The sequence below is a fragment of the Schistocerca serialis genome, chromosome 9 (genome assembly GCF_023864345.2).
Source record: "Schistocerca serialis cubense isolate TAMUIC-IGC-003099 chromosome 9, iqSchSeri2.2, whole genome shotgun sequence".
In the NCBI taxonomy this organism is placed as follows: Eukaryota; Metazoa; Arthropoda; class Insecta; order Orthoptera; family Acrididae; genus Schistocerca; species Schistocerca serialis.
This window is the reverse complement of record NC_064646.1, coordinates 60,489,093-60,758,833: the sequence shown is the minus strand read 5'-3', so window position 1 is coordinate 60,758,833 and position 269,741 is coordinate 60,489,093. Positions and strand designations below refer to the sequence as shown.

Below are 269,741 nucleotides of genomic sequence, written 5' to 3'. Positions count from 1 at the left end.
CACGTTTCACTACCATACAATGCTGTGCTCCAAACGTACATTTTTAGAAATTTGTTCCTCAAATTAAGACCTATGTTTGATACTAATAGAGTTCTGTTCGCCCGGAATGAACCTTTTACCAGTGCCAGCCTGCTTTTGCTGTCCTTCTTTCTCCATCCGTCATTGGTTATTTTGCTGTCTAGAAAGTAGAATTCCTTAGCTTCATCTACTTCGTGACCATTAGTCTAGATGTTAAATTTCTCGCTGTTCTCATTTCTGCTACTTCTCATTACTTTCGTATTTTTTCCATTTATACTAAATCCATATTCTGTACTCATTAGACTGTTCATTCCGTTCAGCAGATCCTGTAATTCTTCTTCACTTTCACTGCCTCTACAGCCGTCCATAAACGCGAAAGTGTTTCCGGTGCAGGAAGCTGTGCACAGAGTGACCTCTCGTTTATGTCCAATGATAATGTTCAGTGGGATTCGCGTTGGGAGATAAGGGTGGCCAAGTAATTCGCTCTAATCGTGCAGTATTAGTAACCTGGCGCACTGTCATCCTTAAAAATTGCGTCGTTGCTTGGGAACATGAAGATCATTATAGAATGAAGGCTTTCACGAACGGTGACATGGCTGTTGATATACTTTCCGGGATGTGTCGGTGGTGGTCCAAGAACTTTTCTGCTTCTTACGTTTCGTCCAGAACTGCGCTGGACTTCCTCAGAGGCGCTGCTCCGCTGAGTCTTGCCGACTGACTGGTCGGGTGTCTGAGAGCGATTTATATATTGTAAGAAAGGGGGCGTGGTTCAGGTGACACGTGATGAGCAGTGATAATCCATAACAAAGATAAGGTTGACTATCGATTACCACCTTGTCAAAAATAAAAATTGTTAGCAATTTTGTAGAGCCACTGATAATCTATAGCAAAGATAAGGTTGACTATCGATTACCACCTTGCCCAAGATAAAAAATTGTTAGCAATTTTGTAGAGCCACTGTCCATATATCGCTAAGTTTCATAGCCTCCTCTTTCCTATTAAAATTATCGTGATGTTTATAAATTTCGATAGCTTCTCTATATAGTAATTTAACGTTGTAGATAAAACTTCGGTATCCGAAAACTTCACTTGGTGGTTGCCTGGTTGAAGAGCATGTTCCGCTGCAGCTAACTTTTCTATTTTTCCAAGTCGACAAAGACTTTTATGCTCTTTCAGTCGCATGTTTACGCTTCTTTTGGTAGTACCAATGTAAACTTTACCACGGGTACATGGAATTTTATACACACCACATGTCGACAGGGGAGGGCGTTTATCCTTCACAGATCGTAGTACTTGACTTATTTTCTTTGTTGGTTTAAAGATCGGTTTTATGTCATGTTTTCGTAAAATCTTACCGATCCGATCTGTTACTTTTTTAATAAAAGGGAGAACTACTGTATTTTTCTGTCGTTGTGGTTCATTCTTATCTTTTGGGTTTCTGTTCCTTGGACGCAAAATTCTATTTATCTATTTCCTTGAGTAGCCGTTTTTTTCACAAGCCTGCTTCAGATGTTACACTTCAGCATCCAAATGTTCAGGTGTACATATTCGTTCCGCTCGATCGACAAGACTTTTTATGACACCTCTTTTTTGTTGAGGAAGATCATTAATCGCTGCATATGGTCTCCAGCTAGACGAACATAACCATCTTCAGTGAATGATCGGTGCAGCTGGATCAGAGAACACAGTCCAGTCTGTGTAAACACAGCTCACACCATTATGGAGCCACCACCAGATTGCACAGTGCCTTGTTGACAACTTGGGTCCATGGCTTCATGGGGTGTGTGCCACACTCGAACCCTACCACCAGCTCCTTCCAACTGAAATCGAGATTCACCCGGCCACGCCACGGTTTTCTACTTGTCAACCGTCAAACCGTTACCGTCTCGAGTTCAGGAGAGACGTTGCAGGTGAAACGTCCCCTTTGAAAAATTAATGAATTACTGTGCTGATAAACCTCTTACATTATTCAATTTTCAAACAGCTGAGCAGAACTGAACGTATTCAGACATTTCGCTCTTTACCTATTCTGATCAACACTAAACTGACACACAATATTTTTAGCGCAACGCAATCTGACTTTTAATAATCCCTACAAAAGAATGGCCCTGACTAGCATTAACCTATACCTTTCACAAATCACTTACCTCACAAAAATCTTCGTTACTCGAACTACTGCAATACGGCGAGCGCCACTACTGCCAGATAAATAAAAGATTCAAACCACTGAAGGCACTAACTACAGATAGGCATAGTTAGCAAATGAAAGATTTTGATAGAGAACAAACAATGTATTTACCTTAATAGTGTTCAAAAGTCATAATAGATATATAGCAGTTCATGCCATCCATTGTTACAAATGTACTGTTTCTGATGGACACACGTCCGGATCATCCGCTCTCAAAAATCCGCCATCTCACTTCCCCACATCCACCACTGCTGGCGGCTCAACTCCAACTGCGCAACGCTACGCGCTGTTAACATCCAGCTGCCCAACACTACAATGGCAGACAACAATGCAAACCAGCCACAGACTGCACACAGTACAGCCAGTGATTTTCATACAGAGCACTACGTGGCGGTGGCGTTACCAATATAAAAACCTAAACAGCCTACTTACACAGGTAATGTGATAGCAAAGGTACTCGCGTCGGTCGTCTGTTGCCATAGCCCATTAACACCAACGTTCCCCACACTGCACTAACGGATACGTTCGTCCTTATGTCCCACATTGATTTCTGCGGTTATTTCACGCAGAGTTGCTTTTCTGTCACCACTGACATGTCTAAAGATGCCACTGCTCTCGGTCTTTAAGCGAAGGCCGTCGGCCACTGCGTTGTCCGTGGTGAGAGGTAATACCCGAAATTTAGTATTCCCGGCACACTCTTGAGACTGTGGATCACAGAATGTTGAATGCCCTAACGACTTCCGAAATGGGATGTCCCATGCGTTAGCTCCAACTACCATTCCGCGTTCAAAGTCTGTTAATTTCCATCGCGCGGCCGTGACCACGTGGGAAACCTTTTCACATGAAACACCTGAGTACAAGTGACAACTGCACCAATGCACTGCCCTTTTATACCTTGTGTACGCGATGCTGCCGCCATCTGTACATGTGCGTATCGCTTTGGAGTGACTTTTGTCAGATTAGTGTACATTGGCTCCGCATATTGAGATTCGGACTCCCTTGTGGCCAGGAGCGACTGAACATAGCTGATACAGCTAAGTAGTCGGCGTAACATACTGGATTAAGTGTAATCGAAGTAGCGTACTTCTTGTCTAATAAAATTTACACATTACACAAAATAAAAACAAACACACTTTTTGAGTAAGGGGTCATCGTCGTATTTAACGGACCATTTCATTGCAGAAGCAAATAGTAGGAGTTCAACAAAGTAATGGTTCTAGAATGAAATTTTCACTCTACAGCGGAGTGTGCGCTGATATGAAACTTCCTGGCAGATTGAAACTGTGTGCCGGACCGAGACTCGAACTCGGGACCTTTGCCTTTCGCGGGCAAGCGCTCTACCGACTTTTTTCTTTTTTAATGGCAGACGCTCTATCCATCTTTTTTGTCTCTTTTTTTTTTTAGAGCGACCTCTTCCGTCGGCGGGAACGCCCTTTCTTTTTAATGCTCTACCGACTTTTTTTTTTTAGGGGTAGTGAGGGGTTTTGATTTATTTTATATGAAGGAAGGTAGGAGAAACAGAAACCTTTATTATTCACAAAATAAACATATTACGTCCTGACACATGATAACTGTCCTGGAAGGAACCTCGCTGCCGTCCTACCATGCAGCATGAAATAACAACAAAATCAAAGTGGGGCCACCTCCGGCACCCTGAAGAAAAGTATTTATGGATATGAAAACAAAATTTGAAGTTCATCCATTTGCTAACTGTTCAAGCCTGTGTTTTTCGTAGGTCGCATACTCGCATAGTGTTCTTAGTCGATCACATTACTTGGTCGGTTTCACAACGAAAGCACCGCCGCTCATCTTTGCGCACCCGGCACACCCCAAGTATATGGCGGGTCCGCAAAAACCGTTACTAGGAAATTGGCATACCAATCCTTGTACTTGTGTAGCCGTAATAGTTTTGTGTGTCCATCTTGCAAGTATTGCCAGTAATCCAGGACGTTCAGTAAGTTCGTACGTGTGTCTCTATAGATGTAATGGACCGTCATACCTGTGATCCACGCCACTGCGTTCGTCTTACGACGCGGAAAATACGTTTCCTCTGGAAAAAATACTATGTGAGAACAGACTGCTGTATAGATAGTGCGCCGCATGAACGCTATTATCTTTCTTGCGAGAGTCCAGACAGCCAATGCCTCGCCGCAGACCAGCCGATGGTCGTCCGTATCCAGCACGCCGCATTGCTGTCACAAGGGCGAATCTGCCAAATGTATTGCGTACTTTTTATCATTTGTAGGTATTTTCGGTTGACGACAATGTACCATGTTGATCTGACTGATGTATGTGGGTGGAGGTGGTGGACCGTGCGCCACACCACGTGCCAATTAACAGCTGGATGTTTGCGTTCCACCCTATTCCAGGCGATCTGTCGAAGAAGCAGATGGTACACGTCCTTCGATGTCGACTGTCGGGTCGTCGGTAAACGCTCTCGAACGTAACTGTGTTCCACGATGAACGTGCGCACATACGTTAAAGGGAGCGATATATGGCCGACACTGACTGGAGGAAGATGCGATGTTGGTGCGAGTGCTTCGATGATCGTCCCCGTAAGCGAGTGATTCCTGTTGCGCCACCGTTTGAGCATAGTATTAATATACATGGCACGCGCCTTCTCGTGCACGTTCACTAAACCAACGCCCCCCTCTCGCGCTGGGAGGGTAAGCGTGTTGTACTGTACCTTAAAGAATTGTCCCAGGCACACATAGTACCCAAAAGCCGCTTGAAGTCTCATAGCCATCGTGCGCGTCAAGGGGAGAAGGTGTGTCAGGTGGCACATCATGGGCGCGAGATAGAGATTGACGAGTAACTCGCTGCAGCATATCCATCGACCGTAGGGCGTTTAGTCGTACTGCCGTTCTCGCTGTCTCCTTATGAAAGGTGATACCCAAACAGCGGAGGGTTTCCACCGCAGGTAAGGGTCCTTCCGTTCCTGGTTATAGTCCACGCCCCACATGCATGAATTGTGATTTTCGGTAGTTGACCACAGTTCCAGCTGCCATCCCATACGTCTGTAGCCAATCCAGTGCTGTTTGAGTCTCCCCCTCATTCCGTACGAGGAACACAATGTCATCCGCGTATGCTCTGCATTTGAATGATAAATGCCGTAGGGAGACCCCAGTAAGACAGCGGCGAAGGCCTGCGAGGCACGGTTCTAAGGCGATCGCATAGAGGAGGATCGACGAGGGGCAACCCTGTCTCACTGATCTTAAGATCTTAAAATACTCAGTTCTCCCTCCGTTGACCACCATCGCTGATCTGGCGCCGTGCAACAGCCGCATCACAGCATTGGTCAATAATGGCGAGACACCCATCCCGTTCATCACCGCCGCGAGGTACACATGATCCACACACGCGATCAAAAGCATGATCGAAATCTACTGCAACCATCGCCCCCCCCCCCCCCCCCCCCCGGAGGCGGCATGCAGCCGCGAGGGCGACGACGTCACGATAGTCTCCCATGGCTGTGTGGATATTACTGATGCCGCCAAGGCAAGTCTGATCGGCATGTATTCGATTCTCCAGCGACTTTTTGATACGACTTCCCAGGATGCGCATGAAGATCTTGTAGTCACTATTAAGGAGGGTCAAGGGGCGATAATCACAAGGCCGTTTACCACCACGGGGCTTCGGTATCCGTATCATGAGCCCTTCCGTGAATTGAATGTGAACTGGTACTTCTTGCCGCAGAAGCTCGTTAATCATACATAGCCACATCGGTGTCATAATGGTCACAAAGGCACGGTAAAATTCCAGCAAGAATCCGTCTGGACCTGGGTACTTGTTGCAAGCACCTCGTGTAATCGCTTCCTCCAGCTCTTCACACGTAATTTCAGATAACCCGTCCGCTTCCCCGTTCACACTCGTCGCGTCTGGGATCTCTTCCAGGACGTTCCCCAGCTCCCTCTGACCCTCCCCGTTGCTCGCATAGAATCTGCTAAAATGATCCGTGAACGCCTGTGCTATGCCCCTTTGTGTTGTAAAACGACGGCCATTGCCGAGATCGATCCCATGTTTTAAATTCCTGCGTCTTCTTCGTCTTTCCTTTATCACATAATGCATCGAGGGAACCTCGTTGGGCAGGAAATCCTGCGACCTCGCGCGTATCATCGTACCTGCCATCCTCTGCGTCGCAAGTTGTACCAGCTTCGCCTTAACTCGGTGGACGGCCGCCTGGCGTTCTGGTGTAGGTGGTTGAGCTAACAGTTCCCGGAGAGCCGTAAAGTAAAACTCAGTGGTCGTGCGCTGCCATTGAGAAACCTCCTTCTCGTAACCTATTAACGTCCTCCGTAATGCTGGCTCCGTGCACTCGATCCACCACTGCAGGACAGAACCGAAAGAATTTCGTCGACGGAGGCAGCCATGCCACGCGTCCTCCACCATGCGTCGGCATTCTGCATTTCGCAGGTGGGAGACGTTCATCTTCCAATTACCCCTCCGTCTCCACACCTGCTGTCTATCAAGGTTAACGGTACAAATATATGCCTCGTGGTCTGTAAACGCTGTCGGCCATATTTCTGCGTCCACCGTCGACATTGCTAACGCCCTTGAAACGTAGATCCGGTCCAAACGGCCCGCGGAGTGGCTAGTAAAAAATGTATATCCTGGGGTTGCGATACTTCAGGTCCCATGTATCGACTAATTCCATCCCGTTGATCAGCTCCCTAAGTTCTTGACTAGTAGTATAGTTAGGTTGTTGGTCCTTTCTGTCGAGCACACAATTAAAATCTCCGCCGAGTATGCAACCATCGTATCGTCCTTGGAACAACGGTGTAACCTCATGGGGGTAAAAATCTGCTCTGTCCCTTCTCTTATCTGAGCCTGACGGTGCGTATATATTGATCAAACATATTCCACCTATGGTCACGGCCGTACCACGGGCAGAAGGCAAATACTCTACTTCGTCTGCACGTATCCCTTCCTTTAATAGTATGGCTGTGACAACACCTATCTCATCACACGGGGAACCGTAAATGTCGTAACCGTAAAAGTACCCGAACTTCTTGTAATAGTGCTATGTCTAAATCCGCAGCCTTTATCATGTCACTGAGCATCTTGATTTTTACCGGCGTCCCAATGCTATTGATGTTAACAGACCCTATCCGATAAGCTTGTTGCATGGCGGTCAACGTAGATAGGGTACCGTACGGTCGCTAATTTTGCCGTACATAGGCTGCTGTCGGACTAACGTCCCCCGCCGTCCCCTCATATGGTCTGTCATTATTCCGTGCACTCTGCCGGTCTTACACCGGGAGAGTGCGTGGGAGCAGTTGTAAGTAGGCTGTTTAGGTTTTTTTATTGGTAACGCCACCTCTGTATAAAAATCACTGGCTGTGCTGTGTGCAGTCTGTGTCTAGTTTGCATTGTTGTCTGCCATTGTAGTGTTGGGCAGCGGCAGCAGGATGTGAACAGCGCATAGCATTGCGCAGTTGGAGGTGAGCCGCCAGCAGTGGTGGATATGGGGAGAGAGATGGCGGAGTTTTGTAATTTGTGATGAACTGCTATATATATTATGACTTTTGATGATATTAAGGCAAATACATTGTTTGTTCTCTATTAATATCTTTCATTTGCTAACTATCCCTATCAGTAGTTAGTGCCTTCCATAGTTTGAATCTTTTATTTAGCTGGCAGTAGTGGCGCTCGCTGTATTGCAGTAGTTCGAGTAACCAAGATTTTTGTGGTAAGCTATTTGTGAAATGCATAGGTTAATGTTAGTCAGGGCCATTCTTTTGTAGGGATTTCTGAAAGTCAGATTACGTTGCGCTAAAAATATTGTGCGTCAGGTTAAGCACAGTCCTGTACCATTGTTTAAAGGGGACGTTTCATATGTCGACCCTTAGCCGAGGATACCTCACTGGAATCTTCTGATTTTTTCTTGTAGTTTGTGTAATTAGTGTAGATTTTGTTTATTGCTAGCGCGTAATTGTAGAGAGAATCTCCTTTGTAGTTGCAGTCTTTCATTGTTGTTGTGGGATGCATGTAGATTTGCACCAAGTATTTCGCAGCTGCGCTTGCAATTAACTAGATATTATTTTCAGTGTTATGTTAATGTGTTCCCCTATTTTTCCTCTTCAAATTGTGTTTTTCTGTGTCGTCGTGTGAAATATTGTGACAATAATGGCGTGTGAAAAACGTAATACTAGGCTCCAAAGTAAACTGAGAAATGACAGTGAAGACGAAAGTAGTGTGTTAGCGCCACTGTGTAATGAATTAACTAATGTTCAACATAGTAATTTGGTGATTGTGCATAAGGAAATGGAGCGGGCGGCAAACAATGGCGTAGGCAGTGAAACAATTAGTGAACAGGGAAGCATTATCGATCGATCGGTCGGCAACAGCTCGCCTCAGAAATCCGAAATGACAGGACACAATCTTGCAAATACTGTAGATTCAGGTTTTGCGTGCTCACCGTTTTCTCAAATAAGTTAAGACACATTTTCTGCTTGTCAAAACGTGAATATTTCCGGTTCAAATGCATTGCCGAATAGCACTGAGGAACATGTTTCAGACACCAGTGCATTGTTATTACAATTAATGCAACAAATGGGACAAAAGCTTCAAAAGTTAGACATAATGGAACAAAATCTTCAAACGTTAGACACAATGGAACAAAATCAGAGACAAACACAGCAAAAGCTTCAAAAGTTAGACAGAATGGAACAAAATCTTCAAAAGTTAGACACCACACTTGAACAAACACGTGAAGATTTAACTACTGAGTTACATAAAATCGAATCGAAATGTCAAAAAGTCTGTAACGACGTAAAAACACAATTTTTTAGCATTTTCAACCAATTTTTTCGCGGCATGAAAATGCATTACAGAATCACCTTGCAAGCTAAAATTGACTCAGTTGCATCTACCGATTCGGTTACGCAACTTGCAAAAACGCAGGAAAACTTAAAATGACACAGTAGAAAGACACATGGAGGAAATTAGTACATTATCAGAGAAAGTAGTTGAACTTTCGGATCACGTCACTAACGTATCTACAAAGGTAGAAGACGATCTGAATGACACAAGACCTGTAGCCTTCACTGACACAGAAGAGTATGAACAAATTAGAAAATTCAAACAAAATCAAAATCAAATCAATACACAGTACAAAAGAGAAATCTGGGAAGTACAAGATCAGTTGACGCAGGTAATACAAGAATTACATATTTCAGAGGACACTCGCACTCCAACACGGGAAGAGGGACTTAGAAATACGGAAAAGCCGCAAAATAATAACACAGGGCATTTCGGAAATTATGAAAGAAATTGGCAATGTGCACCGAATTTTGAGATGGAACCGCCGACACGACGTAACAATGACCTATATGCGACTCGCTGACATCATGATTTTGACTATAAGCTGTTCATTACTACACGTAAATTCAAAACATTTAAGAATTCTGGTAACGACATTCATCCACAAGCATGGCTCCATCAATTCTCTCATTGTTTTCCTCCCAACTGGTCATTGGAGCACAGATTAGAATTTATGTGTGGCTACTTAGAGAATGAACCAGCTGTAAGAATGCGATCGGTCATTCACGATTGCCACAGTGAAGGAGAATTTTACCATGCCTTCCTCTCAGCATATTGGTCTCAAGCCACACAAGACCGAGTAAAACATGGCATCATAATGATGAAACATTTCGAACAATCTGAATTTTCCAGTCTTGTGAAATATTTTGAAGACATGTTGCACAAGAATCAGTATCTTTCAAACCCATACAGCCCCTCAGAACTCATCCGCATTTGCTTAATCAAATTACCTGAACATTTACGGCATATTATTTTGGCAGGACGTTGCAAAGACGACATTGAAGCTTTTCAGGGGCTCTTACAAGAACTGGAAATTGACACTGACATTCGCGGAACGCGAAAACAGGAGCACAACAATTACGGGTCTCATCCGTCACAATTCTGCGATGACAGAAATAATAACTGGACACGACAAGGCTATTCTCACAACACATATCGTGACCAAAACAGACACCACCCGTATGACAACTGTTGGCAGAGTAGTAATAAGTACAAGGAAAGATCACCTCTCCACGGTAGTGACTATCACAGAGACAATCAGAGAAACAGACAATTTGGGAACCAAAATAATTATTATTAAGGGAGACAGAATAACTTTAGACGCAACGGTCCAGCACGCAGTTACGATTCAGGGAGAAATTCTCCACCACGTGACCGACAAGAAAGAAACTATGGCATCTACCGACATGACGACAGACGATATAATCATAACGACAGACCTGAATTGCATCACAACTGGCAGGATTCAAACAGAGCAGGGCCCTTTCGACAACGTGAATTTGTAGAAGTTCGGTCTCCTAATCCCAATAACGGCGCGCGCCAACAAAGAAACAGACAATGACTCGCACCGCAGGCAGCCACCTGCGCCGGCTGGCTCAGGAAAAAATAGCATACACGCTAACCTTGAGAAAAATTTTAGCATTCCTTACCGACGTATACAACATGATAATTGCATTCAAATCAAACTGTGAGTACTAGGATGAGTAAAGGTTTACACCACATTTCACATGTAAAACCGTTTATTGAAAGATAATCCGTTTTTTTACTTAGTCTTTGCCATAAAACTTTTCACTTCACGCTACTAGTACAATTTGTCACACTGAGAAACTGTTAACATGCAACAATGTTTTGAAGTTAACTATCCACCCTAGAACCTAGGGAACATTTTTAAACAGAAATTACGAATGCATTGTTATAGTGAATAGACAACACAATGTTGTTATTTGTACATTCTTGCTTGTTAGTTGCACGATTACGTAACGACTATAAGGCTCACATACTTAGAACATTTACCAGTACTGCTAATGAGATTTTAATGCAACATTTTGGTTTACTTGAAATTTGGTGTATCATGAGGTAAGCACATTGGCTTCTGCAGAACTTAGCTTTCGGAGGACATGATTTTAAAGTACGTTTGAGGTAGATGACACTATTGAAATGAGCAGAGAATTTTCTTTAGGTTTTGAAATTATTGCATAAAGCTACGACGTTTTTGAGATTTGACTGAGGTGTTTTGAAGTTATTTTTACGACTACGAATATGTATATGTGTAATAAGGTAAGGAATAATGAGTAGTGGTTAGGGACTCTGGTTTGTGAAAAAGGGTGTTGGAAACCAAGAATCGTACTTTAAGAGTTATGAAATGTGTGTATATGCGTGAATGTATCACAATGCTGGCGAAAATTTTTTGGACGCTGTTATATTTACAGGATTTTGTTTCTACACATTTGTAACGCAAATTTTCGACCTGTGAAATTTTTATATGAGACTGTCTCTGTAGCGGAAATTGCTGTCGTAAATATTTCAGTAAGAAAGGTAAGTGACCTTGAGGTAATGCGTTTTGGGCGCCCAGCTGAGAGGTTGTCGCTGACAAAAGAAAGCCATCAGGTGGAGAAAAAGAAAAGGGAGGCCATTATCCTCGCTATTGACATTCCTTTGTAGAAAGCATCGCAAATACGACACGTTCGAACTTGAAAACATATGATTACACTGTGTTACACAGTTCTTAATTTATGATATTTACTGAAATGAAATGATGAGAAACATTTTATGTCTATTGTCTTGCTAGTTGAGAGAATTGTTTAATACTTATGAAATGCCACATGGCTATTGAACGATGTTCTTATGCTTTGCTTTGTACATAGTTACTTATTTCATTTGATATCTAGTTTCTAGCTGCACTGCAGCATTGGTTAAAATAAAATTTTATAGATGTACTAATATAAATATTTTCTGTCTACAGATCGAGTAAATAATAATTTTTTTTCAAAAAAATGAGGGAGCACAAAAAGACATTTACCGTCACAGGAACTGCATTCATAATTTTCTTTTCAAGTACTTGGTAATTTCTTTTGTACAATAAATTGTGATGCATCACTCTAGTGTTAAGATGTGACATAGGTATTAGACATGGCCATTTTTAGTGTACTATTTTTTTCTGCTTGAACTATGTCATGTTTAGATATATGTTTTTTTCATTTGCTGCTGCTGTTTGCCAGGCATAATGTTACTGAATTTGACTTTGTATTACGCTGTTAAGCCAGTTTACTACGCATTTATTTTTCTTGTTTGCTGCACAGTGCCTTATATTAGTGGTAATATTGCAATTGCTTTGCCAGTTTGAATTTTTTGTCATTGATGTTTGTGTTAATTGTTTTGTGCTGCTGCATTGCCTCGTCTCTTAGTTTAGCATCTGAGCTCAGTAGATTTAAGTTAGCTTAAGTGGGGGTAGACTACATAAGAAACTGACTATGGACAATAGGAAAAAAATGCATTGAGAAGTTATATGAAAAAGATTTGGGCCAAAATGAGTATTGTACACTGAGAAATAATTATTTTGAAAGAAATATGAATAGAATACAGAAAGCAGGTATAGATAGCACTTTTTGAAATAATGAAGAACGAAGGGAGATCTCCAAGAAGTAAAGAAAGTTTTGTTTGCAAAATACTGCAGTGAAACAAACCCTGTCCTTTGCTTTTGTATTATTATGCTATGTGTTTGTGTACCCTTGTGTATTTGTTTTCTTCCTGTCTCTGTGTACTGTTTCATAGAATTTTTTTTCTCTTCTAATACTAAGCTACATTCACTATGATGAGGAATACTGTTATCCTCAAATATAACTGGCATTAATAATATCTTATTTACTTTGTAAAGATGTTAGACATTATTGATTCTGATTTATTTTCATGCTCATGTGTGAAGTTGGTGTTTCAAAAGTTATTCTGATCTTTTCTGTATGTACTCATGTCATAATTCCTGTAACACTGATGTATATGTTATTTCGATTTCTTTGTAAAGCCTGTACTACAAATGTTATCTGTATTGTTATGTTCTTTAATGATGTATTTTGTACCTTTGTTATTGTATTCTTATGTTATAAAATTGTAATTGACACCAGTTCATCAAATTAAGTAACTTGTAAGTTACATTTCAATGCACACGTTTCTGTTGGTCATAGTATATGGACAATATGTGAGAAGTAGGGACTGATAGTGTTTGCACGTGTGTTAATAATTCAGCAAGGGACTGGATAACAGCGTTGCTGGTTCTGAGGACAATTCCAAAATCTTTGTGAGTGCACAAGTGGTGGTTATGGACTTGCTACATTATCCATAAGACTTCAATGGTGATTGTGTACCTGCACAGTTGCAACAGATGGCTGCTGGCTGTCTCTACAAGGACTGCAGTGGGTCTGCATCTTTGATGGCCCATCGTTACCATTATTTCTACAAGGACTACAGTGGGTCTGCACCTCTGGTGGCCCACCAATACCATACTCTCTACCAGGACTACAGTGGGTCTACTCTGTGATGACCTACCTACCAATATTCTTCAAAATTTCGACTGACTCTGCTGTGGGTTTGCTCTGTTGTGGACCTATAATACCTGTCTGCATGTCAAGAGTCAGCACTGTCTTTCCTTTGGAAGGACAACCCTACTTCTTCAAGACTGCATGGAAATCCACTACTTCTGTGTGCATTCTCTTTTACTGTTCAGACTTTGAAAAAAAAAAAGAAAAACACTGTAATTTTACTGTGATGAATCAGGACTGTCTTTATAGACTGTGAGAAAATTTTAGCTTTCGACCAACATTGTATCAATAAGTGTGTGCATTTGATATCTTTGTTATTGTAATTATGAAAAATTTTATCAAATCATTATTGGCCACTGCCCAAAACAATTTGTAAAATTTTTTGTGGGGAGCATGGGGGCTATGTAAGTAGGCTGTTTAGGTTTTTTTATTGGTAACGCCACCTCTGTATAAAAATCACTGGCTGAGCTGTGTGCAGTCTGTGTTGTCGTGTCCTACTGACGTGTCCTGAGAGGGAGTGGAAGGACTGCGTTGGTGCGCGTCAGAGAACTTACTTGGCATGAGGTCTCGGTGGTGTGGGCCGCCAACTCCTCACTGCTCCGTTGTAGAGAAGGCTGCAAGGTGAGCTAGAGTACGGAACTCGGATAGGATCTTAGGGAAGCTTTCGTATATGAACACTCGATGTATAGAACGATTATACTGGAAGTACCCCTGGCACTTGTGATTTAAATAAGGTTCTATATACAGTCTCCAACGATTGTCTATCTGGCTATGCAGTTGCCATCCCTAACTTCCCAAACCTAAGTCCTAATACAGCAGAGGCGAGCGCACCAGACTAAGTGTCAGCTGTGTCGATTCAGCCTAAGTCCCTACTTGTTGCTGTGCTCAATACTCTCCTGCAACTCTTGCAGCATCCCGACGCAGACTGACGTGGACCGGCTTCCTAAGTACCTCACTCCATCACTGTCTTTCGATCTAGCGGCTATCCGCTTTTATAGGGGTTAGTGCACCCGGCACCACTTGTTCTAGAAGGTTCTAGAAGGTTCTAGCACCCCGAACTTTGAGCCCTGAGTAGGCTAGTCACGCGGCAGCATGTGATGCCTACGTGATGAACTAGCCATTCTCCACTGTTTGCTGTGTCCACGGGTTGCCACTAACTGTGTTTGAGCCTCGTGATACTGCATACTCCGCTCTTGTTAGTCGAGTACACATTACACATTACACATGAGATAGTCTGGTCACGTCCGCCTCGCTTGATCTGTAGCAATAATTTTCCAGCCTACAGCCTACATGATTTTAATTCTATCTTCTACTATTCGCGACACCATCTTCTACTATTCGCGACACCTCCCCATCCCCAGGGGAAAATTTTGTAAGCTCGGTCCCTCGAGATTACAAAATTTTCGTTTTCTACTCGCGGTGCCAGTAAAACTTACCAGTCTTTATTGCCATCAAGACTTGACGTTATAAACATGAAAAATACATGGCACAAAAATAAAAAACACAAGAAGTTATAAGATACAGTTGAGTGCCGTCCATAATGTGCGTAGAACAAACAAAATTTATGTCACATATTCAAAAAAATGCTGCAAATTTTTACCAAGAGCATACAAAATAGTTACATACATAAGTACACATTTGAGTTTTATACACATACAAAAGATCTGATTTGTCATCAATTTAGGATACATCAGGAGGGTAAGATAATCAATAAACATACAATTGTGTTATCTCCTGTCTGTCTTGGGGCTTGACAGCTCCATTGCTCTGGCACGGGGCTCAGAGAGTTGTGGTGTTTGACTCTGTTCTCTCCATTGTACCCTATCGGAGAGAGGAGTGCGACGTGTACAACTTAATTCATACTCTCCACCTTCTGCTGCCGCTTCACAGTGCTCGGTTTGTCGGGCAGGGGTGTACCGAACACTTCGTTCCCAGCGGCCATCCGCTACCACTGTATTTGTCACACACACTTTAGCGCAACAATGTCCTCCGATTTCACACAATCTTTTGCCACACAGACGGCAACACTTACAATAGATGCATAAACAACATGATATAATTAAGACAACTAACACTACTGAACCCGTATACCCCCATACGGAATATACGCTCTTAGACCATCCACTAAAGGTGGTTCGCTGCTGATATTCTATTTCACTCTGCAGTTCATCCACTTTGTGACTGGCTACCTTGAGGTCATCTAAGTGTCTAACAATATGTTCTAAGGGTAAATCTATAGGTATACGTGTGACCTCTTGCTTTGTTTCGTCTATGATACAGCAATCTATATTTAAGTTTAGCATAGGTACTATATCATTCTTACTTACATTAGTACTAATTATATGGTCAGCTTGTAACATGACCTGCGCACCGTATCCTTTACACTGACTCGTAAAGGTTAACTTTCCGGTACCCCTTACAATAAGGTCGTTTGGGGGTAATCCGTTACATAATATTGTCAGTCCTTCATCCTTGGGAGCGACATACAGCCACTCATTGTCCTGTATCTGCGTCCAGATACTTTCGTTCAGTATGACATACTTTTGATTGCAATCTTTCGGAATTTCCCTTATAGGCTGTAGCATTCGAGCTTCACATCGCTCGTGATCATAGGTCGACATCAGAACGAACCGTTGTTTACAAATTTGATTTCTCGCCGCAACCGTTTTACACTGCGTACTGTCGTTTCGCATCGTCAATAAGTAGAAAGTTTCGTTCAGGCTCGATATACGCAAATAACTTCTTAGTTGCATCATATTCTGCGGGTAATGGCCATATTCTATATAAAGTGTATACACTACTATCTACTAAAGGTATATTTAGTACATAACTTAAGGTATTGCCGGCAAGAACTACATCTATATCTATTATACGAAGTAACAGATACCCTTGGTCCTTCGTGAGTTCAACGGGAAATTTCTTGTCTTTTAAGTCCTCCTTTATCAGTTCGAGATACGTGACTACTTGTACAGGGTTAATCAAGTGTGGTTCCAATAGCCCTTTCTGCGCATTAACTATGGCAGAGATCAATAGATCATATTCCCTTTCGAGCTCATTGAACATATTAGAGATTTGCATCAGTTGTTCCGTAATAGTCAAAACAATCAGGGTGTGTTGTATCTTCCTGTTGGTACTATTTTCGTAATCCTCGACATGTTTACTCAACTTCCTTATCCCATCCGCAATTATTTGAGTATTCCTGGTGACTGCATTAATTGTTTGGTTCACCCCCGTCAGTGACGCCCTCACAATGGTTACTTGTTCCTTGGACAATCGCAATAATTCCCTTTGCTGTTCCTCTAAAACATCTATCTTAGCTTTAAAGAATTCCGCATCATCTTCATCTAGTGTACCAAACAATACCTTGCTTGTTACCCCAATAAAGTTCAATATCCCCCTTTTGGTTCTGGGCCGTTCATGTCTAGCCAACTGGTCAATCAAGTCCTTTGATTTAGAAATCTCTCCCACCTGCCATTTTACAGTTTGTTGTACATTTTCACATTCTCTGGCATCTAACTTTGCTTGATTCATCGTACTTATACAATGTGCTATCGCTCTATTGGCCCCCACCTGCGTCTCTTCAAATTTGTCATGCAATTCCTTGAGGTTGAAATAGGTCACCACTCTCCACGTTGTGCTGTATAGTTTCACACTGCCCTGGTTGTCGTAATACATTCCTGGTGCAGACTGGAATTTTTGCACTCTTACATCTTGTGGGTTTGCCTCGCGTCCTGCGAGTCCGATCTGCCATATACTCCCGAATATCGCTGTCATCCACAACGCCCTCATCAGTGGCATCTGTAATAGAAACGCACGTGCCACTCTCCTGTTTTGCTATCGCCTGCAATCTGTTCACTTCCTCTACCACGAACAACTAAAAGATATTCTTGCCTGCTTAGTAAAATTCCTTCAGTCTATTCGCGTGCACTTTTATACATTTATTTCCTTTCAGTCTAATTATCACGTTCGGTCCCTGTACATCTACTACAGTAAACGGTCCTCGCCACTGGCTGTCTAACTTCCTTGAGCGTCCCCGACGCACGCTTTCATCATACAGTAATACGCGATCGTCTTTTTTAAATTCCCTCGGGTTCTGTGTTTTATCGTAATCGCTTTTATTCCTGATTTTGCTTTCCTGTGTTGCCTTACGGGCCTCTTGGTGTACTAACTGCAGTCGCTGTCGGATTTCCGTCACGTAATCATCATAATTGTAGATCACGTTGGCTGGCTTCTTCTGTAACCACCCCGGCAGATTACACTTCCTGCCGAAGAATAACTGGAATGGAGTGTATCCCGTGGTACTGTGTGGTGTTGTGTTGTACACAAAACATGCGAATGATACCCATTCGTCCCAATCCGTCTGGTCCCGGTTCACGTAATGTCGTAACATCTCTGTTAGCGTGCGGTGCGTACGTTCTAATGCTCCGTTCGACTGCGGATGATACGCCGTTGTTTGTATCTTCTCAATTCTCAGTAATTTGCAGACTCGTCTCATCGTATCACCAATAAAATTACTCCCCATGTCACTTAATAGGGCGGTCGGAACGCCGAACTTCAAAATAATGTTTTCTACTAACTTTCGAGCTACTGTATCCGCGTCCTGTCGAGGTATCGGTTCAGCTATTACAAACTTCGTAAGAGAGTCTTGAAAGGTCAAAATATACTTGTGGCCAACTCGGGTAACTGGTAAGGGACCTACTATATCGATGTCACATCGCTCAAATACGAATTCGGGAGTCGGCGTTAGTTCCATCGGTTGCTTCGTTTTTGCTTGGGTTATCTTATTCTTTTGACAACTTTCACACATTCTTATGAATTTTTCTATATCGGCTTTCATACCCGGCCAGGTACAGTACTGCTTTATTCGCGCATATGTTCTTCCCATTCCCTGATGGCCTCCTATGGGAGATATGTGCATCTGTTTTAGGATTTCCAATTTGTCCTCTGCGCTTAGAACGTCTTCTTCGTTTACCGGCGGTGCGGCTCCGTCTTCACTTATCTCGGTCGCGTCAGCTGTTTCCTCGGGGTCTGTTATCTCAGCTGTCGCTACTGCTTCTGTCGCTGCCTCGTTATCTACTTCTCGGTTCTCGTCCCGCTGCGCGGCGTCCGCCTTTACTTCTCCTTGCCTCCCGCTATCCTGCGGTACTTCCTTATCGCTGTCTTGTACACTCCGAATCCGTGATAATGCATCAGCTACGCGGTTTTGTTTCCCTTCCTTGTACAGGATTTGGTAATCATATTCCTCCAATTTTAGCCGAAGTTTCATTAATCGAGACGATGGATCTGTGATACTGCCTAACCACATCAGGGGTTTGTGGTCCGTGAGTATTTTGAATTTCCTCCCAAACAGATAAGGACGAAAATATTTAACAGCCCACACTATAGCAGTTAACTCTCGCTCTATTGTACTATAGTTTATCTCTGCTTTATTGAGAGTGCGCGATATATACGCAACCGGTAAATCTTTTCCTATAGGACCTTGACTCAGATACGCTCCTACCGCGTATTTGCTGGCGTCTGTGGTTACCAAAAATTCCTTAGTGAAATCCGGGTACTGTAGTATTGGAGGTTTGGTTAATTTCTCTTTCAAGGTCTGGAAAGCTTCCTGTTGCACTTCGCCCCATTCGTACGGAACTCCCTTTTTTAGTAGTTCATGTAGAGGCTTGGCAATTTTACTAAAATTGCTCAGAAACCGTCGGTAATATCCGACCATTCCCAGGTAACATTTCAATTCCGTAGTTGTCTTTGGCGGCGGGTAATTTTCTATTGCCGTTACTTTCGTGGGATCGGGTTTCAAACCTTCTGCCGTTAAAACGTGTCCTAAGAACGTAACTTCTGTCCGCAAGAATTCGCATTTGTCGACCTGCAACTTCAGGTTCGCTTTTCTTAAATGTTCAAATACTTCTTCAAGGCGTGCGTTATGCTCCTCAAGCGACGCACCTACGATGACGATGTCATCTAGATAAATGAACACTTTATTCCCTTGCACGCCCGTCAGCACGGTGTTCATTAGCCGTTGAAATGTAGATGGGGCCGTTTTTAAGCCCATGGCCATTCTATTATATTCGTAATGTCCCGTCGGCGTACTAAATGCCGTTTTTTTTTCGATCCTTCTCATCTATTAATACTTGGTAGTATCCCTTCGCGAGATCTAACGTTGAAAAATATTTTGCCTTTCCTAGACTATCTAGAATTTCGTCAATTCTAGGTAACGGGTAAACCATATTTATCGAGACATCATTTAGTTTCCTATAATCAACAACTACTCTCCATTTGGGTTTACCACTAGCATCAAGTTTCTTTGGCAATAATAACAAGGGGAAATTAAATGGACTGGTACTCGGCGAGATTATGCCGTCTCTCAACATGCCCTGAATTTCCGTTTGCAGTGCATCCTGCTGAGCTTGTGGGATGCGATACGGTCTTTGATTTATAACTGTCCCTTCAGCTTCCGGCGTTAGTGGGATCTGGTGCTTCACTACGGTAGTGTAGGTGAGCACGTCCCCTGGTAAGTGAAACACGTCGTTATACGCCAAGCACAATTCCCGTATGGCGTTGTGCTCCTCCCGATTTAAGTGGTCTATACGCATATTTTCCGTTAACAACTTTTGCCGCGTTTTTCTCTCGATCCTCCTGTTCTGGGGTGCACGTCTAACTTTGTAGCTACTGGGCGGTGGGACCTCTTCTGCTAGTACTTCCGGCACCCTAAACCGCACTTCTTGGGTTCGGGTATTCATTACGCTCGTTATACATGTCCCATCTTGGACGGCCACTATGGCTTCTGGTATATAGACCCCTGGCCTAATCTCTTGTTTGGGAATTACTGCCTCCCTACCTATTTTCCGCGTCACGCGGACTCTTATAAACCTCTCTTCCCGGGGTCCTATCCTGACTTCTTCCAGATCCTCCGGGGCTAGAGACTTGTCACGCTTACTCGTCGTGATATTACAGGGCTTCTTTGCTCGTTCTGGCAGCTCTTCGTTTCGAATAACTGCACTGTCATCTGGCGTCGCACAATTCTTACAAGTTGGCGCAGCCGGCACTCGGCTGTCTCGCCTCGTCGGGTATTTGGAGCAACCGCCACCCTTACTATCTGTATAACTTGGACCGCTATCTCTTATTTGTCTCCCAGCGACTGCCCGCGCGCGCGTCGTAACCTCGACCGGCGCCTTATCTCCTCGCGCTACATCTGCGTAACTGGCTCTTACCTCCGTCCCAATCTTACCACTTTGCGCAACTAATCGATTTGCAGTGTCCTCTTCGCACGCTTCTCGTAATTCTACCCATTTGTCTTGCACATACATTCTCCGTCGCCCATAATCCAGCACGACTTTATGTTCGTCCAGGAACTCCCGTCCAAGTAACCCATCAAACGGCAGATCAATACATTCATTTACAACTTGAAACTGAGTAACCCATTTTCTTCCTATACCGCTACTTAATTCGATTAATACAGGACCCTCCGTCCTGACCTCTTCATTGACGATACTCTTTATTGTCACTGCCCTGTCGGTTTCCTTCTTTACACCATCCCTCAAAACCCTGGATTTAATGAGGTTAATGTGGGCCCCACTATCTATTAGTAATCTCGTCTCAGTTCCTTTTACATCTTTGCTCCTCACACATATATAGTCATTTTTGCCCGTGCATTCGGCAGCTCTTATTATTCCTGACGCAGCGTAATGGAACTGCGGCATTACGCCCTCTTCTCGTTTCCCTGCATATTCTTCCCACGGATGTTAACCCATTTACTTTCGTGGCAATCTCGAGCATAGTGTCCGTGTCGGTGACACGTGAAGCATGTCACTGGTTTGGCTTTGGTACACGGGGGTGTGTGTCCCGGTAGGTTACATGCTGTACACCGTACGGGTGGAGGACACTGAGCTCGTCCCCCATTTCCCCTAAATTCCCGCACGTCAATTTCCTTGACTGGTAATCGATTTCGGTCTGTCCCCTGGGAGCCGCCCTTTACCACGTCTGTTTTTCGGACGGTATACTTTGTTCTACATTCACGCGCTACATGCCCTTCTTTTCCGCAACTAAAGCATTTCATACTATTTTTCCGTCCTGTCCTGCTTGCAGTCGCCACTCGGCGTTTATCTCGCTCGGACGTTATCGCACATTCCTCCGTTGCGGATAAGTCAATAGCCTCTGACAAGGTTATCCGTTCGCCTTGTGCCCGTATTACTGTTTTTATTCTCTCGTCGTATAATCCCTGTATGAACACGGCCCGTCCTAGCTTCCCTATCAGCGCATTGCATCCTGCAATCTCGTCCTCATCCATGACCCTCTTCATTGCCTCTCGAAAGTGGAACTGCATAGAATCAACGCGAGAGCCCCATTGAGCCACACTTTCACCGTTTCCCTGCCTACTATTAAACATAGTACAAGCATAGTAGTCAATTGTGCGTTTGCTCTCATAATTTTCCAACAATATAGACCTCACGGCAGACCAAGTCTCTGTATGATCCCTAACCAATAGTTTACTGCGGGCTGAGCCCGTTATCTGACCAATAATGAACTTCAGAAACACTTGCTTATAACTAGGGTTCACTAAATGGTACGCATTATCGCAATTATCAATAAATTCGGACAATCTTTCTCTGTCCCCATCAAATTTATGGGGTACCAACTTGGTAGCCTCACTATAACTTAAATATAGCCTGCTTACACTGGAGAGTGTCTGCGGGCCTTCGCCCGAGTCTACTTCATTGGAGGTTGACATCTCCACTAACCTTGACTCCTGCTGGCTGGTGCTGAATGTGGCGCGTCGCGGTGGCGGCGCGTAGACCCGCTCGAGATGAGCGCGGTGCGAGACGGTGCAGCTGCTGGGACGGCGCGGACCAGCGCCTCTCTACCCCGGCGGCGGCGCGATGCGACGCTGGTGCTGCGTTGGCGTGAATCAGCACCTTCTGCTTTGACGTGCCGCGGCGACCCCCTGGACCCGCGACGGTGCGCTGCGTCGACCCTCTGGCTCCGCAGCTGCGCGGTGTGTCGACCCTCTCGTTCTGCGACGGCGCGATGTGTCGACCCTCTCGTTCTGCGACGGCGCGATGTGTCGACCCTCTCGTTCTGTGATGCTGGTGCTGCTTAACGCCCCTCTGCCTATTCCAGTACTCTATACTGTCGCTTCTTCACCCGTAGATACCTCACCTATACCCCACACCTGGCACCAGAAAAATGGTCTAAACCTCTGTCGTGTCCTACTGACGTGTCCTGAGAGGGAGTGGAAGGACTGCGTTGGTGCGCGTCAGAGAACTTACTTGGCATGAGGTCTCGGTGGTGTGGGCCGCCAACTCCTCACTGCTCCGTTGTAGAGAAGGCTGCAAGGTGAGCTAGAGTACGGAACTCGGATAGGATCTTAGGGAAGCTTTCGTATATGAACACTCGATGTATAGAACGATTATACTGGAAGTACTCCTGGCACTTGTGATTTAAATAAGGTTCTATATACAGTCTCCAACGATTGTCTATCTGGCTATGCAGTTGCCATCCCTAACTTCCCAAACCTAAGTCCTAATACAGCAGAGGCGAGCGCACCAGACTAAGTGTCAGCTGTGTCGATTCAGCCTAAGTCCCTACTTGTTGCTGTGCTCAATACTCTCCTGCAACTCTTGCAGCATCCCGACGCAGACTGACGTGGACCGGCTTCCTAAGTACCTCACTCCATCACTGTCTTTCGATCTAGCGGCTATCCGCTTTTATAGGGGTTAGTGCACCCGGCACCACTTGTTCTAGAAGGTTCTAGAAGGTTCTAGCACCCCGAACTTTGAGCCCTGAGTAGGCTAGTCACGCGGCAGCATGTGATGCCTACGTGATGAACTAGCCATTCTCCACTGTTTGCTGTGTCCACGGGTTGCCACTAACTGTGTTTGAGCCTCGTGATACTGCATACTCCGCTCTTGTTAGTCGAGTACACATTACACATTACACATGAGATAGTCTGGTCACGTCCGCCTCGCTTGATCTGTAGCAATAATTTTCCAGCCTACAGCCTACATGATTTTAATTCTATCTTCTACTATTCGCGACACCATCTTCTACTATTCGCGACAGTGTCTAGTTTGCATTGTTGTCTGCCATTGTAGTGTTGGGCAGCGGCAGCAGGATGTGAACAGCGCATAGCGTTGCGCAGTTGGAGGTGAGCCGCCAGCAGTGGTGGCTGTGGGGAGAGAGATGGCGGAGTTTTGTAATTCGTGATGAACTGCTATATATATTATGACTTTTGATGATATTAAGGCAAATACATTGTTTGTTCTCTATTAATATCTTTCATTTGCTAACTATCCCTATCAGTAGTTAGTGCCTTCCATAGTTTGAATCTTTTATTTAGCTGGCAGTAGTGGCGCTCGCTGTATTGCAGTAGTTCGAGTAACTAAGATTTTTGTGAGGTAAGCGATTTGTGAAATGCATAGATTAATGTTAGTCAGGGCCATTCTTTTGTAGGGATTTCTGAAAGTCAGATTGCGTTGCGCTAAAAATATTGTGTGTCAGGTTAAGCACAGTCCTGTACAATTGTTCAAAGGGGACGTTTCACAGTTCCTCCGGCATCATCTGTTCCTCACGGGCGTGGCTCTTCTGACCAGTCCCCTAGTGTCCCATCGTTGTCGTGCGCTGCAGGCGCCGTAGCCTCCTCAGTAGCCTGTTGCCGTCTATTGAGCTCCGTCGCTGTGTCTGGAGCATCGTCAGCGGTAGGTCGTGCCGCCGTCTCGCTGGCCACCGTTGCATCCACGCTAGGCAGTTCTTCTGTATCCATGGTCGTCTGTTCTGTACCCGTAAACGTCTCAGAATTGTCTGCTAGATCAGAGTGGTCGTCCTCCACCGTGAGGCGGCGCTTCTTCCGGCGTTTTGGTGATCGCTGTTTACGTTGCCGGGCCTCGGAATCAGAGGCCAGCATGGTCTCCAGTTGTTCGTGGGGGGCGTCGGAATCGTGCGCCGTCGTATTATCGACGTCTCCAAGTGCCTTATCTGAAGGGGCCGCAAGCGGAACCGAAGAGAGGGCGTCCTGTGACTGCTGCAGGCGGTCCAGCGCAACGTCGTCTTTCTGTGGCTCGCCACGATCTGCCGCTGTCTGTGTGTTCTGGTACGCGAATTCTCGCGGCCCACGTCATCGCGTAATGCGGCGACGTAAGTCATGGGGAGCACAGTCGGATGCGGCGTGAGGGGTTGATCATCCCGTGGCAGCTGTAATAACCTTCGTTGAGCACACTCAGAACGTACGTGTCCCTCCTTCCCACACCCAGAGCACGTCCTTGGTTGTCCGTCGTAAATGACAATCGCCCTACAACCGGCGATGTACAAGTATGACGGGACGTGTTTTCGGAGTTCGATCCGTATTTGTCTGACGCCATTGAGGACAGGATACGTCTTGAAACTCGCCCATTTTTCAGCCACGTGGGATAGGACCGTTCCGTAAGGACGCAGGGCGTCTGTCACCAATTCTTCTGGCACTTCGAATGGAAGCTCAAAGACGCGGATCGTTCTGAGTCCCAGGCCGGCGTGTTCAACTGTTACCGCTCCAGCATTCCCGTCCGAATGACAGAAACGAAGTCCCTGTCGGTGTCGAAGTAGTAGTTCGTCACATGCCGCTTCATTGATGAGCTTGACATAGACCACGCTGCTGACTATAGATAAGTGTATTCCAACTAGAACGTCAGGTTCGATTTTCACCTCGTCCCGTAAATAATGTTCGATCTCGTAAGCCTTCGGTAGAGCATATTCGGTAACAAAACTAAATTTCAGTGTCGATTTGCGGAACGACAAGGCCATGATTCGTTCTATGTATACCACGACACACCGCTACACACTTAACGTAAACAACTCTCGCGCAGACGTGCGGCAGGGACGCAAACACAGTCCCAACCGCTGCGCCGCCGAAGGCTGACTGAGCTACCAAAGCACGACTCACGCCCCGTCCTCACAGCTTGAATTCCGCCAGTAAATCGTCTCCTACCTTCCAAGCTTCACAGAAGCTCTCCTGCCAACCTTGCAGAACTAGCACTCCTGGAAGAAAGGATATTGCGGAGACATGGCTTAGCCACAGCCTGGGGCATGTTTCTAGGTACTGAAAGCTGTGAGGACGGGGCGTGAGTCGTGCTTGGGTAGCTCAGTCGGTAGAGCGCTTGCCCGCGAAAGGCAAAGGTCCCGAGTTCGAGTCTCGGTCCTGCACACAGTTTTAATCAGCCAGGAAGTTTCAAAGTAATGGTTGTATTACAGTGGATAAGGAATAGGTTCGATAGATATATAGTCAGGAGACCATCGAGGATGTAGAACATCCCATGAAATAAGAATATGTGATACATGTTTACAAGAAAGGCGAGACACTAATGTTTCTTGCATAAATCCGAAGTTAAATGGTCTTCATGGATGTGGAATAAGTCAAAAATGTCTGAAACATATTTTCATTCCAAAGATAATAACATACTTTCAAAAAACATGGAAATGTATAATAAACTGGTGTGAAACACCCTGGCAGGTTAGCACTGTGCGCCAGACCAGGGTCGCGCTGTCTATGGCGTCTTGTCACGGTTCGCGCGGCTCCCCCCGTCGGAGGTTCGAGTCCTCCCTCGGGAATGGGTGTGTGTGTTGTGCTTAGCATACGTTAGTTTAAGTTAGATTAAGTAGTGTGAAAGCTTAGGGAACGATGACCTGAGTAGTTTGGTCCCTTAAGACCCCACAAATTTCCAATTTGCCAGACCAGGACTCCACTCCAACGTGGAATCTGAGCTACCAAAGCATGACTAACGACTCACCCTCGAAGCTTTACTTCCGGCATTACCTCATCTCCTACCTTCCAAACTTCACAAAAATTCTGCTGTGCACCTTGTGCCGCTATCACAAATGGAAGAAAAGATGCTGCAGAGACATGGCTGAGCCACTGCCTAGTCTACCGTCTCACACATGTGGGGAGGAGGGACCGGAAGGATGGGGGAGGGGCTGCTTATGTGTGACGTAAAACTGTGCTAAGATGTGTGTGTACGCTTTGTCAGAAAGGACATAGACCGACCGAGACTTGTTCTAAATTTAGGAGGAATAACAGAAGTGAAATCATAATTAGACTTGCTGGCGATTGTGCAAGTACATTGGTGCAGTTTCCAAGTACATCGTATTTTTCTGTGCAGCAAATGGATGTTTACTCTCTCGGACGTATTGAGACTTGTTCACATCTGCAGTTCGTTGGGGGTTAGGTTTTGATAAATAACACAGACATTTTTGGTTTCTTTTAATTAGATTATGGCACGAACTCTCTCACCTTCTGTGTTTACAACACAGTTTTAGGTTTCAGTAGCTCACATCTATTGTCACATTGTGGAACATACACTGTCAGCTCCTGATGTTAAAAGATCAGTTGTGATCCAGAAGCTGAAACCCATCACCACAACAATAGTTTTTATAATGTATTTAGGGTTGCAATAGTCACCGTATTGGTGGTAATAGTAGTCACCTTGTCAACTGACGTTCACTGTCCCAGGAGCATCCACCATGCGTTTGTGGCAGTGGTAGTCATCATGACTTTGGTAATGGCAGTCACTTTGTCAAGTGGCCACCATTGCCCCAGTACTGTCCACCATATCTTCACAACATATGGAGAAGTTTATTACAGTTCCCTGTAATGATGATGACGTAAGGGCCGATCGATTTGTTACGTTTTTTTCTGTATCATTGCGACGAACAGAGCAAGTTGTTACACTTTTACTTTAACATATCGATGTACGGGGCATTATGTTACAATTTTTCTGTAACATGCGAAATATGGGGCAATTTGTCGCTTTTTCAATGTATACTTATCAGTAACCAAATATAAAACGGGATATTTTGTTACAATTTTGCTTTAATGTGACCATGTATGGGTCCAAAAGTTCATTTAGTCTCCACTAAGGAATGCTCAAGTTAGGATTATCAAGAGAACTTGACAATCGTTTTGTATTGCAAGGTAAAGTTAATGCACTAGCACAAAGTTGCTGTAATGTTGGGGTGACATTGAAAAGTAGTTGAAAGTGGGTAGTTGAAAGCATCACAACCCTCATTTCTGGCCTGTACAAATGTGTTAACTACTAATGTTCACTACCCTATTTCATCCTAGTGTTATGTAGTATCCACTGTGTGACTGCATAAGGCAGTATTCAACAAGTGCAACTGAAGCCGTAACTTAGATCACTAGTACCAATCAATGAGCCAGTCGTGTCTTTATAAACAATACAGACAATTTTATTAAAGTGTGGTAAAAAGAGCGAACTATTCTCACCGACAAGAACAGCTTACCGGAACGGCAGTGGAGTGGGAACTATTATCAAACTTCTTAGCAGATTAAGACTGTGAGCCAGACCAGGACTCAAGCCCTGGAGTTTTGCCTTTCGTGGGAAAATGCTCTACCAACTGAGGTATCCAAGCATAACTCACGATCTGCGCCGCAGCTTTAGTTTCTTCCCTACCTCAACTCCTGCCTCCCTAAATTAACGAAAGTTCCAGTCATACCTTGCAGGATTAGGATTCCTGGAACAAAGGATACTGATAAGACGTGGCCTAGCCACAGAATGGCAGATTGTTTCCAAAATTAATTTCACTTAGTAGCGGAGTGTGGGCTGATCTGAAACGTTCTAACAGATTAAAACTCTGTTCTTGATCTAAAAAGGCCATGGATCCTTCTTCCTTTCCCGTTCAAGCACACAGTTTTAATCTACCAGACAGTGCCAGATCAACACACACACTCCACTATGCTCATGTGAGGTACGTGCAGTCTCTTCAACTGAAAGTCCTTTCAGTAACAGAAACTGTATGCTACTGATAATTTTTCTTAACTACCTTTTATTGCATTTGATCAAGTCAAATACCTTTAAAAATTAGGCAGTAATATTATTAGTCAGTAGTACATTATTATTGTTTTGTAATAACATCAGTGCAATGTATAATAGTAACTGTTTCCTTACAGATGTAGTCCAGTATTTTTACATCACTGTATGGCAAATATGGATTAATATTCATAAACTGCAGTACTTTGTGAATGGTTATTACATTTTCTCCAACACTTCAGCTGTGATGTGCACTTCGCTATAAAACTTACGTTTAGTGACCTACAGGTCTCCATAAATGGATTTATGTTGACTGTTTGCAAAGAAGAGTGGCGATATGAATTACCTTTAGCATGCCATATTTATGTCTACTTGCTACAATATTTGTATTTATTTTGTTATACAAACCATAAACTGCCAAAAAGGAAAAATTGTGCTGCACATTTAACATATTAAATAATTCATTTGAAACCAATAAGGCCTGACATAGAAAACTGAAGAGAAATAATTGAAAGATGCCATATGCTGTGAATACCCATTATCTTTTATTTCTATTGCTAATCAAAATATGGGTCTGACATATTGTTATTTAATATGTGCAAAGAGGCAGAATTCAGGAAACCAAACAGTATTCTCAGCTAATACGTATATTATAAAGTGATGAATACAGTTGACTGATGACCATAGATGTTATGTCCCATAGTGCTCTGAGCCATTTGATGGATACAGTTAAACCAAATAAGAAATTCACTTCACAGGCAGTAACAAAGATCGCAAGGGTATTGTAGTTCTCAGAGCAGGTAGATCAACAAGATGATAGGCAGAACAGGATAAATTCAGTTTGCGACATAATTTAATTAACTTTAATTTGCAATTAAAATAAGAATTGTGTATTTAACTGTACAATTTAATTTACAGCATAGGTTGTATATAAACCTTACATTGATTTATGTCACTAATTTTGGGCAATGTATTACAATTTTTGGGTTTCAAGATATTTACATCTATTTAAATTACACAAAATAGAATACAAGTTATTTTTAAAGATATAATGAAACATGGAGGACTGAAGAGAGTGGTCATCAATACAAGATATTTGTGTTAATTATAGCGATATAACACAGTACTTCAGAGATAGTCAATAGAAAAAAAAATCTTCTCCAGGTACTGTGTAAATGCACAGGATGCTGCCAACCACTGGCTAGAAAAAACGTGCTTTCTGAAATGTTGCACATACTCAGTGGATTGAACCAATTGGCAACCCAAGAGGAGTTTAATGATCGTATATTTTCCCATATACCATCAATAGACAAAACTTTACACAAAAAAGCATTTCTTTAGAAAATGGCATTTTGTAAAAATGTCTTGTACATTCTATAGACAACCTTGGCTTATTATACCAACTGACAGTCTCACGTTGCACAAATCTTACTTTTAACTCATAGTTTTAATGTAATGATATATTGGTTATATGGTACAGCTGTTTTTAATTTAACTGTCGATAGTAATTTGTTTCCTTTGAAGTCCAATTTTCTCCAGGGCTTTAGTGACTACCAAGAAAAAATTTCAGGCAGTAAGTTGATTAATTAGAGTTTCCGTAACTTGTTGTGAGCTATGTTCTTAATAATGCACTCTTGTAGTTGTTTTAATCAATAGAATCCAGTGTCTGTGTATGTAGGGTGTAAGTTATTTTTCTGTATTGAAATTGACTTTTCATTTTGGGTGATATTGATATTTACTATCAACTAGGAAAAGTTAATACAGCCATGTGACTATTTTTTTCTCGTCACAGTAGAAGTAAGTTTTGAAGAATTAAGTGAAACACGATACAAAATGTATAGCTGCCATTCAGCGGTAAATGCTTGAGAATAAATTGACAAAGTCATGACAAGAATCATGACTGATATTGCCAGAAGTGAATATGCACCAAATTAATGAATGAAGTAAACGTATTTACTATGTCGTTTATCTAGGCTTACATGCATTATCTATTGAGTTTTGTCAGCTCCGAATGAGTAATCATTCAGCACTAGTGTGTTTCAATGTGGTAATGTGTGAATCTTGCCCGTGCGTGTTACTTGGCGACATACTGTGACTGAAGTCCTCTCAGCTGAGTAAAGTTTTTCCTGCAGGTTGACTTCGTGGCACAGAAACAATAGCACAAATTTCTTCAGCAGTAGGGTCGCGTTTTCCTCTCTTCCTCCACCATCATCAACATTATTTTCGGCTACTGTTTCTTCGTGTTTGTCACAGAATATTATCACACTTTCAGTCCATAGAAAAATTGAGTCTTCAGTGCTTCATTCCATGTAATGTTCCCGAAAACTTTTAGAACAGAAGTCTATGTAGCTCCAGCTGCCCTTTGTCAGCGGATCACGGAAATGATGCTGTTACCGGCTCTCCACACGATGCTAGCCAGTAACAGAAATATCAGTGTGTTTACTGCTCTGTGTAACCACAGCAACCTACGAACAAAAACAAAAGTTTCTCTGAGAAATAACAAAATTAATTAATCAGCCATAGATGCATATGTAAATTAAGAATTACGTTAGAGAAACAGATGGAGAGGCTATTTTGGCGACATTAAACTTGATAGAACCGCATTTCATGAAACCAGCAGATGGAAGAATAAAAATAGCTCCCAAGAAAATAGTTCTCTCACATATTCAAGTTTGTACAGCTACAGACCCATAACACTCTGTCGTACAGATGATAAAACCCCATGTTCAGACGAATTAAGTAATGTTTATAAAAAATGCCTACTATACAGAAGTGAGTCGTATTTTGTACTTTAAAAATTTAATGTTTGCAAATTTTGAACATGACAATTACGTATGGCAATGTATCACAATATATATGATAGGCGAGAACTTTAAACGTTTTGAATTTGGAGTAGTATCGTTGCATATAGTACTAAATGACATCGCAATGTCGTTTCAAGGGCAGCTCGTTCTGTATTATCCCGAAATAAGGAGTGAGTGCCACGAATATGATGCATGAACTGGAGTGGCAGTCATTAAAACAAAGGCTTTTTTCCCTGCGGCAGAATCTTCTCATGAAAGTTAAATCACCGAGATTTTCTCCGCTCAGGGACTGGGTGTTGTGTTGCCCTAATCATCATCATTTCATCTCCATCGACGCGCAGGTCGCCGAAGTGGCGTCAACTCGAAAGACCTGCACCAGGCGAACGGTCTACCCGACGGGAGGCCCTAGCCACACGACATTTCATTTCATTTTGTTGGCGCCCATCTATATAGGCGAAAATTACCATCAAAATAAAATAAGAGAAACCACAATTCACGTGCTAGGATTTAAGTGTTTGTTTTTCCCGCGCGCTATTCTAGAGTGGAACGGTACAGAAGTAGCTTAAAGCTGGTTCGATGAATCCTGTGCCAGGAACTTAATTGCAATTTCAGAGAAATCATGTAAATGTAGATGTAGAGATAGTAAATGATTACGGCACTACTACGCTGCTTATAAACAGAGCGAGCTGTCTAATGGTGTGCTTTCGGGTGCCCTGTCGACTTGTCCTTGTTTTATTCACAATACTAGCTGACAAACCTGGCATGGTCCGCGTACGTATTTTGTCACTTTTCTATTAGAAACGAAAACAGAACAAAAGTGAATTTTCTTTGCAACGTAGTATCAAAAACTTTCATTTCCGTGTTTTCGCGAAAAAACCTTTGAAAATAGGAAACAATTTCTGTACGTGGGGGGCAGCTGCCTCAAGTGTCTCCAATGCTATTTTGTAAGCGCCTCTAAGGCAACTCCTCGTCATAGCTCTATAGTCAGCCATGTTCTCGCCTATAGCCGTTTGCGCTTCGCAATGAATGCTGGCGAAAGTTCTACCAGGTGTCAGGGGTTTCCGTAAGTTGACTTGACTGTAGGAGTGTCTTAATGGTAAAGAATAAATGTATTAAAATTTCATGCATGATGCGTCATTTTTCACGCATTTCAGTGTCTGTGACGTCATATCTGTTGAACTATGTGTCGTACTACGATATATTTATGAACGTATATTCAGCGGAATATGCAGATCCTGCCTGCGAAACACGTTGCGAATACAGTTAATAGCACAGATGTAGTAAATTTAATCGTTATGTGTGATGCAACATATCTCCTGACTATGAGTCAGCAGTTGATGGATGAAGTGTCACAGTTACGAAGAACCCAGGCCAACGATGGCAAAACTTTCTTGCTTGAATCCAAATATGTTTAAAAACTCTGTCACCCACCATTTCTTCACATTTTACAGTTAAATTTATTAAATTACGCGATTTTTAAAGAATTTAACAGCTTTTATATAGTTAACATAATTTAAAAAGGAGGTGTCATGAATGTAGATGACGTTGGGAGCACTGCTGAAAAACATTTGCTGGCAAAAAAGGTCGATTCTATTTTTGTGTTAACAGATGGTGTTTTGTTTACTGTCAACCTAACCTCACTTTCCTGTTTCCTGTACATGTGTTCAGTACAATGTCTAATCGTGGTTGTAAAAACTCTGCTGACAGTTTTTGTTATATTTGTGGTGAATTTGTGATTAAAAAACACCAAAGAAACATTACAGACTTTGTGAAAAAGGTTTATCTACCATACTTTGGATCTAAACTTGGTGATTAAGATAAATCTTGAGCACCACATAAGGTATGTTATTTGAGTGTTGAAGAGCTGAGATAATGGTCCAAAAAGGAGAAAAAAGCCTTTAGATTTGCTTTTTCTATGATATGGAGCGAGCCAAGAAACCTTTCCGATGACTGCTACTTTTGCACTGTTGATATTACTGGTAATAATTCGAAAAACAAGAAGGTAATAAGCTACCATAACCTTCCCTCCGCCATCCGACCAGTAGGGCATGGTGTAGATTTGCCGGTTCCTGAACCACCAGATGGTTTTAATTCTATTCCAACAGAAGTATTTTCCGATGTACAGTCTGATTTAGAAGAACCAGATGATGACGAATTCGATTGTAATGGAGAAAGTCTAGAGTCCAAACTGTATACTCAGGCCGAGCTTAACGATTTGGTTAGGGATCTGGGCTTAACGAAAGAAAAAGCTGAATTGCTTAGCACTAAATTAAAAGAAAAGAACTTATGGGCAGTTGAAACGAACATATACATATATAGAAAGACAGGGAGCAGCAATTTTCCAAGTTTTTTCAACAAGAAGGTGATTTAGTGTACTGCTCGGACATTCCCAGTTTGATAAATGAGTTTGGTATTAAAAACAAAAAGGAAGACTGGAAGCTGTTTATTGATTCATCCAAAATTAGTGATGGAAAAATGCTACCAAGGCCGCTGGAACACCAACATGATGGAGATCACTTCACCAAGAAGTTCAGCAAGCGACTCATCGACTCATCGTACAAAAAGCTACACAAGAAGCTTCAAAGAAAAAAGAGAAAAAAAAACACAAACCAATTCCAGCTGACAAGTGAAACCTCTATTAACGCATATCATTGTTTTAAATGGCTCACTGTTAATACAAACCATGCTTATGTTGCAACAAAACGTTTCATTAATTCTCCGTTTACTGTATAGCATAGGTTTTTTTACTATATAATAAAAAGCCTCTCAGCCTCTTCAACCACAGCCTACGTATATTTATAAGATAATTGAAACACGTAGGAAGGAAGACAATAAATGGCGTTTTTTTGAAAACACGTGATCGGCAATATTTACGATTCTTGCATGAAATGGCTAACAATAAATAGATTTTTTTTTATGTCACAGTCGTGGAAAATATCGATGATTTTCAAAACTTAGTTGATGATTTTATATTACAGTTAAAATATACAGTAGTTACTGATGATAATGTGAATAATGTTATACATGAAAATAATACATGAAAATAATACATGAAAATGATGATGATCATGACAAAGGTGGAATGATGAGTATGACTATGGGGGCTTCCAGAACCGCAGGGAGCAACTGAAAGTGAGCAAGGGGAAGGAAGAAAATGGAAGGAAGGTGTAAGGTGGAGGATTTTGGCTAGGGGTGGGAAGAGAGGTATATCTCGGGACGGATTTCGTCGCTGGAGAGTGGGAGTTGTTGATATTCCGGCGTGATATGATAGATACGACACCTAGGCGGATGGAAGGTGGATTATGGATGTAATGGCGGTGCAGGGTACATGCATTGGTGATTAGTGGATGGGACACTGGTGCCGTGACTGAGTTTTGAGGTTCATGTATTGGATTAGAAGGTGCTCTAGGACGAGAGGAAGGTTTAGCAAGTGAAGGAGTTGATACAGAATGCAAGGTGAGGAAGGTAGGCGGATGCAGAAAGCGAGGCAAAGCGCGTGTCTTCCCAGGATTGCAAAGGACCTATAGGGCTTAGGAGGGCGGAGATCCAAGCAACGGGGAGATAGAGGAAGATGGGGCGGATGAGGAATTTGTAGGTGAGTAGATAGATAGAAAGATGTAGACCCCAAGTGCGACCTGTTATTAGCTTTAGTCAGTTTCGAGTTTTGTGGTAGACGGTAAGGAGGTGTTTCATTCCATGTTAGTTTTCTGTCGAGGATTAGTTTTAAACACTTTATTGCGTTGTTCAGAGGGACGGGTTGGTTGTTGATGGTGAGATGGAAATATCCACGACGGAAACGAAACGTGATGCGACCAAAGACAGTGGCTTGGCTATTCTGTTGATTTACTTGAAGTTTACTCACGTTCCAGCTTCCTACCAAGAAACTCAACTGGCGGTGGAGGGAGGCACTGGAGAGTTGGAGGGTGTGGTGTGCAGTGACGTGGGCGGCGTCGTCAGCATGTTGTAGGAGGTATGTGGGGAATGGTGGTTTGGGAATGTCTGCAGTGTAGAGGATGTAAAATACGGGAGACAGGACAGAGGTTTGAGGTACATGTTTCTAATTAATACTATAACAGTCTGGCATCAGCGATATAGGTCTGTAATTCTGTCATAGTTTTACATACAGGGGGACAATTATTGAACTATATGAAATAAAATCATCATAACTTGTGTATGGTTTGGGTTAGGACGTTGAAACTGCACGTTTGGCCGCAGGGCATCAAGGACATCAGCATGCACATGCATGGTTTGGTTTAGCTGTGAAGCCCACCTTCATTTGGATGCGTTCGTCAATCAGCAAAATTGGCATATTTGAGGGACTGAGAATCCGCATTTAGCGATCGAGAAGTCTCTTCACCATCAGCGGGTGACTGCCTGGTGTACAATGCCCAGTCACGTAATAATCGGTGCGATATTCCTTAATAACACGGTGACTACCGAACGGTACGTGGGGGTTTCGGAAGATTATTTCATCCCCATTATCCAAAGTGACCTTGATTTTGGCGAGATGTGGATCATGCAAGACGGAACTCGACCCCAATGAGGCAAGAGAGTGTTCAAAATCCTGGAGAAGCACTCTGGGCCCACATTCCGGGTCTGGGGTAGCCAGAGGCCACTGTCATGGGCCTCCATTGGCCGCCATATTGTCCGGATGTGAACACATACGACTCCTTTTTGTGAGACTGTAATAAAGGCAAGGTGTACAGCAACAACCCCAAAACCACAGCTGAGCTGAAAACAGCAGTTCAGAAGGGAACAGTGAAGCACTCGAACTGCAGCGCGAGCTGACCTCCTCCAGCGCCGCCTGGCGGCGGGCACCGTGTCCATCTCGTCCTTGAGCAGCAGGCGGCGCGCGCCGCGCACGTAGTGGTAGAAGTAGCCGTCCCAGTCGAAGCCGCGCATGTCGAACGGCAGCAGCTTGCGGTCCTCGCTCGACAGCCGCGCCCACAGCGCCTTCGTCTGCGAGTTGTCGAAGTCCCAGTGGTGTGTCGCGAACGGCGCGCACACGTCGATGAAGCGGTGGATCTTGCGGTAGCCTCGCGTCAGCCTGTTGTGAGCGGAAAAATACAAGCCCCATGTATTTCGTCTGGTTCCTACCATCACAATGACTCTATAGTAAACTTTCTCGTAACCTAAAAAAAACCGCAAAACAATTTTTCATTAATAGTTTAACATCATATCTCTATTAGGACACGGCCTTCACTTTCCGCATAAACATTTTTCTTTCTGTAGCATTTACTGAAAGAACCAGAGGTTGTACAGAGTTTCAGGGACAGCATAAGGGAACAATAGACAGGAATGGGGGAAGGAAATACAGCAGAAGAAGAACGGTGAGGGATGAGGTAGTGAAGGCAGCAGAGGATCAAGTAGGTAAAAAGACGGGGGCTAGTAGAAATCCTTGGGTAACAGAAGAAATATTGAATTTAATTTATGAAAGGAGAAAATATAAAAACGCAGTAAATGAAGCAGGCAAAAAGGAATACAAATGTCTCAAAAATGAGATCGACACGAAGTCCAAATGGCTAAGCAGGGATGACTAGAAGACAAATGTAAGGATGTAGAGGCTTATCTCACGAGGGGTAAGATAGATACTGCCTACAGGAAAATTAAAGAGACCTTTGGAGAAAAGAGAGCCACTTGTATGAATATCAAGAGCTCACATGCAAAGCCAGTTCTAAGCAAAGAAGGGAAAGCAGAAAGGTGGAAGGAATATATAGAGGGTCTATACAAGGCCGATGTACTTGAGGACAATATTATGGAAATGGAAGAGGATGTAGATGAAGATGAAATGGGAGATACGATACTGCGTGAAGAGTATGACAGAGCACTGAAAGAACTGAGTCGAAACAAGGCACCGGGAGTAGACAACATTCCATTAGAACTACTGACGGCCTTGGGAGAGCCAGTCCTGACTAAACTCTACCATCTGGTGAGCAAGATGTATGAGACAGGCGAAATACCCTCAGACTTCAAGAAGAATATAATAATTCCAATCCCACAGAAAGCAGGTGTTGACAGATGTGAAAATTATCGCACTATCAGTTTAATAAGTCACAGCAGCAAAATACTAACGCGAATTCTTTACAGACGAATGGAAAAACTAGTAGAAGCCGACATCGGGGAAGATCAGTTTCGATTCCGTAGAAATGTTGGAACACATAAGGCAATACTGACCCTACGGCTTATCTTAGAAGAAAGATTAAGGAAAGGCAAACCTACGTTTCTAGCATTTGTAGACTTAGAGAAAGCTTTTGACAATGTTGACTGGAATACTCTTTTTCAAATTCTGAAGGCGGCAGGGGTAAAATACAGGGAGCGAATGGCTATTTACAATTTGTACAGAAACCAGATGGCAGTTATAAGAGTCGAGGGACATGAAAGGGAAGCAGTGGTTGGGAAGGGAGTGAGACAGGGTTGTAGCCTCTCCCCGATGTTATTCAATCTGTATATTGAGCAAGCAGTAAAGGAAACGAAAGAAAATTTCGGAGTAGGTATTAAAACCCATGGAGAAGAAATAAAAACATTGTAATTCTGTCAGAGACAGCAAAGGACTTGGAAGAGCAGCTGAACGGAATGGACAGTGTCTTTAAAGGAGGGTATAAGATGAACACCAACAAAAGCAAAACGAGGATAATGGAATGTAGTCGAATTAAATCGGGTGATGCTGAGGGAATTAGATTAGGAAATGAGACACTTAAATGAGTAAAGGAGTTTTGCTATTTGGGGAGCAAAATAACTAATGATGGTCGAAGTAGAGAGGATATAAAATGTAGACTGACAATGGCAAGGAAAGCGTTTCTGAAGAAGAGAAATTTGTTAACATCGAGTATTGATTTAAGTATCAGGAACTCCTTTCTGGAAGTATTTGTATGGAGTGTAGCCATGTATGGAAGTGAAACATGGACGATAAATAGTTTGGACAAGAAGAGAATAGAAGCTTTCGAAATGTAATGCTAAAGAAGATTGCTGAAGATTAGATGGGTAGATCACATAACTAATGAGGAGGTATTGAATACAATTGGGGTGAAGAGGAGCTTGTGGCACAACTTGATACGAAGAAGGGACCGGTTGGTAGGACATGTTCTGAGGCATCAAGGGATCACAAATTTAGCATTGGAGGGCAGCGTGGAGGGTAAAAATCGTAGAGGGAGACCAAGAGATGAATACACTAAGCAGATTCAGAAGGATGTAGGCTGCAGTACGTACTGGGAGATGAAGAAGCTTGCGCAGGATAGAGTAGCATGGTGAGCTGCATCAAACCAGTCTCAGGACTGAAGACCACAACAACAACAACAAGCATTTTCTGATCATCATCATCATCATCATTTAAGACTGATTATGCCTTTCAGCGTTCAGTCTGGAGCATAGTCCTCCTTATAAAATTCGTCCATGATCCCCTATTCAGTGCTAACATTGGTGCCTCTTCTGATGTTAAGCCTATTACTTCAAAATCATTCTTAACCGAATCCAGGTACCTTCTCCTTGGTCTGCCCCGACTCCTCCTACCCTCTACTGCTCAACCCATGAGTCTATTGGGTAACCTTGCTTCTCCCATGCGTGTAACATGACCCTACCATCTAAGCCTGGTCGCCCTGACTGCTACATCTATAGAGTTCATTCCCAGTTTTTCTTTGATTTCCTCATTGTGGACACCCTCCTGCCATTGTTCCCATCTACTAGTACCTGCAATCATCCTAGCTACTTTCATATCCGTAACCTCAACCTTGTTGATAAGGTAACCTGAATCCACCCGGCTTTCGCTCCCATACAACAAAGTTGGTCGAAAGATTGAACTGTGCACAGATAACTTAGTCTTGGTACTGACTTCCTTCTTGCAGAAGAGAGTAGATCGTAGCTGAGCGCTCACTGCATTAGCTTTGCTACATCTCGCTTCCAGTTCTTTCACTATGTTGCCATACTGCGAATATGCATCATAAGTACTTGAAACCATCCACCTGTTCTAACTTTGTTCTTCCTATTTGGCACTCAATCCGTTTATACCTCTTTCCCATTGGCATTACTTTCGTTTTGGAGATGCTAATCTTCATACCATAGTCCTTACATTTCTGATCTAGCTCTGAAATATTACTTTGCAAACTTTCAATCGAATCTACCATCACAACTAAGTCATCGGCATATGCAAGACTGATTATTTTGTGTTCACATATCTTAATCTCACCCAGCCAGTCTATTGTTTTCAACATATGATCCATAAATAATATGAACGAGAGTGGAGACAGGTTGCAGCCTTGTCTTACCCCTGAAACTACTCTGAACCATGAACTCAATTTACCGTCAACTCTAACTGCTGCCTGACTATCCATGTAAAGACCTTTAATTGCTTGCAAAAGTTTGCCTCCTATTCCCTAATCTCGTAGAACAGACAATAACTTCCTTCTAGGAACCCGGTCATATGCCTTTTCTAGATCTATAAAGCATAGATAGAATTCCCTGTTCCACTCATAACACTTCTCCATTATTTGCCGTAAGCTAAAGATCTGGTCCTGACAACCTCTAAGAGGCCTTAACCCACACTGATTTTCATCCAATTGGTCCTCAACTAATACTCGCACTTTCCTTTCAACAATACCTGAGAAGATCTTACCTACAACGCTGATTAAAGAGATACCTCTGTAGTTGTTACAATCTTTTCTGTTCCTATGTTTAAAGATTGGTGTGATTACTGCTTTTGTCCAGTCTGATGGAACCTGTCCCGACTCCCAGGCCATTTCAGTTATCCTGTGTAGCCATTTAAGACCTGACATTCCAGTGTATTTGATGAGTTCCGAGCCGGCCGCTGGTAGCCGAGCGGTTCTGGCGCTACAGTCTAGAACCGCACGACCGCTACGGTCGCAGGTTCGAATCCTGCCTCGGGCATAGATGTGTGTGTTGTCCTCAGGTTAGTTAGGTTTAAGTAGTTCTAAGTTCTAGGGGACTTATGACCTCAGCAGTTGAGTCCCATAGTGCTCAGGACCATTTGAACAATTTTTTTTTTTTGATGAGTTCCTACTTAATTTCATCCACCCCAGCTACTTTATTGCACTGCAAACTATTGACCATTTTCTCCACTTCCTCAAATGTGATCCTATTTCCATCATCATTCCTATCCCATTGTACCTCGAAATCTGAAACATTACTGATCGTATTTTCACCTACATTGAGCAACCCTTCAAAATATTCCCTTCATCTGGCCAAGGAATCCACACGATTCACCAGCAGTTTTCCTGACCTGTCCAAAATACTTGTCATTTCCTTCTTACCTCCCTTTCGAAGACTGCTAATTACACTCCAGAATGGTTTTCCAGCAGCTTGACCCAAAGTCTCCAACCTGTTTCCAAAGTCTTCCCAAGATTTCTTCTTGGATGCTGCAATTACCTGTTTGGCTTTGTTTCTTTCTTCAACATACCTTTCTCTGTCTACCTGAGTTCTATTATGTAGCCATTTTTGATACGCCTTCTTTCTCCTTTTACAGGCTGCCTTGACTGTGTCATTCCACCAAGCTGTTTGCTTCATCCTACCTTTACACACTACTGTTCCAAGACATTCTTTAGCCACTTCTAGTACTGTGTCCCTGTACCTTGTCCATTCCTTTTCCAATGACTGTAATTGACTACATTCAACTACCTGGTATCTTTCTGAGATCATTGTTATGTACTTGTGCCTGATTTCCTTATCCTGAAGTTTCTCCACTCTTATCCTTCTACATATGGACCTGACCTCCTGCACTTTCGGCCTCACAATCCCAATTTCACTGCAGATTAAATAATGATCAGTGTCATCAATGAATCCCCTGAATACACGTGTGTCCCTCACAGCCTTCCTGAATTCCTGATCTGTTATTATATAGTCAATGACAGATCCGGTTCCCCTGCCTTCCCAAGTATACCGGTGAATGTTCTTATGTTTAAAAAAGGAGTTTGTGATTACTAAGCCCATACTGGCACAGAAATCCAAGAGTTGTTTCCCGTTCCTGTTGGCCTCCATATCCTCTCCAAATTTACCCATAACCTTTTCATACCCTTCGGTTCGATTTCCAATCCTGGCGTTAAAATCACCCATGAGCAGAACACTGTCCTTGTCCTTTACTCTAACAACTACATCACTGAGTGCCTCATAAAAACTATCCATCTTATCTTGATATGTCCCTTCACAATGCGAATATACTGACACAATCCTAATTTTCTTGCTAGACACAATCAAATCTATCCAAATCAGTCGTTCGTTTACATACCTTATTGTAACTACGCTGGGTTCCATTTATTCCCTGATGTAAAGCCCTACACCCCATTGTACTATTCCTGCTTTGACTCCTGGTAGGTAGACCTTGTATTCTCCCACTTCCTCTTCTTTCTCACCCATTACCCGAATGTCACTAACAGCTAAAACGTCCAGCCCCATCTTACTTGCAGCCTGTGCCAGCTCTACCTTCTTCCCAGAGTAGCCCCCATTGATATTAACAGCTCCACATCTCATTACCATTTTTTTGCCAAGTCGTATCTTAGGAGTCACTGGTTTGTCAGTTAGAGGTGGGACTCCGTCACCTCCAAAGGTCCGAGGCATTTTGCTCTGATTGTTGCCAGCATCATATTTAAGGTACCAGGGAAGCAGGTTGCTAGCCTTACTTGCCCCGAGTCCCATTGAGTTTTACCCCTAACGGTTGAGGGACTAACCGGTGGATTTGGTAGTCTTTGTTGTATGAGCACAAAGGTGACCACGACTCAGAATATGTCCGAGATGCCCAGCCTTATTCCAAAGTAACTGGTATCCCGACTGTCGGGACCACTTACTTGGCCACTCATACGTTGCCCGTGGTTCATGAAGTAGAACATGACTACAGGAACCCACACCATGAACCACTGATTTTCTGATACTAATTAAAAATTTTTTGGAGACATTTAATTTGTGAATAGTATTCAGCATTGATACTGATGCAGTCTTCAGTCCGAAGACTGGTTTGATGTAGTTTTCCACGCTCCTCTATCCTCCGCAAACCTTTTCACCTCCGCATAGCTATCGCAGCCGACATCCATTTCAACCTGTTGCTACATGCAAGTCTAGTTATCCACAATTTTTGCTCTCAGCACTTCCATCCACTACTAAATTAACTATTCCTCGATACAACACAATGCATCGTATCTATAGATCCCTGCGACATAAATTTAATTTTCCTCTAATACGATTCTGTACCACTTCATTAGTTACTGAAACTACACATATAATCATCAGCATTCTTCTATAACACCATATTTCAGAAGGCTCTCTTTTTGTCTGAGCTTCTTGTTATCCGTGTTTACTTCCACAAAAGTCTGCACTTCAGATTAACACCTTCAGATAACACTTCAATTAATTCGATGTTAACAATTTCCTCGTTTTCAGAAATACATTTGTTGTCATAGCCAATTTGCGTTTTAATAACATCTCTACTTCGGCCATCACCACTTAGTTGTCAACAGAAAAACACAACTGCTACTAATAGTGTCTCGTTACTGCGTATAACTCCCACAGCAGTGTCTGATTTAATTCGACATATTCCATTATCCTTGTTTTAGTTTCGTTGATATTCAGCTTGTAAACTAATTTCAAGACACTATCTATTCCATTTAGATGCTTTCTCAAGTTCTTTTCCATGTCTGACAGAATTACAGTCGCATCAGCAAATCGTAAATTTCATATCTATTTGTTCTTGCTCAACTTTAGTCCCCTTTCCAAATTTCTCCTCGTTTCTTTATGCAGCTTTCTCATTGAACTGGCTGAATAATATCAGGGATAGGCTACAATCCCGTTTGATTCTCTTTTCAGCCGCTGCTTTCTTTTCATACCCTTCGACTCTCATAACTGCAGTCTGGTTCTGTGCAGTTGTATATAGTTCTCGGTCCCCTGCATTTTATCCCTGCTACCTTCACTGTTTCAAAAAGTGTATTCCAATCGACGTCATCGGTAACTTTCTCTAAGTATACAATGCAATATACAGTTGTATGCCTCTGTCACATTACTTATTTTTAGCTTCCTCTTCTGTTTACATTAATCATGTTAACCACTCTGCATTCATTAAGAATATAATTAGTCACCAGATGTATACATATTTTATAAAACTCTGTCCCAGTTTCAGACTAACGTATTTTATAATTTCGATGTTAATATTATATATATGTTATCCCTACAACCGTAGCGTAGGTCTAAAAGTGTTTCAAGACGTCACCTCCTGAAAAAAGTATATTTAATAGGAATACATCAATGACGTGAAACTGGTGGAGACTAGAAATGAATAAGGCAACATGGTAATCCCAGTGTTCTAATCAATGAATTGTATAGATAGAAAGATGATTCAGAGTGCGTACAACACCTCCCACTGAGGTCTCGTTAACCATACGCAAGAAATCATGTGATTATTAATGGTTAGGGTATCTTACCTTTACTTCGGGCTAAAACATCCCGCACATCTTTTGTTTCTACGTCTATGTATCTACTGCAAATACGGTATAGCGTGCTTGAAACATTCTACATACATCAAAAAAAGTTTTGCACAACCTCGGTTTCGAGACTTCCGAAACCTGTACAGAAAATTGGAACAGAGATCAACATAAACATCATTGCGACACTTTTCATTGCTCATGAAAACCACACATTGTATGTTGTACCACCACACAGCGAGACCTTCAGAGGCGGTGGTCCACATTGCTGTACACACCGGTACCTGTAATACCCAGTAACACGTCCTCTTGCATCGATGCATGCATGTATTCACCGGGGCACACTATCCACAAGTTCATCAAGGCACTGTTGGTCCAGATTGTCCCACTCCTCCACGGCGATTGGGCGTAGATCCCTTAGAGTGGTTGGTGGGTCACGTCGTCCATTAACAGCCCTTTTCAATCTGTCCAAGTCATGTTCGATAGGGTTCATGTCTAGAGAACATGCTGGCCACTCTAGTCGAGGGATGTTATTCTGAAGGAAATCATTCGCAAGACATGCACGATGGGGGCGGGAATTGTCGTCTATGAAGATGAATGCCAAGCCAATATATGCTGCCGATATGGTTGCACTATTGGTCGGAGGATGGCATTTACGTATCGTACAGCCGTTAAGGCGCCTCCCATGACCACCAGCGGCGTACGTCGGCCCCACATAATGCCATCCCAAAACAGCAAGGTACCTCCACCTTGCTGCACTAGCTGGACAGTGTGTCTAAGGCGTGCAGCCTGACCAGGTTGCCGCCAAATACGTCTCCGATGATTGTCTGGTCGAAGGCATATGCGACGCTCATCGGTGAAGAGAACGTGATGCCTATCCTGAGCTGTCCATTCGGCATGTTGTTGGGCCCACCTTTACCGCGCTGCATGGTATCGTGGTTGCAAAGATGGACCGCGCCGTGGACGTCGGGAGTGAAGTTGCGTATCATGGAGCCTATTGCGTACAGTTTGAGTCGTAACACGACGTCCTGTGGCTGCACGAAAAGCATTATTCAACATGGTGGTGTTGCTGTCAGGGTTCCTCCGAGGCATAGTCCGTAGGTAGCGGTTCATCCACTGCAGTAGCAGCCCTTGGGCAGCCTGTGAGAGGCATGTCATCGGCAGCTCCTGTCTTCCTGACTCTCTGTATCTCCTTCATGTCCGAACAACATCGCTTTGGTTCACTCCGAGATGCCTGGACTCTTCCCTTGTCGAGAGCCCTTCCTGACACAAAGTAACAATGTGAACGCGATCGAACCGCGGTACTGACCGTTTCGGCATGGTTGAACTGCAGACAACGCGAGCCGTGTAACCCCTTTCTGGTGGAATGACTGGAAGTGCTAGACTGTCGGATCCCCTCCATCTAATAGGCGTTGCTCATGAATGGTTGTTTATATCTCTGCGCGGGTTTAGTGACATCTCTGGACAGTCAAAGGGACTGTGTCTGTGATACAATATCCACAGTGAACATCTATCTTCAGGACTTCTGGGAGCCGGGGTGATGCAAAACATATTTTGATGTGTGTACTCTCATCGAATGACGTATTTTGTTAGCTTCCAATTACGTTCACACAATTTATTTGACAAAAGTAACATGATATTACTGTATTTATAACGTTTTGTATGGACAGTATCTGAAAAGAGGATAATGGAATATAGTGTATCTGAATCACGTGACGCTCAGGGAATTAGAATAGGAAACGAGGCACTTAAAATATTAGATGAGTTTTTATATTTGGGCAGCAAAATAACTAATTATGGCCTAAATAGAGAGGATATAAAATGTAGACTGGCAATGGCAAGAAAATCGTTTCAGAAGAAGAAGAGTTTGTTAACATCAAATATAGATTTAAATGTCAGGAAGTGTTTTCTGAAAGTATTTGTATTGAACGTAGCCATGTATAGAAGAGAAAGACGGGCGATAAACATTTTAGACAAAAAGATAAACTGTTGAAGTGTGGTGCTACAGAAGAATGCTGAAGATGAGATGCATAGATCACGTAACTAATCAGTAGGTACTGTATAATACTGGAGAGAAAAGAAATTTGTGGAACACCCAGACTACGAGAAGCGATAGGTTGATAGGACACGTTCTGAGACAGCAAGGGATCAGCAATTTAGTGCTGGCGAGAAATGAGGGGGGGGGGGGGGAATCCTAGATGGAGAGCAAGAGGCAAATACAGTAAGCAGATTCAGAAGCTCAGGATAATGTAGTATGGAGAGTTGCATAAACCGATCTTAGGACTGAAGACCAAAACAGCGACGACAACAACAATATTTTAATATCCTAAATATCTCAATTTTTGTCGCAGCTCAATCCTTTTATCTTCCCTGAAAAATAATTATTATGCACCGAAGCAACAAAGAAATTGGTATAGGTATGCGTATTCGAATACAGAGATATGTAAACAGGCAGAACACGGCGCTGCGGTCTGCGACGCCTGTATGAGACACAAGTGTCTGGCACAGTTATTAGATCGGTTGCTGCTGCTACAATGGCAGGTTATCAAGATTGAAGTGAATTTGAACTTTGTGTTATAGTCAGAGCACGAGCGATGGGACACAACATCTCCGAGATAGCGATGAAGTCGGGATTTTCCCGTACGACCATTTCACGAGTGTACCTTGAGTATCAGGATTCCGCCAAAACATCAAATCTACGAAATAGTTGCGGCCGGAAAGATATCCTAAGGAATGGGACCAACGAAGACTGAAGAGAATCATTCACCGTGACAGAAATGCAACCTTTCGCAAATTGCTGCAGATGTCAATGCTAGGGCATCAACAAGTATCAGGGTGCGAACCATTCAAAGAAACATCACCAATATTGGCTTTCCGGCCAAAGGCCCAGTTGCGTACCTTTGAAAACTGCACGACACATAGCTTAACGCCTCGTTTGGGCCCGTCAACAGCGACAGTGGACTGTTGATGACTACGAACATGTTGCCTGGTCGGACGAGTCTCGTTTCAAATTGTATCGAGCGGATGGATGGGTTTGGGTATGGGGACAACCTGATGAATCCATGGACCCTGCATGTCGGCAGAGGACTCTTCACGCTAGTGGAGGCTCTGTAATAGCGCGGTGGGTGTGCAGTTGGAGTGATATACCCCTGATACGTCTAGATACTACTCTGACAGGTGACACGTACGTAAGCATCCTGTCTGATCACCTGCATCCAATCATGTCCATTGTGCACTCCGACGGGATTCACGGTGTCGATTCCCTCCAGGACTACTCCAGACATTAGTCGAGTCCATGCCATGTCGCGTTGTGGCACTTCTGCGTGCTCGTGGGGGCCCTACACGATAATAGGCAGGTGTACCAGTTTCTTTGGCTCCTCAGTGTAATAAGTAGTCCATTTTGGATGCAGCAAGCATAAAATATCAGAGATGCCAAAGTATTGGTGCATGGAACGGCATAATTACGTCGTAAAATGTAAAAACGTCAAAACTCCCTCTGCGCCGCTACCAAACTATCCTTGTTTTTATAAAACATCTTTATGGCTAACGCACGCTCTTGTCCGTTCCACTGATCCACGATTACTGAAATGGCGGACTGTTTGCTCGCTAACTGTCATGAACACGCAGTGCTGCCACCTGTCCACGGCTGCCACTATTCATTTCAGACATTCCCGTTATCCTGGGTCACCGTGTACATTAGTAACGTGTTCAGGTACTGCAGTTGGGTGGTGTCGAGCGTGTTGCCGAACATGGTGTCTTAGAGGGACACTTCGCCCCCTTTTATTCACACACATGTTAATGTTACCCTCCCGTCCCCCCCCCCCCCGTTCCCACCCCCCCCCTCCTCCATCCCGCTGATTACGTTATAGGAGGGCGCGAAAACGGAGGGATGAAAAAGAATATGATCCCTTTGCTGCTTCGGATCATGTTGAGATTCCGTCGAACAATTTTTATCAGTCGTTAGTGATCCCAAGCAGTACAGCAGAGCAAAAACTGCTGTTGCGCTACACTCCGAAGGGGTTACATCACGTTCAGTGGGGCTGCAGCCCCACGATATCATCAGAGTAGGGTTGAAAAGTCCAAGGGTTGGCATCAATGTCGGACGTTGTCAAGCACGTCATCCTGTTTCTCAACGCGCTACGAACTGTTGTTTTCGACCGCGAAATGTGTGGGAATCGATGCCCCAAAGGCAGGGGTGGTTTCACTGATGCCATTTACGACACCTGCTAAGTAGCGGTGTGTTTGAAATGTCTTCCTCGGCCACTCATAATAACTCTGGACGATTTCAACTCTGGGCGTCGACGTTCCGACCTCCATCGCAGTCTTTCTGGACGATTTCAACTCTGGGCGTCGACGTTCTGACCTCCATCGCAGAAGCGTGAAAAGAAGGGGTGAAACGTAAGTAAGAGCTGGAGTGATGACCTTCCCTTCGTGTGGCATCGGGTAAATTTTTTGTGACATCATTAACCCGTCTCACATCACATACGACCTTCTGAGCTGTGGCCTCTTTTCTCGCATGCGTCGACACCTTGCCGTTCGAGATGTCGCCGAACCCGGGTGGGGGGGGGGGGGGGGGGCGTCGCAGTGCGCCACACTTTTGCACGATTATAGAGGAACGTTGTACGCATCTTTAAGCCAAAATTCAAACTTATGCGTCTCAGTGGGTTACAATAACGTGGTTTAGAAAAAGTAAACCTTTTGTTTTGTAGCGCAGAGTAGACAGCCAACAGCAGAGTATTGGACAGGTACAAAGTGTTTTAAAATAGGTGGAGGAGAGCTACAAGCAACAAAAGGGAACTGTTGGGAAGGTAGTGGACCACGTATTAAACCTTGAAACTAAGCAACACATCTGCGTACGAAGAGTGGAACGGAACGTGGGTGAAAGCAACTGAATACTCAAAGAAAAAAACCTTATAAAAAAGTTTCCCGCGGTTGTGGCTGTTCTACAAGTGAAATGTTTTCCAAAATTGCTGATTATTACGTTACATGTAGATGTTTGGAAGCTATGGACCAGCAACGTGAACTTTTTTCCGGGAGTGATGCTGAACCACTTATTGGATAGAAAACAGTGATTCTTCGTTCACTAAAGAATTATCTTAGGTGACTGTAGAAGGAAGAAGAGAATACTACGCCATGCTAGTACAGACTTAAAAGTAAAGTGGGAACAACGAAACTGTCCCAACATACACAAAAATGCTGTGATCTGCATGTCAACGTCTATTACCTGTTCAACTTACATAATGCTATTTTATATGACTATATGGAAATATTGTAAAATATTTAGTTTTCTCCTCACAATGCTTCTCTATCAGAGCGGATGCTGACTGCAGAGGAGAGTCTCGTAACCATATTTTCCACGTTCACAAAGCTTTCTGTCTTTTTATGTCGAGTAATGATTTAATTCTACCTTAATTACTTCAGTGTACTGCGAGACAATCACCAAAGGCTGTTCACCAGTTTAGTACAGAATCATAATACACAGGTGACTGAAAGTCGACACAGCTATGGCAAACATAAAAAGGTTCAAAAATGGTTCAAATGGCTCTGAGCACTATGGGACTTAACTTCTGAGGTCATTAGTCCCCTATAACTTAGAAATACATAAACCTAACTAACCTAAGGACATCACACTCATCCATACACGAGGCAGGATTCGAACCTGCTACCGTAGCGGTCGCGCAGTTCCAGACTGAAGCGCCTAGAACCACTCGCCACAGCGGCCGGCACATAAGAAGGTCTCATTTCCAGTCCCACAATTTTGTTCTTCCTGCAGCAGTTACTACTATTAAAACTTATGTAACAATTACTTAGGCTAATACTTCTATTACGACAACTTATGATAGTGTTACGTTTTCCGAACCTCAGAGCACAGATAAGTAATGTATTATGTAGTGTAGCTCCATTTAATTTCTTCCCCTTCTTGTCTGAGAAAGCCACACACATTTTCCTATTGTTTTTCTAAATATTCTGAAACAGATCGCCCTTGATGCTGGATCCAGCAATATCAGGTGTCTTCACATCCTATGGCAATGCATCAGAGCGCGTCACATACGTCATTGATTCTTCTCAGGTACTGTTTTGCACACTACCTTTCGCGGTTCCCACTGTTAGCGAGCCAAGTTACTGTAGGGCTATCGGGCACCATTCTCGATCGCTACGATGGTGATTTGACAAGTCTCGTAAAAAAGCAAGACAATTGTTTGTTTCTTAAGCAACTCACCTTACTTCTCGACATAGTTTCCTTTGGCGGATATGCACTTGGTCCAGCGATCCTACAGCTTTTTCATACTATTGGGAAAATGAGCTCTTTCAAAGTCTGCAAAATACTCAGTGACTGCAACCATCACCTCCCAGCAAGCCAACATTTCAAATTAGGGAACCGGCAGAAGTCACATGAGGTAAAGGCTGGTGAAAAGGGTGGACGAGGTGCCAGTTCGAAGCCCAGTTCATGCACTTTCCCCATTTATATCGCTAATACGTGGGATGGTGCATTATCCTGGTGAAAGAACACCTTTTTGTATGCCAAACTTGGTCTTTTTTCAGGCAACGATCCAACAATGAAACATTATAGGATCCAGTTACAATTATACCTTTTTCCAAGTAATCTATGGGGATTATTCCTTGAGAATCCTAAAAACACTGGCCATCACTTCATCAGCCGACAAAATGGTCTTTGGCTTCTTTCATGCACTTTCACCAGCCTTTGTCCATGTTTTGACTGCCATTTTGATTCTGGTGTGTAATGATGGATCATGCTTTCTTAAACAGTCACAAATCGGCGCAAAAAGTCTTGCGGACTACCAGTAACCATCTCTAGAAATTGTGCTTAAATGTGCCGAATGCACTTCCAATCGAACATGAGCAATCATGGCATCCACCTAGCTCACAATTTCTTCGTAGCGAATTCCCCATGCTGGATATTACACACTCGCTCAGTTGAGATGCCTACTCTTTCACAAATCTCACGAATTTTTATTCGGCCGCCTTGCAGTACCATGTCATAGATTTTGCCAGTCGTTTCCTTTGTGGAGACCACAACTGCGTGGCTGAAGTGCGCTCTGTACTTGGTGCTTATCTGACCACGTTTAAATTCATTAATCCAAAATGTACACAGCGGTCGAACCCCTCAAATGAAACTGTTTAGTAACAGCATTAAAGTCTGTTTTCTCCATTTTAAATCGCAGTTGGCACACTCACCAATTGAGACATATGCCAACAGTGAACTGTACGCTATACATTGAATTTCATTATACGATCCTTGGAATAATCATGCTTGCCACCACGAAGGCATGACAAAAATGTTCCTTTCTTTCATGGAAATTTACCAGTCTTATCAAACCACCCACCGTTCTCAACTGCTAAGTTCGTCTACCAACATTACTCGTCTTGGCTGTTGTGTCTGTCAACTACAGTTACTCCTTGCCATTTCAGAGACAGCATAGGCTAGAAGATTTAGAGTAGCGAAGTCTTGCTACTTCACAATTTGGATACTCACATGGGCTTCTTACCGACGAGCAGGAGGGCAGTGTCGACGAGCATGGCGGGCACCAGGTGCAGCATGGTCTTCCAGAAGAGGAACAGGAACCGGTTGGCGACCAGCATCAGCGAGACGTACCACACGGCGTGCACCGTGGGGATCTTCATGCCGTGCCGCATGAAGCTGGCGCGGTACTCGTACCACGTGAGCGGGCAGTCGGCCGACGACACGTGGTGGTACACCGGTTGCTCACCCTCATGCTTGTTCCTACTGCAGAAAGCGCTGGTTACTCACATGGGCATCCTGGGTGGGGCGGGGGCGGGGGGGGGGGGGATGGGGAACTAGCGCTGGAAGCGGGCTAGTCCCACTACTGAACAGCACAGAGCTGTGGGAAGGGGTGAGAAGAAACAACAGTGTGAGGGAAACATTAAAGAGGTATACAGTGTGGTCCATAGATGTGGAACCCACCTTCGAAAACAAAAAAAAAAAAAAGGATCAACAGAAATTGAAAATCAAGAATGGAGAAAACTAACGACGCTGTGTTACCAACACGGCGGCCAATTCCGAAATCGCGATCGTACTTAAGATTCGCAATTATCAAAAGGGCAGAGGGCCATGTGACACGTAAACAATTACACAAGAAAAGCAATGATTATAAATACTAGACATTGTCAGCTGGAGAGCGATCATGTATTTTGTGTAAAGAAAGCTCCCGCTATGAAGTTTTTATTGCCCTGATCGAATTTAGGTACACTGGATTACTAGTTTGGGCAGGCCTAAGCTGCCATCATCAGATTCTCACTGTACAGGTTATGAAATCATACTGTGCGATAAACCGCAGTGGCCGAGCGGTTCTAGGCGCTTCAGTCTGGAACCGCGCACCCGCTACGGTCGCAGGTTCGGATCCTGCCTCGGGCACGGATGTGTGTGATGTCCTTTGGTTAGTTAGGTTTAAGTAGTTCTTAGTTCCAGGGGACTGATGACCTCAGATGTTAAGCCCCATAGTTCTCAGGGCCATTTTTGATAAATCGCACGTTTGTTTCTGTACCGTCGTAACGAACTCGTGAGGAAATATAACTCTGTCCTCATGACAGCACAGAGTCATAGATGTGTGGCTTATTAATAAGTGCCGCATGTGTCTGAGTTGACTACTGGCTACACACTGTTAAAAAACGAACGTGCCCTTAATCGCACAGCGTGATTTCATAACCTGTACACTGATGGTCTGAAGGTTGCAGGTTAGTCCTGCCGAAACTAATAATCCACTGTACCAACATGTTATCAGGGCAATAAAAATTTCACATCTGAAGCTTTCTTTGGATTAAAAGCAATGATGTCTTCCATTTGACCATAACTTTATTCATTCTTGAGTTATATCGAATTTTTGCATAATGACACAAATACTCGTGATAACACATTAAGGCTAAGGGATGTGTCCGACACATTCTAAGGTTTGAATAAAATCATTCTGGTTACTAGAATACGTCACTATGAAACACTAAAATACTAAAATTGTTTCTACCGAATCTGCAGCGGTCCTTTTCAGGGCGGCTACCCGCTGGATTCTGATGGCCTTCCGCTGAATACTGGTTGTCAGGTGGCTATCGACTTTACATTCTGGGATGTCACTGGACAATCAAAGATTGCTATGGAGGGTGCGCTGTTGCCTATGCTATACCCGTAAGAGATTGGTAGGCAATAATCAGTCGGCAGCGTGTAGTGATGTCCTGCAGCGAGAGGTTGTCCCCCTCGGCAGTTTTCTTGTGGCTCCTTGTATACAGTGTTGAACCCAGGTCATGTGGAGCCGCCCAGCTGGAGAACACAGGCGGCCCGACGGACTAGTGTAGCTGGGAACCAGCCCATAGGTAGTTCGTAACCACCCTGCTTCTAACCATCCTGCTTTTAACCATCCTCCCAGTTCATGCTGTTTGGGCGTTCACTTATGTAGATAGCTTAGGCGAGGTTCTTGAAAATTAAGAGTTCGGCTACAGTCCTGGTGGTGTTGAGCCCTAGCTGACTTGTGTTCTGATACTCCAGGAATAATCGGTCTCTTGGTTTCACCACCATAGACATCATTGCATGCACATTTCTGTTCGTAGATGCCTGCCGTGTGGAGAGCATCTACGAAATCTTTCGTGGGCTTCAAGAAATCTCGGATCTTGAGGCCACTCTGGAATAATGATTTAATTTCTCCGCGACACAGCACCTTGCCTACACGCTCATTGACTGTTCATTTGTCTGTTTTATCTTGACTGTACTCATAGCTCGATGTATGTCCTTGTTGCTATACCAATTCGTAAGGTATGTTGTTCCGAGATCCTTCATTTTATGTTGGACGTTGTCAGTGTTGCTAATCCGGGGAGATATGGCTGTCAACATATGAACCACAGTGTTCTTTTGTACTGGATGGTAATGTGATACCGCATGCATATATCTGTTGGTGAGCATCATTATTCTGTACACTTTATGTCCGAGTTCGTCCCTACACGTTCTGTACACCTCTATATCCAGAAAAACAATCGCTTCATTACTATCTCTAGGGCGAAGTGTGTGGTTTTATGAGAGATGTTGAAGTGCAGAAGAAATATACTTGTTTCTGCTTTCCCATATGGCCATATGACGAACGTGTCGTCCACGTACCTCAGCCAGCAGTTTGGGTGCAGCGGTTCAGAACTTATACTCAAACCTCCGGATGTCAAACAGTCAGATCGGTACTAACCGTTGTACATCGACGAAGTATCAACCAAAACTCCGAAATAGTTTGTGCTATGTGCTCTCGTCCAGGAGAACTGCGTCAGTACTTGTAATTACCTCCCCGTTCATGCTGTTAGGGTTTTAAATACTTAGATAGCTTCCCTTATTTTCCGCTGTTGTATCCACAGGTGACGAGAAGGCACGCGAAGTACCTCAAAATTGAGTTCTATCACAGTCCTGGTGGTGTTCACCTATAGCGGTCTGCTGTACTATCGTTGTATCGAGTGAAAACAACGTGCGATGATTTTAACACTAAAAAAGGTAAAGGCTGTTGGGTTGGCTAAAGAGCCAGCACCGTGTTAATAGAGGAGGCCGAAATGCACGCGTTTTAGCACACACAGGCTGGCGTGAGGAGGGAAGAACTGTACTGACGAGAGGTCTGGAACATGACAAGGTATTAGAATTCAGAAAGCGGACGTAATAACTTTGATACTTAACTTTAATCCATTAATGATGAACGTCGCTCTTGACGGTACATGATTCACAATATCAATATCAATATCCGACGTATACTCACGGACCGCGGCCCATTTAAAGGCTACCACCTAGCAAGTGTGGTGTCTGGCGGTGACACCACAAAGGCAAAACGCAATAACGCGAGGTTCGTACAACTGGCATGCTTCGATCCTCGTTTTCTCGTGATTTTTTCTGTTCCTTACAGTTTTGACGCTTAACCTCGGGTACACGCGAATGGCAGCGCACGCTAGCAAATGGAAATTCCGTCCCAGATTAAAATCGCCTATCTTGTAGGGACTCGAACCCGTTCCCACACAACTACAGACATCGGTGCCTCTCTCCCACCCCTTCGCTCGTATTCGTTGCCATTCGCTCGTCATAATTCTGAAGGTGGTTCGATGAACTCATAGGTTAAAGGCTTTAAGGCAAAGCGCTGGGCAGGCGGCGGGGTTTGGCCTACCGGTTGGCTGCGAGGTCCCAGGCGGCGGCGATGGCCAGGTTGACGCTCATGTCGCAGGGCACGATGTTGGCCATGGCGCGCGAGTCGCACTGCATCACCCGCAGCAGGCCCGTCGCAGCGCCCACCGACACCCCGGTGGGGCCGTACAGGTTGTCGATCCAGCCCGGGTACGGCTCCGTGTGCGTCGAGGACACTGCAACACCGCCGCACCTGCGCTGCACCTTACTGCTCTTCAACCTTACACTACTGGCCATTAAAATTGCTACACCAAGAAGAAATGCAGATGATAAACGCGTATTCATTGGACAAATATATTATACTAGAACTGACATGTGATTACATTTTCACGCGATTTGGGTGCACAGATCATGAGAAATCAGTACTCAGAACAACCACTTCTGGCCGTAATAACGGCCTTGATACGCCTGGGCATTCAGTCAAACAGAGCTTGGATGGCGTGTACAGGTACAGCTGCCCATGCAACTTCAACACGATACCACAGTTCATCAAGAGTAGTGACTGGCGTATTGTGAAGAGCCAGTTGTTCGGCCACCATTGACCAGACGTTTTCAATTGGTGAGAGATCTGGAGAATGTGCTGGCCAGGGCAGCAGTAGAACATTATCTGTATCCAGAAAGGCCCGTACGGGACCTGCAACGTGCGATCGTGCATTATCCTGCTGAAATGTAGGGTTTCATCGAACGAAGGGTAGAGCCACGGGTCGTAACACATTTGAAATGTAACGTCCACTGTTCAAAGTGCCGTCAATGCGAACAAGAGCTGACCGAGACGTGTAACCAATCGCACCCCAGACCATTACGCAAGGTGATACGCCAGTATGGCGATGACGAATACACGCTTCCAATGTGCGTTCACCGCTATGTCGCCAAACACGGATGCGACCATCGTGATGCTGTAAACAGAACCTGAATTCATCCGAAAAAATGACGTTTTGCCATTCGTGTACCGAGATTCGTCGTCGAGTACACCATCGCAGTCGCTCCTGTCTGTGATGCAGCGTCAACGGTAAGCGCAGCCATGGTCTCCGAGCTGATAGTCCATGCTGCTGCAAACGTCGTCGAACTGTTCGTGCAGATGGTTGTTGTCTTGCAAACGTCCCCACCTGTTGACTCAGGGATCGAGACGTGGCTGCACGATCCGTTTCGGCCATGCGGATACGATGCCTGTCATCTCGACTGCTAGTGATACGATGCCGTTGGGATCCAGCACGGCGTTCCGTATTACCCTCCTGAACCCACCGATTCCATATTCTGCTCACAGTCATAGGAATTCGTCCATCGCGAGCAGCAATGTCGCAATACGATAAACCTCAATCGCGATAAGCTTCAATCCGACCTTTATCAAAGTCGGAAACATGATGGTACGCATTTATCCTACTTACACGAGGCATCACAACGTTTCACCAGGCAACGCCCGTCAACTGCTGTTTGTTGGAAACTTTCCTCATGACAGCACGTTGTAGGTGTCGCCACCGGCGCCAGTCTTGTGTGAATGCTCTGAAAAGCTAATCATTTGCATATCACAGCACCTTCTTCCTGTCGGTTAAATTTCGCACCTGTAGCACGTCATCTTCGTGGTATAGAAATTTTAATAGCCATTAGTGCATTAACTCCACCTTAGCGGTTCGTGTTGTAAGGTGACTTCATTGTCACCTCACATGTTGTTAACTAGAGAACTCTGCTACGCTTCGAAACTGCTAAATATTTGTGGGCGTTCGATATGCCTCCTAATGTCCTTCTCCACCACCTCTCTGCCCATCTTCTCCTCCTCCTCCCCTCAGTGCACCGTCCCCTCCTACCCCCCATCATCTCCTACCCTCTCGCAGTATCCGTCACTTCCTCTCCAATTCTCCCTCTATCTCCTCCTCGACCTCTCTCTGCCCATCTTCTTTCCATCTCTACGCCATTTCCTCCCTCCCTCTCTGTTCCCTATATCTCCTCTTCCCCCCCCCCACCCCCCCCCCCCACCCCACTCACTGACCTCGACTCTTGTTTGTTACTGCAGACGAAAACTTGACTGAGAATTCAAGTCGCCTATTATGAGCGAAAGTAAAGAACGATTGCAGGACCTGTTGAAAGGAATGAACAGTCTAACGTGTACAGAGTGTGGATTGAGAGTAAAGCGAAGAAAGACGAAATCCAGGACAGACGGAGCAAGTAAGACATAAAAAGCAGACTAGCACTGCCAAAAATGGCATTCCCAGCTCAGAGAAGTCTACGAGTATTGGATATAGGTCTTAACTTGAGGAAGGCGCCCAAGAGAACGTGCGTTTGGAGCACAGCATTGTACGGTAGTGAGACGTGGACTGTGGGAAAACTGGAACAAAATAGAATCGAGGCCTTTGAAATGTGGTGCTAGAGAAGATGGACTGATAAGGTCAGGAATGAGGATGTTCTCCATACAATCGACTAGGAAGGGAACATACGGAAGACACTGACAAGAACAAAGGACAGAACTATAGGACATGTGTTAAGAGATCACGGAATAACTTCCATGGTACTAGAGGTAGGCGTACGAGGGGGGTCGAACAGTTTCTAGCCGAACAAATATAAAAAGACAGAAATTTCATAATACCAATTTATTTTTCAATATGAAGGGCTTATTTCAACAGTGGTACAAGTCCAGTTTTGTTCATTTTGAGATACGAAGTCCTAAAGTTAAATGAGCGCTGAAAAATATGCAGTTGAGGTACCAGAAATATTCAAGCATATGGCTTCTTGATAGAGATGAACCTTTCTTTCTGTTTGTTTGGATCACTAATTTCAGAAGCATTGTAGGCAGAAAAGTGGAGGTAATGGACCTGTACCACTATTAAAATAAGCCCTTCATATAATACCCATGGCCACAAATACATTTGCGGTCACGCTCAGGTAACTTGTGCAAATCACTCAAATTAAGATCTTCTATTTCGAGTTCAACCATGCGTTCTCAGCATCAATCACTGCGTCATCATTGTCAAATTGTCGTTCTTTGAGGTCTTTTTTTAGGTTTGGGAAAAGAGAAAAGTCTGATGGAGCCAAAGCTGGAGAATATGGCGGATGATGTAACACTTCGAACCCGCAGTCACGCCTAGTTTCCAGTGTCGCGAGGACTTCGTCCACCTGTGCGTTCTCCTGATGCAAAAGAAATCCGCGCGCCATTTTCCGACCTTTTTTCCTTATCTCTTCCCTCAAACAGCGCAGGAGGATGCAATAGTATAATGCATTGCTTGCATTTGCAAGAAATCCACCATAATTACCGCGTCTGCGTCCCAGAAGACCGATGCCATCACCTTACCGGCTGATTTGTGCACCCGGAATTTTTTGGAGTAGAGGACGAAGGATGTTTCCATTGTTTTGATTGTTGCTTTGTCTCAGAATCAATGGGGTGAACCCACGTTTTGTCCATTGTCACACGCGTTGCTAGAAAGACGTCTTTATCCGCTTCAAATTGGCGGACGATTTCTTCACAACATGCAAACGATCCCGTCTTTGTTCTGTCTTCAAGTCTTTCGCGACCCAGCGAGATGAAACTTTCTGTATTCACAAAATATCCACAACAATGTCATGAGCACGTCCATGGGAGATTCCAAATGTGGTTTCAACATGCTGCAATGTTGTTGGACGATCCTGCAAAATCGTATCGTAAATTGGAGTCATTGTTTCATCAGTGGTTCAAATGGCTTTGAGCACTATGGGACTTAACATCTGTGGTCATCAGTCCCCTAGAACTTAGAACTACTTAAACCTAACCAACCTAAGGACATCACACACATCCATTCCCGAGGCAGGATTCGAACCTGCGACCGTAGCAGTCGCGCGGTTCCGGACTGAGCGCCTAGAACCGCTCGGCCACCGCGGCCGGCTTCATCAGTGGCAACGGTGACAGGCCTTCCGCTCCTTTGTGCATTTTCCACACTCGTTCCACACGATTTCCACGCTACTCTGTCCTGTGCAAGCTTCTTCATCTCCCAGTACCTACTGCAACCTACATCCTTCTGAATCTGCTTAGTGTATTCATCTCTACGTCTCCCTCTACGACATTTACCCTCCACGCTTCCTCCAGTACTAAATTGGTAATCCCTTGATGCATCAGAATCTGTCCTACCAACCGATTCCTCCTTCCAGTCTAGTTGTGCCACAAATTCTTCTTCTCCTCAATTCTATTCCTGACCTCCTCATTAGTTACGTCACCTACCCATCTAATCTTAAGCATTCTTCTGTAGCACCACATTTCAAAAGCTTCTATTCTCTTCTCATCTAAACTATTTATCATCCATGTTTCACTTCCATACATGGCTACACTCCATACAAATACTTTCAGAAAAGACTTCCTGACACTTAAGTCTGTACTCGATGTTAACAAATTTATCTCCTTCAAAAATGCTTTCCTTGCCATGGCCAGTCTACATTTTATACCTTCTCTACTTTGATCATCATCAGTTATTTTGCTCCCCAAACAGCAAAACTCATTTACTACTTTAATCGTCTCATTTCCTAATCTATTTCCCTCAGCATCACCCAACTTAATTCGACTACATTTCATTATCCTCGTTTTGCTTTTGTTGACGTTCATCTTATACCCTCCTTTAAAGACACTGTCCATTCCGTTCAACTACTCTTCCAAGTCCTTTGCTGTCTCTCACAGAATTACAATGTCATCGGCGAATCTCCAAATTTTTATTTCTTCTCCATGGATTTTAATACCTACTCCGAACTTTTCTTTTGTTTCCTTTATTGCTTGCTCAATATACAGATTGAATAACATCGGGGACAGGCTACAACCCTGCCCCATCCCTTCCCAACCACTGCTTCCCTTTCATACCCCTCGACTCTTATAACTGCCATCTGGTTTCTGTACAAATTGTAAATAGCCTTTCGCTCACTGTATTTTACCACTGCCACCCTCAGAATTTAAAAGAGAGTATTCCAGTCAACATTGTCAAAAGCTTTCTCTAAGTCTACAAATGCTAGAAACGTAGGTTTGCCTTTCCTTAATCTTTCTTCTAAGATAAGTCGTAGGGTCAGTATTGCCTTACGTGTTCCAACATCTCTACGAAATCCAAATTGATCTTCCCCGAGGTCGGCTTCTATCAGTTTTTCCATTCGTCTGTAAAGAATTCGCGTTAGTATTTTGCAGCTGTGACTTATTAAACTGATAGTTCGGTAATTTTCACATCTGTCAACACCTGCTTTTTTTGGAATATACAATGATATTGTACTGTTATTCAGTGCAACTGCGACAAACTGTAATTGACATCTCAATCAAACTGTCTGTCACTGTAAATACTCTAAATATTCTTTACGTTTGTCAATATGTCCCACACGTTCTTTGCCTGTAAAGCGCGAGAAAAAAACCGATGTAACTAAAAAGTTCTTTTGTATCTATGTCGACAAAATATTCTGTGATGCGTTGTGATTAAACAACTGACTACATATTCCTGACATGTGGTTGGTGGGAGCAGCGAACGATACGATTACAAAAATTTTATTTATTTATTTTTATCGTATATTGTCAAATGCTTAAAGTTTTCGGCAACAAGTACCACCATAGGTCCTTTCCATGGTTCACAATCAATCTTTCTTACCCTGGTAATTGTGTTAGTGCTAACCGATAGTTGACAAAACATACACGCTACTTTGGACTAAAGCAAATGATATTTCTAAATAACAAACAATATAAACATAGTTAATGTAATTCATAGTCACTTATCACGCATAGTAATATTTAGAGTGGCAATCAAGCAACATTTCTCACAAACCATTAGTGTTCTCCTCCTATAATTTGACGGGGCTGTCCACCTGAAGGAGAGGAAATAAATCCTTCGAAACGAATCGTGGAACAAATAAACCAGCCAACAGCTGATGAGTGCAACAGCTACACGAGATAGAAGAACTGTATTCAAGACTATAGGAATGAGACCTATGCTTACAATGTATCTAAAATTCATTCACTATATTTAGATTTAAAATCAAAGGTGGCTATCTATAGTTTTTACACAGCACACACGTATTGATTGGTGTACGTTGCTTGAGTTTCAAGCTGGCTAGCTAAAATCACTGTGATTCGTGGTTTATTGACATTTAGAAGAACGATCTACCAACGTCCTTCTTGAACTTCAAAGAGATAGATAGTACAACAGTATTGTCAACACATTAGGTTCTGGAGTATGACGACACTGTTTAGTGCTTTGAATAACTTCTCTACTGTTAATTAAAGCACTGACGTTACATCCATGACTGATGTTGTGGATACTTACCCATAGCAGGTCGTATAACTGCTATCGGAAGATCTGAAAATTCCTGGGACACCATTTCTTCCGCCACTGCTTTAGTGAACACGTATGTGTTCGGGTAGCCACCGAGTAACCTTAAACAAGACGAAGAAGAATGTAATCATTCGATACAGCTCGACGCTGTCGATCAGCGAATAAGATACTGGCTTGCGGGATACTGAATCCGCATTTTAGAAACTCTTCCTATAAGAATTTACTACAATTGCTATCATTATCATTTAACCTGATTCCTACCGCAAACTTCACAACTAGGGTAGCAAAATCTCATAAGCAGCCCTTGATAATACCTTTATAGAAAAGTATAATGAACAAAATTATGTTACAAAACCAGCAGTCAGTAATAGTTGTGATATGTAGGTCAACTGTTAATACTAATCAGAATACAAAATCTACCAACTCTGACTTCAAACTAGCAGTCAATAAGCCAAAAATCTATTATTTCGGGGAAGAATTCAGACCTGAACTGGAATTATGTGCTCATGATATGAATGAAACATGTATTAATGAAGTTCCTACCTTATTTGAAAACTTTCACCTCAACGTAACCCACATTAGACCAAAACCCCCAAAAGAGCAAAAGAAGGTTACTACATGACAAAAAGGAAACAGTATCTGTCAGGAACTGGAGGTTATAATTTATTACAAGGCATACTGCTAAACACTGAAGACAGTAACAAAACATCAAAGCAAAGGTATTATGAGGAAAAGATATATCATGCAAGAAAATAAAGACAATATTGGACGTAAAGAAGGAGGGGAGACAGTTAGAACCAGAAAAGTTGAGCAGATAGCTTCAAAAGTAACTGATGTATTGGTAAGAGATGCATGTAGTGTTGCAAAATTTTTTAACAAACATTTCGTAATTGTTACTGAAAAGGTGGGATTTTCAGGTTAAGTAATTGCTGCCGGGGAATATTTCAGGCGACTCATCATAATTAACTTAGTAATAGGAATACAATTACATTAAATTCCTACGGCTCAGTGGCTGGGAGCAGGTCATTCTATAGAACGCTACTTCAGCGACTTGCGTGTCCCTAACCTACCCCAGTTATCCAACCGGAGAAAGACGACCTACAGTTTAAAGTGGAATCCGAGCCACAAGTCGTTCCTGGCAGCTCATCACATCGTCGAGAGGTGAAGGGAGACGGAAAATTTCCGTGATCTGACCGGGAGTCGTTCCCGGAGGCTGTCGGTTTGCAGGCATGCACTTTACCGCTAGAGCACCATGCTCGACAGTAATTTGAATATGGCCCTCACCACACCTGAAGTGGTAATGTACAGCATAAAATCTTTAAAATAAAACGCTATCAACATATCAAATTATTTGTATAACCAGTCGTTGTCACCGGAAAATTTCCCATTCAGCTACAATATCATGCACTTAAGCCTCATAGAAAGAAAAAGAAATGAACAAATAACATCAAGTTTCAGTTCAGTTTCACTTTTGAGAGACTTCTCGTCTATTTTAGAAAAAGTAATAAACAAAGCCAAGTGACTATAGATAACACAGTTGTCACAGTCACAGATTGGATTTATGAAGGGTTTCGATTTTAAGTAGGCTAGTTATGCGTAAGCCCACAGCTCGTGCTCTTACGGTAGCGTTCTCGCTTCCCGCGCACGGGGTCCCGGTTTCAATTCCCGGTGGGGTCAGAGATTTTTCCATGCGTCGAGATGACTGGGAGTTGTTGTGTCGCCTTAATCATCATTATCATTCATCCCCATTACGGTCGGAGGAAGGCAATGGCAAACCGCCTCCGCTAAGCAGGAGTATGGGACCTCAACATCATCATCAGTTATGCATAAAGCGAGAATTTACTTTATTCGTTAGACTAGAAATTACAGACTGACTTTGTAAATCACAGTATCCTTTGAAAAAAAATTAGCATATCGTGGCACAATAGGAAATGCTGCAAAATGGTTCAAAGTTTGTCTCACTGACAGGAAAGAAAGGGTGTCAGTAGAAAAAAGTCCTGTGTTACCAGCCATCATCCAAATGGAAACTAATTACATGTGGTGTTCCAGGAACTAATTACATTTAGGGCCCTTAATTTTCTTGTGTCAGCGTACTTTCATTAGGAACATTACCGGATGCCGATTTTCATTTGTTTGCCGATGATATAACTATTACAATGAATAACAAATAACGTATAGTATTTCGAGAGATCGGTTAATGGAAATCTTCAGGGATATTAATAAACCATTCCTTGCCAGTTTGTGTTACTAAACAAGGTAAAACACCCTGTCCGCAGTTCATTACATGTTGGAGGCTTTCTCCCAGTCCACTTCCAAAATATGACGACAAGAAAACAGAAGACGTTGACGGTGTCCTGTTTTTGAGATTGCAGCCTGATAATAAATTCAACTGGGAGGAGCATAATACTGAACTGCTGATCTCTGTTTGCAATGTAAATGTTGTAGGACTTAAGTGAAAAAAAGTAAAATAAAAGCTCGCGTCATCGTTTTCACTTCATAGCGTCACACGGAATCATTTTTTGGGTTACCTCATCAAACCAAGCTGATGTTTTCCGCTTCCAAAAGCGTATAATGTGAATTACTTGTCGTCTGAAATCAATAAAATTCTGCAGAGGCTTGTGCAAGGTCTTGGTGATACTAAAACTACTTCCTACTATATTTATCCCATAATGAAAAGTCTCATAAATAATGTACCTCTTTTTTCAAACTAACTATGGAATCAATGGTAGAAATAAAAGCAATCTTCATAAAGATTTGAAGTCACTTACTCAGAAACTTGTCCATTTTTAACGAGCAATCATTATCAATAATTTGCCAGCTGCCTTAAGAAGTTCAATTACTAACGAAGTTCAGTTTAAGAAGAGTGTAAAGGACTTATTGGTGCATAACTCCTTCCACTCCATTGACAAAGTCTTAGTAGAACCTAATGGTTCACGTATTTTTAATTCAAATAACTTGAGTGTTAAATAGGATCTGACTTCTGGATATTCTCATTGTAGTAATATGATGAATACAAATAAGAGTCGTAAAATGGTTTTGTTTTTCATACGTAGCTACAATAGCATAAGAATTATCATATGCACCGCCGCGTCCTGTACATTAAAATGTTTTGTAACTGGTTTATTATCCATTACAGTAAAACATGTTCAAGCATTTTTAACTTATTCCACGTCTAAGAGGACTAGTCAGCTCTGGGTCTGTGGGAGGTACATTGGTATACCTCTTTCTTTTCTTTTCTTTTTTTCAATTAGTGTTATGTATTCTGGTTCTATGAGGTGGTCTACATTCATGAGGATCTCCTCACTAGGGGGCCTACGGAACAAAAAGGATATCTCATCTAATCTCTAACCTTTGGATTCGGACTTTAATGTAGGAATCTGTGTGAGGGTCTTGGTGAATGATAGTGTTGCATATCGCAGAGCGGCAACGCCACGAAGTTGTAACGAAATGTCTGAAGACCTACAGAAATTTTACGATTGGTGCAGGGACTGGGAATCAGTAAATAAATGTAATGGATTATATTTCAATGTGAGGGTCGTTACTGTGAACAAGTGCTGTGAGTTGAGATTTTTCTGTAAGACTTTAGTTATTTATGTCAACAGAAAACTATTCAGCTTCGACCATTAGTTCCTTATCTCAAACTTTACGATCACTATAACTTCGACATTAGCGTATCAACAAGGGCAGACGAAAAGAAAGCCACCATCTAATTATTGTGTTTTTTTCCTCATAGATGTGAGCTGGGATTGCAGTTTTAATCCTCCAAATATCAAAAATATTTCTTTCTTATTCTTTTACGACATTTCGTTTTATAGAGTACGTACGTCATTCTATGTCACTTTTACGACGTGGAATGTTTTTGTAACTTTCAACGTTTATGAATTGGGGAACACCAGCGGGAAGAAATTAATGTACATTTACGCCCATACTCTGAAAAGCACAGTGTATTGTGAAGCGCAAGACAGCGCTTGCTTTACATTTTACGACTTGGTAGGGCTTTTTCTCGTTCTATTAGCGATTGGAGTGCAGGAAGAATGTTTAAATGTCTCTGCTCTTGACTTCAAGATACATACGGGATCAATCTATGTGGGGCTGTAGAATGTTCACAGATTTCTGACAATGCTTGATCTTGAAACTCTTTAGGTAGGAGAAGCTGATGTCTCCCAACTTCAGGTATTTCAACATCTCAGCGACGCTCTTCCAAGGGCCAAACAAGGCTGTCGCCATTCGTACTGTCCTTCTGTGTATGTCTTCATGTCGGCTATGTGCAGTATTTGAGGATCGGTCGCACCAGCGTTTTGTAGACATTCTGCTTTACACACTGATTGTCTTTTCCAACTATCCTACCAATGAACTGTCACTTACTTTACCAATTACTGAGCCTAGGTAAACATTCAATTTCGTTTCCCTGGAAACCATTACACCCAGAAATTTTTATGAGTTGACTGATTCCAGTTGGAGCTCTCTGATATTATTGACGTTAGATACTACGCTCATTTCTTGTCTGGGGTAAAAAATTTATTTTTGACAAAGTTTATTTTTAATCAAGATTAAATTTAATTTTTTTCCATTCAAGCCCTGACTCTGTTACTGTTGTCAGAATAATGCAAAGAAAAAGAGCCGTCTTTAATTCGATAACGCGAATTTACGAAAAGATTTCGAGCGCTCTAAATTCATCTTGAGGAGTTAATTATTGGTATTTCATCTTTATTTGTTCATACATATTTACATTAGTTTTATTAAGTGTATATCAGCTAAAAGATGAAAACTGTCACTAAAATTGCTATTATTACAAAAATTAGTATTTGGTTCTACTGGTAGATGTATTGTGATGTTGTTTATCTACATCTGCATACGAGGGCTATTCGGAAAGTAAGGAGCGATCGGTCGCGAAATGGAAACCACACTGAAAATCAAAACTGTTTTGCTTGCAACGATTAACTACACCTTCCAGCTACTTCTCTACATAGTCGCCGCTCAGACTTAGACATCTGTCGTAGCGTTGTACCAACTGTCCAATACCATCGTTATAGAAGACAGCCGCCAGTGCTTTCCGACAATTTTCTATTCCGGAATGAAGCTCGTTGTCTGTGTCAAAATGTTGCCTTCATTGGCAGCGGTTCATCTGGGCAGAGATGAAAATCAGATGGAGCTAAGACGGGGCTCTACAGTATGTGACCAAACACTTCCCATCAAAAACGCTGCAGGTAAGTCCTCACTGAACCTACAGTGTGCATGTCATGAAGAAGGAAATTCATGACTGTTACGTTATGTGGAGTTGCTTGTAATCTGGCACTCATACTTGGCGGGAGACACTATTGTTCTTGAATCTCTACGTGCTAACTGGGTGCTCAGCACTGAAAAGAACGAAGTAAAGCGATGGACAGGCATGGTAGAGACACTGCCCAACACATATGTACAAAGCTCCATCGGATTTTCACTGTAGTTTCCATTTCGCGGCCGATCGATCCTTACTTTCCGAACAACCCTCCAGCATACTCCACGGTGCAAGCGGATGGTACCACATACTACTACTAGTCATTTCCTTTTTCGTTCCACTCGCAAATAGATCGTGGGAAAAAAGACTGTTTAAAAGCTTCCGTACGAGATCTAATTTCTCTTATCTTATCTTTGCGGTCAATACGGGAACTGAACGTTCGCAGCTGTAGAATCGTTCTGCAGTCCACATAGTTCCTCCTAGCTTTTCATAAATGGCAGACAAAGTGTGTTCTGTCTTCTCCAGGTTTCCTGAAAATTTTAACTGTACTTAGCTCGTTGCTAATTATTTTACCACTTTCGTCGTGTAGAGTCTGGTTTAAGTAAACTATACATGTCCGCCTACGTACTGCGCGGTCAGTGTGTGGGAGATTTTTCTCCACGTGGGGACTGGGTGCTGTGTTGTCCTTACTTTCGTATTGTCACAATGGACATTACTATTGAGCTATTGAGATGGCTGAATGGACATAACCAGAATGTCAATCAGCTGATAAAAAGAAAACTACAAATAATGTGTGTGCTGTACGGCTTACGCCTGCAAACACAGGTACAGGCAGACTGTGTACCCGTACAGTAATGCGGGTTGCCTTCACGGACCGGCGAGGTCAGCTCATACAGTACTACCTATCGCATCGGGAAAGGTTCAATCAGCAAAACTTCTTGGGGTAAATACTTGAAGCATAGTGGATGTTTACTAAATACACTGCTCAACAAAAGTTTGTAATACTATCCCAAAATGTAGTCTGCTGACCTAGGTACTTCATGCATTATCCAATTAGAGCCCATATACTGGGTGTTGTGTGATGTCGTTAGGTTAGTTAGGTTTAAGTAGTTCTAAGTTCTAGGGGACTGATGACCACAGCTGTTAAAGTCCCATAGTGCTCAGAGCCAAACAAACAAACAAGCCCACATACTGAACGTTGTTTGCTAGTGGCAAGCTTTGTTGCTGTTTCTCAGTCATGTAAACATACCGCTGACACTGGGGCACACCGCTAGTAGTTCAGTATGAACAACAGCTTTATTCAGTTTGTGTTCGGCACTGCAGTAACATGCAACGCAGGGGCATACAACACTTCGATAGAGTCAGGTTAGTGGTTTTACTTTCAGCAGGTCATACAAAGCAAGATCTTGCGGATCGGCTACATGTCGGTAAAAGTGTTGTGTCTAAATTGCGGAGACAGTACAGAGAGACGGGAAATGTGAACGACAGACCTCGCAGTGGTCGTTCGCGTATGACAACACCGATTCAGGATTGTTTCCTCCAACTATCGGCTCCTAGGTGGCCAACATCAGCTGCCAGAAGTATTGGAAGCGACTTCTCCCGGGAAACAGGGATTCGTATCTCACACCAAACAGCGCGGAGAAGATTGCATCTGGGTGGTCTTCAGTCCAGAAGACCAATTAAAAAGTTTTGCATTGAGCCAACGGAGCCGACGCAGTCGAAGGACCTGGGCTCTTACATATCTACGCTCATGCTCATAAATTAAGGATAATTGCAGAATGTGTTGCCACACAACGTGGCACTACACAAAACTGACGCTAATAGAATAGGCACATAGGGAACACACACGACACAGATCTGTAAGTCCACAGTATTGGTGATAAGTTGAGAAAACTGTCTCGAAACACATTTGCTACAAAACGCCACTGTTTCCTGGGCATGTAAACCGACATCCATATGGGATATGATCACCATGCACACGTACACAGGCCGCCCAACGGGTTGGCATACTCTGGATCAGATGGTCGAGCAGGTGCTGGCGTATAGCATCCCATTCTTGCACCAATGCCTGTGGGAGCTCCTGAAGTGTCCTACGGATTTGAAGACGTGCAGCGATACGTCGACCGAGAGCATCCAAGACGTGCTCAATGGCGTTTAGGTCTGGAGAACAGGCAGGCCACTCCATTCGCCTGATATCTTCTGTTTCAAGGTATCCCTCCACGATGGCAGCTCGGTGGCGTCGTGCGTTATCATCCATCAGGAGGAAGGTGGGACACACTGCACCCCTGAAAATGCGGACATACTGGTGCAAAATGACGTCCCGATACTCCTGACAAGGAACAGTTCCTCTGTCAAAGACATATAGGGGTGTACGTGCACCAATCATAATCCCACCCCACACCATCAGACCACGACCTCCATACAGTTTCCTTTCAAGGACATTAAGAGGTTGGTATCTGGTTCCTGATTCTCGCCACATGAAAACCCGGCGAGAAGTACTGTTCAGACTATACCTCGACTCATCTGTGAACATAACCTGGGAGCACTGTTCCAGTGACCATGTACTGTGTTTTTGAGAGCAGGCTTTATGGGATCTCCTGCGACCAGGGGTCAGTGGAATGCACCTTGTAGGTCTCTGGGCGAATAAACCATGTCTGTTCAGTCGTCTGTAGACTGTGTGTCTGGAGACAACTGTTCCAGTAGATGCGGTAAGGTCCCGAGCGAGACTATCTGCAGTACTCCGTGGCCGTCTGCGGGCACTGATGGTGAGATATCGGTCTTCTTGTGGTGTTGTACACTGTGGGCGTCCCGTACTGTAGCGCCTGGACACGTTCCCTGTCTGCTGAAATCGTTGCCATAATCTTGAGAACACACATTGTGGCACACGGAGGGCTCGTGCTACGACCTGCTGTGTTTGACCAGCGCCAGTCGCCCTAGTATTCTACCCCTCATAACATCATCAATATGTGTTCTTTGAGCCATTTTCAATACACAACCATCATTAGCACGTCTGCACACTTACTCGCTGCACCATACTCTGACATGTACCAACACACCTCTGCGTATGTGGACAGCTGCCAGCGCCACCGTGCGACGACCGCAGGTCAAATGCACCGCATGGTCATACCCCGAGGTGATTTAAACCCGCAAACCGCCCACCAGAGCGTTGTTTCACCATGTATCAGCATTATCCTTACTTTATGAGCTTGAGTCTACATTGGACCATTGCAGAACGGAGTAATGTCGTGTTTGCTGACGAGGCTAGGACTGGTCTGCGTCACGACACTAGACGTGTTACGGATTGAAGAAGCGCTAGACGACATCAGGAACGCCGATACGTTCAGGAAGTCCACCCATTTTCAGGTGGAACTGTACTCCACTGGGCGTCAATAAAGATGGGTCGGCGTACCCATCTAATTTCCATCTACGGCAATCTGGATCCTACAAACGGCTGTAAAGCCATACAGACGTCAAACTGGCGCCACCTTCTTTCTGGTCGATGACAATGCAAGACCACACCGTACTCTAGCAGTGTCTCGGTATCTTCAAAGATGCAACACCAACCGAATGCACTGACCACCACAGTTCCCAGACATGAATGTAATTAAGCATGCATGGGACCTGTTGAAGGTGGCCATCGCACATCGCCGGAATCCACTTGACAATCTTTAGGACCTCAGTGAAGTTGCTATAGTGGAATGGGACCTCATACCCCAAGATAATCTTGATGGTCTCATCCAGTGAATACCTCGCAGAACTGAACTCACCCACGTGCGGGGAGGACATATTCACTACTAAAGACTGATAACCATCGTCATGAGATAAAGATTTTCACTGTTTTTGTTTTCAAGATGTACATTACAGTTCCACCTGCAAATGGATGGACTTCCTGAACGAATCCGCGTTCCTGGTGTCGTCTAGCCTACTTTGTTTTGTAATGATTTTTTTGCAACTAACCACAATCGTTCTTGTTTTCAGAAGTAACTATGTGTATTTGGTATTGTACAAACCTCAGTGATTGTACTATAAGAAGTCATTGTAGTAAACTCTTTGATATTCCAAACTTTTGTTGATGAGTGTATTTTAAGTCACTAATTCTGTTTTTTGTAATTTTTTGCCTTTCTACAGGCTTGGCACTGGTGGGAGTATCAAAACACCAGAATGACTGATCAAAAGTATGATGATAGCTCTATGTGGTAAGGAATTCGCCGTTAGACGTCATCAGTGGCGGATTCGCCGGTATAAAAGGAGGCGAGAAATGTGGTGTTGTTAGTAGAGAAGCAGGAACAGAAGAATGGATCCTTCAGGGCAGTTTAGTGACTTCAAACGTGGAGCAGTCATTGGTTATCACTTGAGTAACACATCCATCAGGGACATTTCAGTCCTTCTAGAGCTGTCCCAGTCGACTGTTGATGAAGTCGTTATGGAGTGGAAAACGCGAATGAACAGCAATACTTAGACCAAGACCAGACAGACTTCACGTACTGACGGACAACGACCGTTAAGCATTGGGAAGGGTGGATGTATAAAAATTCCACGAAATTAGCGACAGGAAACACGCGTGAATTCCAAAGTACTGCAAGCACTTCAGATAAAACAATAACTTAGCGTAGGTGGTCTCTTCAGCGATGAGTGCAGGATTAAACTGACCCCTATTGATCCTCTTAGAAGTGTGGGAAGACAGTCAGGTGCTAATCCCCGTTTAAGGCGTGCAGCCTCGGGAGAAGCAGTGGATTGGTCAGGAACGTCTCATTCCAGTGTCATGTGCAGATGTTGGACACCTCTCTCCGCTACAGTGGGTGATTTGAAGCCTCTGCAGTATCGAGAGAGGGTCCTGCAAACCCACTGCCCAACCCTACCGTCATGTCTTTGGCGACGGTTTGGTTGGTTCATTTAGGGGAGGGAAGTGGTCCACCTGTAAAGGAGGCGGCATATAAATATTTTCAACATTTCGCGGCCCTGTCAGCAACTGTGTAAATATTAATTTTAATTTTAATAGTTAACAGCCTCAGTGCACCGTTTACCTAGAATTTACCTATGTGTCAGTCAGTATAACCCAACCTTCTTCAGAATAAGAGTAACTAGCTTTTGTCCATAGTGGACATCGTCAAGCTGAAACTACAAATCCATAAATCATCGTCAGAGTATAAAACTTATCTGGAACTGCCTCGGCCCCTCTTCGCGACCGCGATGCGGCAGCCACTAGTGCTGTACAGTTCGAGATAAGTTTTGTTGCCTGACGATGATTTATGGATTTGTAGTTTTAGCTTGACGATGTCCGCTATGGACAAACGCTAGTTACTGTTAATCTGAAGAAGGCTGGATTATCCCGACTGAAACCTAGGTAAATTTTAGGTAAACAGTGCAACTGAGGCTGCTAATTCTTAACATTACAATTAATAGACCGCATATAGGTCGCTGTGCAACCTATTCTAGAGTACTGCTAGAGTGTTTGGGATCCGTATCAGGTCGGATTGAAGGGAGGCATCAAACCAATTCAGAGGCGGGCTGTTTGTTGCCGGTAGGTATGAACAACACGTGTTGCGGAGATGCTTTGGGATCTCAAATGGGGATCCCTGGAGGGAAGACGACATTCTATTGAAGAAACACTTTTGAGAAAATTTAGAGAACTAGCATTTGAAGCTGACTGCAGAACGATTCTGTTGCTCCAATATACACTGCCCGTAAGAGCCACGAAGATACCAGACTTTGGGGCTCGTACGGAGACATATAGATTGTTGTTTTTCCCTCGCTCTACATGCGAGTGAAACAGGAAAGGAAATGACTAGTAGTGGTACAGGGTACTCTCCGCCTCGCCGCTGCAAGGTGGACTGCGGTGTATCGCTGTAGATGTAGATGTATTAAGGGAGCCGTGGGACCGGCGTGTCGGACAGGGCGACTCACTTGCTGGCGAGCTGGAGGTCGTGCTGCTGACCCTCCGGCAGCGCCTCGCACAGCGCCAGCAGCTTGTCGGCGCTGATGGGCGCCTCGTAGAAGCGCTCCAGCACGCGCGGCCGCACGTACTGCGAGTACGCCGTCGACGTGTGCACCACCACCTGCCACACATCACCGCCGTCCAACTCAAAACACCAACATCTAGCAGGTAATCAGGCAGCACAGCAAACTGTTCGAGGAAATGTCAGAGAGAACTAGACCAACACTTTTAAACACACTACTGTTTGGAAAAAGTGAAACACGAAGGCTAAGATATGTGACCACAATGAAATTTGTTTTTTAAAATCGTTGATCTTCTGATTGGTTTGATGCGACCGCCGAACTGTCCATCCCTGAGTAGCACTTGCAACCTACGTCCTCAACTATTTGCTCGATAAATTCCAATCTCTGTCTTCCTCTAATAGTTTTTGCTCTCTACAGCTCCATCTAGTACCATGGAAGTCATTTTCTGATGTCATAACAAATGTCCTACCATCCTGTTCCTTCTTCTTCTCAGTGTTTACCGTACATTCCATTCCTCACCGAATCTGCGGAGAACCTCCACATTCCTTACCTTATAGGTACATCTAAATTCCAACATCGTTCAGTATCGCCACATCTTAAATGCTTCGATTCCCCTCTGTTCTGGTTTTCCCATAGTCCCTGTTTTACAACTATACAATGCTGTGCTCCGAACGTACATTCACAGAAATTTTTTCCTCAAATTAAGGCATATATTTGATGCTAGCAGACTTCTCTTGACCTCGAATGCTCTTTTTGCCTTTGCTAGTCTCTTTTTATGCCCTCCTTGCTCCGTCCGTTATTGGTTATTTTGCTGCATAAGTAGCAGAATTCCTTAACTTCATATGATTCCTACAAATATTAATGTTATGTTTCTCGGTGTTTTCAGTTCTCTTACTTCTCATTACTTTGGTCTTCCTTCGAATTACTCTCAATCGATATTCTTTACTCATTAGGCTATTCATTTCATTCACCACATGCTGTAATTCTTCTTCACATTCGCTGAGCACAGCAATGTCATCAGCGAATCGTATTATTGATACCCTTTCACGTTGAATTTAATTGGTTCGAATGGCTCTGAGCACCATGGGACTTAACTTCTGAGGTCATCAGTCCCCTAGAACTTAGAACTACTTAAACCTATCTAACCTAAGGACATCACAAACATCCATGCCCGAGGCAGGATTCAAACCTGCGACGTAGCGGTCGCGCGGTTCTAGACTGTAGCGCCTAGAACCGCTCGGCCACACCGGCCGGCTGAATTTAATTCCACTCTTGAATTTTACTTTCATTTCCCTCATTGCTTCTTCAGTGTACAGATTGAACAACTGGGGTGAAAGAGTACATTCCTGTCTTACGCTCTTTTTAATCTGAGCTCTTCGTTGTTGCTTTCCACTCTTATTGTTCCCTCTTAACTGTTGTACATATTGTGTATGACCTGTCTTTCCCTACAGTTAATCACTATTTTTTTCAGAATTTCGATCATCCTGCACCATTTCACATTGCCGTAGGCTTTTTCCAGGCCGACAAATCCTATTAACGTGTCTTGATTTTTCTTTAGTCTTGCGTCCATTGTCAACCGCAAAGTCAGAACTGCCTGTCTGGAGCCTTTATCTTTCCTAAAGTCAAGCTGATCGCCATCTATCACATCGTCTATTTTCTTCCGCATACAATTATTGTCAACTCGGACGCATGAGTTATTAAGATGATAGCATGGACATGACACTACACAAATGAATAGCGTTACAGACCTGCACATGCACTCTGTGGCAATGGAATACGGAATAACACCACCAGTTGCTGCAGTCAGAGCGGCTAGAAGCCCTGGCGTGGAATCAAGAGCACCTGGATATGCTGCTGGGGAATACTCTATCACGCGGTTTGTAGGCGCGTCCAGAAAGCCTCAAGTGTGGCTGCGGGAGGACACGAACGAACAAGTTGCCGACCTAACATATCCCCGACGTATTCGACGGGAAACATGTCAGGCGAACGGCCAGGCCAGGGAAGAAATGGCACCCGTCGTCCTTAGAAGAAGGCTTGCGTATTCCTCTCCACATATTCTAGCGTTGTCCTGCTAGAGTATGGCATGTCAAACGACCTCCAGGAGAGCAGTGCTTCGGGCCTTAAAACCTCCTTTATGTAGCGGTAGCTGGTCAGATTGCCTAGGAGTCGAGATCACGTGTTATAAATAATGGCGCCCCAAACCATCACATTTGGCGTTTGTCCGCTGTGCTGCTCAATAATGTACAGTCTGCCCTATTGCGTTTACTACGGTGGCATCGGACACGTAAGCGACCATCACTGTAGGACAAGTTGAAGCAGGACTCGTTTGAAAACACTTCATTTTGCCACTCAGTATGACAGTGTCGGCGTTCAAGTGGCTATTGCAGTCTGCGGCGTTGGTGGGTTCTGGCCAATGGAAGCACACGCAGCAGCATGAGTGCACCAGCCCACAGAAGACGATGCCGAACCGTTGACGCAGACATGTCCGTACCCTTGCGTTTTGTAGTTAAAAACCGGCTTTTCTTGCTGCTATGTATTTTATTTCTTCCAACCTTTAAGGCATCTTCAGTGCAATCTAAAATGGTAGTTTTCTTTTGGTCAGAGACATCGTAGGCCTGTAACCCCAATAAACGCGATCGATCCCTTTGGAATGTAGTTTGACCGCAAGTTTTGCTCTGGTACACATGTGGAAACATTAGGGATCGTTCGAAACTATTCGACGAAATTTGAACGTGATGAGAAGCAGTAAAAGAATGTTTATGCCTTTTTAGCCCCCCCCCCCTGCTTTTACGCCTTCCTGTGGCGTGATTACGAAGGGGTGCGTCACTGACACGTAAAGCCGTTAGAGCAGCTGCGAGACACCACTCAGCTGTATGGGTGTCGAAGCCTTTGATGGGTACATTTCTAACGTGCTCAACAAAGTCGCTTGCACGGCAGCAAGGGTTCTGCCGAACTGGGGGAGGGGGGGGGGGATCTTAGATGGATCCTTCGCCGTTTTATTTATGCACGTGTCTTGTTACCATTCTTATGAAGATATTTAATAACTGTACTTTTTAATATCTGGCAAAATTTTCTTTGCATGTATATTGGAACAACTATTTGGAATTTTGTGTTACACTGCATCAATACCATATGAAGTTTAACTTGAGATCTTTTCTAGAATTCTATTAATTTCAAAGACATGTGTCTCTGTTACGTCTTGTTGCTTCAACTTCCGTGGAATGACATATTCAAGATATTTTCTTGCTTCTTCAAGTGAAACCCTGTTTCTGGTGCTACATTTACAAATTGAGTTTTAAAAATGCATCTTGCGAATTGTCAGTCACAGCATTGTCGTTTAGTTTAATTCCTACTGTACCTTGTTGACTGTCTGGCTGTCCTGTCTCCAGTTTGACAATATCCCTTACAGTTTTATCTTATTATCTACATTATTAATTTTTGCATTATTTAATTTATGCCAGGATGTGCTCACTTCTGGACGTTTTCATGACGTCGCTTAAAATATAATAATATTTTTCATAGCAGGCAAGCAATGTCAGGTCCTGACTTATGCTGGACTTTACATAAATTTACGTCTTAATGATTTTAATTTTCTTAGATATGCATGGCTTACTTTCTTTTAGTGATTGTCCTAGAACCTACGTTTAGATCAGAGTACGAGGCTTGCCCAGAAAGTAATGCACAGCATTTTTTTCTTCAACCATTGTATATTGAACATAATGGGAATTATTCGTACAAAAAAGTGGTGTTTTATCTACAGACATTATTTTTCCATGTAATCTCCATCCCGTTCTATGGCCTTCCTCCAAAGCGAAACGAGAGCGTGTATGCCCAGTCGGTAACAGTCCTTGTCCTGGTGGCGGAACTAGTGCTTCAGTGAATGAATCACCTCCATATCGTCCGTAAAATGTCTTCCAGGTAATGCGTCTGTCCTCGGGAATGACATCAGTTCGCTGCTGCATGTCAGGTGTGACAGCCGTGGATGGTCTCCCCGACAGCTGCAAATCGTGGGGCTCCACCGAACCGCCTTCGGATGACCCTTACCATCCGTCCCAGCGACTACCGGTACTTCTGACGACAGCAGGTGCTCCATAGACTTTGCACAAACGTTTGTGAATATTCCTCACAGTTTCTTTCCCTGCAGTGAGAAATTCAATGGCCGCACGTTGCTTGTATCGTGTATCACATACAGACGACATTTTGAAACTGTTATGCAGCAACGCTATCTGTCGAAAGTGATGGAAGCTTCGCGCGCTCACTCAGGAGACCTCAAATAATACATACGTATCGTTTCACATTCGTAGTATTGTTTTCGGGTGAAGAAAAAAAAAAATACGGTGCATTACTTTCTGGGCAATCCTCGTACGACATACTTGCAAATATACTGATGAGTCAAATGGTGCGCCATGAATGATGGGAAAAATTATGTGTTAATCAATATGGATCGGCCCACGTGTATGGAATAGATTTTGAAAGGCAGGAAATGTGGATACAGTTGGAGTACCCTGAGACTGACCTTGAGCTTGGGCATGTCCCGGCAGAGGCGCAGCACCTCCATGGTGCCGCGGACGTTGATGGAGGTGGCGACCCTCATGGCCTCGTCGAACCTGACGGTGGCGGCCAGGTGGAAGACCACCGACACGTCCTGGCAGAGCCGCGCGCGGTCCTCGGCGGAGAGGCCCAGCCCGGGCTGCGAGACGTCTCCAGCCACCGCCACCAGCCGGCGCCGCTGTTCCTCGCGCAGGTGCATGAACACCTGCCAAACGCCGCGCGTCACACCTTCGAGTACTTGCCTCACGACTTCCTAAACTACACGTTTTAAACGAACTACCAAACCGAAGGATTGTATTGCTAGTCACGGTTCCTCTTGCCTCCCTTCGACCTTTTCACTGACTTATTCGGCCACTTTTAAGGATAACTTGTAACACAGCAGTTCTGTAGCCCATCAAATTTTTACCTTGCAATTTTACTTTTCTATGTATTTTTTGCACGAATAAAAGTTTGTAAATAAGTCTGCTAAAGTCTGTACGACGAAATGGAATGCTTCCCCATTGTAAAGTTAAATAAATGTTAGTTGTAAGCTAGTGTAAGAAAACACGCTGGCTTAGGCCGATACTACACTCCTGGAAATTGAAATAAGAACACCGTGAATTCATTGTCCCAGGAAGGGGAAACTTTATTGACACATTCCTGGGGTCAGATACATCACATGATCACACTGACAGAACCACAGGCACATAGACACAGGCAACAGAGCATGCACAATGTCGGCACTAGTACAGTGTATATCCACCTTTCGCAGCAATGCAGGCTGCTATTCTCCCATGGAGACGATCGTAGAGATGCTGGATGTAGTCCTGTGAAACGGCTTGCCATGCCATTTCCACCTGGCGCCTCAGTTGGACCAGCGTTCGTGCTGGACGTGCAGACCGCTTGAGACGACGCTTCATCCAGTCCCAGACATGCTCAATGGGGGACAGATCCGGAGATCTTGCTGACAGGGTAGTTGACTTACACCTTCTGGAGCACGTTGGGTGGCACGTGATACATGCGGACGTGCATTGTCCTGTTGGAACAGCAAGTTCCCTTGCCGGTCTAGGAATGGTAGAACGATGGGTTCGATGACGGTTTGGATGTACCGTGCACTATTCAGTGTCCCCTCGACGATCACCAGTGGTGTACGGCCAGTGTAGGAGATCGCTCCCCACACCATGATGCCGGGTGTTGGCCCTGTGTGCCTCGGTCGTATGCAGTCCTGATTGTGGCGCTCACCTGCACGACGCCAAACACGCATACGACCATCATTGGCACCAAGGCAGAAGCGACTCTCATCGCTGAAGACGACACGTCTCCATTCGTCCCTCCATTCACGCCTGTCGCGACACCACTGGAGGAGGGCTGCACGATGTTGGGGCGTGAGCGGAAGACGGCCTAACGGTGTGCGGGACCGTAGCCCAGCTTCATGGAGACGGTTGCGAATGGTCCTCGCCGATACCCCAGGAGCAACAGTGTCCCTAATTTGCTGGGAAGTGGCGGTGCGGTCCCCTACGGTACTGCGTAGGATCCTACGGTCTTGGCGTGCATCCGTGCGTCGCTGCGGTCCGGTCCCTGGTCGACGGGCACGTGCACCTTCCGCCGGCCACTGGCGACAACATCGATGTACTGTGGAGACCTCATGCCCCACGTGTTGAGCAATTCGGCGGTACGTCCACCCGGCCTCCCGCATGCCCACTATACGCCCTCGCTCAAAGTCCGTCAACTGCACATACGGTTCACGTCCACGCTGTCGCGGCATGCTACCAGTGTTAAAGACTGCGATGGAGCTCCGTATGCCACGGCAAACTGGCTGACACTGACGGCGGCGGTGCACAAATGCTGCGCAGCTAGCGCCATTCGACGGCCAACACCGCGGTTCCTGGTGTGTCCGCTGTGCCGTGCGTGTGATCATTGCTTGTACAGCCCTCTCGCAGTGTCCGGAGCAAGTATGGTGGGTCTGACACACCGGTGTCAATGTGTTCTTTTTTCCATTTCCAGGAGTGTATATTGTCAGAGAGTATAGTGAACTGGCAGTTGCATTATCTCTGGGCACGTAAGCGTGCCATCGGTTGGGTACAGTGCAGAGCAGAACGTAGGAAAGTGTTGAGAGAGGCAGTCGAGTAGACTCGCGCTGCGCCTCTTGTACGGAGAAATGGTCGTAAAACTGTGAGGCTAAAGCATGTAATGGCTCGCCTTACGTTTGGTTTATAACGTCGGAATATATGACATTAAATGGGCACGGTATAATTACCATAAGAGGATACTAATTAACTTGATGAGAGCTGCGGGCCCATTTGTATTTGTTACAGAGCTACAAGAAGAAGAGCCTGTACCACACACTGTCAAGAAAAGATGCCTTACATTTCACCTACGGCGGCTCTAGCTGATGTAAGATCCAACTAATTACTTGGTCAGAATTGTATACGGCTGGCCAGCGTGGTAGTTCATACCGAATTATACCAAAGTGATGACCTTCACTTTACCTTAGACAGAATACCTAATTATTCATGATCTGAGAGTCCAAATGATTCAGAAACTATCACAGTGTTTTGTTAAAGAAATAATGGTAATTAAAATTTCAATAATTCAAAACAATAATTAACGCAAGTGCTTCAGACTAATAAACAGTAATTTGAAAGACAGTGATTATCCAAGTAAAACTCATTAAAATATGTTTTTAGTTCTACTTTTTCGTGGTTAAATAAGTTTTATTTTTACTCAATTGCAATCAGTCAGAAATGTGTGTTAACGTCTTGAGCCAATAATAATAGAACTTGCTCAATGTCATTGGCACTAATTGTTAGTGAATAGTAATAAAAGTAGAAGTCACAAGTAACCAGTAAGTCAGCCTGCCCGGCTAGCCGATCGGTCTAACGCGCTGATTCCCGAGCGGGAAGGCATGCTGGTCCCCGGCACGAATCAGCCCGGTGGATTAGTGTCGAGGTGCGGTGTGCCGGCCAGCCTGTGGATGGTTTTTAAGGTAGTTTTCCATCTGCCTCGGCGAATGCGGGCTGGTTCCCCTTATTCCACCTGAATTACACTATGTCGGCGTTTGCTTCGCAAACACTTTCTCCATGTACACGTACACCATAATTACTCTACCACGCAAAGACTTGGAGTTACACTCGTCTGGTATGAGACGTTGCTGTGAAGGTCCACTGGGGGCCGAAACGCACAATAACCGTGGGTTCAGTGTGGGGTGGCGGTGGGGTGGGTGGACCAGTGTCGCCTGTTGTGGGGTTGTGAACCACTGAGGGCTACGGGGGACGAAGCCTCTCCGTCGTTTCTAGGTCCCCTGTTCAATACAAAATACACAACCAGTAAGTCAGTAAAATCGTATCACGAACATTATCATTGTTTAACAATCGAAAATTTGATTTTGCCAATTACGTAACTATAACTGACAGGAAACTGATTATTGAATGACGGTATATCATTCAGATACAGTTTAAGCTAAATGACACTATTCAGTAGTGAATAAACATTTGTATTACATTCTGAGTAAAATTAAAGACAGTAAACATTACAGTGAGTGACATTACTAGTTTTTGCATTTACATAACTGTTAATAGTGATGAGCATTCATTGTTCTTTGATTATTAATAATTGATTTCCATGAGCTGCTACCTAACTGAAAGGAATTTTTTTCACTGTGACGTATTCATTTGAAATCACGCTAGAGCGATATTACCAATTGTGTGCTGTTGAGCATTGCAACAAAACCAATCGTTCTTACGTACGTTTTTCGCCAGTAACAGACAGTGATTATAATGAAGTACTTTTGCTCACGTAGTGAGCTGCGACAGTTAATTTCCTATGATTCACTAACTAAAATCATAACATTTCCAAATTTAAGTAATTACTGTAAATCCATTCGGCCAAAATTCATTTAACCCTAACCGAGGTTTCACTTTTTGTCGTCTGGTCTGGGGACCTGGGAGGCCAAGCATGACCAAAGTGGCGGCTGAGCACACGATCGTCACCGAACGAGGCGCGCAAGAGATCTTTCACGAGTCTAGCAATATGGGGTGGTTCTAATAAAACCCCATGTCATTCCAAGCACGTGTGTCAATTTTTACCTCTCTGTCTACATTATTCCGTGGTGTATTAAGTTTTCAAATTTGTACAGACTTTTTGATGACCCTGTATATCGATATATCGGATTCCCGATATTTTAAAAAGCTCGCCAGTGCTATGTTAGGGTCTAGGCAGCAGACTGGCGCCCGTGCGGCGGCTCACCGAGTCTTTGAACATGTCGTCTATGCGCTGCTCGACGGTGCGGCCCTTCTTGGAGCGGATGACGGCGTAGACGGTGTGGACGGCCGGGCAGCAGCGCAGCAGCTTCTCGACCAGCACCTTGCCCATGAAGCCGGTGGCGCCCGTCACCAGCACGCAGCGGCCGCGGAAGAACTGCTGCACGGCGCTGGCGCCGCCCACGTGGTCGAGCGCGGTCGCGCCCGCCGGGTCCGACGTGGCGCCGCCCTTGTCGCAGCGGGGGCCGCCGCCGGCCGCCGCCTCCACGCCCTCCGACACCACCGGCTGGTAGTCGCTCCGTGTCATCCTCGCCACGGCCGTCTCGCCACCTGCAACACACACACACACACACCCCGCGGTTGTAGTTTCGTGCCGCCGAGAGCTCTGACTTTTACGCTTAAGCCGTCGGCACACGGACCGTGCATCCGAACGTTGAGCGTTGAGCGTGCCGAGTTTCTGACGTCATAGCGTGGAATAGCAACGAAACGTTAGCGACAGCCCCGGACGGTGCACAAGTCCCGCCCATTCACCCCCCTCCACACCAATCCACGTCCTAAGCTCCGCCCATGGTCTGCCGCATGTTCCAACATCAAAGTTGTTCGTATCACAGATATGCCAGTCATGTTGTTGTTGTTGTGGTCTTCAGTCCTGAGACTGGTTTGATGCAGCTCTCCATGCTACTCTATCCTGTGCAAGCTTTTTCATCTCCCAGTACTTACTGCAACCTACATCCTTCTGAATCTGCTTAGTGTATTCATCTCTTGGTCTCCCCCTACGATTTTTATCCTCCACACTGCCCTCCAATGCTAAATTTGTGATCCCTTGATGCTATGCCTCAAAACATGTCCTACCAACCGATTCCTTCTTCTAGTCAAGTTGTGCAACAAACTTCTCTTCTCCCCAATCCTATTCAATACCTCCTCATTAGTTACATGATCTACCCACCTTATCTTCAGCATTCTTCTGTAGCACCACATTTCGAAAGCTTCTATTCTCTTCTTGTCCAAACTGGTTATCGTCATGTTTCACTTCCATACATGGCTACACTCCATACAAATACTTTCAGAAACGACTTCCTGACACTTAAATCTATACTCGATGTTAATAAATTTCTCTTCTTCAGAAACGATTTCCTTGCCATTGCCAGTCTACACTTTATATCCTCTCTACTTCGACCATCATCAGTTATTTTACTCCCTAAATAGCAAAACTCCTTTACTACTTTAAGTGTCTCATTTCCTAATCTAATCCCCTCAGCATCACCCGATTTAAATTGACTACATTCCATTATCCTCGTTTTGCTTTTGTTGATTTTCATCGTATATCCTCCTTTCAAGACACTGTCCACTCCGTTCAACTGCTCTTCCAAGTCCTTTGCTGTCTCTGACAGAATTACAATGTCATCGGCGAACCTCAAAGTTTTTATTTCTTCTCCATGGATTTTAATACCTACTCCGAATTTTTCTTTTGTTTCCTTTACTGCTTGCTCAATATACAGATTGAATAACATAGGGGAGAGGCTACAACCCTGTCTCACTCCTTTCCCAACCACTGCTTCCCTTTCATGCCCCTCGACTCTTATAACTGCCATCTGGTTTCTGTACAAATTGTAAATAGCCTTTCGCTCCCTGTATTTTACCCCTGCCACCTTTAGAATGTGAAAGAGAGTATTCCAGTCAACATTTTCAAAAGCTTTCTCTAAGTCTACAAATGCTGGAAACGTAGGTTAGCCCTTCCTTAATCGTTCTTCTAAGATAAGTCGTAAGGTTAGTATTGCCTCACGTGTTCCAACATTTCTACGGAATCCAAACTGATCTTCCCCGAGGTCCGCTTCTACCAGTTTTTCCATTCGTCTGTAAAGAATTCGCGTTAGTGTGCCAGTCATAACAAGGGAGAAAATCAGTAGTTAGTACGAAATACAGTTTTTCCGGTACCATTGTGAAAAGAACTGGAAATACGTTAATTGAATATGCGAGTTGAAAAATTATCAATAAGAATGAAAAATAAAAATGGCATGCACACTGACTTTTTTATTTCATGAGCTTTCATCTGCACTATATCAAAAAATCTGATATTTGTTAAGTGCAGTGAGCGCAAATTTCCGTCACCTCGCGTAGTGTAAGAAATTCTGTTGGAAAATATTAATTGGTAGTATCGCCAATGATGCTGTCCATTATCTCGATTGTCTAAAGTAAATGTTGTGGATAAACAAGGCAAAGTCGATGTCTTGGTTTGTTTCTGATTGCCCCATTAAGACGAAAGAATATAAGGGTGGGATAATGTAGAAATGCGTAATGCAAGCAGTCAGATATTTATACAGTGACATTCTTCATTAATATTTGCCTGTGTAATGGGTGACTTTTTACTTGTGAACTCTTATGACTGCTTGCTTGTAGCAGACACGAGATTACTTTGAGTTGTTCTTCAGTGTTTCAGAGCTTTAGAACTGCCTATTGTTAAACATATGTACATAACATCGTCAGTGTCATTCCAACACATCGTACTTTAATGTCTGTTAGATATCAGTTTTGACAGCAGTTGGCCACAACAGTCAAGATTATGTACCTTGTGTGTGATAACTTTATTGAGAGTTCATATCTATGTTTCATTTTGATAGTATTACACAAACTGCTAAGAAGTACTAACAGCACAAAACAAAAAACGACGAAGAAAAACACGACAGCGACAAGGACTACCAAAGATCATATTGATGCGCTCTTGGTTGGTGTGGTGGGGGGTAGGTGTGGAGCGGGGTAAATGGGCGGGGCTTGTGTAAATGTCGGGAGCTGTCGCTAACGTTTCCTGGAATAGCACGTTCGGGAGTCTTTCCGAACTTGCAGAGCAATATCTGGAATGTTAGATGTTCTGAGCGTGCGTCTGAGCGTTGACCAATGAGATGGCACAACACCACCTACGTCACACGCACGCCGTCTCTCTTCAGTACAGAGTTGTGAGGCGCCATATTGGCATTCATTTCAAGCCTCGTATATATGCCGTTTCTGAGCACCATCAAATTGAGAATCACTGGAAAACCTGTTGTTAACTGTGTGAGTCGTTCCAATAAAATAATGAGAAACATCATATTCGTGGCAAAAGAGTTATTGTAACTTGCGTATTATGAGAGTAGGCTATTCGAAGGCAGCGACAAACTGAAGATCCACCCAAAAGCATTATTGTTGGTACAATTTTGTTATAATTCAATTTCAATTAGTAACATATCTACGATTAAGGTTTTCTGCAAGAGCTAACACACATTTGATGAGACAACAGGAGAACGTTATCGGTGTAGCGTAATGAATAGCGTCGCTGCCTGCTGTTGAGTCGTTACATGGGGCGGTGGTTCGCGGCAAAACACCATCTAAATTTTTTTTCCTAACATTCGCGTTTTTATTGTGTTCTGATACTTTATTATTAGTTTAATATAACTATATACTATAATATTTGATGTTATGTAAATGTAACTTCACCTTTTTTTTTAGGGGTGGCTTTGTTCAATTCGCTTAATCTAAAGGACAGCTTGCGCTACTTGTATAAAGATAGGTTGCTCCTTTTGCTTTTACGCTTCGTAATTCACATGTTGCAAAGATTCTGCTACTGGGTAGGAACACTGATCAAATAAGACTGACCTTGGGGTTTTTACTAAAATGTGGGAATGATGAAATAATGTTTATCTTATGCGGATAAGTATTCCAAATTTGTACCGCACTGTTTGTAATGGAACTTTTATAAGCCTGTGTCCTTACTGATTGGACATGGTACTTTCCTTTTCGTGGACGATGGAGGAAATATGCATTTTAATAGAGTGTAGCCATGTATGGAAGTGAAACATGGACGATAAATAGTTTGGACAAGAAGAGAATAGAAGCTTTCGAAATGTGGTGCTACAGAAGAATGCTGAAGATTAGATGGGTAGATCACATAACTAATGAGGAAGTATTGAATAGGATTGGGGAGAAGAGAAGTTTGTGGCACAACTTGACCAGAAGAAGGGATCGGTTGGTAGGACATGTTCTGAGGCATCAAGGGATCACCAATTTAGTATTGGAGGGCAGCGTGGAGGATAAAAATCGTAGGGGGAGACCAAGAGATGAATACACTAAGCAGATTCAGAAGGATGTAGGTTGCAGTAAGTACTGGGAGATGAAAAAGCTTGCACAGGATAGAGTAGCATGGAGAGCTGCATCAAACCAGTCTCAGGACTGAAGACCACAACAACAACAATATGGGAATTTTACGCCTTCGCCCGTTGAGTAAGCAATGTGGTGATTTACGAACTACAAACATCCCTCAACTGCCGCTGGAGTGCGTTGCGATCACGTATACCACGTTGGGGCGCACGTACCGTATGCACAAGTCGCATCATTGCTGAGCGTTCAGCAGCACGTTGAATTTGGCACGGTCAACGTTCGACAGCACGGTCCGTGTGCCGACGGCTTTAGGTCACAAAAGTCGTGGCATAGCGATGGCCGTAGTATCGCGTAGACACGCACAAAAGGGCACTCATTTGTACTCAAATGATTCGTGTGAAAAGATTTCGAACGTAATTATCGTCTCACTTCGGGAATCAACAGGCTTTGAACTCGGAATGGTACACTACTGGCCATTAAAATTGCTAGAGCAAGAACAAATGCAGATGATAAACGGGTATTCATTGGACAAATATATTATACTACAACTCACATGTGATTACATTTTCACGCAATTTAGGTTCATAGATCCTGAGAAATCAGTACCCCTCTGGCCGTAAAAAGGGCCTCGATACCCCTGGAAATTGAGTCAAACAAAGGTTGGACAGCGTGTGCAGGTACAGCTGCCCATGCACCTTCAACACGATACCACAGTTCATCAAGAGTAGTGACTGCCGTGTTGTAACGAGCCAGTTCCTCGGCCACCATTGACCAGACGTTTTCAGTTGGTGAGAGATCTGGTGAATGTGCTTGCCAGGGCAGTAGTCGAACATTTTCTGTATCCAGAAAGGCCCGTACAGGACCTGCAACATGTGGTCGTGCATTATTCTGCTGAAATGTAGGGTTTCGCAGGGATCGAATGAAGGGTACAGCCACGGGTCGTAACACATCTGAAATGCAACGTCAACTGCTCAAAGTGCCGTCAATGCGAACAAGTGGTGAGCGAGACGTGTAACCAATGGCACCCCATACCATCACGCCGGGTGATACGCCAGTGTGGCGATGACAAATACACGCTTCCAGTGTGCGTTCACCGCGATGCCGCCAAACACGGATGCGACCATCACGATGCTGTAAACAGAACCAGGATTCATCGGAAGAAATGACCTTTTGCCATTCGTGCACCCAGGTTCGTCGTTGAGTACACCATCGCAGGCGCTCCTGTCTGTGATGCAGCGTCAGGGGTAACCACAGCCATGGTCTCCGAGCTAATAGTCCATGCTGCTGCAAACGTCGTCTAACTGTTCGTACAGATGGTTGTTGTCTTGCAAACGTCCCCATCTGTCGACTCAGGGATCGAGACGTGGCTGCACGATCCGTTACAGCCATGGGGATAAGATGCCTGTTATCTCGACTGCTAGTGATACGAGGCCGTTGGGATCCAGCACGACTTTCCATATTACCTTCCTGAACCCACCGATTCCATATTCTGCTAACAGTCATTGGATATCGACCAAAGCGAGTAACAATGTCGCGAAACGATAAACCGCAATCGCGATAGGCTACATTCCGACCTTTATCAAAGTCGGAAAAGTGATGGCACGCATTTCTCCTCCTTACAACAACGTTTCACCAGGCAACGCCGGTCAACTGCTGCTTGTCTATGAGAAATCGGCTGGAAAGTTTCCTCATGTCAGCACGTTGTAGGTGTCGCCACCGGCGCCAACCTTGTGTGAATGCTCTTAAAAGCTAATCATTTGCATATCACAGCATCTTCTTCCTGTCGGTTAAATTTCGCGTCTGTAGCACGTCATCTTCGTCGTTTAGCAATTTGAAGGGCCAGTAGTGTAGTTGGAACTAAACGCATCGGACACTCCATTTCGGAAATCGTTAGGTAATTCCGTATTCTGCGATCCGTAGTGTGAAGATTGTGTCCGAGAAGAGCAAATTTCACCACGGACAACGCAGTGACCGACGGCCTTCACCTAACGACCGAGAACAGCGGCGTTTGCGTAGAGTTGTCAGTGCTAACAGACAAGCAACACTGTGTGAAATAACCGTAGAAATCACTTTGGAACGTACGACGAATGTATCTGCTAGGTCAGTCCGGCTATGGTGGCAGACACCAATGCGAGTGTCTCTTCTCAACAGCATGAGACCGCCTGCACCGCCTCTCCTGTGCTCGTGACCGTATCGGTTGGACCCTAGACGACTGGAAAACTGTGTGGCCTGGTCAGATCAGTCCCGATTTCAGTTGGTAAGAGCTGATGGTAGGGTCCGAGTGTGGCGGAGACCGCACGAAGCCATGGACGCAAGTTACGAACAAGGCACTGTGCAAGCTGGTGGCCGCTCCATAATGGTGCGGGCTGTGTTCACATGGAATGGATGGTTGCTCTGCTCCAGCTGACTGGAAATGTTATGTTCGACTACTTGGAGACCATTTGCAGCCATTCTGGTACTTCATTTTCCCAAACAACGATGTCATCTCACAGGGCCACAATTGTTCGCGACTGGTTTGAAGAACATTCTGGACAGTTCGATGGGATGATTTGGCCATCAAAATTGCCCGACATTAATCCCATGGAACATCTATGGGACATAATGGAGATGTCAGTTCGTGCACACAATCCTACACTGGCAACACTTTCGCAATTATAGAGGGCTATAGAGTCAGCATGGCTCATTATTTCTGCAGCGGACTTCCAACGACTTGTTAAGTCCTTGCCACGTCGAGTTGCTGCACTGCGCCGGGAAAATGGCGGTCTGACACGATATTAGAGTGTATCCTACGATTCTTGTCACCTCGGTGTAAACATTTCGCTGATCAATCGAAACACTCATCACAGCCTCTAACTTCTGATATAACATTACAAGCGGCTCCATAATGCTGTATTTACATGGAGTGGACTGGGTCCTCTAGTCCAATTGAGCCGATCATTGACTGTAAATGGTTATGTTCGGCTACTTTGAGATCATTTGCAGCAATTCATGTGCTTCATGCTCCCAAAAAGCGACACACCATTTCATGGGGCCTCAGTTGTTACCGATTACTTTGAAGAACATTCTGGACAGTTCGAGCTAATGAATTGGCCACCCAGCTCGCACGTCATGAATCCCATCGAACATTTACGGGACATAATCGAGAGGTCAGTTCGTGCACAAAATCCTGCACCGGCAACGCTTTCGCAAATATGGACGGCTGTAGAGACAGCACGGCTCAACATTTCTGCAGGGGACTTGTTAAGTCCATGCGACGTCGAGTTGCTGGACTAAGCCGGACAAAAGGAGATGGAACACGATATTGCAACGTATTCCATGACTTTCGTTACCTCAGTGTATATAAAAGGCAATGGTCTGACTGACTGACACATCATCGCCCAGCCCAAACCCACAAGAATAGAAAATTGAAATCTGGATAGGTGTCGTTCAGGAAGAGATTTTTCGAAATTCCACCCCAGAAACAAGGGATAAAAGGTTTTTCGATAATATTTCACTATCAAGACAATTTTGAAACTCGACCTTGGTATTTGGTTTCTCGGTCATAAAGAAAGGAAAAGCACTTCGCTAACTTAAGTCCTATGGGAGCGAAATAGAGGGTGATATTTTTTTTGAAAATAAACCATTATTAAAGAACTGGTGAGGTAGTTTAAAAGCTACACCTTCGAAAATTAGTATTCCATTTCTTGGTTACAAATAAAAAAAAAATACATTTCATTAGTCAATCATTTTTAAGCGAAATCTGTGAAACTTCGAATTTAGCTTCTGAGTTAAAAATACATAATAATATTTTTCAACTTTTTAAATTTCAACCCCTATGGTTGTGAAATAGGGGATGAAAGTCTCTATGAAAATATTTCATTGTGCAAGCATTTTTGAAGCTAAATCTATGAAAATTTGAATAAAGCAATATGTCCTTCACGGTTTTTGGAAATTCAATCCTTAAGAGGGTGAATGTTTTATGAAAATTTTTCATTGTGCAAGCATTTTTAAACCTAAATCTATGAAAACTGGTATTTTGCTTCTCTGTTAAAAAAGAAAAAAAAAGTATTTCACTGCTTTGGAAATGCAGACGCCAAAAAGGTACAATATGGGATAAAAACTGTTTTGTTATGTGAAAGAATTGTTAAAGCTAAATCTTTGAAAATTTGTATTTCACTTCTCGGTTACATGTAAGGGAACATGTGTTACGGAATGAAAATTTATATGAAAACATCACCACAAGAACCCAGAAGACGTGATTAGCGGCCGGCCGCTGTGGAGGAGCTGTTCTAGGCGCTTCAGTCTGGAACCGCGCGACCGCTACGGTCGCAGGTTCGAATCCTGCCTCGGGCATGGATGTGTATGACGTCCTTGAGTTAGTTAGGTTTAAGTAGTTCTACGTTCTAGGGGACTGACGACCTCAGATGTTAAGTCCCATAGTGCTCAGAGCCATTTGAACCATTTGATTAACAAAAACCCTGGAGTCCAGCTGCCAGAATAGCTTTTTGTTGAGAAGCACATTTTGAAAAGATTTTGCTTTTACGGCCTCAATTAGCGCAAAAACTTTAAAACGCGTTGCATAGCTCATAGTTCTTACAGAAGCTCGAAATACAATGCGATATGCTTTTAATAGTTTCCACAACGACGCACTGTCTGGAAATATGGCAGAAAATCTCGAGATATTCTGATCGCATGGATAGTAGACCAGAGGTAAGACACAGTCAATACCTTCATTTCGCGATAGCGATGGTAATTTTTCTGATGACAGTCCCACAAAAGCCGAGTTACTGATAACGATTTTCTGAAATTCCTTTACCGAGGAAGACGAACGATATATTCTAGAATTCGAATCAAGAACAGCTGGAATATAACAAACCAATCCAGATCATTTAATAAAAGCAAATCTTCTGGTGCAGACTGTATACCAATTACACTTCTTTCACAGTATGCTGCGTACTTAGCAATCACATTCACCTGCTCGCTCGACGGAAGATCCATACCTAAAGGCTAGAAAACTGCACAGGGTCACAGCAATACCCAAGAAAGGAAGTAGGAGTAATACGACGAATTACAATTAATATCACTCACGTCGATTTGCTGTAGGATTTTGGAAAATATGCTGGGGCCGAACATTATGAATTACCTCGAAGAAAATGATCTGTTGATACATACTGAGCCCTGATTCAGAAAATATCGCTCATTTGCAATTTGGTGAGTGATCTCGACATTGAAGCTCAGACTGATTCCTTGTTTCAAGATTTCCGGAAGGATTTTGATACCGTTGCTCTCAAGCAGCTTCTAATCAGACTGCGTGCGTATGGAATATCGTCTCAATTGTGCGGCTAGATTCGTCATTTCCTATCAGAAAGGTCAGAGTTTGTAGTAACTGACCGAAAGTCATCGAGTAAAACAGAAGTGATACCTGGCGTTCAACAAACAAGTATTATAGACCATTTGTGGTATCTAAGCTGTATAAATGATTTAGGAGATAATTTGTGTAGCCGTCTTAGACTGTTTACACATAATGCTGTCAGTTACCGTCAAATAAAGATATTAGAAGATCAAAATGAATTGCAAAATGATTTAGACAAGATATATATGTGGTGGGAAACCTGGCAATCGACCATAAATAATGAAAAATTGCAAGGTCTTAAACTTGAATACCAAAAGGTACCCGTAAAATTTCGGCTACACGATAAATTGCACAAATCTGAACGCTGTCAGTTCAGCAAAACACCAAGACATGACAATTAAGAACATCCTAAACTGGAACGATGCAATAGATATCGTCGTAGGTAAAGCGAAACAAACACTGCCTTTTTATTGGTAGAAGACTTAGAAGATGCAACAGGTCTATTTCTGAGATTGGCTACGTTGCTCCTGCCCACCCTATGTTATGATACTGATGTTTGGTATGGAGTCCTTACCGAATAGGACTCACAGATGACGTCGTAAAAGTGCAAAGAAGGGTTGCTCATTTTCTGCTATCGCGAAATACGGGAGAGAATGTCACGGGTACGACACGCGGGTTGGTATGGCGATCGTTAAAACAAAGGCGATTTTCGCTGCGACGAGATCTTTTCTCGTAATTTCAATCACCTAATTTCTCCTCCAGATGCGAAAATGTTCTGTCGACGCTCACCAACAGAGGGAGAAATGATCATCGTAGTAAAATAAGAGAAATCAGAGCTCACACAGAAAGTTTTTAAGTGTTCGTTTTTCCCCGGCGCTGTTCGAAAGTGGAACGGCAGAGAAATAGTGTGACAAGTGTTTCGATGAAGCGTCTGCCAGAAACTTAAGTGTGAATTGCAGAGTAGTCGTGCAGATGTATTGAGGAGTACCCATAATTAGATCAGCGATAAACTTAACAGTGAAAATGGTGACCATGAAGTAGATGATGTCGAGGTATTCTGCTATTCTGGACGCAAAATAATGTGTAAGGATGGTGCAAGGAGGATATAAAAAATACACTAGCACAGGCAAAGAGAACATTCCTTGCCAAGAGAGGTCTACTGGTATCAAACATAGGTCTAAATTTGCGAAAGAAATTTCTGAGGATTTACGGTTGGAGCAAAGAATTGTACAGAGGATTGAGTTGACTCGTGGACTGTGTGGCGCTGTAGAAAGATGTTGAAAATTAAATGGACTTGTAAGAAATGATGTGGTACTGCACAGAATCTGTAGAGAAAGAAGAATTTGGAAAACACTGACAAGAAGAAGGGACAGGATGACAGGACCTGTGTTAAGACGTTATGGAATAACTTCCACGTTACTAGAGGGAGCTGTGGAAGGTAGCGTGCTCACAAAATACCGTGGCCAGTGAATGCACAAACAGCAGAGCACACACGGAGAGAGTAGTTGTGGTGGGGGCTGCAGGCAGGCTCTGTAGGGGAAATGCTGAGCGCTGGAGGGGAGAAGGGGAGAAGTCTAAGCGTATATTTTTTGTAATTATTAAGTCAGTCCCCTCCACACCCACATTTGCAAGGTGCCCATTCAAAAAGGTCTGTCGCCTTTGCTTTCGTTAGTATCTAACAAGAATTCCGCCAAAAACGCAGTGATTTATTTTCATCTGGCTTTTTAACCATTTGTAACTTTCAAAGAAATATCATGAAAGGCGAATTTTGAATAAAATCTATACAGTTCTCTTGTTGCCATGTTAAAAATTGCTCCTTTTGCCAAAGTGCAGCAGACTATTAACAGTCTCACCTCAGCAACATGTTGTGCAGACACAAATGCGAGAGAATCCTGAAACAGTGGTTTATTAAGTGAGGAGCTGAGGAAAAGTGAGGTCAGTATCTTATGAAAAAGTACATGTTTGGTACAAAATAAACGTGTAATGTCTTCACTTATATTGTTCCAAAACCCGTAGCATTTCTCGTTTCACCACCTATGGATGGCCCTTAAAAATTATATTCTTTCATCGAAAAAGTCTGTAGTTAGTGGAATAACGCTGCAAATAATGAAGTTTTGCGTAACAACCATACAGAAAAATACTCTCCTCTTTGTGTGCTATCATTTGGCAAAATTTCATTTTGATACCTCAGACCGTTTATGAAATAAGACGATTGTTGTGGATTTTTCACTCTGGCTTTATCGCTTGCATGACACGATGGCAAATGAGTGTGCTGTGTCAGATCAATTTTCTCGAGACAAGTGACAGAGAGATCTCCACCCAAGTCTGAAGAAAAGTTCTGTATGTTAGATATTTTTGATATGCGGCAACATATTGTGTAATGCGCACCACACGCAAAATCATAGTGACCCCTATTTTTCGTTGAAAACTTTTTCGAATGTCACGCACTGTGTTACTGCCACGTAAATACCACAATAACTATGATCATTAACGAAATGATGGGGATATCATCATGAACCTGACACATAAAGCTAAAAGTAAGCAAAAATGATTTTCTTTTTGCTAAACATTTTCTGTAAAATCGTTTGAGGAAGATTGCAGGGAGTGCACTTCGATTCTGTCATCGCCCACCGACTGAAAGGCAGAAAACTCTGTCGGCCTCCCCTTCCGAACAAACGAATAAACTCGCCCAGCGCGAATTGGCCACCTTGTCGCGCGCGGACTCTAAGAGGTGTAGGAGAAGACAGAGACTGGAAACCATCCAACAAATAGGACATTGGGTGCAGGTGGTACTAGAAAATGAAAAGGTTGGGAAAGGAGAGAAATTTGTGGTGGGGCGCCTCAGAATACTGATGAGCCAGAAAAAAAAGATCAGTATCATTCGCCGCAAACTGCAGAGTGGCTTCTGGAGTATCGATATGTATGTACGAGAGTGTTCAGGAAGTAACTTACACATTAATGTGGTTGCACAAATACTGCTCTACAGTTCAAAGTTACACCGTGACATTACACTATTTTTCAACATAGACAACAAGTCTCTGTAAGCAGCAGTCGAAATGTTTTCGTAATCTTTCAGTTCCTAGGCACTAGAAATTCGCTCCTTAGTCGCTGAGGCATTAAAGGACAGCTGTGCGAACGTCCTCGCCCTTGGAAAATCTGTCTCACTCGCAGACGTTCTTTCACCTTGCCGAAAGGATGAAAATCTCCTTCCCGATCAGCGTGACCCAGGCCTTGATCAAACTGTTGGTACCATTTCTCTACGGCTGGATGCGAGACTCCATTTGGTCCATATATCATCGGAATTTCACGGTGAATTTGTGTGCAATTTAGACGTTTTACCCACAATGATGTCCCGTTTACCTAATCTCTGGAGTGTGTGATCCAGTTTACTCTCGTACACTGATGTACCTGTTACCTGTACCGTTGTGGAACTGGGCCTGGAGAAGCCCCGGAACATGTGCTCTCTTCTGACGCTCCGCTTTGTTACACAATGCCCTACTTTAGCATGTGACGACGTGTGTAATTTACTTTCTGAAATCCCTACGCAAGTCGGAACGAGTTTTCAGTCTGCAGCGCTCACTCCACTTTATTATGGAAGTATTCCTCCAGGTAACCGTCCTCACCTCACAAGGGAAGAGTTAGCCAACGTTGACGAGTTTTGTGAGGTCACTTCCTGTTGTTTCGGTTGGGGAGCCATTCCCTCACGCGAAACGGAAAACAAGTTCTGCGACATTTCGGCAACGTGCCGCGGAAGGTTGACCCATTAAGTGGCAAGAACGAACGCTCTTTACGTTACAACCTGAACTTGCGAGACGCCACACTGAATTTATCGTTTTCAGCTGAAGCCCGTATTTGTTGACTGTTAGATTATAACATACAATCCTATGCACAGACGATGTTTGTAAGCACCAACACATTGAGGGTCTCTCGAAAACTCGTCGTTAGTGGTACCATTTATTATTGTACCCAAATGACGGGAAACATCATATTGGTTGTTAGACAATTTTCGTAATTAGTTGCTTTCGTGTTACAGCTCGCGTGGTTTGAAAGTATGCCGTTTTAAGATAATTCCACACTGAAGATCCATCAAAACCTTTCGTTGTTAGTAATATTTGTTATAATTAAATGTCACTTAATAACATGCCAGGGATTAAAGTCTGCAGAAGATCGTAACATACAATAAACGGTCGCTTGTTGCATGACTGAAGCATAGCGTAGTTTTTAGGGGTGGCAAGTTACGAAACAATGTGTAGCGGTTTTGCATCTTGCTATATTCAGTTCTTTCTTATTCTCATCTTCACGTTTTCTAGAAGACTGTGCGAGCTCCTTATTAAATGAGTACAAATATTTTCTGCAGTATTCAGGGTTACGTAAATACAAGTGCACTCTGTCTAAGGAGTGTGTTTGTCCGGCTTTCTGAAGTTTCGTAACCTGAATTCCTTACTGACTGGACATGGAACTTTCCTTTTTGTCTTACGACACATTCATGGATATTGTAGTTTTATGTACTAGCTGACAAACCATGTATTGCCTGGGTGTTTATTTATATCTGTTACCGAGAATTAGTACATGTTGGATTTTATTTTTGCCTTATAAAGCTCCTTTATATGCAACTTTTGGAGTAATATGGTTCGGGACATGAGTGAAAATCATTTTCACTTCACCGTCATGGGAGACAGCTATGTAGAGTTGGCCATGCGAAAAGCAACTTACGCTGAGGTCCATACTCCCAACATCTAGCCTCATGCTTTTTTTATGCTCATGGTATAACATAAGCTTACTGGAAATTGTACACATTTAAAGTGAAATGGTACATTTTATAAAACACTCTCGGACTTTTTGACGTATCAGTTAGAGAAAACCTCGAGCTTTCTACAGTTACCTTCATCAGCTTAGCCGGGAGCAACTGACTGTCAAACCAGCTGTTTTGGTGGCCTTATATAGCCCAAAGACAACTTCTGATTGGCCCGTCACGTGGCTGTTTTTATCGATCTGCGAGTTTTTATGCTCCGGCCGTACTTTGCCTGGTGCCTTTTAATCCTTGCAGTGTGTGTTTTTTTTGTGTAAAATATTTTTTAGATTTTTACCTCCGTTTTACAGTCGCCGCTTTTTGTATGCTTCCTTCTCTTATGTTCTGGCTTTTGTATTTTCTCTTTGTTCCGCCATGTTTTCTTCTTTATATTGTTTTAAATGTCTTCCTCTCTACGTTTACTGTCTCTAGGCTGAAGAGGAGCGCCTATGCTGCTGCCAGCCCGCCCCAGATGGGGAACTGAAAATACAATAATGAAAAAAAAAATCTTCTGATCGGACGGTTACTGCGCCACGCTGCCGCAGATAGTGAGCGTCTGCGCTGGTGGCGCTACCGCTCGCGCTGTAACGTAAACATCGTAACGAATATCTCTGGCTCTCCTCTGTATCGAGAGCTCGCTTCCATGCACCGATAAGATTATATTCGTTGTCACTGTTGAAGATCTTCTCATACATTCTTATTTATACAGCCTCTCTGATTACAGAATCCCAGTAGATAGGAGCGTGGGATAGTACTTTTGTTTCGCCAAACAGTGTTTTATGTTTCCAGAATGAGATTTTCACTCTGCAGCGGAGTGTGCGCTGATATGAAACTTCCTGGCAGATTAAAACTGTGTGCCCGACCGAGACTTGAACTCGGGACCTTTGCCTTTCGCGGGCAAGTGCTCTACCAAAGCACGACTCACGCCCGGTACTCACTGCTTTACTTCTGCCAGTACGTCGTCTCCTACCTTCCAAACTTTACAGAAGCTCTCCTGCGAACCTTGCAGAACTAGCACTCCTGAAAGAAAGGATATTGCGAAGACATGGCTTAGCCACAGCCTGGGGGATGTTTCCAGAATGAGATTTTCACTCTGCAGCGGAGTGTGCGCTGATATGGAACTTCCTGGCAGATTAAAACTGTGTGCCCGACCGAGACTCGAACTCGCAATATCCTTTCTTTCAGGAGTGCTAGTTCTGCAAGGTTCGCAGGAGAGCTTCTGTAAAGTTTGGAAGGTAGGAGACGAGGTACTGGCAGAAGTAAAGCTGTGAGTACCGGACGTGAGTCGTGCTTTGGTAGAGCACTTGCCCGCGAAAGGCAAAGGTCCAAAGTTCGAGTCTCGGTCGGGCACACAGTTTTAATCTGCCAGGAAGTTTCAGTGTTTTATGTTTGTTTGTGAGGCTTTCTTCCAGTATTCGATTTTTAATATGCCGTTGATGTTCTGCACAGTGGTCGCAAACGGTGCGGACGGAGTAAGCAGTGTAACTGCTTCCACCCTCACCTGGATACTGTTAAGTCCCAGGGATTCTGAGGTTTTACCTTGAACTGACGCGGCGGGAATTCCGAGAATGTTTTATACAACAGCGTGCCATCCGGAAAAACTTCATTCTCGAAGTGGTTGATTGTTAGGAACAAGCGGCGTAAAAATTCGGCCGCCTGTGTCATTTGCTATCAAGACTTCTGCTTCTATGATGTTTGTTGCAGAGAATGAACTTTGAGCCTCTGTGAGTGGCCCGTTTTGAGGAATGAGACCAGAGGAACGACCTTCATCGCTTTCGGAAAAAGTTTCCAAACAGCGAATTAAAGGCTCATGTTCTCAAAGTATAGAAGTCTCGGCTCATGATCTTTATTGGATTCTTGAGACCACGTAGTCCATAGTCTTTTAGCCGTTCTGGTTTATTCAGAAAGACTCGATCGTTTTCTAGGCATTTTTATTCATTAAAAAATACAAAATAAAAATGTAAGAAGCAGGCAACCGAATCACAAAGCAACCTTAGTAAATATTCTTGTAGCAAAGTACATAAACAAAACCCATGGAAAGAAGCAAAGGAAATTTGTAAATTTGTGGTAAGATCTTATGGGACCAAACTGCTGAGGTCATCGGTCCCTAAGCTGACACAGTATTTAATCTAACTTAAACTGACTTACGCTAAGGACAACACACGCACCCATGCCTGAGGGGGAATTCGAACCTCGCCGCGAGAACTGTGTCAAGGCGGCTGAGACAGCACGGCTACCCCGTGCAGCCAAGAAACAAAAAGCAATGTTGTAATGTTTTAAATATTTCGAGCGAACTCAATAAATCTGTATATCTGGCCAAGTAAATTCAACTTTAGCAGATGAAATTGTGACGCTCAGTTCTGACACTGACATCATCTTCCGAAAATACGCGTGTCACGTAGTTAAAAAGACTGGCAGAGACGTCTATTGGTTCTTAAGTGTACTACGGAACTCCTGGATCTTCAGTGGACTGCACCGTGATGACTAAACAGCCAAACTACAAAACTGAATACATGATTTTCGATAAAACTTTAAATTACATTTTTACATTCTGATTCTGATGAAATAAAGCCTATAAGTTGCCCAAAACTACGTTCAAGTTCCCTATGAAAACCCCACGAAAATTCGTCAAGTAGATCTGGTAATTAGACAAACAGACTGACACAACCGTGTTACAGTTTTATTAGTATAGATAGAGAAAGTACAGATAACCCGTCAGGATAGCCAAGAGCACTAACGCACTGCTTACTGGACTCGGGTAGGAGCGCCGGCCCCGGATCGAATCCGCCCGGCGGGTTAACGACGGCGGCTGGTGTGCCAGCCAGCATGGATGTGGTTTTTAGGCGCTTTTCCACATCCTACTAGGTGAATACTGGGCTGGTCCCCATGTCCCACCTCAGTTACACGACTCACAGACATTTGATACACGTTCACACTATTTCACGATTTACACTAGACGTGCCCACATCTCGTGGTCGTGCGGTAGCGTTCTCGCTTCCCACGCCTGGGTTCCCGGGTTCGATTCCCGGCGGGGTCAGGGATTTTCTCTGCCTCGTGATGGCTGGGTGTTGTGTGATGTCCTTAGGTTAGTTAGGTTTAAGTAGTTCTAAGTTCTAGGGGACTGATGACCATAGATGTTAAGTCCCATAGTGCTCAGAGCCATTTGAACCATAGTGCTCAGAGCCAACACTATACGCAGACCGCTGGGGTACACTACTTCCATCCTGGGGGGTATGGGGTGGCGGCAGGAAGGGCATCCGGCCACCCCTTACAATTAGCCATGCCAAATCCGTACTGACCCTGCGCACAATGCGGGATAAAGGCAGTAGCGAAAGAAAGAAAGAGATACTACAGATGTAAAGGCATGACGAGCATATAGACAAAAGAGGAAATGTGCGTTTTAATAAAGCCCTAATGTAGAAATTTCACTTGCGTCCATTGTCGTAAATAAACTATGTAGAACAGCCGACATCTGCCGCTGGACAACACTACAGTCACCAATCACGTTAATTAGCGCGTCTCATGTGACGTGGGCGCTGTGTCTCGTGAGGCTGGATTTCCCGTTCGCGTCCACATCAACATTAGCTGTCTCGTCTCGTATTAGGACGGCTAAATCCGTGCTTCCGCTATAAACTTTCTTCCAGAAGGTGCTGGCGAACGTAAAGCTGTCAGGGCGTGTCGTGAGTTGTGGTTGGACAGCTCACAAGGGAAGCTTCCCATTGCACTCCCCTCAGATTTAGTAGTAAAATGACACAGTCAAAAACTGAAGACAGATCAGGCATGAAAACTAGAAGACGCTGTACTGAAGTGTGAAAAAAGATGAAAATGGAAACAGTGAACAGTCCGAGCGCAAGATGTGCAACATCGAGCAATTTTAACAGCTACGGCGATGTGGTTTTGCTGTCACAGTGTTGGTCTGCGAAGAGGGAGATCCGTGTACAAATCTCCCTCGTGCCAGTGTTTTTTTTTTTTTTTTTTTGCGAACTTTCCGTCCAGTCATTGTTAACGTGTCTGTTCTCCTGTAGTCTTGGCAATTGTCACACGATACATTGGTTACAGAATACGTCACGTGGTAAAAGTATATTACTGTTGGAGGTAAATGTGATGAACACTGAGAGCAGGCGAGATACCGCATACATCACTCACAGAAATGAAAATAACAAACAGGCGGGTGTGAACCATGTTACAACGAACGAATTCAAGAGTCAAAACTTTCAAAACGGAGCGCAAGAGTCATAACGTGTGGTACTTGTGTAGAACAAACAGGAGGTACGCACGTCTGGAGGTCCCTTCTTAAACTTCTCTGTTACAAAAGGACTCCGCGATAGAGACACAAATTGGAATACAGCGAAAAGACACGTCAGTGACCAGATGGTCACTTCATAATTTGATGAAAAACAAGGCACAAAGGAGATTTAAACACTGATCTTCCCCTGCGCAGTCCAACACCGTGACCCCATTACCACAACGCGGAGGCTATTCAAAATAGCTCTGTGTTCCACATCTTGAGCTTCGACCATTCACAGCTCCCATTTTGCTTCTTTTTTCACTGCTCTTCCTGTTTAAAAGCTTGATCTGCGTTCAGTTTTTGACAGTCTATCCACAGGGTCATCTTACCAGGAAATCTGAGGGGGGTATGTGGGGCGTTTCCCTTTTGAAAGGCAAAAGTCCCAGGTTCGAGTCCCGGTCCAGCAAACGGTTTTAATCTTTCAGAAAGTTTACCTAGTAGAGAGAGTGCAATGGTTGAACCGAGACAAGAGCCAAAAGCGGGTATGATAGTCATAGGCTTATCAACACACAGCTAATTTTTCGCACACAGGATTACGTTCTAAAAGAACATTGTAACGCACATCCCTTTAACTGGGGTTCCCAGGTAGATGCTGTGTATCTTGACTTCCGCAAGGCGTTCGATACAGTTCCCCACAGTCGTTTAATGAACGAAGTAAGAGCATATGGACTATCAGACCAATTGCGTGATTGGATTGAAGAGTTCCTAGATAACAGAACGCAGCATGTCATTCTCAATGGAGCGAAGTCTTCCGAAGTTAGAGTGATTTCAGGTGTGGCGCAGGCGAGTGTCGTAGGACCGTTGCTATTCACAATATGCATAAATGACATTGTGGATAACATCGGGAGTTCACTGAGGCTTTTTGCGGATGATGCTGTGGAATATCGAGAGGTTGTAACAATGGAAAATTGTACTGAAATGCAGGAGGATCTGCACCGAATTGACGCATGGTGCAGGGAATGGCAATTGAAGCTCAAGGTAGACAAGTGTAATGTGCTGCGAATACATACAAAGAAATATCCCTTATCATTTAGCTACAATATAGCAGGTCAGCAACTGGAAGCAGTTAATTCGATAAATTATCTGTGAGTACGCATTAGGAGTGATTTAAAACCGAATGATCATATAAAGTTGATCGTCGGTAAAGCAGATGCCAGACTGAGATTCACTGGATGAATCCTAAGGAAATGCAATCCGAAAACAAAGGAAGTAAGTTACAGTACACTTGTTCGCCCACTGCTTGAATACTGCTTCACCAGTGTGGGATCCGTACCAGACAGGGTTGATAGAAGAGATAGAGAAGATCCAACGGATAGCAGCGCGCTTCGTTACGGGATCATTTAGTAATCGCGAAAACGTTACGGAGATGATAGATAAACTCCAGTGGAAGAGTCTGCAAGAGAGACGTTCAGTAGCTCGGTACGGGATTTTGTTGAAGTTTCGATAACATACATTCACCGAGGAGTCAAGCAGTATATTGCTCCCTCCTACGTATATATCGCGAAGAGACCATGAGGATAAAATCAGAGAGATTAGAGCCCACACAGAGGCATACCGACAATCTTTATTTCCACGAACAATACGAGACTGGAATAGAAGGGAGAACCGATAGAGGTATTCAAGTACCCACCGCCACACACCGTCAGGTGGCTTACGGAGTATGGATGTAGATGTAGATGTACTGGCGCTTGCTCTTCGCTTCCAGAGATCCCAGAGTGTCCCGGTGACGTGTTACACGCGGTCCTCCAAGGTGGGGCCCGCGAACTGGTTATAAGCCGGCCCGTACGCGACTGGCTCTGCGTGGCTTAAAGTGGTCGGCATTGGCAGCGGCGCGTAGCACGGGCGAGAGTGCGCAATCCTTTAAGAGTCGGAGTTCGCGAATAAGGCCCTCCGAGGCCGACATCAGCATGCGGCTCAGGGCGAGGACGGGCCATGCCGTTCCTGCCGGCGTCTGTCGGGACGGCACGGCGGTGCGACAGCGTGCGCGGCGGCAACAGCACAGTCTGAATACACCCTGCACTCAGGAGAGCTGGTGCCGAGACTAGCTGGTACATGGCTACGAAATCTTCCGCGACGGAGTGATCGAATGAGAACTTCTCGATATACATGCGTCGTCAAATTCGGATAAAATTCCAAGCTTTCGATGGCTGCCCCCATTATGATCGTCAAGGCCTATGTCTGGCCACAAAACATCGAAAATCAGAAGTGGAAAGCCCTTGTTACGATACGGAAACAGAGATCGACAGTAGCGCTTCGAGTGGCCTGGCAGTGAACTTAGAATTTGGGAAAATGTGGCGCGATAAGCTGCATTCCAAAGAAAGCAGTTACTGATACGTGTGAAAATTACCGAACTATCAGTTTAATAAGTCATCGTTACAAAATACTAACACCAATCCTTTACAGAAGAGTAGAGAAACTGGTAGAAACCGATCTCGATGAGGATCCTTTTGGATTCCGGAGAAATGTAGGAACACGCGAGACAATACTAACCCTACGATTTATCTTTGAAGACAAGTTAAGGAAAGGTAAATCTACGTTTACAGATTTGTAGGCTTAGAGAAAGCTTTAGACAAAGTGGACTAAAATACTCTAGTTGAAATGCTGAAGGTGGCAGGGGTACAATACAGGGAGCGAGGCGTCTAGGGCGCCTTGACCACGGTTTGCGCGGCTTCCCCCCGTCGGAGGTTCGAGTCCTCCCACGGGCATGGGTGTGAGTGTTGTCCTTACCGTAAGATAGTTCAAATGGTTCAAATGGGTCTGAGCACTATGGGACTTAACATCTGAGGTCATCAGTCCCCTAGAACTTAGAACTACATAAACCTAACTAACCTAACGACATCACACACATCAATGCCCGAGGCAGGATTCGAACCTGCGACCGTAGCAGTAGCGCGGTTCCAGACTGAAGTGCCTAGAACCGCTCCGCCACCGCGGCAGGCTGTTAACATGGAATATAGACCTAAGTGTTAGGAAGTCTTTTCTGAATGTATTTGTCTGGAGTGTTGCCATGTACGGAAGTGAAACAGTTTAGACAAAAAGAGAGTAGAAGTTTTCGAAATGTGGTGCTACAGAAGGTTATGTGGGTATACCTGGTAACTGATAAGGAGGTACTGAATAGAGTTGGCGGGATAGGAATTTGTGGTACAACTTGACCAAAAGTAGTGTTGAGCTGATACGACGCATTCCGAGACAATTTAGTACTGGGGGGGAGGGGGGGGGGGAAATGGGGGTAAAAGTCGTAGAGGGAGACCAAGAGATGAGGACACTAAACAGATTCAGAAGGATGTAGGTTTCAGTAGTTATTCGTAGATCAAGAGGGTCGCACGGGATGGAGTAGCATGGAGAGCTACATCAAGCCAGTTTTCAGACTGAAGACCACACCAAGAACAACAACAATCCGTGTTCTTTCTGGCTGTTATCAAGTGGAATTTATGTTACTGATTGTGACTTTCTTATGTGTATTCCATTGTCTGAATGAAATATAAATAGGTAGCTCGTATGCCTTTTATTTTTGTTCTCATCCGTAATATTGCGTAGAGTAAATGATGCCATATTTGGCGTTGTTTCGTATGAAACAGAAGGTGTTTTCGTTACATGGTTTTCTGTGGAGTTGTAACGCCGGAAATGCATATCCTCCTATTTCCATCTACTGCACTGCAAATTTTTTTCCTTATTTTGTTACCTGAAGATATAACATTTCTGTGTCTTTGTATATTGTAATTGTTTTACTATTTGTATATATTTATGCATTTATGTCGATTTATAATTGGTTTGGTTTGTGAATATTATTTGTATTTATACGCTGGGTCTGGCCTAGGGAGAACTATACTATCGAACGAATACATCGATAGGTCGTGTGGAGAACCCAAGTGTTTAGGATCTTTGGTAGTGTTAACTCTACCGCGTGGAGCGCGGGCAGAGCAGAGGGAGTCTGGCTGGGGTGGTGCAGTGGAGCAGGTGTGTTGTGTGACGCTCCCGCAGAGTTGCCGCGCTTTCGGGGTTGGGCAGCATGTAATTGCGCTCGACTTGCTATGATAGTTTCTGACACGGTGTCGCGGACGGGAAGCATTATCAGGCGCACATCAAGAGCCCATTTCGCCTGGTGACCGTGTCGAGAAGAAGGCGCGCCAACATCCAGCTTCAGCAACAGCGACGGCCGACAATGAGTGACTGTCGCCACCTCCTCGATCGGCGGCTTCAAACCTTCAATCAAGCAACAAGGAAGACTGGAAGCATGTAAAGTTTTAGAACTGTATGGCAGACCTCAGCTTTTCAAACTGATCCATTTTCATAACTAAATGACAGGAACGTAGCATGAACCTTTGTTGCTCATTGTCCCAATTGCATTACCAAGCAGGGTCCCTTCCTTTTCCGGAATGAACCCGAGTGTCGTTGAAATTCAAACGCCAGCATCATTCGATTTCACTGCTTTAATTTCAAAGTGCAGTTAAAGTATTCATAGCTGGCTACAATATTTAGATTACACAAGCACAAATTATGAGTGCGAGTTTTGTTACCATATCTTAGCTTACCTGCTCAGCTTGGTACGTACTAAATTTTACTATTGTTAATTGTTCAGAATCATTTAATTCAAGATCAAAGTTAAATCTCTTATTTCTAAATTGCGTAGATTCAAGTAGCTTTTGAAATGATTGTTGAGGTAGTCCAAGACTAACCGTATTTTACTGAATTTCGATGTGCTTCAGAAAGAAAGCTCACTGTTAACTTCAGTCACTAAATTAACTTTCGATTTTCCGGTTTTATTAATTCTTTTGCTAAATTTAGTCCGAGTGTAGCGAAATTTATTACTTCTGACAAACTTTCAGTTTCACACTACACGTGTCAACCTTCAGTTGCCACGCTTCTAGTGCTAATTATATGTGTAATAACCTTTCTTTTTCAGTTACTATAGTAATTGTCCTTAGGACTGGCGACCGTAATTTCCCCCAAATCTCAAATATCTAATTACTGCTAGTTAATTGTTAACGTAACGGCCGCACATTTACTTTCTTTATTAACTTTACCCGTTTTCAGAATTAATTTCCACCAATTTCATTTGCATTGTTCCTTACATTTAGATGTAACCCTTTCCTCCCTCTTTACCGACAAGTTAACTTCGGTGACGCCCGCATCTCGTGGTCGTGCGGTAGCGTTCTCGCTTCCCACGCCCGGGTTCCCGGGTTCGATTCCCGGCGGGGTCAGGGATTTTCTCTGCCTCGTGATGGCTGGGTGTTGTGTGCTGTCCTTAGGTTAGTTAGTTTTAAGTAGTTCTAAGTTCTAGGGGACTGATGACCATAGATGTTAAGTCCCATAGTGCTCAGAGCCATTTGAACCATTTTTGAACTTCGGTGACGATTGCTTTTCCCAAATTTCCATTAGGTACACGCGGTTTAATTTTTCACTGTCATTAGGGTCGATAAGTGAGGGGGAGGTTACAGAGTCATGTCTATTTGTAACTACTTACGAATCCGTGTGTGAACTGCTGGATTTAAATGCCCTCTATCGCTCGTATTCTGCTTTATTTTTCTTCCATCGGTTTTTCCGTACTCTCGCATTTAATGGAGGCCACCGAAATCTTCATTTTTGGTACCTGCTAATAAAGTGTGAAAACATTTGCGGTACTACTGCCTCATTTTTAGCATTTGCAAGGAAGAATGCTCTAGGCGCCAAGACTACAAATTGTAGGGCCTACTCATCTCCATCTGTATCCGTACTCTGAAAGACACTATGAAAAGCGTGGCACTCAGCGGGACGAAGTTGCGGAATTCTGCTACCGAGGGAGCAAAATAACTAACCTCTGTGGAACGGAGTAAGGTGGACGTAAAAACCAGATTACCACTGACGAGAAAGGCATTCCTGGCCAAGACAAGCCTGCTAATATCAATTACAGATCTCAACTTAAGGAAGGAATTTCTGAGAATGTGCCTGTGGAGCACAGCATTGTATGGTAGTGAGACATAGTCTGTGGGAAAACCAGAACAGAAGAGAATCGAAGCATTTGAGATGTGGTGCTACAGACGAACGTTGAAAATCTGGTGCTCCGGTAAAATAAGGAATGAGGAGGCCCTCCACAGAATCAGCAAGGAAAGGAATGTATCAAAAACACTGACAAGACTAAGGAAAAGGATGGTAGGACATAGGTTAAGACTTCAGGACGTAACTTCCATGGTACTAGAGGAAGCCGTACAGGGTAGAAGAACTGTAGAGGAAGACAGAGCCTGGAATACATCCAGCCAATAACTGAGGGCGTAGGGTGCAACTGCTACTCAGTCAGAAGACTGATAACTCAAAAAAGTGAGTAATATACTTTCAATGCACTCAAACCGAGCATATCACAATCAGATTCGTAAGCAGTGAGACAGGGTTGTAGCCTCTCCCCGATGTTATTCAACACTATATATTCAGCAAGCAGTAAAGGAAACAAAAGAAAAATTCAGAGTAGGTATTAAAATCCATGGAGAAGAAATAAAAACTTTGAGGTTCGCCAATGACATTGTAATTCTGTCAGAGATAGCAAAGGACCTGGAAGAGCAGCTGAAAGGAATGGACAGTGTCTTGAAAGGAGGACATAAGATGAACATCAATAACAGCAAAACAAGGATAATGGAATATAGTCGAATTAAGTCGGGTGATGCTGAGGGAATTAGATTAGGAAATGAGACACTTAAAGTAGTAAAGGAGTTTTGCTATTTGGGGAGCAAAGTAACTGATGATGGTCGAAGTAGAGAGGATATAAAATGTAGACTAGCAATGGCAAAGAAAGCGTTTCTGAAGAAGAGAAATTTGTTAACATCGAGTATACATTTAAGTGTCAGGAAGTCGTTTCTGAAAGTATTTGTATGGAGTGTAGCCATGTATGGAAGTGTAACGTGGACGAGAAATAGTTTGGAGAAGAAGAGAATAGAAGCTTTCGAAATGTGGTGCAACAGAAGAATGCTGAAGATTAGATGGGTAGATCACATAACTAATGAGGAGGTATAGAACAGAATTGGGGAGATGAGGAGTTTGTGGCGCAACTTGACTAGAAGAAGGGACCGGTTGGTAGGACATGTTCTGAGGCATCAAGGGATCACAAATTTAGCATTGGAGGGCAGCGTGAAGGGTAAAAATCGTAGAGGGAGACCAAGAGACGTATACATTAAGCAGATTCAGAAGGATGTTGGTTGCAGTAAGTACTGGGAGATGAAGAAGCTTGCACGGGATAGAGTAGCATGGAGAGCTGCATCAAACCAGTCTCAGGACTGAAGACCTCAACAACAACAAGCAATGTAAGTCCACAGAACACCATGTAAAGAAAGCAGCTTGTGTTTTACATGAAACAAAAACAAATATGGAGTCATTTACCACACCCAGTATAACGGATTCCAGAAGAACTCAATCAAAATACGAGCGACATATGTACAATTAATTCAAAGAGTGCATTGCACACTAGAATCCGCAATCGGAAGCACAATGTGATGGAATCAGCTTCTGTTAACTGTTGTTGTTGTTGTTGTGGTCTTCAGTCCTGAGACTGGTTTGATGCAGCTCTCCATGCTGCTCTATCCTGTGCAAGCTTTTTCATCTCCCAGTACCTACTGCAACCTACATCCTTCTGAATCTGCTTAGTGTATTCATCTCTCGGTCTCCCTCTACGATTTTTACCCTCCACGCTGCCCTCCAATACTAAATTGGTGATCCCTTGATGCCTCAGAACATGTCCTACCAACCGATCCCTTCTTCTGGTCAAGTTGTGCCACAAACTTCTCTTCTCCCCAATCCTATTCAATACTTCCTCATTAGTTATGTGATCTACCCATCTAATCTTCAGCATTCTTCTGTAGCACCACATTTCGAAAGCTTCTATTCTCTTCTTGTCCAAACTATTTATCGTCCATGTTTCACTTCCATACATGGCTACACTCCATACGAATACTTTCAGAAATGACTTCCTGACACTTAAATCAATACTGGATGTTAACAAATTTCTCTTCTTCAGAAACGCTTTCCTTGCCATTGCCAGCCTACATTTTATATCCTCTCTACTTCGACCATCATCAGTTATTTTGCTCCCCAAATAGCAAAACTCCTTTACTACTTTAAGTGCCTCATTTCCTAATCTAATTCCCTCAGCATCACCCGACTTAATTAGACTAATTCCATTATCCTTGTTTTGCTTTTGTTGATGTTCATCTTATATCCTCCTTTCAAGACACTGTCCATTCCATTCAACTGCTCTTCCAAGTCCTTTGCTGTCTCTGACAGAATTACAATGTCATCGGCGAACCTCAAAGTTTTTATTTCTTCTCCATGAATTTTAATACCTACTCCGAATTTTTCTTTTGTTTCCTTTACTGCTTGCTCAATATACAGATTGAACAACATCGGGGAGAGGCTACAACCCTGTCTTACTCCCTTCCCAACCACTGCTTCCCTTTCATGTCCCTCGACTCTTATAACTGCCATCTGGTTTCTGTACAAATTGTAAATAGCCTTTCGCTCCCTGTATTTTACCCCTGCCACCTTTAGAATTTTAAAGAGAGTATTCCAGTCAACATTGTCAAAAGCTTTCTCTAAGTCTACAAATGCTAGAAACGTAGGTTTGCCTTTCCTCAATCTTTCTTCTAAGATAAGTCGTAAGGTCAGTATTGCCTCACGTGTCCCAGTGTTTCTACGGAATCCAAATTGATCTTCAGCGAGGTTGGCTTCTACTAGTTTTTCCATTCGTCTGTAAAGAATTTGTGTTAGTATTTTGCAGCTGTGACTTATGAAGCTGATAGTTCGGTAATTTTAACATCTGTCAACACCTGCTTTCTTTGGGATTGGAATTATTATATTCTTCTTGAAGTCTGAGGGTATTTCGCCTGTTTCATACATCTTGCTCACCAGATGGTAGAGTTTTGTCAGGACTGGCTCTCCCACGGCCGTCAGTAGTTCCAATGGAATATTGTCTACTCCGGGGGCCTTGTTTCCACTCAGGTCTTTCAGTGCTCTGTCAAACTCTTCACGCAGTATCATATCTCCCATTTCATCTTCATCTACATCCTCTTCCATTTCCATAATATTGTCCTCAAGTACATCGCCCTTGTATAGACCCTCTATATACTCGTTCCACCTTTCTGCTTTCCCTTCTTTGCTTACAACTGGGTTTCCATCTGAGCTCTTGATATTCATACAAGTCGTTCTCTTATCTCCAAAGGTCTCTTTAATTTTCCTGTAGGCGGTATCTATCTTACCCCTAGTGAGATAGGCCTCTACATCCTTACATTTGTCCTCTAGCCATCCCTGCTTAGCCATTTTGCACTTCCTGTCGATCTCATTTTTGAGACGTTTGTATTCCTTTTTGCCTGTTTCACTTACTGCATTTTTATATTTTCTCCTTTCATCAAGTAAATTCAATATTTCTTCTGTTACCCAAGGATTTCTACTAGCCCTCGTCTTTTTACCTACTTGATCCTCTGCTGCCTTCACTACTTCATCCCTCAAAGCTACCCATTCTTCTTCTACTGTATTTATTTCCCCCATCCCTGTCAATTGCTCCCTTATGCTCTCCCTGAATCTCTGTACAACCTCTGGTTCTTTTAGTTTATCCAGGTCCCATCTCCTTAAATTCCCACCTTTTTGCAGTTTCTTCAGTTTTAATCTACAGGTCATAACCAATAGATTGTGGTCAGAGTCCACATCTGCCCCTGGAAATGTCTTACAATTTAAAACTTGGTTCCTAAATCTCTGTCTTACCATTATATAATCTATCTGATACCTTTTAGTATCTCCAGGGTTCTTCCATGTATACAACCTTCTTTCATGATTCTTAAACCAAGTGTTAGTTATGATTATGTTGTGCTCTGTGCAAAATTCGACCAGGCGGCTTCCTCTTTCATTTCTGTCCCCCAATCCATATTCACCTACTATGTTTCCTTCTCTCCCATTTCCTACACTCGAATTCCAGTCACCCATGACTATTAAATTTTCGTCTCCCTTCACAATCTGAATAATTTCTTTTATTTCATCATACATTTCTTCAATTTCTTCGTCATCTGCAGAGCTAGTTGGCATATAAACTTGTACTACTGTAGTAGGCGTGGGCTTCGTATCTATCTTGGCCACAATAATGCGTTCACTATGCTGTTTGTAGTAGCTTACCCGCATTCCTATTTTCCTATTCATTATTAAACCTACTCCTGCATTACCCCTATTTGATTTTGTGTTTATAACCCTGTAGTCACCTGACCAGAAGTCTTGTTCCTCCTGCCACCGAACTTCACTAATTCCCACTATATCTAACTTCAACCTATCCATTTCCCTTTTTAAATTTTCTAACCTACCTGCCCGATTAAGGGATCTGACATTCCACGCTCCGATCCGTAGAACGCCAGTTTTCTTTTTCCTGATAACGACATCCTCTTGAGTAGTCCCCGCCCGGAGATCCGAATGGGGGACTATTTTACCTCCAGAATATTTTACCCAAGAGGACGCCATCATCATGTAATCATACAGTAAAGCTGCATGCCCTCGGGAAAAATTACGGCTGTAGTTTCCCCTTGCTTTCAGCCGTTCGCAGTACCAGCACAGCAAGGCCGTTTTGGTTATTGTTACAAGGCCAGATCAGTCAATCATCCAGACTGTTGCCCTTGCAACTACTGAAAAGGCTGCTGCCCCTCTTCAGGAACCACACGTTTGTCTGGCCTCTCAACAGATACCCCTCCGTTGTGGTTGCACCTACGGTACGGCTATCTGTATCGCTGAGGCACGCAAGCCTCCCCACCAACGGCAAGGTCCATGGTTCATGGGGGGGTTCTGTTAACTATGAAATAAGAAAAACAGGGAAGACAAAAATCGGCCAATAAGAAAGTGAGGTGATGGATTGACAAGGTTGCAGGACTTCATGTGGCCTGGTAGCGAACCAATGTCGTTTTACTGGAAGTCAGTATATGAGCTTCACCCCCGTAATGTCCAGCTGTCATGAAATTCGAGCGGATCCCGCTTATATACGCAGGGGTTGGCGTCTGATTGGATGAACTACGTCAGGATGACATCATGGAAATAGCGCGTACTGAGATGGCACCCTCTGCGTTTGTGGATCATGTTTGGACCCTCTATTCGGCGTCGCTTGCAGCGCCATCACTCGCATCGGGTGCTACATTGCGAGAAGTCTTCCTCTGTGTTCGTTGTTTATGAAGTACACGCTACCATGTATTGCTAACAATAAGTGCATAGCCGGTGTCTCTATTGAAGTTATCAGCACAGAATCTACTCTACTGGCCATTAAAATTCCTGCACTACGAAGATGACGTGCTGCAGACGCGAAATTTAGCCGACAGGAAGAAGATGCTGTGATATGCAAATGATTAGCTTTTCAGAGCATTCACACAAGGTTGGTGCCGGTGGCGACACCTACAACGTGTTGACATGAGGAAAGTTTCAAACCGATTTCTCATACACAAACAGCAGTTGACCAGCGTTGCCTGGTGAAACATTGTTGTCATGCCTCGTGTAAGGAGGAGAAATGTGTACCATCACCTTTCCGCCATTGATAAAGGTCGGATTGTAGCCTATCGCGATTGCGGTTTATCGTTTCGCGACGTTGCTGCTCGCGTTGGTCGAGATCCAATGACTGTTAACAGAATATGGTATCGGTGGGTTCAGGAGGGTAATACGGAACGCCGTGCTGGAATCCAACGGCCTCGTATGACTAGCAGTCGAGATGACAGGCTTCTTATCCGCATGGCTGTAACGGATCGTGCAGCCACGTCTAGATCCCTGGGACGTTTGCGACACAACAATCATCTGCACGAACAGTTCGACGACGTTTGCAGCAGCATGGACTATCAGCTCGGAGACCATGGCTGCGGTTACCCTTGACGCTGCATCACAGACAGGAGTGCCTGCGATGGTGCACTCAACGACGAATCTGGGTGCAGGAATGGCAAAACGTCATTTTTTCGGATGAATCCAGGTTCTGTTTACAGCATCATGGTCGCATCTCTGTTTGGCAACATCGCAGTGAACGCACATTGGAAGCGTGTATTCGTCATCGCCATACTGGCGTATCACCCGGTGTGATGGTATGGGGTTCTATTGGTTATACGTCTCGGTCACCTCTTGTTCGCATTGACGGCACTTTGAACAGTGGACGTTACATTTCACATGTGTTACGACCCGTGGCTCTACCTTTCATTCGATCCCTGCGAAACCTTACATTTCAGCAGGATAATGCACGACCTCATGTTGCAGGTCCTGTACGGGCCTTTCTGGATACAGAAAATGTTCGACTGCTGCCCTGGCCAGCACATTCTCCAGATCTCTCATCAATTGAAAACGTCTGGCCAATGGTGGCCGAGCAACTGGCTCGTCACAATACGCCAGTTACTACTCTTGATGAACTGTGGTATCGTGTTGAAGCTGCAAGGCCAGCTGTACCTGTACCCGCCATCCAAGCTCTGTTTGACTCAATGCCCAGGCGTATCAAGGCCGTTATTACGGCCGGAGGTGGTTGTTGTGGGTACTGGTTTCTCAGGATCTATGCACCCAAATTGCGTGAAAATGTAATCACATGTCGGTTGTAGTATATTTGTCCAATGAATACCCGTATATCATCTGCATTTCTTCTTGGTGTAGCAATTTTAATGGCCAGTAGAGTAATTTCCAGTCCTTCTGTAAACGTAGTTACGGATGCGCTCTTCCAAAATTACGGCTCGGTAGTTCAGATGCAGTATATAACTGACGTAGTAAATGGGAGGATTACCGGTAGTGTTGGTAGCAGTGCTAGGGAAAGAATTAAAAATGAATGTGCGAGAGGGGAACTGGGAGTCGACGGCTTCTCTTTTGTTTGTTTCTTTGTTTGTTTTACACGTAGTAAGAACCGCGCATCCGTCAGTGTTTATCATTGCCTATTTTATATCCTTACAAAATATAAATTTCACTTTATAAGTAAACAAAATTGGCTGCTCGTGTAATGTCTTCGCTTTTATGTAACCAGAACAATCACTTTTATGTAACCAACATTTACAGTTTACAGGCACAAATACAAAAAGATATGTAATTATTGATGTTATTTTGCACTCAAAAGTAAGTGGCCGACATGTTAAAGACCCTACCAGTTGAGGCCTATCGGCACTGATACCAAGAGCAACGATTCCGTTGGTATATAGCTGCCGGAGAGAACTCTTTTTTTTGGGGACATACTGTTGTTTGAAAAAAAAAAAAAAGTTTTCGTAGATAAAAAATCAGTCTCACTACTTTTCTCACACACGTCGTATATTGATTTTATAACTGTTAAGCTATATTTTAAGAGACTGGTTTTTTCGCCGTGTTATCAAGCTGTTAAGTTCATTTGTACCCCGAGAGATCTGAGTAAATGATTTGTGAATTTTGTTTTTATTGTGTTGTTTTAAGGTATAGTTACTGGAGACGAAATTATGTGTTTTACAATTGGTTTTGTTATTTGAATGAATGTACAAGACACATAACTCGTAATCCAGTTCAACCGAGTTGTCCTACCTTCTATCCTTCTGTCCAGCTCCACCACAAACGTTTAAAATAAAGTCCGTTGGAACGATGTCTTTCTTCAAACATACAACGGGATTTTCAGAAGGGTGCTCACATGGTTCAAATGGCTCTGAGCACTATGGGACTCAACTGCTGTGGTTATCAGTCCCCTAGAACTTAGAAGTACTTAAACCTAACTAACCTAAGGACATCACACACACCCATGCCCGAGGCAGGATTCGAACCTGCGACCGTAGCAGTCGCACGGTTCCGGTCTGCGCGCCTAGAACCGCTAGACCACCGCGGCCGGTGCTCACATGTACGGTGTCTGAATTTTGTCCTGGCGATTCTTTAATCCGGGTCGGATGTTACACGTGAGGCACCGCGTAGCGGGGGAACTTTGCACGCTGCTAGCGACTTGGCGGCGCGAGCGCCGGAGAAAGTGGTGACGCGGTTCGACCTTGGAGGCCGTGAGGCGGGCACCCAGGAGCGCAGCCGCTGGCCTGCTCTGCCGCAGGCGGCTCGCCCGGCGCAGCCCTTGTTGACACTTCTGTGCGGCACGTGGCACGGAGTCAGCACGAGCACGTGATGTACACCACGTGATCAAAAGTATCCGGGCACCTGGCTGAAAACGACTTACAAGTTCGTGGCGCCCTCCGTCGGTAATGCTGGAATTCAGTATGGTGTTGGCCCACCCTTAGCCTTGACAGCTTCGACTCTCGAAGACATACGTTCAGTCTACATCTACATTTACATGGATACTCTGCAAATCACATTTAAGTGCCTGGCAGAGGGTTCATCGAACCACCTTCACAATTCTCTATTATTCCGATCTCGTCTAGCGCGCGGGAAGATTGAACACCTATACCTTTCCGTACGAGCTCTGATTTCCCTTATTTTATCGTGGTGATTGTTTCGCCCTATGTAAGTAGGTGTTAACAAAATATTTTCGCCTCCGCAGGAGAAAGTTGTTAATTGGAATTTCGTGAGAAGATTCCGTCGCAATGAAACCCGCCTTTCTTTTAGTGATGTCCATCCCAAATCCTGTATCATTTCTGTGACACTTTCCCCCATATTTCGCGATAATACAAAACGTGCTGCCTTTCTTTGAACTTTTTCGATGTACTCAGTCAGCTCTATCTGGTAAGGATCCCACACCGCGCAACAGTATTCTAAAAGAGGACGGACAAGCGTAGTGTAGGCAGTCTCCTTAGTAGGTCTGTTACATTTTCTAAGTGTCCTGCCAATCAACGCAGTCTTTTGTTAGCCTTCCCCACAACATTTTCTGTATGTTCCTTCCAATTTAAACTGTTCGTAATTGTATTCCTAGGTATTCAGTTGAATTTACGGCTTTTAGATTAGACTGATTTATTGTGTAACCGAAGTTTAACGAGTTCTTTTTAGCACTCATGTGGATGACCTCACACTTTTCGTTATGTAAGGTCAACTGCCACTTTTCGAACCATTTCGATATTTCTTCTAAATCGTTTTGCAGTTTGTTTTGATCTTCTGATGACTTTATTAGTCGATAAACGACAGCGTCATCTGCAAACAACCGAAGACGGCTCCTCAGATTGTCTCCCAAATCGTTCATATAGATAAGGAACAGCAAAGGGCTTATAACACTACCTTGGGGAACGCCAGAAATCACTTCTGTTTTACTCGATGACTTTCCGTCAATTACAACGCACTGCTATCTCTCTGACAGGTAATCACAAATGATTCAAATGACTCTGAGCACTATGAGACTTAACATCTGAGGTCATCAGTCCCCTAGAACTTAGAACTACTTAAACCTAACTAACCTAAGGACATCACACACACATCCATGCCCGAGGCAGGATTCGAACCTGCGACCGTAGCAGTCGCGCAGCTCCGGACTGAGCGCCTAGACAGGAAATCACAGATCCAGTCACATAACTGAGACGATATTCCATAAGCAAGCAATTTCACAACGAGCCGCTTGTGTGGTACAGTGTCAAAAGCCTTCCGGAAATCCAGAAATACAGAATCGATCTGAAATCCCTTGTCAATAGCACTCAGCACTTGACGTGAGTAAAGAGCTAGTTGTGTTTCACAAGAACGATGTTTTCTAAACCCATGTTGACTGTGTGTCTTCGAGGTAATTCATTACGTTCGAACACAATACATGTTCTAAAATCCTGCTGCATATCGACGTTAACGATATGGGCCTGTAATTTAGTGGATTACTCCTACTACCTTTCTTGAATATTGGTGTGACCTGTGCAGCTTTCCACTCTTTGGGTACGGATCTTTCGTCTAGCGAACGGTTGTATATGATTGTTAAATATGGAGATAATGCATCAGCATACTCCGAAAGGAACGGAACTGGTATACAGTGTGGACCAGAAGACTTGCTTGTATAAAGTGATTTAAGTTGCTTCATTACTCCGAGAATATTTACTTCTACGTTACTCATGTTGGCAGGTGTTCTCGATTCGAATCCTGGAATATTTAATTCATCTTCTTTTGTGAAGGCATTTCGGAAGGCTGTGTTTAGTAACTCTGCTTTGGCAGCACTGTCTTCGATAGTGTCTCCATTGCTATCGCACAGAGAAGGCATTGAGTGTTTCTTGCCGCTAACATATTTCAAACAGGACCAGAATCTCTTTGGATTTTCTTCCAGGTTTTGAGACAAAGTTTCGTTGCGGAAACTGTTATAGGCATCTCACATTGTAGTCCGCGCTAAATTTCGAGCTTCTGTAAAAGATCGCCAATCTTGGGGATTTTGAGTCTGTTTAAATTTGGCATGTTTGTTTCGTTCAAATGGCTCTGAGCACTATGGGACTCAACTGCTGAGGTTATTAGTCCCCTAGAACTTAGAACTAGTTAAACCTAACTAACCTAAGGACATCACAAACATCCATGCCCGAGGCAGGATTCGAACCTGCGACCGTAGCGGTCTTGCGGTTCCAGACTGCAGCGCCTTTAACCGCACGGCCACTTCGGCCGGCTTTTGTTTCGTTGTTTCTGCAATAGTGTTCTAACCCGTTTTGTGTACCAAGGAGGAACAGCTCCGTCGTTTGTTAATTTATTTGGTATAAATCTCTCAACTGCTGTCGATACTATTTCTTTTAATTTAAGCCACAACTTGTCTACACTTATATTATTAATTTGGAATGAGTGGAGATTGTCTCTCAGGAAGGCGTCATGAGATTTTTTATCTGCTTTTTTGAATAGGTATATTTTTCGCTTATTTTTCGAGTATTTGCGGATTACAATATTCAGTCTTGCTATGACAGCCCTGTGTTCACTAATCCCTGAATTGGTTTTGAAGCTCGTTATGAACTCAGGATTATTTGTTGCTAAGAGGTCAAGTGTGTTTTCACAGCTGTTTAGTAATCGCTTGGGCTCACTAACTAATTGCTCGAGATAATTTTCAGAGAATGGTTAGCACAATTTCGGATGATATTTTATGCTTACCTCCGGAATGTCAGGTGCTGAAAGGTTTCTTGGGGAATGCAGTGCTGCACTGAGCAGAAGTAAGCGCGTCGGTCGGTGAGGCCTGGCACGAAATCGGCGTTCCAAAACATCCCATAGGTGTTCTATTAGATTCAGGTCAGGACTCCGTGCAACCAGTCCATTACAGGGATGTTATTGTCGTGTAACCACTCCGCCACATGCGGAACATGTGCTCGATCGTGCTGAAAGTTGAAATCGCCACCCCCAAATAGCTCTTAAGCAGTGGGAAGCACGAAGGTGCTTAAAAAATCAGTGTACCCCTGTGCTGTGATAGTGCCACGCAAAACAACAAGGGGCGCAAGCACCCGCCGGCCGCGGTGGCCGTGCGGTTCTGGCGCTGCAGTCCGGAACCGCGGAACTGCTACGGTCGCAGGTTCGAATCCTGCCTCGGGCATGGGTGTGTGTGATGTCCTTAGGTTAGTTAGGTTTAAGTAGTTCTAAGTTCTAGGGAACTGATGACCATAGCAGTTAAGTCCCATAGTGCTCAGAGCCATTTGAACCATTTTTGAAATTAGCCGCTCGACCATGAAATCCAAGTTTTCTCACCTCCCGCCTACCTGACTAGTACTTGCAATGGATCCTGATGCAGTTTAGAATTATTGTGTGACGGTCTGGATAGATGTCTGTCTATTACACATTACGACCCTCTTCAACAGTCGGCGGTCTCTGTCAGTCAACAGACGATGTCGGCATGTACACATTTGTGCTGTACGTGTCTCTTCACGTTTCCAGTTCACTATCACATCCGAAACAGTGAACCTGGGGATGTTTAGGAGTATGGAAAACTCGCGTACAGACGTATGACACAAGTGGCACCCAATCACATGATCACGTTCGAAGTCTGTGAGTTCCACTCTGCTCTCTCACGATGTCTAATGACTACTGAGGTCGCTGATATGGAGTACCTGGTAGTAGGTGGCAGCGCAATGCACCTAATATGAAAATCGTATGTTTTTGGGAATGTCAGAATACTTTTGATCACTTAGTGTATTTATACAGTACTCACCACTCCTTCCATAAATCCGAGATCGACTACGGCCACTCGCTGCGCTCCCAACAGTTGCTCCGTTCTACATCTACATTTATTCTCTGCAAGTTACTGTGAAGAGCACAGCACGGGGTACGTCCTGTTCTATCAGTGAGTTGTAAAACTTTCGTACGCTACCGTAGAGTATCACAAGTAAGAGTAGACTACGGTAGTTCTCCGAGTAGCATCTGTCAGTTAAGGTGGTAACCGCGTTACACATACGTTACGAGCACTGCATGCCTATCGGGCGTTAAATCATATTGATCGCTTCGTTTACATATTTGACCAGTGTCTTACTGGAGTCTTCTAGAAACTGGAAGCAATGAACCATATAGAAACTGAGTGAGGGTATATAAAGGTCCACCTAATCTACTGAACATTTTTTTTTCTACATAAACAACAATATGGGATTGTGGATCTGCCTTGATGCAAAATAATTTTCGTATTTATTTATTTCTTCCCAAACTAGTTTCAGCGACAAATATCCTCATCGTCAGTGGATTCTTTGATTCTTATTTGCTAAACGCCACAGCATGGTTTTACGATTGTTGCCGCTGTTTCCAACATATTTTCTGCGTTTTTCTTTTTTTTTTTTTTTTTTTTTTTTTTTTTTGCCATTTCGCTCGACATACAGGGTGATTGAAGAAGATATGCAAATATTTTAATTTGTTGTTCTACAAGTAAAACTACAGAAAAAAGTTCGTATAAACATAGTTCTGCAAATGTTTATTTACAGAGTTATGGCCAAGAAAAGATTTTGCCTGAAATTTAGCAACTTCGCTAATATGAAGCCATCGCAAAACGGTACGAGGTTAAATTAAAGCACGATTTCGATTTATTTTGCTGTTACTGGTGTGGTGAAACTAATAAAGCATGTCACAGACGTGTATCTACAGTGGTTTCCAGAACAACCAGAGAACCAAAAATTATTACACAAGAAAATTTGTTTACTTTTCATTAAGAATGTAGAAACGTGTCTGTCATTGTTGACAACCTTTAGTGAGTTGTTTCAGTCGTTTCCTAACCTTGTAACGAGTTAGTTTTCTGCATTGTTCAGTGAAAGAACATAATAACAACAGCGTATTTAAGTGAAACCACATAGTAACTGCTGTAGTTTGTAGATTATTTATGAAATAAGGATGCCTTCCAAATTTACATTCATACAGTTTCAGTTAACACTATTGCCATCATTAAACCAAAATTAACTTCTCTACAACTTTTGTTGAAAACTTTGTTCAACTTTCTGGAATTTAAAAAAACAAATTGGGCCAAGTAGTTAATAAGTTAAAAATTTTACGATATTACTTCTTTGCTTCTCTGGATGTTCTGGAAAACTACTGCAGAACCACGTCTGTGACATGTTTTATTAGTTTCATGAGACCAATAACAACAAAACAAATGGAAATCGTGCTTTAATTAATGCGGATGAATAGGAAAAACAAACCCACAGTGTTCGGATACAGCATAGTGTTCTGTTTGACAAACATCGTTTAAATATCTAGGCGCAACCTGCAAAGCAATTTGAAATGGGACGAGCATGTAAGGATAGTAGTAGGAAAGACGAATGGTCGACTTCAGTATCTTTGGAGAATTCTAGGAAAATGTGGGTCATATGTAAAGGAGAGCGCATGTAAGACGCTAGTGCCGCATACTCTTCAGTACTGCTCGAGTCTTTGGGATCCACACCAGGTCGCGTTAAAGGAAAACATCAAAGCAATTCAGAAGCGGGCAGCTAGATTTGTTACTCATAGGTTCGAACAACACTTCGGGAACTCAAATACGAATCCCTGGAGGGAAGGCGACGTTCTTTCCGAGGAACACTAACAAGAAAATTTAGAGAACCTACATCTGATTCTTACTGCAGAACGGTTCTCTTGCCTCCAACATAAATTGTGCCTAAGGGCCACGAAGGTAGGAGAAATTTGGCTTATACGCAGAAATACAGTCAGTCGTTTTTCCCTCGTTGTGCTTGCCAGTGGAATAGGAAAGGAAATGATTAGTAGCGGTACGGGGTACCCTCCACCACGTACTGTAATGTGGATGAGTATCGATGTAGATGTGGACGTAGATTAATAAACAATGATTGGGTCCACACTCATTTCTCCTTTCCTATGCCAGCTAATATCAATGTCAAGACTTAAAATGAATAGCAAAGAGACAAATTAATAAAGGGAATACAGGAAGATGCTGGTGTATTATTATTTAGCCCACAAAGTACAGCATTATGAGGGCTCCGGCTGTTGATGAATAGCCGGCCGGAGTGGCCGTGCGGTTCTAGGCGCTACAGTCTACAGCCGAGCGCCGCTTCGGTCGCAAGTTCGAATCCTGCCTCGGGCATGGATGTGTGTGATGTCCTTAGGTTAGTTAGGTTTAAGTAGTTCTAAGTTCTAGGGGAGTGATGACTACAGCAGTTAAGTCCCATAGAGCTCAGAGCCATTTGAACCATTTTTTTTGTTAATGAATACAAATAAAAGATTTAATTTTCTCATTTTTAGAAAACTAAAGGGCAATCTGTTTAACTGTTAAAAAGCATTCAACAGCATATATTGCATAAAATATTTCTTTATTTAAGACAACCTGTTTAAACAGACTATGCTGTCACATTCAGGTCTTAAAATCTTTTTGTTGTGAAGGAAACTCATTTGTTGTAAAACATGTTCATTTTACGCTGACTCCATGCACAAGACCGAGCGAGGCGGCGCAGTGGTTAGTGTTGTGGATTGGTAGGAGAGCCAACCCACTAATGTTAGAGGAAGCCGAAAGGCACGCGTTTAAGCTCACGCAGGCTGGCGTGAGGTCTGGAACAGGACAAGGAAATTAGAACTTAGAAAAACGGACGCAGATGGTGGAATACTTAACTTTAATCCATTGATGTTGAACTAAGCTCTTGTCTGTACATTATTTACAATATCAATAGCAACTGATAATGCCGCCTTGCTAGGTCGTAGCAAATGACGTAGCTGAAGGCTATGCTAACTATCGTCTCGGCAAATGAGAGCGTATTTTGTCAGTGAACCATCGCTAGCAAAGTCGGCTGTACAACTGGGGCGAGTGCTAGGACCTGCCGTGTGGCGGCGCTCGGTCTGCAATCACTGATAGTGGCGACACGCGGGTCCTACGTATACTAACGGACCGCGGCCAATTTAAAGGCTACCACCTAGCAAGTGTGGTGTCTGGCGGTGAAACCACAGTTAGCACACTGGACTCGCATTCGGGAGGACGACGGTTCAATCCCGCGTCCGGCCATCCTGATTTAGGTTTTCCGTGATTTCCCTAAATCGCTCCAGGCAAATGCCGGGATGGTTGCTTTGAAAGGGCATGGCCGACTTCCTTTCCCGTCCTTCCCTAATCCGATGAGACCTATGACCTCGTTGTCTGGTCTCCTCCCCCAAACAACCCAACCTCCATGCATAAGACGTCAAGTGGGTAAAAACAGCACGTTTTACAACAAAAATATTTTAAGACCTGAAGATGATAGCATACACTGTTGAAATCGGTAGTCTTACATAAAGAAATATTTTATGCTATCCTGGCTGTTGAAAATGGAAATGCCGTGTGGCTAGGGCCTCCCATCGGATAGACCGTTGGCCTGGTGCAAGTCTTTCGAGTTGACGTCACTTTCGCGACTTGCGTGTCGATGGGGATGAAATGATGATGATAAGGACAGCACAACACCCAGTCCATGAGCGGAGAAAAATCTCCGATCCAGCAGGGAATCGAACCCGGGCCATTACGCATGACATCCCGTCGCGCTGACCACTCAGCTACCAGGGACGGACATCCTGGGTGTGGAACGGTTATTAACAAATAAAACAGTTTTCTACGTCAGTCACTTGTTTATTTGGCCCACGCGTTTCGATAATTCACACTATTATCTTCAGATGAAGAACTGTTTATTCACTAAGCTGCGCCAGCCGTGGTGGCCAAGCGGTTCTAGGCGCTTCAGTCCGGAACCGCGCGACTGATACGGTCGCAGGTTCGAATCCTGCCTCGGGCACGAATGTGTGTGATGTTCTTCGGCTAGTTAAGTTTAAGTAGTTCTAAGTTCTAGGGGACTGATGACCTCAGATGTTAAGTCCCATAGTGCTCAGAGCCATTTGAACCACTTGAACTACATAGCTGCCATCGGTGAAGATTACAGGCGTTTTGTCACAGCAGCAGACCAAGGACAGTGTAGATTATGTCGCGTCTTTTGAGGGGCGGTACAGTGACGAAAAGTCTGGATACTGCTGCCTGACGTATGTGCTCGCCACTGTACGTTAAGTTTAAACTGCCAAAGTGATGGGGTACACAGAGACAGTGAGCAGCTAAACGATGTCTCTTGCGAGAATTTTGTTACCACCTTCGTTTCGGTTTACCTCTTGTTGAACACCCCTTTAATTATTCTGTTGCCTTTTGAGAAAGCTTTTGCCAGTACGAAAGTAAAACGAAGTTCGTCAGATTGCTGTTTATTCACAGACGGATGAGATTTGGTGTAATGGATAATCTTTCTGGGCATTAACAACCAGCTGCATAATCTCTTATGAAGAAGGGTTTAAGTAGTGCAAACCTGTCACGGCCGAAGGGCAAAAATGTCTCTTTCAAATTTTGTACTACTGTTGCACGTACCTGAAAGAAACTAATCGTGCAATTGGCGTTACTTCGTTTCGACGTGACGCTGCGGTGCGAAGTTCTGCCGGCGGTCGTGGACTTGAGTCGGTTGCGGCTTCCCCTTGAACTTGTGGCTCGGTGTGACCCTGCTAGCAGGTGTCTCGGCTGGAGTCCAGCGGCGGTGAAAGGCAGCGCGCAATGCCAGCGGTTGCCAGCGTCCGGTAGGGCCACGCGTGGACGCGTGAGCACGCTTCGAAAGCGATGCGACTCACACACACACACACACACACACACACACACACACACACACACACACACCCATACACAGCGCGGCGTGCCTGGGCGGCGGTAACCCAGTGTCGGCCGGCGCTTCGAGACAACACGAACGAGGACCCTAATCGGCACCTTGGCGAAAGCACGCCGCACTACCTCCATTCATGACAGCAGTGGACGCCCAGTCGTATTGGGTACTGCGGCTTTGTAAACTGGTGAAATCTATACTTACACACATCAAGAAAAGTTTTGCATTACCCCAGTTCCCAGAATTCCTGAAGATAGACGTTGACTGTGGATATTGTATCACAGACACAGTCCCTTTGACTGTTCAGAGATGTCACTAAACGCCCCCCCCCCCCTCCCCCAAAGATGCAAACAACCATTCATAAGCAGCGGCTATTAGACGGAGGGGGGTCGACTGCCTATCAGTTCCAGTCATTCCACCAGAACGAAGCTACACGGCTCGTGTTGTCTGTAGTTCAACCATGCCTAGACGTCAATATGGCGGTTCCATCGCGTCCGCATTGTTACTTCGTGCCAGGAAGGGCTCTCAACAAGCGAAGTGTCCATGCGTCTCGGAGTGAACCAAAGCGATGTTGTTCGGACATGGAGGAGACACAGAGAGACAGGAACTGTCGATGACATGCCTCGCTCAGGTACTGCAGTGGATGACCGCTACGTACGAATTATGGCTCTGAGTAACCCTGACAGCAACGCCACCGTGTTGAATAATGCTTTTCGTGCAGCCGCAGGACATCGTATGAATGCCATCCTCCGATCGATAGTGCAACCATATCGGCAGCATATTGGAAAGACATTCGTCTTCATGGACGACAATTCGCGCCCCCGTCGTGCACATCTTGTGAATGACTTCCTTCAGAGTAACGACATCCCTCGACTAGGGTGGCCAGCATGTTCTCCAGACATGAACACTATTGGACACGCCTGGAATAGACTGGAAAGGGCTGTTTATGAACGACGTGACCCACCAACCACTCTGAAGGATCTACGCCGAATCGCCGTTAAGGAGTGAGACAATCTGGACTAACAGTGCCTTGATGAACTTGTGGATGGTATGCCACGACGAATACAGGCATGCGTCAATGCAAGAGGACGTGCTACTGGTTATTAGAGGTACCGGTGCATACAGCAATCCGGACCACCAACTCTGAATGTCTTGCAGTGTGCTGGTACAACATGCAATGTGTGGTTTTCATGAGCATTAAAAAGGGCGGAAATGATGTTTATGTTGATCTCTATGCGAATTTTCTGTACGGATTCCGGAACTCTCGGAACCGAGGTGATGCAAATCTTTTTTTGATGTGTGCATTATGAAGTCCCATGCCATGTTTATGGCTAATATCGGGCACTATAGGAGGGATTTTGACAGGGTTTTCACTTATAGACAAACTGATTCACGAGAAACTTTTGTTTATATCACTACTTAGCTCTACCCGCGCTGACATGGGGCGGATAGTTAAAAATCAGTAATTAAGGTGTTTCGTTGGAAATATGGAATTTACGTCCGTGGATCAGTAAAGAGTCATAATAAGCGACTGTACCATGTACGATCAGGACGGTATGTATGAGGGGATGCACACGCGATTCTATTTCCACCAGTATCCAGCCCCGGATCTACGATATCCGAAAAGGGGAAAAAGCTTGATAGTGCTGTGCCCCCCCCCCTCCCCCACTCACCCTCGAGCGTTTGAGGTGCGATATCAATAACTTAAATTCCACCATTATCTAGCCCCGGATCTACGATATTACCGGAAAGAGAAAAAACTTGATAGTGGTCCCCCCACCACTCACCCTCGAGCGTTTGAGGTTCGATATCAATAATTTAAATTAATAATTTGTGTTTTTCGAACATGTGTTCATTTTGTAGCGCACATCTTCCTGAAGAGTTTGATATCTAAAACATATATGTTGGAGGAAATGCAAAGCATGTTAGTTAGTCTTAAGTGTGCCACGTCTTTTCACATAGCATTCTTCTATCGCACGTCACTGTATTTCGCTCTGTGGAGTTCAAACGTGTATAGTTTGTAATGGAAGCCATCAAACCTATATTCACGACAGTGGAAATTAAAATAACCAGCTGTCTCTCTCCTATCCCCAGTTGGCAGATTTGACGTCCTAACCCCTTTTTAAAAAATCAGAATTAATATTGGGTGGGATTATTTGTGACCGGGAGAATAAGAGCTCTTTATTGCTTATTATCTAATAACCTTCTCTTTTGCGTGACATAAAATTAAATATAGTAAACATTAAAGTAGCCTTTTTTTCTCTCTAATCTTGTTACAGCTACACGGCGAACTTTCCTTTCTGCGAAAGAATCTATTACCTCACCACAGTTAGTCAAACGTTTTGATACGTGGAAAACCAAATGTCGTTATCTAATACCGAAAAAGCTGTTAACACGAATAGCACCCAAGACTGGTGTGGTTTCACGATTTGATTTTGTTACTGTCTGCTAGATAAAACGAAATAGGCCTTTGTAATATTACAGCAGTTGTAACACACGCCAAATAAGCGACACTGTTTTGGCTCAAATGATCATTCTTATGTTCCCCATGTACATAAGCGAAACAGCAGAATACAATTCACGAAGTACCATTATCAACTGCCTTTTAGGCCTACTACAAGCAAAATAATAGGAAATAGTTTCACATTTCATTCATACGCTCCAGTTTCTCAGGCTTGAGGTCGAAAAGCAGTAGTATGAAATTTTTATATAAATTTGGAAAGGTCATATTCTTCCATGTCGTTTGTGTGATGTCCCCCTTTTTTCTTCTCCATCCTCGTTCTAATAAACAATCTTGTCATCACTAATTCTGTAACTATTCCTGCCATTGCCATTGTCAAAACTTATTCTACCATTGACTTCGCTAACCCCGTCAGTATCACCGGTTTATTTATTCCACGTTTATTCTCCGGTTAGGCATTATTACGTCTCCGTAAAACGTGTTTTCCGCGCTATTCCCAGAATAGGACTTATTCTGCTGCTTACCGGGGACTGTACAAAAATGGTTCAAATGGCTCTGAGCACTATGGGACTTAACTTCTGAGGTCATCAGTCCCCTAGAACTTAGAAGTACTTAAAACTAACTAATCTAAGGACATCACACACATCCATGCCCGAGGCAGGATTCGAACCTGCGACGGTAGAAGTCGCGCCGTGCCAGACTGTAGCGCCTAGAACCGCTCGGCCACCCCGGCCGGCGGGACTCTACAGCTGGCCCTTAGCAATGGAGCAATCTGGCAAAAATTTCCTGTCAGAATTTCATTTTCTTGGATATACCAAGGAGATAATATGTATTCTTTCTTACCTGTTATTCCTGTTAGTCGTTTATTTTCACTCAGGTAGTCTGAATCTATGGATTTCGCTAGTAATTATAACAACAATTATCATTCGCACATACAATCAACCCCATAAACAAACAGCTATTGGCATTCACCTGTTCGGGTTATTCAGCTCAACTCGTACAGCCCTGCCCCCTTTTTTTTTACTTCAAGAATATCAGTGCAGATACCAGATACCCCGGTTTGCCCCCCCCCCCTCGTCCCTCCCCCCTGCAACATGGATTCCGGCAGGTAAGAAAGACAGAGACGGCATTCAGTGGAGCAAGATATGCCGGGCAGACGGAAGTGTATCGCTACGCTAGGGAAGAGCTTTGTCTAGCAGTGAATGCTGAATGTTTGGTGATGTGACCTCATGATAAACATTTAAGAGATGGTGTTTAAGAGAATCGCTCCGAAGAATCAATGTGCCAAGAAGTCAGACACTAAAGTACAGTGAGATTACTTTGAAGTTATATAAAGCTGTAGATACTACGATAATGAATATCAGAGTAGACAGATCAGTTTAAGAGAAACAGGCGTATATGGAAACGTCAATCACAAAGCTAGGCAGACAGATATACGTACAAGGAAGGTAACTGCGAAGAACCTTTTACTAACAGAGGAAACCAATTCAGAGATGAAAGAAGAATATACAAAAATCTTCTGGAAAAGACAGGAATGCAGTAATGCAAATCACTTAGGAATCAAATACGAAATGCAGGGAATCCAAGATGTAAAGAATACAGAAAAATGAGAGGAAATTGACAGAAAAATGATCGCTGGAAGGACTCATTGAGTTTATAGAAAAATCAAAACAACCATCGGTGAAACGAAAAGCAAGAGCTTCAAAATTAATAAGAGTGCAAAGGAGAGAGCGGATGGGTGGAAAGAGTACATTGAAGGCCTCTAAGAGGGTGAGGAGTTGCTAGATAAGGTGATAGAGGAAGGAGTGGAAGTCGATATGAAAGACCCAGAGCATCCAGCATTATTGTTTAACAGAGCTTTGGAAGACTTGCGATCACAGAAGGGATAGATAACATTCCTTCGGAATATCTAAAGAGATTGGGGGACGTGGCTCCCAAACGACTATTCCAGTTGGTGACTAGAATCTATGAGACATTAGACATACCTTCACATGTTCGGGAAAAGATCATCCACTCAGTTACGAAGATAGCGAGAATAGGTAATTGCGAGAACTATTACGCATTCGACCTAACAATTCATACATCCAAGTTGCTGACAAGCATAATATACAGAAGAAGGGAAAAAAATCTGAGGATCGGTTAGATAACATTTTCCTAGGCTTTCGGGAAGGTAAAGGCACCAGACAGGTAATTCTGACGTTGCGCTCAATAATGGGAGCAATCCGTAAGAAAAATGAGGACACATTCACACGATTTGTCGACTTATAAAAACTATTCGACGTTGTAAAATGGTGCAAGGTGATCGAAATTCTGATAAAAAATAGGAGCAAGCTACAGTAAAAGACGAATAATATGCAAAAACAAGAAAGACCACTAAAAGAGTGAAATATCATGAACGAAGCGCTCGGATTTAGAGTGTAAGACAGGGATGTAACCTACTGTTCGATTTATACATCGAAGAAGCAATGACTGAAATAAAGGAAAGGTTCAAGACTGGAATTAAAATTCAGGAATAAAGGATATGAATCATCAGATTCGCTGATGATATCGCTGCACTCCATGAAAGTGAAGAAAATTTTTAGAATCTACTGAATGGAGCGAGTACAGAATATAGTTTAAGAATAAACCGAAAAAGACTGAAGTGGCGAGTAGTAACTGACACAAGATTAGTGATATCATCAAAATTGATGACCACACAGTAGAAGATATGAAGAAATCCTCCTACCTTGGAAGGAAAATAACACATGATGTTGTGCTATAGAAGGCTGTTGAAAATTAGGTGCACTAATAAGGTAATAAATGAGGAGATTCTCATCAGAATCGGCGACGGCATGTGGTGAACAGCGACAAAAGGAAGATACAGAATGATAGGATATCTGTTACGGCATCAGCGGATAGCCTCCGTGGTATATACATCCAACACATAACTATGAACGTTGAGTGCATGCGCTTTTCTGAGAGGTTGTCGCAGGAGAGAAATTTGTGGCCAGCCGTATCAAACCAGTCAGAAGCCTGACGTAAGAAATTAAAAGAAAACTATCAAGCAAGGAAAAATTGAGTCTCAGATAGATACTGTATTAGTGACGGACATGTGTTAACGTCCATACTTAAATTTAGCAACTAAGTAAAGTTGTTGTTATGATGATTGTGTAGTAAGCTTCCGCCAAATTCAAAAAATGGCTCTGAGCACTATGGGACTCAACTGCTGAGGTCATTAGTCCCCTAGAACTTAGAACTAGTTAAACCTAACTAACCTAAGGACATCACAAACATCCATGCCCGAGGCAGGATTCGAACCTGCGACCGTAGCGGTCTTGCGGTTCCAGACTGCAGCGCCTTTAACCGCACGGCCACCCGCCAAATTCATTTGCTGTTCACATCTAAGTGTGCTCTCAGAGAAGAAAAGGTAGAAATCTAAGGCCATTTTACTAGTCGTAATATCCAACTTGACCCCTGTGCTTTCTTTCAGCACATACTGGGCTAAGTGGTTTAAAAACGAAGTTGTTCCTCGTCTGTTTCGACTACTTCACTGAACAACTAAAAATTTAAAGTCGTATTACTATATTTCTTGTATTCCAAGACAATATGGCTTGTGAGAAAGTTTGTTTAGCCTTAACAGAACATGGAAGGTGATTCAAAATTATATCTAAAATTATGTTACTACTCAAATGAGGTAAGCCGGCCGGGGTGGCCGAGCGGTTCCAGGTCCTACAGTCTGGAACCGCGCGACCGCTACGGTCGCAGGTTCGAATCCTGCCTCGGGCATGGATGTGTGTGATGTCGTTAGGTTAGTTAGATTTAAGTAGTTCTACGTTCTAGGGGACCGATGACCACAGCAGTTAAGTCCCATAGTGCTCAGAGCCATTTGAACCATCAAATGAGGTAAATATGTGTCTATTAACAATGTACCTAACGTGTATGACAGCTTTAGCGCAGCATAGTTTCTACGTGTTACACATGATCGCAAACGAGTCTAGACAACTATGCAAATTACAAATTATGGCAATTTTTATTTAAATTCCAGTAAATACATATTTCATGACCAGGAAAATCTCCACTGTTTGCCTGGTAACATAACGTTGAATCACCAAGTATGAGTGAATGATGATCTGCAGTCTGGGGTGGTTAGGGTAGATAGTATTGAAATACAAAAAGAAACTACGTATTTATTTTACAGTACTGGCAGATTTCTGAGTGGCAGATAAAAGCTGCGAAAACAGAGTTGGGTAAAAGTATGAATAAAGGCATAAGTGATTAACTAAATAAGAAAATACTGGTCCAACTCTTACCAGAGGAATGTTAGCAACGAATTAAGATACTAACGAAATGAATGTCCCAACAATCTGCTGGATACCTTCCTGCACGCAGGAGAAACTGAACTGCTAAGCAGTAACGGTGGGCATATATGCCTGACGCTTGAAGTACGTTCGAAGTAACTGTGCTGTTTGTCCTCGTTCACGGTTAAGGTTACGGTTATGCACAAGGACATAGCGTGCAAGTAAAATGCCGACATTAACTTGCAAGCTCGCCCTTCCTGTTATCGCAAGTTACGCAAGTACCAGGCGTTTAGCAAACAATAGGCATACAATTCAAGATACAACAAACCTATCCCAAACCTGCGTCAGATTAGTTCCTCAGAAAGTACGTAAACTGATTTCTGAACCGTTCTTCTAAAAATGTTGGGGTAATCTAGCATTCCGAAGATTTCCCATCGGCTTCTCAATGGGAGCTAATGACGTCGTTCATAAATTCCTGGGAACATCGAGTCCAGCTCCTTACAAGGGAACCTCCCCATCGCACCCCCCCTCAGATTTAGTTATAAGTTGGCACAGTGGATAGGCCTCGAAAAACTGAAAACAGATCAGTTGAGAAAACAAGAAGAAGTTGTGTGGAACTGTGAAAAAATAAGCAAAATATACAAACTGAGTAGTTCATGGGAAAATAGGCAACGTTAAGGACATTGGGAACGCAGGAGCGCCGTGGTCTCTTGGTAACGTGGGCAGCTGCGGAACGAAAGGTCCTTGGTTCAAATCTTCCATCGAGTGAAAAGTTTAATTTTTTATTTTCAGTTTATGTGACAAACTCTTATGTTTTCATCACTTTTTTGGGAGTGATTATCACATCCACAAGAAAACCTAAATCGGGCAAGGTAGAAGAATCTTTTTACCCCTTCGCCAAGTCTACAAGTTAGGTGGGTCGACAACATATACCTGTCATGTGACGCACATGCCGTCACCAGTGTCATATAGAATATATCAGATGTATTTTCCTGTGGAGGAATCGGTTGACCTATGACCTTGCGATCAAATGTTTTCGGTACCCATTGGAGAGGCACGTCCTTTCGTCTACTAATCGCACGGTTTTGCGATGCGGTCGCAAAACACAGACACTAAACTTATTACAGTGAACAAAGACGTCAATGAACGAACGGACAGATAATAACTATGCAAAAATAAAGAAAATAAAATTTTCACTCGAGGGAACACTTAAACCAAGGACCTCTCGTTCAACAGCTCCTCACGCTACCACGGGACCACGACGCTCCTGAGCTCACTTTGTCCATGATGTTGCCTATGCGACCCGTGGGCTACTCAGTTTGTATATTTTGCTTATTTTTTCACAGTTCCACACAACTTCTTCCTGTTTTCTCAATTGATCTGTGTTCAGTTTATCAAGGCCTATCCACTGTGCCAACTTATAACTAAATATGAGGGATGTGCGATGGGGAGGTTCCCTTGTTAGAGCAATTTAGTCATGCTAATACATCCCTCAAAGTATTATACGCTCTATTGTGTTTCAAATACACTGATCAGCCGGAACGCTACGACCACCTACCTAATAGCCGGTATGTCCACCTTTGGCACGGGTAACAGCGGCGGCGCATCGTGGCATGGAAACAATGAGGTCTTGTCAGGTCACTGGAGAGAATTGGCACCACATCTGCACACACAAGTCACCTAATTACCGTAAATTCCAGGGAGGGGTGGGGTGAGCTATTGTGCCACGTTCAATCCCATCACAGATGTGTTCGAGTGTGTTCAGATCTCGCGAATCAGGGGACCAGCACATCAAATGGATCTCCACTGTGTTCCTCGAACCACTCCATCACACTCGTGGCTTTGTGACATGGCGCATTATCTTGTTGAAAAATGCCACCGCTGTCGGGATATATGATCGCTATGAGGGGGTGTACGCAGTCTGCTACTAGTGAGCATACTCCTTGGCCATCACGGTGCCTTGCACGAGCTCCAATGCACTCATGGATGCCCGCGTGAATATTCCCAGGAGCATAACTGAGCTGCCGCCATCTGGTCTCTGTCCCGCAGTACAGGTGTCAACGAGCTGTTCCCCTGGAAGGCGACGGATTCGCGTCCCCCCATCGGCATGACGAAGAAGGCATCGAGATTCATCGACCATGCAAAGCTCTGCCACTGCGCCAGCGTCCAGGTCACGTGGCCATTTCAGTCGTATTTGCGAAAGTCGGGGTGTTAACATTGGCACATGGATGGGTCGTCGGTTGCGGAGGACCTTCATTAAGAGTGTTCGGTGTCCTGTGTGTTCAGACACATCTGCACTCTGCGTAGCCATTAAAGTCTGATGTTAATTCCGCTACTGTTCGCCGCCTGTTCTGATTTACCAGTCTGCCCGGCCTATGACGTCCGACATCTGAAATGAGGGTTGGCAGCCCAACTACACGACGTCTGGACGTGGTTTCAGCTTGGTGTCGTCACGTGATGGAGACACGCACCACAACACTCCTCGAACACCCGACAAGTCGTGCAGTTTCCGAAATTTTCGTGCCAAGCCTTCGGGCCATCACAATCTGTCCTCGGTCAAACTCCGATGGATCGCGCACCTTCCGCATTCTACACAAGGACAGCACTCTCACTGATACAGCACGTACCGTGTGGTGTCTGACTGATAGTCATTCCTCGCCAGCTGACGCTGCTATCTCCTGTACGGGATTATATCGATAGTAGGTCGGTGGTCGTAATGTACTGGCTGATCAGTGTATTTATACTAAAACAAAGTATAGTGAAACAGAGTTATTAAAAAAACGGGATTTCAGAAAATACACTACTCGCCATTAAAATTGCTACACCACGAAAATGACGGGAAATTTAACCGACAGGAAGACGATGCTGTGATATGCAAAATGGTTCAAATGGCTCTGAGCACCATGGGACTCAACATCTTAGGTCATAAGTCCCCTGGAACTTAGAAGTACTTAAACCTAACTAACTGAAGGACATCACACACACCCATGCCCGAGCCAGGATTCGAACCTGCGACCGTAGCAGTCCTGCGGTTCCGGACTGCAGCGCCAGAACCGCTAGACCACCGCGGCCGGCTGTGATATGCAAATGATTAGCTTTTCAGAGCATTCACACAAGGTTGGTGCCGGTGGCGACACCTACAACGTGTTGACATGAGGAAAGTTTCAAACCGATTTCTCATACACAAACAGCAGTTGACCGGCGTTGCCTGGTGAAACGTTGTTGTGATGCCTCGTGTAAGGAGGAGAAATGCGTACCATCACGTTTCCGCCATTGATAAAGGTCGGATTGTAGCCTATCGCGATTGCGGTTTATCGTTTCGCGACGTTGCTGCTCGTGTTGGTCGAGATCCAATGACTGTTAACAGAATATGGAATCGGTGGGTTCAGGAGGCTAATACGGAACGCCGTGCTGGAATCCAACGGCCTCGTATGACTAGCAGTCGAGATGACAGGCATCTTATCCCCATGGCTGTAACGGATCGTGCAGCCACGTCTAGATCCCTGAGTCAACAGATGGGGACGTTTGCGGCACAACAATCATCTGCACGAACAGTTCGACGACGTTTGCAGCAGCATGGGCTATCGGCTCGGAGACCATGGCTGCGGTTACCCTTGACGCTGCATCACAGACAGGAGTGCCTGCGATGGTGTACTCATCGACGAATCTGGGTGCAGGAATGGCAAAACGTCATTTTTTCGGATGAATCCAGGTTCTGTTTACAGCATCATGGTCGCATCTCTGTTTGGCAACATCGCAGTGAACGCACATTGGAAGCGTATATTCGTCATCGCCATACTGGCGTATCACCCGGTGAGATGGTATGGGGTTCTATTGGTTATACGTCTCGGTCACCTCTTGTTCGCATTGACGGCACTTTGAACAGTGGGCGTTACATTTCAGATGTGTTACGACCCGTGGCTCTACTCTTCATTCGATACCTGCGAAACCTTACATTTCAGCAGGATAATGCACGACCGCATGTTGCAGGTCCTGTACGGCCCTTTCTGGATACAGAAAAGTGTTCGACTGCTGCTCTGGCCAGCACATTTTCCAGATCTCTCACCAACTGAAAACGTCTGGTCAATGGTGGCCGAGCAACTGGCTCGTCACAATACCGCAGTCACTACTCTTGATGAACTGTGATATCATGTTCAAGCTGCATGGGCAGCTGTACCTGCACACGCCATCCAAGCTCTGTTTGACTCAATGCCCAGCCGTATCTAGGCCGTTATTACGGCCAGAGGTGGTTGTTGTGGGTACTGATTTCTCAGGATCGATGCACCCAAATTGCGTGAAAATGTAATCACATGTCAGTTATAGAATATATATTTGTCCAATGAATACCCGTTTATCATCTGCATTTCTTATTGGTGTAGCAATTTTATTGGCCAGTAGTCTGTCTTCATATTTATTCGAAGATGTTTTATTTATCTTCGACAAAAGAAAAGTGATCTTCCCGACCTCGGCCTTTTCATACAATCTGAATGCCGCTGTGCAGTGTATGACCGGCGTTATTTTATGGAAATACTAGTAATGCAACAACAACTTCATTGTGTAAACGAGCTATCCGGTCCAGTACTGATATAAAAAAGTCTCTACATTATAAATGATTAATTAGTAGGTGCCCGCCAGTAAGTATGATTATACTTATTTGCTCCGTTACAACCGGCCGATGTGGCCGAGTGGTTCTAGGCGCTTCAGTCCGGAACCGCGCTGCTGCTACGGTCGCAGGTTCTAATCTTGCCTCGGGCATGGATGTGTGTGCTGTCCTTAGATTAGTTAGGTTTATGTAGTTCTAAGTGTAGGGGACTGATGACCTCAGACGTTAAGTCCCATAGTGCTCAGAGCCACCTGAGCCATTTGGTCCGTTACGGCGACGAGCGATGAAAATCCTGAATAGTACTATACATAAAGATAGAGGTACTTGTTGTAGGACGAGTGCATTTCAATTGTTTGTGTTTGTGCAGCGGTATCCTGTTATCCTTGAATACGTATGAAACTTTTTATGTTTCACTGCGATAATATGGCATTTACATTAATCACTGCTTACGTAAGGCAATTTAAACTTTTTGTAGTCGTTTTGCCACATCGAGACGAGACAGAATTTAATTTGCACAAATTGTCTCTTTAGGTGGTTCTCCGTTTCAGCTCCTCAGTAATCGTTTAGCTTGTATTGCCACTAAGAATTGTGTGACATCACTGCAGATACAGCCCTTATGCTACTCGCATTGCAAGTACATTAAACTCGCTTCCTAGAAGAGTCTGAATTCACAGAAAATGTTCAAATGTGTGTGAGCGCCTAAGTGACCAAACTGCTGAGGTCATCGATCCCTAGACTTACACACTACTTAAACTAACTTAATCCAACTTACGCTAACAACAAGGGGCTGCGCAATCCGTGACACGGGGCCTCTAACCGCGCCGCTAAAGTCCACAATCGACTTCCTCCTCATTTTTGCCTGTTCATGTCCTTTCTCTGATCTTGATAACGTCAAACTCTAACCGCACTTCTTGATTATTTCATTCTCCTCTGCTCATCCTCTGGTGCTGCACTAATACTTGACTGTCTTTCGATAGTCTTCGTCGAAAACACGAATGCGAGCTCCCTAAAGACAACAACATTGTCGGCGAACAAAATCCACGAAACTTACTGATGTTATCTAGTATCTCGTGTACATGCGTTATGAAACCATGAAAATTATGTCGCACCCAGAGAAGCCTTTGAGAATTTTCTCTCCTGTGTCAGCCTCGCAACTTTCTCAGGTATTTGTCATGTACAGCATTCCTGTATCTGACAATCCCTACAGTTTTTCCCATCGATGACTTTCCCTGGAACCACAGAAGCGATTCCCTGATGTCTTAACACATGTCCTATCATCATGCCCACGCCAATGTACGGCTTTCCTTGTCGACTGTGCGGAACACTACTAAATCTGTTTTCTTATCACGGCACCTATTCTTCTGTAGGAACATACGTCAAACACTTCGATTCTATCCCTTTTGGACTTTCCCGCAGTTGAGCGGATATCTCATATGGAGGATATCGTGTCTTTGTTCACATTCTGTTTGATTCAGAACACGTGGTGATCTGATTCCGTCTTCGGATTAGGGCTACGTAAATTAAAGTGACCTACGAGTAGCATTTCACACTCATTTCCAAATCTTCAGGGGATTTATTACATTAATGCGTTTTAAAATTTGTTTTAATTTTTATTCGATGTTTATCTACTCCCACTCTGGTAAAACTGTATAGCATATCCACTGGTAATTTTGGAATTATTTCTTGTATTGAAATCTCGTGGAATCATTAATTTATAAATTTTTCTATTGTAACCAATTTCAGCGGCGTGTATTGGCATTGAAACTGGAATTTTCATGCAATCTGTTGTGTTGGCAGAAGAGCCAACACCGTGTTACTAGAGGAGGCCGAAATGCACGCGGTTTAGCTCACGCAGGCTGGCGTGAGGAGGGAAGAACTATTCTGACGTGAGGTCTGGAACATGACAAGGAATTAGAATTCAGAAAGCGGACATAATTACTTTGATACTTAACTTTAATCCATTAATGATGAACGTCGCTCTTGATGGTACATGGGTCACAGTATTATCTGTTCAGAAGACATAGTAACTGAATATGGCGCCTTGCTAGGTCGTAGCAAATGACGTAGCTGAAGGCTATACCAAACTGTATGCAAATGAGAGCGTATGTAGACAGTGAACCATCGCTAGCAAAGTCGGCTGTACAACTGGGGCGAGTGCTAGGGAGTCTCTCTAGACTAGACCTGCCGTGTGGCGGCGCTCGGTCTGCAATCACTGATAGTGGCGACACGCGGGCGAGTCCGACGTATACTAACGGACCGCGGCCGATTTAAACGCTACCACCTAGCAAGTGTGGTGTCTGGTGGTGACACCACACAGTGTCGTGAAGCAGTAGGTCTCTTGCTTACGCTTGAAATTCAGTGTTACGGTTTTACGGAATAAACAATTTTCAGCAACCAGGGTAAATCGTTGCTAATGCCATTAATTCGAAATCGAGCGCTGGGGCTACCTGACTGTGGGTCACTGAATTTAAGACGCATGCTACATGTTATTGAGTATTAAGGGAATTAGGTAGCACATGGAGAAGACATTTGTCCATGCACGTATCGGATCTACATTGTGTTCGCAAAGTTGCTGTGCAGTTACAACGTGTGTTGGCTCTGAGCACTATGCGACTTAACTTCTGAGGTAATCAGTCGCCTAGAACTTAGAACTAATTAAACCTAACTAACCTAAGGACATCACACAAATCCATGCCCGAGGCAGGATTCGAACCTGCGACCGTAGCGGTCACGCGGTTCCAGACTGAAGCGCCTTTAACCGCACGGCCACACCGGCCGGCTCAACGTGTGTTGGCAATGACACCCACAGTGGCTATACAAGTGTGAACCAGCTTAAGTTTATTGGTGACCACTTTCTGCAGCTTTGTGATGTGTTTCTAACGTACGCAGTGAACTCAGTTTTTAAGTGACAAAGCGTTGACATACAGCATGCATAGGCAACTGCGGTACACTACAGATTTTTCTGTTCCCCAAAGAAAAAAAATCAAGTGAAGTAAAGTCTGGTAATGGAGGGGGCCATAGGTTTTTTGAGAAGACATGTTCCCCAAAAAACTCTTCCGGAAGAGGCAGTGGCGCCATGTTGCTGAAACCGCAAGTAGTTGATTCCTTGTGCCTTCAGCTGACCTGTGAAATCGTGGATCATTAAACAAAAACCTCTTCTGCTACGGTTTCACCAAAAAATAAAGGTCCAATGAAGCGCCGTCTGGATATTGCTACCAGTACTCCAGTTTTATGATCTTGCGATGGTCTTTCAAACACGGGACGAGGATTCTCCGTTGACTATAGTCATACATTTTGTGTGTTAACATGACGATAGAGCTGGAAGCAGGCCTCGTCTGTACAGAAGTTGACGTCAAGAATATCAGTGGTATTCCTCTCAATAATATGCGTAAACCATTTGTAGTAACGGATTAGCTTTTCATGATCCGTATCTTTCAATTCTTGCACTGCTGTCTATTTGCGCGAGACCAGTTACTGTGTTTTCCTAAACAATTTATATGCGGTTGGAAGCCCGATATTTTTTCCCTTTTCCAATTTGTGCAATGATTTTGTGAGGCTCTGGTGCATAAAGTCGGAAATATCTAACAACTTTTTGTTTAGTTTGAATGGTCTTGCACTTCGTTCGACATCTAATACTGAGTCTGTCTCTCGAAATTTCTCAGTAAGTTGACGAACTGCATTACGATGAAGTGCAGCTGTTTCCGGGAATGTTTCAGAAAATTCCTCCTGCACTAAATCTGTGTATTTATCGCCTTGTCGCAACACATGGTCAACAAGAACAATACGTTCCTCAGATACAAGCACCACAATTTAAAAACAAACTGAAGATCTGAGCACTACACATCAAATTTAGTTTCCATCAACCGAACCAAGCAGTTAAATGTTACTCAGAAGTAGCGTAAATTGAATAACAATTGCGTATCTATAAAAAAAAAAGTGCTGTCAGCTTGCCTTATGCCAGTCTTTCTTCCGAACTACGAACGTAACCTACTTCCGTAGTCCGTAATGCAGCGTACAGCACCTTCCAGCATGTACTGTGCAAAGTGCATTTGCGTTACTTGCGAATAACCTCGGGCCTCCTCCTTTCGTTGCGCTTGATGTGAAATGCCTTTCACCTATCGGCAATGCAAATGTCAGATCGCTTTATGCAAGTGTCAAAGTCATATTCTGGGGTTTACGTTTAGGGCACAAAATGTATCTGTTGCACGAGTACTTCTAATTTCACAAGACAGGTGGGAGGCATACACATTCTGCTGTTCATTTACGTACAATACCGTGCTCCAGACGCAGAATCTCAGAAATTTCTTTCTGAAATTGACATCTAAAATTGATGATAGTATTCTCCCGAAGTGAAATGTTTCTTCTCTTTGGATCGTCCGTCACACTTTACTTTGCTAGGTGGTTCCAGTATTCCTTTACCTTTGTTACAAACATCATTTCTGATGCTCGTCTATACTTTCATCTCTCTTTGGTTTGCTCTAAATCCACAATCTATATTATTAATCAAGGATAGCAATCTCACCATCGAATAATGCTCATCATGTGTTTCACTTTATATTCGCATTCAACAGAGCCATGGGAAATTAGTTTATAGCAGCATTCATGAAGTCGGACAGAAGAACGAGAAGACTACCCAGTACACTGACAGTGACTCAGTGTAGCTGGCATGCGCCCCTCTGTCTGCTATAAGCAGTTCCTATTGCAAACTCCTAGGCTTATTAGATATCCACTACTGGCCATTAAAATTGGTACACCATAAAGAAATGCAGATGATAAACGGGTATTCACTGGACATATATATTATACTAGAACTGACATGTTATTACATTTTCACGCAATTTGGGTGCATAAGTCCTGAGAAATCAGTACCCACAACAACCACCTCTGGCCGTAATAAGGGCCTTGATACCCCTGGGCATTGACTCAAACAGAGCTTGGATGGCGTGTACAGGTACAGCTGCCCATGCAGCTTCAACACGATACCACAGTTCATCAAGAGTTGTGACTGGCGTATTGTGACGAGCCAATTGCTCAGCCACCATCGACCAGACGTTTTCAGTTGGTGATAGATCTGGAGAATGTGCAGGCCAGGGTAACAGTAGAACATTTCCTGTATACAGAAAGGCCCGTACAGGACCTGCAACATGAGGTCGTGCATTATCCTACTGAAATGTAGGGTTTCGCAGGGATCGAATGAAAGGTAGAGCCACGGGTCGTAACACATCTGAAATGTAACGTCCACTGTTCAAAGTGCCGTCAATGCGAACAAGAGGTGACCGAGACGTGTAACCAATGGCACCCCATACTATCACGCCGGCTGATACGCGAATATCGCGATGACGAATACACGCTTCCAATGTGCGTTCACCGCGATGTCGCCAGACACGGATGTGACCATCATGATGCTGTAAACAGAACCTGGATTCATCCGAAAAAATGACGTTTTGCCATTCGTACACCCAGGTTCGTCGCTGAGTAGACGATCGCAGGCGCTCCTGTCTGTGACGCAGCGTCAAGGGTAACCGCAGCCATGGTCTCCGAGCTGATAGTCCATGCTGCTGCAAACGTCGTCGAACTGTTCGTGCACATGGTTGTTGTCTTGCAGACGTCCCCAATTGCTGAGTCAGGGATCGAGACGTGGCTGCACGATCCGTTACAGCCATGCGGATAAGATGCCTGTCACTTCGACTGCTAGTGATACGAGGCCGTTGGTATCCAGCACAGCGTTCCGTATTACCCTCCTGAACCCACCTATTCCATATTCTGCTAACAGTCATTGGATCTCGACCAACGCGAGCAGCAATGTCGCGATACGATAAACCGCAATCGCGATAGGCTACAATCCGACCTTTATCAAAGTCGGAAAAGTGATGGTACGCATTTCTCCTCCTTACACGAGGCATCACAACAACGTTTCACCAGGCAACGCCGGTCAACTGATGTTTGTGTATGAGAAATCGGTTGGAAACTTTCCTCATGTCAGCACGTTGTAGGTGTCGCCACCGGCGCCAACCTTGTGTGAATGCTCTGAAAAGCTCATCATTTGCATATCATAGCATCTTCTTCCTGTATGTTAAATTTCGCGTCTGTAGCACGTCATCTTCATGGTGTAGCAATATTAATGGCCAGTAGTGTAGTTATGATAAGGCACCACACCCGCAAAGGTACCATTTGGGTGCAAAGTAAATTTGAAAATCGTATCACTTTGAGATCTCCAGCTTTCCAGTACGCGCTACAGGAGCTCGTGGCATGCCCAGTGTCTCGAGTACTCATAGTCCGTGAAGCACCACAGTCAAGAGCTGCTGCACGCGCAGGAGTTACGCCTCACACTTAAAGTCACTACGTGTTCAAGAGTGATTGTATGCAAGGCTTATGCAAACACACCAGTTCCTGGCAGCTGCTGTTGTTGTAGTCGGACTGTAAAGGTATGTGATGTAACTATTAGGTTGGTGTGTAAGTTCGTAGCGTCTTAGTTTCGCATGTTGGGTTTCCGGTTGCTGTGGGTGTTCTTATCTATTGTCATTTTTATTTGTAGTTCACTGTTGCTATTTAAGCTGACATATTTTCATTTTTCCGTTTGGAGATAGTGAGCAGAGCTGAGGACGCTAAAAATGGAGTGCCTAGTAGACAAGTGGGAACATTTCCGTTGTATTCTTCTGTTTGAGTTCAACAGAAGGGTAACAGCAGTGGTGGCAGCCGGAAAACTTTGCACCGTTTATGGGGATAATGCCACTGCACAGAGAACGGCAATAAAATGGTTTTCCGTTTAAAGGAGGATCATTTTGACATTAGTGACTCTGCACGTTCAGGTGAGACCCTTGCGGTTTGATGAAGATCGTTTAAACGCATTGATACGCAATGATCCACATCACTGTAGACGAGAACTCGTAAATGAGATGAACTGCCACCACTCCACCTTCGTGCGACATTCGAATGCTATGTGGAAGGTTCAAAAATCGCGTGTATGGGTACCGCATGCCCTAAGCTGGGTGGCCATATGTGTGTTACTGCTCGCTCGTCATCAGCTGGCTCGGGAGCAACACCGATTCTGCTTCGGTATTGGTGGCGAAATGCAGGAAGATCTGCAGCGGATAGGCACTTGGTGGAGCGAGTGGCAACTGACCCTTAACATAGACAAATGTAACGTATTGCGGATACGTAGAAAGAAGGATCCTTTATTGTATGATTATATGATAGCGGAACAAACACTGGTAGCAGTTACTTCGGTAAAATATCTGGCAATATGCGTACCAAACGATTTGAAGTGGAATGATCATATAAAATTAATTGTTGGTAAGGCGGGTGCCAGGTTGAGGTTCATTGGGAGAGTCCTTAGAAAATGTAGTCCATCAACAAAGGAGGTGGCTTACAAAACACTCGTTCGACCTATACTTGAGTATTGCTCATCGGTGTGGGATCCGCACCAGGTCGGGTTGACAGAGGAGATAGAGAAGATCCAAAGAAGAGCGGCGCGTTTCGTCACAGGGTCATTTGGTAAGCGTGACAGCGTTATGGAGATGTTTAGCAAACTCAAGTGGCAGACTCTGCAAGAGAGGCACTCTGCATCGCGGTGTAGCTTGCTGTCCAGGTTTCGAGAGATATCGAATATATTGTTTACTCCTACTTATATCTCCCGAGGAGATCAAGAATATAAAATTAGAGGGATTCGAGCGCGCACGGAGGCTTTCCTGCAGTCGTTCTTCCCGCGTACCATACGTGACTGGAACAGGAAAGGGAGGTAATGACAGCGGCACGCAAAAGGCCCTCCGCCACACGCCGTTAGTTGGCTTGCGGAGTATAGATGTAAATGTAGATGTAGAGGAGACATGCCGTCTTTGCGTTAACATAAGGAAAAGAAAGGAATGGCTAAGCCAAACAAAGTAGCAACTTCGTGCATAAAGACCTTCGCGCATCCACAAAAGATAATGTTGTGGATCTAGTGGAACAATGACGGTGTGATGTGCTGTGAACTGATTCCATCACTGCTGAAATTTATTGTCAACAACTGACACGTCGTGCAAATTTTTGGAAATTTGTGGTAAGGTCTTATGGGACCAAACTGCTGAGGTCTTCGGTCCTTAAGCTTACACACTACTTAACCTAACTTAAACTAGCTTGCCGGCCGCGGTGGTCTAGCGGTTCTGGCGCTGCATTCCGGAACCGCGGGACTGCTACGGTCGCAGGTTCGAATCCTGCCTCGGGCATGGGTGTGTGTGATGTCCTTAGGTTAGTTAGGTTTAAGTAGTTCTAAGTTCTAGGGGACTTATGACCCAATATGTTGAGTCCCATAGTGCTCAGAGCCATTTGAACCATTTAAACTAGCTTACGCTAAGGACAACACACACACCCATGCCCGAGGGAGGACTCGAACCTCCGACGGGAGGAACCACGCGAACCGTGCAAGGCGCCTGAGACCGCGCGGCTCACCTCTTGCAGAAGTAGTCCAAGAACAGGGACCACAAAGACTGCGTGGAGTGATGCTACTCCATGATAACGGGTGCCTGCATTCTGCTAGACTGACAAAGAAAGTACTATAAAGGAGTGAGAATGGGAAGTCGTTCTGCAGCCACCTTATGTTGCCAATCTTACGCCCTCAGATTTTGACCTTTTCCGCACTCTATCGAACAACGTTGAAGGAACTTTCTTTCCGGATAAAAATGCGCTCCAAACTCAACTCGACGGGTTCTTCACCTCAAAACCACATGATTTCTACAGTCCCTGAATCGGAAAGATACCCCAGCGTTGGCAGACTGTTGTAAATAGTGAAGGAGTATGTATTACTGATGTCTAACGTCTCTGTTATGTGTATCTGTTGTGATTATTAAACACATGGAAAAACTCTACGCCGGCCGGTGTGGCCGTGCGGTTCTAGGCGCTTCAGTCTGGAACCGCGTGACCGCTACGGTCGCAGGTTCGAATCCTGCCTCGGGCATGGATGTGTGTGATGTCCTTAGGTTAGTTAGGTTTAAGTAGTTCTAAGTTCTAGGGGACTGATGACCTCAGATGTTAAGTCCCACAGTGCTCAGAGCCATTTGAACCATTTTTGAAAAACTCTACGACTTAATGGACCACCCAATACAACAGCGACTGACGTCCTCTTGTCAACGAGAGATCTGAAAGCAATCCAGTGTTCAAACTTACTTTTTATCAAAAAGCGGGTTCTTTGTCAAAACTTTAGCTATTAAGACTCCTCTACAGTCACTAGAAAGGTGTAACTGGAATTATGAAACGTTCTGTATATCGCAGTGCATCAAAGCTGTTGGAGTACTCACCAATCTTTCAGTTTTGGCGTGCCTGGTAATATGTATCGTTAAATAGATAACAGGTCTAGACTAATTTCGGATTGCTGTATGGAATGCGCATGTAAAATTTTAAGATATTTTGTTTGTAATGAGACACACAGACAGACGTGTTCAGTGAATGCTCAGCATCGCGTTAAACGCACAATGAGTAGTATTTGTTTGGGCTGGCTCTACCTGTATATATGTTATTAACTGGTACTTAATTATAATAAACTGTACCAAGAACCATGTGTTTTGATGGATCTTTAATGTGGCTTTGTTTTCAAACGGCATACTTACGTAATGCGCTAGTTACTTTCCGAAAATTCTACGACCACCAATACGACATTTCCTCTCATTCCATTACGGCAAATCGTACAATTAACGACGGATTTTAGAGAGATACTCAGTCAGCTGACACTTTGATGTAGCATAAATTCGTATATAAAACACACAAAACATGAGCTTAACTGAAAGACAAGCTGGCGCTTCCCTACTTTGTACTGAACAGAAATGGCGTCGTGTGACATAGGTGGCGTTCTTCCGACTCATTGGTCTACGTTGAGACACGTGTTCAGAATATCTGACTTGCTAGATATTGCTCTGCACGTTCTGAAAGACTCCACCACTTGCTATTTCCACGCTATGACGCCAGAAACTCGCTACGCTCCACATTGACGCTCGACTGCACGGTCCATGTGCTGACGGCTTTATGCTATTCAGGGTTGGGATCCATATCTAATGGCATCGTCTATGCAACGTTGACCGCTTCTCTTCCCCCAACCAGCCATTGTTGTTGTGGTATTCAATGCCCAGACTGGTTTCAAGCAACTTTCCACGCTACTTTATGTGATCGAAACCTCTTCATCTTGAAACAGGTCAGTATTGAAGCAAGGGGGATTCTGGCGCACTCTGCATTGTTGCCAGACGTATCTAATATGGCGGCGATGACGTCATCGAAGATGGCAGCATGTAGACTTGGCAACAGCATATAATCACACCCAAGATAGCAGCCATGACATCATTCTAGATGCTGATTTTGCTGGGAAGTTGGAATTTTGGTGGGAAGATAGGTCAGTTGGGCTACCTCCACTAACCTAAGTTACCCGACTGCCACCTCATCCTAGGAAATGGCAGGGAGGGGACTCAACCTGTGCTAGACGTAAGTCTTTATTATTTTGCATGCACTATTTATTTACACAATTTTAAGCAGTTAAGCCATCCAATGTGTTCACCACAAGGTCTAGACTCCAGCTGACCTAGTACACAGTACCACCACCAGAGGGCGCTCTCATCCATGATGTAATCCAAGATGGCGGTAATGACGTCAGCCGACGACGCAAGTACTCTTATCCAAGATGGCAGGAAACAGTGTGCTCGCCGCGAGGTTCGGGCCAAGTGCACAGTACCACCACTAGAAGGTGCTGTCATTCATTCTGTGACCTAATCGAAGATGGCGGCCATGACCTCAGCTGATGGCGCAAGTAACATTATCCAAGATGGCGGATTTTGGCAGGAAACAATGTGTTCACCACGAGGTCTGGACCTAGTACACAGTATTGCCACCAGAGAGCAATGACGTCTGTTCCATGACATAACCCAAGATGACTGTCTGGAGGGGAAAATGACTCAGCCTGTGCTGAGCTGCTGGAGAGAGGAAGGAGTGTACTTTATTTATTTTGGAACAATTTATTTAGGGATGGATTTCAGATAGTATATTTATCACACTGATACAAAACACATGCTCTCACATGCTTGGGGTCACACCACACAGCCCACAGACCTGTAAGCTACTCCTAAATAACGCTATGGAGACATGCAAACAACTCCTAAATTACCGAAATAATTTCAGTTCAGACTTGCAAACTCCTCCTAAATAGTGCAGACATGAAATCAACTCGTAAACTGTCCAAATAATACATAGCACAACTTACAGACCTGCTCACAAAATAATGCAACAAACATGCAAACAACATGCACAGACACCGCCTGCCTCCCCTATCCACTCAACCACACATGAGACTACCACACATGTTCCCAGAAGCTGAGATGTACCGGCAACTGTCAAACCACGCACAGGTGCCCACAAGCATGAGGTGGCGACATCCCTCTCATATTGACACCTGAGAAATTCCTCTACAAATACGTGACCACCTACACACCATTGCTGACACGACCAGATGGGAGCAAAGTCCTATTTGGAGAGTACAGACGCTCAAAGGGTGCGAGCACGCCAAAATCCATCATCTTGGATAATGGTACTTGGGTGATCAGCTGAGGTCATGATCACCATCTTGGATTAAGCTGCAGAACAGATGACAGCGCCCTCTGGTGGTGATACTGTGTACTACTCCTGGACCCTGTGGCAATCACACTGTTTCCCACCATCTTGGGTAATGGTACTTGCATCATCGGCTGATGTCATGACTGCCATCTTCGGTTATGGTACGGATGAGAGCACCCTCTGGTGGTGGTACTGTGTACTAAGTCAGCTAGAGTCCAGACCTCATGGTGAACACTCTGGACAGCTGTAGAGCATCAAATTGTCTAAATAAATAGTGCATGCAAAATAATAAAAACTAATGTGCGGCACAGGTCAAGTACTCTCCCTGCCATTTCCTAGGATGAGGTGGCAGTCGGGTGACTTAGGTTAGTGGAGGTAGCCCAAGTGCCCTTTCTTACCCACTATTTTCTTGGATTAGTAGAGATAGCCCAATTGACCTACCTTCCCTCTAAAATTCAGAATTTCCGCCTATCCCTAGGAAGAGGTGGCGGTTGGATGACTTAGATTGGTGGAGTTAGCCCAATTGACCCATCTTCCCACCATTTTCTTAGGTTAGAAGAGGTATGTTGCATTGCCCTGATAGAATTTGAACTTGCTGCCATTTTCTGTGGAAGAGGGTTAGGTTAGTGGAGGTAGCTCAAGTTATCTATCTTCCCACCAAGAATCAAACTTCCCGCCAAAATCAGCTATCTTGAATGACGTCATGGCCGACACCTTGGGTGACGACATGTGCTGTTGCCATGTCTACACGCCGCCATCTTGGATGACGTCATCGCCGTCATTTTGGAAAGATCTGACAACAATGGAGAGTGTACCAGAAACTCCCTTGCAACAGTGCTCAGGTTTATTGGGAGTTTATCATTTGCATTTCCAGAATTTGTACATACTAAGGATATCTCAAACACTAAGCGACAATTCTGAATTGCTTCTTATTCACGCACAGTCTTTGGTCAGATTAGCTGTGTCGCTGGGTGATGTGCTTTTTTCGTCATCGCTGCTTGGCACTGAAGAATGTGAAAGTTCTATCGTTACATGAGTAGTGAGACAGGAGCCAAGCAGAGGACTCATGGCAGTGTAGACGTATAGTTAAGTGCATCTGTGTTTAAGTAAAATGATATGTATGTACGAATATTGTGAAAGACAGTAAAAAGAATCGATTAGTGATTTAGAATAAAATGTGCTGTAATAAGATTAGAAAAGCGTATGTAGAGGAATGAGGGTAATATTTTTTATTTAGTTGCATTGCATTCGCGAGTAGTTTGGTACTAGTGTTGAATGGGACATCCATATCAGGGAACTTAAAATTTTCATTGAAGACTGAGTAATTTTGAGCGTAAGGTATTTTTCTTGTTTATTAATTATTTTTCTGGCATTTGTGAGTGTAAGAGATTGATATCAATGTTGCTATTTGTCAGTGTTAATGACTGTTGTAATATGAATTTCGTACAAGTAATAATACATCAGGTAATTTAAAAACAAATTGTTAACGAAATATTTCACCTAAGGGCCTTGTCCACATCCAAGATCCAAGTGCGTCTCACTCAATGACGTGTGTAAAATAGTTTACTTGTTGTATGGAGGACGACACTAAGCTCTCAGAAACTGTATTTAGAAATTTGCAGCAGGCGCAGAGAGAGCAGCGAATACCAAGCTTCCAAGCAAGTACACTACAAGGTAACATTGCAGGATCAGTTTGCTACATAAATTGTCAACTCACAGGGACCATTTCATGAATAGCATGACTAGGACGATCATTAACGCACAGGGACCACTTTGTTTAATTAAGGAGATTACTCATGAAGTTCAGCATTTAATCACTTCGCACTTTTTCTGGAAAGATTGTAAAACAGGGCCAAATTCATGTTATACTCTCGCAGGAAGATATTTGGTTTCTCTCGCAGTTGCAAAAGCACAAAGTCACCCAAAACGACAGAGAAGTTACAGCCAACCAAACAAGGCAGAACGAGTTCAAAACGAAACGAAAATAAATATTTAAACGAAACTTCGAATCCCCGAATAACTACTGCAACTTACATCCATTGGAACCTGATTTCTGTTTTCATATTATGATTTCTCCCTTTCGTCCTATAACCAAACTGTCGATTCCCTCATATTGCAGAATGTGCCCTATCATTGTTCATGTCGCGCATTCGTGTGCACGTACATAGGAACTTGTCTGTCTCAAATACCTGGTGTCACTTCTCAGAGGGCTGGCGTAACAAATCTAACGGGGCAACTGAAAGTTATGTCTTTATTAGCAAGCCGCCCGTGCTTTAGTGGGACTCAGTCAGTAAAAAGTTTGGCGACAGAAGTGATTCGCTAGGCACAGCGGCCGGCAGACGGAACACTCACTCTTAGCTGCCTCTCGTAGCCGCGCAGTGGACCAACTGGCTCCGAAACCTGGACATAATAGAAAAATGGATATAAAATTCTACAAAACTGTTTTCTTTTTAGACTCATTGTGTCGCTGATTAAAACTCCAATGTCGGAGTTATAAAATTCAAATTAGTGGATCCAACATAGCGGATCAAAAACTATGAATTTAACAGATTCTATTACATAACTGGCCAATAAATTGCTACACCACGAAGATGACGTGCTACAGACGCGAAATTTAACCGACAGGAAGAAGATGCTGTGATATGCAAATGATTAGCTTTTCAGAGCATTCACACAAGGCTGGCGCCGGTGGCGACACCTACAACGTGCTGACATGAGGAAAGTTTTCAACCGATTTCTCATACACAACAGCAGTTGACCGGCGGTCCCTGGTGAAACGTTGTTGTGATGCCTCGTGTAAGGAGGAGAAATGCGTACCATCACTTTTCCGACTTTGATAAAGGTCGGATTGTAGCCTATCGCGATTGCGGTTTATCGTGTCGCGAAATTTCTGCTCGCGTTGGTCGAGATCCAATGACTGTTAGCAGAATATGGAATCGGTGGGTTCAGGAGGGTAGTACGGAACGCCGTGCTGGATCCCAACGGCCTCGTATCACTAGCAGTCGAAGTGACAGGCATCTTATCCGCATGGCTGTAACGGATCGTGCAGCCACGTCTCGATCCCTGAGTCAACAGATGGGGACGTTTGCAAGACAACAACCATGTGCACGAACAGTTCGACGACGTTTGCAGCAGCATGGACTATCAGCTCGGAGACCATGGCTGCAGTTACCCTTGACGTTGCATCACAGACAGGAGCGCCTGCGATGGTGTACTCAACGACGAACATGGGTGCACGAATGGCAAAACGTCATTTTTGCGGATGAATCCAGGTTCTGTTTACAGCACCATGATGTTCACATCCGTGTTTAGCGACATCGCGGTGAACGCACATTGGAAGCTTGTGTTCGTAATCGCCATACTGGCGTATCACTCGGCGTGATGGTATGGGGTGCCATTGGTTACACGTCTCGGTCACCTCTTGTTCGCATTGACGGCACTTTGAACAGTGGACGTTACGTTTCAGATGTGTTACGACCCGTGGCTCTACCCTTCATTCGATCCCTGAGAAACCCTACATTTCAGCAGCACAATGCACGACCGCATGTTGCAGGTTCTGTACGGGCCTTTCTGGATACAGAAAATGTTCGACTGCTGCCCTTGCCAGCACATTCTCCAGATCTCTCACCAATTGAAAACGTCTGGTCAATGGTGGCCGAGCAACTGGCTCGTCACAACACGCCAGTCACAACTCTTGATGAACTGTGCTATCGTGTTGAAGCTGCATGGGCAGCTGTACCTGTACACGCCGTCCAAGCTCTGTTTGACTCAATGCCCAGGCGTATCAAGGCCGTTATTACGGCCAGAGGTGGTTGTTGTGGGTACTGATTTCTCAATATCTACGCTCCCAAATTGCGTGAAAATGTAATCACATGTCAGTTCTAGTATAATATATATGTGCAATGAATACCCATTTATCATCTACATTTCTTCTTGGTGTAGCAATTTTAATGGCCAGTAGCGTAAAACGTCAGGTGTAAAGTATTGTGAGGTCGTCGATAACGAATTAGATGTCGAAATTGCCATTATCTTATATTTTTCAATCGAAATCATAATGACATTTGTCGCTGTCGTGTTGTCCAGTGGTAGACGGTTCGAAAAGCAAATCTTTTTACCTCAGGTGGCAGCTGTTCATCTTCTTCAATTGTCATTTTCTGGACACTCGAGATGAATGGATTCGAAGATGCCAGAAGCCGATGGAATATGACACGCATGGATTTCTGACGACAATATTTGGGTGTAAAATCTTCTCGGTAACGGCGAGCATCCTTATTCCGAGCTTCGCGCACATGGCGAGAGTTTCTGCTGCTATTCTTTGTGATTTCGAACTCTTACCTTCACCAGCAAAGTCGCCGGATCTCCCTCAACAGAGAACGTTTGGAACATCATGGGCTGTGCCCTCCAACCACCTCGGGATTTTGACGATAAAACTCGCCAATTGGACAGAATTTGGCACGATATCCCTCAGGAGGACACCTAATACCTTTATCAATCAATTCCAAGCCAAATAACTGCTTCCATAAGGGCCGGAGGTGGAGCAAGACATGCTCAATTTGTGAAGCTCTTTCTCCTGAATAAATCATCCATTTTTTAAGAAGGTTGTAATTATTTGTTTGTCTGTACATGTGCGTCTCATCTACCGATTTCCGTTCCATTCGGGTAATTCCTTCGTTCGTCTTAAAGTGTATTTGTCGCATCTTCACTAGCAAGCTCACATTCGTGAATGATGTTCGTTCTTCATTAACAACGGATCACGCTTATAAATATTCTCCGTAAAATATAATCTTCAGTCCGTATCACATTTCCCTAATGTCATCTACATTGTCACGATAGTGTTATGATAGTACCTGTCACCGTAATTTCCATATTACAAATCCACAAAAGACTGAAGAGTTGCAGTTCGTTAATGAATTCTTCCAATTATTCCACTTCCAGCAGTGGTGTTTAAGACATTACCTCTAACTGTAGCTAATGAACTCTGGAAACTTTCTGGGTGATTCTCATTTTGTAAGGAGTCAGCTGAAACGTCTCCTTTTTCATGTTTTGTACGTTACAAAACAAGACAAGACAGGATGCCGTACCTCATCGTACAGAGATTCTAGTTATCTGTTGTGAATCCATAGTACAACTGTCTCTTGAATTACGCCCTAGTTGTCAAACGTATCCTATTTTCACCACAACATGTTTCGCGACAACGTTATCCCATTATGAAATGCCATAAAGCAATTATCAATACAGCGCAGTACTGTGTCTACTGACAGCCATATAAAATATTTATATCGTGCTGCAGTATAACATATCTTAACCCTATAGTGCCCTGCGTGATATATAATATAACAAGTGTAACAGAGTCAAATACTCAGCGAAGTGACACATCGGACAAAAAAGGTCGGGTACGGCCTTTCTGTTATACGTTCCCAGAGTGACGGACAGAATCGGCCGTATATTGAGTAAATACTGCGTAAAGATTATTTGTAACCCGACAAAGAAGATCAAAAGGTGTGTCAGGTCGGCAAAGGAGAAAAGGGACCCACTTGCAATGCCTGGATTATACCGCATACCAGGACTTGCGGAAAAATTTATATCGGAATGGTTGGACGATCAGTCAACACCAGAGCGGCATTGCAGGTTGGGACAGGTGCGGAAATCGGCCGTGGCAGAGGACGCGCTGTGTTAGGCCGACAACACCGTAATTTTCACCGACGCGGAAATTCTGGCTGTAGAGAAGAGCTATCACACCCGCTTCTCCAGAGAAGCTATAGACATACCCAAACGTGAGAACAGCTTCAACAAGAAAGAAGAAAGCCTCGAAGTGAACGGATCTTGGATTCCCGTGCTGCAGCGAACTGCCGTTACAGGTATAGTCTGTCTGTAAACTCAAGAGCGATCAGCACTTTTGGTGGGGGAAGTGGCCTTTCCCGGAAGAACGCTGTCACCGGCCTACAGGGGCACCCAAAATCTGTTGCCTGTTATCGGCCTAGCGGTGTAGATCGGCGTGCAGTGATATACGTCGTTTCTGTTCGTGGGATCTTAATTGCCAGTGTCAGTGAGTTAACTTTGTATACTTACTGATGTACTTCGATATCCGGAAGCGATGGATAACCGTCTAGCATTGCAAGAAAATATGCAGAATACTAGAGGCGGCCCAAAAAGAATTGTTGACTAATATTACCAGTCCCAATTAAAGGGCTGCAATCCATGCAAACGTCAGCCTCACCCAATAGGACACATAAGTAAGGAACAGAAAAATAAGTCGCATGGTTTGCTGGAATCGCCACGAAGGAAAACTAATAATTTTGGGAGGAAACCCATCGTTGTAGACAGTTTCAAAATCAGGTAAAAACTTTGATGCTTATGGAACACCAAATCTGTATCTCGGTCACTATTCACCTGATTCCAAGACATATTGCTTAAGACACGTGCGCAATAGCTATTCTAAACACTGCTGAAATTTCCTTCGAAACATGTACAGCGATTCTGGACTTCTAAGCGAAAAGATTGACATTCGAGGTGCGTTCACATATTCATTTTTATTTTTTGGTAAGAAGTTTATTTGTTAATTTACAGCAGTGTTATCCTCTTAAAAATATTTCCCAATACATGCTATACACTTATGCCAGTGCTTTTTCCAATTCCCGAAACACTTTAGGAGCTGTTTCTTCGGGACAGTTTATACGTCTCTTAACTGAGCATTTTCAATCTCATCCATGCTTATAAAACCGCTGTTCTTTAAGGCCTGCTTTGAAATGTTTATACCACTTGTCTGCCCTTGGTTTCCTCATAACAGGCTCACCAAAGGCAATATTTACCATTTCTAAAAATTTCATACACTTTATTCCATTCTTAAAACAAAATTTAATACAGATTCTCTAATTTATTTTTATACAAAACAAATAATCGTTGATGCTACCAAAACACATGTAACCTTTCTGACTACTGACGACAAAGTAAATATCCAATATGCATAACATTGTGTCACTGAGGCATGTTTAAAGATAGTGACAAAAAAGTAGTGCAAATCGGACTAATACTACACACAAAATTATAAATTTCTGCTTACTTTTTAAACACTCTTTGTGTTGCAAGAATTGTTAAGTTTCAATGCAGTACTTCAAAGAAAACTTCTACCTTTTAGTAGAAACACAAAATAAGAACAAGCCTTAAATTCTACAGACTGATTGCATTATATGGGGTTCGTTTTACGAATAGCAATAGAGGAACATACATTCACATGAACAAGCATTCGATTCTATGTTTGTAGTATAATTCTGACTTCCGTTCTTATGTTAATAATATTTACACTATAATGTTGTGTTTCGGAAGAAGGTATCGTTTTTTGTATTCCTTATGGTCTTAATACATTTGTCTAAAAATTAACGCTGCCGGGCCGTATATGTACACGGCGTCGCCACAGATTTAAAGCGCGCGCCGCGGGTGGGCCGGTACTACGTTGTGAAACAGCCAGAAGAAGCGCCCTGTGACGTAGCTGGGTTGGCAGAGTGGGCACTCGCTCGCTCGCTCTTCTGTTTACCGACAGACTATAGCAAGAGCGAATCGCACCGGAAATGAGCGCGAAAAAGCCCTTGGACGTTGGCGTGACCGGTACACTAACCTGTGGCTGTGATCTGGACTCCAGTCCACCACCAGCAGTGGAGGGGGGAGCATGGCAATGCAAGCGACGTGTGCCGGCAGAATGTCAGAAACATCATCAAACAAACGTCGGCTGAAGAACCCGAGACAGAAGTCAATAGGCAGTTTGTCAACAAGTGGCCACGAAAGCCTTAACAAGTTTGTACGGGAACAATTGTTAGGCATGTACCTGACTTGTTCAAAAGCCTAACCTGCTACTGGGAGACCGACGTGGTCCGCCCACTGATTTGTAATGTTACGTGACGAAACAGACTTTAGAAATTTTTGAGCGTCTTTCACTTCGAAAATAAATTATTAGGAACTGATAAAACGAAAAGGTAATGATAAGCTCCGGAATATTCAACCACGGCTGAAGAAATTCAGAAAAAATTGTTTGAAAGAACTTATAGAAGAACACCACAGTGTCGACGAAGTAATGATTGCCTTGAGAGGCAGAAGCACCTTAAAACAGTTTACGCAAAACAAATCTGTAGGTTCGGGGTTCAAGATTTGAGATAGGGCAGTAGCTGCTGGTCACTTATATGACTTTGACATGTATCGGGGTACAGCGGGGAAAAAACGTAAAAAGGGAGAGAAAAGCAGGGAAAGGGCTCGTATATGAAGCATTCGTAAAATTAAGTGACTCGTTGCCAGAAAACCACAGTTTCAAGGCATATGGCGACAACTTTTTTTACGAGCAATGTACTTGTTCAGTATCTGTTGATGTGGTGTCACCGCCAGACACCACACTTGCTAGGTGGTAGCTTAAATCGGCCGCGGTCCATTTAGTACATGTCGGACCCGCGTGTCGCCACTGTGTAATCGCAGACCTAGCGCCACCACCAAGGCAGGTCTCGTGATACGAGAGAGCACTCGCCCCAGTTGTACGAGAACCTAGCTACCGACCAGATGTACGAAGCCTTTCTCTCTCATTAGCCGAGAGACAGAATAGCCATCAGCTAAGCTAATGGCTACGAACTAGCAAGGCGCCATTAGCCATACAGTGATTGTACTTAAAGTCTCCTGTGTATCGTCAAGATCGATGTACCTCAATGATTGAGTAAAGTTAAGTATTAAACCTGCTCCGTACTTTTCTTCCTAACATTAATTACGTATCCTGTTCCAGTACTTCACGCCCGTCTGCGTTAGTCTAGCTTGCCTTTTCAGCCATCTCAACTTCACGGTGTCGGCCCAGATACCGACACAACAGTTGAAAAGAGTATCTGTTTCATTGGATCAGTGCGAGCAACTAGGCTCAAAGTTTGTGACCTGCCCAACGAAAACGACATGAAGAACGACGGACGAGTACCAGTAGCAAGCCTATTATATCACACAGAGCGATTCATTGTAGTGAGAAGGTACGACAACAAAGCTGTTAGTCTGCAGCCGCTGGTGTTGAGCACCAGGATAAGGCAAACAGGTGGGACAAATCACAAAGAGGATATGTGCAAATCCCAAGACCAGCTGTTATCCCAGCTTACAACGCCTATATGGTTGGTGTTGATCTGATGGACATGCTACCATCACTATACAAACACCACATAAAGTGAAGGAGAAGGTGTTTATACATCTTCTGGTACGTTATTACAGTTGCGGTAGTCAACAGTTGGCTCAACTACCATAAGGACAGCAAGTTTCTTCAAGCAGAAATTGTGGGTGCACTAGTTGTGAAAGAGAAAGAGGAACCAAATTGAGAACGCCCAAATAATGATGACATGTCGAAAAAGAAGAGGAGGGCTACCACAACAGTTCTGTCAGTTGTAGACTGCCAGAAAGACGAGTATGAGCATTGGCCTGTGAGCAATGAAACAAGGGGATGAGACAAGATATGTATCAAGATGTAATCATATGTTTTATGTGAGAAATGTGGTGTATTTTTGTGCTTAAGTAAAGACAGAAATTGTTTCAGAAGATTTTACACATAAAGACTGACAGATTGAGTTGGCTAGTAATTTCATTTGCATTTTTTCTGTTTTATCGTGAAAAGGAACGAAAAGTTTTGCATAATGTACTTTTTAGTGAATCAGCTACTGTTTTGCAGCATATATCAACGTTACAGTGCAGAACTGAGATATATATGGTGACTTGCTGCTGTATGACAATGATCAGTCATGGACTTCGTTCTATAGGTATTAATTACAATTAAATGCATTTAAAAGTAATCTAGTATTAACTGATCTACTAAAGGGACTGACTACATTACGCTTGTCCGTCCTCTTTTGGAGTACTGCTGCGTGGTGTGGGATCCTTACCAGATCGAGTTAACAGAGTACATCTAGAAAGTTCATATAAGGGAAGCACGTTGTGTATTATCGAGAAATAGGGGAAAGAGTGTCACGGACATGATGCACGATTGAAACAAAGGCAATTGTTGCTGATGGAAATTGTCACGAAATTTCAATCGCCAAATTTCTCCTCCGAAAGCGGAAATATTTTGTTGACGGCGACCAGTAATGTTCATCAGGATAAAAAAAGGGAAATTAGAGCTTGCATGGAAAGATGTAGATGTTCGTTTTTTCCGCGTGCTATTAGAGAGTGGGATAGATAATTATTGTGCAGGTGGTTCGTTGAATCCTCTGCCAGGCACTCAAGTGTGATTTATATCCAATTAGATGTAGATTTACATGAATGTATTCATTCTTCAACACAGAATTCCTTATAAATGAGAATGAAAGAGATATTGCAACTAGAACCTATAAATCAAATTAAATAAAAACCTTAACACATCCTTCCTTGAATGTTTTATACTGTCTATTTTCCAGTATGACAAATATGTCACATTAAAATTTTAGGGCGGAAAGATTCAATAATAAGAGGCTTTTGGCGAAATAAAAATTTTTGGAACTGTGGGGAATGGTGTCAGGGATTAAAGGGCTAAAACTTCTATGCTATTAGGCACCGTCAAATGTAAAAATCCAGCAGCAAACATGCATTATCAAACATAAAACTCTTCCTTGGACATCTCTTAATTGTCGTGTTTCATTCTAAAGGCTAAGTTGTAAGCTAAAGACAGCCGCTTTCACATATCAAACATAGTATTTTCCCGCAACGTATCTGTCGCAGTCGCCAACGATGCTACTGACGACCATAAAGTCTACGAACGTTATACGTCAAGTCCTAGTAAATCCTAAAAACAAATTCTTCACCTGTGTTGCAACATGTGCATCCATATTTAATGACAATTCGAAAACATTAAACCTAATGCCGCTACTTGTAAAAATATCACACGTTTGACAACTGGTGCGTAACATTCCCAGTACTGGTAAGACAGACCCCTCATACTGGTATCTGTCTCTGGTACCATTCGCTTAACTCACTCTTATTCTTCTAAAAGGAAAGGGAAAAAGCAGACAATACCGCAGATCTTATGACGAAAATGAATAATAAAATATCTTTTGCTTAGAGACAGATTGTTTTCACCATCGGCCGTTCCAAACTACAGATCTGCCCGAACAGCGGATGCAGTTTAGTAGTACTTAGCGACAATTTACACAACATAGATTCTTTGAATTTCTTTTCTCGAATTTACAAAGTACACAATGCTCGTCATTCACTCTTCCGTTGTAACAGCGTGCGAATTGCCTCCTCAAACGTTGGGCGCTCATGCTATGAAATCGTGAACAACACGGACGCTGTCGCCCTGTTTATTGAATGGTTAGTGTGCTGCCGCTTTATGGCAGGGACATAGCATTTTCAATTTTGGCTTCCGGAAAACGTTTATTCTCAGTGATTAGTAGCCACACTGACGTCACCATCCACCTTCATGCTAGCAGCTCCACGTATACTGACTTGCGTGTCTTGTCAGCATTTCACATCTCGCAATTCCTTAGTGTGTTCGGGTAAATCAAAAAAGTCCCTATACCGGCATACTGTGAACCTTTCCATGACAGATACGAAAGTAACCCTGGAGGTTGCACTGAAACTACTGTAATTCTCTCCTTTAACTTAAAAGTTTACTGTCAAATCTGTTAAAATCTCATTGTACCGTTCATATGCGAACGAAATTGACCAGCCAATCAGACTACGATTCATCACATGCCAACGAGAGTGTTTAATTAAAATAATAACATTTACAATAATTAAGAAGTTAAAATACTGCTGTGCAAGGTACACTCCTGGAAATTGAAATAAGAACACCGTGAATTCATTGTCCCAGGAAGGGGAAACTTTATTGACACATTCCTGGGGTCAGATACATCACATGATCACACTGACAGAACCACAGGCACATAGACACAGGCAACAGAGCATGCACAATGTCGGCACTACTACAGTGTATATCCACCTTTCGCAGCAATGCAGGCTGCTATTCTCCCATGGAGACGATCGAAGAGATGCTGGATGTAGTCCTGTGGAACGGCTTGCCATGCCATTTCCACCTGGCGCCTCAGTTGGACCAGCGTTCGTGCTGGACGTGCAGACCGCGTGAGACGACGCTTCATCCAGTCCCAAACACGCTCAATGGGGGACAGATCCGGAGATCTTGCTGGCCAGGGTAGTTGACTTACACCTTCTAGAGCATGTTGGGTGGCACGGGATACATGCGGACGTGCATTGTCCTGTTGGAACAGCAAGTTCCCTTGCCGGTCTAGGAATGGTAGAACGATGGGTTCGATGACGGTTTGGATGTACCGTGCACTATTCAGTGTCCCCTCGACGATCACCAGTGGTGTACGGCCAGTGTAGGAGGTCGCTCCCCACACCATGATGCCGGGTGTTGGCCCTGTGTGCCTCGGTCGTATGCAGTCCTGATTGTGGCGCTCACCTGCACGGCGCCAAACACGCATACGACCATCATTGGCACCAAGGCAGAAGCGACTCTCATCGCTGAAGACGACACGTCTCCATTCGTCCCTCCATTCACGCCTGTCGCGACACCACTGGAGGCGGGCTGCACGATGTTGGGGCGTGAGCGGAAGACGGCCTAACGGTGTGCGGGACCGTAGCCCAGCTTCATGGAGACGGTTGCGAATGGTCCTCGCCGATACCCCAGGAGCAACAGTGTCCCTAATTTGCTGGGAAGTGGCGGTGCGGTCCCCTACGGCACTGCGTAGAATCCTACGGTCTTGGCGTGCATCCGCGCGTCGCTGCGGTCCGGTCCCAGGTCGACGGGCACGTGCACCTTCCGCCGACCACTGGCGACAACATCGATGTACTGTGGAGACCTCACGCCCCACGTGTTGAGCAATTCGGCGGTACGTCCACCCGGCCTCCCGCATGCCCACTATACGCCCTCGCTCAAAGTCCGTCAACTGCATATACGGTTCACGTCCACGCTGACGCGGCATGCTACCAGTGTTAAAGACTGCGATGGAGCTCCGTATGCCACGGCAAACTGGCTGACACTGACGGCGGCGGTGCACAAATGCTGCGCAGCTAGCGCCATTCGACGGCCAACACCGCGGTTCCTGGTGTGTCCGCTGTGCCGTGCGTGTGATCATTGCTTGTACAGCCCTCTCGCAGTGTCCGGAGCAAGTATGGTGGGTCTGACACACCGGTGTCAATGTGTTCTTTTTTCCATTTCCAGGAGTGTATAAGAATGGGCAGTTGGAACTGCATTGTTGATCCGATGATGATATTACGGGAGATGTCACAAATCATGACTCCATCAAAAGTTTGAAAATGAAAGCAGCAAGATGCACTTTTATTATGTCAAGTTGACAGTTGGGAGGAGGGGGGGGGGGTTGGTTTGGGGGAGGAGACCAAACTGCGTGGTCATCGGTCTCATAGGATTATGGAAGAATGGGGAAGCACGTCGGCCGCGCCTTTTCAAAGGAACCATATCGGCATTTGCCTGAAGCGATTTAGGGAAATCACGGAAAACCTAAATCAGAAATGGCTGGACGCGGGATTGAACCGTCGTCCTCCCGAATGCGAGTCCAGTGTGTTGACCATTGCGTCAAGTTGATGGTTATAGCAGTACACACAGAGGTGACAAAACGTAATAACACAGCGATCTGCACATATACAGATGGTGGTAATATCGCGTACACAAGGTATCAAGTGGCTGTGCATTGGCGGAGGTGTATTTGTACTCAGGTAATTTGTGTGGAAAGGTTTTCGACATGATTATGCCCTCAAAATAGGATTTAACAGATTCTGAATTAGGAATGAGTTGAAGCTAGACGCGTGGGACATTCCATGTCGGAAATCATTACGGAATTCAGTATTCCGACATCCACGGTGTCAAGAGTGTACCGAGAATACCGAATTTCAGGCATTACTTCTCACCACGGACAACGCAGTGGCCGACGGCCTTCACTTAACGACCGAGAGCAGCGGCGCTTTCATTGAATTGTCAGTACTAACAGACGAGTAACACTGCATGAAACCACCGCAGAGATTGACGTGGGACGTAAGACGAACGTATCTCAGGTTACCTTCCATTCGGAAAGTGGGTGCACTCAGCGACTGTTATGTGGCTCGTAAAGTATGGAGTGCAGCAATCACTCGTCCATTTCTTGGATTTTACTACGCAAATCCAGATTTCGGCTAGTGGTTAGCCATTCTCAATGGACTACTTTCTATTCTCGAGGCATGTAAGTCCCTGTTGTTCGGGCGTCCGACGTCCGACGCCCGAACAACAGGGATCGAGAATAGAAAATAGTGCATTGAGAATGGCTAGACATTAACCGAAATCTGGATTTTCGTAATAAAATCTGAAATAGGACGACTGATTGCTGCACTCTACAATTTAAAAAACGAACGTATCTGTTAGGACAGTGCGGCAAAATTTGGCCTTAATGAGTTATGGCAGGAGGCGACCGAAGCGAGTGTCTCTGCTAACTGCAGGACATCGCCCGCAGCGCATGTTCCAGGGCTCGTGACAATACCGATTGGATCCTAGGCGACTGGAAAGCCGTGTTCTGGTCAGATGAGTACCGATTTCAATTGGTAAAAGCTGATGGAATCTTGGAGTGTGGCGCAGACCCCACGAAGCCATTGATCGAAGTTGTCAACAAGGCACTGTGCAAGCTGGTGGTGACTCCGTAATGGTGTGGGATGTGTTTGCATGGAATGATTGGGCCGTCTGCCAAACTGAACGGATTACTGACTAGAAATTGTTACGTTCGGCTCCTTGGAGACCATTTACAGACACTCATGGACTTTACGTTCCAGTAGCAGTGGTCCGTGTAACCGGAACACAACTGTTCAGGAATGGTTTGAAGATTATTCTGGACAATTCGAGCGAATAATTCGGCCACCCCGATTGCCCGACATGAATCCTATCGAACATTTATGGGACATAGCCGATATGTCAGTTTGTGCACAATATCCTACACCGCCAAAACTTTCACGATTATTGACGGCTATAGAGGCAGTGTGGCTCAGTATTTCTGCAGCGGTTTCCAGCGACTTGTTGAGTCCATGCCACGTATAGGTGCTTCATTGGGTTCGGCGAAAGGAGATCCGTAACGATAACAGGAGGTATCAAAAATGGCTCTGAGCACTATAAGACTTAACATCTGAGGTCATCAGTCCCCTAGAACTCAGAACTACTTAAACCTAACTAACCTAAGGACATCAGACACATCCATGCCCGAGGCAGGATTCGAACCTGCGACCGTAGCGGTCGCGCGGTTCCAGACTGTAGCGCCTAGAACCACTTGGCCACCCCGACCGCCACAGGAGGTATCCCGTAACTTTTTTACCTCAGTGTAGTGTTTTCTCTAACTAAACTACATCTGTTGTCATCTAGAAGATCAGTATGAGTACAGCAATGCTTTTGAACACATGGTACTATCTGAGGTGGTGATGAACTGATTCGCCCAGTCAGCTATGGGGGACCTACAGTTTAGCGTGTTGTCACAACCAGCTTAGCATGTGTCATGAATACGAATTATTTCGCGGCTTGACTTATGTGAAAGAAGAAAGAAAAGATACTTGGATCAGAGTATGCTATAAACTACACTACTCGCCATTAAAATTGCTACACCAAGAAGAAATGTAGATGATAAACGGGTATTCATTGGACAAATATATTATACTAGAGCTGACATGTGATACATTTTCACGCAATTTGGGTGCATAGATCCTGAGAAACCAGTACCCAGAACAACCACCTCTGGCCGTAATAACGGCCTTGATACGCCTTGGCATTGAGTCAGACAGAGCTTGGATGGCGTGTACAGGTACAGCTGCCCATGCAGCTTCAACACGATACCACAGTGCATCAAGACTAGTGACTGGCGTATTGTGACGAACCAGTTGCTCGGCCACCATTGATTAGACGTTTTCAATTGGTGAGAGATCTGCAGAATGTGCTGACCAGGGCAGCAGTCGAACATTTTCTGTATTCAGAAAGGCTCGTACAGGACCTGCAACATGCGACCGTGCATTATCCTACTTAAATAAAAGGTTTCGCAGGGATCGAATGAAGGGTAGAGCCACGGGTCGTAACACATCTGAAACGTAACGTCCACTGTTCAAAGTGTCGTCAATGCGAACAAGAGGTGACCGAGACGTGTAACCAATGGCACCCCATACCATCACGCCGAGTGATACGCCAGTATGGTGATGACGAATACACGCTTCGAATGTGCGTTCACCGCGATGTCGCCAAACACGGATGCGACCATCATGATGCTGTAAACAGAAACTGGGTTCATCCGAAAAAATGACGTTTTGCCATTCGTGCAGCCAGGTTCGCCGTTGAGTACACCATCGCAGGCGCTCCCGTCTATGATGCAGCGTCAAGGATAACCGCAGCCGTGGTCTCCGAGCTGATAGTCCATGCTGCTGCAAACGTCGTCGAACTGTTCGTGCACATGGTTGTTGTCTTGCAAACGTCCCCATCTGTTGACTCAGGGATCGAGACGTGGCTGCACGATCTATTACAGCCATGCGGATAAGATGCCTGTCATCTCGACTGTTAGTGATACGAGGCCGTTGGGATCCAGCACGGCGTTCCGTATTACCCTCCTGAAACCACCGATTCCATATTCTGCTAACAGTCATTGGATCTCGACCAACGCGAGCAGCAATGTCGCGATACGATAAACCACAATCGCGATAGGCTACAATCCGACCTTTATCAAAGTCGGAAACGTGATGGTACGCATTTCTCCTCCTTACACGAGGCGTTACAACAACGTTGCACCAGGCAACGCCAGTCAACTGCTGCTTGTGTATAAGAAATCGTATGGGAACTTTCCTGATGTCAGCACGTTATAGGTATCGCCATCGGTGCCAACCTTTTGTGAATGCTCTGAAAATGTAATGATTTGCATATCACAGCACGTCCTCCATGTCGGTTAAATTTCTCGTCAGTATCTCATCATCTTCATGGTGTAACAACGTTTCACCAGGCAACGCCGGTCAACTGCTGCTTGTGTATAAGAAATCGTATGGGAACTTTCCTGATGTCAGCACGTTATAGGTATCGCCACCGGTGCCAACCTTGTGTGAATGCTCTGAAAATCTAATGATTTGCATATCACAGCACGTCCTCCATGTCGGTTAAATTTCTCGTCAGTATCTCATCATCTTCGTGGTGTAGCAATTTTAATGGCCAGTAGTGTATTTTATCTGCGAGTGCGACAGTTACTAATGTCCTAAGAAGCCGAAGTCGGTTCGTGAACACACAGAAATCGTTTCGGAACAAAAAAGAAAATATATTTACGTCTGTGATTATCAACAAAATTGTCAGGGGAGCAGAACATAATATGAGGTCGATGTGTTTCGTTCATCCCTAGGTTGTTTATTAACAGCGAACAGCGTCTGTACTGAAAAGGCCAAGTCTGCATAAAACATGCCATCAATGTATAATCCTTTAAGGTCATTGAGACACCGTTCCTGAATACTTCTTTTACTTGTAAATGAGAGACCCTACGTTGCTATTCCAGAAATAAGACATTAATTTCTTCCCCCCCCCCCTCCCCCCCCCCCCCCAGCGTATGAAAATGGCACCTCTATCCGTCAGGTAATGAACATTGGCAAGAAAGAGACGTCAGTGCCCTTAACGAGCTGCAAACAAGATTCACCGGGTTAACGCACGTGCATAGACAATAGCGCTTTCTTGGAAACGACGTATGCCGCCATACGACAGCTTCAGGACTTCACATAAGCAATCAGAATTTCATAAGGGACTTGCTAATAGCTGTTTACAGACGGCTGCTGTGCTAGATAAGAGGCAGCAGATGTGTGTTCACGTGAACAGAAACATCGTCATGATAGGTTGTCGACTTTCTCGGGCAATATTCCAGGATTATTAGATTACATTAGATTTACTTTCATTCAAATTAATCCGTCATAAGGAGGTCCTCCAGGATGTGGAACATGTCAGAAAAACAACAATACATGACAAATATTTACAACTCAAACAAATAAGCTAATGTACCATTCCACAGGTCCCAAATGGAATGATCGTCATTTTTTAATGAACACTATATGAAAGAACCATTTTACAAATATTAATGCACTGAATTTAAAATAAAAGAGTTTTATTTATTTATTTATAAGGTAATAAAAGTGTAATACAACTACTATAATACTTATTTACAATGAACACATTACTGCATTGAAATTGTGCAGAAGTTATATTGTACTTATATATATACACACACACAAATCTGTCGGTTGTACTGAGAAATTCATCAATGGAGTAGAAGGAGTTGGCCACCAATAGCTCCTTTAGGCTTCTCTTAAACTAAATTTCATTGGTTGTTAAGCTTTTTATGCCTGCCAGCAAGTTATTGAAAATGTGTGTTCCTGAATAGTGCACACCTTTTTGTACAAGACTTTAAATCCTTGTGAAGATTATTCATATTTCTAGTACTGATTCCGTGTATTGAGCTTTTTGTTTGAAAAAGTGATATATTTTTAGTGACAAATTTCATTATAGAATAAATATATTGGGAAGCAGTTGTTAGTATCCCTAGTTCCCTAAACAGGCTTTTGCAGGATGTTCTTGAGTTCACACCACATATGACTCTTACTGCGCGTTTTTGTGCCCGGAAAACTTTAGCTTGGCTTGATGAATTAACCCAAAAAATAATTCCATATGACATTATGGAATGAAAGTAAGCGTAGTATGCCAGCTTTTTCATTTTTATATCCCCTATGTCTGACACAATTCGCATTGCAAATAGAGATTTGTTAAGACGCTTCAGCAGTTCTGTGGTGCGCTACTGAAGCGTCTTATTTATTTATAAGGTAATAAACGTGTAATACAACTACTATAATACTTATTTACAATGAGCACATTACTGCATTATTGTGGCTCAGAAGAAGTAATGAATCGAACTAAAAATTGATTCAGGAGTGGAATTAACGTTTAGGGTGGAAGAATATTAACGACAAGATTCGCTGGTGATATTGTTATCATTAGTGGAAGCGAGAAAGAACTACGGGACATACTGTTCGAAATGAACACCCTAATGAGCACAGAATATAGAGTAAACTGAAGAAAGACGAAGGTGATGAGAAGTAGCAGAGATGAGATTAGTGATGGAATTTACATGAAAATTGGGGAACACGATGTAGATGAAGGTAAGGAATTTTCCTATCTCAGAAGCGAGGAGAGCGTAAAAAGCAAACTAGCACAGGCATGAAGGGCCTTTCTAGTTTCCAATGTACGCTTCAAATTAAAAGAAGAAATTTTGAGAATGTACGTCTGGAGCACAGTATTGTATGGCGGTGAAACTTGGACTGTGGGAAAACCAGAACAGACGTGAATCGAAGCGTTTGAAAGGTGGTGCTAAAGAATAATGTTGAAAATTAGGTATACTGAATAAGACGAGAAATGAGAAGGTTCTCCGCAGAACTGGCGAGAAAAGGAACATATGTAAGACACTGCAAGAACAAGAAACAGGATAATAGAACATCTTTTGAGACAACAAGAAATAACTCCCACAGTACTCGAGGTAGCTGTTGAGGGTGATACTATAGGGGATGACGGAGACTGGAATAATCCAACGAAGAACGAGTGGCGCTCTGAGAGGAAGGAGAAGTCATGGCACGTCGCATGAAGCCAGTCTGATGACTGATAAAAATAATGTAATTTAAGAATTGAAACTGTTGCATTCCTGGTTGCAGTTTACGTCTTGTGAAATGTTCATTAATCAGTTATACATAACGATGCTTGAATGGAATTATTTATTATGATTTTACATTTATCTTTTGATGGTGTATAGGTCTTTCAGTGACGTTTTTATTATTTTACGAATCATGAAATTATTCTAGATAAGCGTACGTATTATGGTATGAGTGGGACAGCACACAAATAGTTTAATTCATATTTAACTCGAAGAATACAGAAGGCTGAAATTAATAGTAAAGATAGTCTACAAAAATCAGCAGAGTCCTCTAACTGGGGAGGTATCAAGAACTGGTCCCACAGGATTAAGTCCTGGGTCCCTTATTGTTCTTAATACCTTATTAATTATTTCCCACTCTATATTAATGAAGATGCAAAGCTAGTTCGTTTCGCTGATGATACAAGTATAGTAATCACACTCAACAAACAAGAATTATCGGAGGAAACTGTAAATTATGGCTTTCAGAAAATTATTAAGTGGTTCTCTGCAAATCGACTCTCACTAAATTTTTAGAAAACACAGTATATACTCGTACAGTTCTGTACAGAAAATGGCATAACACCATTGATAAATAAGATTTTCAACAGGAGTCGTGTTGCTAAGGCAGAATATTCAAAATTACTGGGTGTATGCATTGATGGGAAATTCAATTGGAAGGATCTCATTGATGATCTGGTTCGATGTTTGAGTTCAGCTTTTTATGCAATTAGGGTTACTGCAAATTTTGGTGAAAAAGATATCAATGAATTAGCCTACTAAGCCTACTTCCATTCACGGCTTTCATATTGCATCATATTTTGGGGTAATTCATCATTAAGAGAACAATTATTCATTACACAAAAGCGTGTAATCAGAATAATAGCAAGAGCCCCCCCTCCCCAAGACCATCTTGCTGACATTTATTTAAGGAACTAGGGATATTCACAGTACTTCCACAATACATACATTCACTTATGAAATTTCTTATTAATAACCTATTCCAATTCAAAAATAACAGCTAAGTGAATAGCTAAAACACTCTAAGAAAGGACGATCTTCGCTATTATGGATCAAATCTGACTTTGGCACGGAAAGGGATGAATTGTGCTGCCACAAAAGTCTTTGGTTATTTGCTAAATAGCACTAAAAGATTGACAGGTAGCCAACCAGCATTTAAAAACGAATTAAAAGAATTTCTGAATGATAACTCCGTTTGCTCAATAGTCGAATTTTTAGATATGAAGTAGTAATTGTAAAAAAAATAAAAAAAATAAAAATAAAAATATATCTTTATTATATCGTGTAAATAAACCGTATGTTAAACTAACATGTTCCACATCATTACGGAAAGTCGTATTCATGATTTGTGGAGCAAGTATTAATATAAAGTAATGTAATGCAATGACATTTCGTTAATTCTGTCACCCTGCCAATATCAGTTTTAGGTCTATGACCTCCACTATTACCTAAGAGCCCGACCTGAAGATGTCAGTACTATGAAATACCTAAAAAAATAAGAAACTACACAGAAAAGACTTCCTCTAAGCTTTAAGAACAATTTTCTATTGCAGAAGAGGAGGAAAATAGAAAGAATTCCGTAGTCACTTTGAGTATAAGTATTAATTTTAGGTTGGAGCATGAGTTAGTAGCGGTTTTGTTTTGCATGTTGGTATTCCAGTTGTTACCGGTTTATTTATCGATTCTCATTTTTTATTTGTAGTTAACTGTTGTTGTTCGAGTTTACACATTGTCACTGTGGACACAGTGAGTTGAACTGCAGATGCTATAGAATGGAGTGCGAAGTGGAGAAATCGGAACATTTCCTACATGTTCTTCCGTTTAGTTCAGTAGAGGGATGAGAGAAGCGGTATCAGCCAGAGACATTTAGGCCGTGTGTGGGGATAATGCCATTGAACAGATCACGGCAGGAAAATGGTTGTCTCGTTTTAAGAAGAATTGTTTTACATTAGTGACTCTCCGCGTTCAGGAAGGCATTCGGGGTTTGATGAATATCGTTTAAACGCATTAATCCTCAATGATCCACATCAATGTACTCGAGAACCGAGAACTGGCAAATGCTATTGAACCATCGTGCGACGTTTTCATGCAATGGGGAAGGTTCAAAAATTGAATGTATTAGTACCGCTTGATCCAAGCCAAAATCACAAAAATCAGCGGGTGCTCGTGTGTGTATCTCTGATTGCTTGTCATCAGTTGACTCGTGAACAGGACCGACCATTCCTATACTGTATCGCTACTGGTGACGAGAAACTATGTCATAATGTTAACATAAGGAAAAGAAAGGAATTTTTGAGCCCAAGCGAAGCAGCAACGTCCCGTGTAAAGAACTGCGCGCACCCACAAAAAGATAATGTTATACAATGCTAAAAGGATTCTTCCGTCGGTTCTTGGTAGAACAACATTATAATAAATGAAAAGTACCAGTTTGCTTTTGTTCTACAATATTACTTTTATTGTTAACCGGTTTCGGCTTAAAAGCCCATCTTCAGATATTTACTGAGTATTATCACCAAAGAAGTTACAATTTTCCAAGCAACATTGGAAGAGAAGTAACACTGTCTGTGTCTGGTCATTTCGGATGACCAGACACAGCTCAATTCTTCCCCTCTCCTAAACTTCATATAATCATCTCTGTTGTTCATTACTTCCCACACTGCCTCTTCCTACATATTCCCATTTTCCTGTATTCATTAAGTTCTTTTGTTTTGTTGAAGTTGTCTTCGTATTCCATATAGACTGTAGTTTCAATAGTTAAGGATTTCTTTTAACTGGTACTTGTATTACTGTCAATGTTTAACACCCCTTGTAGTTGTCTCATCAAATATTGTTCATAGTTTACTTTGTTCATTTATTCAATGCGAACTGTTACACAACCACAGTTTTGATTATATGTTAATGTTAAAATGCAGTACCACCACACTCTCAAAGGCTGCATTTACTGTAGGTTCCCTCAAACGCCTCTATTTTTCTTCATTTATTTATTTTTGTTTATCTTATTGATATTGCTTACGTTCCTTATGTATTCTATAGTTACGTTGATAATTGTCTCTTCTTTTAATTGGTTTGTGTATCACTCTCCATGTTTCATACCTCCTGATGTAGCCTGGTCTAGTACTAATGTTATTTTATTTTATTAATTTTGTTTATTAACAGAAACTTCCGTAGAAACACTGGAACGCGTGAGGCAATACTGACCTTACGACTTATCTTAGAAGATAGATTAAGGAAAGGCAAACCTACGTTTCTAGCATTTGTAGACTTAGAGAAAGCTTTTGACAATGTTGACTGGAATACTCTCTTTCAAATTCTAAAGGTGGCATGGGTAAAATACAGGGAGCGAAAGGCTATTTACAATTTGTACAGAAACCAGATGGCAGTTATAAGAGTCGAGGGACATGAAAGGGAAGCAGTGGTTGGGAAGGGAGTAAGACAGGGTTGTAGCCTCTCCCCGATGTTGTTCAATCTGTATATTGAGCAAGCAGTAAAGGAAACAAAAGAAAAATGCAGAGTAGGTATTACAATTCATGGAGAAGAAATAAAAACTTTGAGGTTCGCCGATGACATTGTAATTCTGTCAGAGACAGCAAAGGACTTGGAAGAGCAGTTGAACGGAATGGACAGTGTCTTGAAAGGAGGATATAAGATGAACATCAACAAAAGCAAAACGAGGATAATGGAATGTAGTCTAATTAAGTCGGGTGATGCTGAGGGAATTAGATTAGGAAATGAGGCACTTAAAGTAGTAAAGGAGTTTTGCTATTTGGGGAGCAAAATAACTGATGATGGTCGAAGTAGAGAGGATATAAATGTAGACTGGCAATGGCAAGGAAAGCGTTTCTGAAGAAGAGAAATTTGTTAACATCCAGTATTGATTTAAGTGTCAGGAAGTCATTTCTGAAAGTATTCGTATGGAGTGTAGCCATGTATGGAAGTGAAACATGGACGATAAATAGTTTGGACAAGAAGAGAATAGAAGTTTTCGAAATGTGGTGCTACAGAAGAATGCTGAAGATTAGATTGGTAGATCACATAACCAATGAGGAGGTATTGAATAGGATTGGGGAGAAGAGAAGTTTGTGGTACAACTTGACCAGAAGAAGGGATCGGTTGGTAGGACATGTTCTGAGGCATCAAGGGATCACCAATTTAGTATTGGAGGGCAGTGTGGAGGGTAAAAATCGTAGAGGGAGGCCAAGAGATGAATACACTAAGCAGATTCAGAAGGATGTAGGTTGCAGTAGGTACTGGGAGATGAAAAAGCTTGCACAGGATAGAGTAGCATGGAGAGCTGCATCAAAACAGTCTCAGGACTGAAGACCACAACAACAACAACAAAAGAAACTGTTATGTAGGCATGCTATTTCTATTTTCTGTGAAAGGTTTTCCTGTCTACTCCATTGTTATTTATGTATTGTTCAGTTTTTACTTTTTCATTGCATTACCACCACACTGTCAAAGATGTTACTTACTGTATGTATCAACTTCAGTCTAGTCGTGTTACGTCTTTTCCAATGTTGTTTGCAAACATTGTAACTTCTTTGGTGATAATACTCAGTGAATGTCTGAAGATGGCCTTGTAAGCCGAAAACTGGTTAACAATAAAAGTAATATTGTAGAACAAAATCAAACTGGTGCTTTTCATTTATTATAATGCTATACAACGGTGCGGTGTACTAAGAACTGCTGCCCCTAAGTGTAACTACCGTCACTGACGTTTATTGTGAACAACTGAGATGTTCTGCAGACGCAGTCCAAAAACACCGACCAGGAGAACAGCTTGAAGTGATTATACTGCTCGATAACGCTCTCCCGCCTGCTAGACTGACAGAAAGCACTTATAGGAGTCGGACTGAAAATTCATTTACCAGCCACCTTATTGACCCGACTTGGCCTTCAGATTTTCAACTTTTCATCTCCCTGTGGAACAACCTTCAAGGAACTTCCTTTCCTGGATGAAAATGCTCTTCGAACATGGCGCGACGAATTCTTCTCCTCGAAACCAGAGGATTTCTACAGCCGCGGAATCGAAAAGTTGTCCTAGCGTTGGCAGACTGTTGTAAATAGTGAAGGAGGATGTATTATTCATGTCTAAAATCTTTGTTATGTGTATCTGTTGCGTTTATTAAACTTGCGGAAGAACGCTACGAACTTACGCCCCAAGGAATAAACGCTACGAACTTACGGACAAGCCAATAGACGGATATTAAGAAATAAATGGCTGTACTTCAATTTGTGAGCAACATTTATTTCTAGTTAAATAAGAACCGCAGGCGCAACGGCGTGCCCAGTTTTTGAACAAGAGAGCCGGCCGCTGTGACCGAGCGGTTCTAGGCGTTTCAGTCCGGAACATCGCGACTGCTACGGTCGTAGGTTCGAATCCCGCCTTGGGCATGGATGTGTGTGATGCCCTTAGGTCAATTAGGTTCAGTTAGTTCTAAGTTCTAGGGGACTGATGACCTCAGATGTTAAGTCCGATAGTGCTCAGAGTCATTTGAACCATTTGGACTGCCACAGGTATATGCCTCCTTACGAGACCTAGTTTCTCTTATCTTCGCGGTCCTTTCGCGAAATATACGTTGGTGGCACTAGAATCGTTCTTAGTCAGCTTCACGTGACGGTTCTCTAAATTTTCTCAATAGTGTTCCGCGAAAAGAATGTCGTCTTCTCTCCGAGGTTCTTCATTTGAGTTCACGAAGCATCTTCGCAGTACTCGTGTGTTGCTTGAACTTACCGCTGAGACATCTGGCAGTCCGCTTTCGAATTGCTTCGAAGTCTTGCTTTAATGCGGCCTGGTTTGGATTCCAAGCACTCGAGCTGTAGTTGAGAATGCGCCGCCCTAGCGTTCTATACGCTGTCCCCTTTATATATGAACTACACTTTCCTAAAATTCTCCAAATAATCTGCGAAGTCCACCATTCGCCTTCCCTACTACAATCAGTACACGAGGGGCGTTTGAAAAGTCTGTGCAAAAATAAAAACTACTTACGTGTTTTGGGAAAACCTTCTTTGCTTTTTGACATAGTCTCCTTTTAGACCTACACTTCGTCCAACGCTTTCTAGTTTGTTGATCCCTTTCGAATAATAGAAATTGTCCAACTCTGCAAAATACACTCCTGGAAATGGAAAAAAGAACACATTGACACCGGTGTGTCAGACCCACCATACTTGCTCCGGACACTGCGAGAGGGCTGTACAAGCAATGATCACACGCACGGCACAGCGGACACACCAGGAACCGCGGTGTTGGCCGTCGAATGGCGCTAGCTGCGCAGCATTTGTGCACCGCCGCCGTCAGTGTCAGCCAGTTTGCCGTGGCATACGGAGCTCCATCGCAGTCTTTAACACTGGTAGCATGCCGCGACAGCGTGGACGTGAACCGTATGTGCAGTTGACGGACTTTGAGCGAGGGCGTATAGTGGGCATGCGGGAGGCCGGGTGGACGTACCGCCGAATTGCTCAACACGTGGGGCGTGAGGTCTCCACAGTACATCGATGTTGTCGCCAGTGGTCGGCGGAAGGTGCACGTGCCCGTCGACCTGGGACCGGACCGCAGCGACGCACGGATGCATGCCAAGACCGTAGGATCCTACGCAGTGCCGTAGGGGACCGCACCGCCACTTCCCAGCAAATTAGGGACACTGTTGCTCCTGGGGTATCGGCGAGGACCATTCGCAACCGTCTCCATGAAGCTGGGCTACGGTCCCGCACACCGTTAGGCCGTCTTCCGCTCACGCCCCAACATCGCGCAGCCCGCCTCCAGTGGTGTCGCGACAGGCGTGAATGGAGGGACGAATGGAGACGTGTCGTCTTCAGCGATGAGAGTCGCTTCTGCCTTGGTGCCAATGATGGTCGTATGCGTGTTTGGCGCCGTGCAGGTGAGCGCCACAATCAGGACAGCATACGACCGAGGCACACAGGGCCAACACCCGGCATCATGGTGTGGGGAGCGATCTCCTACACTGGCCGTACACCACTGGTGATCGTCGAGGGGGACACTGAATAGTGCACGGTACATCCAAACCGTCATCGAACCCATCGTTCTACCATTCCTAGACCGGCAAGGGAACTTGCTGTTCCAACAGGACAATGCACGTCCGCATGTATCCCGTGCCACCCAACGTGCTCTAGAAGGTGTAAGTCAACTACCCTGGCCAGCAAGATCTCCGGATCTGTCCCCCATTGAGCATGTTTGGGACTGGATGAAGCGTCGTCTCACGCGGTCTGCACGTCCAGCACGAACGCTGGTCCAACTGAGGCGACAGGTGGAAATGGCATGGCAAGTCGTTCCACAGGACTACATCCAGCATCTCTACGATCGTCTCCATGGGAGAATAGCAGCCTGCATTGCTGCGAAAGGTGGATATACACTGTACTAGTGCCGACATTGTGCATGCTCTGTTGCCTGTGTCTATGTGCCTGTGGTTCTGTCAGTGTGATCATGTGATGTATCTGACCCCAGGAATGTGTCAATAAAGTTTCCCCTTCCTGGGACAATGAATTTACAGTGTTCTTATTTCAATTTCCAGGAGTGTAGCTATTAGTTGCTGCAATCATCTGCTCGTTTGAATAAAATCTTTGTCCCGCCAGCCATTTCTTCAAATTGGGGAACAAATAGTAGTCCAATGGAGCCAAGTCTCGAGAATAGGGGGGATGTGAAACGAGTTGCAATCCTATTTCTGTTAATTTTGCGACCACAACTGCTGAGGTTTGCGCTAGTGTATTGTTGCGATGGAAAGGAGTCCAGTAACCGGCGTTTTCTTGCAGCTCGGTTTTCAAACTGTCCAATAACGATGAATAATATTCACCTGTAATAGTTTTACTCTTTTCCAGGTATCGATGAAGATTATCGCTTGCGAATCCCAAAAGACAGTCGCCATAACCTTTCCGGCCGAAGGAATGGTCTTCGCATTTTTTGGTGCAGATTCCCCCTTGGTAACCTATTGCTTAGATTGTTCTTTGGTCTCAGGAGTATATTAATATATCCATGTTTCACCCTCATTGACGAAAAGACGCTTAAAATTCTGCGGATTTTTCCTGAACAGCTGCAAACCATCCTTGCAACACTTCACACGATTCTGATTTTGGTCACACGTGAGCAATCGTGGAACCCATCTTGGGGATAGTTTTCTCATGTCCAAATGTTTATGCAAAATATTATGCACCCATTCATTCGAGATGCCCACAGCACTAGCAATCTCACGCACCTTAACTCTTCTATCATCCATCACCATATCATGAATTTTATCAATGATTTCTGGAGTCGTAGCCTCCACAGGGCGTCCAGATAGTTCAGTATCACTTATGCCCTTATGGCCACTCCGAAAATTTTGAAACCACTTATGAACTGTTCTAATCGAAGGTGCAGAGTCACCGTGATGTTTATCAAGCTTGTCTTTAGTCTACTGAGGCGTTTTGCCTTTCATAAAGTAATGTTTAATCACCACGCGAAATTCTTTTTCGTCCATTTTTTGACAATCACACGGCTTCCTTGATTCACACGAATGCCAAACACAAAGAAATGGACCAATATGGCTGAAACTTGGTGTGCGTGCTTTCCAGATATGCTACTAACTAAACATGACATCGATATGCGCCGGTGGCGCCATCTCTCGGACTTTGCACATACTTTTCAAACGTCCCTCGTATGATCGTTTCATTTCATATCGCTTTACAACGTTACGCATATTCAATTAATCGACATGACTATGTCAAGCAACACACTACTAATGCTTTAGTCCAATTTTCCAGTATTGTTTTACCTATTACTCTGCATTAACTTACATTTTTTCTGCATTTAGAACAGGCCGCCATTCATCACACCAACTAGAAATTTTGTCCAAGTCGTCCTGTATCAATCACTCAATGACGACACCTTCACGTACACAGCAGCATCAACAGTAAACAGCTGCAGACTGCTGCCCTCCTTGTCCGTCAGCTGCATCATTTATGTACATAGAGATTAAGTCTTCCTCAAGTGTAAACACTCCGTATGCTCACAGTGAGTTGCACTGCCGCCATGTCTGAGCCACGTCTACCGCTGCCATGCAAATGACCAGCAACGTAAACAGCCTGCTGACGTCGGAAGGGCGCCACAAATGGTCTACATAATGCTCTACGACATGCCCTGTTACGTACGAATACTGCATCGGTTCTTGTTGTATTAACTTTTAAATCCTGCTTTTCCTTCTTTCATGATGCGTACTATGTTCTAATATTTAAAAAGAACGTGTTACGCATTTTCACGTTAAAAAATTTTTTTGGCTTGTTGCAACGTAAGATGTTTTATGGTGTATATTCTGTCGTTTTAAAGAATATTTTACTACAAAGTTCTCTATTGCTGTTATCCTGACGTCCAAAATTAAAGCAAAAAACCGCTATTTTAGCGTCCTATGTCTAATTCGTAATACAGGGTGATTCAAAAATAATACCACAACTTTAGGAATTTAAAACTCTGCAACGACAAAAGGCAGAGCTAAGCACTATCTGTCGGCGAATTAAGAGAGCTATAAAGTTTCATTTAGTTGTACATTTGTTCGCTTGAGGCGCTGTTGACTAGGCGTCAGCGTCAGTTGATGCTAAGATGGCGACCGCTCAACAGAAAGAAGAAACAAGAAGCCCTGATCTTACCCCCTGCGATTTTTTCTTATGGGGGTATGTTAAGGATATGGTGTTTCGGCCACCTCTCCCAGCCACCATTGATGATTTGAAACGAGAAATAACAGCAGCTATCCAAACTGTTACGCCTGATATGCTACAGAGAGTGTGGAACGAGTTGGAGTATCGGGTTGATATTGCTCGAGTGTCTGGAGGGGGCCATATTGAACATCTCTGAACTTGTTTTTGAGTGAAAAAAAAACCTTTTTAAATACTCTTTGTAATGATGTATAACAGAAGGTTATATTATGTTTCTTTCATTAAATACACATTTTTAAAGCTGTGGTAATCATACAAACTATCAATAGATGTCCGTACGGTCGTGTTCTCCACAGAAGATGGTATTCCGGTCAGCGGACAACCATGTAAACGATGACGTCAGGGTACCTATTCTAACAACCCTACCACAACAAAAGTCAAAAATTAATTATGATTGTAGTGTTGCTCACGCTGCTAAATATTGCATTTTCGGGCAACAAAAAAGTTATACTATGTGGCAGGTGTCATTAGAGCACAGTTATTAAAGTCATTTCTTGAAATATTGTATAAACGAGGCACTCATCTTTTCGTGTTTCCCACGCTGATCTCGTTGTGAACTCATGGCTCAATCGTCGAAAATCTAGGTAATGATGATTCCAAGCTCGGATGCAAAGAGGCCTAGGTGTTATTCTGCGATATTCAAAACTTTTATAGATGTGTTTCATAGACCATTCTTGAAGATTAAACTTTTGCAAATTAGGACAATGGTGATGTAAAAAAGTAATCAGCACTCCGAATTTAAGTTACACTTCTTTTTTTATTACTTTTGTTGCAACATGACTTCACAATATAAAACATACTTGAAAATATCTTCCTCAGTGTTAAAGTTCACATTTCATAAACTGACTCCAATTTGCGTGTTTTCAACATGACGACCAAGACTTGACTCTCTAATAACCGCTTACGCGCCCAAACATCAGAGTTACATCAAAGATCATAGTGACAAAAGAAAGAATACACATAAGAATAATATCATTGCAATATAAACGTATCGATGTATCAAAGTACCTCTACATTAATGAAATCAAATCCGAATGTTGTCACAGAAATATGTTAATTATTTTACAGAAACACAGTAGAATATTGATGGTATCGAGAGGTGGAGGTCAGGTGCCGTAATGATTAGGTAATCCAAGTACCATTACACTATCAAATGGGGTAGTGTTTCCGGGTGACCCTAAATCCAGAATCTCTTACAGTCATATGCGGTGCAGTATGGCACAGAGAAGACGCCTACCAGACTGTCTGCTCTGGAGGGCCATAGGAAGAATGGAAGCACGATGATATGGCCCCATGGCTTAATGTGAACCGTTCTGTTGATTCTCAGATGTGGCGACAGTTTATAGAGGACGAAAATGAATCCTGAAGACCAAGGCAGGGCAGACCACTTGTGACCCGAGGACGAGAGTACCGTTGTTTGGCTGTAGGGCGTAACGGCATCGTGTTAGCACCGCATGGCAACTGGCATCTGACCTCGCAGAATCCGTTGGACGTGTTGTATCGAGGAAAACGGTGTACAGACGGCTTCGGCAGAGTGGTCTTTATTGTCAGAGACCTGCTCTATGAGTACCTCAAACGCGTCTTAAGAGAAGGGAGCGTCTAGAGTGGAGTCGTCAACAGGTCACCTGGAACGTCGAACAGGAGCCATTTTTCTTTTCATATATGAGTCCCGATTTGGTCTGGAGAGAGAGTCTCAACAGATTTGCACTTGGAGGGGACGCGGAACACGATGTTTGGACCCAAAAATTGTGGAAAGAGGCCGATATCGAGGAAGATCCCTAATGGTGTGAGCAGGAATTACATTGACCGCTCGAACACCTCTTCATGAAACTGTACACGTGAGTCGGCAGGGTTTAACTGCCGTCTGGTATCTTGATGAGACCATCGGGCCCCATGTTCTGTTGTTACGACGTGCTGTGAATCCAGACTTCGTAATGATGGGCCATAATGCTCGACCACATACAGCGTGGGCGCTTGATGTTTTCTTGAAAACAGATGATATTGCACATGTGGCCTGCTCGCTCTCCCGATTTGAATCCCAAAAAAAATGGCTCTGAGCAGTATGGGACTTAACAGCTGTGGTCATCAGTCCCCTAGAACTTAGAACTACTTAAACCTAACTAACCTAAGGACGTCACACACATCCATGTCCGAGGCAGGATTCGAACCTGCGACCGTAGCAGCCGCGCGGTTCCGGACTGCGCGCCCAGAACCGCGAGACCACCGCGGCCGGCATTTGAATCCCATAGAGAATGTCTGGGAAGCACGCATTAGGGATACGGCTCGCATGGCGTTAGCAACAACCAACCGGTCTCCGAGACTTGAGAGCAGCTCTGCAAGCAGAATGAGCGTTATTTCCTCAGCATGAGATTGATGACATCATTCACAGCATGCCCCGTCGTCGTCACGCCTGTACTGCTGCCAGAGGTGTTCACGCCCCATACTGAGCCCGTTAACCAGTTGTCATAACGTGTGTGCAAATCCGTTAAGTTGGGAAAAACAAAGAACATTTATGTCTTCTGTTATGCATGTTGGTGTTGTTTACTGTGTTCTGTACATTCTTTCTACTTTAATATCACCTGTTTACACTGTTTTGTGGCAAAACAAACGCAGGCTTCCAAAATTTCCGTTTGTAGCTTTAATTTTGGACACCAGTGACAATCAAGCCATAATGACGTGCAGAATTATGACAATGAAGGAAGTTATTCTTATGTTTTGAAATTACGTGCAGAGGACGTACACATTTGGTGCTGTCAGTGGGGGGAGAAGCTACCTACAGCTTACGTCACCTGTAAAAGGAGTAAACTCCCTGCAGGTTGATTTGAAAACTATAGTGCTTTAACAGGCACGATTCTATTGCAGGCGGTGTTCCGTTGCCTTCCTTCGACCTTTTAACTGGCAAAGCCAAGCAGTTTAACGTCGACTCCGAATTACGCCGCAAATCAGATTTTTTCACGCTAACGTATGTTTCCAGAGGTGAAAGAAGTGTTAAGTAATAGATTAAAATCTTAGGAGTGACTACGATCGAACCTGTGACTTTCATATATACAGGGTGATTCAGAAAGAATACCACAACTTTAGGAATTTAAAACTCTGCAACGACAACAGGCAGAGCTAAGCACTATCTGTCGGCGAATTAAGGGAGCTATAAAGTTTCATTTAGTTGTACATTTGTTCGCTTGAGGCGCTGTTGACTAGGCGTCAGCGTCAGTTGATGCTAAGATGGCGACCGCTCAACAGAAAGCTTTTTATGTTATTGAGTATGGCAGACGTGAATTGACGACAGTTGTTCAGCGTGCATTTCGAACGAAGTATGGTGTTAAACCTCCTGATAGGTGGTGTATTAAACGTTGGTATAAACAGTTTACAGAGAATGGGTGTTTGTGCAAAGGGAAAAGTTCTGGACGGCCGAGAACGAGTGATGAAAATGTAGCACGCATCCAGCAAGCATTTGTTCGCAGCCCAGGAAAATCGACTCGCAGAGCTAGCAGAGAGCTGCAAATTCCACAATCAACTGTATGGAGAGTCCTACGAAAAAGGTTAGTTATGAAACCTGAACGTCAACTACCCGAGGCGATGGATCGGCCGCCAGGCATCCTGTGACAGAGCACTTCAACACTGGCCTCCAAGAAGCCCTGATCTTACCCCCTGCAATTTTTTCTTATGGGGGTATGTTAAGGATATGGTGTTTCGGCCACCTCTCCCAGCCACCATTGATGATTTGAAACGAGAAATAACAGCAGCTATCCAAACTGTTACGCCTGATATGCTACAGAGAGTGTGGAACGAGTTGGAGTATCGGGTTGATATTGCTCGAGTGTCTGGAGGGGGCCATATTGAACATCTCTGAACTTGTTTTTGAGTGAAAAAAAAACCTTTTTAAATACTCTTTGTAATGATGTATAACAGAAGGTTATATTATATTTCTTTCATTAAATACACATTTTTAAAGTTGTGGTATTCTTTTTGAATCACCCTGTATTATCTGATGAAAAGTATCCACACAGCTGTTAGAGGACATCAGTGTGGAACGTGTCCACCCTCCGCGTTTATAACAGTTTGAACTCCGCTGAGGATAGTTTCAGTGAAGTGTTTCGATGTCTGTGTCGGAATGGCAGCCCAGCTCTCCTCAAGAGCCGAAACCGGAGAAGGCAATGATGTTCGCGAAGGTTTCTTTGAGCTCAGTTCTGGATTCTGGGCCGTCCGGGAAGTGCTGTTGTCCTCAAACCAGATGGTCCGTCACTTGCTTTTCGCTTACTTACTTCTTGTGCTTCGTAGTGGACATAGTGATGACAATGAGTTCTAGAAGCAGCCCGTTGCCATTTTCACCAAGTTGGGAGGGACGATTTTTGTTTGTTGAGGAAGACGAGTTGCCTCGATGACTTGCGTGTCATCAAATTCTGACTACGACAAAGAATATATGTGGTCTGTTCAAAAAATTCCGGAACATTCGTAATTTCGCGCCAACAACGTGTTGGAGCGAAATGCGGATGGCATCCCTGCACACACCCGTCTTTCGTGTGTAACTGCCAGAAGTTTCATTGTTGTATATCTGTTAGCTCTGCTGTTTGAGAGCCGGCCGGAGTGGCCGAGCGGTTAAAGGCGCTACAGTCTGGAACCGCACGACCGCTGCGGTCGCAGGTTCGAATCCTGCCTCGGGCATGGATGTGTGTGATGTCCTTAGGTTAGTTAGGTTTAAGTAGTTCTAAGTTCTAGGGGACTTATGACCACAGCAGTTGAGTCCCATAGTGCTCAGAGCCTTTTGAACCATTTTGCTGTTTGAGTAGAACGTTGTATCACATAGTTTGGAAATTTCGAGGTAGCAGAGTTAGAGCAACAAGTCTGCATTAAATTTTGTGAGAAATTAAAGAACACCTTTACAGAGACACACTAAATGATGCAGGGAGCCGATGGTGATGAGTGCTTAAGCCGTACTCGGTGTTACGGATGGGATTTAAAAATAGCCGGACGGAAGTTAAAATGACCCTCGTTGAGGACGCCCTCCGACTTCTATATGTCAGGAACGTTAGCGAAATTGTCTGTGCGAATCGAAGACTGATTGTCCGACAGATTACAGAAGAATGTTACATTTCAGTTGTATCATGTCAGGAAATCCTTATACAGCATCTTAGAAGGCAACAAGTTCCCGAAAGTTTCCTCCCACGGTGCGTGAGTCCAGACTGCAAAGACCTTCACCTCGTGGTCTGTGAAGGGCTTTTGGATCGAGCAGATGAGAACGAGATGCTCCTTATGAGACTCGTAACTGGTCATGAGACATGGGTCTACGGTTATGATGTTGACACCGAGCTTCAATCTTCACAATGGGTCGGGAAAGTTTTTCCGAGACCATAAAAAGCTCGTTAAGTCAGGTCAAATGTCAAAGCCATGCTGATAGTTTTCTTTGACTTTAAACGAATAATTCATCATGAATTCGTGCCACTGGGACAAATAATAATCGACGGTACTACCGGGGCGTATTGCGACGCCTGCGACAAAATGTGAGAAAGAAAAAGCCTGAAATGTGGCGAGAACAATTCATGGCTCTTGCATCAAGATAACGAACGGGCACGTTCATCCCTGTTGGTGCGTGACTATCGCGCAAAAAACGGAATCACTGTTTTGCCTCATCCTCTGTACTCTCAAGAACTGGTCCCTGTAGACGTTTTTATTTCCAATGTGGAAGATCCCGTTGAAAGGACGAAGATTTACAGCTATCGACGACAGAAAAGAAAATTCGCAGAGGGCGCTTCGCGAAATCCAGCAAGAGGCGTACCGAGCCTGCTTCCGGAAGTGGAAACGGTGTTGGGAGAGCTGTATCAATTGTGGACGAGTGTATTTCGAAGGAGACCAGGCACAACAAGTAAAAGGTAAGCGTAGAGAAATTTTGTGGACAAAGTTACGGTATTTTTTTAAAAAGACCTCGTAACCTCGTACAGCGTCGCGTCATGTCTCTTCACGCGAGACAGTACGATGAGCTGCACAGTAATACAAGAAAACATTTCATAGTCACACCGAAGGCCGAAGTTCAACAACAGCTAAATCTGACGTAAAATAAATAAATCAATATAACAAACGAACAAAAAAATTGGTTGAAAAGGCTCTGAGCACTATGGGACTTAACTTCTGAGGTCATCAGTCCCCTAGAACGTAGAACTACTTAAACCTAACTAACCTAAGAACATCACACACATCCATGCCCGAGGCAGGATTCGAACCTGCGACCATAGCGGTCGCGCGGTTCCAAACAGAAGCGCCTAGAACCGCTCGGCCACTCCGGCCGGGATAACAAATGAACACGTACTATTTCTACGCGCTCAGTATATGTACTGATTTCGTTTATTACGTTCGTTTTATGCAACTACAGTAGACTGAAGAGCGAAAGAAACTGGTTCACCTGCCTAATATCGTATAGGGCTCCCGCGAGCGTGGCGTGACATGGCCTCTACTAATGTCTGAAGTAGTGCTGGAGGGAATTGTCATCACAAATCCTGCAGCTGGCCGGTGTGGCCGACCGGTTGTAGGCGCTTCAGTCTGGATCAGCGCGACAGCTACGGTCGCAGGTTCGAATCCTGCCTCGGGCATGGATATGTGTGATGTCCTTAGGTTAGTTAGGTTTACGTAGTTCTATGTTCTATGGGACTGATGACCTCAGATGTTAAGTCCCATAGTGCTCAGAGCCATTTGAACCAAATCCTGCAGGGCTGTCCAAAATCCGTAAGAGTACGAGGGGCTGGAGATCTCTTCTGAACATGACGTTGCAAGGCGTCCCAGGTATGCTCAATAATGTGCATATCTGGGGAATTTGGTGGGCAGCGGAACTGTTTAAACTCATAAGAGTGTTCCTGGAGGCATTCTGCAGCAATTCTGGGCGTATGGGGGGTCGTATTTTCCTGCTGGACTTGCCCAAGTCCGTCGGAATGCACAATGGACATGAATGGATGCAGGTGATGAGACAGGATTCTTACTCACGTCGTATCTAGATGTATCAGGAGTCCCATACCACTCCAACTGCACACGCTCTTCACCAATACAGAGCCTCCACCAGCTTGAACAGTCGCTTGCTGACATGCTAGGACCATGGATTCATGAGGCTGTCTCTATACCCGTGCACGTCCATCCATTCGGTACAATTTTAAACGAGACTCGTCCGACCAGGCAACATGTTTCGAGACATCAACAGTCCAACGTCGGTGTTGACGGGTCCAGGCGAGGCGTAAAGCTTCGTGTCGTGCAGTCATCAATGGTACAAGAGTGCTCCGAAAGCCCATATCGATGATGTTGCGTTGAATGGTTTGCACGATGACACTTGCTGATTACCCAGCGTTGAGATATGCAGCAATTTGCGGAAGGATCGCACTTCTGTCACGTTGAACGATTCTCTTCAGTCGTCGTTGGTCCCGTTCTTTCAGGATCTTTTTCCGGCTGCAGAGATGTCGCAGATTAGATGTTTTAGCGGATTCCTGATATTCACGGTACACTCGTGAAATAGTCGTAAAGGAAAATCCCCACTTCATCGCTATCTCAGAGATGCTCTCACACATCGCTCGTGCACCGACTATGTAAACCTGCCATTGTACCAATAATAACCGATCTAACAACTGCGCCAGACACTTGTTGTCTTATATAGCCGTTGCCGACCGCAGCGCAGTTTTCTGCCTGTTTAAACATCTCTGTATTTGAAAAAGCATGCCTGTGCCAGTTTTTTTTATGGGACTTAACTGCTAGGGTCACCAGTCCCTAAGCTTACACACTATTTAACCGAAATTATCCTAAGGATAAACACACACACCTATGCCCGAGGGAGGACTCGAACCTCCGCCGGGACCAGCCGTGTACCGGTTTCTTTGGCGTTTCAGTGTAAATTGATGACGCCGACGAAGATTTAATTGATGCGATGCTTCGAGCAAGCTACAAAGTTGCACAAATCATTGCAGCAGTTGGAACGCCGTTCTCAGTGGGTCCCTTGGTGAAATCATGCCTGCTCACCGTCGTTGAGTGCTTGGTGCCAGTATAAATTACGAAATCTGAAGGAGTTTGCCTCTCCAGGAAAACAGTATCTCTTCGGATATGTGGGCACAGATTTGAAAAATCTACTGAAGCAGAAGTGGTAGACTTTTACAAATTTTTCGTTAGCCCTTGACGAAACCACAGATGTAAGAGACGTTGCTCAGCTCGCAATATTTGTGAGGAGCGTTAGTTCGGAACTATAGGTTTTCGAAGATCGAGTACACAACGATAGGTCGCGACGTATTTGACGTTGATGATGATGATGTTTTGGTTTGGTGGGCGCTCAACTGCGCGGTCATCAGCGCCCGTACAAATTCCCAATTTTTACACAGTCCAATTATTTTTTTCGCAGTCCAGTCGAGCCACTATCAATAATAATAATGATGATGATGATGATGAAATAATGAGAACAACACAAACACCCAGTCCACTGGCAGAGAAAATCCCCAACCCGGCCGGGAATCGAATCTAGCACCCCGTGATCCAGGGGCAGCAACGGTAGCCACTAGACCACGAGTTGTGGACATTTTTGACGTTGTTCGTGAATTTGTAGAAAACGTGTTTGCCATGGGACAAGCTCTGTTCTGTGGAAGCAGAAGCTGCACCGCAAATGATTGGGAGCCAGCAATGGTATGTGACTCGTCTGATGGAAGAAAACCAAGACGGAATTTCGGAACGAAATATCAAACATACACTGTTTTGTGCACCACGAAGCACTTTGTGCTGAAAGTGCGATATGCGCCGAGATCATACGGGTTGCAGTGAAGTGTTTAAATTTTGCGAGGCGCCAAGGTATCAACCACCGCCAGTTCAAAGGCTTTTTAGACGACCTGGAAGCAGCGTGTCACTGCGGAATACGGTAGCTTAGCAGAGGCAAAGTTCTCGATGTATTTTACGCAGTTCTGGAAGAAACTGCACTGTTTGTGGAATTGAAGGGAAGAGGCAACCATCACTCAGTTACGAGACATAGGTAGCGGACCTAGCCTTCCTAACTGACATTACAAGTCGTTTAAATAGCTTGGATACGTCACTTCAAAGAAAGGATTTCTTAATTGTTTATATGTGCGATAAAACTGATGCATTCGTGGACAAATTTCATCTTTTTGAAAGGCAACTTTGTAGTGGAAACGTAATTTTTTTCGAGCGTTCTTCATCCCTTCTTGAAAAAATAAGTTTTGGTGAAAATCAACACATTATCGTACAACTTCATCAAAGATTTGAGGCCATGCTTCAGGACATGCGTTGCCTACAAAACGAGTTAAAACCGTTTAGCACTCCATTTTCAGTTTACCAGATACTGTTTTGGCAACTAGAACTACACTCATGCTCATAAATGAAGGATAATTGCAGAATGTGGTGCCACACAACGTGGCACTACACAAAACTGGCGTTATTAGCATAGGCACATAGGGAACACACACGACACAGATCTGTAAGTCCACGGTATTGGTGATAAGTTGAGAAAACCGTCCCAAAACACATGTGCTACAAAACGCCACTGTTTCCTGCGCATGTACCCCGACATCCATATGGGATATGATCACCATGCACACGTACACAGGCCGCGCAACGGGTTGGCATACCCTCTGAATCAGGTGGTCGAGCAGCTGCTGGGGTATAGCCTCCCATTCTTGCACCAGTGCCTGTCGCAGCTCCTGAAGTGTCGTAGGGGTTTGAAGACGTGCAGCGATACGTCGACCGGGAGCATCCCAGACGTGCTCGATGGCGTTTATGTCTGGAGAACAGGCAGGCCACTCCATTCACCTGATATCTTCTGTTTCAAGGTACTCCTCCACGATGGCAGCTCGCTGGAGCCGTACGTTATCATCCATCAGGCGGAAGGTGGGACTCACTGCACGCCTGAAAAGGCAGACATACTGGTGCAAGATGACGTCCCGATACACCTGACCTGTTAAAGTTCCTCTGTCAAAGACATGCGGGAGTGTACGTGCACCAATCATAATCCCACCCCACACCATCAAACCATGACCTCCATACAGGTCCCTTTGAGGAACATTAAGAGTTTGGTATCTGGCTCCTGATTTACGCCAGATGAAAACCCGGCGAGAATCACTGTTCAGACTATACCTCGACTCACCCGTGAACATAACCTCGGGCCACAGTTCCAATGACGATGTACGGTGTTCTTGACACCAGGCTTTATGGGCTCTCCTGTCACCAGAGGTCGGTGGAATGCACCTTGTAGACCTCCAGGCGAATAAACCATGTCTGCTCAGTCGTCTGTAGACTGTGTGTCTGGAGACAACTGTTCCAGTGGCTGTGGTAAGGTCCCGAGCAAGGCTACCTGCAGTACTCCGTGGCTGTCTGCGGGCACTGATGGTGAGATATCGGTCTTCTTGTGGTGTTGTACACCGTGGACGTCCCGTAATGTAGCGCTTGGACACGTTTCCTGTCTGCTGGAATCGTTGCCATAATATTGAGATCACAGAGGGCCCGTGCTACGACCTGCTGTGTTTGACCGTTTGACCAGCCTCCAGTTGCCCTAGTATTCTACCCCTCATAACGTCATCAGTATGTGTCCTTTGAGCCATTTTCAACACACAGTCACCATTAGCATGTCTCAAAACGTCTTCTCGCTTACTCGCTGCACCGTACTCTGACATGCACCAAAACACCTCTACGTATGTGGACTGCTGCCAGCGCCATAGTGCGACGATCGCAAGTAAAATGCACCACATGGTCACACCCCGAGGTGATTTAAACCCACAAAGCGCCCACCAGAGCGTTGTTTCACCATGTATCAGCATTATCCTTAATTTATGAGCATTAGTGTAAAAGGTTTGGAAAACGGCACAATCCTCAAAGACAGATATTACAAGACCACGAATTTGATAAGACTGTATCGCGATCTTCGTGCAGAAGACTTTCCCAAATTGCACAGTAATGCAGCTAACGTCATATCTACGTTTGGCCCAACATATGGTCGTGAACATCTGTTTTCTATGGCGAAGACATGAAAACTGCAGAAAGGTCCCAGCTGCACGACCCAACACTTAAAAGAGTATTCTGCGTCTTGGGTCAGCTCGAGGACTGACACTCAATACTTCATTAATCTGGAATAAACGGAAAGGTACACTACTGACCATTAAAATTGCTACACCAAGAAGAAATGATAAACGGGTATTCATTGGACAAATATATTATACTAGAACTGACAGGTGATTACATTTTCAAGCAGTTTGGGTGCATAGACCCTCAGAAATCAGTACCCAGAATAACCACCTCCAGCCGTAATAACGGCCTTGGTGTGCCTGGGCATTGACTCAAAAAGAGCTTGGATGACGTGTACAGGTACAGGTGGCCATGCAGCTTCAAAACGATACCACGGTTCATCAAGAGTAGTGACTGGCGTATTGTGACGAGCCAGTTGCTCGGCCACCATTGACCAGACGTTTTCAGTTGGTGAGAGATCTCGAGAATGTGCTGGCCAGGGCAGCAGTCGAACATTTTCTGTATTCAGGAAGGCCCGTACAGGACCTGCAACATGCGGTCGTGCATTATCCTGCTGAAATGTAGGGTTTCGCAGGGATCGAATGAAGGGTAGAGCCACGGGTCGTAACACATCTGAAATGCAACGTCCACTGTTCAAAGCGCCGTCAATGCGAACAAGAGGTGACCGAGACGTGTAACCAATGGCACCCCATACCATCACGCCGGGTGATACGCCAGTATGGCGATGACGAATATACGCTTCCAATGTGCGTTCACCGCGATGTCGCCATACACGGATGCGACCATCACGATGCTGTAAACAGAACCTGGATTCATCCGAAAAAATGACGTTTTGCCAATCGTGCACCCAGGTTCATCGTTGAGTACACCATCGCAGGCGCTCCTGTCTGTGATGCAGCGTCAAGGGTGACCGCAGCCTTGGTCTCCAAGCTGATAGTTGGTGCTGCTGCAAACGTCGTCGAACTGTTCGTGCAGATGATTGTTGTGTCGCAAACGTCCCCATCTGTTGACTCAGAGATCGAGACGTGGCAGCAGGATCCGTTGCAGCCATGCGGATAAGATGCCTTTCATCTCGACTGCTAGTGATACGAGGCCGTTGGGATCCAGTACGGGGTTTCGTATTACCCTCCTGAATCCACCGATTCCATATACTGCGAACAGTCATTGGATCTCGACCAACGTGAGCAGCAATGTCGCGATACGATAAACCGCAATCGCGATAGGCTACAATCCGACCTTTATAAAAGTCGGAAACGTGATGGTACGCATTTCTCCTTCTCACACGAGGCATCGCAACAACGTTTCACCAGGCAACTCTGGTCAACTGCTGTTTGTGTATGAGAAATCGGTTGGAAACGTTCCTCATGTCAGCAAGTTGTAGGTGTCGCCACCGGCGCCTGCCTTGTGTGAATGCTCTGAAAAGCTAATCATTTGCATATCACAGCATCTTCTTCCTGTCGGTTAAATTTCGCGTCTGTACCACGTGATCTTCGTGGTGTAGCAACTTTAATGGCCAGTAGTGTATTTCTCAATGGAAATAAAATGTTTTTGTAAATAATGATGAGGCATCCTGCACTGCCTTGTACATGGTCTCCTCCCTAGCCGCTGTTTTGTGCACAGTGTAGCATGTAAGCTGCTTGCCCAGGCGTGTCCACCTGTGACATTGCGCACACTGCGTAAGCTGTTTACTCACTCCTGCCCGCCACTGCCCGCGAGCGTCCGGCTGTTCGAGATGAGCTGTCGAGCTGTAACAGTCTGTAAGCCTATTAGCCTTCGGCATTTACCATTTTCTTAAGCGCAGTAAGTCGACAATACATCCTAACCACAAGAAACACCTCTCCCCTCCACCACTTCTACAGTACTTCATTGTTGGAATGACCAATGATGGCAGGTAACGTTCTCAAGGCATTTGCCACACCCAAATGCTTCCATCAGACTACCACCGGGTACACTACAAATCACTCTTTTCCATTCATCCACTGCCAAGCGGCGTTGCTCTGAACGCAACCTCAAGGGTCGGAAAACATCCAGCACAAAAATGGCTCTGAGCACTATGGGACTTAACTTCTGTGGTCATCAGTCCCCTAGAACGCAGAACTACTTAAACCTAACTAACCTAGGGACAGCACACACATCCATGACCGAGGCAGGATTCGAACCTGCGACAGGAGCGGTCGCGCGGTTCCAGACTGTAGCGCCTAGAACCGCTCGGCCACCCCGGCCGGCATCCAGTACAGAAGTGTGTGGCTTATGAGGAACTGTTCAGTCATTGCACCCCAGACTTTTTAACTACCGCCGGCCGCGGTGGTCTAGCGGTTCTAGGCGCGCAGTCCGGAACCGCGCGACTGCTACGGTCGCAGGTTCGAATCCTGCCTCGGGCATGGATGTGTGTGATGTCCTTAGGTTAGTTAGGTTTAAGTAGTTCTAAGTTCTAGGGGACTGATGACCACAGTAGTTAACTCCCATAGTGCTCAGAGCCATTTGAACCATTTTAACTACCTACACACAGTCACTGTGCTGGCTGGATTGATCATAGCGCTCTGTAACTCACGAGTGGTTCCTTCCGCTAATTTCACGCGAGTTTCTGCTACCACCCTTCGCAATGTTCGACGATCTGCTTGGTGTCGGTTTAGCCACGGTTGTTCACGTTTACCGTTCACAATCACGTAACCACCTGCCTTCTTGGTAAGCTTTAGATGGGTTGGAATGTCCCTTACGGATATGTTACTCAGGTGGCATCAAGACTACTCAAAGTTCGAAGTCACTGACCTACCCATTCTGATGTTACTCCTTCTCTCTTCACAACACAAACTGGCCGACTTTGTTTGCAATGGCGCGTCGCCATCTGGTGCCCGATTCCACAATACATATGGTTGCGGGATACTTTTGATCATATAGTGTACATGCAGAACACTGGTCTTTCAGTCCGTATGACAACGCATCTTGTGCATATTAGATATACCATACACTGGGTATGGGCCATATTTTATTTTATATTTGCTTTGTCATGTAAAGGAGAAATTGTTATAATTTTTATGTGTTAAGCTGTAGTTCCTGAAGATAAGGTTTTACATAAAAGGAATTCTGATTTCCTCCGATTTTTAATTAATTCGGACTGCAAAAATTTTGGCATTACTTTTCTACTCAAGCGGGATGAAGTGATCCTTTCAAGCCTCCGAATCGGGCACTGTTCCCTTACACATAACTTCTTACTCCGCTGAGAAGATCCCTCCCCCCCGCCCCCCCTGCCCCCCTCTAATTATGTGACGCAGCGTGCAAATCGCTGTATGCCATATTTTAATTGAGTCTTAACTAGAGGACGGAAGCGAATCTGGGTTGGGATCCGCCCACTATTTTAGATGAGAAGATGCGAGTGTCGTCCAAGTGTGTAAAGTTTTGTGATGTGTCCAACTCTGGCCTCGGCTCTTAGGCTGGAAGTTTTAGTGTGTTGCCGAGTGGCTGGGTCATCCATTTTCTGCGTACGATCGACCAGCCACCGCCTCCTACTACGTTGGTTTAACTCCTTCTACCACTTTCCCCTGGTTCAGTCTAAGTTTCAATTTTGACACGGTACCTTCTTTTCGTGCATCATTGTGGGTACACACATAATTTTCTGCAGTTTTGTTGCTTTTAATTTCCGTTGCTGTTTTCTGCTCTTGTTTAATGTAGTTTGCTGCCACTCGTTGCTTACTACTTTCGTCCGGGCACTAAAAGACGTTGCGTTGTGCTTCCAGACCAACATATCTATCTATTTATTCATCTGTTCTTGTTCGATCATCGCCATTCCTTTACATCTGTACACAGCGCAACCGGCTGGACAAGCTGTGGAGTTAGTTCAGCACGTTGAGTGGGACATTCGGCGAACTTTTCTGGGTGTAAATTTCGAAGGAAGCGAATTTCACCGGGCGCAGTTAACAGGTCACGATCTAATATATTTCATTTCGTCCTTCATGTGGCAACTTAACTAATTTTAGCACAAGCTCGGGTTAGGAGAGGAGAGGGGAGGAAATCGACAGTGCCCTTTTCAAAGGAAGAATGCCGGTTTGACTTGAAAGATCTAAGGACTCCACATCTGAATGACAGGAGAGAGGTTTGAACCTCCTTCCTCTCTGATGTGAGCGCATAGTCTTACCACTACCTCACACGTACCGCTCGTTCTGGGTTCCGGGACATGTCTTAGAGATATCGTCACACATTCAGCAATAGATGAGAGTAAATGTCGTGAAGAACATTCAGCAGCGTAAGTGCATAGAAGTTATGAAAGTGTTTTTAAGCATTTACCTATTACAAGACATTTTATGCCACTGTTTGGATCAGATCCGTGGAGTAGGAGGACTAAGGGAAACAGAAACTGCCAGAGAAGGTTTTTCTGAGACAGATATACGAGGATCGTTTAGTAAGTGATGCAACTTACGTTCTTTTTCCCGGGAAATTTGGGTTTAAAAAATGTACTTTTGTTTGCGAGGTCCTTGAATATTCAACATTCCCACGTCATTTCCTGTATTTTCAGTAATCCTGGTAGACGGTAGCGCTATTACCGGTCTTCACACTAGCGTCTGCATCTGAGGTGTGTTATTGAATTTCCTTTCGAGGAAAACCATACTACATCACAAACATTCACAAGCATTCACAGAATGTCTACGGACACCGAGCAGTGGATAAACCCACGATAAGGTGGTGGGCGAAGCGTGCGTCATCAGTAAGGACAAGGAAATCTGTACGATCTCCCACGCGCAGTAATAACAGACTTGTTCGCTAGCGATCGTATTCATAGGTTTGTGGCAGTTGAGTTCCGCGAAGCCTAGCTGAAGTGCGCAAAGAGGAGAGAAGGAAGTTTTATGCCGAGCTCGTTATGGGGCTGACGGCGATGATTTCTTGTCGAACATTATCCTGGAGATGATGAAAGCTCGCCATCTACCGAGTGTGGCGCTGCTGGCGGTCAGGAGGTTGGGTTTCCCGTCTCACGACAGCGACCAGTGCGCACCTAACCAGCAGTTCGGACCGCCTGCAGCGGCTGAGTCATGGGGTTTTCCTTGTTGTGCCGCTGAGGCGTGCATTCGCAATTTAGGCAACAGGCAGTAACAATCATAAAACAAACAGAGCACCGACACTAGCAGTGATATCTCATCCTAAGAATCTAGTAATACGGCAAACGTCACTTGGGAGGAGAAAGCTCGGAACTTTTATTCCCGAGGCTCCTTCTGCCCAACGACACATTGTATATTGTATACTGCACAGAAGCAGTAATGTGTTATTCGTTGGTAAAGGGGACCAAACAGCGAGGTCATAGGTCCCATCGGATTAGGTTCAAATGGCTCTGAGCGGCTCTGAGCACTTCGAGACTTAACATCTTACGTCATCAGTCCCCTAGAACTTAGAAACACTTAAACGTAACTAACCTAAGGACAACATACACACCCATGTCCGAGGCTGGATTCGAACATGCGCCTAGAACCGCTCGGCCACAACGGCCGGCCCATCGGATTAGGGAAGGATAGGGAAGGAAGTCGGCAGTGCCCTTTCAAAGGAACCATTGTGGCATTTGTCTGAACAGATGTAGGGAGTTCGCGGAAAACCTAAATCAGGATGACCGGACGCGGATTCTAACCGTTGTCCTCCCGGATGCGAATCTAATGTGCTAAGCACTACGCCTCCTCGCTCGTTATTAATCGCCTTATTATTTGTAGACTAAAGTACATCCTCTTCTTTATGTAAAGCTACAATCAATGTACTTTATAAATAAAATGTATTTTCTGTATAAACGATGTATAAAACTAAAAATGTAGTGTATTAAGTAATGTATAGAATACACCCGCTCGGCTAGCCGTGCGGTCTAACGCACTGTTTTCCGGGGAGAAGGCGTGTCGGTCCCAGGCACGAACCGCCCGGCGGATTAGCGTCGAGGTCCGGTGTGCCGGTCAGTCTGTGGATGGTTTTTAATGCGGTTTTCCATCTGCCTCTGCGAATCGGACTGGTTCCCTTTATTTCGCCACAGTTACAATATGTCGGCGATTGATGGGCTAATACTTTCTCCACGTACGCGTACACCATAATTACTCTAGCAGGCAAACATTGGGGTTACACTCGTCTGGTGTGAGACGTCCCCGACGGGGTCCACTGGGGGCCGAACCGCATATATAACACTGGGTTCGGCGTGGGGCGGCGGTGGGGTGGGTGGACTGCTGTAGCCTATTGTGGGGTTGTGAACGACGAGGGCTACGGCGGGGGCGAAGCCTCTCCGTCGTTTCTAGGTCCCCGGTTCCATGCAATACAATACAATACAATGTATAGAATAATGTACTCAACCAGCAATGAACTACATTCTATTTCTGTTAAATTTATTCTTCGTGTAAAGCTAAAATTCATTTGTTCTATGTCTCATCTGCTCAATCAGCATATAATCCGAATAACGCCTGCTGTCTATGTCCTTCCGGTATCACACAGAATATACCACAACAACCAATAGTTAGACAAACAAACAAGTATTGGATATCATGTAGTTTTCTGACACGCAACGCTCTAAGTAATGTATCAGTACAGGGAAACACAACAAACCTACATAAACACACATTATTTCAGATGAGAACAGTTCGAACTTCTACCGAGAACTTCTCATCTGAAATAGATAGAAATAGGCTACTATCAACCAACAAACCAGTTAGACTATATTTCACGTTTAAAAGTAGCATATCAATTCCCTCTACGTATCGCAACTTATTTCTACCTGACTTAGTACATTACATTTTTTCTTTTTTTTTTGCCGTTTAAGTTATACAATTTATATTCTCCTCAATTAGGCATAAACAAATTTTATAGAAACAATTTAACAATTGGATTAAGTTCTCGCATCATCGTTTATGCCGACGCTGTGCTCCTCGAGATGGTCACGTTCTCACACCTCTCACTGAAGGACGTGGGGTGTTACTAAGCGATGTCACATCGCAAGACGTGTTCATGAAATCTGGACTGGGAAAATTAAAATAAAAAGACTGAAAAATAAACTCGTAAACGAGCCAGTACTCCTCTTCCCAACCACATTTCTTGACGCCACAATGGATTCTCTACTTTGAGCCTGAAACAAAATGGCATTCCATGCAGTCGTACTACCCAACGTCTCCTTCGAAGAAGAAGTACGAAACAGGACTCGTTGCTGTTATAAAAGTCATGGCTACAGTCCTCTGAGGTTGTTCTGTTCGACGTCCTCCATCGTGCTCAAATGATCAACTTCGGAATCTGTTGTGAGTCTCTTAGGAAACTGCAGAAATGGTTACAGCTCCTTCGTGGTCACAAAAATGTGAACGCACTTTTTCGCCACGATAACACAGGGCCACAGACCAACCTGCGCACCCGAGAGGAGACAGCAAACCTTCGGTGGACTGTTCTTCCTCCTCGGCTCTGCAGCTCGGTTGTCGCCCTTCTTCTTTGACCCACTGAAGGCTGGAGACCGGGGGGGAAGCGCTGCAGCAATGACGAGGATGTCACTGGTGCAGCAAGAAATTGCCTGAGGAGCAGACCACTAGAGGTACCATGACGGCACACGTACAGGCTAGCACATTAAAGTGCGATGCGGCTACAGCAGTGAGTGCAGATAAAGTTGAAATCCTAGGTTTTACAGAGTTTATTTGGGAACAATATGGTGTAAGCATCCAGCTTGGAGAAAAAAAATGTTCCGTTAATTATTTAAGTACCCTGAGTGTTGTGGGGCTGGCGTTCTTGCCGTTCATAACTTGACGTCGTGTAATAGCGGTAGTGGCGTCTCGATTCCTTCTTGTGTTACTGGTGCCACTGAGTTGCTAGTATTGTTTGTCCACGAGTGGCAGCAGCAGCGGTTATCGATAGCCAGTACTGTGGCACTATCTTTGCTGCCACGGTTAGTATTTCCGGGTCGTCTTGTGTGTCAGGCAGCTCGGGGGCTTCGGTCGGAGCAGCGAGGAGGTCCGCAGTGCGAGGACGGGACGGGACCGCTGGCGGCATGCAGGCACTATCGGATCGAGGGGCCGTAGCCGACGACCGAACCCAGGACGTTTGAAGCTGTGTCAACTGTATCCAGTATTGAAACCTCCACTGTTTGAAATCTCGCTGGTGTTTGCGTGTTGCGACCAACCGCAACAAGTCGAGTCTGTCAGGCTGGCGGAAGCTATTAGCCGCCTTCTGCTCCTTGATGTTAGTTTGGATTTAGCATTACTCTTATTAATGAAGTGTAACCAGCGGTATTTTCTGCCTTGTGACCGCTAACGCCCCCGTTACCTGCCCTGAAGGCTAGCGTACTTTTCCTGCAGTGTACCTTTCCTCGTCGTGTTGATGCTGTCCGACAAGGTGTGTAGTTTGAGAGTCTCTTGAATTGTACTGTGCATATGTTTTTGGGAGGTCTACCTTGGTTCTAGTGTTTCCTTTCGTATTTTCTGAAGACTTAGTGCTGTCCGTCTCTTCGCCCTTAGCCGGCCGGAGTGCCCGAGCGGTTCTAGGCACTACAATCTGAAACCGGGCGACCACTATGGTCGCAGGTTCGAACCCTGCCTCGGGCATGGCTGTGTGTGATGTCCTTAGGTTACTTAGGTTTAAGTAGTTCTAAGTTCTAGGGGACTGATGACCAAAGCAGTTAAGTCCCATAGTGCTCAGAGCCATTTTCTTCGCCCTTGCCTAAAAATATTCCATCGTTGTACCGGTGATTAGACATTAGGCGGATTGGTTAGTCAGTAGGTCGGCGTCGAAGCTACCCCTAGTGCGAGATGCCATCCTGTTACGTGAGTTCAACTCTTGGCTGCCTGTCTCACCGCTTACTCATCTCTAATCACCTTCCGCAGGTCGATCCAGCGAGCACTATCTGTGGATCTCTCCGTCTTATTTGGGCAAGTTGTCGTAACTGTTTAAAATTTATCCTAATGTTTTAACATGTTATTGCCTTCCCCACTTGTAATTCCGCTCTTCAGTCGTTAATTGTTTGTAACACTGCTTGTGGCCTTCAGTCGGAGAAGTATTTTCAATTATCTCTTAATAAGGCCTGCAGCCGCCACTATAGCCTGTTACAGTTCGTTAAGATTGTTTAAAAAGGTTTTAGTATTTTAACATGCAACTGCCTTCCTTATTTGTAATTCAGGCCTTCAGCCATTGAATATTCTGAAGATTGCTTTTGGCCTTCAGCACCCAATAATTTTGAATCCTTTCTTAATCAGGTCTTCAGCTTTTAATTGTTTGTGACATTGCTTGTGGCCTTCAGGCGACAAATAATTTTCAATTCTGTTTCAGCGAGGCCTTCAGCCATCACTATAGGTTGTTACAAGTTATTAAGATTATTAGAAAGGGTTTTAATATTTTTAAAGTGTAATTGTCCACCGTATTTGTAATTCAGATCTTCAGCCCTTATGTATTCTGAAATTATTCTGAAATTGCTTGTGGCTTTCAGCCCACGAATAATTTTCAACCTTCTTAAGCAGGCCTTCAGACGTTGATTGCGTGTAACATTGGTTGTCGCCTTCAGCCGACCAATAATTTGAAATTTTTTCCTTAATAAGGCCTTCAGCCGTTACTGTAGCTTGTTACCGTTTTGACTGTAAAGAAGAAAATATCGTAGGATTTGTTAATGTGCAACTGCCTTCCTCACTTATAATTCAGGCCTCCAGCAGTTGTGTATTTCTGAAATTGCTTCTGGCTTTCAACCGACGTATAATTTTGAACCTTCTTAATCAGGCCTTCAGCCGTTGATTGTGTGTAACATTGCTTGTGGCCTTCAGCCGATAGTAACTTGCAATTCTTATAATAAGGTTTTCAGCCGCCAGTGTAGTAAAATCTTTTAAAAATGATTGTTGAGAGTTTTGTTTTTTAAAAAATAAAGTGTATGTGATTTCTGTGCAACCAACGGTAACTGATTAGGCCCCGCCCACGACTTTCCTGCCTTCCTTAAGTCCCACGTTTCACACCCTCGTAGCATTCTTCCTTCGTCACAGGTCACTTCAACAGTTGCAAAATTCAAGCCTTGTGTACTACAATACCCAAGACAAACATCCGCCGAACAAAACTCCTACTGAAGAAATATCTTAAGTAGATATTAAATGCACCTGACGGTCGAGAATAGTGGACTACCTCCTCAAATCACCGTAAAATTCTTCAAGGTAGAAATACAAGAAAAAAATCAAATATTATGCATCTGGAGAGCAACAACAAGGAAAAACAGAGTACTCAGGTAGAGCAGAAACACTGATGCCGCGATAATACGCAAGTAACGCAACGGAAGTAGGAAATCGGAAGTCGAACGCGACTGACATTTCGACAAGGCCTCACATTGACCTGGTGTGAGCACATTCGGTACGCACACACGCAAACGTAATCATTGTGTGCATATAGGCGGAACCGCTTTTAGAACGCCGCTTTTCCCAGAGCTGCGGTCAGTGAACTTCGTCGGCCTCCAGACGGTGAACATCCTCGTTGCGGTTACGTGCCTGCTCTTCGCTCTACCATTCCTGACCTTTCTTTATTCATGGCGAGTAATTCACCTTACATCTCACCACATCCGTTTCCATTTTACGATACTTTTAGTTTCTCTTTACTCACTCATAAAACCAACATAGGAAAAACCATATTAAGATAATGTAGTTATATGGAATCCATGTCTTCCCTCCCCAAACCACCAATGTTTCTGCTTGAACAGAGGCGAGAAAATTCTAGCTTAAATTTAAGCCTCTGTACGCCATAAGTAAAAATGCATAGGCAAAAAATGTCTATAGACCTCTTGTGCACTAGTAAATTGAGCTCTTCCACCACGAACACACCGTGCAACGTCTATATCTACTCCGAACAATGCCCAAAAGTGTTGGCAGAGGCTACCGCTATAATTTATTCCCTTTCGCGAACGACGCAAGAGAAGAAGGAATGTCGGTAAGCTTCAGCGTGAACTTCAGTTCATCTGACATTCTCGTCGTGGTAAATCGTCGAGATCTATGCGGTATGTAGTAATACTTTCCCCCGCTGAGTGTTTAAGCAATCGAGCTTCCATGATTAAATAGTTTCAAGCGCCTGAGTACAATACGTATGACGTTAAGCACGCAAAATATTTATGGCTGAAGATGCAAAACCCTAATTATGATGATTTTTTTAGTTTCAGATTATTCGCTGGATACGTATTTTAAGAAATACTACTTTTCCTCGTATATAAATGTTTATTACGACGCATCTCCAGTAAATGATATTACGATCGATTCATTACAATTTGCTGATGATAAACTAGTTTTGGCACAAGTTAAAGAACACATAGAGTACATTAGAAGGAAATTAACAGAGTATAAAAAATAGGGACTTCAGATCAACAGGAATACCGGTAAAATAAAATATGTGGTGACAGGAGACACAAGTCAAGTTTTGACACTGGAAGAAGGGATGGGAACTATTGAACACACTGAAGAGTACAAATATCTAGGAGTCAATATCACACAAGATGGAAAACAACACAAAGAAATTAGTTCAAGAATAAATGCTGGCGAGTTTACTATTGGAACAGTAAATGGTATTTTATGCTAACAACAGATTCGAAAGGAAACAAAAAGAAAAATCTTCAACACAATTATCAGAAGCATTATGACATATGGATCAGAAGTATGGACAGTTAAACTGCAAATAGTAAAAAGATTTTTGGCAACGGATACGGAATTTTGGAGGTGGTCCGCAGGGATATCTAGGCGAGAAAGGAACAGAAATGACGTCATCAGAAAGAAAATGGACGTTATAAATTCAACTGCATATTTTATAGAAAAAACGACTGTTATGATATGGATACACAAAAAGGATGGCAAAAGAGAGATTGTCACAGAAAACTATGGAATAGGAGCCTCCAAGAAGACAGAAAAGAGGAAGACCGCCGACCAGATGGATTCAAGGAAGTCAGACCCCTATCAGAAGAAGAAATATTGAAGAAAGTTTACGGACAGACAGACAAAAATGGAGGATGAAAATCAAATTTAATGTGTAATCTTGGGGTACGGGAAAATGTAAAACGTTACATTGTGAGACCGGATACTAAATATCTCCAGAACTATGTGTTACAGTGATATAACTTTACAGGTACGAAGATAACAAGTAGGAAACTCGTCGAAACAATACGAGCAGCCAGCTTCATCTACATCTACATCTACATTTATACTACGCAAGCCACCCAACGTGGCGTGGCGGAGGGCACTTTACGTGCCACTGTCATTACCTCCCTTTTCTGTTCTAGTCGCTTATGGTTCGCGGGAAGAACGACTGTCTGAAAGCCTCCGTGCACGCTCGAATCTCTCTAATTTTACATTCGTGATCTCCTCGGGAGGTATAAGTAGGGGGAAGCAATATATTCGGTACCTCATCCAGAAACGCACCCTCTCGAAACCTGGACAGCAAGCTGCACCGCGATGCAGAGCGCCTCTCTTGCAGAGTCTGCCACTTGAGTTAGCTAAACATCTCCGTAACGCTATCACGCTTACCAAATAACCCTGTGACGAAACGCGCCGCTCTTCTTTGGATCTTCTCTATATCCTCCGTCAACCCGATCTGGTACGGATCCCACACTGATGAGGAATACTCAAGTATAGGTCGAACGAGTGTTTTGTAACCCACCTCCCTTGTTGATGGACTACATTTTCTAAGGACTCTCCCAATGAATCTCAACTTGGCACCCGCCTTACCAACAATTAATTTTATATGATCACTCCACTTCAAATCGTTCCGCACGCATACTCCCAGATATTTTACCGAAGTAACTGCTACCAGTGTTTGTTCCGCTATCATATACTCATACAATAAATGATCCTTCTTTCTATGTATTCGCAATACATTACATTTATCTATGTTAAGGGTCAGTTGCCACTCCCTGCACAAAGTGCCTATCCGCTGCAGATCTTCCTGCATTTCGCTACAATTTTCTAATGCTGCAACGTCTCTGTATACTACAGCATCATCCGCGAAAAGCCGCATGGAACTTCCGACATTATCTACTAGGTCATTTATATATATTGTGAAAAGCAATGGTCCCATAACACTCCCCTGTGGTACGCAAGAGGTTACTTTAACGTCTGTAGACGTCTCTCCATTGATAATAACATGCTGTGTTCTGTCTGCTAAAAACTCTTCAATCCAGTCACACAGCTGGTCTGATATTCCATAGGCTCTTACTTTGTTTATCAGGCGACAGTGCGGAACTGTATCGAACGCCTTCCGGAAGTCAAGGAAAATAGCATCTACCTGGGAGCCTTTATCTAATGTTTTCTGGGTCTCATGAACAAATAAAGCGAGTTGGGTCTCACACGATCGCTGTTTCCGGAATCCATGTTGATTCCTACAGAGTAGATTCTGGGTTTTGAAAAAATGACATGATACGCGAGCAAAAAACATGTTCTAAAATTCTACAACAGATCGACGCCAGAGATATAGGTCTATAGTTTTTCCCATCTGCTCGGCGACCCTTCTTGAAGACTGGGACTACCTGTGCTCTTTTCCAATCATTTGGAACCTTCCGTTCCTCTAGAGACTTGCGGTACACGGCTGTTAGAAGGGGGGCAAGTTCTTTCGCGTACTCTGTGTAGAATCGAATTGGTATCCCGTCAGGTCCAGTGGACTTTCCTCTGTTGAGTGGTTCCAGTTGCTTTTCTATTCCTTGGACACTTATTTCGATGTCAGCCATTTTTTCATTTGTGCGAGGATTTAGAGAAGGAACTGCAGTGCGGTCTTCCTCTGTGAAACAGCTTTGGAAAAAGGTGTTTAGTATTTCAGCTTTACGTGTGTCATCCTCTGTTTCAATGCCATCATCATCCCGGAGTGTCTGGATATGCTGTTTCGAGCCACTTACTGATTTAACGTAAGACCAGAACTTCCTAGGATTTTCTGTCAAGTCGGTACATAGAATTTTACTTTCGAATTGGAGAGTTTGTAGAGGATGTTGTCGTTTACAGTCTAGCAAAGTCATCAGAACATCAAACTACATTGCCAAATCATTTGTACAAGACATCTGTACCACGCGAAAAGCGACAGTCGACACTGAACCAGACGACGTGTGAAGTCCTCCACATCAGCACCAAAAGGTATCCGTTACATTATGGTTACGCTATTAAACACAGAAATTTAAAGGCTGTCGGTGCAGTTACAAACATCGTCAACTGAAACCGTCACACAGATAACATTGTGGCTTAGGTGAATCCAAGACTGCCTTTTATTGGCAGAACACTTAGAAGATGCAACAGGTCTACTAAAGAGACTGCCTACACTACGCTTGTCCGTTCTCTGCTAGAGTACTGCTGTGCCGTACGGGAGCCTTACCAGACAGGATTGACGGAAGACATCGAAAAAGTTCAAAGAAGGGCAGCTGCTTTTGCATTATCGCGAAACAGGAGAGTACCACGAGTATGATAAGCGAACTGGGGTGTCAGCCATTAAAACTAAGACGTTTTTCGACGAAATATGTTTGCTGTGTCGTCCGAACAAGACACAGCCAGGGAAGAAACACCACAGGCCCAAAGATGCGAGCTCTTGCCAGTGCCCTAGAGACTCGCTACTTGCGGGAGTTTCACCACCGCACGGGCGGCGCTGAGGATGATGGTGGTGGTGGTTAGTGTTTAACGTCCCGTCGACAACGAGGTCATTAGAGACGGAGCGCAAGCTCGGGTTAGGGAAGGATTGGGAAGGAAATCGGCCGTGCCCTTTCAAAGGAACCATCCCGGCATTTGCCTGAAACGATTTAGGGAAATCACGGAAAACCTATATCAGGATGGCCGGAGACGGGATTGAACCGTCGTCCTCCCGAATGCGAGTCCAGTGTGCTAACCACTGCGCCACGCTGAGGATGAAGATATCTACTTCGCCTCGGCCAATTGCCGGCCGAGTACAGTCCGCCCATGAGCAGACGATAATGGACGGAAGCCTACTAGGAAGACAGAAGAGCAGCTCTCGCCAATTTGGTTATAGATCATCGGCCAGGGCTGACTTAGACAGGGAACGTCGTTTAGCGAACTTTTAGAAGTGAAGAGGTAGTTGTTATAAACCGCATTTGCATGTACTGTGAAGTCTGCCTACGATATTTGCACTTAGCCATTGAGGGACTTTTTTGTGTTATAACACCTACAGTTTTGCAGACTTCATTATTCAACTAGCCTCAAAGAAAAGAAAACGTTTTAACTCATAGTCACATAGGCAATGTTAAAAATTTTTTTGGAGTGTTGTAGAACCTTTGTTCTCCTATCCTGTTACCTAACCCTAGGGCATAGCTGTGTAATAGTGGCAGGGAGAAACTGTCTTAGCTGTGTACTGCACCAGAAGCCGTTTCACGAATTCACAAACTCGGCCTACCGTAGCAACAGTGGAAACTCGGCCTCCACAGCAGTAGCGACGAGGCCTTTACAAAACTGGCGACGAAGGTTTACAACAGCACTCGGAGTATCAGTCGAGTTATGGCGTCGTGTTGTCGCAATGCTTCGATGAGTTTCCACCCTGTCATCTTCGAGCGAAGTCGTCTTCGCCTGAGGACGACGAGTAGGAAAGCCATCGAAACGTTGCGACAGCACCACATCACGATTCAGCTGGTAGTTCCAAAAACATTATGTCACAGAGACCGCTTGTCACGTATAATTATAGATGTTCAGAAGTACTACAGCATGGCAGTGAGGTGACTTCCTTCATGAAGAAGACCAGAAGCTGAACATGATTGCTCAGCAGATCAATTTTGATTATAAAGTAAGACATATTTGTGAACGTCCGTATTTTCTAGCATCTCTCATTTTCAGTGTTAAATGTACGTTTATCTCACAAACCACCAACCGAAAGATATTAACAATTTTCGAAAAGCTATAAATTAGTGCAAAGGTGCCATTGAACAAGAATTGTGACAGATTACTTATTCTCTGAAAGAGAGTTACACAACTGTTTTCCCAATAAGAAATGGCTTAATGGGAAGAAAAACTTAAAAATTTTACCAATAAGAACGAAACACTGGTTCTAATTCAGTGGGACAAAAATACACGTCGAAAAGAGGTGTAAAAACTTCAAAGGTCTGCCTAAACGGTTCCACACATATTGTTGTGATCTTCAGTCCTGAGACTGGTTTGATGCAGCTCACCATGCTACTCTATCCTGTGCAAGCTGCTTCATCTCCCAGTACATACTGCAACCTACATCCTCCTGAATCTGCTTAGTGTGTTCATCTCTTGGTCTCCCTCTACAATTTTTACCCTCCACGCTGCCCTCCAACACTTAATTTGTGATCCCTTGACGCCTCAGAACATGTCCTACCAACCGATCCCTTCTTCTAGTCAAGTTGTGCCACAAACTCCTCTTCTCCCCAATTCTATTCAATACCTCCTCATTAGTTATGTGATCTACCCATCTAATCTTCAGAATTCTTCTGCAGCACCACATTTCGAAAGCTTCTATTCTCTTCTTGTCCGAACTATTTATCGTCCATGTTTCACTTCCATAAATGGCTACACTCCATACAAGTACTTTCAGAAACGTCTTCCTGACACTTAAATCTATACTCGATGTTAACAAATTTCTCTTCTTCAGAAACGCTTTCCTTGCCATTGACAGTCTACATTTTATATCCTCTCTACTTCGACCATCATCAGTTATTTTGCTCCCCAAATAGCAAAACTCCTTTACTACTTTAAGTGTCTCATTTCCTAATCTAATTCCCTCAGCATCACCCGACTTAATTCGACTACATTCCAATATCCTCGTTTTGCTTTTGTTGATGTTCATCTTATATCCTCCTTTCAAGACACTGTCCATTCCATTCAACTGCTCTTCCAAGTCCTTTGCTGTCTCTGACAGAATTACAATGTCATCGGCGAACCTCAAAGTTTTTATTTCTTCTCCATGGATTTTAATTCCTACTCTGAATTTTTCTTTTGTTTCCTTTACGGCTTGCTCAATATACAGATTGAATAACATCGGGGATAGGCTACAACCCTGTCTCACTCCCTTCCCAACCACTGCTTCCATTTCGTGTCACTCGACTCTTATAACTGCTATCTGGTTTCTGTACAAATTGTAAATATCCTATCGCTCCCTGTATTTTACCCCTGCCACTTTCAGAATTTGAAAGAGAGTATTCCAGTCTACATTGTCAAAAGCTTTCTCTAAGTCTACAAATGCTAGAAACGTAGGTTTGCCTTTCTTTAATCTATTTTCTAAGATAAGTCGTAGGGTCAGTATTGCCTGTCAGTCAGCCAGTCAGTATTCCAGACGTAAAGGTACATAAAGACAGCAAATTTAACACTGGCGAAATAGATCGTTCAGTTCCCTTTGCTAAGAACAAGCCCGATTTGGTGCCAAGCTAGGGGGATGTTCCCCGTCCGTAGTGATATCGACCTCAGTGTTACATTTAAATCTTGATTTCTTCCTTACTAATGAGATAATTAAAATATACAGAGCTATCTTGCTAAAATGTACCACAGTCTCCTGCAGAAATTAAGCGATAAGGTTTAAATGTGGAGGACGTGAAGGAACTGTGACGTGAATGAGGAAGAAAGCACTGTCGGGTGCCGCCAGTTGTTGACGGCGCGCTGTCTCTCGTGGACCGCACAATACTGTGAACGTTTCTCGTGATTGTATGCAGCTGAATGTAAGTAGGCTGTTTAGGATTTTTTATTGGTAACGCCACCTCTGTATGAAAATCACTGGCTGTGCTGTGTGCAGTCTGTGGCTGCTTTGCATTGTTCTAATACTCGCCATTGTAGTGTTAGGCAGCTGGCTGTGAACAGTGCGTAGCATTGCGCAGTTGGAGCTGAGCCGCCAGCAGTGGTGGATGTGGGGAGAGAGATGGCGGAGATTTGTAATTTGTCATGAACTGCTATATTTATATATGATGATATCAAGGTAAATACATTGTTTGTTCTCTACTAATATCTTTCATTTGCTAACTATCCCTATCATTAGTTAGTGCCTTCCATAGTTTGAATCTTTTATTTAGCTGGCAATAGTGGCGCTCGCTGTATTGCAGTAGCTTGAGCAGCGAAGATTTTTGTGAGGTAAGTGATTTGTGAAAGGTATAGTTTAATGTCAGTCAGGGCCATTCTTTAGTAGGGAATTTTGAAAGTCAGATTGCGTTGCACTAAAACATTGTGTGTCAGTTTAAGCACAGTCTTGTATAATTGTTCAAAGGGGACGTTTCATATGGCGACCCTGCCAGGATTCGAACCTGGAATCTTCTGATGCGCAATTACCAAATTACTACTTTGAATATTAGTTAATTCATTACTCTGTGGCGCTAACACACTGCTTTCGTCTTCACTGTCATTTCTCAGTTTACTTTGGAGCCTAGTATTACGTTTTTCACACGCCATTATTGTCACTGTATTTCACATGATAACACAGAAAAGCGCAATTTGAAGAGCAAAATAAAATAACATAGCAATGGAAATAATGTCTACTTAATTGCCAGCGCAGCTGCGAAATACTTGGTGCAAATCTACATGCATGCCACAACTGTTTTACTGTACAACAATGAAAAACTACAACTACAAAGGAAATTCTCTCTATAATTACGCACTAGCAATAAACAATAGCTACACTAATTACACAAACTACAAGAAAAAAATCAGAAGATTCCAGTGAGGTATCCTAGGCTAAGGGTCGACATATGAAACGTCCTATGAAACGTCCCCTTTGAACAATTATACAAGACTGTGCTTAAACTGACACACAATGTTTTAGCGCAACGCAATCTGACTTTCAAAATTCCCTACTAAAGAATGGCCCTGACTGACATTAAACTATACCTTTCACAAATCACTTACCTCACAAAAATCTTCGCTGCTCAAGCTACTGCAATACAGCGAGCGCCACTACTGCCAGCTAAATAAAAGATTCAAACTATGGAAGGCACTAACTAATGATAGGGATAGTTAGCAAATGAAAGATATTAGTAGAGAACAAACAATGTATTTACCTTGATATCATCATATATAAATATAGCAGTTCATGACAAATTACAAATCTCCGCCATCTCTCTCCCCACATCCACCACTGCTGGCGGCTCACCTCCAACTGCGCAATGCTACGCACTGTTCACAGCCAGCTGCCTAACACTACAATGGCGAGTATTAGAACAATGCAAAGCAGCCACAGACTGCACACAGCACAGCCAGTGATTTTCATACAGAGGTGGCGTTACCAATAAAAAATCCTAAACAGCCTACTTACATAGCCCCCATGCTCCCCACAAAAAATTTTACAAATTGGATTGGGCAGTGGCCAATACAGATTTGAAAAAATTTTTCATAATTACAGTAACAAAGAAATCAAATGCACACACTTCTTGATACAATGTTGGTCAAAAGCTCAAATTTTCTCACAGTCCATAAATACAGTCCTGATCGTTCATCAAGGTAAAATAGTAGTGTTTTCCTCAAAGTCTGAGCAGTAGAAGAAAATGCACACGGAAGTAGTGGATTTCCATGCAGTCTTGAAGAAGTACTGTTGTCCTTCCAACTGAAAGACAGTGCTGACTCTTGACATGCTGACAGGTAATGGGCCACAACAGAGCAAACTCTCGTGATTGTATGCAGCTGAACAGCGTTAATAGGCCGCTGGTCGCCAGACGAGTGCCCAAGTGTACTGGGCGTTGAGTGGCTACCAAATATCTGATACTTTATTTGTTTTCACGGGAAGTGTGTACAGCTTTAGAATACCAACAAATTTCTAAACTTGCTGTACGCTGCAGCCAACAAAAAATTTCGATTGTCTTAGTAACCATTAGCGTTGACTATTTTTTGGAAAGTGGAAATTTGTGGTAAATCCTATGGGACCAAACTGCTGAGGTATTCGGTCGATAAGCCTACACACTACTTAATATAACTTTCACTAAGTTACGCTAAAGACAATACACACACCCGTGCCCGAGGGAGGACTCGAACCTCCGACGGGGGGAGCCGCGCGAACCGTGACAAGGCGCCGTTTGACCGCACGGCTGCCTAGCGCGGCACAATATATATATACACTCCTGGAAATTGAAATAAGAACACCGTGAATTCATTGTCCCAGGAAGGGGAAACTTTATTGACACATTCCTGGGGTCAGATACATCACATGATCACACTGACAGAACCACAGGCACATAGACACAGGCAACAGGACATGCACAATGGCGGCACTAGTACAGTGTATATCCACCTTTCGCAGCAATGCAGGCTGCTATTCTCCCATGGAGACGATCGTAGAGATGCTGGATGTAGTCCTGTGGAACGGCTTGCCATGCCATTTCCACCTGGCGCCTCAGTTGGACCAGCGTTCGTGCTGGACGTGCAGACCGCGTGAGACGACGCTTCATCCAGTCCCAAACATGCTCAATGGGGGACAGATCCGGAGATCTTGCTGGCCAGGGTAGTTGACTTACACCTTCTAGAGCACGTTGGGTGGCACGGGATACATGCGGACGTGCATTGTCCTGTTGGAACAGCAAGTTCCCTTGCCGGTCTAGGAATGGTAGAACGATGGGTTCGATGACGGTTTGGATGTACCGTGCACTATTCAGTGTCCCCTCGACGATCACCAGTGGTGTACGGCCAGTGTAGGAGATCGCTCCCCACACCATGATGCCGGGTGTTGGCCCTGTGTGCCTCGGTCGTATGCAGTCCTGATTGTGGCGCTCACCTGCACGGCGCCAAACACACATACGACCATCATTGGCACCAAGGCAGAAGCGACTCTCATCGCTGAAGACGACACGTCTCCATTCGTCCCTCCATTCACGCCTGTCGCGACACCACTGGAGGCGGGCTGCACGATGTTGGGGCGTGAGCGGAAGACGGCCTAACGGTGTGCGGGACCGTAGCCCAGCTTCATGGAGACGGTTGCGAATGGTCCTCGCCGATACCCCAGGAGCAACAGTGTCCCTAATTTGCTGGGAAGTGGCGGTGCGGTCCCCTACGGCACTGCGTAGGATCCTACGGTCTTGGCGTGCATCCGTGCGTCGCTGCGGTCCGGTCCCAGGTCGACGGGCACGTGCACCTTCCGCCGACCACTGGCGACAACATCGATGTACTGTGGAGACCTCACGCCCCACGTGTTGAGCAATTCGGCGGTACGTCCACCCGGCCTCCCGCATGCCCACTATACGCCCTCGCTCAAAGTCCGTCAACTGCACATACGGTTCACGTCCACGCTGTCGCGGCATGCTACCAGTGTTAAAGACTGCAATGGAGCTCCGTATGCCACGGCAAACTGGCTGACACTGACTGCGGCGGTGCACAAATGCTGCGGAGCTAGCGCCATTCGACGGCCAACACCGCGGTTCCTGGTGTGTCCGCTGTGCCGTGCGTGTGATCATTGCTTGTCCAGCCCTCTCGCAGTGTCCGGAGCAAGTATGGTGGGTCTGACACACCGGTGTCAATGTGTTCTTTTTTCCATTTCCAGGAGTGTATATATTTTTGTGTTTCCAACATTATCTAGAAAAGAAATAAAACTCTAGATAATGTTGGAAATACAAAACAAAACATTATCTACTCCCCCCCCCCCTCCCCATGAACCATGGACCTTGCCGTTGGTGGGGAGGCTTGCGTGCCTCAGCGAACAGATGGCCGTACCGTAGGTGCAACCACAACGGAGGGGTATCTGTTGAGAGGCCAGACAAACGTGTGGTTCCTGAAGAGGAGCAGCAGCCTTTTCAGTAGTTGCAGGGGCAACAGTCTGGATGATTGGCTGACCTGGAGTTGCAACAGTAACCAAAACGGACTTGCTGTGCTGGTACTGCGGACAGCTGAAAGCAAGGGGAAACTACGGCCGTAATTTTTCCCGAGGGCATGCAGCTTTACTGTATGGATAAATGATGACGGCGTCCTCTTGGGTAAAATATTCCAGAGGTAAAATAGTCCCCCATTCGGATCTCCGGGCGGGGACTACTCAAGAGGACGTCGTTATCAGGAAAAAGAATACTGGCGTTCTACGGATCGGAGCGTGGAACGTCAGATCCCTTAACCGGGCAGGTAGGTTAGAAAACTTAAAAATGGAAATGGATAGGTTAAAGTTAGATATAATAGGAATTAGTGAAGTTCGCTGGCAGGAGGAACAAGACTTTTGGTCAGGTGAATACAGGGTTATAAATACAAAATCGAATAGAGGTAATGCAGGAATAGGTTTAATAATGAATAAAAAAATAGGCGTGCGGGTAAGCTACTACAAACAGCACGTTGTTGTTGTTGTCTTCAGTCCTGAGACTGGTTTTATGCAGCTCTCCATGCTATTCTATCCTGTGCAAGCTTCTTCATCTCCCAGTACTTACTGCAACCTACATACATCTGAATCTGATTAGTGTATTCATCTCTTGGTCTCCTTCTACGGTTTTTACCCTCCATGCAGCCCTCCAATGCTAAATTTGTGATCCCTTGATGCCTCAGAACATGTCCTACCAACCGGTCCCTTCTTCTTGTCAAGTTGTGCCACAAACTCCTCTTCTCCCCAATTCTATTCAATACCTCCTCATTAGTTATGTGATCTACCCATCTAATCTTCAGCATTCTTCTGTAGCACCACATTTCGAAAGCTTCTATTCTCGTCTTGTCCAAACAATTTATTGTCCATGTTTCACTTCCATACATGGCTACACTCCTTACAAATACTTTCAGAAATGACTTCCTGACACTTAAATCGATACTCGATGATAACAAATTTCTCTTCTTCAGAAACGCTTTCCTTGCCCTTACCATTGCCAGTCTACATTTTATACCCTCTCTACTTCGACCATCATCAGTTATTTTGCTCCCCAAATAGCAAAACTCCTTTACTACTTTAAGTGTCTCATTTCCTAATCTAATTCCCTCAGCGTCACCCGACTTAATATATATATGTCGCAGTAGTCTGCTTCTGAGATTTACACGATGTTGTGACAAGAGATCACTCACTCTGTAAAGCACAAAGAGTTATACTACGCTATAAGAAATGGCTTAAGGGTAAGAAAATCTTAAGCATTTTACCAACAAGAACGAACCATTAATTCAAATTCAGTGGCACAAAAATGCAGGTCGAAAAACATCTGTCTGAATGGTTCCAGATATAAAGGTATATAAAGACAGCAAATTTAACACTGGAGAAATAGACCTGGAGCACCCTGCCCTACAGAATGACAATTCCAGACCACACACGAGATCTGCTACATCTGCAACAATCCGACGCCTTGGATTTCAAATTGTTATAACTTCATTAGCATTTGCATAACTAAATCGAAAGTTGGCTGTTATACTCTCTAGAACTCCAGGTTTTGTCTGACAGTAGCTAAATTCCAAATAAGCCCACATACATTTTCGCAACCAGTTTGATACCTTGGCAACTGCGGATCTCAACATGTCACTTGAAACTATTCTGAATAGAGCGGCGATAATTGCTTCGAATTCATCTCTGCGTGTACATCTACATACATTCGAGAATTAATTTTCAGTCAGAGGCCGAGTGTGCGCTGATTTGAAATTTCCTGGCAGATAACAACTGCGTGCTAGACGGGGAGTCGAACCTGGGACCTTTGTCTTTTGGAGGCGAGTGCTCTACCGACTGAACTATCCAAACAGGACTCACGACACTCTCAGAGCTTTACGTTCGCCAGTAACTCTCTCCTCCTCAAAAGAAGTTGTCCTTCCTCCTAACTTAACATGAGGATTGATGATCACAAAGTAGATGAAGTTAAGGAATTGTACAAAGTTAAGGAATTCTACTATCTAGTCAATGACCGACGGAGTAAGGTAGACATCAAAAGCAGACTAGCACCCGCAAAAAGGACATTCCCGGTCACGTATAAGCCTTCATTTGAGGAAGACATTTGTGAGACTGTACGTTTGGAGCACAGCATTGTATTTTAGTGAAACATGGATTGCGGGAAAACCCGAACAGAAGAGAATCGAAGCATCTGAGATGTGGTGCTGCAGACGAATGATGAAAATTAGGTCAATTGATAGATAAGGAATGAGGAGGTTTTGTGCAGAATCGGAGAGGAAAGGAATATGTGGAAACCACTGACAGCACGTCCGGTCATCTCTTAAGACACCAGCGAATGACTTCTACGCCTCTAGCGATAGCTGTAGAGGGCAAAAACTGTAGAGGAAGGCAGAGATTGGAATAGATCCTGCAAATAACTGAGGACGTAAGTTGCAAGTGCTATTTCGAGATGAAGAGGTTAGCACAGGACAGAAATTAGTGGTGGGCCGCGTCAAACCAGTGAGAGGACTGCTGACACACACAAAAAAATGTCGTCTGGTGACTTTGGTGGCCAACACAGTTGCGACAGTTCATCCTCGAGCTCACAAAACCTGTCCTGGACCATGTGAGATACGTTAACAGGTGCCCTGTCGCCATAGGAAACAGCATCACCACTGGGGAACATTGTACGACAGCATGGACTTGATAAGCTAGAATGGCTACATAATCCTTGGCAGTAAAGAGATAATGCAGAGTATCCATGGTGCTCATGGAATACCCTGATATTGCACATCAAGTCATTACCGAACCTTCGCCATGTGTCACTCTTGGGAGCTTTCAGTCTGCATCGTAGGCTTGGGACGGTGTACGCCAGACTTAAGCTCGGCCAGATGTTGGAAACAGCGTGAAAAAAGACTCACCCGACCCAATGACTTTGTTCCATGGTTCCATAGGCCAATTTTTATGGCTTCGACACCACGTTTTTCTGTTACGGGCGTTTGAAACAGAGACGTGTAGATCTGGGATTCCTGCTCGCCATGCAGTTCTCAGGTTATGGAGCTCTCTTCGTGTTGTTGTGGTGCTGATAGGGTTCTTGAATGAGACATTCGGTTCTGCTGTGACTTTGGCAGCTGTCGTCCTCTTAGTTTTCGTCACAGTCCCCTTCAGTGACCATCTGTCACGATCGCATTCTCACTTAGCGGATGATGTTTTCCCACTTTCCCTGTGTGTGGTATAAATCTTCGATACGATGCCTCTCGAAACACCAAACACTTAGGCTACGTCGGTTACGGACGCAGTCACCATACGAGCTCCAGCAGTTTTCCCACGTTCGAATGCAATGAGATCCCAAATAACACACAACTACACAGAACACAGATCTGACCGCGAGGGACATTTGCAACGTATTGAGAGCATTGCACAGATGTTGTTTGTGGTCAAATACAACAGCGCAATCTGCTTACTTGGCTAGCATCTTGCGTTTACGTTCAAGCGTGCATTCTTTTGTCCATCCTCCTATCTCAATGTTTGCGGGCTCACTGGAATCGTAACTGATGATGTCGTTGTGTCAGCGTTACAAAATTTTGGATTCGTTTTTTTCGGGGCCCCATTATGTGCAGCCGGCCGCGGTGGCCGAGCGGTTCTAGGCGCTTCAGTCCGGAACCACGGGCTGCTACGGTCGCAGGTTCGAATCCTGCCTCGGGCATGGATGTGTGCGATGTCCTTAGGTTAGTTAGGTATAAGTAGTTAGATATAAGTAGTCTCCATCTTGTTTATCTTCATCCATATCATCATCATCACCGCAGTGTTTTCTTATTTTACTTTAAATTCCACAACTTTCCGCCATTTTACAGTTTTTTACAATGTCACCGTTTTATCGCCTGTTTTTCTTGTTTGTTTATATTCTCATTATGTTTTTTAACTTTTCTGTAGGCTATAGAGCAACATATTACGCTGCTGCCACCCCCCTCCCTCTCTGGGCGGGAGGGACGAGGGGAAATTGAAATCCAATAAAGAAAACAAAAATAAAGAAATACTTTTGCGATATAGATTGTTCATTTTAACTTTCATATAACATCAGGTCTCAGCTCTCTGCAGACTATGTTGTCAAAACTGATGGTCTCTCCCACTGCCACTCCTCAGAGTCGCTTATGTCAGTGTATTTCCTCATTCGCAGCACTAGAATGAATGAGTCTCCTCTCACCACTGCTCTACCTACTTCACTTACATAGTTCGTTTTCAGCATTACGTACCTGCTAAAGTAACAAGCGGCATTGAATGTCGTGGTGGGCGGTGGTCGTAACGTTTTGGGTCATCAATGTAGGTGCATAACTCATTCACAGAACTCTTCCAATGTACGGTAGTCAGTCATTCGTCTTTCCTATGGCGGACCTTATGTGCTCATCGCATTAAATGCATTCAATGCTTAATAAAGTCTCGCCTAGATATTCAGCCGACGTGACTGAGCCACGCTCAGTTATCAGTGGTGCACTGGAACATAATGTTTTTCCTTCCCATCCTTCGTCTTAGTTTTTTGGTTTCTGTTGCTATATGTCTTCCTTGGCACCAGCTGACGCAGTGACCAGACACTGTGATCGTATTTGTCAGGGCGGCAGTTTCTCTACGTGTTCGGCCGTCCAGATCGATGTTATCCGTGATTTCCTTAAACCTCATAAGGTAAATATAAGTACGGTTCCTTTGGAAAGGACACGGCTGATTTACTTTCCCACTTCGAGATTCTTTGGCCTTCTCCTACAGGCGACCATAACTCGACGTTAGATCTGAGCTGCATGGTGATTATTATTCGCGTGGGAAACGATAGTACGGCTATTGACGACATCATTTGGGAAATGTGAGGTGCACCATCGACACTATGCTTGACAATTGCTAAGGAATCTCTGACGCTTGCTAAGGAACGACTGTTAATTGCTATGGAGCAACCGACAACTGTTACAGAACACCCGGTCAATGATAACAAGAGGAAATGTAGATTGCGAGACGTTTTATCTGCAGCGAAGACTATGCACGAATGCTTTGTATGCATTTGACAGTTCGCGCAGTACTGTGTCTGACGAAAGCTGTTGTGGAACCGATTAATGCGACATTCCGTGTGGTATGCACCTTGTCTCCAAGACGTCATTTGAGTGCTTACGATAGTAGACGAGTAGTTGAACGGCTCGAAACCGGCCAAAGTGTCACTATTGTGGCCATAGTTAAGGGGATGTCCAAAATTCTCATCTCGGGATCAAACAAGCCCGTTAAAGGTGGAAATGCGATACCAAAGTATGACGGCGATCGTAGACGGACCACCACGCCCGAGGAGGATCGATGTTTAGTCCTAGTGGTGCAAAGGAACAGACATCTCACTGCTAGGCAGGTCACTGAAGACCTCGCAACCGCTACAGTGTCTATGCCAGAACAACTTCGTGGCAATTACATCAGGCTGATTTGTATGCTCGGATGTATGAAAAATGCATCCCACTTCCAATATGCCACTGTCGAAAAGGATTTCGTTGTTTAGAGAGCAGGACAAATATATTATACTAGAACTGACATGTGATTACATTTTCACGCAATTTGGGTGCATAGATCCTGAGAAATCAGTACCCAGAACAACCACCTTTAGCCGTAATAACAGAGCTTGGATGGCGTGTACAGGTACAGCTGCACATGCAGCTTCAACACGATACCACAGTTCATCAAGAGTAGTGACTGGCGTATTGTGACGAGCCAGTTGCTCGGCCGCCATTGACCAGACGTTTTCAATTGGTGAGAGATCTGAAGAATGTGCTGGCCAGAACAGCAGCCGAACATTTTATGTATCCAGAAAGGCCAGACCTGTACAGGACCTGCAACAAGCGGTCGTGCATTATCCTGCTGAAATGTAGGGTTTCGCAGGGATCGAATGAAGGGCAGAGCCACGGGTCGTAAAACATCTGACATGTAACGTCCACTGTTCAAATTCTGTCAATGCGAACAAGAGGTGACCGAGACGTGTAACCAATGGCACCCCATACCATCTCGCCGGTTGATACGCCAGTATGGCGATGACCAATACACGCTTCCAATGTGCGTTCACCGCGATGTCGCCAAACAAGGATGCGACCATCATGATGCTGTAAACAGAACATGGATTCATCCGAAAAAATGACGTTTTGCCATTCGTACACCCAGGTTCGTCGTTGAGTACACCATCGCAGGCGCTCCTGTCTGTGATGCAGCATCAAGGGTAACCGCAGCCTTGGTGTCCGAGCTGATAGTCCATGCTGCTGGAAACGTCGTCGAACTGTTCGTGCAAATGGTTGTTGTCTTGCAAACGTCTCCATCTGTTGACTCAGGGATCGAGACGTGGCTGCACGATCCAATACAGCCATGCGGATATGATGCCTGTCATCTCGACTGCTAGTGAGACGAGGCCATTGGGATCCAGCACGGCGTTCCGTGTTACCCTCCTGAACCCACCGATTCCATATTCTGCTAACAGTCATTGGATCTGGACCAACGCAATGTCGCGATACGATAAACCGCAATCGCTATAGGCTACAATCCGACCTTTATCAAAGTCGGAAACGTGATGGTACGCATCTCTCCTCCTTACACGAGGCATCACAACAACGTTTCACCAGGCAACGCCGGTCAACTGCTGTTTGTGTATGAGAAATCGGTTGGAAACTTTGATCATGTGAGCACGTTGTAGGTGTCGCCACCGGCGCCAACCTTGTGTGAATGCTCTGAGAAGCTAATCATTTGCAATTCACAGCATCTTCTTCCTGTCGGTTAAATTTCGCGTCTGTAGCACGTCATCTCCGTGGTGTAGGAATTTTATGGCTAGTAGTGCAGTAATGGTAGGTAAAGTTTAATGTTCTCCGACGAAAACAACTTCACTGTAGCACGTGATTCTGGCGATCAGTTAGTGTAGAGAGTCAGAGAACGGGGAACACGTTACACACCAGAGAAAAATGTCTATGAACGTCATCGGTACGGCCTAGGCATTATGGCGTGAGCAGGCATTATGCACAATGGCCGAACACCGCTGCATATCTTTTCTGAGGAGCCGTTAGAGCTCAGCGGTATTGCTGGGAGATGATTTTGGATCATGTCCGTCTGTTTAGGGGTGCGATAGGTCTCGATTTTATGGACAACACGGCTGCCCGCTAATGACCGCTGAGGTGTCGGACACACTGAAAAGTGAAAAATTGAACATATGGAATGGCCTGTGTATTCACCATGCCTAAATCTTATATAGAATGCCTGGGATTTCTCAAGAGACACCCCCTCCCCGAACCGTGCAAGAACTGATAACTGCCTTGAGAGAAGAGTGGAACAATATCACCCAAGAATTCGTCTACAGCTTGGTAGCCAGCATGAATAACAGGTGCGTTAGCGCACGAGGAGGGCATAATCCTTACTGAGAGTCCGATATCGACCTTTATATTGCGACTCTGACCTCTGTCAAGCATGAACTTTATTTATAACTCTTATACTGGTTTTCCATGTGGTGAAATGTGGACCATTTGTCGTTATAAATATACCACTTTACCTCTCTTATGTATGTGCTGCGTTCCATGCTAGCAATTGTCATGTAGTGAATTATGAACACGAAAGTATATCTGCTACGTTTTCCCAACTAAGCAACTGAACCGACTTTTTACGAACTTCCACCATGGTGGAGTGACTTGTGTCAGCAACTTCTGTTAGCCAGTAGAACCAAAAACCAGCCCAAAGTTGCAAATTTTTACTTTTTACTCACTCAGTGACTAGTTGGCATTTCCGAAGATGTCAAAAATGTGCAGTGAACGCTTACAGTGCGTACAGAATTGTGTTTATGTACTGTAACTGTTAATTACACATTTTTGACATATTCGGAAATGCCGTTTTCGACTGTGTTACGATGATTTGAAAATAGGCACCGGCCCGAAACTAGTGATCGAGTAGATAAAAAGTAAAAATCTGGTTTTTCGTTCTACTGAACCGATTTTGATGAAATGTGGTATGGAGACAGCTTCAACTCTGGGGAAGAACGCAAGCTGCTTTAAAAAAAACGAACGCAAAAAGGGTAAAGCAGGAAAAGTGAACATAAACTATGCTAAGAATTATTAAATTTGTTGTATAATGTATAGCTGCTTCAATAACACGATGCATAGATGCGCGCTCCTTCAGTATGTTATGTGCGAATAGGTTGCACACGACGCTTGCTCGGAAGTCACGACTTGTGATATTTATTAATTATTCCATGACCGCCCGAATCCAATATTTGCCCGTGCGCTGCTCATAAAAATCCACTAGCAGACGCTACAAGACGGGCTTTGTTCGACGCGGAGAGGCCACGGGAAAAATTTTGTGAACGCAAGTACGAAGGAGCCTGTTACTTTCTTCGACATACATACCGCGAAAAAACTGGTATAAATTAGCCTATATTCTGGGCCATTAGAGCTGCAATAGATGTACACTGGTCTGTGGGATTTTGTGGTACTAATAAAATAAATGAATAAATGAACATATGACTATATAGTCAAAGATAAGCACTTCTATTTCGGTGTAACATGCCACACACTGCGACTCTTAATAGCTACGGAGTGTGCAACTCGTAAGATACACAGACGCTAACCTTGGTGTACACTTCACCTTCTCTACCTGACGTATCTGCATAACATTAATTTGCGTCAGTTCAGTTCTGCGTATAAGATCTTTCTCCAAGGTTGCACAAACACTCAAATAAGCGCTCGCCCTGCTCTTAGCACCTTTGTGACAAAAGTGACTGTTACTGTTTTCTTGTATTCAGATACCCCAGGCAGCCTTCAATTTGGCAAGTGCTTCGCGCGTCTGACCACATCTGAGATCCGTCCGCTGTACTTGTTTTATGCTCAGCATGTATTATTTAAGCTCTCATTTACATGTTTCAGCTATATTATGCACCACTCCCACTGTAAAAAGTCCGCCTTAAGTCTTCGTTCTTATTTTACGGTGACGTCTTTCACAACCTTGGGCGCCCACTCCATATGGTGTACAAGTGCCTAGGAACTTGTTTCGATGTGAAATAATAAACCGATGACGCTTTTGTCCACGCCACAGCTGCAGACGTCACTTTGTGGTTTGACAGACTGCTTAAGTTTCTCGTCTCAATCACCTGCAAGAAAACCACATTGCTTTCTCAACATCAGGTCGGTTTTATATTGCACCAGCCGGAAAAGATGAGCGGATAGAGTTTTTTTTCGCAATGACTGTTCTCAGCGAAGTTTTAAACTTAATTTAGTGTTCCTGTGGCAAAGAGTCAAGAAATTACGCGAATGATTAAACAAAGTGATAAATAAACATAAACCGTTCAGAGTGCTTAGTGCAAGTGTTTTCGGGGTGGGAGGACACGAGTTCGATTCCCGGTACTGCTCAGATTTTTTCTGAACTAGGAAGGTTACCAACAGCGTCCCCTTAGCCCCGTGAGACCAGATAAGGTCGGTGATGATGATGATTTGGATTTTGGATCACTCACCGGCATGGTTATCAGCATCCGTACAAACTCCCTAACTTTTCACTGTCCAGTCCCGCCATTTCCGGAATGATGATGAAATGATGAAGACAACACAAACACCCAGTCCCCGGGCAGAGAAAATTCCCTACCCAGCCGGGAATCGAACCCCGAATGCCATGATCCAGGTGCAGCAGCGCTAGCCACTAGATCACGAGTTGTGGACACCAGACGAGGAGCTACTTGAATAACCACAAGAGGACTTGGTGACATGCTGACCCATGTCTCACGATCATAGATCGCTCTTCGTACTGTCTCTTAGGCAGAAGTCCGACAGTCGGAACAGACCTAAGGCCTAATGTGTGAGAGGTGATTACCTTCACGATTCTATCATTCCTATGATCTAAGAGCGTTGCATAATATTTCGACTATGTAGTCACCTTCTTCAGGAAAGGAGGGCTCACTGTAATCCGCAGTGACGTATGGGAGGCCCTCCAGAAGACCACGCCTCCCTTTCAGCACAGCAGCGCCCTCACACTGAGGTCAATACAGTGTCGAACATGCAAGAGCTCCTCAATCAAGTTGGCGACCTCATCAGAAAGACTCAACATTACAGTGTAGGACCAACGAGTGATTCAAAGTTTCTGATGAAATGCACTTTCTTAAATGTTGCATTTTGTACTGCGAGAGAACAGTTTGTTAATAAGTGTATCGAGTGATGCTTTACTTGTCAATAACAGTTGTAAACTGTCCATACTCCTGTGGCAGAGAAGTGTGGCAAAGTTAAGTAAATCTTTTGTTCATTTATGTAATAATGTGAAACAATATTTCATGAGTTATTGTTCCATGTGCCACCTCACCGAGCAATCAAAGGATCCACTGTTATGGCAGCATGAAAGTAGTTTCGTCTGGTCACAACGAAAAGCTCGTGGACGACGGGCTGAGGAGAGACTGTAAGGAGGATCGGAGAACGTCGGTGCGCGAACACCCCTTGCCCTTGTCATGCACCCTGCACCCACCTTACGTTGTACGTCGGAGGGTACTTTTCCTTCCACTATCATTTTCCACCGTAACTCTTTCTGTTCGATTTTATTTTCTTGATTATTGGAATACTCTCTACCATGCACGACGTATCACATAGGAATGGAACGGGGTACACATTCTTTTTTCGTGTACAGTTTTCACCTTTGGATGACGCTCGAAATTATGTACAGCAAATGATGCATAGGTAGCCCGACATACTTGTGTATCATTGACGTGCACGCACTACCGTCAGAAGACATGTCATGAAGTCGAAGTAAGAAATAAAATACTGAAAAAATTAGCTAACAGCAGATGGGGAGCTAGACCATCATCACTCAAACGCGCATCAAATATTTCTCTAATTTACTTTATTTCCTACTTTTAGACAATTTCTTTTTTTCGTAAAACGGTCCCATACCTCAGTCGGCGAAAATGAAACCTTCATACGGGGATCACTTTGTTATCTGTCTGTCTGTCCGACCGTTAAAAAGCCCTCTTCTCAGAAACTTGCAAGTTGAAATGCAAGTCACATATTCAAGTCCATGTATCTTTGGCGGTGTAAAAACGTTATGCTTCTAAGTCAGTGCAATCGAAAGATAACGGCCGTTTATGTCAAATATTTTGATACTCCCAAACTCACCCATTAAAACCTATATGGTTGGCATGACGCAAGATTTTACAGTAAAGGTAAAGGAAAAATCTGAAAAAGGATTAATTTGTAATTATATCGCAAGGAAAAAGAACTGTCGACAACAGGCAAAAATCGTCGACTTTCTCGATTTCCTGGATGGATGAGCGGTCTAGTTTGTACGAAACCCTTAGAACGCGAGATCTACTCGCAACTGACCATTTTTTTAATTTCATCTCTACTTAGCTATTACACCCAACTTAATAAATAATCAGCTTTGCGTTTTCTGGTTTTTGTCTGGCAGTAAAGTTTTCCCCTCTCATTCTGGCACCAGTTTGACCATTCCTGGATACAGCAGCGGATGTCACACTACAGTGAACACTTCTGTCGGGGAGGGTATGCCACAAATTCTGCCGTATGCCGTCCAAAGAATCGGCAGACTCACACCACTTAACAAAAATAAAAAGCCTGGTTTTAAATCTCTCAGACGAAATCGGACAGTGTGTACAACGCGCTCGGAAATTTCCGTTACAAACTTTCGGGAGGCATTCCGAAATTACCGTTACAAACTTCTACGACTTGTAGAAGGAGTGACTAGACAATATTTCGACTGGAACCAATGTTCGGAAACCTACCGTGGTACGACCATCTGAAAACATGTTGATAACGCTACTAGTTTTACAAGTAATTGATTAGGATGACCCAGTACGTCACTTGTTTTACGATTTCACTCATTAATAGCCATTTAAATTGTTCTTGTACTTGGGTTCTCTTCAACGTGATGCACTGTGGCCTCTTCCAGTTCGGTTGTGTGCGGCGTCTCCTTCTCGAAGCGGCTGCTCAATTATGGCATAAAGGGTACGCGATGAAGTCGGACGTTGTGGAGAACGATCTTGATAAAGGCGATGAGCAGCTCTTCCATTACCGCGAGCTTCACCATTCAGAAGGATAATATCAGTACACCCTGGGAGCGTGTACTCAGTCATGTTTGTCTAACACACACAGACACTTCAATGAGGCTCGAACCAGGTCAGAGAGGTAGGACAGAGGTCAAATGACATCAGCCGAATCGACCTAACCACCCTTCTCCACGCCAACCCTGTTCCATAGCTACCTAGCAAACATGGTTTCAAACGGCTGTAGCACGGAAACGATATTTCCCCGGACATGATTTCTTATTCAAAATATTACGTACCCACTCCGCTCAACAAGTCCTAGATGTTTGTAATGGGAATTTCCGAACACTCTGTACACGTCGTTCTGTTCCAATGCGGTACGCCCCGTATGGGAGATGGCATTCTATAGTTCACTTCTTTTATCTTGGCGGTTCGCGCATGCCCGCCCAGACGCCGGAGATTGCTGCGTTGCCAGTTGTTCGCGCCAAGAGAAGCAGCGCCATAGTATAGTTCGCAAACTTACGTTTAGGGGGCAGCTCGCAGTTTATGAAGTAAAGCCACCACGGCCGCATTAACCCTTTCCCTGCTACAGAGAGGTGCTCCCCGCATTCCGCGCAGAACGCGAATTTGTCATCACTGCACTGCTCGCCTGTGCAGACACATGGTGTTTCGACTGCTTTGACACACTTATCATTCGATTTCACAAAAACTATTTGGCCCAAAAATTTGATTTTTACACATCTTCTTGACTGATACCTTCCCCCCGTAAATGACTTAAATTTGTTTCGATGTTCAACGCAGATATTGTGCAGCATTAAATATAGTAAACCATCGCATGAAATTTTGAAGAGTTTACAGAGGTAAAAGTCCATAGCGTATACTTTCCGTATGGTCGATTTTGGTTGCCACTAGAAATTTCAAAAAATTACATTCAAACGGATAAACTTCATGAAGTAAGACACTGCGATATTGTTTTTAAATAAAGAAAATAGGAAGCATCGAGTAAGGTTTGGACTCTGAACCTTTCGCTTAGCTGCCAAACACTTTAACCATTACGCTAACGCAGCTCATCACTAAAACTAAATAGATTTCCTGGAGGACTTTAAAATTTCACGCAAAATACCGACAAACACTGTTGGTATGACTATGAATTACTCACAATAGGAAATGAACAATTACCACTGTTCTTTATTGCGGAAAAGCGGTTAGCGAGAATGATACAAACACCTTTCCTTGCTATCGCCTGAATTAGGAGGCTTATTGCTTGTTTGATTTAATTAATTAATAGAACATGAAGTAATTGGTATAAAGAATGCTTTTTCAAAACTTTCTATAAAAGAAATTCTGCTATCAGGACATTGCTTTTGTTCAATTACTTTATTTATGACTGAACGTTTCTAAAACTGAAGACACTCGTCTGTGCTCTGCACTGCAGTCGAGATCTGGCAACGTCGTTCTCTGTTCATTGGCTGATTGTGTTTTGTGACGTCAGACGCGCAGAACGAACCTAAACTCGGCCGCCGTCGTAAATGACGCGCACTTTAACAGTCGAGGATATGAAACTGAATAGAACGGTTTGGAGCAAAGATGATACTGGTAGCAAAAGTACCCTCTGACATACAATCTCCGATCCAAGCTTGTTCTCTTCACTGAGTGGTCGTCGAGCCTTTAAACTTTAATCTTTCTTTCTTGAAGAAGATGATTAAGACATTCATCAATATATTATGCAACACACTTATATTATAGGAATGGCATAAACGTAAGCGTAAAACAACCCAGACACTGTGCTTCTCTATGTCAGAAGATTCTTTCCCAGTCTTGACCATATCTGTACGTGCCAAAGAGGGCAACTGAAGCTTTGAAGATTGCAGTGACACGTGACGTCTAGTATAACTGGTTGCATGAAACATACGCCACTACATAAATTATACAAAGTGATCGTATTTATGGAACCCACCTACCAAAAATCCGGTGACGAGCTCACAGAGAAGTTAAGCCATGCCTTCGATTAACGCCATTCGTTATTTGGAGCTTCCTGTGGACCTGGAAAGCTCAAATCACACACGATATTATTGAGGAGGTCGGTTTCAAGATCTATTCTGAGATGAAGAGGTTGCTACAAGAGAGGAATTTCGTGGCGGGCCACATGTGGTGTCACTGCCAGACACCACACTTGCTAGGTGGTAGCCTTTAAATCGGCCGCGGTCCGTTAGTATACGTCGGACCCACGTGTCGCCGCTATCAGTGATTGCAGACCGAGCGCCACCACACGGCAGGTCTAGTCTAGAGAGACTCCCTAGCACTCGCCCCAATTGTACAGCCGACTTTGCTAGCGATGGTTCACCGTCTACATACGCTCTCATTTGCAGAGACGACAGTTTAGCATAGCCTTCAGCTACGTCATTTGCTACGACCTAGCAAGGCGCCATATTCAGTTACTATCTGTTCACAATACATTCTTGAAGATAGTTCTTACTATCTTCAAGAATGTATTGTGAACAGATAATATTGTGAAACATGTACCGTCAAGAGCGACGTTCATCATTAATGGATTAAAGTTAAGTATCAAACTAATTACGTCCGCTTACTGAATTCTCATTCCTCGTCATGTTCCAGACCTCACGTCAGTATAGTTCTTCCCTCTTCACGCCACCCTGCTTGAGCTAAAACGCGTGCATTTCGGCCTCCACTCGTAACACGGTGTTGGCTCTTCTGCTAACACAAAACCACATCATACCAGTAAGAAGACTGATGACTCAAAAAAATGTAAAGTACAATATGTGGTGGTTTCCTATGATCTTGTCCATATTCCACGAACTACACGTGTACTCTTTTAGACCTGCCGTCATCTGTTGCAGGCTTTACTGTCGCTTCCTACGTATTCTAGCGTTACAGCAAAACTTTCAGTAGACCAAGTTCGTGAAAGTCAGCGAAATACAAGAAGAATTAACAGTTTCTAATCGAAACACTTTGTGAGCAGAGATAACCAGAAAAATATCCAGAGAGACGTTAATTCATACTGTCGTTGGCGCGACAGAAAATCCTTAGGTGTCTCTTAATCTCATGGAAATATACTCCTCTTGCTCGCTAGTAGAGGCTAAGATGATCCTCTCACACACACGGGCTTCGTTGGTAGCAGACACGCACTAACACGTGATCACTGGCGTTGACGGGGGACAGAAAGCGTTGCAACGTTGGCTCACGTATCTATAATTACTTCACAAAGTGCCCGAGGGTGCATAATTATGGAAATTCTCGTCATTTTCCTACTGCCGGCAGCGCCTCCACTTCCGTGCGGTGTAATGACCACGACTCACATTCGAAGAAATACACAAACTGTTGTCGTGCCGAGCCTGGCTCATTGGTTACGCATGAACCATTATTCCGAATATGACTATTCATATCTGTAATTTCAGTCACGGAATGTAAGTATCACTTTTGTGCGAGGTCAGTCTTATACCATACTGACTTTGTACCCGGATAGGGCGGGTGCAATTAGTTGCACCATGTGAATCGAAAAGTGGTAGTGTGTTAAGTTTAACAAGAGCAATCGCGTATATTGTGAAATGTATGACGCCATTCAAGGGGAGATACTGTACGAGAGCCAGTCCTTAGTGATAATGACATTCAAAAGCTGAAGTGTTCTGAAAGAACCGAAGGCCAGAATTTACACATGCCTAACAGCCCGTTTTTTGCAGTCTTAGTCCGAACTTCACAAAATTAACAGTTGCATCCACAGTGCAATATCCAAAGCTGGTATCACAACAGAGAGTACGTTAGAAGAACATAGATACTTCATGCAACATGAAACCAGTGTTGTTTGAAAGAAAGTCATATTCCTGACAAAAAGTTGGGAACCTAAAAGCTGACACTTGCGTCTGTTTTGCCTATTTATTGTTAAATACGGAGGTAGCTTTGCCCACCAATAATTATATGCCATGCCGATAGACCGATGTCATCTCTCTATGTACGGTTTCCACGAAGGATTTCAGACTTTCGAGTTTCCCACGCGACCAGTGCCTATTCATTAAATGTTCTCTTAAGCGTTTTGATTAATCTACAAACGAAAAATGTATATTCCTTGTACTTTTTTCGTATACATGAGGGCCAAATCTAGTAGGATCTCTTGAATTAACAATAGCTCATCAGTTCCTTCTTTCAAAATAACATGTGCAGTTTCTATATTTATGACGTGTTCCACGTCTTCTAGGATCTCCTGTGTGCCTATAGAACCAACAGTGATCTAACCCTAATGTCTCCACGTAGACATTGCCACGCTCAGGCCGCTACCTGATGAACTAGCGAAATCACGCCGCTGTCTGTTTCCGAACACAAGGAGTGACTAACAAGTTTCCGTTTGACGATGTTGCCCCAGCTTATATGCGAGTATATGAGCACCGACATGAATATATGGGATTAGTGTGACATTAGTGCCTTTCCGACGTGCGTGCGATAAATGCGGAAACGTGAACTATGCAGACATTATAACCAAGTGCGTCCAAAGCGGACCATCGTGCTGTTACTCATTTCTTGGCTGCCGAAGGGCAAACTCCGGTATCGGAGAGCGAAGAATGGGAACGGGGCAGCGTGTCCGTCGAAAGCGACTGCTGTGGAATGGTGCACAACTAGAAGTGATACCGCTTCATGATAACGCACTCCCTCATATCGCAAATGTCGTAACGCAGAAACTCTCGCCAACTTAAGTGGGAGACGAGCCACCGCCCTATAGCCTTGATCCCTCCTCACGCGATTATCACGCCTAAGATCCCTTAAAAAAGGGTTTGAAGGGTCGACCATTCGTGTCGGACGAGAACATGCGGCAGGCAGTTATAGACTTCTTCACGCAGTAGGACATGTGTTTTACCTAACAGGTATGGTGAAAAAGTGGCAGTTGACCTTAAATAGAGAAAAGTGTGAAGTTATTCACATGAGTACTAAAAGAAATCCGCTAAATTTCGATTACGCGATACGTCACACAAATCTGAAGGACGTAAATTCAACTAAGGGATTACAATCACAATTGACCTAAACTGGAACGACCACATAGATAATATTGTGGGTAGAGCAAACCAAAGACTGCGATTCATTGGCAGAACACTTACAAGGTGCAACAGATCTACTAAAGAGACTGCTCAAACTAGACTTGTCCGACCAATTCTGGAGTATTGCTGTGCGGTGTGGCATCCGTATCAGGTGGGACTGACGGATGATATTGAAAAAGTTCAAAGAATGGCGGCACGTTCCGTATTATCGCGAAATAGGAGAGATAGTGCCACAGACATGATACGGGGATTAGAGTGGCAATCATTAAAACAAAGGCGATTTTCGTTGCGACGGGATCTTCTCATGAAATTTCAATCATCAGTTTTCTCCTCCGATTGCGAAAACATTCTGTTGACACCCACCTACATAGGGAGAAACGATCATCACGAAAAAAGATGAGAAATCAGGGCCCGCACAGGAAAATGTAAGTGCTCGTTTTTCCCGCGCGCTGTAGAGAGTGGAACGGTAGAGAGACAGCTTGAAGGTGGTTCATTGAACCCTCTGCCAGGCACGTAATTGTAAATAGCAGAGTAATCACGTAGATGTAGATGTATCGCCTGCCTAGTGTGTCGTTGTGATGATTGCTTCAATACCCACGGTGATTTTGCCTGATACCGTTTGTGGTCTGTACGTCCTTGGAACGGAAAGTTTTTGATGGCCGCTTATTGACCCAAGTGTAGACTGCATTTTGAGCTGCTGTTGATACCTCAAACGTTCTGACAGTATTTCCCGTTGTGCTTAATTCGAGGTCGGACGACTCGATAACTGTAGTCTTAACCCCCTAGTCCGGTGCTAATCTTACAACTACGTCTCCAATTGCAGAATCAGCGCGTCAAACCCAGCAATTAGTGCATTCAGATTTGCATTACCGAGCGAGCCCTTGTAAGTCTGCTGTCCTGGACGCGTAAGACTGATCACCATGCTCGTTTTCCGTCTCATGTTTACCGCAATGTTTCTGCTTCTGTTTCACCCGTGCTAGTTTTAGCTACTAATACACTCTGCATATCAAACAAAAAACACTATTCTAACTGAATTCCTCCCTTAAATATAGCGACAATACTGGTTCGCTATGCCTTTCGCCGTGGAATGCACAGTGGCTTGCGGAGTAAATAGAATGGTGTGGCAAACTTAAGGCAAAAGTAAGTTCCGCACGATGTGCCGCTGCCATAGCTCGATGAAACTTCGACCATTTATAGAAAGAACTGCTACAGTATAGTACAGCAGATAAGTGAAAGAAATAGGAAATTAGACAGGAATGACGCTTGGAAAATAAAGTCAAATCGATTCGTGATGGACATTACGAAAGACTGTGGCAGGGCCTTCCATTCCTTCACGAGTTCGCATTCAGGAGGACGACGGTTCAATCCCGCGTCCGACCATCCTGATTTAGGTTTTCTGTGATTTCCCTAAAATCGCTCAAGGCAAATGCCGGGATGGTTCCTGTGAAAGGGCATGGCCGACTTCCTTCCCCGTCCTTCCTTAATCCGATGAGACCGATGACCTCGCTGTTTGGTCTCCTCCCCCAAACAACCCAACCGCAACCCTTCACGAGCACGGCCGAAAACTGCTGGATGGTAGTTGGTGACTGTGGACGTGCTGCTGTGTGACTCCCCAACGCAAACCCCCATCTGTACCATAAGATTTAAGTTGTGGGACGGCCAGACCAGTCTATTTGCCGAGTATCCTCTCATCCCGAGCTACTCAACCTGTGCTGTACGGTGCGGTCGCGTATTGTCATCGAGAAAACTGAAGTGAGGGACGAATGCACACCTGATAAGAAACAAATGGGGTGGGAACATAATGTCACAATTACATTGTCAAACATAATCGTTTTGGTGGTGCCGATGTTACGGTGTGGGGAGGCATAATTTTTTGCATGCACGTACTCGCTTCCAAATATTTGAACACGGCACCCTCCGGCCCTGATTTCATTTCTGAACATGAGAACGCACTATCGCATCGAACGGCGCACGTGGAGGAGGTCTTCGAACGAAAAGCTGTTCGGCAAATAGAACTGGTCCACCCGTTGCCTCGACTTCAGTCCCATAGAGTACATCTACATCTATCTACATCTATACTCCGCGAGCCACCTTACGGTGTGTGGCGGAGGGTATTTATTGTACCACTATCTGATCCCCCCTTCCCTGTTCCATTCACGAATTGTGCGTGGGAAGAACGACTGCTTGTAAGTCTCCGTATTTGCTCTAATTTCTCGGATCTTTTCGTTGTGATCATTACGCGAGATATATGTGGGCGGTAGTAATATGTTGCCCATCTCTTCCCGGAATGTGCTCTCTCGTAATTTCGATAATAAACCTCTCCGTATTGCGTAACGCCTTTCTTGAAGTGTCCGCCACTGGAGCTTGTTCAGCATCTCCGTAACGCTCTCGCGCTGACTAAATGTCCCCATGACGAATCGCGCTGCTTTTCGCTGGATCATGTCTATCTCTTCTATTAATCCAACCTGGTAAGAGTCCCATACTGATGAGTAATACTCAAGAATCGGACGAACAAGCGTTTTGTAAGCTACTTCTTTCGTCGATGAGTCACATTTTCTTAGAATTCTTCCTATGAATCTCAACCTGGCGCCTGCTTTTCCCACTATTTGTTTTATGTGATCATTCCACTTCAGATCGCTCCGGATAGTAACTCCTAAGTATTTTACGGTCGTTACCGCTTCCAATGATTTACCACCTATGGCATAATCGTACTGGAATGGATTTCTGCCCCTATGTACGCGCATTATATTACATTTATCTACGTTTAGGGAAAGCTGCCAGCTGTCGCACCATGCATTAATCCTCTGTAGGTCCTCCTGGAGTACGTACGAGTCTTCTGATGTTGCTACTTTCTTGTAGACAACCGTGTCATCTGCAAATAGCCTCACGGAGCTACCGATGTTGTCAACTAAGTCATTTATGTATATTGTAAACAATAAAGGTCCTATCACGCTTCCCTGCGGTACTCCCGAAATTACCTCTACATCTGCAGATTTTGAACCGTTAAGAATGACATGTTGTGTTCTTTCTTCTAGGAAATCCTGAATCCAATCACAAACCTGGTCCGATATTCCGTAAGCTCGTATTTTTTTCACTAAACGTAAGTGCGGAACCGTATCAAATGCCTTCCTGAAGTCCAGGAATACGGCATCAATCTGCTCGCTAGTGTCTACGGCACTGTGAATTTCTTGGGCAAATAGGGCGAGCTGAGTTTCACATGATCTCTGTTTGCGGAATCCATGTTGGTTATGATGAAGGAGATTTGTATTATCTAAGAACGTCATAATACGAGAACACAAAACATGTTCCATTATTCTACAACAGATTGACGTAAGCGAAATAGGCCTATAATTATTCGCATCCGATTTATGACCCTTCTTGAAAATGGGAACGACCTGCGCTTTCTTCCAGTCGCTAGGTACTTTACGTTCTTCCAGCGATCTACGATAAATTGCTGATAGAAAGGGGGCAAGTTCTTTAGCATAATCACTGTAGAATCTTAAGGGTATCTCGTCTGGTCCGGATTCTTTTCCGCTACTAAGTGATAGCAGTTGTTTTTCAATTCCAATATCGTTTATTTCAATATTTTCCATTTTGGCGTCCGTGCGACGGCTGAAGTCAGGGACCGTGTTACGATTTTCCGCAGTGAAACAGTTTCGGAACACTGAATTCAGTATTTCTGCCTTTCTTCGGTCGTCCTCTGTTTCGGTGCCATCGTGGTCAACGAGTGACTGAATAGGGGATTTAGATCCGCTTACCGATTTTACATATGACCAAAACTTTTTAGGGTTCTTGTTTAGATTGTTTGCCAATGTTTTATGTTCGAATTCGTTGAATGCTTCTCTCATTGCTCTCTTTACGCTCTTTTTCGCTTCGTTCAGCTTTTCCTTATCAGCTATGATTCGACTACTCTTAAACCTATGATGAAGCTTTCTTTGTTTCCGTAGTACCTTTCGTACATGATTGTTATACCACGGTGGATCTTTCCCCTCGCTTTGGACCTTAGTCGGTACGAACTTATCTAAGGCGTACTGGACGATGTTTCTGAATTTTTTCCATTTTTGTTCCACATCCTCTTCCTCAGAAATGAACGTTTGATGCTGGTCACTCAGATATTCTGCGATTTGTGCCCTATCACTCTTGTTAAGCAAATATATTTTCCTTCCTTTCTTGGCATTTCTTATTACACTTGTAGTCATTGATGCAACCACTGACTTATGATCACTGATACCCTCTTCTACATTCACGGAGTCGAAAAGTTCCGGTCTATTTGTTGCTATGAGGTCTAAAACGTTAGCTTCACGAGTTGGTTCTCTAACTATCTGCTCGAAGTAATTCTCGGACAAGGCAGTCAGGATAATGTCACAAGAGTCTCTGTCCCTGGCTCCAGTTCTGATTGTGTGACTATCCCATTCTATACCTGGTAGATTGAAGTCTCCCCCTATTACAATAGTATGATCACGAAACTTCTTCACGACGTTCTGCAGGTTCTCTCTGAGGCGCTCAACTACTACGGTTGCTGATGCAGGTGGTCTATAGAAGCATCCGACTATCATATCTGACCCACCTTTGATACTTAACTTAACCCAGATTATTTCACATTCGCATTCGCTAATAACTTCACTGGATATTATTGAATTCTTTACTGCTATAAATACTCCTCCACCATTGGCGTTTATCCTATCCTTGCGGTATATATTCCATTCTGTGTCTAGGATTTCGTTACTGTTCACTTCCGGTTTTAACCAACTTTGCGTTCCTAATACTATATGCGCACTATTTCCTTCAATAAGAGATACTAATTCAGGAACCTTGCCCTGGATACTCCTGCAGTTTACCAATATTACGTTAACTTTTCCTGTTTTTGGTCTCTGAGGACGGACGTTCTTTATCAACGATGATAATGTCCTCTCTGGTAAGCCGTCAGGTATTTTATCGTTTCGCCCAAGGGGGGGTCCCTCTAACCTAAAAAACCCCCGTGTGCACGCCACACGTACTCTGCTACCCTAGTAGCTGCTTCCGGTGTGTAGTGCACGCCTGACCTATCTAGGGGGGCCCTACAGTTCTCCACCCAATAACGGAGGTCGATGAATTTGCAACCATTATAGTCGCAGAGTCGTCTGAGCCTCTGGTTTAGACCCTCCACACGGCTCCAAACCAGAGGACCGCGATCGACTCTGGGCACTATGCTGCAGATATTAAGCTCAGCTTGCACTCCGCGTGCGATGCTGGTTGTCTTCACCAAATCAGCCAGCCGCCGGAAGGAACCAAGGATAGCCTCAGAACCCAAGCGGCAGGCGTCATTCGTTCCGACATGTGCTACTATCTGCAGCCGGTCACACCCAGTGCGTTCAATAGCTGCCGGAAGGGCCGCCTCCACATTACGGACGAGACCCCCCGGCAAGCACACCGAGTGCACACTGGCATTCTTCCCCGACCTACCCGCTATTTTCCTGAGGGGCTCCATAACCCGCCTAACGTTGGAGCTCCCTATAACTAATAGGCCCGCCCTCTGTGACTGTCGGGACCTTGCCGGAGAATCGGCCACTGGCCCAACAGGCGAGGCATCCTGTGGTGGCTCGGAAACGATGTCATCACCACTAGGAAGCACCCCGTACCTGTTGGAAAGGGGTAAGGCAGCTGCCACGCGGCCAGATCCCACCTTCGCCTTTCGGCCAGGCACGCGCGAGCCCACCACTGTCCGCCATTCACCCTGGAGTGATGGCTGACCGGTATGATGCTCACTGCCGGAAGACGCAGCGACATCAGGGGTTCCATGTGATTCCAAGGCCACCGAAGTAGGCATAGGTCTCACCACAGTTGCCCCAGTACTTGAGGAATACGTTGGAGAGACGTATTGCAGTACGCCTACAAGCGCCATCGATCACCCACCAGTTGTCAACAGATATGGAAGACTCTACCACAAGAACTCCGTATCAATCTTACAAACTATCATGGCAGCATGTTGCAAGGCATGCGGTGTTGTTCGTTGTGATCATTCACCCAGTTAAGAACACTGTCTCGCCTTCTGTAATCTCCAAAGGACTATCATGAATGGCAATGACTTCAGTGTAATTATTGTCTTTGAACAATAGTGACGTTTCCGTTCGTCTCATTGCCTATTTCTTCCAGTTACTTCTGTGCTATAGTACACCAGTTCTATCTAAAGTCGAAGTTTCATCGAGCTACTTGGCAGTGACACATCACGCGAACGCTACTTTCGTCCCTAAGCCTTGCGCACCAGTGTATGTGGATCGGACTTAGCACTTCATATCATTGACCATAGTAGGTAACAACTAAGAAAAATTGTTACCCATCTTTGACTTCATTCCGCCATCAGAGCTTCAGTCTGCCCGTAACTCTCACATACTCGTATATTCCCAACAGCACAGAAGGACTCCATCGGCTCTTCCAGGGCTGCTAGTCCAGGAAGGCGTGCAAGAGAGCGTCTGTGAGGCTTCAAGATTAAGAGACGCTGGCACACCTGACGCTGTGACTGTGGGTCGTGAGTCGCGTCTAGGTAGCTCAGTAGGAAGGGCAGTGTGCCCGAGAAATGCAACGTGCGGGGTTGGTGCCCTGGGGAAGCACACAGAAAGGTTCAAAATGGCGCACACTCGAAAGCAATTCAGGAGTCATCAATAATATATTATTCCACCCGCACATCTTACGTATGAAGAACATAAAATACTCCTGAAATACACTGCTGGCCACCGTAAATGCAACACCCTGAAGGAAGCATCCGAATCATGTGAAATTTACACCATGGGTTTGCAGCGATGAGATATGCAACTGATTAGAATTTCAGCGCAGACGCACATCACGCGCGCCTGTGGCGCCACCTCATAGCGCCATTTAAGGCTTGGCGATTTCGACGAGTGTACGTTCAGCACGTGTGTTTACCTTGTGGTTGTTTCACAAGACGATCAGTTATGCCTCGTAGACAACAGTGAACATCGTTTGATCAAGTATCCGAGTTCTACAGAGGAAGGATAGTGGCTTACCGAGATTGTGGATTATCATACAGAGAAATCGCTAGTCGTGTTGGACGAAACCAAACAACTGTAATGCGGATATGTGACCGTTGGATGCAGGAGGGTACGACGGACCGACGTGGTCGATCGCATTCACCTCGGTGCACCACTGCACGTGCTGATAGGCAAATTGTGCGCATGGCAGTGACGGATCGCTCAGTGACATCCCGAACCATAGCACAGCACATTGCGTCTGTAACGCATCATCCAGTGTCTGCGCGTACCATTCGACGCCGTTTACAGCAGTGTGGTCTGTCCGCAAGACGTCCATTGCTTCGTCTACCATTGACGCAGAACCACAGACGTCTCCGTAGCCAATGGTGTGATGACAGACGGATGTGGACGGCAGAATGGAATGACGTTGTCTTTACTGACGAGGCACGCTTCTGTCTGCATCACCACGATGGTCGGATTCGAGTGTGGAGACACCGTGGAGAGAGGATGCTGGACAGCTGCATTATGCACCGCCACACTGGTCTTGCACCGGGTATTATGGTATGGGGCGGTATTGGATATTACTCTCGCACGCCTCTAGTACGCATTGCCGGTACTTTAAATAGCCGGCTCTACATATCCGAGGTGCTGGAGCCAGTTGTCCTTCCTTACCTTCAGGGCTCGGCCACAGCCATATTTCAACAGGATAATGCGCGACCACATGTGGCACGCATTGTCCAAAGGTTCTTCGTCAATAACCAGATTGAAGTGCTTCCCTGGCCGGCTCGCTCTCCGGATCTTTCGCCGATAGAAAACATGTGGTCCATGGTTGCTCAACGAGTGACCCAGATTACATCCCCAGCTGCCACACCAGATGATCTTTGGCAACGTGTGGAAGCTGCTTGGGCTGCTGTACCCCAGGAATACATCCAACGTCTCTTTGACTCAATGCCGAGACGTGTGGCAGCGCTGATCTCCAACAATGGCGGCTACTCTGGCTACTGATTCTGGCAGGAACCACATGTCACAGACGTCTGTAAACGTAATCATTTGATACTTGGTCAACATGTTATCTACAAAATAAATTTTGTTGTGCTACCTCTTGTCTTTCTTGGTGTTGCATTTACGGTGGCCAGCAGTGTAGTTTTTAAGTACAATTTATAGTAAAAAAGGTTATAGAAATGTGAGCCCAATATATCAGTGAGCGTAAAAATACAACTGACTGTAGCCGACACATTTGACGCGAATGGATTCAGTAACTGCAATCACATTCTTTAAAAAAAAAATTTATCGTTTATTTTTCACTCCCTGTTGCAAAAAAATGGTTCAAATGGCTGTGAGCATTATGGGACAAAACAGCTGAGGTCATCAGTCCCCTAGAACTTAAAACTACTTAAACCTAACTAACCTAAGGACATCACACACATCCATGCGCGAGGCAGGATTCGAACCTGCGACCGTAGCGGTCGCGCGGTTCCAGACTGAAACGCCTAGAACCGCTCGGCCACCAAGGCCGGCCTTCCCGTTGCACAATTTTTCCCAATGCGACTAGTTTCGATCTCCGTGAATCATCACAAACAGTATTCTTGCGTGTAGCTCGATGCAGACACGACGGGTTGCTGACGCAACTACACGCATCTGAAGATGATCCAGGGAGATCGAAACCAGTGAAACTGTAAAAAAAAAAAAATTGTGGCACCTGTTACTGAAAAATAACCGATATAATCTGAAGGCGCCACCTAAATTTGAGAACAACGACTAATACACTTGACTCTGAATGAAGTGAAACTGCAGTTTCAACTAGAATGTCCTAATGCAAGCGTTTATATCACTATTGTCAGTATTTTCACATGGTGAATATGGAGGAGGAGGAGGAGATTAGTGTTTAACGTCTCGTCGACAACGAGGCCATTAGAGACAGAGCGCAAGCTCGGGTGAGGGAAGAATGGGGAAGGAAATCGGCCGTGCCCTTTCAAAGGAACCATACCGGCATTTGCCTGAAGCGATTTAGGGAAATCACGGAAAACCTAAATCAGGATGGCCGGAGACGGGATTGAACCGTCGTCCTCCTGAATGCAAGTCCAGTGTGCTAACCACTGCGCCACCTCGCTCGGTACATGGTGAATATGCTGAGCCTCTGCGTGATTTCAACGAATTTGACGCGAATGGTACATCTGACTCTGCATATACACCGAGATGACAAAAGTAATGGGATGACAATACGCACTTACACAGACGGCGGTAGTATCGCACACGCAAGGTAAATGTGGAACAGTTTCCGAAGTGATTAGGGCCACACAATGGGAATTAACAGACTTGCAACGCGGAATGCTAGTTGGAGCTATAAGCAAGGGACATCCCATTTCGGATATCCTTAGAGAATTCAATACTCTGTCGTCCACAGTGCGCTGAGAACACCATATTCCAAGCGTTTCCTCTCACCACGGTCAATGCAGTGGCTGACGGCCTTCACTTAACGACCGAGAGCAGCGACGTTTTTTCGTAGAGTCTCACTGCTAACAGAAAAGCAACATTGAGTGAAAGAACCGCAGAAATCAATGTGGAACGTACGGCGAACGTATCCGTTACGACAGAGTGGCGAAATTTGGTGGTAATGTGCTATGGCAGCAGACGACATCGCCTGTAGCGGCTCTCCTTGGCTCGTGACCATATGGGTTGGAGCCTGTAGGACTGGAAAACCGTGGCCTGGTCAGGTAAATCCCGATTTCAGTCGGTAAGAGCTGACCGTAGGTTTCGAGTGTGACCCAGACTCCAGGAAGCCATGGTCCCAAGACGTCAACAAGACACTGAGCCGGGTTGTGCTGACTCCATAATGGTGTGGGCCGTGTTCACATGCAACGGGGTGGATCCTGGTGATGTTGGGCTACTTATAAATCATCTGCATAGAGTTTATGTTCCCAAACAACGATGGAATTTTTATGGAAGACAATGCGCCATGTCACCGGGTCACCATTGTTCGTGATTGGCTTGAAGAACATTCTGGACAGTTCGAGCGAATGATTTGGCCACCTAGATCGCCCGACATAAGTCCCATCGAAAACTGATGAGATGTAATCGAGAGATCAGTTCGTGCACAAAATCCTGTAGCGGCAACCCCTTCGCAATGGTGGACGGCTATAGAGGCACGATGGCTCATTATTTCTGCAGTGGATTTTCAACGACTTGATGGGTCCATCCCACTTGGAGTGCGGCACTAAGCCCGGGAAAAGGAAGTCCGACACGATGTTAGGTGACTTTTGTCACCTCAGTGCGTTTCTCATGAACTTGCATCTCAAAGAAATGTGGATGAACTAAAAGCCTGCATTCAGCGGGTAGTATCCCACAATATTCTCACAAAGGATTTCTACATACAGGGTGATTCAAAAAGAATACCACAACTTTAAAAATGTGTATTTAATGAAAGAAACATAATATAACCTTCTGTTATACATCATTACAAAGAGTATTTGAAAAGGTTTTTTTTTCATTCAAAAACAAGTTCAGAGATGTTCAATATGGCCCCCTCCAGACACACGAGCAATATCAACCCGATACTCCAACTCGTTCCACACTCTCTGTAGCATATCAGGCGTAACAGTTTGGATAGCTGCTGTTATTTCTCGTTTCAAATCATCAATGGTGGCTGGGAGAGGTGGCCGAAACACCATATCCTTAACATACCCCCGTAAGAAAAAATCACAGGGGGTAAGATCAGGGCTTCTTGGAGGCCAGTGATGAAGTGCTCTGTCACGGGCTGCCTGGCGGCCGATCCATCGCCTCGGGTAGTTGACGTTCAGGTAGTTACGGACAGATAAGTGCCATTGTGGTGGCGCTCCATCCTGCTGAAATATGAATTGTTGTGCTTCTTGTTCGAGCTGAGGGAACAGCCAATTCTCTAACATCTCCAGATACTGTAGTCCAGTTACAGTAGCACCTTCGAAGAAAAAGGGACCAAAAACTTTATTGGCTGAAATGGCGAACAAATGTACAACTAAATGAAACTTTATAGCTCCCTTAATTCGCCGACAGATAGTGCTTAGCTCTGCCTTTTGTCGTTGCAGAGTTTTAAATTCCTAAAGTTGTGGTATTCTTTTTGAATCACCCTGTACATTGGTTTTGTACTTGAAGTGGAGTTGAATTTGTCTTTACAAGGTTCGTAGTATTTTCATCAATATCAGTGAAAACTACTTGAAACAGGTGATTATCTTTGACAGTTCCACTTTTATTGTAGCGTAACTGATAACTCACGATTAGTGTCATTCGCACAGTTCACTGATGAACGTTAGTCTACATTCGATGGCGCCGACACTTTCTCGATACGACGAAAATTCGTGTACGAATACGGAACACGTCGTCGATGTCGCTTCTCTGGGGATACATAGGGCTGAAAGATCCAGAACGGATTTATAGAGTCCGATATCTTGTCGAATTGTGTAGAGAGCTCACGTATGGTGACGTCCTGCGAGATGAGTTGTTACTGCAACTGGAGGGGCCACCCTCTTTTGGCTTCAAGGTTGCGCATGACAGAGCCCTTGCGCATTCATATCGTCGCGTCTCGCATTATATGAATCAAACAGTTCTTGGCTGATGGTTTGTCCGCACCCACCGCTTTCATTCGCCAACAAGGTTGCAAGATTTGAATTAAATTATTTTGCGTATTGCGTGTCATTATGAAACGCAGAAACAACTAAAATACTCACGTTTCCATCATCTTGTCCTCTTCAGGGCGATTAACTGCTGGATTTTTATGATAGGCTTTCATTATATAATACCTTATTTCGGCTGTCAAGCGATTATCGAACTGATAGTATATAGGCGAAGTCCATCATCAGCATCCAGCAGTTAGTCGCCCTGAAGGTGACGGCAGCAAAGACGGTCGAAACCTCGGCATTTTAGTATTTGTGTTTCTTACTGACGTGGCCTGATGTCCACTGGCCGTGGAAGACTACGTACATGACAGACAGTAAGGTATTAGAATTTTTCTTCGGCTGTGGATGGAGAGAGAAATCTATAGAGAGGAAGTAAATATAAAACGAATTTGTTGCTCGCATTACTTAGAATACTGTCCTTTCTAAAGTGCACTAGTGCGTTTACATTGGAATTATAAATATTAAGGAGAATGATGTTATGTGTATGGAAACAGATGTTTGCAACTTTTTGTAAAAAAATAAATAAAATGTTATTTGTTTTAACATGTTGCATGAATCAATCAAGGGCACTTGAAAACAGAAACGTCAAGAGAACGAATAAACTGTATTAGGTAGTTGCTCTCCCGATGTTGCTATAATGGAAGTGATCCAAGGAATTTAAATAAGAAACGTAATTGTAGAAGTCAAATAATGAACAGGTAACAAAGCATGTGAAAGGACCGGTCGAATAACAGTTCAGGACATTAAAAAGCTTCAGACAAGCAATGTAAATTTAGAAGAAAATCGATGGCGATGGAGTACAGTGTATCCAGGAAGTCCAACAATAGTGTAAGTTTAAGCGAAGAGTGTGTAGGGGTCGTGACAACAGATCACCGAAACGATCGATTGCTACAGTAACTAGGTAATAAATTGTTTAATACGAAAACTAAAAAAGGAGAAGCATTCAGGAATTGCATCTGTAGGATATCTGTACGTTAATGATCAGTTTTGTGGGGCGTCTTTTGTTCATGACGTTGATACCGCAGTGACAACATGTCTGCATCTGTCCTCCACATCCTCCGTAAGTTGTAGTGCAGAAATTACATGTAGCAGATACGCTTAAAGCTTGCAAATCTGCGACTGTGGAAGAAGGGCCTGAATAACAAGTAGAATGCTTTAAATAAAGCGGAACACGTTTAGCCCAAATAACACCTTACAAACAGTCACAAAATATTACTTTAAAATGTCCTTCACGTGACGTCTGACGGCAGTTTGTTGAGAATCTCTGTGACACTCACCCTGAATAAACGAACAAGTTACGAAAAGTGCAGACATTCTTCGATTTTTTGGTATCTCCTCCGTTAAATCCAAATTTGTACGGGTACCAGACCGTCGCACAGTAGTTAAGTATGAGTGTTTTATAAGTAACGTTTTTCGTGTGAGAATGACACTTCCTTCAAATTCTTCCAATAACTCTGAAACGTTCATCCTCCTTTCACGCAGATACCCATGTGGCTGTAGCATGTTAAATCGCTCTGGGTAGAAATTCCTAGATACATCATGCTTCTGACAATCCCGTGACTAATCGTGGAGACCGCAGTAAAGGGATATCGGACCCTTTCGTCTATTTATGGTGATTGCATATTTATTTACGTTGATTGTCAGCTGTCAATTTTTCCTCTATGTGCTGATCAAGTGAAAGGCCCTCGCGAAAACATGTTCCTACTGTTCGGCTACCAGGAAACTCATAGGAGGATGCAGAAACTGATTCAGAACTACGCAACATATTAATGTCAGTCAGATCTCTAGTTCTCCGCCTCAGTCCTGATACGTAGTATAATACACAATATAACTTTTCTTGAGTGCCCGGTAATCGGTGTTTTATGTGAAGATCAATAGCTCTGCGGGCTTATGGATCAGGAAGAAATTCCTCGTTGTGGTCAGAACCAGCGAGAAGCAAGTTAACAATGGTCATATACTCAGACCAGATAGACTGCGAGAAGCAAGTTAACAATGGTCATATACTCAGACCAGATAGATTATGAGCTATGGTTTATACCCACAAAAAATTGTGGCTTCTAATGGCTTGTGGGACAACATGTGCGTTATGCAATGCACATTATTTGATTTTCTGCAAAACGGTTAAGTATGAACATATGAAGACCGTTTCGTATCCCGAATATATATATATATATATATATATATATATATATATATATATATATATATATAAATTTCTTATCGTGACTCGTGACTTAAAATTCAGAGAAGTTTCAATGTAGCAACATATCTCCCTTCGTTTAGCTTTGAAAACATTAAAGCACTTTTATTCCGTCTACGCAGGTACATTGTCGCTCTTCAGCCCAGTGAATTTACAACCTATACAACTATAGTTGAAAATGATTTTTTTAAGTAGACCATTTTACGTTGAAGATTTTAAGTAAAAGACTGACGGTAAATTTTAGAAAGAAAACGGAACTCTTCACGGTATTAAGTTGTAGGAACTGAGCAATCAGATGAAGGGAGTTTTTGTGGGAGAGTGTTATATAGAGGGAAAGGGACAGAGGTGTCGATTCTTTCGTGGGCTACGGAGGGGGAGGAGTGGTTAAACTGAAGGTCATCTGGGATTTTAACAGATGCTCACAGCTATAAATGCAAAGTAGTTAGCTTACGTTAGGTATTCAAGACCAGAACGTTAAAAAAAAGTTTCCGTTATATAGGATCGTTTAGAGGGATCTCGGCTCTTGGGAAGTCTCGACACCTTTATGAACCGCGTCTGTGGCGGAAAGAAGTGGTACTAAAGACCACACGGTATTTCACTACTTGTGGTTTACGGAACAAGAAAATCAGACTAAGTCTAATATGAATCGTGACGTGTGAGTTACCTAATACACCTGAGATAAATATAGCCTCTATAGGCGGGACTGTAATATTTCGTAAGTAATTTATAACAATTTAAGATCCCTGTGCATGGTATTTCCGGATCGAAAAGTTTTATTTGGTGGTTAATAGTTACAGGAACTATCACTGCAACTGGGAAATGTTTGATATCTGTTGGTAGACTTCCTTGTTTCGGACTGTTGTCATTCGGGAAGGTTGCAGAGCGTGTGCGATTCCCCTTATATTTGTATACTCTCTCTTGAAAATACCGCTTAAATGTGAGGATAACGACAGTCTTGGGCAGTGGAATGCAAAAGACTTGGCCAAAATAATAAAATACCATAAAGAAACTGATGTTGTCATTGATGCGAAAGGATTCAACGTCGGAAAATACATTCTGCTTTTTAGACGCATCACAGGGGCTTTACTGGATAGCCACAACTCTCGACAATGGCCATATTTTCCTGTTAGATTGGAAAGGCTTCCCTTTGATCTTTAGTCTCTTCAACATAGTGGAATTGGGATTTAAGTACACTACCAAGTATATTTGTTGGTCAGATCGGGGAACTGCAATGGATACCACCCGCACATTACGTTTGGAGACGAAAAGTCTCTTCAAGTTGCCATTACTGTAGAGCCGAAGTTGTCCCCCACGTCTATCAGAGAGTGAAGAATAAGAACAAAAAGGTGAAAACACTACATGAAGAACTCAAAATTGTTAATTTCATGTTACTTCAGATAGTTATAAGCTCTTTGAACTATCAGATCTGTTAAGTATGCATATAAATTCAGTGGAGTATGTAAAACAGCAATTTAATGGTACATCACGTTTGTATTTATCAACTGGTTGCTGCCTTAATTTGTTAGTTTATGGAGAAGCTTAACTCTGGATGATACGGTTCTCAATGTCCTTATTTTTGTAAAAATAAAAAAGTGCAAATATTAGTTGTAAAAATTTCACTGTTTTCATTATCTATACATAAAGTAAACATTATTTAATTCCGCCACGTGTTGCTGAATTTTGACTTAGCCGTATGTGCGTATGTGCCATTGTCTAAAACTACTTGAAATAAACTAAAATAAACAATGCTGACACAACTGTGCGAAATTTGATGGTTTAATTTGTGTAGATAAATCTTGTGAACCTCGTTGGAAAATACACAAAAACGGTTCACGTGTGGTCTGCATATGATGCGGAAATGATGTTTCTCATGTGATGACTGTGAACGTATTCTAAACCATAGATTTCGTATGAATATTTACATCCACCCTGTTAAGGGAGAAACTGACATTTGTAGGTGTAACACAACGAAAAATACATCCGTAATATAATAACTATTATTTCTTTTGCCAACAACTAAAATAACTAAAACAACGTGTCTAGCAATAACCTTTCACATAAAAGCTGGTATTTTAGAAATCACAAAGTAAAGTTCTTTTTTATTGTAAAAACTCGAGACATTCTCAAACGATTATACTAAATTTTAAGGAATAACGAACTGAGACAATCAGTGGTGTTTCTTATAGAAAAATAAATTTAAGTAATCAAGTGTCAGAAGCAAGTCATTTGCGCAACATTATAACAAACTGAGAAAGGGATAGAAACAAAGTCTGAGTGCCAGACTAGAAACCTAAAGGTGTCGGCTTTGATCCTTAGTTGTTGCTGTTGTTGTGGTCTTCAGTCCTGAGACTGGTCTGATGCAGCTCTCCATGCTACTCTATCCTGTGCAAGCTTCTTCATCTCGCAGTACCTACTGCAACCCACATCCTTCTGAATCTGCTTAGTGTATTCATCTCTTGGTCTCCCTCTACGATTTTTACCCTCCACGCTGCCCTCCAATACTAAATTTGTGATCCCTTGATGCCTCAGAAATTGTCCTACCAACCGATCCCTTCTTCTGGTCAAGCTGTGCCACAAACTTCTCTTCTGCCCAATCCTATTCAATACTTCCTCATTAGTTATGTGATCTACCCATCTGATCTTCAGCATTCTTCTGTAGCACCACATTTCGAAAGCTTCTATTCTCTTCTTGTCCAAACTATTTATCGTCCATGTTTCGCTTCCATACATGGCTACACTCCATACAAATACTTTCAGAAATGACTTCCTGACACTTAAATCTATACTCGATGTTAACAAATTTCTCTTCTTCAGAAACGCTTTCCTTGCCATTTCCAGTCTACATTTTATATCCTCTCTACTTCGACCATCATCAGTTATTTTGCTCCCCAAATAGCAAAACTCATTTCCTAATCTAATTCCCTCAGCATCACCCGACTTAATTCGACTACATTCCATTATCCTCGTTTTGCTTTTGTTGATGTTCATCTTATATCCTCCTTTCAAGATGCTATCCATTCCATTCAACTGCTCTTCCAAGTCCTTTGCTGTCTCTGACAGAATTACAATGTCATCGGCGAACCCCAAAGTTTTTATTTGTTCTCCATGGATTTTAATACCTACTCCGAATTTTTCTTTTGTTTCCTTTACTGCTTGCTCAATATACAGATTGATTAACATCGGGGAGAGGCTACAACCCTGTCTTAGTCCCTTCCCAACCACTGCTTCCCTTTCATGTCCCTCGACTCTTATAACTGCCATCTGGTTTCTGTACAAACTGTAAATAGCCTTTCGCTCCCTGTATTTTACCCCTGCCACATTTAGAATTTGAAAGAGAGTATTCCAGTCAACATTGTCAAAAGCTTTCTCTAAGTCTACGAATGCTAGAAACGTAGGTTTGCTTTTCCTTAATCTTTCTTCTAAGATAAGTCGTAAGGTCAGTATTGCCTCACGTGTTCCAGTATTTCTACTGAATCGAAACTGATTTTCCCCGAGGTCGGCTTCAACCACTTTTTCCTTTCGTTTGTAAAGAATTCGTGTTAGTATTTTGCAGCTATGGCTTATTAAACTGATTGTTCGGCAATTTTCACATCTGTCAACACCTGCTTTCTTTGGGATTGGAATTATTATATTCTTCTTGAAGTCTGAGGGTATTTCGCCTGTTTCATACATCTTGCTCACCAGATGATAGAGTTTTGTCAGGAATGGCTCTCCCAAGGCCGTCAGTAGTTCCAATGGAATGTTGTATACTCCCGGGGCCTTGTTTCGACTCAGGTCTTTCAGTGCTCTGTCAAACTCTTCACGCAGTATCGCATCTCCCATTTCATTTTCATCTACATCCTCTTCAATTTCCATAATATTGTCCTCAAGTACATCGCCCTTGTATAGACCCTCTATATACACCTTCCACCTTTCTGCTTTCCCTTCTTTGCTTAGAACTGGTTTTCCATCTCAGCTCTTGATGTTCATACAAGTGGTACTCTTCTCTCCAAAGGTCTCTTTAATTTTCCTGTAGGCAGTATCTATCTTGCCCCTAGTGATCCCCTGTCGATCTCATTTTTGAGACGTTTGTATTCCTTTTTGCCTGCTTCATTTACTGCATTTTTATATTTTCTCCTTTCATCAATTAAATTCAAAATTTCTTCTGTTACCCAAGGATTTCTACTAGCCCTCGTCTTTTTACCTACTTGATTCTCTGCTGCCTTCACTACTTCATCCCTCAAAGCTACCCATTCTTCTTCTACTGTATTTCTTTCCACCATTCCTGTCAATTGTTCCCTTATGCTCTCCCTGAAACTCTGTACAACCTCTGGTTCTTTCAGTTTATCCAGGTCCCATCTCCTTAAGTTCTCACCTTTTTGCAGTTTCTTCAGTTTTAATCTATAGGTCATTACCAATAGATTGTGGTCAGAGTCCACATCTACCCCTGGAAATGTCTTACAATTTAAAACCTGGTTCCTAAATCTCTGTCTTACCATTATATAATCTATCTGATACCTTTTAGTATCTCCAGGGTTCTTCCATGTATACAACCTTCTTTCATCATTCTTAAACCAAGTGTTAGCTATGATTAAGTTGTGCTCTGTGCAAAATTCTACCAGGCGGCTTCCTCTTTCATTTCTTAGCCCCAATCCATATTCACCTACTACGTTTCTTTCTCTCCCTTTTCCTACTACCGAATTCCAGTCACCCATGACTATTAAATTTTCGTCACCCTTCACTATCTGAATAATTTCTTTTATTTCATCATACATTTCTTCAATTTCTTCGTCATTTGCAGAGCTAGTTGGCATATAAACTTGTACTACTGTAGTAGGTGTGGGCTCCATGTCTATCTTGGCCACAATAATGCGTTCACTATGCTGTTTGTAGTAGCTTACCCGCATTCCTATTTTCCTATTCATTATTAAACCTATTCCTGCATTACCCCAATTTGATTTTGTGTTTATAACCCTATAGTCATCTGACCAGAAGTCTTGTTCCTCCTGCCACCGAACTTCACTGATTCCCACTATATCTAACGTTAACCTATCCATTTCCCTTTTTAAATTTTCTAACCTACCTGCCCGATTAAGTGATCTGACATTCCACGCTCCGATCCGTAGAACGCCAGTTTTCTTTCTCCTGATATCGACATCCTCTTGAGTAGTCTCCGCCCGGAGATCCGAATGGGGGACTATTTTACCTCCGGAATATTTTACCCAAGAAGACGCCATCATCATTTAATCATACGGTAAAGCTGCATGCCCCCGGGAAAAATTACGGCCGTAGTTTCCCCTTGCTTTCAGCCGTTCGCAGTACCAGCACAGCAAGGCCGTTTTGGGTATTGTTACAAGGCCAGATCAGTCAATCATCCTGACTGTTGCCCTTGCAACTATTGAAAAGGCTGCTGCCCCTCTTCAGGAACCACAAGTTTGTCTGGCCTCTCAACAGATACCCCTCCGTTGTGGTTGCACCTACGGTACGGCTATCTGTATCGCTGAGGCACGCAAGCCTCCCCACCAACGGCAAGGTCCATGGTTCATGGGGGGTGATCCTTAGTAGATCCTAGAATTCTATCTTTTACGATTGACACTGGTGTGTTTATGCGAAGAATGCAAAATTGCGATACAGTTTGGAGCACAAGATAAACGGGGTGTTCTCGAACAATTGGATGTGTTGCTGTTGTATTCATCATTATGAAAACAGGTTTGATGTAGCTCTCCAGCCCAGTTTATCTTACGAAAGTGCTTTCACATCATCATAACAAATACACACAAATACACCTTACATCCGTTTTGCTTACTGAATTCAAACCATACTCTTCCTCTACAATTTTTATCCCCTTACCAATCCCAGCACCCTGAGGCATGAAGGAAATGTCAGTTTGGTAACGAAAGAAACGGTGTGGAGTAAAAACTGTGGGAGGGAGACCAAAACTAGAACGCAATAAGTGGGTCCAATGTTAGGGGGACCAGAATATAATGTCGTTTCTACACACGTAGATACTCATTTGTTATTTATCAGCTCATTGTGTAGTTCAAAGGCACGCCAAAGGCAGTTTTAAGACTGGAGGGACCTGTTTACTAGTAAGTAATTAATTTTTTCAGTTTACGATAAAGCGGACAGCCAAATACAAAAAGAGGTTCATATCCGGCACCGACTGATTTTTGCGTTTCGCAAAGTTACTAACGCAACAGTTGCTATCAAAAACACTCGCAATACTTGCCCAAGTGCATTAGTCGTTCAAAATGTCAAACGTGGTTTTTTAAGTTCAGATCCGGTGAGTTTGATCTTTCCGACTCGTATCGATCACGAAGACGAACCAGCCCTGGTCGACCATCCAAGAACATTTGCAACACGCTGCTAAAGACAAACAGCGGAAACCGATCCACCACGTGCAACTTATTGCTACAGCGGCAGAATGTAGAAGCCGTGTTTGATCGCTTGATCACTGGATGTGAAAAATCGGTCCTCTATGATAATCCAAAACGCAAAAATCAGTGTCTCTCTCCTAACGAATCGCCACAAAGTACAGCTAAGCCACGTTTACACGCCAAAAAGGTGTTTTGGTATGTTTGGTAGAGTATTCCCCGGGTCGTTCATTTTGAAGTGCTGAAACTTGGACAAACTGTTAATTCTGCCCTTGACTGTGAACAACTGGGTCGAGTAAATCAGTTTTTAATTTCTATATTGCAGTACCAGTGTTCGTAAGAACAATGATGCCATGTGGCGACTACAGCCGTTATGAAATACGTGAAATGTATTCGCCGTTACAAATACGATAAAGGAATGACGACAAGGAAAATTTGTACCTGACCGGAACTCGAACCTGAATTTCTCGCTTCGCGTGAGCGGCCGCCTTAACCGCTTCGGCTGTCCGTGCAAGACTCAATGCCAGACCCAAACTTCCATGTTTTGTCGTTGCTGCGTCACAGCCTGTACTCGTACAGATATTGCGTAACACTCGTACAAGGGAGGACACATTTAATTGAAAGTCGCTGCCTAATACTGGCACATGAATACAATGTTGCAGTGCCTGTGTTGTTTAGAAGAAAGATGCATTGCTCCTTCAGACAAGCATGCCGTGAGTCGTGCACGGATAGCACAAGCGATTAAGGCGACCGCTAGCGAAAAACGGGATATCCGGTTTCGAGTCCCACTTCAGCATAAATTTTAATTGCACTCTGATTCCCTTGTTCATGGTTATTCGTATTCGCAACTGCGAATACATTTCGAGCAATCTTTAACTGAAAATTGCCCAGCGATAGTCAACAGAAAAGGCGTTATTTTTCATCATGACAATGCAAGACAGCACTGCAGCAGACAAACCCTGGAAATGATGAATTAGCGTGGGACGGGTTGCCTCGCCCACCATACTCGCCCGATGCTGCACCATCGGATTCCCATTTATTTCGATCTCTTGCCAAGTGGCGTAAACTGTGAAAAATTAGGATGACGTTCAAAATGCCTTCTCCGGAAATTTTTTGCTCCAAAATACATTGACTTATGTCAGTCTGGCTTTGCAAATTTGCATACCAGATGCCAAAAGGTCGTTAATGAAGGTGATTACGTTATTTATTAAAAATAAAAACGTGTTAACAAATGATTCAAATGGCTCTGAGCACTATGGCACTTAACATCTGAGGTCATCACTCCCCTAGAACTTAGAACTACTTAAACCTAAGGACATCACACACATCCATGCCCGAGGCAGGATTCGAACCTGCGACCGTAGCAGTCGCGCGGCTCCGGACTGAAGCGCCTATAGCCGCTCGGCCACCGCGGCCGGCACATGTTAACAATTCATCGTTTGAATGTAATGAAAAAAAAAAATACATTTCTTTCCGGTCCCCCTAATATTGAGTTGGTGCATACGCTCGTAGCGATTTTTCATACATTTAATAAAAAAAACACATACACATAACGGAAACTGTGGTCATCAATATAACATGTTCTCCTTCACTATTTACAACAGTCTGCGACTAGAAATCACGTGGTTCTGAGGCGAAGAACTCGTCGATGCACATTTTCGTGCGGAAAGGAAGTTCTTTGGTGGTTGTTCGACAGGCAGTGGAAAAGGTGAAAATCTGAGGGCGCAAGGTCACTTGAATAAGGTGGGTGGGGAATGAATTCCCAACCTAAATCCCGTATAGTGCTTTTTGTCAGTTTCTCAGAATGTGTGCGGGCGTTATCGTCGAATAGCATCACTTCAGTCTCCTCGGTCGTTGTTCTTGCAAGTCGTCTCAGCTGTTGACAATAAATGTCAGTAGTGATAATTACACCTCGGGGAAGCAATTGGTAGTACACCACACCGTCACTGTTGCACCAGGATGAATTTGTGTACTGGCAGAATTGGAGCTGTGAGGACGGATCGTGAGTCGTGTTGGATAGCTCAGTTGGTAGAGCACTTGCTCGCGAAAGGCAAAGGTTCCGAGTTCCAGTCTCGGTCCGGCACGCAGTTTTAATCTGCCAGGAAGTTTCACAAGTTGCATAACATTATCTTTTGTAACACATAGGAAAAGAAATCCACTACTGTGCAACTACACTGTTGATGAAAAACAGCTGGAGACAGCGTCTGCCGTAAAATATCTAGTCGTAGCCATCCAGAGCGCCCTAAAAAGGAATGACCATATGAAGCAGACACCAGACTCAGATTCATCGGAATAATCTTAAGGAAATGTAACTCATCCACGAAAGAAGTGGCTTATAAGGCGCTTGTTCCCCCGATTCTTGAGTACTGTTCATCTATCTTGGATCCCTGCCAGGTAGGACTGATAGATGAGATAGATAAGATCCAACGAAGAGCGGAGCGCTTCGTCACGGGATCGTTTAGCTGGCGAGAGAGCGTTACTGAGATGCTAAACAAACTCCACTAGCAGACGTTACAAAACAGGCTTTGTGCATCACGGGGAGATTTACTATTGAAAGGACAACACTCTTCAGGAGGAGTCAGACAACATATTACTTCCCCCGACATACATCTCGCGTAATGACCACGGAGAGTAAATTCGAGAAATTTGAACCAATACAGAGGCTTACCGAAAATCGTTCTTCCCGCGCGCTATTCGCGAGTGGAACAGGGTTGGAGGGATCAGATCGTGGTACCGAAAATACCCTCGACGACACGCCATTAGGTGGCTTGCGGAATAGCATGTAGCTGTAGATGTGCAGAGGTCTTTTTATGGAGAATTGCTGCTTTGTTTTGGCTCAACCATCCTTTCTTTTCCTTTTGTTATACTAAAGATATCATTTCTCCTAACGGTGCGGGACAGGAATGGTCGGTATGTTTACGAGCCGATTGATGATGAGCAAACAGGAATGTACATGCAGCCACCCTCCGAATTTTGTGATTTTGGATTAGAGCATGCGGTGACCATACACGAGTCGACTTTTGAACCTTCCCCATTGCATGCATGTCGCATGGTGGTAGAACGATTACAGTTCATTTGCCAGTTCTCCAGTGAATTGACGTGGATCGTAATGTATTAATGCGTTTAAACGATCTCATTTTTAAACTTCGAAGGTCTACCTGAACGTGGAGAGTCACTAATGTCAAAACAATCCTTCTTAAAAAGAGAAAACCATTCCGCTCTCCAACGGCATTATCCCCACACACGGCGCAAATGACCGAGCGAGGTAGCGCATACTGGACTTGCATTCGGGAGGACGACGGTTCAATCTCGCGTCCGGCCATCCTGATTTAGGTTTTCCGTTATTTCCCTAAATCCCTTCTGGCGATTGCTGGGATGGTCCATCTGACAGGGCACGGCCGACTTCCTTCTCTAACCCGATGAGACCGATGACCTCGTTGTTTGGTCTCTTCCCCCAAATCACCCCAACCCAACGGCGCAAATGTCTCTGGCTGATTCCGCTTCTGTCACCCCTCTACTGAACTAAACAGAAGAATATGTAACAAATGTTCCGATTTTTCCACTTGGCACTCCATTTTCTAGCGTCCAAATCTCTGCTTACTGTCTCCGAATGACAAGATAACAATATGTGAACTCAAATAGTAACAGCGAGCTACAAATAAAATAGCCAACAAACAAAACAAAAAGACTACGAACTTTTGAACCAACACAATATCACTTTAAGACAATATGAGGTTCGTTTATCTGATCTTCCACGTTCTTAGCCATCTCTGACCGGATCACAATGTCGTCTCCAATTCCAAAGTCTTAACTGACTCTCCCAGAACTGTACTTCCTTTCCGAAATTTCTTCTTAGTTTCCTTTGCTGCTTACTGAGTGTTCAGATTGAGCTACACAAGTGATGGGCTGCAATCGAGACTCACTATGATCTACTGCCTTCCTCTCGTATAAGTTGCTTCTTACATCTGCAATACACTGAGCAGACAGGAAAGGAATCTTGGATAAGTGATTAGAGTCCAGGGAGAAAATGGTTCAAATGGCTCTGAGCACTATGGGTCTTAACATCTGAGGTCATCAGTCACCTAGAACTACTTAAACCTAACTAACCTAAAGACATCACACACATCCATGCCCGAGGTAGGATTCGAACCTGCGACTGTAGTACTCGTGCGGTTCCGGACTGAAGCGCCTAGAACCGCTTGGTCATCGCGGCCGGCGTTCAGGGAGAAGAAACAAAAAGAAAGTACCTTTGCCAATGGCACTATAAATCCGTCGGAGACGGAATAGACCTTGCATTAACAGCTGAATAGAAGGGATAGTGTCTCGAAAAGAAATTATAAAATAATCATTAACGAAATTAATACAAATGTAACTGAGTGAAGCCCCATTAAATTATGCTTTGGTGAGGTGATAATATTACTAAATCAGACGCTAAAAGCCGTAAACAAGGTTTTTCATATTTGGGCAGCAAAATAAGTGACGAGGGATAAAGTGGAGAGGACATAAAATGCAGAGTTGCAACAGCGATAAAAGTGTTCCTGAAAAAGTGAAATTTGTTAATACTGAATACAAATTTAAACATGAGGGCAGCCGAGCGGTCTAAGGCGCTGCAGTCATGGACTGTGCGGCTGGTCCCGGCGGAGGTTCGAGTCCTCCCTCGGGAATGGGGGTGTGTGTTTGTCCTTAGGATAATTTAGGTTAAGTAGTGTAAGCTTAGGGACTGATGATCTTAGCAGTTAAGTCCCATAAGATTTCACACACATTTGAACATTTAAACATGAGGAAGTCTTTTATGAAGGTGTTGGTCGTGAGTGTAGCGTTGAACGGAAGTGAAACTAAACTGTAAACGTTGCGGATGAGAAGAAGAAAATTGAAATACTGTGCTACAGATTAAAGCTGAAGATTAGATGAGAAGATCGAGTAACTAATGAGGGAGCACTGCACAGAGGGAAAAGAAACTGATGAGACAACTTGGAAAAAAAATAAGTAAAAAAGTAAGTAAACTGACCACGAGAGGGGATCGGTTGGCAGCACACATCCTGAGACATAAATAAATCGTGAGTTTGGTACAGAGGGAAATTGCGCGAGGTAAAAGTTGTAGGGGGAGAACAATGCTGCAATACAGAAACTGGACAAAGTGGCTGCAGTCTGCAGTAGTTATGTAGAGGTGAAGAGGATTACACTGGTTACAATAGAGTGGAGACCTACCTCACACTAAAGACCACAATAGGAATACCAGTCTGGTCATTGTGCTCCTTGTCGATTTATCCCCGATGGCTTCAGAACCGTTAGAAATTACGTGGGTAACGGTGGAGCATGGTAAAGACCATCCCTGAGCAAGCCTCTATCGACAGGGGATCTCAAGTTGATTCCGTGTTTCTGGATTTCCGGAAAGCTTTTGACACCGTTCCTCAAAAGCGACTTTTAATCAAGCTGCGGGCCTATGGGGTATCGTCTCAGTTATGCGACTGGATTCGTGATTTCCTGTCAGGAAGGTCGCAGTTTGCAGTAATAGACGGCAAATCGTCGAGTAAAACTGAAGTGATATCAGGTGTTCCCCAGGGAAGCGTCATGGGACGTCTGCTGTTCCTGATCTATATAAATGACCTGGGTGACTATCTGAGCAGCTCTCTTAGGTTGTTCGCAGATGATGCTGTAATTTACCGTCTAGTAAGGTCATGCTAAGACCAGTATTAGTTGCAAAGTGATTTAGAAAAGATTGGTGTATGGTGTGGCAGGTGGCAGTTGACGCTAAATAACGAAAAGTGTGACGTGATCCACATGAGTTCCAAAAGAAATCCGTTGGAATTCGATTACTCGATAAATAATACAATTCTCAAGGCTGTCAATTCAACTAAGTACCTGAGTGTTAAAATTACGAACAACTTCAGTTGGAAAGACCACATAGATAATATTGTGAGGAATGCGAGCCAAAGGTTGTGTTTCATTGGCAGGACACTTAGAAGATGCAACAAGTCTACTAAAGAGACCGCTTGCACTACACTCGTCCGTCCTCTGTTAGAATATTGCTGCGCGGTGTGGTATCCTTACCAGGTGGGATTGACGGAGGACATCGAAAGGATGCAAAAAAGGGCAGCTCGTTTTGTATTATCACGTAATAGGGGAGAGAGTGTGGCAGATATGATACGCCAGTTGGGATGGAAGTCATTAAAGCAAAGACGTTTTTCGTCGCGGCGAGATCTATCTACGAAATTTCAGTCACCAGCTTTCTCTTTCGAATGCGAAAATATTTTGTTGAGCCCAACCTACAGAGGTAGGAATGATCATCAAAATAAAATAAGAGAAATCAGAGCTCGAACAGAAAGGTTTAGGTGTTCGTTTTTCCCGCGCGCTGTTCGGGAGTGGAGTGGTAGAGAGATAGTATGATTGTGGTTCGATGAACCCTCTGCCAAGCACTTAAATGTGACTTGCAGAGTAATCGTGTAGATGTAGATGTAGAAGCACAGAGGTGTGCTAAGCGGCCGTTGCCCGCAGCGCAGCCGCCGAATTACCGTACCTGCAGGTCTCCGCTGTGCTGGTAGGTTGGAGCCCGTCGCGCGCGGCTGTGGTCAGCGGCGTCGAGTGCACGGTGCGCCGACTAGCGAGGCGAGAGCCGCGCGCCGGTATTTACACGGCCCCCACCTGCCGGGCCGCGTAGCCACAGGGGGGCGTAGCTGCTCCGCCCCCACCGCGTCCCGCTGCACGATCCAGGGGCATTCGCTCACTTAGCCTGACGAGGAATAATACTAGCGAGATCAGGCAGACTCTTACGTAACGCTCACAGCATCCACCTTGCGTCGACCAGGGAAATTCCCCAAAAATTATACGTGGTGCGGCGCTTAACTTCTGTATCTACACGGTTGTTTTGCTACTGACAGGTGCTTGGCAGAGTTCAAATGGTTCTGAGCACTATGGGACTTAACATCTACGGTCATCAGTCCCCTAGAACTTAGAACTACTTAAACCTAACTAACCTAAGGACACCACACAACACCCAGTCATAACGAGGCAGAGAAAATCCCTGACCCCGCCGGGAATCGAACCCGGGAACCCGGGCGCGGGAAGCGAGAACGCTACCGCACGACCATGAGCTGCGGACGCTTGGCAGAGTGCCGGTAGAATCGCTTTCAGACTGAACTCGGCAAAAAATGTCGTGGAATACCTCCTACACCGTTGAGGAACTTGCCCGGCGTGGGGCAGCAACTCGACCTGACGTGGACTCAAAAAGTCGCCGGAATTTTCGTGCAGAAATATTGAGCCATCCTGTTTTCTACAGCCGTGAATTGCGGAAGTGTTAGCGGAGCAGGTTTTTGTATACGAACTAACCTCTCGATTATGTCCCACAAGTGTTCGATGGGATTCATGTCAGGCGATCTGAGTTGCCAACTCATTCGTTCGAATTGTCCAGAATGTTCTTCAAACAAATCGCCAACAATTATGTCACGGTGACAGGGGGAATTGTCATGGGAACACGAAGACTACGAATGGCTGCAAATTGTCTCCAAAGAGCCGAACATGACTATTGTGCGGATGCACACATATTCCCCGAACTCTTACGGGACTTGGTAAGAATGTCTTCCACTAGTAATGAGTGCGTTGGGGGGGGGGGGGGGGGACACTACGAATGTAGTGTGTGGACATACAAGGTGGCAATGTGGGTCTCGCGGGAGGCGTGCGCGAGATAGTCCCTGCAGTCGCACTATCCACCATGCCCTCGGCGGCTCAGATGGAGAGAGCGTCTGCCATGTAAGCAGGAGATCCCGGGTTCGAGTCCCGGTCGGGGCACACATTTTCACCTGTCCCCGTTGATATATATCAACGCCTGTCAACAGCTGAAGGTATTAAAGGTATTAACCCTAGAGCGCCCAAGCCTTTTTTTCTAACTTGGATGCCTAAGGGAGGGGGGGGGGGGGGGGGGGGAGTTCGGCGAGCCCACAGGTAGTAAATAAGTTTACTGACGAAAAATTACAACTTTCAAAATGGTTTATGTATTTTAACTAAGGCATCGATTTATAAATGTTGTTAATTGTTACAAATATTGGATTGAGTGAATAAAAAAGTGACATATTACAATACAAAATACAGATGTGTTCATATACGATAGACTACTCTGAGTTCTCAACTTCACAATTTTTTCTGAATGTGTGATACACACATGTTTATGACACTGTCCATAATTCTGTTTTGATTTACTTAGAATTTTGTACTTCTGATTCTTTGTTTTAGCTTTTCTTACACAAACATGGTACCGACCTTTCCCTGCAGGAGGCTGACGTGCTTCTGTTGTCACTTCTTTGATTTTCTTTTGTAGAATAGTCTCCATTGTTTGACCAATTTGGTTAGATAACCCTCTTGCATTGGCACTTCTTTCTTCTATCTGCAATTTCACTAGTTCCATCCCAGCTTGCAGAAGATAAAGTTTCCGTTTGTTGTGTTTCTTTTCATTCCATCTTGGATGTTGCTGGATGAATATGGTGGTTGCATTGATAGCACAAATGTCGATGAGAGAGTAAAATACAGATAGAGGTCACCTCTTTGTTCCCCTCTTGCAGGTGTACATACGCGCCATTTGGTCAATGGTATCAGTTCCACCTTTAGTGGAATTATAATATGCATTTATCTCGGTTTTATTCTTCTCTCCTCCAAAAGTGCCATTATCTTGGTGCATTGTTGACAACATCAGTAAGTTCTTACTTGGTTTCGTTTTTGCTGAGTAGGACACCAAAGTTACTGGAGGCCTACGTGTTGGGAACTGCACTAACTGACTGCAAGTTTACAAGATAAATAACAGCTGACTGACATCAACAATCACTTCCTCTGAAAGTAAGCCGATTGTTGTGAATATCAAGAATACCAACCAACAAGAAACTAACTTGCATTGTTGTAGAGATGAGAAATACGAAATCCTACTAAGGGAAATTTTCTATAGCATGGAAGCCTGAGGGGAGGAGGGGGGGTGGTTTGTTGGACCCATATAAAATATATTGACACTAACGTTTCATAAAATAGGCAACAAACAATAACTCAAAGGGAATATGTAGTATGAAAGTTACTTGGGCAAAAGCAGAGGACATAAAAAAATTGTGGGTTCAACGAACCCCCCCCCCCCCCCCCCCGCCTTAGGCGTCCTAGAATATAATTCTAATGACGATTTCATGTTAATGATCGGTTCAGTTGGACCAGAGGACAAATGTAAACACAGCCCACCAGTTGGACGATGCGTTGTCGACGGGTCAATGGCTACGTTGGGTCTGGCCACACTCGAAGCCTGCCGCCAGCTCTAACCAACTGAAATCTGGCCTCACCTCGCCAGGTCACGGTTTTCCAGTTGTCTAGGGTAGACCGGTAGGGATACGAGTCCAGCAGAGGCGCTGCAGGCGATGTCGTGCTGTTAGCAGGGGCACTCACGTAGGTCGTCTGCTGCCACAGCCCAGTAACGACAAATTTCGAGGCACCGTCGTAACGAATACGGTCGTCTTACAGATTTCTGCAGCTATTTCACGCAGTGTTGTTTGTCTGCCAGCACTGACAACTCCATGCAAACGCCGCTCATGTCGGTCATTAAGTGGAGGCCATTGACCACTGCGTTGACCGAGGTGAGAGGTGGTGCCTGAAATCTGGTAGTCTCTCACACTCTTGACACTACGGATCTCGGAATATGAAACCAGATGGCTGTTATAAAAGTTGAGGGGCATGAAATGGAAGCAGTGCTTCAAAAGGGAGCGAGATAGGGTTGTAGACAATCCCCAATGTTATTCAGTCTGTACATTGAGCAAGCAGTAAAGGAAATCAAAGAAAAATTTGGAGCAGGAATTTAGCTTCAGGCAGAAAAATTAAAACGATGTTTTGCCGATGACATTGTAATTCCATTAGAAACAGCTAAAGATTTGGAAGAGCAATTGAACGGGATGGAGAGTGTCTTGAAAGAAGGATATAAAGTGAACATCAACGACAGCAAAACAAGACTAATGGAATGTAGTTGAATTTGTCAGGTAAGGTTGAGGGAATTAGATTAGGAAACGAGACAATTAAAGCAGTAGATGGGTTTTGCTATTTGGGCAGCAAAATAACTGATGGTGGCCGAAGGGGAGAGGATATAAAATGAAGACTGGCAATGGCAAGAAAAGCGTTTCTGAAGAAGAGAGATTTGTTAACATCGGAAACACACTTAAATCTTAGGAAGTTTTCTCTGGACACATTTGTGTGGAATGAAACCATGTATGGAAGTGAAACATGGACGATAAAAAAATTTAGACAAGAGACAGAAGCTATTGAATTACGGTGCTGCAGAAGAATGCTGAAGATTGGATGGGTAGATCATGTAACTAATGAGAAGGTACTGAAGACAACTAAGGAGATAAGAACGCCTCGAAGGGCTAATGTTGATGTATAAATGAAGAGAGATGTTTGTAGAAGTGTTCCCGATCTTATTCCAGCAAGAAGTAGCTTATCCTGAAAAGAGCTTTATTTGTTGAGAGAGAGGTTTCTGATTCTTTTATGTGGAAGGACTGTTGTGTGCCGACCGTTGTGACCGAGCGGTTCTAGGCGCTTCAGTCCGGAACCGGCCTGCTGCTGCGGTCGCAGGTTCGAATCCAGCCTCGGGCATGGATGTGTGTGATGTCCTTAGGTTAGTTAGGTTTAAGTAGTTCTAAGTTCTAGGGGACTGATGACCTCAGAAGTTACGTCCCATATGCTTACAGCCATTTAAACCATTTCTGATGGTTGTGTGTTTGCATTGAGGTGTTACAGAAGACTCAGTTGCTTTGTTTGATGGTGAAATGGGGGCCAGAGAGTTCGAGTTGTTGCGTTACTACATTAACGCCCAACTCAGCCTATTGATTGTCGAATATTTCGTGGTATGAAGAAACAATAAAAATAACAAAGAACAGAATTATTTTTCGCTTGTAGGTGCTAGTTCGAGTTTCCACTAACGTATTTGACAATTTCAAAGGAGAACGTCAAGCCAGATCGACGCCGAAAGCCGGGAATGGTGATCTCTGGTACACCAAAGAAAACTTTTAACTGATAACGGATAAAGGGTCAGTGGTAGTAATTTTTTTTATTTTTAAATAGGAAACGCGAAATCAGAATCGTTGACAACACTGTGGAACTCAGTTTCAGTTGGTTTACTCTTATAAGGGCAATATATTATGACCTGAGTTGCAACATAAAATTCAGATTTTCAACGTTTTGTTTTGTTAGTTTGAGCTAATACTGTTTATAAGGCAACAGAATAAAAAAATAAAAAAGAAACTGAATCACTTACCTGAAAAAGAATGACTATAAGAAAGTTACTGATTCCTTAAAGCCAAAGGAAGACTTAGGTGTTTTACATATTGAAAGCAGATAATTACAGACTTGTATTTAATTCTGGCATTTAAAGAATACAGGGATATGTTGTCATATATTACATAAAATGCATTGTCTTTTGCCTTCATACAACAGAATGTCCACTTCCACAGCTGAGCGATCAGTGTGACTGCGATGCAAAGGATTCCGGTTAAACTCCCTGCCAATTTGTTTGATCGAACCTCTGAAGTGCACTCATCCTCGTAACGCTGAGTGACGCACTTATAGTAACGGTCGACGTCGAGAGAGCACTTGCTGTCACCCTGCCAACCCCCACCCACCATACCGCATCCAAAGGGCGGCATGTAACTAACACATCAGAACGACTCGGTGGCCGGCAGCAGCTACTCTAACACACCACAGGTGACGAAAAATGGATATGTTTTGAGAATCCTAAGCGTCGTAAATCATGGATGAATCCAGGAAAACCATCAACATCCACTGCAAAACCAAATCGCTTTGGATAGAAAACAATGATCTGTGTTTGGTGGTATCAGAAGGGTGTCATATATTATGAGCTGCTAAGCCCTGGTGAAACCGATAGCACAGATCGATACCAACAGTAAGTGATCTAGCATTACATGAAAAACGTCCGGACTACGGAAAAAGGCAACACAGAGTCATATTGCTCCATGATAATGCCCCATCACACACAGCAAAACAGGTCAGGGAAACGATCGAGGCTTTCACTCGAGAAATACTTGGGCATGCGGATTATTCTCCAGACCTGATTCCGATTATCATTTATTTGCATCACTGGACACGCTATCGCTGAACAGCATTTCAATTCGTATGAAAACGTACTAAAATGGCTCGGTGATTGGTTCGCTTCAAGAGAAGAACTATTTTTTTGGCCTGGCATTCATAGCCTGCCGGAGAGGTGAGAGAAATGCGTAAATAGCAATGGAGATTATTCTGAATAAAATATTGTTTACCAGCTTCAGACAACAGACGTGTAGTTATTGCAACCAAATTCCGGTTTCGTACTTCTGCAGCTGGTATGCTGTTTAAATTTGACGTCAGTCTGAGCAGTGGTTCTCTTAGTAAAGCGTTTTGAAATTCGAACTTTAATTATGTACATCTTTGTAAACAGCTTCTCGTTTTACCTTATGAGGCTGACAGGACCTCGTTCTAAGCCCTCCGTTCAAACCAAGTGGCTCTGAGGACTATGGGACTTAACTTCTGAGATCATCAGTCGCCTAGAACTTAGAACTACTTAAACCTAACTAACCAAAGGACATCACACACATCCATACCCGAGGCAGGATTCGAACCTGCGAATGTTGCGGTCGCGCGATATCAGACTGCCACCCCGGCAGGCAAAGCCTTCCGCACCTCCACCGGCAGTGAAACCCGGGTCACCGAAGGTGTTAGGTATTAGAAAGTGATTCACAATGTATACAAGTTGCGTTTAATTACAAGTTGGAAATGCCGTGTGGCTGGGGCCTCCCGTCAGCTAGACCGTTCACCTGGCGCAAGTTTTTCGAGTTGACGCCACTTCGGCGACTTGCGTGTCGATGGGGATGAAATGATGATGTGAAGGACAACACAACACTCAATCCCTGAGCGGAGAAAATCTCCGACCCAGCCGGGAATCGAATCCGGGCCGTTAGGTGTGACATTCCGTCGCGCTGACCACTCAGCTACAAGGGGCGGACAATTACAAGTTGAATGTTGGGTTTTACCCAGAAAATTTCTAGGAACCGTATGTTTGTAAAATGAAAGTCCCTCACGAGTCGAAGGTCTTCTTGCTTATAAATGAAACCTCGCAGCTAGACAGTGTAGATGGTGCAGTTATGTAAACGAATGCAGTAGAGTTTTGCGCAATAACCAAGTCCAGTTTCGTGCATGCTTGATTCCCAATAGAACCACTTCTCTGCAGCCAAACAGCAAATGAACGGGTTTTGTTTCTTCAGCCGCTAGTTTTCTAAGGATTACTGCACTGCTTCTGCTGTTAAGTCTGTCCTTTGCCGGCCGGGGTGGCCGAGCGGTTCTAGGCGCTACAGTCTGGAACCGCGAGACCGCAACGTTCGCAGGCTCGAATCCTGCCTCGGGCATGGATGTGCGTGACGTCCTTAAGTTAGTTAGGTTTAATTAGTTCTAAGTTCTAGGGGACTGATGATCTTAGAAGTTAAGTCCCATAGTGCTCAGAGCCATTTGAACCATCTGTCCTTTGACTGAGATCGACTGAGGCGACAAAAGTCGTGCGGTATCTCGTAATTCGAGTCGGACGTCCATTTTTCCAGCATAGTGCAGCAGCTCGACGTGGAATGGACTGAACAAGGCGCCGGAAGTACCCTGCAAAAATAATGAGATGAGCTGCCCCTGTAGCCGTCCACAATTGCGAAAGTACTGCCAGTGCAGGTTTTTGTGGACAAACTGACCTATCAATTACGTCCCATAAATGTCCCATTGGATCCATGTCGGGCGATCTGGATGGCCGAATCATTCACTCAAATTATCCAAAATGTTCTGTCATGGCGCAGTGTCATCCATAAAATTTCCATCCTTGTTTTGGAACATGACGTCAATGAACGGCTGCAAATGATCTCCATGTAGCCGACATAACCATTTCCAGTCAATGGTCGGTTTCGTTGGCTGAGAGGATCCCGTCTATTCCATGAAAACATTATGGAGCTACCACCAGGTTGTACAGTGCCTCGCTCACAGCTTGGGTCCATAGCTTCGTGGGGTCTGCGCCACGCTCGAACCCAGCCATCAGCTCTTACCAACTGAAGTCGGGACCCATATGACAGGCCACGGTTTTCCATTCGTCTAGGGTCCAACAGATGTCGTCACGAGCCCAGGAGAGGCGCTGCAGGCGAAATCGTGCTGTTGGCAAAGGCACTCTACGTTAGCGTCTGCTGCCGTAGCCGGACTGACTTAGCAGACACATTCGTTGTACGTCCCACAGTGATTTCGAAGGTTATTTCACGCAGTGTTGCTTGTCTGTTAGCACTGACAGCTCTACGCAAACGTCACGTCAGCTCTCGGTCGTTAAGTGAAGGTCGTTAGACACTGCGCTGTCGGCGCTGAGAGACAGTGCATGAAATGTGGTATTCTCGGCGCTCTCTTGACGCAGTGGCTCTCGGCGTATAGAATTTCCTAACGATTTACAATGGAATATTCCATGCGTCCCTCTCCAAGAACCAAAGTCTGTTAACCCCCGTCGTGCGGTCATAATCACGTCGGAAACACTTTCACGCGACTCACCTGAGTACAAATGACGGCTTCGCCAATGCACTCCCCTTTTATACCTCTTGTACGCGACAGTATTGCCGCCTGTGTAAGTGCATATCGCTGTCCTACGACTTTCGTCGCCCTGTGTACACCGTCCACAAGACCTGTCAGGAGGCAGCTTGGAGGCTTCTTCCGTTTTGTTAGCTATACAACAGAAATAATTTTCAGCAAGTTTGTTAAGAACACGTCAGAATCTAAGAACGGAGGTTTGCCTAATATTTTAATATGTACTGTAGAACTTTGAATTCATGATATGAAACCCACAGCTTTTACGTGACTTTACAAATTCAAACTACCGGGTGGTCAAAAAGTAAGTATAAATATCAGAACTGAATAAATCAGGGAATAATGTAGATAGAGAGAGATACAAATTTTTACCTCTGTATCTACATTGTTCCATGGTTTATTAAGTTTTAAAATTTATACTGACTTTTTGATCACCCTGTATTTTTTGCATTCTATGAATTATCCTCACACGTTCGATCTCTTCTGGACTATCCGTTTTAATGGATCGATAATTTGCTGTCGGTTTGATGACCACATCATAGAGCGGGCGGTGTTTATGGCGAAACTTAACATCTTAGGGCACCAGAACCTCAACGGGGCATTTTGCGACTGGAACAGCAGCCACAGTCAGCCACTTTCACGTCTAGTATTCATGAACAGCTAATGTAAGTAAGCTGTTTAGGTTTTTACGTTGGTAACGTCACGTAGCGCTCTGTATGAAAATCACTGGCTGTGCTGTGTGCAGTCTGTGGCTAGTTGGCATTGTTGAAATATTCGCTATTGTAGTGTTGGGCAGTCGGATGTGAACAGTGTGTAGCGTTCCGCAGTTGGAGGTGAGCCGCCAGCAGTGGTGGATGTGGGGAGAGAGATGGCGGAGTTTTGAGAGCGGACGATCTGGACGTGTGTTTGTCAGAAAAAGGGAGAAATTCGTAAGACTGGATGTCATGAACTGATATATATGTCATGACTTTTGAACACTATTAAGGTAAATACATTGATTGTTCTCCATCAAAATATTTCATTTGCCAACTTTGCCTATCAGTAGTTAATGCCTTCAGTAGTTAGAATCTTTTATTTAGCTGGCAGTATTGGCGCCCGCTGTATTGCAGTAGTTTGAGTAACGAAGATTTTTGTGAGGTAAGTGATTCATGAAAGGTATAGGTTACTGTTAGTCAGGGCCATTCTTTTGTAGGGATTACTGAAAGTCAGACTGCGTTGCGCTAAAAATATTGTGTGTCGGTTTAGTGATGATCAGAATAAGTAAAGAGAGAAATGTCTGAATAATTTCAGTTTTGCTCAGCTGTTTGAAAATCAAATAACGTAGAGGTTTACCAGTACAGTAATTCATAATTTTGCTACGGGGACGTTTCATAATCAGCCACAATACACGTCTTGTATTCATAAACAGGTGGTAACGACTTATTGATATTGTGGTAATATAACTGAACACAGAATCTGCTTGATGCTGACTAATACATTCGGCGCCGTTTTTAAATGTTGAGTGTGCTCAGTGTTTATATTACATAAATTTTGTGTGCCGTTAACCTTCGCTGGCGTTTTCACCTCGGTAATCTATAGGGGAGTCTTAAAATCGGAAGTTCAGACATTAAATGAACGTGTTACGGCCATTCTGCGACGCCTATAGACACATCCCAACAACAAAATCTTTAACCACACCACTCTGTACCCTTGTTCTAGGGATAGCGTCTTTGACTAGTAATTAAAACGTCCTCGGTCCCAGGTTCGAAACCCTCCACCGCTGAAACTGTGATTAATAATGAGCACTGGCCGCAGAAGGTTTCCGGCATCAAAAGTCACACTCATTCTGGCAACGGCCTTGACATAAGGGGCGGAGGTGTGGAAAGAGGTCCAGGTCATTCTCTTGTTCTTGAGGTGGGAAACCACCCCTAAAGGCACAAGAATCATCAATGATGAACTATGTGGGGTTGCAGAAGACACTGGAAAATACTGCATTAAAGATACGTAACGTGTATCCACATGTGGCCTGTAGTTTGAAAAGCGTCATGATCATCTCTCCATTGGCAAAAGATTCCGAAATAAGCCCTCATTCGGATCTTCGGGAGGAGACAGCCAAGCAGAGGTGACTATGAGAGAATCATTGAAAAACCAATGAAATAATAACGTTCTACAAGTCGGGGCGTGGAATGTCAGAAGCTTGAGCATGCTAGGGAAGCCAGAAAATCTGTAAAGGGAAATGCAAAGGCTCGATCTAGATGGAGCAGGGGCCAGTGAAGTGAAATGGAGAGAATACAAGAATTTCTCGTCTGATGAATAAAGGGTAATATCAACAGCAGCAGAAAACGACGTAACGTGGGGAGGATTCGTTGTGAATAGGAAGGTAAGGCAGGAGCGTGTTACTGTGACCAGTTCAGTGATAGGGTGGCTCTTATCACAATCGACAGCAAACCAACACCGAAAACCATAGTTCGGTATACATGTCGACATCGCAAGCTGAAAAGGAAGAGAGAGAGAAAGTACACGAGGATATTGAATGGGTAATACAGTACGTAAAGGGAGATGAAAATCTAATAGCTGTGGGGGACTGGAACGCAGTTGTAGGGGAAGGAGTAGAAGAAAAGGTTACAGGAGAATATGGGCTTGGAACAAGGAATTAGAGAGGAGAAAGACTAACTGATTCTGTAATAAATTTCAGCTAGTTGCAGTGAACACGCTGTTCAAGAATCACAAGAGGAGGAGCTACACTTGCAAAAGGCCGGGTGATACGTGAAGATTTCAGTTAGATTATATCACGGTCAGACGGAGTTTCCAAAATCAGATACTGGATTGTAAGGCGTACTCAGACCACAATGTACTAGTGATGAAGAGTAAGCTAACGTTTAAGAGATCAGTCAGGAAGAATCGATAGGAAAACAAGTTGGATACGGATGTACTAAGGAGTGACGAGATAAACATGAAGTTCTCTAAGGCTATAGATATAGCAATAAGGAATAGTTCAGTAGTTAGTACAGCTGAAGAGGGATGGACATCCGTAAAACGGGCAATCACAGAAGTTGGAAGAAAAACTTACGTATAAAGAAGGTAATTACGTAGAAACCATGGGTAACAGGAGATGTACTTCAGTTGAAGGATGAAAGAAGAAAGTACGAAAATGTTCAGGGAAATTCAGGAATAAGTGTAGGGAAGCTAAGACGAAATGGCTGCATGAAATATGTGAAGAAATCGAAAAGAAAGGACTGACTCAGCATATAGGAAAGTGAAAACGACCTTCGGTGAAACTAAAAGCAAATGTAGTAATACTAGGAATGTCACGGGAATTTCACTGTTAAATGCAGAGGAGAGAGCTTATAGGTGGAAAGAGTACATATAAGTCCTCTATGTGGGGGAAGATTTGTCTGATGCTATAGAAGAAGAAACAGGAGTCGATTTAGAAGAGATACGGGATCCAGTTTTAGAATAGTAATTTGAAAGTGCTTTGGAGTATTTAAGATCAAATAAGGCAGAAGGAATGGATAACATTCCATCAAAATTTCTGAAAGTGTTGGAGAACGTGGCAACAAAACGACTATTCTCGTTGGTGTGTAGAATGTATGAGTCTGGCGACATACCATCTGACTTTCGGAAAAGCATCATCCACACAATTCCGAAGACGGCAAGAGCTGACAAGTGCGAGAATTATCGCACAATCAGCTTAACAGCTCATGCATCGAAGCTGCTTACAAGAATAATATACAGAAAAATGGAAAAGAAAATTGAGAATGTGTTAGGTGACAAGAAGTATGGCTTTAGAAATGGCAAAGGCACCAGTCAGGCACCTCTGCCGTTGTGGGTATAGTAGAAGCAAGACGAAAGGAAATTCAGGACACGTCCAGAGGATCTGTCGCCATGGAAAAAGCGTTCGACGGTGTAAAATGGTGCAAGATATAGGAAATCCTGAGAAAAATAGGCGTATGCTATAGGGAGAGACGGTTAATACATAATACGTACAGGAGCCAAGACAGAATAATACGACTGGACGACCAGGAACGAAGTGCTCGGATTAAAAATGGTGTGAGACAGGTATATAGTTTTTCGCTCCTACTATTCAGTTTGTACATCGAAGGAGCAATGATGGAAATAAAAGAAAGGTTGAGGAGTGGTATTAAAATGCAAGGTGAAAGGTTATCAATGATAAGATTCGGTGATGACGTAGCTATCCTAAATGAAAGTGAAGAAGAATTACGTGATCCGCTGCATGGAATGGACAGTCTAATGAGTACAGCATAGGGACTGAGAGTAAATTAAAGAAAGTCGAAAGTAATGAGAAGTAGCAGAAATGAGAACAGTGAGAAACGTTGCATCAGGATTGATGGTCTCGAGGTAGATAAGGCAAAGAATCCTTCTACCTAGGCAGCAAAATAGCCAATGATGGATGGAGCAAGGAGGACATCACAAGCAGACTAGCACTGACAAAAAGGCCAAACCTGGCCAAGGGAAGTCTACTAGTATGAAACATAGGCCTTAATTTGAGGAAGAAATTTCTGAGAATGTACGTTTGGAGCACAGTATTGTATTGTAGTGAAGCATGGACTGTGGAAAAACCGGAACAGAAGGGAGTCGAAGCATTTGAGATGTGGTGTTACAGACGAATGTTGAGAATTAGGTGGACTGGTAAGTTAAGGAATGAGGATGTTCTGCACAGAATCGGAGAGATAGCAAACACGTGGAAAACACTGATAAGGAGAAGGGGCTGGATGATATGATATCTGTTAAGACATCAGGGAGACGTCAGGGAGAGCTGCAGAGGGCAAAAACTGTAGAGGAAGCCCGAGGCTGGAATACATCGAGCAAATAATTGAGGAAGTAGGCTTAAAGTGATACTCTGAGATGAAGAGGTTGACTCGGAAGGAGACTGATGACTTACAACAAAACAAAACCTTTCACCATATTCAGCTTAAGAAACGTCCTTCGAATCCCTCTTCCAGCTAATGAAATCAGCCCCAAAACTTGTGATATCTAACCCTTTCCCATCCTACTCGGAGCTGATTCATAATATCATGAATCTCCTAGTGAGGTAATGGATATATTAGTGCATCATGCGCGGCCTCGTGGTTCACTGCTCTGTCGTATGAGAGGCGTCATACCGAGGGTGTGCTTTCATTGCTCAGTCATAGCCCATTGACCTCATGGTGACATTATGGCTTTAATAGTTACAACGGCCTGTAGTGAGAGCCTAGTTTTATTGGTCAGTCATAGCACGGACAACTTAGTGTGATCATTCATGGCTTCATTGGTCCATCCAATGATGAGCCCAAAATGATGGTTGGGTTTCATTTGTCACTCGTACTTGGCTGTGACGTGGCCATAGTGAGAGTACAGATTCATTGCTCTGTCATACGACAGATCTATAGCGAATTCTGGGCTTCTCTGGTCCCTCCTACGACGGCCCTTAGTGAGAACACACTTTCATTGTTCAATTATCGGATGGAGGCATGTAATGATGGCACACATTCGTTAGTCAGTCACAGGATGGACATCGTAGTGAGGGCATAGCTTCACCGATCCGTAGTACGACGGGTCTGTAATGAGAGCAGAGATTCAGTGGGAAGTCACAGGACAGACGCCTAGTAGCCCGGAAATACGCAGAATCATGCAATATTGATTGGAGGGGATTTTAACCTACCGAGTAAACACTGGGACGTCTGTGAGTTCGTTATAAGTGGTGGGGACAGGCTGTCTTGTGAAGCAATGGAAATATTTTAGACGTTGTAGTTTCGAAGAGGACTGACCTCATTTAAAAGTGTCATTATAGGGAAGGAATTAATGATCACAATGTCACCTTAGTGATCATGGTTAATAAAGACATGAAACGTATTCGTAACTGCGAATGTGAACGACATTCAGTTGTCTAATGGAATGAATACAGTGAATAGATATACAAAAAATGGCTCTGAGCACTATGGGACTCAACTGCTGAGGTCATTAGTCCCCTAGAACTTAGAACTAGTTAAACCTAACTAACCTAAGGACATCACAAACATCCATGCCCGAGGCAGGATTCGAACCTGCGACCGTAGCGGTCTTGCGGTTCCAGATGGCAGCGCCTTTAACCGCACGGCCACTTCGGCCGGCAATAGATACACATTTTCTTCCGTACTTCCTCCCCTCATATCCCACCCTGCTGTCGCCAATGTGTGCTTTCTCGGTCTGGTTTCGTAGTCTTTAAACAGAGTACTTCAAAATATAAGAAAAAATTGCGACTTCTGCAACAAATTAAAAAAATAGCTGTCCTACTGTAATTTTATCGTTTTTCATCAAAAAAGACAAATTGAGAAGTGCACTTACCGCAGCAGATCGGAGGCTAACTGTATGGAGAGGACTGACAGAACGTAATATACAGGGTGAGTCACCTAACGTTACCGCTGGATATGTTTCGTAAACCACATCAAATACTGACGAACCGATTCCACAGACCGAACGTGAGGAGAGGGGCTAGTGTAATTGTTTAATACAAACAATACAAAAATGCACGGAAGTATGTTTTTTAACACAAACCTACTTTTATTAAATGGAACCACGTTAGTTTTGTTAGTACATCTGAACATATAAACAAATACGTAATCAGTGCCGTTTGTTGCATTGTAAAATGTTAATTACATCCGGAGATATTGTAACCTAAAGTTGACGCTTGAAACCTCCGACGTTCAGTTGCGTGTTATAACAAACACGGGCCACGGTCGGCGAGCAGCATCTGCAGGAACATGTTTACGATGACGACCGTGTTTACGAGTGTGGCTGTAGTGCACTGTTGTGGTTTGGTCTAGCTGTCGCAGTGTCCGCATGTAGCGCTTGCTGCTATTGTTATTCTGCATTCGTCTCCGCACGCAGACCAACTGTAGTACACCGTGTTACCAGACGTCTGTTATAGTGTAGTGTTGTAGGAACTGTGACCATGGTGTATTCGAACTCTGAAAAGGCGGAGTGTGGACGAAATGCAGCTGAAGCCTGCAGGGTGTATGCAGAACGGTACCCGGACAGAGAGCATCCAACGTGCCGCACATTGTAAAACATCTACCGCCAACTGTATGCAACAGGTATGGTCGTAGCACGCAAACGGGTCCGTAACAGGCCGGTCACAGGAGAAGCGGGTGCAGTTGGTGTGTTAGCTGCTGTTGCGATGAACCCACACGAGTACTCGGGACATTGCGAGAGCCGGTGGACTGAGTCAAAGTAGTGTCATGCGCATACTGCATCGTCACCGCTTTCACCCGTTGCATGTGTCGCTACAACAGCAATTACATGGTGATGACTTTAATCATCGAGTGCAATTCTGTCAATGGGCATTAACAGAGAATACGTTGCAGTTCTACCTGTTTACCGATGAAGCAGGTTTCACAAACCACGGGGCAGTGAATCTACGGAACATGCATTACTGGTCCGTGGACAATCCTCGCTGGCTCAGACAGGTAGAGCGACAGCGACCGTGGACTGTAAATGTATGGTGCGGAATCATTGCCGACCACCTCATTGGTCCTCACTTCATTGCAGGGGCCCAAACAGCTGCAACATACATTCTACAGAATGATCTGCCAACGTTGCTCGAAAATGTCCCACTGGAAACGCTTCGATGTATGTAGCATCAGTATGATGGTGCACCTGCACATTCCGCAATTAACACTAGGGTGACCCTTGACAGGCGTTTCATAGGACGTGGAGGGCGCATAAATTGGCCAGCCTGTTCTCCTGATCTTACACCTCTGGACTTCTTTCTGTGGGGTTCGTTAAAGGAGAATGTGTACCGTGCTGTGCCTACAACCCCAGAGGATATGAAACAACGTATTGTGGCAGCCTGCGGCGACATTACACCAGATTTACTGCGGCGTGTACGACATTCATTACGCCAGAGATTGCAATTGTGTGCAGCAAATAATGCCCACCACATTGAACATCTATTGACCTGACATGCCGGGGCACACTCTATTCCACTCCGTAATTGAAAACGGAAACCACGTGTGTACGTGTACCTCACCCCTCATGGTACATGTGCGTCAGTGAAAAAGACCAATAAAAAGGTGTTAGCATGTGGACATAATTTGCTGTTCCAGTCTCTTCTGTATCTAAGGTCCATCACCGTTCCCTTTGGATCCCTACGTAATTCGGTGCTCTCCGATACACACGATCGAACAGCGGAGGAGTGGTACTCAAGCGTCAACTTTAGGTATCAATATCTCCGGATGTAATTAACATTTTACAATGCAACAAACGGCACTGATTACGTATTTGTTTATATGTTCAGATGTGCTAACAAAACTAACGGGGTTCCATTTAAAAAAACGTAGGTTTGTGTTAAAAAACATACTTCCGTGCATTTTTTTATGGTTTGTATTAACCAATTACACTAGCCCCTCTCCTCACGTTCGGTCTGTGGAATCGATTCGGCAGTATTTGATGTGGTTTACGAAATATATCCAGCGGTAATGTTAGGTGACTCACCCTGTATAGCCATATTCGCAGAAAAAGAAAAATGGCAGCGTGTGTATGTGTGTGTGTGTGTGTGTGTGTGTGTGTGTGTGTGTGTGCGTGAGTGTGTGCGCGCTCGAGAGAGAGAGAGAGAGAGAGAGAGAGAGAGAGAGAGAGAGAGAGAAGAGAAGCCTACGAAATAAAATCAAAGGGTGGAATCAATATCACCAGTAACTGGTACTGCATTGTGCGCTCCATTGGAATAAAAAACAACTGAGGTTCCTTCCTGGGTTAAGATGAAAACATAAAAAGGGTGGTACAAACCGCAGCACAGTGCAAATAGTCATGTCGTATTGACTAAGATAGATACCACATTGAATCGCGCGGTGTTCAATCATTATTTTTAATTCTAGCTTTTCTTATCCACCCGCGCGGAGGGTCGTGAAGGGCTATCCGTAAATAACTGGATAAATATTGTCTATTTTTTGAGTTACGGAGGACCTTTCATTGTCGTTCTTGAAACAAACAATGCACTGCGTGCCCATGAAGCCACGTGACAGCATTAGTTTTGTTACTTGGGTTATACTTCTCATCTGGGGATAATAGAGTCTTAGGTTCAAAATGGTTTGATATCACTAGAAAAAAGTACGCCATCATTTGCTCCAGCAGACGCACTCTGGCGCCGACGCACTGCAGTTAAGACGGTGTTCATCGTGGTCTTGGGCTTCACAGCCCGTGCACAGTGGTGAATCCGCCATAGGGCTCGCGTGCGGCGTCGATCTGTTCACCTTTCTGCCGTTAACCATAATAAACCACGTAGCTGTTACAGCCGTGTACAGCGTAACATGGTTACAACAGACGTTTGGACGCTTCCTCTCCACCCCGTTATTTGGTCGTCCGCGCTGCACAACACGATACACCGCGCGTGCCGTCGCCAGTCGAATCTTCGCTAGGGCCAGTCGGACGTAACTGAGATCCAGGACAAGACACCGATACAGCAGAATGACGGGAGGACGTGTTGTACCGACACAGGCGGCCTGAGGGAGGACGACGCCAGTACCTCTAATAACAACAACCCTGTCAAACTGTCCGGACGGCAGTGCCATTAATTTGACTAACGTGTTTACAAATAGAGCGACCGCCCTATCATGAGCATGGAGAAGGCCAAGGCCACTCCAGAAGGGTGAAGGTTTCATATTTGATTTTGAAAAGCATATCACAACTCACGAACGGCGAGCTAACTTCATCCGTATAGTCAGAATATGGCCGATGGGGCAATGCGCGGAATGCGTGACGACAAATGTATTTTAACATACTGAGTCCTTTCGAGGATGTCCAGTGCCCGTAATTGACTGCAGGCAAACCCTGTCCGGAAATTTTGTAAAAGTCGGCGGTACTTGTGAGCGGTGGTGCGTCCTATATCGTAAGTGAAATCAACGCCGAGGCATTTCGTGCAATCTCTTGAGATGTAGGAGAGGGGAGGGGGTGGTTGGGGGGGGGGGGGGGGGGAGGGGTTGACACAGTCAACAGGCTGCCCGACCCATTTACTCGTAGTCACAGATCTGGTGATTCCAGAATGAGATTTTCACTCTGGCAGAAGTAAAGCTATGAGGACGGGGCGTGAGTCATGCTTGGGTAGCTCAGTTGGTAGAGCACTTGCCTGTGAAAGGCAAAGGTCCCGAGTTCGAGTCTCGGTCCGGCACACAGTTTTAATCTGCCAGGAAGTTTCATATCAGCGCACACTCCGATGCAGAGTGAAAATCTCATTCTGGAAACATCCCCCAGGCTGTGGCTAAGCCATGTCTCCGCAATATCCTTTCTTTCAAGAGTGCTAGTTCTGCAAGGTTCGCAGGAGAGCTTCTGTAAAGTTTGGAAGGTAGGAGACGAGATACTGGCGGAAGTAAAGCTGTGAGGATGGGGCGTGAGTCGTGCTTGGGTAGCTCAGTTGGTAGAGCACTTGCCTGCGAAAGGCAAAGGTCCCGCGTTCGAGTCTCGGTCCGAAAAACAGTTTTAATCTGCCAGGAAGTTTCAGATCTGGTGATGCTGATACGACCACCGGAGGCCATTCCAAATGTAGCGATCCAATCCCGTGCGTTGCCCATGTCGTCGCCGCAGTTCGTCACAATCACGAGGTCGTCAGCATATGCTTTACATCGGAATGTGTGACTTGTAACGTCATACCCGTTAGTCGTTGATGGATGGCGCATAATAGTAGCTCCTTGGCCGCAGCATAATAGAGCAATGTAGATAGACCGCAGCCTTGGTGTACCGACCGAGAAATC

The 269,741-nt window shown here is 44.1% G+C and overlaps 1 protein-coding gene across 4 annotated transcripts; it reads right to left on the bottom strand.

Moving 5' to 3' along the window:
* Positions 1–29,223: 29,223 nt before the first annotated feature.
* Positions 29,224–251,041, bottom strand: LOC126418647 (fatty acyl-CoA reductase wat-like). 4 transcript variants are annotated; one of them, XM_050085515.1, is made up of 10 exons: positions 250,964–251,041; positions 147,607–147,654; positions 80,930–81,273; positions 76,671–76,910; positions 72,101–72,252; positions 60,970–61,079; positions 54,711–54,903; positions 51,059–51,310; positions 35,943–36,200; positions 29,224–30,814 (listed from the first exon to the last, which is right to left on the bottom strand). In XM_050085515.1, exons 3-10 carry the CDS (start codon positions 81,248–81,250, stop codon positions 30,715–30,717), a joined length of 1,626 nt encoding a protein of 541 aa, XP_049941472.1. In that variant the 5' UTR covers positions 81,251–81,273; positions 147,607–147,654; positions 250,964–251,041; the 3' UTR covers positions 29,224–30,714. The 4 variants fall into 4 exon arrangements, with proteins under 4 accessions (XP_049941472.1, XP_049941475.1, XP_049941473.1 ...); XM_050085518.1 differs by having other exon boundaries at positions 51,059–51,307; XM_050085516.1 differs by lacking the exon at positions 147,607–147,654 and having other exon boundaries at positions 250,964–251,011.
* Positions 251,042–269,741: the final 18,700 nt, after the last annotated feature.

Bases quoted from the DNA above. Each gene is read 5' to 3' on its own strand.
- LOC126418647 (XM_050085515.1), bottom strand. From the start codon at position 81,250: ATGACACGGAGCGACTACCAGCCGGTGGTGTCGGAGGGCGTGGAGGCG. The intron at 61,080-72,100 runs GTGAGTCGCCCT...GTCTTGTTTAAG, and splicing joins GACCTCCAGCTCGCCAGCAA to GTTACTCGGTGGCTACCCGA. The intron at 51,311-54,710 runs GTAGGCCAAACC...CGCTTTCTGCAG, and splicing joins TGGGACCTCGCAGCCAACCG to TAGGAACAAGCATGAGGGTG.